We start from the raw sequence: 285247 nt of genomic DNA, 5'->3' as shown, positions 1-285247 counted from the left end.
TAAATTTTTCTTATTTAAGATAATTATAATTAAAGTTTTAAAAGATTGATTAGAAACCACTTTAGTAAATAGTAGGAGGGAGTAATATATATGTATGTTGTGAGTGGCAGCTAGCTAGTTGGATTTATGTTTGTTTTCTTTTGGTTGTCATTTCATTATACTTTCCAATATGTGTACATGTACAGTGGCAGACCTCCATGGAGCCCAGGGTATCTCGGGCAACCCCTCATCCAGGGGTGGACCTCCATGGTGCCCGGGGTATCCCAAGCAACCCCTCCACAAGTGTCACCCCTAATCCAAGTGTCACCCCTCAAAAGTGCCACCCCTGGGACTCTTGCAACCCCTGAAGAAGGCTCCTGGGTCCGCCTCTGTACATGTACACACATTTGTATTTATCTTAAAAGTTTGTTTTATATGCATTAATAATTACTTAACATATATTTCAATTTTGTTATGAAACATATAAATTTTACATTTTTTAGATATAGAAAAAATTTCATTGCAAGTGAAATTCTTATAAAGAGAGTTATATTTATTATTTTTCTAAAAAAATTCCTCTAAAATAGGGATGGATCGAGGGGGCGAATGGGGGAAGTCGCACTGAAATTTTAAAATTACTATATATTTTAGATTATTCTATGTATTTTCTATTGAAAATCTATTTTCGCCCCCTAAAATTTTATAAGTTCAAGTTCACCCCTTGAAATTTTAAATTCGCCTCCTTAACATAAAATCATGGTCCATTCCTACTCTAAAACATCTGCATCCATCGCATGTCATTATTTTTTTCTTTTAAAATATTTTTATCAAATAAATGGCATCATAAAATTTTTTATTGAATAAAAAATTTTAGCAGTCTCTAACAAATTTTTAATAAAAATAAAGCATTGACATATATTTTCCTCTTTTTAACAATGGCCACTAGCTATTAAGTGGGAAATCTACACATGTATATGATAATGCCTCGTGAAATCATGGGATATAGGAAAGTCACGAGTCAAATTTTATTGAGTTGAAGTCCACGTTCAATTGCATGCAGAGTGCAAAAAGAAAATATTGTTATAAAAAAATGACATTATATTATAAAAGAGACCCAATTGTCTTCAAAATATTATAAATGAAAAGGATGAGTAAAATAATAAAAAATGTAGTTGTTAAGCTCTAATTGTATAATACAATAATGCATTGGAAAAGTGCAGTGTAACATCTGTTAATTAATGTTTTTAAATAACACTTTAGAAATATATAATATTAAAAAATGGCATTGATAAGATGTTAATTTAAAAAAAATGCGGTAGTCAAATTCCAAAATACCAATAGGAATTTTCAAAAAAAAAAAAATCATCATCGTTTTAAAAAGTCGTAAAACAAAATTAATATATTCAATATCAAAGTATTTTGAAAAATCTAATAATGTATATTAATAATGTTGCACCCAAGCCGCTCTCACCTTTATTTTTTTTTCATTCGAGTTTGTATCGTTTTTATATATCATATTTATTCTCTTCTTCAATTTTTTTAGTTGGTGGTGACACTTACTTTAATGTTGGTTATTGACCGTCGGTTTTTTATCTCTTTGTTTTTACTTTTGTTTTTTTAATAAGAATAATTATGTATGTGTTGCAACCTTATATCTGTCTTTGTGGCACGTTTTTCATTTTTTTTCTCGATCGTTTGTCCGTTCTTTTATTTATGTTTTCTCAGGGTTAAATTTGACGACGTCACGACTGATCAAGATGACGCTTATTTGAAATCTTGTTAGTCTTCTCTGCTATGGACCTTTAGATTGAATTTGGATGCATGATTTTGTGTTTGTGGATAGTTTCTCACAACGCTCGGCTCTGATCTGTAGTTATCGGTGGTCTTTAATTAACTTAATTCCCTTTTGTGGTTCGTTTGCGGATGCAATCAGATTTATTCGTATCTATTTTTGTTCAAGTCTCTTGGTTGAGTTTTTAACATTTTCCATATATAATCCTTATATGAACCAAAGTGACTAATTTTAATGTTATAAGAAAAATTCAAATTATGTATTTAATTTACGATGATAGTTATAAACTCTTATTGTAATTTTGAATATTTTCATTTTTTTTAATAATAATAGCGGCTTCCATTCCAAAGAAAAATGTTGCACCAAATATTTACTTCCTATTTTCCAAGACCTCATGGAAAATATTAGGGTAAACTACTCAATTAAACACCAAATTATGGGGTATATTTTATTTTGGTCATCAAATTGAAGAAAATATAAATCTGGTTACTAAAATTATAAAATTGTATAAATCTCGTCACCATCATTAAATTGATAATAGAATTGTTGAAGTGAGGGTTATTAAATTAATATAATAATACATTTATATCTTTAATATTCAAATATACTTATAATATGGAATTAATAAATAATAGAAAATCATGTCAATAGATGAATGGGGTCTTGACTCTTGATTTTTCTTGCTGTAACCCAATTATTTATCTATTCAATTATTCTCATAGATTTTGTTTTAGTAATCCAATTTTTTTTAAATCATCGTTAAACTTATATTTTTATTCTGTTTTAATCACACGTTGTTAAAAATAAACAAAATTATTGACATAGTATTTTTTATTTTTTCAATGATGAGGTGATATTATTTTATGGTGACACATCAACATCATCATTAATCTTTTAACATCGATTGACCATAATAGAATAAAAACATAAGTTTAGTGATGATTTTAAAAAGATATAGTATCAAAATTACCCCAATATTTGCACAAATGGTCACTTTGCCCCTATCCTTTTTTCAGAATATTTTAGCGCTAATGTTTCATTTTGGAACAAAATGCCCTATGGTTGGATGAAAATCGTTAGTTGACTAATTGTCAATATTTTATACAGACGAGGTAAGTCCATGTGTGATGCAGTAAACTATAATAATAATTAATTACATATACAATTATAAAAGTATATTTAAAATAGCTTAAAAATATTTTTTTTGATGATGTGTCATCACATATGGACCTACCACATCAATAGGAAGCATTGACCGTTAGTCAACTAATGATTTGCATCCACTCAGAGGGCATTTTGCTCCAAAATAAAATACTCAAAAAAGGATAAGGGGTAAAGTGACTATTTGTACAATTGTTGGGGATAATTTTGTTATTATGTCTTTTAAAAAATATAATTAATTAACTAAAATAGAACTACACGAATAATAAGGTGACTAAATATGTAGTTTACCCTAAAATTAATTGTAAGAACCCTTGGCAAGTACTTCAAACTTAAAAGTTCCGAGGTTTAAGTTCTTTAAACTCTTATGGTTAAATTTTTAAAAGATTTTCGGATAATCCAAAATTAAAGTTTAAGTTATCTGATTTGAATACTCATTTTTTTGTATGTCTGGTTCAAATCATCTAAAAAAAAATTAAATATAGAATTCAAATAATTTCTTTGTACACCAATATAATTATTCCTTATATATTTAGAAATTAGTATAATAATATTAATCGTTTTATATTTTTTATTATGTTATTATTTTAACTAATAAAAATAAAATTATATATTCATATTGAATGGGCTACAAATATTAGTTGTTAAGAATTTAATCAACTATTTTAACGATAATATTTCACGAACATCTCCTTAAAAATATAAGAAAATTCTCAATAAAATCTCAACATTTCATCCAAAACAAAAAACAAAACGAAAACATAAATATATTTATTTTATTATTTAACCTTAAGACTTTTAGGGGCGTTAAGGGAAATGATATTTTCCGAAATTATATTCCCTTTTTTGGTTTATGGAAAAGATCAGGTAATAATTTATTATCAATAGTAGTATTTTTGGATTAAAATGGTAAGAATGTCATTACTTTCAAATTTTTATGTAATAAACAATTCACACCATTTTCGATAAAACTACCCTTGAAATAATATTTTTTTCCATAAAAATCCTTCTTAATTCTTATTCTTCGTGTTTTACTCAAAATTATCAACTTAATAATAATAATATAAAAAAATTAATTTAATAAAATATTAATAAATTTAAGTAATTAAAATTATTTTATATTTTTAATATTTAGTAAATTAATTATTTTATAATTTTATGAGGTGAAAATATTATTATTGTAAAAATGTAATCATTTAAAGTAATATTTAATGTTGAGTTATTAAAAAAATAGATCTTATACATTAAAATTTAATATATTTCTCCACTCGATATCACAATATTATTTTTCATATTATATTATATTTTAAATAAATAAATATGATATTTATGAAAATTATTTAAAATTATAAGTTTGATATACTAATTATATAAATTATATGTTAAATGTATTTTTTTCTTTAAACTTAGATAGTTTAATAATTAAAATATTTTATAAATTTTCGTTCAAATATTTATAATTTAATATTAAAGTTTTACTTGTTAAAAAATATATATCATAAGGATAATTTGATAAAATATAAATCCAAATAATCTTATTTTCATCCGACTAAATATTGTAATTTTACATTCCTACTAAATAAACCGAATAAAGTAATACAATATTCTCAAAATAATATTACGTTCTGATAATTTATTCTTAAACGTAATCTTATATTCCAGTGAGACAAGCGAACCCTTAATGTTAATTTTGGGTAATGACTAATGAGAAACACCAGCTTACTTATAAATTTAATCCAACATAAACTATTATTTTAGTGAAATTTATTGAAGTATTCTTCTTCTGGATATAAAAGCAGTGCCGGATACCTTCTTTGATCTCCACAGATTCTCCAAGCTTAAATCAAGTTCATCAGATTCTCTTCAAAGGAAGAAGGAATTTGCTCTCTTGTTAATCAAGTTCACCTAAAAGTGACTCGAGAACCAGCCGGTATGCAATCCAAACTTCGATACGTTCATTTATTCCGTGATTCGATTTTGTTTCTTTTTCTGGTGTGATTATGTTTTGAATTTTTGAGGTTTTTTCGCTGGTCGATCGTTGATTTATGATTAATTTCGAGTGTTGTCTAAGTTTGTTTGATTAAATTGCAGTAGCTTTGGAAAAACTGTTGCTCTGTTAATGATCTACTCTGCTTTTGTTTTTTTTTTTCCTGAAATTTGTAATTTCAAGTGCTTTTGATCTGCAAAACCGAAAGAGAAATTGTTTCGTTCGTTCTTTTTTTTTCATTGCCGAGCTTTGGCTTTCAAAGATTAATGGTGTTATGGAATTGATTTACTTTAATGTTGAGGTTAATTCTTCGATAAGGTCAACTACGGTAGGCATGCGTTCCAAGAATATATGATATCACGTTGAGAGAGATCGGAGATTACTCCCATATCGACTAAAAGAGAGTCAACAGCGGAATAATCTTCGATCTCCGACACAAAATAACACTATAAGAAATACAATAATTTCAGTTGCAATGATTATGTTCCAATAATTCTTATCTGATTCCTTTTCCATGCATATTGCAGATTCTTTCAATTGATCATGAACATTGAGCAGAACGTTGATGGAGCCGGAGTTCGAAACCGATCACCAGAAGGTAAAGATTCCATGGAGAAGTGGATGAATTCACCGGAAGCAGTCACGGGCTCGGATGATTCGACCAGCTTCAACTGCAATATCTGCCTCGACACCGTGCAGGATCCTGTGGTGACGCTGTGCGGGCACATATATTGCTGGCCCTGCATTTACAGATGGCTTCAATTGCAGTCCAACTCCACTGAAAACCAAACCCCAAAACAGCCGCAGTGCCCTGTATGCAAAGCCAATGTTTCGGATTCGACGCTTGTACCGCTTTACGGCCGGGGACAGACAAGCAAAGGGTCGAAAAGCATGGCTTCTCAACTTGGCGTAGCCATCCCAAAGAGACCTCTTGGTCCTGATCTTGGCATACCAAGAACACCTAATACTGCAATTAGTCCACAATTTGCAGCACATCAAATGCATCATTATCCACCTTCTCCGATGCCTAGTCCTGGTGGCACTTACTCATATCAACCGCAAGTGTACGATTATCCACCTTCTCCGATGCGTAGTCCCGGTGGCCCTTACTCGTATCAACCGCCAGTGTACGATTATCTATTTTCGCCCGTGCGTAGTCCCGGTGGCACAACAACGAGTGTAATGGATCCACTGGTGCGAATGCTCGGTGAAACTGTACACACGACAAGGGTATTCGGAGACTTGATTACGAATTTATACGCGTACCCGAATTCATACAATCTTGTGGGAAGCACTAGCCCTAGAATCAGAAGGCACATCATGCGAGCTTATAAGTCACTCGACAGATTCAGCTTTTTCCTCTTCTGCTGCATGCTTATATGTCTTCTTCTGTTCTGATCTTACCCTTCTATGTCTGTATATACAAATTCGGCTTGTTGTAGTAATAGTTTAAGAGATGCTACATCTTCTCTGCTGGGATGATGTTTTTCCTTTTTTTGGATAGGGGATGGTGTTTTATATGTAATGACGAGTTTGATTAGATATATTACGACTTTCACTCAATGTTCTGAAATAATTTCTATATATATGTATGTGTATGTATGTATAATTTAACTTGTAAGACTGACCTACAGAGCTTGATTCATAACTTGAACTTGCCCATGGAACAGTTCAAGGATCAAGTTCTCGTTATTTATACACTATTAGTTTTGATTTAATTTTAATTAAAAATAAATTTTACTATGTTTCATTTTCCAATAAAATAGCGACACGTTAAATGGTATATTTACTTCTAGCCTATATTGAACATTAATAATTCAATTTAATAGCCTTTTTAGCGAAATGAAAAGTTTACATTTTTAGCCCTTTCAAAAATTAACAATTGAATTTAAATCATTTTAGTATTTTTATTTTTCGTTTATTTCATATCGCTTTCGGTTCTCGGTCTCATACGTAATTAAATACCAAAAATAATGGCGGGGATTAAGCAGAGGCTGCTAAAGGTTTCATTCATAATATATATAATATTAAGATATGAGTAAATTACTTTACATAAAATTCATTAAATTTTTTATTATTTAAGATTATTAGATGGAAAAAATCAATTTTTGAAATTAAAATTATACGTATTTATGTTTTTTATTTATATTTTTAACTTTTAATATCAATAATTAATTTATATATTTTTTAATAATTTTAAAATAAAAAGAATAATATTAATCTATAGCAAAACATTCTTTTGATTTGAGTCGATAGAAAAATGAGCATTATTGGCACAAATCAAGACATATTATCAAACTTGTTCATAATGGGTAAGTTTATTTCTTTACGTTGGATCAAAAAAAGTAAGGGGTTATTTGTTTGCCTTTTAATGGAACCATTCGGTATTGAATGTTGAACCGTTCAGTATTTAGCGCGCTTGTTTCGTACCTCTGAATGATTCAGTGTTGACTGATTCAGTAAAACAGTGCTGACTGATTCAGCAAAACAGTAGCTGAATCATTCAGAGCCAGATATCAAACAACATGTCATATTCAGAGCCAAACCATTCAAAGCTTTTGAATCATTCAGTATTTGAATCATTTAGCATTTGAATCATTCAGTATTTGAATCATTCAGCGCTTAATAATTATGAAATAAATAAACAACCCCTAAGTTAGGTTAATAATTTGAGGGTAAATTATACCAGTGACACCAAACTATAGCCCCTTTTCATTTTGACCACTATTTTTAAATTCTTGTCAATCAGGCCACCCAACTATTTAAATGCATTCAATTAGGTTATCTGTCGCTAACATTTAATAGAAGTGTTGATGTGTCAGTTAAAAAATTTGGTACAATTACACATTTGATACTCAATATTTATACATTCTTTTAATTTGGTCATAATTTAAATTTAATTTAATAAATTTAACCTCCAATTAGATGGTGACATATGTCACTAGCATATTGAAAGATATATTATCAATTTTAATTATTTAATTTAATTTATTTTATATCCAATTAGGTGGTGACACGTGTCACCACCTAATATGATACAAAATGTATAAATTTTACAACTTGCAGCTGGGGAATCAAACCTCCAACCCCCAACTCCTGTTGAATTACCTGATGGTCAGGACGAGTCTCATCAAAAGGTACCTGTACTTGCTGTTGAAGCTTCTGAAGTTCGATTCCCCCAGCAGCAAATCAGGTGGTGACATTGATATAAAATAAGTTAAATAATTAAAATTATTAATATATCTTTCAATATGCTAGTGACACATGTCACCATCTAATTAGAGGTTAAATTTATTAAATTAAGTTAATATTATTATCAAATTGAAAAAATGTATAAATATTGAGGATCAAATGTGTAATTATATCAATTTTTAATTAACACGTCAACACTTTCGTTAAATGTTAACGGCAGATAGCTTGATTGAATGTATTTAAATAATTGGATGATCTGATTGACAAGAATTCAAAAATAATGGTCAAAATAAAAAAAATGTTATAGTTGGATGGTCACTGTTATAGTTTACCCATAGTTTAATATAAGTGGGTACGTAAGGTTTACTTTCAAAGCATTAAATACAATTAAGGAAAGTAAATTAGGTTATTAAATTTCTAATCGGATCGGATTTATAAAATTACAAACTATTAAATATTTTTAAAAAAAAAGAAGACAATAATTTTTTAACCTAAAACTTTAAAAAAATATCAATTTAACTTAAAAAATAAATTTGATAGCATATATCAATCGTACACAAAATTATAAAAATGAATAATACACTTATAAATCTATTGATTCAAGAATTAATAGACACAAATTAAGTGTGGTTAAATAAATGATTAGTATACTTATAGATCATGATTGAGTAGCGACAACTGCCGGGTATTTGAGCATTCGTCGTTAAATGATGGAGAATTTTTAAAATAAATATTATCACTTGTAATCACATAAATTAATTAAAGAAAAAAGAATTAATTGTTCACATGATATAAGAACTGAGTGAATATTGTTCAATTGTTAAACAACCGATTATATATAACTAATTTTTAATTCTAAGTTAAACCTTGAATGTCTAAGTTTTATGATAAAATATTAGGGTAAAGTACAAAAATGGTCCTCTGATTGTAAGATATTATTTTGTTGAGTCTATTGATTATCAGAAATTACAAAATAGCCACTGATTATATGGTGTTGTTTTGTTGAATCTTCCGACTATTAAAAGTTGTAAAATCATCACTCGACTATTCATATGTTCCAAACTCGTCATTTTTCTATTAAAAAGTTGACAGCGTTTGAGCTAAATATTAACATACTAAATGGGATATGATAAAATTATATTCTAATGATGTCTATAGTCATCGTCGTTGCTTTCAAACACTGACTCGATAACATAATATTTTAAGCAATTGCTCAACGGTATAATATAAACGGAGAGTCAATCAATAAAATACAACTCAAACGATTTTGGGATCAAATTTTCTCATATTTTCATCAATAGTTTAACGTACATTTCAGATGACTGCTAATTTTTTAACTGAAAAATGATAAGTTTGGAACATATGAATAGTTGGGTGACTCAACAAGACAACACTCAATAATCGGGGATTATTTGTATACGTCTTTATGTTTGCATTTTTTATAATAAAGTTTATGTATCTCTTCCCCTTAACTTGTAATATTTAAATTGAATCAGCGCTCGGACTAGGATGTGAGTGTTGGATACGAATATGGTTGGACTTTCCTTGAGACTTGCCATATATTTGGAGGATACTTGGGATCATATCCCATGTTCATGTATCTGACGCTCGAGTTCGAGCAGCATCGAATCAGCTTATGAATATGATATTTGATAATGTCTGATTTTCTGTGCTTTTCTATGTGCAAAGCTAAATATACAATGATTTAGCCTCTAAATTTGAAACTTTAACGAGTTGATTAGTTTTTCTCAGGCCAGCATTTATTCTAAGCAAACTATTTAGTACTGTATACTGGGATTAAAATCCGAATGTAGGTCGACGAGGACCGAGTTTACCGGAGACAAAAGAAGGGAGACGTAGGAGTCGGAATGGACATCCAGTTCGACTCGTGTAATATCGCAGTTCACTCGAAGTTTTAGTAAGTCTAATTGTATCCATCTCGGCTGAATTTCACTTTAGAAATAGATTGAAAGGGTCCTAACTGTCTTCGTTTGTTTGATTCGAAACTATACGTTTATTCGAGCGATATTCGATGTTGGAAAATGAACAATGTGGCATAGCATATGTAGCCAAATAGAGGGAGAACAATTGTAAACCTTCACTAGTGGGAATGTCTGATCTCCCATGGGTTACATTTGCTACCTTGAGCTCTGCATCTTTCACATTGATGTCTCGCGGTAATCGGTTGAATAGGATTGCTTCTTTGTATGCTCAATGTGCTTGTTTTCTCCTCTCCCCGATCCCGAGTCTCACATGTCCCGAACAGAGAAATTAAGCAGAACACTTGACTAGTGAATATCATTCTGTTTACTACTTGATTTTAACTGTTGCAGCTAATGCTATGGCTGGATTGCAATTGTGGATAGGAGGGGTTTATCTAGTACCCTTTGACACCTATTCAGGTAATCGAAAATGTTACTCGACATATCGGGGCTGACTGCGATAATCTCCCACATCTTACCATGTAATAGGAATAAAAGACTTCAGAAGATTCAACAGCAAGTACAGGTACCTCTTGATGAGACTCGTCCTGACCATCAGGTAATTTATTCATTCCTTTATAGTCCATGTTGTCTCCCGGACGTTATAGTTACTAAATTTGATCGGACTCGGTATATGCATCATAAATATCGACTTTGTTTAGTCTATCAGTGAACCGTACGCATTACTCGAACATATAATCCCTTGGTGACACAGGAATCTCTTAGGATGCGTTTGGTTCACAGAATGTAAGATTACCAATGGGAATGTAAGATTACCCGTGGGAATGTAAGATTACCAGTGGGAATGTAAGATTACTAAGGAATAGGATTACTGAGAATGTTGTATTTTGTGTTTGGTTGGCTTAGCAGAAATATAAGAATATTGTGTTTGGTTAAAGGAATAAAAGATTATTGGAATGTATATTTGATCAAATTGTATTTATTATATATTTGTTTTTTTAACAAGTTGGAAAATATTTATATATTTTCTTTAAAAAATTTAAATTCATAAAATTTATATAATTTTTTTACAAAATTAAAAAATATAAAAGGTTTAATGAAAGGGTAAAATTTTATTTTAACCCCTGAACTTCATACAAAATTTTAATTATAGATTTTTTTTTGTAAATCTAAAATAGTTTAAGGATAAATTTGTAATTTAACATTCATAGAATTTTTATTATTCAATGACAAAAAAAGTATATTTTTGAAAGAAAAAAAAAATTTAAGGGCATTTTAATCTAAAACGTCGGTAATCAAACAATACCTAAGGAAAGGGAGGTAATGACATTCCCGGTAATATATCCCAAAAAATCCACTATTGATAATCTTATATTACTGGGAATGGGATTCCCGGGCTAACCAAACGGGGGAATGTGGATTTCATTCCCATAGGAATCCCACATTCCCTCATCCAAACACCTCCTTAGAGAACTATGGCACATTGCATTTCCTAATGTTGCTCGGAAAGGATTGGTCTCCCAACAATGGAAAGAAATGGGGTGGCAAGGCCCTAATCCTTCCACTGATTTTCGGTACAATTCTTTTGATCGATTCTTCTCGAGTTTGTCAGTCTATCTTATGTTGTCTAAAATGAGCTTCTCTCGTCAGGGCGTGTGGTTTTATCTCCCTCGAAAACTTGCTGTTTTATGGTCGAACATACCCGGTGAGATTTCCCTTTCGTTTTTAGTTCTTGAAATGGCTAGATCTCTGCAAGAAGATTGGATTATTTACTAATGCATACAAATACAAAATGAAGGCATCTTCATGTGTGAGCTGCACCAGCCATGATTTTGTGCAGTATTTTATTGTCAATTTTCACATTACTTCCCGAAGTTTTGCCGGATTTCTTCTCTTCCGTCCCGGTTTTTCATTCCATGTAATGTCGGTTCATCGAAAATTACTTTCTTGAATGTTATTATATTGCATTGATATCAATTATGACTGTACATTTCATTCCTGCAGAAGGTTTTACAAGCAATAGGCTCACAGCTGGAGAGAGACCTGTATTTGGATAGTGTGTGTAGGATACAGGACTTACCAGCATACAACTTATTGTACCAGTAGCTCCGGTTTCAACAGTTCTCCGACCAGAGCCGTTAAAATCTCACTTAGACATTCTAGTATACGTTTCCTCGAATGATGGGGATGTTCCCAATCTGATGGCTATTACCTGACTCATAAAAAGGACTCGCAAATATGTAATTCTTAAACGAGGGCAGGGTTTTCCTATGGTTTACGACACAGATTCGCGCCCTAAATCGGCCGCCGCGGAAGATGACGCCTTGAATGCATCCCTTCAGCACCATCAAGCCTAGGATAGCTGTGGTCTCAAGTTACAGAAATAATTTGGAGATGTTTTTATTTTCTCGAAATCTAATTACCATTTATGTAATTTAACCAAAACAATTTGTATTTGCTACATGGAAATTGTGAAAACTATCATTAACTTTCAACTACGGTCAAAGAAAACATATCATACAAGCCATAAAAAAGTGTTCAAAAGCTCAGGAGTCTCACTTCATCGTCTTTCAAAATCTCACCCATTTCTTTCCAAGAAAATCCCACAAGAACTTGCGTTAAAAACAGGTAAAACTAAACGCGTAGAGACCATCCTAGTAGGCTTTTTGATAACAAGTGCTAAGTACTCAATGCAACCCCCATGGGAGCTTTTAGCCACGTCGAATACCCGAGAAGTAGTCGAAGTCATGGTGTTGGACGCATAGTTGCTTCAGCCACGAATCCGCGATGCTCAAAAGTGACAACAACCTCTCTTGGTCCCCTCCGCATCCGGCGGGTGAGAGCCAAACGTTCCCTTGCATCTTGTAAGTTGCCAAACCGAAGGGTGGAAGAGAGATTCCCTCCCCTCCCTTTCGGTTCTTTACAACCCTATCGCCATCTTCTTCGACATCCGTTTCTACACCAAAAAGGAGAAAAACACCGGTAAAACAAACATAAGTATGCGTTCACCCGCGCACAGACACACATATACATGAAGTGAAAGATCAAACCTTGGAAAGAAGAAGATAGTGTGTGGTAAGTAAGGAAGCATGTGGAAAAGTCCTTTATGGTCCTTCCCATTGGGATATGATAAATTGGGTACCTGATAATCAAATAATAATCCTTCGTCAATAATCAAATTTTGTATATTTTCACCAGAAGTTGAACACAAGAAGAAAATTATAACTCCGTACGAGCTCGGATTACAGATATATAAAATTTTCCGACATACACAACAAGAATTATAAACCCTTCACTATTCAAGTTCTGTGTGCATCTGGTTAGTGGATGAAAAGAAAGAGATACCAAGAAACTGCCATCCAACTAGCCGGGGAAAGATCGACGCTCCTCAACGACGTCAAACCAGGGTATCTTCGAGAAAAACCATTAATCTGTGATTAAGATCGAACAACAAAAGTGTCAATGGAATCTAACATGCTTTCACATTGTAAAAGCAGTGGTCTCAACTCTCAACTCAATCATCACAACTTTTAAAACTTTATATTCTTCTTTGGGACAATACCAAATGAAAAAAAGCAAGAACTTATGCCTCATGAAATGAGAATATAACGAACATGTTCGTGTCGAACATTACAAGTCGGACCGGTTTCCCGGCGTGGGCGGGGGGGGGGGTGTTTCCCTCACATAGTACCTTATCCATGAGTGGAACTCTTTCGTAAGGTGTTGATGTCTCAAAATACTGAAAGTAAAGGTACCCCAAACGGTTATTAAAATGCGAAACACAGTCTTGTTCGGAGGAGCAACATCCGTCGGACCGCCACAACTTATCGCTCTCGCTCTCATCGGTACTGCACGAATCACTAAAGCAATCCGACGACGATCTCTCCCCATCACCGGATTCAATCTCGTCCCTGCAAAAAGAAGAAGAAATATTTCAATTTCACCAATCAATGTCGTTAAAAATCCGATCTTTATTACCTAAAATTGCTGGTGAAGATTTGAATTGCAGACAGGTAAGGAACATAGTATTGGACTAAGGTTTCGTTATCGTCTAAGGTGATCGGAACACCGGCGCCGTAAGCGCTCCATTCGTCGTAACAATCCCACAGATCATTCAGTGTGAAGTATTCGATCTTTTCCGCCTCCGACGGATGCCATAATCGATTCAGGCTCACCATCTCAATCTATTATAATGAAACATGAACATCAACATCACAATTTGTATAATAAGCTGAAACTGTGCCGAGAAAAGAAGAAGATTGAATTTTCTAACCTTTGGAATGAGCTGGGATCTGACAGTGGGTGTCGTGCATTGAAGGAAGCGGTCGAGATTTGATTGCTTCGAAGCTGTGTCGAAATTCATGATTTTCCCGGGAAACAAACGGAGAGAAAGACAAGAAAACAAAGAAAGAGAAAGTGAGGTTTTTCCCCCTTCTAACTTCACGATGATGAACAGTAGAAGAAATCAAGGGGTAATAGAAGAGAGCTAAGAGCGAGATTATTGACGTTTGGACAGCAAAATTTAAGGGGGGAAATAGAAAGATTCTTGTTGTTTTTAGCCGAAAACGTTTTTTAATTCAACTGTTTTTTGGCCCACTGTTGGATTTGTTGATTACACTTTTCTCAGCAAAATTTAAGGAGGCCAAAAATGGGATTCAATTCAACACGTTTTTTCTTTCTTTCTTTTTTTCTCGAGAAAACTGAACCATGCTCTGTTTCATCAACTATGAAGAAACAGTTTTGATCTTTACCATTCAAAGTTCAATCCTTCAATCAAAATTTAGATCACCCAGAACCCAAAACCAGCTAAATTAAGTATAAAACAACTTAAGTTCTCGATACTTACAAACAAATACGAAAAAGTAAACTTTCCCGGGAAAAACAGAGCACGAAAAAGAAAAAAAACAGAAAATATCAAATTTTACACAAGTGGAGGATGAAATGATAAGCAAGAAAGCGAAATTAGATACCAATTAATATTCCAATCAAGACATCTGAATGTTTTATCATTTATATTTATTTATAATTTATTCTTACACACTTATCTGCCTCGTTCAGTCTGAGCTTTCTCAGTTTTCAGAAAGACACTGTGTGTGTGCACACTTATTTTATCTTTTTTCTCTTTTTATTTTCCGGGGGGAAATTTTTCTCCTTTTTTGGATTTTAATTGGTCTAGTAATGTCTGACAGCTATAATGGAAAGATACAAAATTTCAAGATTGAAATTTGAGGAACGAATTCGAGTTTTCACATTTAATTATGAATAAAGTAACTTTCAGTTCATACATTTGGTAAAAAAATTCAATTTGGTCCCTGGAATTTTATGATCCACACTCCACATGGTCATTAACTTAATATTTAAAAAAATTTATGATGTTGCACTCTTATGTTGTGCCACGAAATATTATACAAGGGGGTCATGTAAGTAGTAAAAAACTAGATTTAAAGGTTAATGTAGTAAAAAGTTAAGGTTAAATTTAGGGATGAATATAGGATAGGTGAGGTTGAGTTTTTAATGATTTAATATTGATATGAATATTATATTTTTTTATAAAGTATAAAAATGATCTCTGATTATAGAATATTATTTTTTAAGACCTTTGAATTAAAAGTTACAAAATGGTCATTCGACTATAAAGTATTGCTTTGTTGAGTCACACGACTATTAAAAGTTATAAAATAATTGAGTATTCATTATTTCTAAACTCATTCTTTTTCGTTAAAAATTGATGATATTCTTAGTTGAATGTTAATATATTGAATGTGATATGATAAAATGTGATCCCATAATCTCAAACGACTACCATATCTCAACCATCATGTTAGCGTCTAACTTAGACAATCGCTATTTTTTTAACGAAAAATGATGAGTTTAGAACATAATAAATAGTCAGATGACCATTTTGTAACTTATAATAGTTGAGGAACTTAACAAAGTAACATTTCATGGTCGAAGAACTATTTTGTAACTTTTAATAGTCAATAGACTTAATAAAGCAGTACCCTATAGTTGGGGAGCATTTGTGTACTTTATCTAATTTTTATACAATTAAAAAAAATAAAGGGTAAATTACACATTTAGTACCTAAACTATCTAAACTATTAAGTTTGTTCGTTTTAGTACCTAAACCTTCAATTGTTTCAAAACCATACCTAAAGTTTAATTTTTATTTCATTTTAGTATATTGTTCAAAATTTAACGTTAGTTTTTTTAATTAAAGTTTAGATTTTAGCAGACCGAAATTGATAGTTTAGGTATTAAATGCATTAAGTTTTTAACAACGGGTTCTAAAATGAAATAAAAACTAAACATTAAATATGATTTTGAAAAATTAAAAGTTTAGATACTGAACAAAATAAAAATGATAGTTTGGATATTAAATGCGTAGTTTACCCAAAAATAAAAAATTAGTAAAACTCTGACAAGGCTAATGTGTATATCTTTCTAAGATGTGAGAGAGGAAATACAATAAGAAGAAACAAACAAAGGTGATATTTTCTTTTATATGTGACTCCAAAAATTTAGTGGTAACTATAAGTAAATAAATAAATTACAAAAAAACGTGGAACACATGCACGTGGTCCACGACAACCAAAACCCACAGGGACAGCATTCCAGACGTTAGCGTCCTAAGATAATACCTTCTTTAGTTATATTTAATTTTAATAATATTTAATTTCAATAATATTTAATTTCAATTGCTTTCTTCAACCATTTCCCTTTGCCTTTAAAAAATAAATTCGGTTTCACTAAAAAAGAAAACAAAACTATAATTATTAATCTTATGGTCTGACTCACAGTCACTATATTAGCAATATTATCCAAAAGGCTTAAATATAAAATAATAACCCAAATTATAGCGTTTTTACGATAGATATTTAAATTATTTTTTATCACTTCAATTGTTTGGGCCTTTAATGACATTAATCTCCTCCGTTAAATAATATGTGTCACAATCTAGTAATTTTAAAATTTATTTTTTAAATAAAATATTAAAAATATTATTATTTTTATAAAAAAAATATTAATTTATCTTAAATAAAAAAACAAAACCTCTAAAATCCCTAAATACTAACCCTAACTTACTTACGCCGTCCTTTCCAACAATGTTCCCAATCGTCAACGTAATCCTTGTTATCTCCCTAGTCATATGTCACCGTAGTTGTTATCGATTGGTCGTTGGAATCATGTGAGATCGCTTTTTTCATCCCAGGGTTTGTAGGATATAAAACATTGATTCATCGTCGATCGGGCACGATTTTATATGATTTTTGGTAGCCAAGGGTGAGGTCGGGTAGAGCTTCATCGACGACAAAGGGTGGTGGCCGGCATGAGTTTAAGGTTTAAAATGAATATTTTCAAAGTTTTGAGGTTATTTCAATTTTTTGTTTTTTAATGCATATATTTAATTTTTAAATTTTTAAATTTTTAAATAAAATTTTTAAAATTATTAGATTGTGACATGTGTTGTTTAACAGAGAAAATTAACTTCATTAATAGACCAGGTACATAAAATAATTACATTTGCAATGTTAAATAACTAAATCATTCAAAAAAATAATTTATACATCGGTGAAAACGAATTAATTTAATATCTTATTTTACAATAAATCCTATCCAAAAAACAAAGGCAGTAAATGCAAAAGGAACTGGTTAGGTGATCTTAGGTGAAACTATTCTATATTTGTCCCTATATTATGCCAAAGTTGTGAACTTTAGTCTTTGCATTATAATTTGATCAGTTTTATCCCTAAACTTCTCAAATCTTGAAATTTCAGTCCTATTAAGCCCGTAATTACGTATAATTTACTTGATTGTCTAGTTAATATTTCGGGCATGACTAAAATTTTAAGATTTTAGAAATATAAAAATTAAATTTAACTAAATCTATAATTTATATATAATATAAGAACTAGTGATAGAATTTGACCTTTATTTTAATACATGTTATCACGAGTCTTGTGCATTAGAAGTCAGATACCTAATCCACAAGTTGGGACTAGTTGACCAATTAATTGAATGCCAATTATTGAGAGATTTCAATAACTTTTTATTTTAAGTACAATAATTATCTAATAATCAACTTACTATCTTATCTAGCAATCCATTGATTTTGCCTGGATTACGATATTTATATTAAAAATACATAATTTTATCTTGGATAAGGATTTCGTATGGTTTTTTATTAATCTGCGATAAAAACAATATCAGTTTAAAGATAAACTCTCTACCTTTCAACATTAATTGTTCACACCCTTGACAATTATGGTGATTGAATTTGGGTCATTAGGAATAACAATAATTGAATTGCTTGTCTAGCTCAGCTGGTAGAGCACAAGGCTCTTAACCTTGTGGTCGTGAGATTGAGTCTCATTGAGGGCAATTCATAACGGAGCTCTTTCACGGAAGTTGTTCTCAACCTGGCGTTGGAGGCAGTCTATTACCCTACCTCCCCCTTATCCCAGTACATATGGGAATAGGGTCAGCTAATTAATTAGGAATAATAATAATTCTTTTACTACGGAAGTCACTCAAGAACAGATAAAGGATTTTATGTTTAGTGGGGCAACTTAAACTCATGGGATGAACTAAAATTACAGGATGTTGAACTAAAATTCTAGGGGCAAAACAGATTTTTAATAGAAAACACATAAAAAATTTAAAATATATGATAATTTTAAATTTTTAAGAGATATTGTCCCCTCGGTCCATCCTGGTATATTTGAATCAAGTCAAAAGTGTCATCAAAGTTATGACGGATTGCAGACTTTAAAACTCGGCCGAAGCAATGTTCCATAAAATAACCAACAATATGAAATGGGCCCAATGAACCATGCATGCTTTATTTGGGTTTTTTTTAATTAGAATGTATTATTTGTTAGAAGATTTTTGATCATTTGATAATAAATCTTTATATATTTTTTTTGTATATGGAATGCTCAATTTTATATTTCAAATGATGAAAACAATGCCTTAAGCACTATGTTGATTTGGTTTGTGCAATTGGGTTTAAACATGCTTTAAATGTTTAATTTTATGCACATTTGAACTTTAATATTTCTGCTTTTAATTTGTTTTAAGTTGAAAAATTGAATTTCATTTACTATGTAAATGATTACAAGGTAAATTACATGTTTAGTATTTAAACTATTTAATTTAGTATTTTTAGTACTTAAACTTTAAAATTTTAAAACTCTACATAAAGTTTTTTTTTATTTTATTTTAGTGCTTTTGTTCAAAATGTAACGTTAATTTGTGAAAAAAATTAAAAGTTTAGGTATTAAAATGGACCAAAACTAATAGTTTAAGTATTAAACTTGTTAAATTTTTAACAGTGGAGTACTAAAATAAAATAAAAACTAAACTTTAGGTATGATTTAAAAAAAAAAATAAAAATTTAGGTACTAAAATGAACCAAAAATAATAGTTCAGTACTAAATGTGTAATATGCCCATGACTATAATGAAGTAAAGACATCATGAATATGTATAATTAAGATTTAATAAAATATAGTAGACCAACAACTAATTGGTCTAGTAAGAAGAGGCATTAGGTCTCTTAAGTAATGTTAATGGTTTGAACTCTGACGTTTGTGAATGGAACAAACTGGGTTGGGAGGATCTCCTCTGCAGTATCTGATCTGAATTAGTCGATTAATATATCTTATACTAATTATTAATTGAAAAAATAAAATATAGTTGAAAGGTTTAAAAAAATATAGATTTGTTAAATTTACAAATATATTAGAAATTTAATACTATTAAACAGGCAAGTAATAGATCAATGGATTTAAAAAAATTGTTGTGGATATTATATTTAAGCATAAAATAGTGCCAAATCTTAATAATATATCAATATTATTTCTAGATAAAATTCAGACAAAATAATATTGAAAATTTCATCTTCCTCGCGACAAAGCTTTCTCAGGAATGTCCATCTCTTCGAGAATCCTCGCCTTTCTCTTCGCCGGGATCGGCGCCTTCGGCCGGAAGCTAATATAATGCTCGGAGACAGCGTTCAAAGCCGAATAAATCTCACGGAACGAAGCTCTCCCCAGCAAGAATTTCTCCCTTCTGTACTTAGCCACCCAACTGTTCGACGTATCCCTAAGCTCGGCCACGGCCGTCGCCACGTTGGGATCGTTCTTGTCCATGTTGATGGTGCTCCGCATCTTGTTGATGACGTCGGAGGTCTCTTTCACGTATTCCTCTTCGTCGGCCTCGAAAGCCGGTGGGGTCGCTGGCAGAAGCGATGAAAGGGATAATGTGGAAGTAACGGCGACGAGGGAAAAGAAATGGCGCCTCGAAGGGTGGTGGGGTTGCGGTTTCGGGGACGACGGTGGCATGGCAGAGTTGGTTTTGGGTATGACTTGGAGGAGCGGTTTGAGCTTGGAAGTTGGGGTTAGTAGTGTTGGCGGCGACATGGTTTTGTTGTGTTCTCTTTTTTCCTGCGACGAAATGGAGAGTTTTGTGCTTTGGTGTTTGTAGAGAGAAATGGGTTTGTACCCCACTTGACGACGGTGACATGGCAGAGTTGGTTTTGGGTATGACTGGGAGGAGCGGTTCGAGCTTGGAAGTTGGGGTTTGTACCGTAGGTAGCAGATCTAGAAATTTAATAATAAAATTTAAAATTTTTATTTTCTTTTTTAAAATTTAATGAGTATGTAATTTTTTTATTTCTTTAATATATTAAATTAAATTTAATTATTTTTCTCAAATAATGAGAATACACTTGCCATGTGGGCTTACACCTTATCCAATTTTTAGAAAAACATCTTAAAAATAATTTAGTAAAATGCATACATTCTACAGACAAAATATATAAAGTTCATATTTTGATTAACTGATTAATCAAATAGATAATACAATTTACTTGCAATGTATTAAATAATCAGAACTTGTGATAATAGTTTTATATTTAGTAAATCAAATATCAGTTCATGACATTAGTAGTTATCTATTTTCTTTTATAATAATTCTGTATTTTGTTAACAGTTAATCATAAGCTGTGCTTCGAACCCTCTTAACGGTGCAAAGATCAAGTATTCTAAGCAACATCCGGTCGCTGGTGCACCTTGGTGTCTTGAATTGGCTAAGCGCCGCGCCTTTCCCGATGAAATGATCCAAAATCTTCTTGAAAGTGCCTCTCTCGACGATGCAAAGCTCCAAGGGTCCGATCGAGTTGGTCCGCCTCGACACGACGTAGCCATGGTCGACAAACGAAGCGTCCATCTCCCTGCAGCACTCGAAAAGCACACGCTCCTCGACTTCGCCTTTGATCTCCCAATAGATCACGTAGTGTCCCGGCTGACGCACAAGTTCGGCACTGCTCGTGAAATCGACAAGCTCGGCTCGGTGATTGCTTAGCAGCTCGGACCCTCTTTCGACCACTAACTGAAGGTCCTTCTCGGTGTTTTTGTCGATGTTAACTGCTAATATTAGCTTCCTCCTGCATATGAAATTCAGCTTTGGTGTCCCGTTATGAAATCCGCTCACTTCAACCACATCTCCTAGTCGATATCGGTATAGCCCTGCGGATCGACACATAAACATGATACGAAAAAATACATAAATACGACACGGATATACGATATGAAAATGAATATAGAAAACTTACCAGTAAAAGTAGTGAGGACGATCTCATATTCTTGTCCAACCTTGACTTGTGACAGTGGCACAGGTTCATCTTCAATGAAATCAACACTGCCCGAACTCGAATCTTGATTCTGTCTATAAAGAGGGATGAACTCAAAATAAGAAAAAGTCGGCATTACGGTAAAAGTGACATTTTCAGGTGGCAAAGAAGGATCCAGGTTAACCCCGATCCAACTCTCGGTCGAACCATATTCGGCGCTCACGAGCGGCAACGAACCGGCATGGTGCCTTAGCTTCTTCAAGTATGGTTGCATGGAGCCAGTCATTATGGAGTAGACATATTTAGCATTAGGCCATAGTTTAGGTATCAAACCATACCAATCGGAACCTTGTAAATCCCCACATACGGCTTCGATTTTTGAAGCCAAAATCGGGTTCGGTTTAACGATATCTAAAACGGCTTTTCGCACCTTCGGTATCGTTATCCTCGAACTAACGTTGCCTTCTTTGATGTCTTTGCATATTTCTTTCCATAGCTCTTCGAATGAGGCGAAGGCTTGGACTACGCTGTATGCAAAAGTCGATGTAATGAACTCGACTTGGTCGCGAAAGAAGAGGCCGAGCAAGAGATGACAGTACGTAGTTTGCTTATAGTCCCCGCTAGAAATCACTTCAGGGGGACTGCATGTGAATGCTTTTGTTTTCTCTTGTTTGATCTTGAATTCTTCGCTGGCGTAATAGTGTGTCGTCGCTGTCCCCGCCGTTAATCCTCCCTTTGTTTTGAAACTTTTGCTGCTGTATATGAACTCCAAGATTCTTCCCCCGTCTCGTGTCGGATACACCCTATGGAAGACAACCAATGTTATTGCGATCTGTTACGATGAATGTCGATAATGAAAAGAATTAGACCTCTAAACAAACCGAACGTTCAATGAATCATTCGGTGAAAAATTCATTTATTTATTAAATGAACGAACATGAACACAATTCTATGTTCGTTTAATTAAATGAGAGACCACAAACAAAAGACTCGTTTATTCATTTATATTTGTTCGTTTATGTTCGTTTACGTTCTCCAGACTCATTTGAAACCGTAAGAGTGTAAGACTTAATAAATTTTAACCTAAACTCATTAATATTTTTAAACTCAATTAGTTTTAAACCCAAATAAAAAATATTCAAATCAATTAAAAAATTAGAAATCCTAAAATTATTTGAAAAGAAAAAACTCTTTTCAGATATAAACCCAAATAATATTATGTTCGTTCGTTTATTTTAGTTCATTTGTATTTGTTTATCATTCAAACAAACGAACATGAATGAACACGAACAAGCTAAATTTCTTAATGATTGAATACAAACAAGAAATTTCATTTGTTTAGTTGTTCGTGTTCGTTCATTTGTTCGGTTAAAGTTAAATAAACGAACATGAATATACCGTCGTTCTTATTCTTCAGTTCGTTTACAGGTCTAAAAAGAATAGAACGAAACCGCGAAATGAATGCAATATCGGGGATGACCTTGATCTATAAGCTGCTGCTAATCTGAAAATCTGCAGGGTTGTCTGCGAACTATGGCTAGTAAAGGGTACGAACTTTTGTCGACCTTCGGTGGTGCCGGAGCTACAACAAAGAAGCATAAGCAAATCATCAAGCAATCAGACCATGAAAACAATAGAACCTTGCAATTCCCATTGCAATGTGAGTTTCATTATGCATTTATGCGCTAACAGAGTAATATGACATAGGCGTGGAAGTCTAATAAGCCTTCCTAAAGACCGAAATTTATTCAATTCGAAGAACCGAAGAGGCCTCCGACTCGAAAGAAGTAACTTATTGCAGTAATTAAATCTTCTTCTACAATGAAATGTGCAGGGTGTGTGAGAGTATGCGCTAGGATGTAAATTGGACATAAAGATAAACCTTTAGCAAGGGCTTTCCAAGATTCTAGGACAAGGATGTACCATTCTATAAGTGTACATAGTTAAGGACACATCGGGTCTCGACTAAATTCGGAGTCGAGACCAAACGGATCCGTAATCGAAAGACAAGATATTGGAACATGGTGTCCAAAAACATGCCAGTACCTGAGAGAGAGAGTGGTAATAGGGTGTTGGGTGAGAATAGGAGAGGTGTTCCCATCCGCAATCCGTTGAATATAAGGCTCCAAATCCGCATGAGAAACCAAAGGCACTAAAGAAGTGTAAAGTGATTCAATTTCACATTCATCCATCTCCTTTACATCGATGTCCCCTAGCCATTTTTTCAAGTACTCGACGCCGTGGTTCAGCTCGATGATCCGACGAAGCGTCTCCCTTTGAACAACGCCGGCGTTCGTCGACACACGATCGAACCAGCTAATGATGTCGCGGGTGCTAGCTTCGAGTGTTTCGGCTTCCATTCGAAGAAACCAGCAAAAGGGGAAAATAAGCCAAGGAAGCGCTAGCCGAGCTCGAGAACTTTGAGAAAATATTTGGGGCCTGGTTATTATTATAGCTCCTCCATCGTTGAAGTTGTACGATTGGTTCTGGACCACAAGTGATGGCGAGGGGGGTTTTGTGAGAAAGATTCTTTGGGAGGTCGAAATTGGGAAAAAAAGAAAAGAAAGATAAATGGAGAAGAATGTGGTGAGACAGTATTAGTCATTCATGTCTGACAGTTTTGGCACTATGTTTCTCCATATTTTTTCACCTGTAAAAAAGTTTATCAGACATCAATTCCAAGCTGGACGAGTTTTCAATTCATTCATTGTCCCTGTCTTTTGTATTTTGTTTTGTTTTGTAATTTGCAACATGGATTCTTCTTCAAGGGTTTGAACTCAACAAGATTGCAAGATTTAAATGCATATAATTACTTTATTGTTACACCCTCGTCTCCGAGATATTGTTTCAAAATAACAAGTTTTCTTATTTAATAAATATAATACAACATTGAATAATGTTCATACAATTTAAAAAAAAATCTCCAAACATGATTAAAATTAGTGTAAATTACGTAAGATATCATCGAATTTTAGATGTTGCATCGTTTATACCACTAGACTTTTAATTTTGTCAATTGAAATACTGAATCATTAAATCGTTAACGACATGATGACGTGACTGACGACTGTTGACATAGAGACCTCTAAAAAACGATGTCGTTTTGATCTAGTTGTTAAGGATTTAACGACCCACTAATATAGTTGAAATGAAAATCAAATTTTGGCATTATAATTGATAAAATTAAACATTCAGTGATATAAGTGATAAAACACCTAAAATTTGGTGATATCCAATATAATTTACCCTTAAGATTAATATTATTCTTCCCTAATCAACTCTATTCACTCTCCTAATACATAAATATTCTCTTACCATAGCCAAAATCTCCTCTTCTTGGAAGCTCATTCCATCAATCAAAAACCGTCAAGAAGGGGTGAATTGACTTTTTGAAGTTTAGGAAGTAAGGAGTATAAAGATAGAAAATTTGCACAACCATTTATAGTGATTCAATTCCCTCAATGAAATCTACATTCACTACCTAAGCTCCTTACTTAGAATTTTCCAACAATTCCACTAATTTGTTCTTTCTTTTTCAAGGATAAAGAGATAACATTTACAAACTCCCTAGCTTTTCAAAGGCTTAGCTAGAACCAAAACCCCTTTACAAAGAAAAATAATTGTAAGCAAGAAAACTTCTAAAAAGGAAGGTGTTTATAAATTAAAGCTCACAAAAACAAATATTTACAAGAAAAAGAGAAATAAAAATGAAAACCTTTTCTCGTGTTTATTGCTTGGATAGGTGTTGTGTAACCTTCTTCAAATGTCCTCAACTTATTTTTATGTGTTGGAATGAGTTACTAGTTGTTTCTAGCTGTTTGTGAAGGTTTATAGCCGTTGAAAGACTTTCTGCACACAAAGTTTCAAAACTTTAGGGAAAGTTTCGAAACTCTTGAAAAGTATCAAAACTTTTTGAAAAACTGTCTTGGAAAGTTTCAAAATTCTTGTACAAATTTCAAAAATTATGGTCAAAGCTTGTTTAGGTCAAAACTTGTTTAAAAGTATAGTTTTTGACATTTTGAGAAATACAAGACTTTGAAAATGATTCTAAAGTATTTGAAAGATATTTTTAATATAATTTGAATTTAAAAGACTCATTTTAAAGTTTTGATAAAGTTTAGAAACGTTGAACACATATTTTTCAAATTTAGTTGGACTTTGAATTATTTTTGAAAACTTTGAATAAATTAAATTTAGTCCAATAAACATTTTGCCCTTATTTATTATATCAAAATATAAATTCTACAAACCCTAAACCTAAATCCTCTCATTCTCTTATCTTCTCATAAGCAGCAGAATTCAAAAATTAGAAGAGAAAGTTTGATGGTGGAAAATTAGAAATTCACTTGATTCAATTTTTATTAGTTTGAAGCCAATTGGCGGTAAGGATTGGATTCAATTTTTCATTGCAAGAAATCCTTTCAATTAAACCCCACATCCTGTGCTTCACGGCAACTCCACCCACCATCTTTTCCTTCTTCCTCTTCTAGTGTTTATGCCCACCGGTGTACGATCGGTCCTAGTTAATTTGGGGTTCCTCCCGTTACCTTCCGTCGAGAGCGAAGAAGTATGTGCAAGGTTCACTAAGACGACATCATTACCGTCACAAAATAATTATGTCATGTCATCCCTCCGTTAACGGATTAATAGCGGGGTGACATAATTAGAGTTAAACATAAATGTAATTATTAAAACTGACAAAATTAAAATTTTAATGATATTTTTGAATCAGAACTTAAAGGTGAATGATATTTGAAGTAGTTAACACTATGGGTGCGTTTGGTTCACGGAATGTAAAATTACCAGTGAGAATAAAAGATTACCAGGGAATAGGATCACTAGGAATGTTGTATTTTGTGTTTGGTTGGTTTAGCAGTAATGTAATATTACTGTATTTGATTAAAGGAATAAAATATTATTGGAATGTATATTTGACCAATTTATCCTTATTATATATATTTTTTTAACAAGTTGAAAAATATTTATATATTTTCTTTAAAAGAATTTAAATTCATAAAATTTATATATTTTAAAAAAAAATTAAAAATATAAAAAAGTTTAATGAAAGAGTAAAATTTTATTTTAACCCTTGAACTTCATAAAAAAATTTAATTATAGACTTTTTTTTATAAATCTAAAATAATTTAAGGATAAATTTGTAATTTAACTTTCGTAGAACTTTTATTATTCAATGATAGAATAAGGATATTTTTGGGAAAAAAATAATTTTAAGGGCATTTTAGTCTAAAACGTCGGTAATCCAACAATACCTAAGGAAAGGAAGGTAATGACATTTCCGGTAATATACCCAAAAAAATCCACTATTAGTAATGTAAGATTACCGGGAATGACATTCCCGGCCAACCAAACGGGAGAATGTGAATTTCATTCCCATGAGAATCTCACATTCCTCTGACCAAACATACTCTATATGTATAATGTGTTTATGTATTTTTGTAGTAATGAATAAGTTTGATATGTGAATAATTTATTTTAAATAGAATAAAAAAAAATATTTATATATGTTGAGACAATCCCCATTGGATTTTGTATTTGTATATGGAAGTGATGGGTTCATTGATAAGTAGTTGAGGTTAGTGATGTGGCACTGACACCCTTTTGCAGTCTTTATCTTACTGCTTTCACATTATAGTTACTACAGCTGTGTGTGTGTGTGTGTGTTTAGCTATAATTACAGGTCCACCACCTTTGTATTGCATGATTTAAATATTTTTTCAAAGAAAATATAGTTGGTAGATGATTTAAATTCGAATTAGACTAAATTTATAGGATAATAACAAGATGTATTATTCTTTTTGGGTTAACTTCTAATTTCAAGACTTCATTCTGATTAATTTGGATCGATTTATATTGTACAACTATCTTTGGTTGATATATTCCGACGAATATTTTTTACATACACAAAAATTCTTATTAGATATTTTGATTAAACGATATCAAATTGTTTATCACTTAAATTTATTCCATCCAAAGACTTCATAATGTTATTAAAACAAATCTAGTTGATATTAGATATCAAATTTAATCACAAATGCTAACATTCTTTCTTTTTGTTAAAAGAAATTATATGATATAAAAATATTCATATACGACGAAAATATACGAACCGTGACATAAAATTCCCGTCTAGAGACTTCTGATAATGTTATTTATTCAATCAAATCGCTTAATTGATATTTTTTCCTAAAACAAACAAGTATTTATTTACTAAATTACATCAATACATTTTATCAAGGAATTGATGAATAACTTAAATTAGTACTGAAATTATTAATATAAATGTCTCAGTACGTAACTTCTGTTGGTATCTTTAAAAGTGTATAAACTTCTACTCTAAAAAATATCAAATATAAATAAAAAAAATGTTATAATAAAATGAAAACTTAAAATATTAAAATAAATAATTCACTTAAATGTGTACACTTGTTAATATGAAGGGTAAGGAGATGGGCATAGATCAAGTTGGATCAGATCTTTTATCTATTTGAATATGATATAAGTATTATACCCTCCACTCATTATCTAATTAAAACTCGACACAGTTTTTTGAGTTGAAACTCGTACCTTACCTGATTCAATTACACCTGACATATATGTAATTCTCATTTTTTATTTGATAAACCAGAAATCTATTTAAAAGATATATATAAAGAGATATTATAATTATTTATATATATATATATATATATAATTATACTATAATCTCATGTTAAGTTATATATTTGTCTTCGTACACTTGAACTCGATATCATCTTATTATTAGAAAATTATCATAACAGGGTAAAGTATCACATTTCTATTCTCTTTTATCTTGGATAAGATGTAATTGATAGGCTAAAGTTATCATTTTGTGACGTTTGGAATGTAAACATCGCTGTGTGTTTAAATTTAGTGGCGTTTACTCTCAAAATGCCGCTAAAAACGTCGCTAAAGAACAGTTTTGTTGTAATGACTCTAAAATCCTTTTTTTCTATGTAGATGAAAACATGATATTTCAAGACTTTTTTTAACTTAAAATTAATGTTTCTCAATCAATTTCGTGGTGTAACGGGCCATCATCTTACTTATAACACAATTCATTGGGACATTCGACCTAAAACATGACGGTTATTGTGTAATATCACTTATCACAAGATAATTACTTCGTTCTCAAAATATATAAATGATGAAATATGCATAACTATATTGAAGAACAATATTTTTAATTCAAAAATTTTCATTAACAGCAAGATAATTTGAATATTTTAATTTTTTTGAAATAATTTAATATTTCCTTCCATTAGATAAACTAATAATTAATTATATATAATAGCATGACGTAATTACTTTTTATAAAATCCTTATTTATGTTTGGTTTTTTTCAAATGTCTCCTTCCTTTTCCTATGATATCTTCGTAGGGTCTTAGAAGATAACGTATTTATGGACGATTTTAATAACCGACAAAATAAGTCTTATAAAAAAAATAACGGACAAAATAAATAAATAATATTAAGGGACCAAAATGATATACTTGTTGGAGCTTTGATTAGTTGAAAAGGACGTTATTGGCCTTGTAATGAAATGCTTGTCTAGAATCTTTGCTATTTTTAAGCATATGAAAATTGGGATGAAAATGAATTATTTTTGTTATTTTTGGCGATTTAGTGAGAGGTTTTGGGAAATCGATGAAAATGATTATTTTGTCGTACTGATTAGTTATTTTACCAATACCAACGGACACTTGTCAGAATTTTTTTGTGTGATGTTCATATTTCAACTTGTTCTTTAGATTTTTTTTGGTTCTAAATTATAATCTAAATTTAAAATTTTGATGGATAAATTCATGAAAATTAAGATTATCGGCGCAACATTCAAAAAAAAATTAGTGCTTTCAGTTACATAATTAGAAAAAAATAATTTAAATTTGATGGATTTTGATCACATTTAATTTTATAAGATTTTTTAAAGGAAAATTAAAGATCGTGTCACGATTTTCAAAGGATAAAATCGGATTTAAATTTATGATAAAAATGTTTTATCCATAATTAATATTATAATTAATTTTCATATATTTATGGATAATTACTACATATTCTTTTATCTATATTTTTTAAATTGAGCCTCTATTTTACCTAATAAAAATGAGAATATATTTAGCTAAGAGCATTAGTTCCGAAACGGTGGAAAGCTTACTTTTGGATAACCCTCCTTCATGGGTTACCTAATAAAAATGAGAATATATTCTTTGTATGATTCCGTTAAATGAATCATACAATTCACAAAAAAATGAGAATATATATATAGATATAGACCGGGTGAGTGTGAGTGGGATTTTTTACTGTAAAAATTAAATTGGATACAATTTTCTTAAACTCAAATCAGATTTGAATAGACCAAAAACCTAACTCAATCTATAATCATCCTCCCTAAAGTTGATCAACAACTACATTCTATAATCATCATACATTTTTGACATAATAACAAAAGTATCCCCACTATTTATACAAATGGTCACTTTGCCCTTAACGTTAGTCAACTAACAATATTTCGAAAGTTAATCAACTAACAACTTTCATCCAACTAGAAGATATTTTGCTCTAAAATAAAACATTAAAAGCTAAAATGTTCTAAAAAAGAATAGGGACAAAATGACCATATACACAAACATTGAAGAATAGTTTTGTTATTATGCCTACATTTTTATTCTGGCTGAATCTCGCTCATTAGTAAGTGTCGTAATATATCAAGTACGAACTTAACATGCTAGACCGATGGTATATATTAGGCTTTAATTTTTAGATCAGATAAGTTGAAAGACATAATTCATGAAATTAAAAGTATAAAGACTAGAATTCAAAAGCTCAAAGCATATAGGGACTGGAGGCATAATTAAATACTATTCGTGGCAAAGCAAGCATTGATTGGCCCAAAAAATCATGTCCATTTCTCAACTATAATTTAAAAACCCCAGCCGCGTCGGGATAAATTCTCTATAAGCAAACAGTCACGCCCTTCATTTCCAATAACAAACTTACATCAACAAGTTCCTATAAATCATTCTCTCAAATTTTCTTCTGTTTAATCTATTTTCACGATGCTTTCAGTGTTAGGGATTTTGTTTCTTTGATTCGATGAGTCGCTTCGATTCTAGCTCGACGAAGATGAGATGAATCCATTCTCGATAAGTTTCGTAAACTCGATCATGTATCTTTACGTATCTGTGTATCTCGCTTTTTAAAAATGGAAATGTATCTGATTGTGAATTTGTATTTTGTTTTTATGTTTTCATTTTTGTAAGATTTTGATGATTGATTGGTTTAACTCTTAAGTGTTAGATCTGTATCATTTCCGATGCCAGTACTTAGTTTGTTTCAGGATGGAATTTATTGTTTTTCATAATGTAGTTCTACTGAATATCGACTGTTTATTTGATTTTGCTTTCGTTGCGTGAATTGATAGACTAAGATTTGGAAGAAACTGAATGTTAAGACTCTTCTATTGCTGTTTTCTGAGTTTTCAAAACTGTGAAATCCTCCCAGGTAACATGAGTGTCATCCAAGTTTGTCAAATGTACCAGAAGTTGCGTTACTGGCATGTTTTGACGATTTACAATTCTCTTCGCCAAAATTTTCAAGGGTGCTATCTTAAACTGACTGTCTTCTTCCATTGTAGGTGGAGCACTGGAAGATATAACGGTTTCCCCGGGTTTCTTTTTTAATATATTCACATGGAAAACGGGGAGAAAGCGAGAGGTCTCTGGTAATTGCAAATGGTAAGCTGCTTGGCCAATTCGTTCTTTCATCTTGTATGGACCATAATACTTAGATGTCAATTTCAGGTTTTTTCGCAAAGCGAGGGAGGTTTAACGATATGGATGAAGCTTCAAGTAAACTTCTTCACCCACTTGACATTACCTTTCTGTTCTGTGTTTGTCAGCTTGTTGTTTCATCATATTCTGCGCTCCTTGTAATTGTTTTTTGATGATCTGTCTTAATTCTTCACGGCTGTTCATAATCTCATTAACACTCTGCACCGATGATTTAGTTTGCCAAACCGTAATAGGTGGTTTGTAACTATAGAGAGCTTAAACTGGTGTGATCTTCAATGTTGTGTGATAAGTGGTATTGTACAACCACTCATCATGAGGTAGCCACTTTGCCCATTGCTTAGGTTTTAGGAAACATAACCCTCTCAAAATTGCTCCAAACATTGATTCACCCTCTCTGTCTGATCATCTGTTTCTGGATGGTAAGCAGTGCTATATACTATACTTAAGCCCAAGTACCTCATTAATTCTTTCCAAAGTATGCTTGTGAAGGTTTTGTCCCTGTCAAAAATGGCCATATGTGGCTGGCCATGTAGTTTATAAACATTGTCCAAGTAAACTTTAGCAATGTCCATAGCTGAATATGGGTGTGAGATGGGCAAAAAATGATTGTACTTGGTAAATTTATCAACTACCACTACAATGCAATTCTTACCAAAAGATGTTGGCAGCCCCAATATGAAATCCATAATGATTATTTCCCAAGCCTAGCTTGAAATAGGAAGTGGTTGTAATAAGCTCGGTTTAGGAATATGCTCCATTTTAATCTGTTGGCATATAACACACTGTTGCATTTAGAAATGTTGCTTGAATTCCAGAGTGACCACCCTGAGGGGAATCATACAACGTTTGCACAATTTGTAATCGAAGATTGCCAGTAGATCCAATATACACCTTGCCTTTATATCTCAAAATTCCCTTAGTAAATTTCCAATTACCATTAGCATCAGGATTGACAACCAGCAAAGCTGTCCATTCAGCCGCGAGGGCATCTTCCTTATAATTGTCCTCTATCTCCTGCACCCATTTTGGTACCAAAGTGGTAACCCCCATCATATAACATTGACCCTGGTCCTCCCACTGTCTTGAAGAGCATCAGCCACCATATTTGTCTTGCCTTTCCTATATTGAATAGTATAATCTAAGCTTAAAAGCTTAGTCAATCCCTTCTTTTGAATAGTTGTAGTGAGTTTTTGTTCTAGGAGGTATTTTAAGGGCTCATGATCTATTTTAGTCACAAATGGCCCTCCTTCCTAATAATGTCTCCATTTTGAGACTGTTAGGATAATAACAAGGTATTCCCTCTCATAGATGGATAAATTAGAGTGCCTAGGACTTAATGTTTTGCTCAAGAAAATAATTGGCCTACCATATTGAGATAACACAGCACCCACTCCACTGGAACTAGCAGTCTCTAAATAAAAGGTTTTAGAGAAATCTGGCAGTGCCAATGCAGGGGCAGAACACATTCTTTCCTTCAAGTTTTCAAAGGTTGTAATTCATTCCGGACTCTATTGGGATTTATCTTTCTTTAACATCTGTGTCAATGGTCTACAAACTGTCCCATAATCTTTAATAAATCTTCGATAGGAACCGGTCAATCCCAAAAATCTCTTAAGAGATTTAAGATTCTTAGGAGGTGGCCACTCCTTCATAGCAATAACGGTCGATTGCGGCCGTAACTTAACAGGTAACGGTCGATCGCAGTGATATCAGCCTGCTATTCCTGTTATTTTCTGTTACATCAAATCAATCCATCAAAATGGGTTCGAAAGAAAAAGAAATAGAAAAAAGGGATTAGAACACAACAAAAAACACGCAAGAACTGTTCTTTTTTTAGACAAATTTTTCCTGTTAAAGATATTGACGGATGTTTTTGCATCCTCTGGTGGGAGCATGTTATCTTAGAATCTAAATTTTGTATATTTGATGTTCATTTTATTATAGATGCTTACAAATTTTACTTTTAGTATCTACCTTAAAAGAATATTTTTGAATCCATCTTTTATTGAAGATGACGACGGTCGACCTAAGGTTTTAAATAGTGGACCGCTATCTCCTCTATTTCACGGTGTCCCACCATCTGAAACTAATATTGTCCGAAATAGCAATGTGAATACGGAATCATACCAATAGCAGACCGTTAATACTATAACAGCGGTTATTTCGCGATTGCAACGCCATTCGAAATCGATATTATCCGAAATAGCTGTGTGAACGCGAAATCACACCGCTAGATGTCATCTGGTATTATTTCATTATAAAACTGAAAGATCAACTGGATTTTAGTATATATTTTTGTTGGTTGAAATCAATTTCCAAGCATTATACTTGGATCGTCCCGATACATGTTTTGGTGCATCATGCATGGCAAAAAACAGTGGCTCCTTTCTGTCTTTTAAACTAGAATTTTATTCAAACCCCAACTGGACGGTCATGTATATACACAGATCTGGAGAGAAATTTATTGAAACAAAAAACAAAAAAATTACAGCGTTCTTTGTATTCATGATTTCTCCCATTGATCCTCGATCCTTAAACCTCCGAATTCTTCTTTTGTATTAACATCTTCCACACCCTTTCCCTCTAATTTCCTCTTGATTTCTAGGGTTGGGAATTGAAAAAAGGCGAAGAACAAAGAAGGTGCGATCCCTCATCCTTGGCCCCAGCAATTAAGATACATGACTCGACGGATCGACTCATCGGCTTGACCTTCCCGGTTCCCAACCATCCCGTAAAGATCTGATCCGATGGCACCGGAAATCGGCCGCAAATCCGAATGTGTCCCGTCGAAGAGCCTCCTTTGGCCCCGTCGGAGAAAATTGATGCCCGATTTCCACTTTTGAGCTCGGTTCTCGCCGCGGCCTTGCACCAGCGCCACGCTCGTCGCCATCCAAACTCGGTTAAGGTAACTCATTTTCTTCTACTCGAGTTTTTCTTTCCCCTTTCTTTTAATATTGAAACTGTGATGAAGGAAGGCAGCTGGAAACGGGAACTTTATTTATAGAAGGGTAGAGGATAAGTGGTTTTGCAAAACCGGATAGCTGTTTTCTGAAAATGGTGACTTTATCATTGCTAGTGTCCAAAAGAGATTTTATCACGATAAAAAGAAAAACTTCACGAGATTTAGAAGCGAGTTTTTCTGACCTTATCCAGAAGAAAATTATAACTATCATTATAAAATTAAAGCAAAAGTGAAAAAATATTCTATTTTTCAAATTTTAATGATCTTTTTATAATTATTTATAAAATTTACATTATTTCATAATATTTAAAGATTGCATATTAAAATAAATATTATTGTGTAATTTAATTCTCTCATATATAGTTTATTTTAATTTTATATTAATTAAATTATTTCAATGATTAAACAAATATTCGTTATTTTTAAAGATTTTAAATTTAAATATTAGAAATCGTAAAAGTATTTAAATTTTCTTAGTCAAATAGTTTAAGGAGCAAAAGGTATAGCCGAAAATATGAACATCACAGACGGCGTGCTTATCTGGAAGCAAATCAGCCAATGGGGGGACCATGGGGACAAAACGGTAAAGTACTTTTCACTTTCCCATTTAACATGGGTCCCAGCTCAATTCCACTATTGTTGTTGCTCTTTGTTTTTTGTTTTGTCCTTTGGGGGCATAGTTGTCCGTTCATTACATGAATTCGGACTTGGTCTCTCTACGTGACATTGTAAGATCATTGCTCCCAATACTCAATTATTGGCCTTTGTATTTTTTTTATTAATTTTGATCAATTTTCTTAAATTTTTAATTTTTTTAAATCATACTTAATATTTAATTTTTATTTTATTTTAATATCACGATTTTAAAAAAGTAACGCATTTAATATATAAACTATCAATTTTGGTTTATTTTAGTATTTAAATTTTAATTTTTTATATTAATATTAAATTTTAAATTGAGTGTTAAAATAAAACAAAAGCTAAACTTTATATATGATTTAAAAAAAAGGTAAAAATTTAAGTAGTAAAATGGATTAAAATTGATAATTTAAGTATTAAATACGTAATTTACACTTTTTTATTAGTTGCAGTTGATTATTTAGTATTATTTGTTCTAAGATTTTTCAAGTATTTGATAATATAATATTTAACATTCTTACAAAAGTTGTGCTTGAGACCTTTAAAACAACAATTAAATTTTAACTATTAAAATCGTTTGATTTGTATTTAATCTTTATACTTACATATTATTTTTTAAATTATTTATTAAGACGATATTTAAATAAAATTATATTCGAAAGAAACATATTCTTCCGACACATACGATAAAGATAATGTTGGATTTTACAAATGTTCAATCTCAATAAACAATTAAGTGAAATCCAGTTCAAATATATGTAAATTTCATACAACTGTTTTGATGAATGATAATTAGCTAATTGTTATATGAATTGTTGCTTTCATAATCTATCCTTAAAAGTCTTTTAAGCACACCATTGATAGTGTGTCTTACTATTGTCCATTTGTGGCCCATGGCTCCCACCCACCACTGTCTGTTGCTTTTACAAAAACTACAAAGAATTTTAACATCATTCGAGTAAGGTCCACATCATAGCAATTGGCAACTTTTATCATTACTTATTTATTTGGTTTTCAGCTTTTTGGTGAAGCGAAGCTAACAACACTACACTATAATTGGCGGAACTAAATCGGACCGACTGATTAAACTAATAAAATTAAATTAAAAATTATATAAGCCATTAACAAAATGAAATGTAAACATTTTTTTAACTAACAGCACTTACTAAACAAATAATCTAAACTATCTTATCTCTGCCTTCTTCTAATACTAGTTTGTAGCAGACTGCTAGTGGTGTTGACAATACGCAGCACTGAGTGTCTTTCGTTTGGCTCAGTTTGACCATTCGATCAACCACTTTGTTTCCTTCACGATGCATATGGATGGCTATTACTTCCTATTCCTTTCGTAACATTCCATCTGTGTGTATCCAGAGCGTTGACTCGAGTTTCCCAATGGTTCTCTCATTAGTCATTTGCATGCATCCTTATTGTCAATTTCCGGTTCCCGTGCAACTTTCGAACATTCTCCATAATTCCGCTTCTAGAACAGAACATGCCCTGTTTGACTTGTGAAAGTTTACTTTCCACTCCCCATTCTCGTCCCTTATTACTCCTTCACTGGAGGCTATCCCATTTTAACTGTCGATTGTACCGTTTTTGTTTAGCTTCAAGATGTGGGGTTCGATCGAGTTCCTGCCCCTATGTGCTGATCTGAGTTTACCCATGTTGTTAGTGTGGCCGTTTTAGTTTCCTACATTTCAAGCATTGCAGAAATGCAAAGCTTAGAAATCTCAAGAAGAAACAAGAAAACGTTTATTGATTTAACTTGCTTTACACATCACCTATTTCCACTACTTATAGCTCAATTATAACAAACTCTAACAACTCTTAAAACCGTTTCCTAACAGCCTCCATATGCAGACTAATTAACATTCATTAGCTGCTTTTCAACCCACATGCATGATATGCACGAGCTGCTTCAACCCACGTGCATGAGTTACCTGAGGTATCTCAACACTACACTAGTCTTCTACTTCGTTCGATTACTGATTCCCTCATTATTTCTGAGTCAAATATACGTTTGTTTTTGTAGCCATTTAATTGTTTTTAACTGGATTTATCTTCACTCTATTCGGTCAGATGGGGCTAAAAGACGATCTCCTCCGTGGAATCTACAATTACGGCTTTGAAAAGCCGTCGGCGATACAGCAGAGAGCCGTCATGCCGATAATCAACGGTCGTGATGTGATTGCTGAAGCCCAGTCTGGTACCGGTGAAACTTCAATGATTGATAGTTTAAACACTAAATACGTATTTTACCCTTTAAAATAAGCCATTTTATCATTTCCTATACCCTGCTGGCAATCTATACGTGACCAAATAATTGATCAAAAATAAAAATTAGAAAAAAGATTAAAAAAAATGTGTAAACCAAGCCATTGCCTACCTAAAAGAATAAAACGTATACACAGGAGGGAGGAATCAGTTAGGTTTTTTTTACAAGACGGTGTTAATATGAAGGGCTTTGAGCAATGAAGTCGCCATTTGTTTCACTAACACTTGGCCTCCGGAACGCTGCCCGTCTCTCCGTTCCTCGATTAGATTCTGTAACTTCTGTGGTAAATCGTTCTCAACGATCAATTGTTTTGGTCGTGGATGGTGCTCGTAAACCGACTGCCAACACCAGAAGAAATCAGATCGAAATCATTCAAGATAAACCTCATCTTAATGCATCACTAAGGTACAAGTTATGAACCACAAAACTGTACAATGATACTGGTTTCTTTTCAAGTGCTCGAGTTAATAATATATCCTTGCATCAATACTGTAGTACAGTAAAACAACTTTTGGCATGAAACTAAGGTCTTAAAACAATATTCTCTACTCGTAAACTACTCCTATTTTTCATAGGGATGGCAAAGGGCGAGTTTTTTTTTTACCGACCCAAACCAACTTAATACTATAACAATAAAACCGACCTGAAACCCAGATCCCATTAAAAACGATCTGATACTATCAGATCGGATCAAGTTAGAATTCACGAGTTTTTTGTCATCCCTAATTTTTCCTTTTCTATCTAAATATATTTTCTGACTCAAACGGCACAGTAAAGGTGGAACAAACAATAATGGCGTACATTTCCCACCCACCGGTTTCTCCCACTTAAATGATTAACAAAGGGAAACACGTTTGTTTGTTTAGCTCGATTCAAGGAGCTTCCTAATGGTAGTTAACAAGAAAACGAACCACCTTAATGGACCTCGAGACACAAATTTTGATTGAAGGTTCTGGAATAGACCAGTGATTTGTAAACAAAATCGATAGCACACAGATTCTGACATGGGAAAGGATTGTACTGACCTTAATTAGTTTAAGTAGATTAAGGCGAGCAATAGCGTCCTGGTGATCCAACTTTGAGACTAGAAGAGGTGTCAAACCGTTTACAGCTAACGTTGTGTTTATACGGGACGATTTCCTGCATTCACAGAAATAAATAGTGTCAATTTAGAACCCAATTTTCCATACATACCAGTGAAATGGCAGAGGATGTTGTCGTATTGGTCCTTAACCATCAATAATCCAATCAATAAATGCACTGCATGCTCTCAAATGAACTAAGAAAATAATCAAAGGGTTTAGCATCCCGTACGTGATAATTTTCAAGAACGGGTCCAATATGTGGACAAAGTGTCGCTCCGGACAACACTGGAAAAACTTCACCAACTTCTGGATTGCTTCCTTCTTCAGCAAGGCTTGTTCCACCTTCCGGTTGTCATTGTCGTGAGCCAAGCAAACAGCAAGCGAGTCTAGCGCCGTCACAGACCAAATCTCGTCATCAAGCAAGCTCAAGTACACATCCAATCCACCATGCGCCCTCAACTGTTCCCTTGAATTACGTGATGCATGAGCCATGTCACACAGTAGCGGCAGTGCATGTTGTTTTAAGGGAGAATCTGACATTATGAATTTCATCAAATGTGGAATGATTCCGTTTTCTGCTGCTTGCTCCTGTCTCCTCTTATTTATCTTGCACAAGTTGAACAGTGCATTGAGGACCTTCAGAAGATATAGAAATTATCATTATCGTTATAATTTCACTGCCCACTAGCACCAGCACAAAGAGTGAAAATTCAACACAACCTAATGTAATAATAATCGGATAACAGAACTTTAGACAGAAATATGTCTCGTCTCTCGTGATTTAAAGCTGCAGTCTACACATTCGTATGCCAATCAACAAGCAAAAGAGTATGAAAAAGGGAAATAAATAATATAATTAGTAGGATCAATAGCACAAAAACTAATTTATAGTATTTTCTTAAACATCTGGTGGGTGCCAGCATGTTATAATCTTGTGTTTCGGACTGATAGTTCAGCTAATCCAAGGGGGGCTGAAACCTTTCAGCTCATCAAAGGGAGACTGAAACCTCAGGGATCGTTAGAAGAGAGATCGAGATCACTTTAGGGCTTTGAATAAAATCTGACTTGTAACTAAATAATATTTTCCTTTTCCTAAAATAGTTGTTCCCCAATAATGAAACATCCTTCCCTATTAAGGAAGGTAACACATCATATCATTTAATGAAGTCAGTCAACATTACTTAGAATTAAATCCATGAAATAACTACCAAACACGGAGAGAGGGAAGTAATGCAGACAACGTTATGAAATTAGCATAAGACACAAGAACGACTGAACGAGGTCTTTAAAGTCTCAAATAATCACAGCTGATAATTTGAGCAGAATACGAGATTTGCTAGTAAATGCATCATAAAGCATAATGATCAAGGATAATAAGGCAAACCTCATGATGCATTTGAGATACAAATGGTCCACATTCGAGTTCTAGATTTGGGATCAAATACTTAATTGCATCTGCTCGCTGAAGATTCTCCAAGCAGTTTGGATCCGTGGACAAATGATTAATACACTTCAGCATCTAAGAAAAATGGCGGTGAGTACAAAGAATGCATGAAGATTAAACACACCAAAATATAGAACGGGAAGCCAAAATAGTTTAGGTACCTTTAAAAGAATAGGTGGCTCTATGCGATTAAACATCTGGAAAAGACGGTTAAGCAAGCTTTGGCTACACATGTAGGATTTAACGGTTGTATCAGCTTGAGCAAACTCAAGAAGTAGGTCTGCCACCTTTTCAAGGTACTCCTTGGCAACATCTGCATTCATTGTCGATACCATGTTGGAAAGCAACCCTGATGATGTTGCACTTCCAGCTCTAGCACTTAAAACACCTGAGCCAGATAATACACCTGACGCAGTTTGAGAAGTTATACCGGATGTCAACGCTGTTCCTTCACTAACAGCTACTTGCCCAAATTTCTTACTCGATGTTCTATGTGAAAATCTAGGGGTAGAATCAACAATTCCAGTTTCTTTTCCACGGCCGGAGACCTCTGAAACCATAAAGAAATTCCCAGCCTTCAATAAGTAAAAGAATTGTCTTAACAGACAAAAAGCTCAGTGGAATTGCACAACTCCCATTTATAGGCAGCATGAATCAAAATGTCTCATGTTAAGCTAGTATTTCTGGTGTAATCTCTCAAGAATTTCACCAATTGCCAATGATAATGCGGTTATGGAAAAACGGTCACCCATTTACATACATATTTTTAACATCTAGAGAAAGCATTGAGCAGCAGATCAATCAAGCATGAATGGGTACCTGCAAATTCAGCCATCAAGAAATCCAATTCACCGTTGACTTTTCTGTCATTAGCATGTAGCAGAGGCAGTATGCTTTCGTGTTTCTCCAACCCCGGCAGGTGGCACACATACTCCAATTGCTGTTTAGGAGGCTCCTTGTCTAATAAGCTAAGAAGAGGTCGAACTTGCTCTACCGGGGTAGTTACTGAAGTTGGATATCCATTTGAAGGTCTGTCCAAAGATGTCCTGTTCACAGAGTTACTTACCTTCTGCCGTCTGAGGTCCTCTGCTCTATCAGGATCAAGTTTCCATCTATCCAAATTATCTTGCTCTTTGGAAGCTGAAGATTCTCCGGAAACTGAAACATCTAATGTCCCATTGCTAGATCGAGGTCTGTCGCCATCAACAGCAAGATAACGTGGATCTGGCAGATTAGTATCTGACCTCTGAGAATGGGAAGTTGAAGCCCGTGAAAGTTCTATTGCTCCAGCTGGAAAGAAATGCTCTGTCATTCCATGCCTCACTTTATGGATATCAGATTGATCAGTTACCGAGACTGGAATCTCATTCTGGGCAAACAGAGGATAACCGGAATCTAATCGACCAGAATGTTGTCGTTGAACTGAACCATCTACAAGTCGAGCTGCCTCATTTAAACTGTAAAGAGTATTAATAAGCCTCAGTAATATCCCATTCTTAGCAGCTATCTGGCAGAAATCATTCCTCGGGGTTGATCGCTGAAGCTTGAAGACCTGCCACATGCCATCAATTGCTAGGTGAACCATTTCCCTGTGCAAGGAGCAGGAAATGAGCATTTTTTCAAGTATAGAAAGCAAACACACTGGAACATTTAAAAACATAAAAATTCAAAAGGGAGAAGGGATAGAAGAATAAAAAATGGGATAGAGAGCATCATAAAGTTGAGAATAATAATTTTCAGAAATTGGTTTTAGAGCTTCCAAAAATAGTATACAGTCATTATCTGTCTTACACTAGATTGCATATCATCTATGATTACATCAACAAACTGGCACACGAACCTGTACTTTGCATAATCAGCCTCTAAGAAGCCAACCAAAACCGGGATTCCTCGGCAAGCTACAAACATCTGCAAAGTCAATGAGCTATAGAGAAGGAATTAATAAGGTCGGTATAATTCATTTCTCTCAATTAAAAGCGATATTAAGCAACATAGATAAATAAAGGAGAAGACTCAACACCTTGACCGACAAAGCTCCTGAAAGAAATAAGCTGCCTCCATCCTAATTTCCCGAGGACGATCAGGACCCGCAAAACTCATAACCAAAGGGATCTATAATGTAACTTGAAAGTGAATAAACAGTATAAATACTACAATAGAATTACTCTCTCCCTCCCCTAGCGCATTTCAGTTCAAAAGATCAATCCAAAGCGACAAAAACACAACTGAAACATATATACAAACAAGAAACTTTACTCACATAGATTACAACCAAAGGATTCTAAAAACTATGGAGATGCCTCATAGAGGGGAGGAAGATGAAATAGAATTCTCTTTTAGGTTCCAGCCTATGAGAAAATGTGTAGCAACTGCACACCTTGCCCACTTTTCTATATGTGAATAAATAAAGCTAAATGGTCGAAGAACTTACAAAGCCAACAAGACATGTGAATAAATAAAGCTAAATGCTGTAGAACTTACAAAGCCAACAAGACACATTTGAATAAATAAAGTTAAATGGTCATAGAACTTACAAAACCAACAAGACAAGCATTCTCCTGGAAATCAGTGTTTTCTTTCACAATATGATTAATAAGTTGAAGCACTGAACATGTAACCTGCAATTGCAGTAAATATTAACATTGTCAGTTGGTCCTCACCAAGCCAATAAGCATTGGTACGAATCTAATAACTTTCTCTTTTACCCCTTTTCTAGCTAGGAAGACTGAAAGAGGGAGGTTATCTTTTTCTTTTTGATTTATTTTTTAAAAATATGTGGGGGGTCTGGGTGGAGAGAAGAAGAGAGCCTCATTATTAACATACACGAGTTTTTGGGACATCAAGCAATTCCATTAGAGGCAGTAAACCACGCTGGCTGAAAAAAACAACTTTTTGTTCAGGGCGCTGTCGGAAGATCGCTATGAGCTTCTGACATGCAGTAACAATTGCATCCTCTGATTCCTCTGGTCTTAGTGAGCCAACTAATCTGCTGAACTCAACTGCCTATAGCACAAAACGAACATAAGCTTTTAAATCTTTCCACCAGAAACAACAATAATAAAAGAAAATTTCCAAATAAACAATTCGACAGAAAGAAATTCAAAACATACACATGGAGAGGACGCCAAGAATCAGATAAGTACTGGGACAAATTCATTATTTTAGTTATAAAATCATATATTTTCATTATGATATCAGGAATATAACTTCATTCATAAATCTTAAGGGGGGGAAAACTCCTAAAATAACCTAATTAGTATTCACAAAGCATAGGAGTATCAGCACTGGAAAAATAATAATAGGTTTGAGTATCCACTTGCCATGAGACAGCAATTAAACTAAATTGTATAGCAAAGAAGACAAAGAAAAGAATGCAGCACACACAGCAAAAGGTGGCAGTAATAGTATATTATAATTTTAAATAAAAAGATTTTAAAATTTGAATTTACGAGATTGAACTTAACATCAAGACAGATGGGTGACATCCATTAATAATGGATAAATAAAAGCAACCAAAAGATTGCACTTTCTACTAACAAATGGGGTAAGGTTGCTGATTTTAGAAGTTTTGAATTGAATGGTTGGGTGTGGAACATTCTAACTAGGAGGAATTTGTCTGATTGGGAATTGGATCAATGGATGGATTTGATGTTGAAATTGAAGGATATAAAACTCTCAGATTCGGTTGAAGATTTTCTCTCTTGGTCTACATGTGGTGATGGGTTGTTCTCAGTAAAATCGTGCAGGAGTGCTCTTGGAAAGGAAGCTGGGGGTAGTGATCTGTGGTCAAAAGGGGTGTGGTTGGGTTTGTCCCCGCCTCGTGTAGAAGCTTTCCTTTGGCAGTTAGCTCATCAGAAAGTTGCAGTTAAAGTGGAGTTGGTGAACAGAGGAATGTCCTTAGATGAAGATATCCTCTGTCCTTTTTGCAAGAAACATGAGGAATCAGTGCAGCACTTGTTTATTACGTGTTATGTAGTTTGGGAGTTATGGAATAAAGCGGTAAGCTTCTGGGATTTATCTATAGTGTTACCACAGGACCCTCCTTCTTTACTTAACTAGTGGGGGAGTTTGAGGGTGAATTCATTGATTTAGAAGTTTATCCCAGGAGTCGTTATTTGGTCTATTTGGAAAGTAAGGAATGCGATTGTGTTTGAAGGATTAACTCTTGATAGGCTGTCTCTCTTTTTCATTGTAAGATTTAGGTTATCTAAATGGTTCCTAGCCAAGTATCCTAAATTTTCTATACAGGAGGATCTGCTCATTGGGGATCCATCACTTGCTGATGGTATTTCTGTTCCTAAAACTAAGGATTATTCTGTGCTTTGCTGGCTCCCCCCTGTTGATTTCTTGAAGATGAATGTTGATGGAGCTGTGAGGTTAAACGACTCGGTTGGAGGTATTGGAGGCATTTTAAGGGACTGGAATAGCTGCACTCTTATGACTTTTTTAGAGAATATTGGTCAAGGTCCCCCACCAGTTGCTGAATTAAAGGCTATTAAAAGAGGCATTGAAATTTTTTTGGCTTCACGTTGGTTTGCTGTCAGTAGGTTGATTGTCGAGAGCGATTGTAAGTCAGCAGTGGAGTGGATCCATTCCCCGTCTTTGGCTCCTGTTTTCATCTTGCCTCTAGTTAAAGAAATTTTGTTGATCCTTTCTGAAAAGGTGGTGTTAATTAGGTTGATTCCAAGGGCTTGTAATGGGGAGGCAGATAGTTTAGCTAAGAAGGGGATTGGCTGATTGTACGATTATAGTTGTATGTTTTTTATTTTTCGGTTAGTAGGCTTTTGAATAGGTGGAGTTGTTAAGTCTTATGTAATCTCTTCTGGTGTAATTGTTAAGTCTTATGTAATTCTGGTATAGTAATAAAATGAGGCACTCTTTTCCTCCCTCCACTAGTTGATCCTTTCCGTTAGGAAAGGGTTATCTATGAGGGAGGTTTTTAATGAGGCCTCCTATTTCTATAAAAAAAAAAGCAACCAAAAGAAACTTGAACCTTGAACAACTAAACCTTCTCTTAAGAATAGCAGGAAGTAAAATTTTTAATTTGTAGTGTTTTGGAGATGAAATATGAAGATAGATTCAGATACATAAATTTGACACATGTATACATTAAAAATCATGATAGCAACCTACAAAGTTGAACCGAAATCCTGTTGTAGTCAGAAGCTTTGAAAATACAACTATCAATATAGATATGATTACAAAACTCTAACAAGATGCTGCACATGCTGAGCAGTATAAAAGTTTTAATAAAGTATTAGAATCGGGATGCCAAACTACAGTAAGGATCGTAACAATAGTAGATTAGAAAGCCTCAATACACTTTGAAATAAAAGGTGCATTGCCCAACTGGAAGAAGAAAAAACAGGTTATATAAGAGGATTCCATTACAGAAAAAAGAATTTAAGTCACTATTTACTAGTGATGATAGGTACCTGTAAGGGAAATAGGTTCTCAGCGGGTAATTTATCATCAAAATCCTGGCCACAACACAATAAACAATAGAAAACATCATGAGGTTCATGTCTTATGGCATCACATAAACATTGCACTGAAAACATACAGAGCAAGTATTATTTTTAACATACCAAACCATCAATATCAATTACATCATCCTTCAAAACACCCATCATTAAGCGAAGCAGGTTACCACCACCATTTGACTGACCCATTTCCTCTTCCATTTGTTTCTTAGCAATTGTATCTCTTAACTTCTTAGCCAGGTCATTTTTTCCAGTATCAGGCACAATACCTTGGTTCACATTTGATGCAGATGAAGACGTTGAAGCTTCAGTTGATCTTCTCTCCACGTTTTTATCCAATGGATGAAATAAATCATCCAAGGAAGCATCTCCAGGAGGATCACTAAATCTAATTAGCTCATTCCCAGTTGAGGTCACTGAAGGTTTTACAGCCTTAAAATGTAGGAGTCAAATTGTAAGATTCCACTTTTAAATGTATTAAGGAAACCGAAAAAGGTCACAAAGGTGAATGGTAAAAAAAATGTGACAAGTAGTGCATAGAATTGATAGAGGATTTACAAAAGAGAATCATAGATAATATTTCAAAGAATCCAGAAATTTAAGGACCACTAATAAACATTCTCCAAAGGAAAAAGAGGACCAAGGGCATAAAAGAAAACTCACCATTATAACCATCACTATAAATATGATCTAAGCAACAACAAGAAAACATGCAAAAATATATGCAATTGCTGGTAAGTTCCTTGTACATCTTTAAAATCTAGAAGAACAGCTTCTTCTTTTTCTTTAACCAAACCATACAAGTGGAGAAGATATTTCATAGAGATATATGGTTCATGATGTAAGAGAAACCAAGATAATTCAACCAATACAAGTATACAAGCATGCAACTTAGAACTCACATGAAAACATGCATAGAAATGTCTGAGCAGTGCGTAACAGAAACTTCAAGGGAAACAAATATAAATATTTTAAATCTAACAATTTAATTATTTCAGAAACTAGCACCATTGCATGAAGCACTACCTTTTGAAGACCAGCATTCTGAGTTATAGGTACAAAAACCAATGACTTATTCTCATTATCAATTTGATCCCTGTTGCCTCTCTGTCCTTTTTCCATATGTTTCCCTCTTGATGGTGAGCCAACATTACCATTCATCATCGCTTCATCTTGATGTGATATCTCATTATTCTGACCAGAACTGAGGGCAGCCACTACATTCTTAAAAGAGAGTCCACCAGGACTACTCTGTAATGATGGTTTCTCATGAATGGCTAAGGTTAGAACCTGATCTGATTGTAGATCATCATCTAAATTATTCATCCTTCCTTCACTCGGAGTATTATCTGCAGAATGATCATGATCATACTTGCTTCGATCTGTAGCCTTCGTTGACGATACCTCTTTCCGAGAGCTCTGACAATCAAAAGATTAATTCATTAATGCGAGAAAATCAACATCCTCTTGCATCAGTCTATCTGAAAAACTAAACATTGGTCTTCAAAACACTTGAACATTATCAATTTCAAATTTTCTTTGATAGATATTTCTCTTGTAAATTTTAACTTCAGCTAAGGCTTGCTACCAAAAAAAGGTAAAGGCCAAAGAAGTTCTCACTAATTCAGATGCCTCTACTTTCTCCGCAGGAAGATTCTCTTCGGTACTCTTATTATCTGCATTAGAGGTTTCTACATCTGCTGCAACATCTTCCGTGATGTTTCTACCAAGGAACAGAGAACCAGGGAATAAATGATCATGAGATAAAATAGGAGTAAACAGAACACAAAGTGAAATGGTTAAAAGGTATTGGGTTGTCAACCCTGCAAAGCAGCAAAATGTAGGGTGTTTAATATCTTTATGAGCTGCTTAAAATATGAAGGGAAAAAGGCCAATATTAATGCCAAGTCAGAACAAAGGAACGTATCATATAAATGAATATAACGCTAAAGCCACTTGTAGCATGCGTAGCAAGTTTATAGTAGAAATATTTTTAAGCAGATATGTCCTCATAATTTAGTACGAAAATTGAACTACATTCTGGCTTTCAGAACAAAATATGGCAACATAAAACACCTCAAAGAAGAGTGCAAGAGTAAAACAAGATGTAAGGCTGACAACAAAGCATGTATATGTAAAATAAATATTACATCCATCAACCGATATATTGTTTGCATGATTAAAATAAAGAATAAAAAAGCAAAAACAAATTGTAGATATCTTGTAAAACAAAAAAAAAATCCTAAGCACACAAATAGATGTGAAAAATAGTTTAGATTAAAATCAATCAGAACTCTGATTATTCGATCAGATCAGTTATTGTAGGTGTCTAGGTGATAAGGGAGACCACATAGACTGACAAAATCCCAAGGAAACTCCCAAAATACATTACACACGCCTACTGTAGCATATATACCTAATGGTTCCACGACGCAAAGAAGACTGCAAAGCACGTCTGCAATTCCGTATCCAAGGGTGAGAAAGAAGCGTTTTTGCATCAGGCCTCTGTCTGGCATCCTGAAAAATAAATGAAGCCTCATTTAACAAGTTAACAAATTTTTTTTTGATAGGAAATAGGCCCCATTAAAAACCCCATTCTTAGTTATTGTGTTGAAAAAGCACAATAACCAAAGGCAAGGGAAAAGGGTGCCCATAGTTTATTACCAAACATAGGAAATACAACCAGACCGACACACACAAACAAAGCCGACTTACAACAACCCTGAAACCCCAAACTCACCAAGCCACAACCTCAGCACTCACTAACCTATTCCAGATTTAGCTAAACAGTCAGCTTCCCCATTAATACATCTGCTAATATGCCTAAGAGAAACACTAAACTGCAACACTGTCTTCTGAATTTCTTTGATCAAGTCAACATAGAGAACCGGGCACAATTCCGGGCTGTTGATCCATTTTAGAGCAAGAAAAGAATCACTTTCCAAGATCTGTGATGGTCTAATCAGCAACAATCATCACATTGGTTGACGTCCACTAAACTCGAGTGGTTATCTTATAAGCTAAGGACAAAGATGGAAGGCCATATATTCTATTAGCCACATGACTTTCAATGAGTATGAAATTTATCAAGATATTATATTTTACTTCCATTTTGTTAATTTTATTTCATCTTGATGGTGGCTCCCATCTCAAGATCTAATGGCTAGAAGAATGTTCACTACTCATTGTATAACTTCAAGAGTGTCACCAGTTGCTTTTGGTCTTCATGGATGCCAAAGTTACAAGATCCAAAGAAGTCTCATTCCCATCAAAATGGATCTTTCCTGACTAATAACTAAGAGTATTCTATTCGTTGCAAAACCAAGCATGTCTGTCTCATGCATGAGCAGCATGACACGCTTTAGAAAGGTCAGACAATAATTTACAAAGTTGGAGCTTCATTCATCTTCCATACCTTCTTAAAGCACTGGCGCAGAAAATCAGTGATGTCTGGAGATAGGCTATCAGGTATTGGGGGATGCTCATCCTGAGAGGAAGATACACATATTGAAAAAACACACATGTATATGTATAAAGAAGAACAATTTAAGACAAGGCAAAAAATGAACTTGCTAAAGCTTTCTCCAGCAGTGAAAAAAACATGCAAATATGGAATGTGAACAATAGGGAGGGTCCATAAAGGATAGAAAGAAACAGAGAAACTCAGATAGGAAGAATTTACTCTTATGATTATATATTGAACAAAGTAAACTGCACAGATATAGACAAACCTGCACAATCCGAAAGAGAGCTGGCATAGGTTGGAGATCATAGTATGGAGGCACACATGTAAGGAGTTCAATCACAGTACAGCCAACACTCCAAATGTCAGAAGCCGCACAAACCCCTGACATTTCAATCACCTGAAATATAATTTAACCTGTAAGAAAAGCATCCAATATATACCTAAAATAACAAACACAGGAGAAAAGTAACAGGATAGACAATTAATAGCCACATTCCAATTATCAGTACCTCTGGGGCCATCCAATATGGTGTTCCAACAACTGAGTGTGTGTTAACATCAGCCTCATTTAGTTTCGTTGCAACACCAAAATCTGCAAGTTTCACCAGACCCTGAAAAGAGAAATTAAGTCAAGGGTAAGTTGGGGGGGAAACCAAGAGAGTCCACACTCCACACCTAACGGCACAACTATCAAAACCAATCTGAACACAAAATTGTGAAGATAAAACATAATGAATCTGCACAACCAAGGACCCTGAGGTGAGGCAATAAAATATGGCCCAAAATTCAGCATTCTGCAGGTGTTTCACTCAAGGAAAGTAAAGCAATTCAATTTCATTTATCTTAGCATATTTTTCATCACATAATTAGCCAAAGTTAAAGGAAACAATATGAATTCAAATTTAACTTGTCTAGATAGCCGAATATTAAGGAGGTCAAACGGTATCTCTGTCGCCATGCTCAAATTTATCACAATATAATCACTAAAAAATGACCCTGAAATAGTAAATAAAACTCACTAAGGATATAGAAATAGTTGTTGGGTTACCTCTTTAGTCGTCAGAATATTAGCACCTTTAATATCCCGATGGATAACACCTTGTTCATGTAGATAAACCAAACCTTCCAAAACCTGATTAACAAGTAGCATATTCAATGATACTTTACGGCAAAATGAAGCAATAAATACAGAAATAAAAACAAACCTGAGCAATATAAACGGCCACCAAAGATTCTGGAAACGGCCCAAATTTATTTGGCTTGATAATGTTTGCAAGTGAACCATTTTCCACATACCTATGGAAATGTAAAAGCAGTAACTACAAGTTCCTAACAGCTCAGAGAATACTCCAATCACAATGTAAGATTGCTTACTCAAGAATTATATGCAGGTGAGTCTTTGTCTTTGATGACCCAAGATACTTCACAATGTTCTTATGGTTCAAATTCTGCAAAGAGTTTCAAATTTTAATTAGCATTATCCAGCCAGCTGCAGACAACTACCATGGAGAATGGAAGATGACCGGAAAACAGCAAAATGGGATTAGGCAAGACAGTTGCAACACAGCCAGCAGACAGTGAAACATCTTTAGTGCACATACAGAAAACTGATATCCATCAGATATGCATGTGAGCAATTTGAGGTAGCAATACAACAAGGGAAAAGTCCAAAAAGCACCAATACTTAAAAAAGTTACCTTCAATAAATCGATCTCTTGCTGCAATGTTAAGCCATTCCACCGGCCAAGATCATTCAAAAGAAAAAAGAAACTTGTCAGCCTCATAAGGCTACTGAAACTAGAAATAGTAAATGCATGCTTCAAATGTAGCATTCCTATGGACCAAATATGAATACAGAAAAAATAAAAAATTGTTTCGATTGTACATGTCTATCACCTAACTTTTAGAGAATATTGGACATATAAGTTAACTACAAAGTAACAAAGGACTAGAATGATAAATGCCCTCTGAATAAAACAGCAGATTTCTTTGGGACAAGGCAATTTTATTAACTCCTGGAAAACATTTGCATATTCATTAAAAGCAATTAATAAGTACTGAGAAGATGTTCAAATACTAAAATCCAGACTCCCAATTGCTTACACTTAAGATTTTCTGTTAATAAGATGTAACTGATGTACATGAGCAGGTTTTTGAAAGTGATCAAGACAAATACACTTTTAAGTGTAGCGATTCATAAGTAGCTTTGATACGAAAAAAGCTTATCAAAATAAATCAAGCTTTATATATCCAGGGAACAGACTATAGAGTATCATGAAAAACAAAGTTAGATTGCTTCTTTTTGTCAAATAAAAATTAATGGAAAACATAATAAAAACAAAGAACCAGATCAACCCAAAAATATATTTTCAAATAATCTTTCATCCATCAAAATGCCTGAAAACATAGTATAACCTATAACAAAAAAAGTAGTAGAAAGCGACAGAACCTGACTGCAGTTTAACAGATGGACATAACTACTAATGTGCAGACCAACATGGCTAAATCCTATCTACAGGCAATACTAGTGAACTAGCAAAACCACATATTGATTTAAGCAGTTAAATTTCAGAAATAAAAGAAATATAAAATCAAACCATTATGACATTGAGGTCCTCCTGAACAATATTCTCCAAAGAAACTTGTTTAATTGCAACAAAGTCCCCATTCTCCAAATCCAAGCCTTTATAAACACGCCCATATGCACCTTTCCCAATTTCATCACCAAGCATCTATTCAAAAAGATAACACAACACAGAAACTTCAAGATTGCAGTAAATAATTAACAAAAAAATAAGGAAGAAAAATGATCGCGGGAAGAAAGTTAGCTTCCAAATTTCGAAGAATTAAAAAAAAACAAAATTAACTTTTTTCCGTCAACAAATTGAAAAGTAATTTGCATCCGAATCATTTTATTTAATAAAAAACTACAACGTTTTCGCACAAATTTCAAAATTCGAATTTTCTGTTCGTTCTCTCGAGATTCTAAAACGAACGAACGGATAATAACAGGAGGATTAAAAAAACGAAAACAAAAATAGAAATATGGAAATTGACATACGTATTTGTTGTCCAGAGTTTTGGATTTGGGGAAAGGGGAAATAACTGGTTGGCGAGACATTGCTCTACGCTCGTATCCTTCTTCTTCGTTTTTTTCCGAAATGAGAAACAAAAGCAGGCGCTCGCTGTTTAAAGGAAGACTAGAAGAAACGCCTCATGTTTTGACGACGGTGTTGAGGATCGAAGGAGGAATCCAGCGATGAGGCCAGACTCCATAACGCAGAAAAGGAAACGAAACGGAAAGACGAGAAATCGAGGGAAGAGAAGGAAAATGGAGCCAAAGGGGCCGGTTATCATTGATGATACGATGTCGCATTTGGAGTTTGGATGTGATAATAATGATAATATTGTATCATTTCACAGGGTGGCGGGGCCGCAGGGGCGTCAAAAATGGGGCCAAATAGTAAAATTATTGTATTATAATTATAACTAGTATTTATTAAATTTAATGATAAATTTAAGGAAAGAAAGATGAGAATTATTTTGAGAGTTTTAAAGACAAGTAAATGCATTAATTTATTTAAATAAAATCAAAATCATTCGTAGTCGAATTTTAATATTTTCACAATAATAAAATCAATTAGATATTTTATGGAACAATGTCAACATTTCATGTCATAGGTAAGAATAAATAAGGATAAAGACTCAAAATCAAGGGATTTGAAACAATAAAAAAATGATATTTATTTAATTTATCATTAGTGCTTAATTTTACATATGAGTGAATAATTGTAAAATGAATAATTGATTACAATTAATCACTATGTCAAAAGTTATTTAATAGTTTTATATAATAACAAAGCTAGTAATTAACGTATACATATCTAATGTTGTCATTTCTCTTAAAAGATAAACAAATTTAATAAATATTTAAAAAAATTAGGTTTCTCTCATTGGTGTAACGCTCATATATTTTATTTTTCAATTTTTTTAATCGACGATGACGTCAATTTTAATGTTGATTGCTTATTGTCTTTTTCTTTTTTATATTGTTTCTTTATTTTTTTTTTAATTTTCAATAAGTATGCATATGTTGCACGTTTTCATCTGTCTTTATGACAAGTTTTCTTATGTTTTTTGGCATTTCAGTTCTTTGGCTGTTTTTTGTTTATTTTTTTCTAATGGTTGATTTGACATCGTCACGATTGATCAAGATAGTGCTTATTCTGATATATTATTGATCTTCCCTACTTTGGACCCTCAGATTGGATTTGGATAATTGATTTACGTTCGTGGATAGCTTTTCACATCGCTCGAGTCTACTTTGCGATTTGTCGGTGGTCTTTCAATAGTATGATATCCTTTTGTGGTTCGTTTGCTGATGCGATCAGATCTATTTGTATCTATCTTTGTTTGAATTCTTTTGGTTAGATTTAATATTCCCTTATATGGTCCTTACATGATCTTAAGTTTATAGTTTTGTTTCAATGATTATATGAATTTTTCCTACTTATGTGTTTAATTTACGATAGTGATTGTAAATCTTTATTCTAATTTGAGATATTTCATATTTTGAATAAAATTAGTTTCTTCTTTAAAAAAAATAATAAATATTTATGTAATATGTGAATCACGTGTTGAATTTTTTAAGATTGTATTCAGATTAATATAATATATAAAATGAAAAGTATCAAAGTTGTAATTAATTATTTATTTTTAGAACCAATAAAAAAACGGAATACCCCTCTAAAAGAATTAATTTTTGGGTAAAGTACATAAATGGTCCTTCAACTATAGGGTATTACTTTATTAAGTTTCTCGACTATTAAAAGTTACAAAATGGTCTTTTGATTATAGAGTGTTGTTTTGTTGAGTCTTTCGACTATTAAAAGTTACAAAATGGTCACTCGATTATTCATTTCTAATCTCATTTTTTCAGTAAAAAAAGTGACAGAATGATGAGTTGATTGTTAACCTACTAATTTCGATATGATAAAATCTAATCCTATAATCTCAAACGACTATCATATCCAAATCATCATATTAACGTCCAACTCAAACGACCAATAATTTTTTAATGAAAGAGGACGAGTATGAAACATAATGAGGGTGATCATTTTGTAACTTTTCACAGTCGAAAGACTCAAAAAACAACGATCTATAGTCGAATAATCATTTTGTAACTTTTAATAGTTAATAGATTTAATAAAGTAGTACCCTAAAGTTTGGGGACAACTTGTGTTCTCTACTCTTAATTTTACCAAAATTTAAAATTAAAAGGGATAACCATAAAAAAAAATAAACTACTACTTTTATTAAGAAACTATTTAGTTCATGTGTTCGAACAATCAATCGACAGAAACCAACAAAAAGAAAACTATTTAGACAAATCGAATCGCAACTTTGTAATTAAATGCAATGAAAATACAAGATTGTATAATCAGTCAATGCATCCAATTTCAAGCTCTTCAAGGCTTCCATAGAATGGTGGTTTCGGCTATCATCGACGTCACAGTGTAAGAATCTATGTTTGACGATGACCTTCGATCTTCGAAATAGCTTGTCCATTACATTTTCAGTAAAATGTTTTATAAGATCTAATGAAAAAAATTATTTTTTTAGAGTTAATTGTTATATCTCCAAACGGTGACTCTCATTCTAAATTAGTCCTTAAACTTTTGAAATTCTAATTTCATCCTCAAACTATGAATCTCATTCTAAATTAGTCCCTAAACTTTCAGATCTTCCAATATATTCCCCAAATTCATCCAATATGCAATTCATTCCGACCATAGTTTAACATAAATTTTATTTTTCTTCAAACATATAATAATATAACTTGGCTTAATGATTTTATTAACAATAGATGTGCTTAGCGATGCGATAATTTAGGATAAAATTGAAATATTCAAAAAGTTTAGGGACTAACTCAGGATGAAGATCACAATTTGGGTATGAAAATAAAATGTCAAAAAATTCAAGGACTAATTTAAAATGATGGTCAGAGTTTAGGGATGAAAATGAAATGTTTAAAAGTTTAGGGAACAATTTAAAATGAGGGTTATGGATTAGGGACATATGATGCAATTAAAAAAATTAAAATACGATAAATAAAATAGAAAATAGAATAAAATTCAATTATCTAAAGTAAAGTTAACCATAATATTAAGAAACTTGAAACTCTTAACGATGGATTGGATGGTTTAATTACATAAAATAATTTATTGTCAGAATTACTTTCTAAATGATGGATTGGATGGTTTAATTACATATAATAATTTATTACCAGAATTACTTTCTAATTTTAATTATTAAAACGTAAAATTAACTTTCGGGAAAAAACTCAATTTATTTTTAAAATAAGCTGGTAATTATTAACAACAAGATGAAATTTTTTAAACAAAGGGTAAAGTATAAAAATGGTCCCCGATTATAGAATATTATTTTATTAAGTCATTTGATTATTAAAAGTTACAAAATAATCTCCTAACTATTGAATGTTACTTTGTTGAATCCCTCATCTATTAAAAGTTACAAAATGGTCACTCAATTATTCATTATGTTCCAAACTCGTCATTTTTTATTAAAAAATTGACAGTTGCCTGAGTTAGATGTTAACATGATGAATGAAATACAATAGTTGTTTGAAATTTAAGATCATATTTTATCATATCATAGTCATTAAGTTAATGTTTATCTCGGGATGCCCTTAATTTTTTAACGAAAAAGGACAAGTTTGGAATATAATGAATTGTTGAGTGACCATTTTTGTAACTTGTAATAATTGAGGGATTCAACAAAGCAACACTCTACATTCGGAGGATCATTTTGTAGCTTTTAATAATTGAGAGACTTAATAAAGCAATATCTTATAGTGGAGGACCATTTGTGTACTTTACCCTTAAATAAAATTATACAATACCAACGTAAACGGACAAAGCAATAAAGTGAAGTATAATTTAAACGAGAAATAAAACAACGAGGTAAAGCCTGGCGAGAAACCGAAGGAATCTTCTATTTCTCATAATCGTCGGTCCTCCTCCACATGAGAAAGCAAAAAAGGAAGGTAACACTAGATTCAATTACTGAACATCTGAAATTACTTCGATCTCGGAAAATTAGCCAAAAAACTAGAATTTAAGGATAGTTGACCTTTGTTCTTGTAGGTTGCAGCAGCTCGTAAATCTGGAAAGAAAGGTAAAATTCTTTTGCTTTAATTCAACAGTTGATACCTAAACTATGTCGATCTTTTTTTAATTATCAACAATATTTTTTTGTCAAATTAAATACTTAAAATTACCATAGTTTAGTATACCATCTTAGTATCTAGATGAACAAGATGATATATTTTAGGCACATATTTTAACCCAAAAAAATAGTTTAGGTTGTTTTTGTGTTTATGGAACTGTGGGTTTTTGTTTGACATCATTTTTATATGATTATATATAGGTAAGAGAGAGGCTGAAGAATCTCATGAGAAACAAGTGGCTGTTAAAAGGCAGAAGAAAAGCAACGGTGTAGCACAGGCTATTGTAAAGAAGAAGGTTGAAGCTAAGAGGAAGAAGAAATATGAAACTAGTAGTTCTTCTGATGACTCTTCTGATTCCGATTACATATGCGAAAGCCCACTACCGGTTGATGACTCTTCTGATTCTGATTACATATGCGAAAGCCCACTACCGGTTGATGACTCTTCTAGTTCTGAATATGTATGCACAAACCCTCTACTGGTTTACTTATGGTGCTATGTTGTTCTCGACATTGATGTATGCTGATAGTTCACTTTTCACTATATGTTGTGCTTTGAATTGGTTGCTTACATCATTTAAGCTCTAAGTTCTCTTTAAGTATCTAGGCAGTACACTCGTGTGATTGTAAAAATGGAGCAGATGAACGCATGTTTGTATATTTTTTGCATCTTTATGGTTATTTGTTTTTCTTCCAGGAACCTGCTCCTGTGAAGAAATGGCCTGCCGTTGTGAAGAATGGCTCTGTACCTGCAAAGAAGGCAAAACAGGCTAGTAATTCAGTAGACTCTAGTAGTGACGAAGATTTATCTTCCGACAAAGTGAATCTTACTCCCATGCTTGTAACTATTTTGTATGGTTGCAGATGTTGTTTTTATGATTGTTAATGTTCAATGTTTTGGCATTCCAGGAAGCTTCTGCTCGGAATAAAAAACCTGCAGTAGCTACAAAAGCTTGTGCTCCAGCTGCTAAAACTCCTGAGAAACAAATGGCTGCAAAAAGGCAGATGAAAAACGTTGGTGTAGCACAGGCTAGTGTAAAGAAGAAGGCTGAAGCTAAGACAACGAAGAAGAAGATATACAAAACTAGTAGTTCTTCTGATGACTCTTCCAATCCCAATTACATATGCGAAAGCCCACTACTGGTTGATGTCTCTTCTGATTCCGATCATGTATGCGAAAATCTATTATTGGTTTACTTATGATGCTGCATTTGTTGCTCTCTATATCGATGTTTTCTGATAGTTCACTTTTCATTATATGTTTAGTTTTGAATAGGTTCCTTAGATGATTTAAGCTCTTAGCTCTCTTTCAGTATCTAGGCAGTACATTTGTGTGCTTGTAAAAATGAAGCACGTGAAGCCATGTTTGTATCTGTTTTGCCTACTTTATGGTTATTTGTTTCTCGTACAGGAACCTGCTCCTGTGAAGAAATGGCCTGCCATCTCGAAGAATGACTCTGTACCTGCAAAGAAAGCAAAACAAGCTAAATATTCAGATTCTTCAGTGACTAGTAGTGACAGAGATTTATCCTCCAATGAAGTGAATATTCCGCTCATTCTTGTAACTATTTTATATGGTAGCAGATGTTATTTTTATGATTGCTTACCATTCAATGTTTTGGCTTTCCAGGAAGCTCCTGCTCAGAATAAAAAACCTTCCGTTGCTACAAAAGCCTCTGTTCCAGATGCTAAGACAGTGAAAACTGATAGCAGTTCAGATTCTTCTTCCAACATTGATGTGAGTATTGAGACTATTACTAGATATAGCGCAAGACTTGCTAGATATGACGACAATTTCGATGAAGATAGCAGCTCAGATGAAGACAAAGTAAGTGCTAGATGTTTCTTTTCAATTTGATTGGGAGCTTTCTTGATTGTAGTTATAAATGTAATAACTTTTCACATGCAGGAAAAATCAAAGCCTTATTCTAAGAAAGGACCCACCCCTGTTACCAGAAAGGAGTCTAGTGATAGCTCTTTGGATGAACATGTGAGTGTCGTGAGCTATGCTGCAGTAATTGAATATTTGGAATGTGTTGCAAAGCTTTTGAGTCATGTTAATTTGGTTTATAATAATAGACTGGTATTTAGATATTTATGTAATTCCACCAACTGTATGTATACTCATATAGAAACCTCCTCAAAAGGTTACTTTGCCAAGTTGTGGTGCAACAAATGTGCCTCCAGAGAGTGCAAAGGCTAAAACTGCTTCCAGTGGTAGCAGCTCAGAATCAAGTAGCAGCTCGGAGGAAGAATCCGATGAAGAGGTATGATGTCCCATTCATATAGTTCCTGTTTCTATTCTTTTTCCTGCAAATGTTTGTTATCAACTGTGTTTGCATCACTAGGATGTAAAGAAGGCAATTGCTTGTTTTCGTTCATCTGTTCAATCTGGTTGGAATCCTTCTGTTAGACTTGATTTCACTCATGAAAGGGGTGAATATACACCGTACAGCGGGTAATTTTCCCTTGTCTCGATATATAAATTGGTACTTATATATATTTTTATCTTTTGGACCCTTGATCTAGTATTTGATTGGCTTAATGTATTTTTTTTCCTGCACTCTCTTTGCAGCAATGGGAACAATTCCTTCCAGAAAGGTGGAGAAGGTGAGTCTTGAACTATATCGGTCAAAGAGTTCGATCAATCTCTTGGTCAGGATGAGGTTAGTGCTTTGGTATAAATGCTCTCTCCTTTTCCTCTTTGAAATTTATTCGTATATATCCGCCCTGTCTGAACCATTTACAGATAAAGAATTCCTTGGAAGAGCACTTTGGTTCTTGTGAAGAGATTACGAGGGCAACGATACCAGTAGATCGGGATACCGGTGCTGTGAAGGGGTTTGTATCTATGGTCATCGTGATCTTTGTTGTTAATTTAATATGTGCTGCTGTGATTTCATTTTCCTTGTTGTACATGTGTATATACTAAGCACCCAAGTCGGAGTAATGTCTTGGGATTTTAGTATCTTGCAAGTAATCTTGTGATTTCATGTTGTATTCCACATCTGATCATATGTGTTAGAGATCGTGACCTGAATATCGTTTGGCTCGGTTCTACACATATATGTAGTGTTAGAGATCATGACCTGAATATCGTTTGGCTCAGTTGTACACATATATGTAGTGTTAGAGATCGTGACCTGAATATCCTTTGGCTCGGTTGTACACATATATGTAGTGTTATATGTACCTAGAGTTTTCTCAGGTGATATGCTAAGTAAAATTTTAGTGTTCATTCTGGTTTTTGTTCTCTCGACTCATAATTTGCTGTCATTATCTTATCCAATGTCTTAACAATATGGAATCGATTCCAGCTTTGCTTACTTGGATTTAAAAGATGAGGATAGTTTGAACGAAGCTCTAGGTCTTAATGGATCAGAGCTAAATAATTGTTCCTTGTCTGTGGATGAGACAAAACCGAAAATTGAATTCCAGCCGTGGAAGAGGTGGCAGGAGGAGTGGGGGTAGGGATGGTGGTGGTCGTCAAGGAAGAGATGACGGTGGTTGTGGAGGAAGTGATTGTGCAATCAGAGGAGGAGGATTCGGTGGCGGTAGACATGACGGAACCGAGATTTTCTCGAGGTCAAACTTCGCCGCCGGGACAAGCAAGCTTGGCATTGGCAAGAAGAAATGCAGCAGCTGAGGCATAGTGCCTACTGTTTCATTCATGCACGTACATCAAACTTCCTGATAAATAAATATTTGAGCTGACAAAGATTTAGACTTAATTCAGTTAGTATTGTCACTTTTGTAACACATCCGAACCGTGTACGTTTATATCATCAGCTCAAATGATAATGTAAACAAAATCGAATGGAATGGAATGGAATGAAAACGATGACTATGAAAAAAACGTTAAAGGGCGAAAATCTTAAGATTTAGACTTATTTTTATGGGTAAATAACAGATTATAGGATGTTGCTTTATTAAGTCTCTCGACAATTAAAAGTTATAAAATGATCATTCGATTAAAGAGTGTTGTTTTGTCTAGTTTCTCGACAATTAAAAGTTACAAAATAAACAACTAACTATTCTTTATGTTTTAATCTCGTCATTTTTCGTTAAAAATGAACGATATTTTGAGCTGAACGTTACTTTATTGATCGTCATATGATAAAATTTGATACTAAAATCTCAAACGACTATCATATTTTAGTCATCATATACCATCTACCTTAAACAACAATCAATTTTTTAACAAAAAAGGACGAGTCTGGAACATAATGAATAGTCAAGTGACAATTTTATAACTTTTAATAGTCGAGGGACTTAACAAAGCAACACTTCATAGTCGAAGGACCATTTCATAACTTTTAATAGTTGAGTGACTTAATAAAACAATACCTTATAGTCAGGGGACCATTTATGTTCTTTACCCTATTTTTATTTGTTATTATTTTAAGATTTTAATTATAATAATTATAAAATTTATTAAATTAAAATTTTCATTAATTCGTATATTGCATATAAATTATATACTTATTTTGCATTTTTTAATCATTTTAAGTCATTAATTAATTATAATATCTTCATTTTTTTTATATAAGAATTAAAATTATTTAAAAATAACTTTAAAACGTCCTGGAGTTGGATAAATAACAGAAAAAAATTATTTAAACCTAAAAAGTTTCCATTTATTTTTTTTAAAATTTTCCACGCTGTAATTATTTTTATATATCTATATTATTGTAATTTTCACTATTTATATTGCAAGTATTTCTTGTCATTGTTTTCCTGCAAGCAGAGAAAACTATCTGGAGGGAACTCCCGATACGTTTAATTTCCAACTTAATTCCATTTCACCATTTTCCCCTCTCTTTGGATCTGCTGATGGGAAGAGAGCGGGGAGATAGCATCATAAATGGAGATAACAGTTACAACACGGATGGGAGTTATAGTAAATCCCACAACAACGACAGTGTTTTCGAGAAAGAGAGCGATCAAGGTTTGCCGGATTCATCGCCACGAGGCGACGGTTTCATTGAACATCCCGTTTCCCGTTTCGATACTCTGGCCGGCGTCGCCATCAAATACGGCGTTGAGGTAACCATTTACGATTCCAATCGTTTTTAGAATGCCGTGATATTTTTTCTCTCGTAAACGTGCATGTTTGTATTATTGTATATGGGGAAACTCCCCAAATATGTAGGAATTAACTGCAATTGTTTATTGTTCTTCTTCTTCTTTATCGTTATAGTTTGTAATTTATGGTATGTTTATATATTTGATAAATTGATGTTGCCTTTTGTGTGTGTGTGTGTGTGAATTAATCAGGTAGCTGACATAAGAAAGATGAACGGTCTGGTTACGGATCATCAAATGTTTGCTCTCAAGTCAATTCAGATTCCTTTACCAGGGCGGCATCTGCCATCGCCTTGCTTGTCAAACGGTTTCCAAATGCCAGGGTATTGTACCTTTTTTCTCTTTAATTCTAATACTAAATGTTATATGGACTGTTGGATCTAAAGAGGAGTTTCAGTGTTAAAGGGAATATTATTATCTCTAAGTAATTCGGATTCGAGCAACTATATGCAGGATAAATCATGTTTTCTTATGATTTTGACCCGGATTGTTAGTTCTGGGTATGCTTTTCTCAAACCATGGATGCAGGTTTTACTTGCTTCTTTATATGCAGTAATGTAGTGAGAAGCTTAAAGTAGATGATCATATTGCAAAGAAGTAATAAAGTGCATTCACTACATTTTCTTTTTGATCATGAAGAAATTTTCGTCTTTTGCTGTGTTCTTAATGACTATAAAACAACTTTTAAAACATGTAATTGCTCAGCCATTTAAGCAAATGTTCTTGGTGGATGTATAAAATCTTTTCCCATTGATTCGAATGAGCTGCCACTTACTTCCATGTAAAAATTACTATGTGAATGTTTGATTACACCTTAGAAAAAGTGCTTTTCAGAAAATTACTGTCTCATAACTTTTTGCAGACAAAGCAGTGCAAACCGAAGCCCTGCGCGAGATTTGCCTCCTGATTTGCTTGACTCATTCCAGTCTTTAAGGCCAAAAACGACTCCTCCAAGGGTCTCCCTTGCAATGACTTCATTGCAAGGTTTTTATGGCCTTAAACAAACAAAGATAAATACGATATCCGACGCTTTCGAGATGGCAGTATACAGGAAAGTAGAAGTTAATTGTGTTGGGGATGGTCCATTCATGAAACCCTCTTCTGCTTGCAACCTGCCTTTGAAGCTTCGCCGGAATTGTAGAAGTGAAGCTAATGGATTTTTTAATGACAATGATAAACTCAGAGCTTATATCATGTCTCCTGGAGAAGCTAAAGAAGGTGAACACGATAAATCGAAAGACAAACAGCTCAGAAGGCGGCCGAAATCCGAAGCCGACTTTTTTGCTCATAGGCCTGCGAAGGTGTTCGATGATAACACAAGCGGTAGAGGATTTTCCACGATAGCGTCGAAAGGCTTGGCTTTGAGATCCAAAACAGGAAGCCGGAGTAATTTGTTAGTCGATAACGAGATGGAGTTCAGCCCCACAACGACAGGTGTTGGAGACGGTTACGTGATTCATGAACTTTCGGCAGTGAAAAGATCAACGAGCACGCCGTGTTTGCAAGATCCGGACAGTTGTACTGGTTTGTCATCCATATGGCCAGCATCGAAATGGAGTTTAAAGCCGGATTTACAAGTACTTTCGACCACCTCGATTTTTGACGGATTGTCGAATCCAGTATCTGGTCATAAAAACAAAGCCGCACTTGATTAGCCCCAGTCGCCTTCATCGTTTTCACATCGACATATCATGTTCTTTGCTACAATTGAATCCCCTAACTGCTAGCTCTTTGAGGAGTATATGTATTTATATAAATACACAATTTATTTGCATTATTCTCTTTTATATTAATGTTTTATATTTATATTAAAATTTCATAATTGGATTTGAATTTCTAACTTACTAAAGAAAGTGAGATAATTGTATAAGATATCACCAAACTACAGACCTCTTCTAAATTAATCTTTAAACTAATAACTAATAGAAGGCAATCAAATTCAAAAAATTGCTAATTGTGACAATAACAGATGTCATAAGTAAAACCAAACTCAACAAAATTCTATATTGCTTTCCGTTCCAACAACTGCAGCAAAGTAAAACTAACAAAGCACATGATATATGATAACACGTTTAGAAAAGAGATGTTCCCTTCCCCTTCTTGTCCCCACCGATCTCAAAGTGCTTGCACCTCTGCGAAAACCGACATCGAATCAACAGAAATCAGCTCGGGAAACAAGATGGCTAAAATATAAAGCGAAATAGAACAGCAGGAGAGTTTCAATGTTCTAATTCTAACCTTGATCGGATGTTGAGAAACATGTTTGCAACCCTGACATTGCAGCCTTAGCACAATCTTCTTGGTGGTCTTTGCCTGCAAAAAGGATACATAGTCGTATAATACAAACACTTGGGGTCTAGAGAAATAGTGTATATTATCTGGGAATATCCTCTAAATATATGAACCTATCTGAGCATGCCTATGTTGGATGTATATCCATACCCAAGGGCCAAAAGTCACGAGAAGTCCGGATACAAAATAACAATAACCAAAATGAACTAAACTTACGCCACAAGAAAACAAAGCAGAAGCTAATTGACCTTTTCCTTGTATAATTAACAAATTTAGGGGATAAAAAGAAAGTGCCAAAAAAGTTACCTTCTTGTGGAAAACGGGCTTGGTCTGACCACCATAACCGGACTGTTTGCGGTCGTAACGGCGCTTCCCTTGAGCGGCCAAACTACCCTTACCCTTCTTATATTGGGTAATCTTGTGCAAGGTGTGCTTTCTGCACTCCTTGCTCTTGCAGTAAGTCTTCTTGGTCGTAGGCACGTTCACCTGCAATACCAATTCATAATTAGTCAAAACACAATAAGAAAATTGATTCGCTACACAATTATGATTATATCGACAAACGACCATTTACAAAAGTGGGAATATGACAATACATGACCACCAACAAGCCAATCAGAAAATAAATATCGTGATGATCTTTGTAGAAACACCAACATGACCGCAAAAATATGTGAAAAACTTACCGAAAACCATAAGGAAAGTGTCACAAGAGCAGAAAAAAAAACATGCCACAATATTAGAGAAAAACATGTCATAAGAACACAAAATTTTAATTAAAAGTGAAAAAATTCAATAAAAAAAAGACATAATATAAAAAAATTAAGAAAAATAAAAAACACCAACAACTGACAACTAATATTAAGATTAATGTCGTTACAGACTAAATAAAAAAACAAAGAAAGAAAAGAAGATAATACAAAAATATTAAAAAAAAAAGTTAAAGAAAATAAGACGACACAAAAATATTAATTATTAATATTTATTAAACTTATTATCTAAAATCATTTTGATTGATAAAATTTTCAAAATGACCTTAACATAATTATCACGAACCTACTAGATTAGACCGACAAACATTAATAGTGACAATACGCATTATGGATAACTAGCAGTAACAAAAAAAGAGAATTTTACATAAACCATCGTCATTTTCTTTTCTTATCTTATGTAAGATTTAATTTTATATTCTTTAATATTTTTATCAGTTACAACTTCACTTTATATGAAAATTTCATTTTAAATTATATATATACTCAATTACTTAATTATTCTAAACGAATTTTGTTATTAAATTTTTTTATTTATAGATTAAAATGTTTAATATTTTTTTGAATAAAAAATGTTTAATATTAAATAATTTTATCTATTAAAAAAAATTCCATCCATACAATTAAATAATTTTATTAGAATTTAAGTAAACATAAACTTACTTTTAATTTAATATGATTTTTTTACTTGCAAAAGTTATATATTTTTAAAATTAGGGTAAATTATATGTTTAATAGATAAACTATCAGTTTTAGTACCTAAACTTTTAATATTTTCAAAATCATATATAATGTTTAATTTTTGTTTCATTTTAGTACCTTGTCTTAAAAACTTAACCGCGCTGCATTTTTTATGGGTAAATTACATTTTTATCATTCAACTATATTCTCACTCCTATTTTGTTACTAAAGTTCAAAATTTTCAATTTAACTACTCAACTTTTATACTGCTCATATTTTAGTCACTAATTTTTTTGGTAAACTATGCATTTAGTACCTAAACTATCATTTTTGTTATGTTTCAGTACCTAAACTTTCAATTTTTCAAAATTATACCTAACGTTTAGTTTTCATTTCATTTTAGTACCTCACTGTTCAAAACTTAACGCGTTTAGTACCTAAACTATCCGTTTTGGTTTGTTTTAGTACCTAAACATTCAATATGTTCAAAACTTAACGTTAAATTTTGAAGGGGTGTACTAAAATGAAGCAAAAACTAAAGTTTTTATTGACCAAAACTAATAGTTTAGGTTACAAACACATAATTTATCCTTTATTTTATTAATAATTTTTGTGTTATACCACCTTTATTATTATTTTATTAATATATAATTAAAAATAAAAAATAAATTTGAAAATTATAGTGATTAAATTAGGAGTAATTTAAAATTGAAGTAATTAAATTTAAAAAATTTAAATTTTAGTGACCAAAATAGTAGTGAGAAGATAGTTGAGTGATGAATAATGTAATTTACCCATAAAAGAGGTTCCACATTAAGTTTTTTACAATAAGGTACTAAAACGATATAAAAACTAAACGTTAAATATGCTTTTAAAAAATTAAAAGTTTAATTGTTAAAATTAATCAAAACTAATAGTTCAGGAATTAAACATATAATTTACCCTTAAAATTTTAGTTTGGAAAGCGCATGCATTTGCTAGAAGACTCTTTGAAGAAAATGTAAAATGTGTCTCACAATATAAATATTTTTATTTTTCAGAAAAACCCTCAGACTTAACATTTCCCTCTCTCTCTCTCTCTCTCTCTCATTCGTGAAAACATGTCGTACACCGGGAACGTCACCGGCCCCGCTATCGCCTTGGTAACCGACAAAGATTTCTTTTGCTACCAATGTAACCGTACCGTCACCGTAACAATCTCCCCTTCCTCTGACCCTTCTTGTCCCTTATGCAATGACGGCTTCCTCGAAGAGTACGAAAACCCTAACCCTAATTCCGGCTTCGACTTCCTTAATCCGGGTCAAATTCCGTTTGACGATCTCCATTCATCGTTACCGGATCCGTTCTCTGCCCTTCTACCCCTCCTTTTATCTTCATCATCCCCGGCTTCCGCTGACCGTAGCACCGCTAATGTATTCGGGTCGTCGCGGTCAGGTCGGGGTGACCCGGTCGCCTTCGATCCGTTTACCTTCTTCCAGAATCATCTTAACGATCTCCGTTCGAGTGGGGCGAATATCCAGTTTGTGATTGAAAATAATTCGTCTGAGCCGGGCTTTCGGCTTCCAGCTAACATTGGGGATTATTTCATCGGACCGGGACTCGAGCAACTGATCCAGCAGCTTGCTGAGAATGACCCGAATAGATATGGAACGCCGCCGGCATCGAAATCAGCTATGGATGCTCTACCGTCGGTGAAGATAACGAAGAATCACTTGAATTCGGAGTTCAACCAGTGTGCAGTTTGCATGGACGAGTTCGAGGAAGGGACTCAAGCGATGCAAATGCCTTGTAAGCATCTTTATCATAAAGATTGTTTATTTCCGTGGCTGGAATTGCATAATTCGTGCCCTGTGTGTCGTCATGAATTGCCTACGGATGATCCTGATGTTAGGAAAATAAACCGAGTACAAGTAATTTCCCTATAACCAGATTAGTGAGAATGCGAAATAAAAGCGGAAAAATAATACCCGAAAATTGATAACGGAGTTCAGCCAATTGTGCTTACGTCTCCGGGCTGCTGCAGATCTTTTACTAAGAGAGAAAATTTACAGGTGTTTACAAAACACTCACTACTCACAAGAAAGCTCTCTAGTATAGGAAGAAAGAAATGTTTTGGGATGATTTTGAAGCTAAATGGGTAAGGGTATTTATAGTAGAAACTTAGGGACTAATCTTTGAAAATACCCTAAAGTGCAATGACTAAAGTGAATTTACCCATTCCTATTTTCAACAAACATCTACCAAAATTTTACCAAACTTTGAAAAACATTTTTCAAAGAAACATTTACCAAACTTTGAAAAAAACATTTTCCAAAGTTGGTTGCCAAACTTTGAAACTTTTAACAATCTCCCACTTGAAGACTGATTTTAATATGTCTTCACACCTCGATCAATGCAGCAGCATGTCTGGTCTATTTATTCTAGCATGCCAACTGAAGTTGAACACAACTTCAGTTTGTCCGTAGTCACCGTCTTTGTCAACATGTCTGCCGGATTTTGAGCTCCACTAATCTTTTCAAGTTTCAAAATCCCATCTTCCAGAAGAGACCGGATAAAATGATATCTCAATTGTATGTGCTTTGTCCTGGAATGAAAAGACGGATTCTTTGCTAGATGGATAGCACTTTGACTGTCGCAATACAAGATATTGTTTTCTTGTTTCTTGCCTAACTCTTCCAAGAAACTTTGGAGCCAAACCATCTCCTTGCTGGCTTCCGTAACAGCGACATATTCTGCTTCAGTTGTGGAGAGAGCAACTATCTTCTGTAGTTGAGAAACCCAACTCACTGCAGTTCCTCCTAGAGTATAGACATACCCTGTAGTGCTCCTTCTGATGTCGACATTTCCGGCTAAGTCAGCATCTACATAGCCTGTCAGTATCATATCTCCACCTTTGAAACAAAGTGCTTTGTTTGTGGTACCACGAAGATATCTGAGGATCCATTTGACTGCTTCCCAGTGTACCTTGCCCGGATTATTCATGTACCTGCTAACAGCTCCCACTGCATGAGCAATATCTGGTCTGGTACAAACCATGGCATACATCAGACTTCCAATTGCTGAGGCATACGGCACCTTCACCATGTGTGCACGTTCTTCCTCCGTCTTTGGTGATTGGTCTTTGGAGAGTCTGAAATGAACACCTAAAGGTGTACTTACTGGTTTAGCATCTTGCATGTTGAACCTGGAGAGTACTTTGTTGATGTACTCAGCCTGTGATAACATCAAAGTCCCCGACTTTGTGTCTCTCTTGATCCTCATCCCAAGAATCTGCTTTGCAGCGCCCAGATCCTTCATAGCAAACTGCTTCGACAATTTTTGCTTCAAGTGTATAATCTCTTGCATGTCTGAGCCTGCAACGAGCATGTCATCAACGTACAATAATAAAATAATGAAGCTGTTGTCGAACCTTTTGATGTAGCAACAATGATCTGCTTGGCATCTGATAAAACCACTGCTACTCATGAAGCTATCGAACTTCTTGTACCACTGTCTAGGAGCTTGTTTTAAACCATACAAGCTCTTCTTCAACCTGCATACCAGGTTTTTCTTGTCTGCCTCTATGAAGCCTTCTGGCTGCCTCATATAGATTTCTTCCTCCAAATCACCATGAAGGAAAGCTGTCTTTACATCTAACTGCTCAAGATGTAAATTCTCTGCAGCTACAATTTTCAACACCAGTCTGATTGTAGACAATTTTACGACTGGAGAGAAAATTTCATTGTAGTCAATACCTTCTTTTTGCTGAAAGCCTTTGACAACCAATCTTGCTTTGTAGCGTTTGCTCCCATCGTGCTCTTCTTTGATCCTGTAAATCCACTTGTTGTGGAGCGCTTTCTTGCCTGGTGGTAATTCAGCTAATTCCCATGTCTGATTTGACATAAGCGAGTCCATCTCATCTTTCATGGAAGACTCCCACTTGACTGAATCCTCCACTTGCATTGCTTCATCATAGCACTCTGGTTCACCATTGTCAGTCAGCAACAAGTAGTGTAAAGAAGGAGAATACCGTTGGATTGGTTTAGGAATTCTGGAGGAGCGTCTCAGTTCTGGTGTGCCTGGTTCTTCTTGAACTGCTTCAGGATTGATCTGAACATCATTTCCAGAAATCTCCTCGAACTCAGCAAATTCCTTTGTTTCAGCTTCGGTATTACTTGATTCTGCGGTTGATCTATCTTTGTACATCACATTTTCATTGAAAATGACGTCTCTGCTTCTGATGATCTTCCGATTTTCATAGTCCCAAAACCGGTAACCGAACTCATCACCGCCATAACCAACAAAGGCACATTTGTTGGACTTAGCATCAAGCTTACTTCTTTCAGCAGAGTCTATGTGTACATAAGAAATACAACCAAACACTCTTAAGTGTGAAAGGTTTATTTCTTTCTTGCTCCAAACTTCCTCTGGTATTCTGCCATCCAAAGGAACTGAGGGCCCACGGTTGATCAAGTAAGCTGCAGTGTTGATTGCTTCAGCCCATAGAAATTTGGGCAAGCCGGCATGTATCCTCATACTTCTGGCACGTTCATTCAGAGTTCTGTTCATGCGCTCTGCTACACCATTATGTTGCGGTGTCTTGGGAACTGTTGTCTCCATCTTGATCCCATTGTTTGCACAGAAATCTCTGAATCTACTGTCTCTGTACTCTCCTCCATTGTCAGACCTCAACCGCTTGACTTTCAAACCAGTCTCATTTTCCACCATGGCCTTCCATTTTCTGAAGGTATCAAAGACTTCTGATTTCTTCTTCAGAAAATAAACCCACACCTTCCTTGTTGAATCATCGATGAAGGTGACATAATATAGTGAGCCTGCAAGAGATGGAACTGGGGATGGTCCCCATACATCAGTATGAATCAATTCTAACCTTTCTGTCTTGGGTGTCTTGCCAATCTTTGCAAAACTGACTTTCTTTTGTTTGCCAAAGATGCAATCCTCGCATAGTCCGACATCTACATTCTTTAGATCCGGCAGCTTCCCTTTTGACAAAAGTGTCTTCATCCCTTTCTCGCTCATATGGCCGAGCCTTTGGTGCCATAGGTTTGATTTTCCATCAGCATCTGCTACTGCAATGATATTCTCTAAATTGGAGGTTACATAGAGAGTACCAGTCTTCTTACCACGAGCAATGACGAGTGCTCCTTTGGTAATCTTCCATTCACAGCCTGAAAAGGTTGTGCTATATCCTTCTCCATCAAGCTGTCCAACAGAAATCAGATTTCTTTTGAGGCCAGGAATATGTCTCACTCCTGTCAGCTTCCAGGTGGTCTGGTTTGGCAACTTTAGTCGGATGTCTCCTTTTCCGACGATCTTTAAGGTTTCATCATCAGCAAGATGAACCTTCCCAAAATCACCACTGACATAGTTCTCCATGATTTCTTGGCATGGGGTGGAGTGGAAAGATGCCCCTGAATCCAAGATCCATGATTCAATCGGACTGTTGACGCTTAGAATCATGGCATCACCTGTCTCCTCTGTCACGTTGGCAGATTCCTGTGCACCGGTATCTTTCTTCAGTGCTCGGCAATCTCTTTTAAAGTGACCTTTCTTGCCACAATTATAACAGGTAAAATCTTTCTTTCCCGTTCTAGATTTTTCCCGTCTGGATTTTGATCTGCCACGATTTGAATATCTTTCTGAAGTTCTTCCTCTAGACTCCGTGTGCAAGGCTGAGGAGGTTGATGCTTCACCCGATTCTCTCCGTCGAATTTCTTCACTCAGTACCAGATCCCGAACATCGTCAAATTTTAATTTGCTGTTTCCCGACGAACTGCTGACTGCTGTAACAGTAGCATTCCAACTGTCTGGTAGAGATGATAAGAGAATTAAAGCTCGAACTTCATCATCGAACTCAATTTCCACTGAACTCAACTGGGTTGTGATTGTGTTGAGTTCATTTAGGTGTTGTGCCACCGATGCCCCTTCCGTCATCCGCAAATTGAATAATCGCCTCATCAAATGAACTTTGTTTGAGGCCGATGGCTTCTCGTACATACTGGAGAGAGCCGCCATAAGACCCGCCGTGGTCTTTTCCTTTGCTATGTTAAAAGCAACATTGCGGGATAACGTCAGTCGGATAACTCCGAGGGCTTGTCTGTCGAGAAGAGCCCAATCTTCATCCTTCATGCCCTCTGGTTGCTTTCCTGAGAGAGGTTGATATAGATTTTTCTGGTACAAAAAATCTTCAATCTGCATCTTCCAAAAGCCAAAGTCCGCACCATCGAACTTTTCAATTTTCACCTTCCCTTCGTCTGCAGCCATCGCTCCCACTCGAATCTGGCTTCGTTTGGATCGTTTCTGACAATTCTTGCGAATCACTGTGTATTAGAACACCACCGTCGACAAACTCGTATCGCCGACCGAATTTCACTATTCACGAAATTCACTATTCACGTGAATAGTAATGAATAGTAACCTCGCAGAAAATTTGACAAAATTCACAACCAAAAGCTCTGATTACCAGTTGTTAGGAAAATAAACCGAGTACAAGTAATTTCCCTATAACCAGATTAGTGAGAATGCGAAATAAAAGCGGAAAAATAATACCCGAAAATTGATAACGGAGTTCAGCCAATTGTGCTTACGTCTCCGGGCTGCTGCAGATCTTTTACTAAGAGAGAAAATTTACAGGTGTTTACAAAACACTCACTACTCACAAGAAAGCTCTCTAGTATAGGAAGAAAGAAATGTTTTGGGATGATTTTGAAGCTAAATGGGTAAGGGTATTTATAGTAGAAACTTAGGGACTAATCTTTGAAAATACCCTAAAGTGCAATGACTAAAGTGAATTTACCCATTCCTATTTTCAACAAACATCTACCAAAATTTTACCAAACTTTGAAAAACATTTTTCAAAGAAACATTTACCAAACTTTGAAAAAAACATTTTCCAAAGTTGGTTGCCAAACTTTGAAACTTTTAACACCTGATTATGAGAGGAGGGTTCGTGGGGCACCTGGCACTCGTGGTGGTAGTGATGGCAGCGGTAGCGCTGCTGCTAGTAGTGTGCAGAGCTCAACAGGGGATAATCGGATTGTAGAAAGGAGTTTTAGGATATCGCTGCCCTGGCCTTTCGGGAGTCGTGGCTCAGGTGATAATCCCGAACCCAGGCAAGAAGGTTTGGATTGAGTATCGTGAGTATTCCTCTCATGCCATTCTTTGTCCTTATGTTGGTTTCAATTTTGTGTTGTTGAATATTGGAACTATAGTTCATTTTCATGTGCTTCATCATATACGGTGTTCAATGATGGTCAAATTATTTTACCAGTTAAATAGATGAAGCTTGCCTATTGTTGTTTTGGCAAAGAACTTTGCAGGAATATGCAGAATATAATGAGCTTATCGAATTTTCATCAACTTGATGTTGCTTTATTAGTGTCTTAGGACTTGTCACTTCTTTGATAAATTTATTGTAGTCTTTTAGGACTTTTACCATTTGTTTGATAAATTTAGTGTAGTATGCTGGTATACGGGTGCAACAGGTATGAGTTATGTTACGCCGGTTCACATGTTCAAATGCGTATAGGGTGTTGTAGTATTTGGTGTAGGATACTGTCCTGAAAAATAGCTTTAAGTTATGAGTTTGATAGTAAAAATTTTCAAATAGTAAAATGTACGATTCTTGTCTTCAAAGTTCCATATTTTCAAGTGCTATGTATGTTTTGTTAGATGGAAAGATAGATAGGTTATTTGTTGTTTAACCACTAGAATGGGAGGAAAAATCTGCAGAACTTGGGGTTTCTTGTCTCATCAAGTATATTGCTAGTTATGGCACTTGTGTTTGGATTCAAGTGTCTGATATGAGTATCTGTTTGTCATGCGCGTGTTTGGTTTTTTCTTGTGTGTGAATGGTCCTCAAGAGGAACATATTCTGTGTCTATGCCCGAATATATCATCACGGATATGAATTATATCGTATTCCCTGCATTTTCGTGTTCAATTTGAATGTACATTTGTTGGATCATTTGTGTAATGGAACCCTAACTGAGATTTTTATAATTGGCATGAAGTACAGTGAAACATCAGCTATTTCTTACATGCGGGGGATGGTGACAAATTAGGTTCTTTCGAATATGGGAAAGCAGAGTTCATGTGTAAAAATGGAGAAATAAGCTTTAGTTTGGTTACATACATTTTAAGGAAGTTATAGTTTGGTATTTGAGATTTTACATATACATACATTTGAACGTTTTACAGCTTTGGTTATTTATGATAGTTTCATTTACTATGTTCATTCATTGTTGTATTATGGATTGTGTGGTTTATTATATTGCCTCTTTTTTTTCCTTTTAGATTTAAAAAAAAAGTTGATACAAATTTAAACATGAAATTAATAGCATGATTAGAAATTTTAATTAAAATAAGTAAAATGTTTTTTTCTTCTTCTCTTTTTGTTCAAAATAAGTTTGTGATAACTATTTTATAAATGCAATCTTATTTAGTTATTTTATGTTGATTTTTGTGTAAGTTATTTGATTCATAACATGGAGATGGTCGATTTTATGCATAACATGGACAGAGACGGACTCAGGACAAAAATTCAGGGGTTTCAAGAGCCCCAGGAGTGGCTTTTTTTATGGGTGACACTTGTATTAGGGGTGACACTTGTGGAAGGGTTGTTTGGAATACTCCGAGCACCATGGAGGTCCGCCCTTGGATGAGGGGTTGCCCGGGATACCCCGGGCATCATGGAGGTCCGCCCCTGAACATGGATATGCTAAATTAAGTGTAGGGGAACACCCCAACCTGTGGTTACATTTTGAAGATAGTTTGAAGCTTATGTGTCGAGTTAATTTTACGGTAAAGTACGTTTAATCTATGATATTAAAAAAATTCTACATTACCCAAGTTACTGTAATACTAATAATGATTAAACTAAGATTTAATTGTCAAATATTATTAACTTGTCTATTATTTATTATATAATTTTATCTATCTCCTTTATAAAATTCAAATTCGAAATGTTTGCGTTTCTATTTTAGTTTAGGGTAAAGTGCACAAATGGTCCTCCGACTATAGAGTATTGTTTTATTAAGTCCCTTGATTATTAAAAGTTATAAATTGTTACATGATTATTCATTAAGTTTCAAACTCATCATTTTTCGTTAAAAATTTGACGATATTCTAGCTGAATGCTAACATGCTGATTGTGATATAATAAAATATGATCCCAAGATCTCAAATGACTATCATATTCGATCATCATATTAACGTCCAGCTTAGAGAACAGTCAATTTTTTTAATAGAAAAGGACGATCTTGGAATATAATGAATAATTTGGTGATCATTTTATAATTTCTTATAGTTGATGGACTTAACAAATAAACATTCTATAATCAAAGGACCATTTTGTAACTTTTACTTCTTAAAATTGATATACAAAATAAAAGGAAGAACTTTCACTTCTTAAAAAATTACATATAATTGAAAATAAAAATAATAACTAATGGTTTATTTATAAAATTATTTACATTTGATTTAAGTTCTATAAAGATTTATTAAATTGAATTTAATGTTTGTTTAAAAGATATTGTGGACTTATTTTATTATATTAACTAATCATTTGTATTAGTCAAAAAAAACTAATCACTTGTAATTTTTTTTTAAAAATATTAAGGATTTTATAATCTATTTTTAAAAGATTTAAATATAGTTTAGAAAATAATTAATATTTTCTATACATTACTTATGAATTTTTTGGGGGTAAATTATGCATTTAGTACTTAAACTATCAATTTCAATCCATTTTAATACCTAACGTTTAATTTTTTTCAAAATCATGCCTAACGTTTAGTTTTTGTTTCATTTTAATACATGTCATTAAAAAATTAACGCGTTTAGCACCTAAAATATTAATTTTGGTCCATTTTAGTACCTAAACTTTCATTTTTTTCAAAATTTAACTTTAAATTTTGAATAGAGTACTAAAATGAAATAAAAACTAAACTTTAGATATGATTTTTTAAAAATTGATAGTTTAATTACTAAATGCGTAATTTACCCTATTATTTTTTCAATGATAATGTATAATACGGGTTAATGGTATACTATTCTTTCTAATTAATGGAATAGGGTTTGGGGAGATTTAGGATTTGTGATTTAATCTAAAATTTCGAATTCATTTTTCAATATAAGAGAAAGGGTACGATTAGCTGAAAGAAAAAGCAAAAATAATGGCGTCGTCAAGGGGAGCAGGAAGCCAGCAAGTGATTAGAACGGCGGACTTGGATAAGATGAGCTTGGATCAGCTCAAAGCAGTGAAAGAACAAGCTGATATTGAAGTCAATCTCTTACAAGACAGCCTCAACAACATCCGCACCGCCACCGGCCGCCTAGAGAACGCCTCCGCCGCCCTCCACGACCTTTCCCTCCGCCCCCAAGGTCCATCATTCATCCATCTTCTATCAAATCACCTTATTTCACTTACTTTTTTTAGTAGTACAATATTTGCTTTGATAATTTTTTTTTTCTTTAGGGAAGAAAATGCTGGTTCCTCTCACTGCTTCGCTCTATGTTCCGGGAACACTTGACGATGCCGACAAGGTTCTCGTCGATATCGGCACTGGATACTTCGTTGAGGTCTATATTTTATTGTTTATTGATATGATATTTTTTTTCTCTGATTTATTGCTTTCTTCAATCAGCTGGAGTATGATCTAATTTTCCCTTGTTTGTTTTGCATTGGAATTTCATTTTCCAGAAAACTATGGCTGAAGGCAAAGATTATTGCGAGCGTAAGATCAACTTACTGAAATCCAATTTCGACCAACTCATTGAGGTACCTTTATTCTTGCTTTAGACCATCACTCTTTTGATGGAAAGAAGTATTTTATTGTAAGAGTTCTATTATTCCATGGTTAAAGTTGATGGGTACTTGTTAGTTTTTAAACCAATTAGATATCAGCTATTAAAGGTGGATTGATGAACTTATAAGACTAAGTTTCAGGCTTCATGAGTACTTTTAAGTTAGTTGTCCACTGGATTTGATTGCTTTAAAGCTTCTTAAACCGATGTTGTTAGATGGAAAACCTCACTGTGAAGAAGGAAAGGTCACCTATCTTCTGGTTAGTCTGGTTCCGTATGCTTGCGGGTGGATACATTCTTTGTAATCTCTCGTTGCTGGATGGTACTAAGCTCTCCGGCATTGGTATCCTCAAATAGCTAGACATCACCTCGTAAAGGTAGATGCATAAACGACTTAGAGTAAATCCGAGTTCATGGGTAGTTGTAATTTGTCCCTATATTGATTGCTTTAACGATTATTCGACTGATATTGTTAGATGGAAAACCTTACCATGGGGTAGGAAGGATTCGTCACTCTTGTGATAAGTTGTGTTTTGTACATGTGCTAGTCGAATGCATGTTTGTAATTTCTTATTGCAGGGTGATACTAATTATGGCTCTCTTGGGGTAACAGAAAAAAAATGTAACTAAAACTCAGAACACTTGAGCTTAATTAATCAAGTTGAGATGGATTTCCTTCACTTTAATATTCGTGCTTTCTTTCGGCTGACATGATTATGTCGCCTATGTTCTTTGAATATGCTTTGATTGTGGTAACAGAACTGTCTAATTTAACATGTAGGTTGCATCCAAGAAGAAAACGTTGGCTGATGAAGCTGGAGTAGTTTTACAAGCAAAAATAAAGCAGTTATCTCCTTCAAGTTAGGAATTGTGTGATTACTATCATTAAGTTCCGACGATGCTGCGAAAAGGATTTCTTAGAACTTCATTGTTGGTGATGTTAAACTTTATCTTCTTAATGCTTTCATTTTTTATGATGGGTGGATTTGATGATCTTTCCAGTTTGTAATCTATAGAGGCCGGTTGTCTAGAGAGGCATAATTGGTTATTTCTAACAATTTTATACTTCCGACAAGTTTCTTAATATTTTCTGATGTTAAATTTAAGAAGCTATGTTGTGGTAGCTTGCAGTTAAAGCTAGAAACTTCAACCGATTCTCTCTCTCTTCCAATATTGATTGGATTGCAACAAAAATATGGCACAAGCCTTTCTAGCATTTCTTACCATTATGCTCTGTATCTTACGGAGTCGATCATATTGATAGGCGTTTTAGTTAAGATGGTAATCTTCATTCTTCTGTTTTCAGTCCGGCAGATGCTGAATCAGGTGATAAATATGTCTAGTTTGACTCATCTGTCATTCGTATTTTGTTCCGAAATGTCGATGAATTTTCATTGTTTAGTCATCAGTGTTGTTACAATGGTCAGTGACGAAGGTTGAAAGTCTTTAGAGAGCGACTTTATATAATATGGGAAGTAGACAGAAGTGTTCCAAGAAAGAAATATCACACAAATTCACAACTATATTTTAGTTTTCAGCTTCTTGTAGTCTTTGAAGTGATTTTTTTGGCCTTGTTCATTTGTTCCCCTGCATTTCTCCCCCGGCACCTAGGCTTTTTCCTTGAGCTGTGCAATGAACATCGAATTGCTATTCTTGTACGAACTATGCTCCGAAAGCCTTTTGAAGTAAGATATTTTCAGTCCCTTCTCCCTTGCAATATCTGCACGGACAGTGCTTGAACGATTTCCGGGTGCACCAGTAACTATCAGGGTTGTACTCTCATCAGCCAAGTTTGCCAATGCCACCATCGTCTCAGGTTCAGTGGCTGAAGAAGCATCCACCATGAAGATATGGCTAAAATGTCCGGCAGGTATGCCTTCAGTGTACAGGCGATAGCTGCTCGTAAAAGTTGAAAATATTACTCGGAATTCCTTTAGCTCTCGGAGCGAAGGACAACTGAAACATTCAGCTTCTGTTTTGTATAGGCAGGATGAGAGGATATCAATAGGGACCTCCTCGAACTCTCTGAATGTAGCATTGGCTCTGAATATATCGGACTGTGGAATTTCCATTTTCAAGCATCTCGTTAGCACATCGCATGTGATATTTGTAGGTGCAAAGACAAGGATCTTTGACTGTGGATGGCGTAGATAAATTTGCAGTACCGCTTCTATAACAACCAGTCCAGTTCTTGAAAGTCGCTTTGAAAAGGATTCAGAATAACCATTGTTCGTTGCACAGAGAGTGCCCTTTACTAAGAACGGAGGAGGGCCTCGAACATTCAAAATACGATGAACAGCGAACTTTTCATCCTGATCAAGATCTTGGTTGTAAAAATTAAAACATTCTGAGATACGCATAGGATGTTGGGAGATAGAGTTGGGGAAAAGGAACTTCCCGATCAAAGACGGGGACACAGCTGCAACTGCTTGGTGAGCCCTTTTCAAGCAGACTCTATTGAATGAGAACCGGATATTATATCTGCAGGATGAAGCATGCTGAGAATGGAACTCATCTCCGAATTCGACTAGGACGGTCTCACTCTTTTGCACCCTATATATAACTCCCTGAAACAACACGAGAGTGTAACAAAGGATTGAGGAAAGATTAAGATGTCACATGCATTCACGCATATCCGAGTCCAACACTCAAACCCGAACTATTATCTTAAATGCGAAGAGTAGGAGTCAACCTGAAATGGCTCGATTTCTTTGCCTAGCCGTTTTGCAAAGACGAAGTCCCTCGACAGAATATACGGCCGCTGTGTCTTAGAAAGAGAATCCAGCTTAAATACCACAAAAAGTTTTATCATCCATCTCTGAATGCTTATTTCGTCCAGACTTTTGATCGATTGATGCTGGTTGCAACTGCAAAGTTACATTCTCCAACCAGAAATCATCAAATTATACAAATGGATAGAATCAGATTCCATTTAGTAATCTTCGGCGTACAGAAGAGCTGCAAAGTAATCTTTGTACGTTGAGGGAGACGATGGTTTTTTCAGAACGTCGGGCACAATGTCTCTCTTAATCAAGTCCTTGATGTCCTCTGGAATCATGTAAATAGGTAATTTATCCTTCGGATCGACCAACTTGTACATTCCTTTCCCTTGTTGTGTGGTCGAACTAGAAGGCAGAGAGGATAGTGTTGGCTTAAGGGATGGATTCAGCTTAGTAGATGAAGACGACAGTTTTGGGGTCGGTACGGCTGGAATCATGTAAATAGGTAATTTATCCTTCGGATCGCCCAGCTTGTACATTCCTTCCCCTTGTCGTGTGGTCGAACTAGAAGGCAGAGAGGATAGAGTTGGCTTAGGGGTTGGATTCGGCTTAGTAGATGAAGACAATTGTTTCAGAGTCGGTATGGATGGTTTAGACGGCATCCGATATTTAGGTGGTGAAGGTGGTTCTCGGGTTGTGAACGATGAAGATGTTTTCATCGATGAAGGTGGACTCGGAAGCCATAGAGTCGGCTTGGCCGACGACTGTGGTGGTTCGGTACGAGTGTTGTCTACGCCAGAATTCCTGGAATTCTGAGGCCATTGATAAACACTTCCCACAGATGATCCTATCCGATCTCGTCCTGACCCTATAATTACCTCATTTTCAACAGGTTCCTGACTCGGCCTAGACCCCGAAGAGAAAATTAAACCCATATCCAATGATCGCTTTGATTTCTACTCTCCCATGAACAAACAAACAGAAAACTTAAAGCTGAAGCAAACCTGAGACATTGAAGATGGAAATGAAACCAAAAGACTTTGTTCTTTGATTGCACAAAGGGAAAGCACCGAGTAGAAGACAGAAAACTTACCTTTTCTCTTTGATTTATGTTAATCTTGTTTTGTTTACTTGAGTTGATATTGAATTAAATTAAGATCCGTCTATTCAATACATTTACCTTTATATTTCTATGAGTTAATTGCATCACGTGTCCTTAAAGTATGACCCTCATTTTAAATTGGTCCCTAAGGTTCTAAATATTCCAATTTCATCCCCAAACTAAAGACGTTCATTCTACATTGATCCCTAAACCTTTTGAACATTCCAATTTTATCCCAAACTATATGTATATATTGATCACATCCCTTGTTAGTAAAATCGTTAGGCCAAGTTATATTATTATATATTTGAAAAAATAAATTAGGTTACATGCTTGGATGAATTTAGATGAAATTAGAATGTTCAAAAGTTTAAGGACTAACTTATAATGTGATTCATAGTTTGGGGATGAATTAGAATATTTAAAAGTTAAGGACCAAATTTAAAAGATAGTTATAGTTTAGGGAGATATGATGACATTAATTCTATTCTAATACTAAAATTTGAAACTAATAATTTAAATACTCTTATCAATATATTTTCTTCGACCATTTTATACATAAAATCTGACACTGGTTTGAATATATTATTATGGGTATAAAGGAAAGAGTATAAGCAAACTCAGATCGCATTGATTTATCAAACCCTAAACCTTAAACAAAAAATTTTAAACCGGCCAAATCAGATATCGACAGTACCCGATAAAAATTGCTCTACCATCACCTCCGATGAACAGTGTTTTCGAGTTCAAACTCATTTATTGAGTTTTCAGGTTTGAACATCAGGAATGTTAGAGATTTAAGCGTTCAAAGTCAAATGATAGAAAATTGTCTATAAACATCTATTGTCTTTTATTTATCCCGAATTAATAAAAAAATGTGTAATATTATAGTATTTTGGTTAGGGATCTAAATGACAATCATACCATTATAACAGGTTTAGAAACATATTTGGCAGTCGAAAACAACGCCCGCTAACAATTGCAAAAATAAATACTGAAAAACCAATTATAAAGGATGAAACCAGACAGCAATTACCATCTTCTGTTTCATATCGGGCAGCATAACCTAAGCCCGACTTTCGGTGCTGACCAGCCCAAAATACTTCACCACCCAAGGATAAATGTGGTGCGACACTGCAAAAAACATGGCACAGATTAATATACTAATAACAACAAATCATAATTACAAAAAATGGTGGATTCATAAGAAGATTGCTGATGAGAACAATCAATGCCTCTCTTAAACAGCAAAGAAAATACCGTATGGTATTTAGCATTTAAAACAAGGAAGATACACCATATCATTGATAATAAGGCACAGCATCTGAAAAAATAACAGATTTCAGAGCTTGCATCATGATGTTCATACATGTGACTATCACAAAAAAGCAATTGTCCACTGGCTCTGATGAATGAACCTGGTCCTACAATCTATTGCCTAAATTTTTACAAGCATGCATCTCAGTATTTGCAAGGGACAAAGAAATCGCAAAGTCTGCATTATTTAGCATCTATGTATGCACAAGTAATTGCAAAGATATATTGTGGCTTCATGTTTTACCTGGAATAACTAGCTCCAAATAAGGCACCATTTCCTAATTGAAACTGAGACCTGAAGTCTCTACCCTGTACGAAGAAAAGAAAATGTTAAAAGACAATGCAAACTCGCATTTCATGGCACATAGAAATTGGTTTACAAACATAAAAATATCTCCCAAAAAGAAAAAGGGAAAAAAATGACGAAAAGAATTGGCAAACATAAAAATGGAATAAACAATGTCAGAATCAGTCGTGTATAAATCTCATTTGTTTAGGAGGCCTTGTAATCTCTATCTCTAGATAGAATTTTATCATTAGCAGAAAAATTCTATTATAAGTCAGCAGCTCAGTTTATTTAAATAATTGTAATATCCTAATTCAATCAATAGTCAGATTTCTCTTGCATTATTTTATTCTTTCCCTCTCCTTCGATTATTTTCGTAGATTATAACAAACAATAATACAGACACAACCCAGACCCAACTAGTCAAAATATAACTAGTTTAAGAGTGACTGACCTTGTAATCAAAGTTGAACATGCCATGTGACATATGGAGCTCATTTGTGAGCTGGAACAAAAATAAAGGGGTTATCGACTAGCTTATAAATGAAAAACCATTAGTTACGCCTGCAAATGTAAAAACAAAACTTGAAGAAGAAAAGAATATTTACCTGAGCATTAGCCTTCACAGTAAGATTATCAGTCAAATCCCATTTCACTCTTGCTTGAGACCTAACTAGTCAAGATATAAACTAGTTTAAGAGTGACTGACCTTGTAACCAAAGTTGAACATGCCAAGTGACATATGGGGCTCATTTGTGAGCTGGAACAAAAAAAAAAGGTTATCGACTAGTTTATATATGAAAAACCATTAGTTATGCCTGCAAATGTGAAAACCAAAGCTTGAAGAAGAAAAGAATATTTGCCTGAGCATTAGCCTTCACAGTAAGATTGTCAGTCAAATCCCATTTCACTCTTGCATTGAATCTACCATCAGTCAACACCCTCCCAATAAGCATCAACTGTGGAAAACCCTATTGATTTTACTATTAGATTAACTTAGTAAAATAAAACAAATTAGGAGGCCAATAGGATGATAATGAAAAATCAATATAATGGGTGAACCACCTACATTTGGGTCAATAAAATTGGCACCGAATTCATAGTGAGCAGTAGGATTTTTTTTACGACTGGGGTCGCTTGGTTCGTGCAACACTTACAGTCATAATGCTAAAATGGTGTATTAAATGCAATGATCGATAACTTTTTCCATCGCTTTCAATACACTGGTCGAAGACACTACTACATTAGTATATTAAAATACTAAATCGAAAATCAAAACCTTCCCTCTTCGTACTCACAGAGATACATTCCTCTCTACTTCAGTAAATCAAGCTAATCAGAGCAAACTTAGGCTCTATGAAGAGCCTTAATCAAATCAGGAACTAAATCTGTAACATCTCCACACCACTCAAATAAATTAACCAATTCACCTAAAAATGCCAAAGATTTTGAAAAGAAGAAAGCAAGAAAGAAAGCTCTCATTCTAATCACAAAAAATAGCTATCAATCAATAAATATAAAAACAAAAAAAAAAACATAAGCCAGCAGATCAGGAAGAGAGAAAGGGAAGAACTAACTGAGAGCTTCGCGGTGGATCTCTTCGAAAGGAATAGGACAAGGGAGATTCATGTAATCGACTTTCTCGTCGGATTTATTCGTCTTGGAAGCGTCGTCGGCCGGAACCGTGGTGGTACCTGGAGGTACAAACCCCGCCATTTTTTTATTTTTTATTTTGTTTCTGTTGAGGATATTTTTAAGAGCCCCGCCTTACTACGTTCAATCTCAACGTAAATAAGGTTTTGAATAAAAATATTTAACCTTTTCAGATTAAGGGTAAAGTACACAAATGTTTTATGACTATAAGATATTATTTTATTAATTTATTTAATTATTAATAATTACAAAATGATCCTTTAATTATCGAATGTTGTTTTGTTTGATTATTTGATTATTAAAAATTATAAAATAATCTCCTTATTCATTATGTTCCAAATTCATCATTAGAATATTACCCTTCAATTTTCTTTTTTATCAATTTTAAGTGAGTTCTTTAAAAAAACAATTCAAAAAATGACATTTTGACATCAATTTTACACGAATGATGAACAATAACCATGTCATTAATGATTTAACAATTTAGTGATTAAAAGAATATCATAAGTTCAGTGACAATTAAAAAAATTAAATTCCACTGACCAAATCAATACAAAACTAAAAATTATTGACTAATATATGATTTACCCTGAAAATACCCCCATCGACCTATGAAATAATTATCCTATTGCTTTAAGCAATATTTGAATTACTGATTTATCCAAAAAAAAATATTTGAATTACTGATTGTTGAAAAATAAAACCGAGTTCTATGATTAATTGATTGTATGAATGAGTACTATACGTGATTGTCAGCAACTTTTGTTTGTGAGAATTCACAGCAAAATTAAAGTAAGTTTTCATATCTTTTTCCAATATTAATATTTGTAACAAATATTTTCATAATATTTTACAATTGGAACCATCATTATCAACCGATATTTTGTCCCCCACCCCAAAAAAAAGTACACAAATAGTCAGTAAACTATGTTAAAATGATCATTTTAATCACTTACAGTTTTGAAAGTTACAAATGGCCATTAAACATATCGAGTTATTATAAAATATCCATTGCATGCTATTATAAAATGATGATAAATTTCGATAAGTTTTAAGACCATTTTGTAACCATTTGAGAAGTTTAATAATTATTTCGTAACTTCCAAAATTTAAGACCAAAAAAATCATTTCAACATAATTTAGTGGCCATTTGTGTGCTTTACCCAAAATGAAAACACATAAGAAAACATATAATGATAATTTAGAACTAGATCAAAGCAGTATACAATAATGAAACAAATACACGACTCAATAATTCAAAACCAGTCATCAAGTCATTAACTAAACATCAAGCAGCATACGTTAATACCAATGGTATGGGAATGAACATGAAATTGATGACGAAGATTTAAAGGTAAAAGGCTTGTTGCAGCCAAGAATGGACCAGAAATTTACCAGAGCATGCAAGCATCGTATCAAGGCTTTTCTTGTTCAGCCGCTTTTAAGAAACCGAATGTTTGAGGTAATTGTACAACTCCATTTGATTACAAGAAATATGGAACTCCAGTCCTGGGCCCTCTCATCTGATTGTTTTCTTCTGTTTCGGTGAAGAACTTCACTTCTCTCTCCTGAAGAAATGCAAATAACAATAAGCGTAATGAATAGTGTTGTTCTATGGAAGATTATAAACACAAGTACGACCTGGGAAGATTTGAAACCGAGGCTTAGCAAGGTATTTTATGCAGCCGTATAAAGTGAAGAGGAAAGAAAGGTACATGGAAAAAGGTTTCTCACCATAATCTCATTGAAGCTCAATATAGAAGCTACATTCCCACATCGGTAACAATAATTCGGGGCGGACCATACCTTAAAAAAAATCAATAATCAAGAAATTCTAATAAACTCTTAACACCATTAGGCAAACAAGAAAAATACCAGAGTATCGTGCCTCACAGTTACTAGGCCTTTATCTTGAAACATATACTTTAGACCTTCTTGCACGAGTTGGTGAGCTCGACAAACAAGATCAAGATTATTTATGTGGTTGAACTGCAACAGATGAAAAAAGGTTAAAAACTTGAAATTATTGTTTCAGTGTGACAAGATGATTATAAACTGAGATGTAACAGGTTACCTCGGATGTGACCCCGGACCCAAATAGCCAACCTGCTCCACGTGGACTGACAGCCCATGTTTCAATATCTTCAGGATCACTCCACATTAGATCACAGAATGGACCTTCATGAGGGATTTCACAGTTACGATCGATTACCTAATCTGGCATAAGAGGAGGAAAAGAAAACTACATCAACACTATCTAACAAAGTAACAAAGCAAACCAACAATCACTACATTCATAAAGAAAACTGGCACTTGCACTTGTGAAATAAAATACCACCGGATTGTTAGTGATTAAAGAACCAATTATCCCTTAAGCATAAGAAATCAAATTATAATAAGCAACCGGGAGACCAAGCACTTGCATTTTATTTAACTTTTTTTTTCCGGATAACCAATTTATTTCATCCAAAAAGTAAACTGTTTTTACAGACTTCACTGCAGTAGCAACTAGCAACAAATACAGATCACAATAAAGAACTAAGAAATTCATCTGCAGATTTGGAGGATTGTTATGAACTAAACAGAATAAAAAAGATTAATCCTCGGACTAGTTTATCACAAAGTCAATAAAGTTCAATGCTGCAATGCAGCCTCTTCGAGGACAAAAGCCATAAAGTTTGCAAAATCAAGTCTCCAAAGGAAAATATAACAGCAAAAGCTAAACACAATCTGTAGTATCAATGAAAAGGAACATACGGCGTCTCCATTATTTCTTAGGACTTTAGTTATCTTCTGTTGACCATAATTTTGTCCTCCACCATACACACCCTTCTCTTATTTGATTACTCGAGATGTCTCAGACCAGTTTATCACATAATTATCCATGCTTTGCTACAAGAAAACCATAATGAACTTCAAATTATGAAAATTACCTGATCAATTGTTCTTACGTCAGGAGAAAGACCACCGTGTACTCAAAGCACCTACAAAATAGAAAACCATAGAACAATCAAAGATGTGCAAAATGCAAATAAGGTGCTTAGATGTAGTAGGCTTACGAGAGAAAATGCTTACAGTCCCATCTATAATTGCTGAAAGCGTAAGGTAGTCAAAAACATCTGTACAGTACCGCCATGCATTAGCATTTCCATACTTCCTTTGGCACTCATCATAGAAACCATAAACCTAGTAAAGATCAATACACACACACAAAAAAAAAGATCAGTCCTTGGTATTTGGGATGCTTTTCTTAAATTTCCAGCTTTAAAGGAGCACAACAACCTTAAAAATCAAACTAATATGATTGCATATATAACTTCCAATAACTCTGATGCTCGCATACAGAAAGCTAATCTTAAAATTTAACCATAGATTTTCACAAATTAATCCTTAGAAAAGCACAGATCCCTTTTTCCCTCAATAAAGAAAGAGGAAAAAAAAGGCAGATTAATTCACCTATAACCGAACATGACATGTATATATTCTACAAGCTTTTTATAAGCATATTCCAATTTGGTATTCACGGGCACACCTGAGTTAGTTGTCGGCTTTCGTGATTCCCACGCAAGAGAGTGATATTAGCTGGGTACCTATGATTCAAAACACATAAAGATAAAACCAAAGTTACCTATTATTTAAAGCAAGAAACAGCATTTGACAACCCAGCAGAAAAAGGAGCAGAATCAGAAATTTAATATCCTTATCAAATGCTCAGAAAAGCAATAGCAGAACCAATTTATGGCATCAGTACTTTTCTCTCTGAAATGCAAGAATGACAACGAATACGGTATATTATGGCTCTCTTGTTGCCAAAACAACATGATAGCTTCAACAAGGAATAAGAACGAGCACTAGTTTACACTATACATTAGAGGTCTGCAAATTCGGCTAGGAATTAGACAGTGGACCATGAACAAGTTGCAAGCACGAAAACAATATACCCAAGTACATGGTTAAAAATTAGAATATAAACCCAAGTAATGTCATAGGGATACTTAACCAATTATCCGCCATGCATACCTCGCCTTAAGAAGCAAAAGAATAGTGAAAACTTCAAGACTATTACAACCTCGATCAACGAAATCTCCCTGCCAAAGCGAACAGATAAGTTTAGCATAGATTAGTTGAAATCACACATCCTTCATAGATATTGGCATCACATAAAATTTAACAAAAATTTCCAGGCAAAAGATACAAACTTTACCATAAAAATGTAATTTGTCTCTGGTACATGCCTCCTGTCCGAAAAAGTTTCATTAGATCATGAAATTGACCATGGATATCACCGCAAACAGTTACCGGACTGTTGACAGGTTGCACATTGGACTCCTCAATGAGAATTTCTTTTACCTGTTATGTTTTACATAATAAAATATACAGCGAACTGCCTTCAGATGAACTGACACAGAGAGTAAACCTTCATGGCAAATAAAACAGCAAGTTTACAATATAATGACGAGCAAAACACTCTACTAAAAAGCATAACAAAGAAACCAAGTACAGTAACAAATATAACGGTAAACATTACGTGTAAAAAAATACATTACAAGCATTAAGTCAGTAACAGATACTATAATTTCAAAAAGGAAAACTAAAAAAAGAAACATAGATTTCATGAGTTTCAACTACAGACATGAACTTCATTTCAACTAATCAAACGCTGTTCTAAATTTCTCTCAATTTCCAAATCACCAAAAGAAACGATCGAAGCCCTATTTTAAGCATCAATATATAAAAACGACAAAAAGTAACCGCTGTAAAACCCTAATAGTTGAAGAATTCAAAAATGGAAAGTATAGAGATGGAGGAAAGGAGCTACGTATTCACAAAGAAGCTGAAGCTCGTCTTCCAAAAGATGCTGACCTTCTTTAACCTTTGCTATCCACTGATCCAAATCCATCGATTCCTTGTCTTCGTAATTCGAATACTTTTCTCTTTTGCAGTGCTCTTGAAGGGGGCGGAAATGAAATAGATATAGAATTCCTAGCTCTTCTCCTCTATCTAGGGTTTTGAACGGAGGAAAAAAGCTACCCGACGAAGAAATTTCAATGGCCACTCTTCTCTCCCTGTGGCTACGATTTCTCAGATAAATCAAATAAGAGCCAAATCAAACAGATCTGTGCGTTATTTCTTATATTTCTCGTTTTCATTTTAAGAAAGAAAGCCAAAAAAACCCATGGAAAATGGACCTCTTAAACGACGGCGTTTCTAGTTAGTTTTAGTTTGCTCCAAGCAATATTTTATTTTTCATTGATTTGTAAGAATTCCTACAGAGGGAAAGGGAAAAGCAAGGATTTTAGTGCATTGCTAATAAGTTTAAAGAACTACAAATCAAATAAAATTGTTAGAGTGAAGTTTTAAGATAAAATATTGATATGAAAATGATTGTTATAAATATATTTTTTTATTAATAAATGAAAGTTAACAAGTTAAAATTAAATCGATCGTGTATGATTGAACGTCAATGAATATATTTATATTGATTAATTTGAATTATTTTAAAATTGTTAAATCATCATATGAGATAAAATCAATAAATAAATAATTTTATACGTAAACGAACTGAATATCTGTACACTAAATAAATTAAAACATTAAACATCAGAAAAAGCATGAATCCTCAAATCTTAGTAAAACATACTTATTGATCTAAAGACTCTTTATGTTTAATAAATAGGACATCTAAGATGATTTTTTTTAATAATAAGCAATTATTAGATCATCAAAGATCATATTTAAAATGGTTGATGATGTAAAAGACGTCACCATAAATATGAAGAAAATATAATAATAAAAATGATAAATTTAAAAGATTCATCGTAATCGAATTCATTGATTACGTAATCATAATTATTTATTCTATTAGGTTTACAAACAACAATTATGATCTTAAATCTAACATCAACACGCTCACATTAAGTCAATATATAAACCACTATGCTATATTATAAGAAAGGGAATTCATATTTTTTAGACTCTTCCTTTTTTTCTTTCACTTTCTCTTGAACTATTTATTCACTAACATTATCACTCATTCCTCCTCAAACGTCGTTTAATGATCAATTATGTTTTTCTCATCTAAATTAGACTAAATAAACCGCTTATAACTGCTACAACTTAAATCATTACTATAAATAATTATTATGAGTAGTTTAAATTTTTGTATTTTTAATATGTAAATGTACGCCATTAAGAGTCGGATTGTGTAACTCAAAATATATAGGGTAGACTATTCATTTAGTATCTATACTATCAGTTTTGGTCCATTTTAGCATTTAAACTTTCATATTTTTTTTCAAAAGCACATATAACTTTTAGTTTTTGTTTCATTTTAGTATACCATTAAAAATTTAACGTTAAATTTTGGGAAAAAAATGAAAGTTTAGGTACTAAAACGGATAAAAACTGACAGTTTAGGTACTAAGAGCGTTGAGTTTTTAACGGTGGATACTAAAATGAAACAAAAAACTAAACGTTATGTATGATTTTAAAAAATTAAAACTTTAACTGCTAAAACATATCAAAATTGATAGTTTAAATGTTAAACACGTAATTTACTTAAACATATATTAATGTTAGATTTAGTGATCCAACAAAGACCAAGGTTGGCCCCAAGCCACTTTTGAGTTTATATGTCACAGGAGTTTCAAACATATGTAAATGTATTAATAAACATATGTAAATGTAATAAAAAAAGGAAAAATAAACATAAATAATAACATAGATATTTCAAAAAAATACATTTTATGATGATTTTAAACAACATATGGATGAGTTGGATCAAGACTACTTTTGAAATCAAGCAAATGTTAGAGCTTTCAATATCATTATTAATTTTATTAAAATAATATCGTTACTAATTAATAATTGATATATTACGACAGATGTTGAATTCTTTAAATATGATTAACGTTTAAACATGATTATGAGTTTATATCTTGATGTTATAGATCAAATTAACTTTTTCTTCTTTGATTTTGTTCAGCATGTGGCACCTCTTTTGATACTAGTTGTTGACTGCCGATTGTCTTTTTTCTTTGTTTTTTATTTTTTAATAAGAATAATAATGTATTTGTGACATGTTTGTCTTTAACTTTATTGCACGTTTATATCTGCCTTTATGACACATATTTTATCTGTCATTTGGTAGTTTTCGGTCGTTTGACCACTTTTTCGTTTATTTCTTCTTCTTCTTAGGGTTGGATTTGACATCGCCACGATTGATCAAGATGCAACTTATTTGTTATCATGCTGATCTTTCATACTTTTCACATTCGAATTAATTTGGATATGCATTTTACGCTCGTTGATAGTTTTATCATGTCTTTTGACTTTTATTTGCGATTTGTCGGTGGTCTTCTAGTAGTTTCATCTCCTTTTGTGATTCGTTTACCAATGCAATCAAATTTGTTCGTATATTTATTTTGTTCGATCATCGGTTAGGTTTTTAACCCTTTCTTTTTATAATCACTGTGTGATATAGGTGATTAGTTTTTGTATCAATGGTTATAAAAAAATGTCCTAATTATAATTTAGTTTACGTTTAGGAAATGCTTGTAAATCTTTTTTTGTAATTTTGGATATTTTTTATTTTTAATAGAACTTGCGACTTTCTACAAAAAAAATATAGAAAGAGTTGCCTTTATAATAAATCTATTTTGAATTAATCAACTAATAAATCAAATATCAATAATTATATAAAAATTAATACCGATATTGTTTTTTAATCATCGGATTTTTTACTAAACCCTAAGCCCTACAATTAATCACTAAAAATTAAAATGTGACAAATTTATTGAGAGAGAGAGAGAGAGAATATTAATTACAAATAGTAGCTGATGAGAACCCCTTATGCGACTAATAACTTGTTTGGTAAGAAGAAGATGAAATTCTAAGAGAAGAAAAAGGATAAAAACAAGGGAGTATGGACAAGTGTACATGCCTCACTTAGAGATGTCAATTTGTGATTCTTGCTTTTATTTTACACCACAAATTACAACACCCGATCAAATTGGATACGTGGGTCAAACATGCCATTTCTTTCATTATTAATGTTTTTAACCAAACACGCTTTTGTCATTCATATACATTTCACTGTTTATGTTCTAATTTTGTGTCACATGCATTGCACTGTCACCCTCTCTAAGTTTGGTGACAATAGTGGTCATTTGAATTCAAGCTCGAGTATAAATATCTGAAGTATAAAAAATATTGTTTTACTTGTAAATGAGCATAATTGAATCAATTTAAAGTTTGAAAATGAGATTTTTTTTATTAATTTTCATATTATGTGTATATTATAAATTTAGTCCATGTATTTTAATTTCAATTATTTATAGGTAAACTACATAAATGGTCACCGAACTTTTTGAGCGCTTGAAATTTGGTTACCCAACTTTTAAAACTTACAATACAATCACACAACTTTTAGTTCGTTTTCAATAAGATCCCTGATGTTATCTCCTATTAATTTTGTCTGACGTGACACATTATATCCCGTGAAGAAGAAGAGGAGGAATAAGAAGGGTTAGCGAAAGGTAACATGACACATTATATCCCGTGAAGAATAAGAGGAATAAGAAGGGTTAGCGAAAGGTAACGTGCCACATCAGATAAAACTAATAGAAGGTATCGTTAAAAACCTTATTGAAAACGAATTAAAAGTTCAATGACTATATTGTAAGTCTTAAAAGTTAGGTGACCATAATGCAGTGCCCTAAAAGTTCAATGATCATTTATGTAGTTTACCCTTATTTTCAATTACCTTTATATAATGGAATGTTAAATCTGAGCAGCAATGAAAAAATTCAATATATTGTAATAAAAGTCTCTCCACGTGATTCATAGGTATCGAAGTTTAAACACTAAATATTCATCACATTCTTAAACATCAAACCATTATGACCCCAAACTACATCTCATCAATGGCTTAGACAAGACAAAAGGATGAACAGTTAGCCAGTTATTTTATTGCAAAAACCTTTTTAAAAAATCTTCCCTTTTTTTAATTCGATACTGTAGCCGCAGACTCCAAAGCAGGGTGATCCTGCTTAAGTGCTTCCCAGTCGAGTTGTCTCAACATTTCAAACCTTTCTTTCAAGGTCACAAACCCGGTTTGAGGAGCAACGACGCCGTGGTTTCCAGCTTTATAGATCAGGATTACACTAGAACCCATGTCAGGGCCATGGAGTTTTCCTGTTAGTAACACCCTCAGGGGCATGAACAGAGACTTCCCCTGCCATAAGAGTTATAGCATCGGACATATACGGTTATTGGTTAAATGCATGGATTATCAGTTTAAGTGCAAAAGTAAACGAGTCATCTGTAATCACAAACTATTTGAGTTCAGCTGGAAAAATACTCAAATCCCGATAGTCATTATCAAGAGCAGCTCGAGAAACCAGATTCAAGTATCCTGATACTTGACTAGAGTAACTCATATGAGTCTTATCAAGCTTATTAGTTTTAGTTGCATTGGGAAGCGAGCTCATTTTTTACCAGGTAATCTACCGAGCTTGAACAGTTCGATCTTTATTTCGAATTGAGCTCGAGCTTCTCAGCTTCAGTTAGGCCAAGGAAAAATCAGGACCCTGTATAAGAGGCAATGAATAAAAGATTAGAAGAAGCTCACCTTGCGCCTCAGAGTTTTGCCAAAGCCCTTCACCCACTTCTGCCAGCCAGCATGGCCTTCTTCCAATGCACCAAAGAGTTCACCACTATCATAGGCAGCTAAGAGGGAGGCAGAAATCTCAGAAAGTTTATCTTCAACAGTAGGTTTACCTTCAGGACTGCAGAGAATACAAACATAAACAGCATAATGTTAGGATTTGTTGACATAACCCGAGCTCCGGGGGTCTTGTAGGTTATAGTAACAGGGAATCTGAGGATATTATCTCTGTCCCTCAGACTTAAGCGTGACTATTGTACGCAGGCATGTGTCTAACTCGGGAGTGTATTTCTTAAGTTTTTCCATATATTGGAAGGGTACTTCAGGCAAAATCAAGAGTCGGAGCAATATATTACCAGAGTTAGAAAATGATTAAAGACCAAAACATAAGTACAGGAATTTAATAATCACCTTGTCAAGGAATCACGCAATGGGTAAGACAGCAGGTTTGAGAGTGCCGTATCCGAATCTGTTACCAAGTCAATCCCATCCTTAAGCAACTGAACTGCCTCCTGTTTTGGACATATTCATGTACCATTATTTATCATAATCCGGTGAAAAAATAGAATCCTTTCAAAATACGTCTTAGAAAAAAAAAAAGCTTACATCTACAAATGGCCCTTCTGACTCTGTGAGAAGACCAGTACTTTTCCAGCGCTCACCAATAAGCTTGGACAACTCCTCAGAGGGAAGTGCTCTTAAGTGCTGACCATTCATCCACCTTTAATTCACAAGGGAGAAATAAATTAGAAAAGTATATAAACGTAGCAACTTTTAGCAGACAAGAAATATATAATTTCAGTTTTAGGTTTTCTATAGTGCTGTAAATGAATGTCATAGAAAATTGCAATAGTCATTATCATATTCAGCAATAACTCCATGTGAACCACTTGATCAAGCTTGGAACCTGCATACATCGTCTACTATTTTCTTTAAAACACAAGCAAATCATGATAATATAAACTGATATAGGAACACATAAGGCAGCCATTCAACTATGAGCTCTTTTGTCTATATCCCAATTCCCACAGCATGCCACATAAATAAGCAAGTAACCACCCTAAAAACTAATGATGAGATTGGTTCGGTTTGGTCATAATTTTTGAACTGTCCATGATAATTTGGTTTGGTTCTCGGGTTTTCCATATTAATGTTATGTTTAGACGTTTTATACTTTATTTTGGGGAAAAAAAATGACTTTGTTATGATTTTTGGACATTATTTGATAAGTTTTCATAGTCATTTTTACAAATATTTCTAAAAAAATTAATATTTAAGTAAATAAAAACAAACAATTAGTATTTTAAAGTTATTCTCTATTCTAAATATAAAATACTTAATTTTTACATTTTAAAAGAACTTAAATTAATTAGAAATTGAATAAAAATAGATTTTGGATCGGGTATCCACAGTTTTTAAACTTCTATTCCTTAGTAGGGCCCAACACTACCATTAGGGTCGGTTTTCTGTTTGTTCAGTTTCTTTGCTAGCCCCTACTAAAAACCAACAAACCTGATAATAGGTGCCAATGCCACTTCCTCAAATAACAAGACCAAGGCATATCAGTGGTACATGACAAATATAACCATAATGCCTTTTATAGTATAAAAGCATAGAGAAGTCACCTTAATTTGGTAGAGTCAAAAACAGCACCGCTTTTGTTTACACGACCAATTGAGAATTTTTCAACTGTGAATTGCATGAAAACAAGATTGAATTGGCAACTAGTAAAATTGAAATCATCCAAATATTCTGTAAAAGCTGGATCATAATTTCACTTTCCTCATTCTATTTCTTACACTGTTTTTCACAGAGAGGGGAGGAGGAATAGCAAGCTCGTTAGGACTTAGAAATAGAGAGGCACATGGATCAACACAAGTGAAAGGGAAAACTAACCAAGTTGATCAATGGTGAAAAATTCATTTTCAGTTCCATCACCCCAACCTAGAAGTGCCAAGTAATTCACTATTGCCTGAGGCAGATACCCCATATCTCTGAACTGGAACAACATAATTGTTAAACATGGAAACTTTTAATCCTCAATTGAAAAAGCCTTGGAAACCAAGGAGATGATACAATTATTTTGCAGCATTTTCCATGAAACAAAGTAGAATGAAGATAAATACCTGACCAACTGAAGTTGCACCATGACGTTTTGACAATTTGCTCCTATCAGGTGCAAGAATCAAAGAAACATGGGCAAAGGAAGGCATGGGGAATCCCAGAGCCTGTAGCAATTTTTTTCTAGTCTAAAGATTAGCTTCCTTATATTGGTGAAATGAAACCAGAAACTCCAAAAGCCACTAAATATCAACAAGTAAATAAATAACTGAAGCCCTTTAACATTACCTTGTATATTAAGGCTTGTCTTAGAGTATTAGGTAAATGCTCTTCTGCTCTGAAATGTCAGTATAGAGAGTGTGAGAACAAAGGACTAAAAATGTTCTAACAGAACATATATTAGATGTAGCAAAAAGATAATAAATTATTCTCTCAATTACCGTATAACATGTGAAATAGACATGGTAGCATCATCAACAGTAACACAAAAGTTGTAAACAGGTTGACCATTGCTCCTCATTATAACAAAATCCCCAAGTGTGTCCAATTTCCAGCTAACCTTCATGATACTATCAAACAAATTAGTGCTTGTAAAAGTACATTACAAATATATCTACATTCTGTTGTTGAGGGACCACTGAAACTTAAAGATAATGATGCTTTACGCCAAAAATCCTCAAATCAACAGAAAAAATTGTTGTTTGCTGGTTACAAGGCTATTAGGGGAGAAATAGTTCGATCAATTGAACCTACTTCGCCTCTAATAAGGTCATTAATTTTCAAGCTTCCTTCCTTTGGAACACGAAATCGATATGTATATGGGGTTCCCTTTGCTAGCTCTTCTTGTACTTCTTCATTTGTTGCAGTAGCCCACTTCCCCGAGTATACCGGAGGAAGTTTCTTTAGCTCTGCAATTTCCTTCGTTTTCTCAAGTTCCTATGGAATGAAGAAAGATCTTATTAGTCAAATGTTAAAAACTGAGCATGCTTCGAAACACAGAATCATAGTTCATTTGAATTAAAGGTTATGTTCTGTGACACAAAATTCACACTTTTGTCTCCAAAGGAATAGTGTTCTTCTAATTCCTATAGGCATTCCGATGAAATGAAGGACAAAAATTGTAATTCAAAGTACAAATATCTCACATTTGAAATGTCTTCAAATCAATTACCTCATTGGAACAAAAGCAACGATAAACCTGACCAGATTCTAAGAGCTTCTCAGCATATTGTTTATACATAGAATTTCTCTCAGATTGTCGATAAGGACCATAATCCCCACCAATGCCAGGCCCTACATGGCAAGTGATAGAATCAATATCAACTTAATTCTAAAAGTGACAAACACAATCGAACCATACATGTAAAATTGAAGATTTGAAGCAATAGATTTCAAACCAATTTAATTAAAGCGGAAAGACAATGGCAACGACATATAAAATAGTACCTTCATCCCAGTCAAGTCCAAGCCAAGCTAAATCTCGAAGCACAGCCTCCTCCGATTCTCGCGATGACCTCTCCAAATCAGTATCCTCGATTCTCAGCACAAATTTTCCTCCCTTAGATCTTAAGAGAAAAAAAATAAAGAGCAGAAAAGAGAAAATCAATAAAATTCTACAAAGTTAGAAACAAGATAACAACGCACAAGATGTAAAAAAAGAGAAAAAAAAACCTAGCAAATAAGTAGTTGAAGAGAGCAGTTCGAGCGCCGCCGACGTGGAGATTGCCGGTCGGAGAAGGAGCGAAACGGACTCTGACCGGTGCATTGCTGTCAACTGAAGCGCGCACGGAGAAATTTCTACGGAAATGGCGCCGGAAAATAAGCGGAGGAGCGAGTTCAGGGATTACTCTGATTCTCATCCATGGCGTCCCTGCAACGAATGCCGCCATTTTTGAAACGACAAAATGGAGTTGATACTGGGATTGGAGAGGATAGGAGACTGATATATATAACGGTGAAGTAAGCGGGTGAAATTAGTAAAGTAAACTTTAGTCAAATTCTGTTATTAATCCCTATATTATTACATAAGACATACATTTAGTCTCTATAATTTAATTGGTCAATTTAGTTGTTGTAATTTTTAAATCTGAAAATTCAGACCGAATCAAATAACACTTAAATAATATGGTAAGTTACAGGACTTATCAATTACTACTTTTTGGGTTGGGATCAAAATCTTAAAATTTAAAGGTACATGAATTAAAAATCATTAAGCTAGATTATAGAGATGAAATTATATAAATTACACATAAAGTAAGGACTAATAGAGGAAATTGACCTAATGTTTTTTATTTTCCAAGAAAAATATATGTTCACCTTGAACCCATGATCATGACCGCCACCTATTCACTATACTTACCGTCAACGATTCCCTCGCTTAAGTTTTAGGCTTTAAATTTAATAGTACAATCTATACAAGCTAAAGTTTAAATATGTACTAATCAATTGATGTTCGTGATAATAGAATTGTTATTATTTTTAAATATTTAAATTTGAGTACCATAAATATCAGAGATATGAATATTTAATATTAAATAATAGATAATTATCTTTAATCAAATATTGCTTTGTACTTACGCATATGAATTATATTATATTTTCATATTAAGTGTTTAATTTTTCTAATCAAAATAAATGCTTCCATTCTTTTTTTAGAATTGTTTACTATGCCCATTTAAATAAAGGATAAAGTATATAAATGATCATCGATTATAGGATATTACTTTATTGAATCTTCTGATTATTAAAAGTTATAAATAATCTTTTAATTATAGGACATTGTTTTTTTAGTCTCATGACTATTAAAAGTTACAAAATGATCATCCGATTATTCAATGTGTTCCAAACTCGTCCCATTTCGTTAAAAAATTGATAGCGGTTTGACCTGGAAGTTAACTTGCTAACTTGAATATGATAATTGTTTGAGATTATGAGATCAAATCATATCATATATCAATCAACAAATTAACGTCCAACTCAAATTGCCATCATTTTTAATGAAAAAATGATGATTTTGAAACACAATGAACAGTCGAGTGACAATTTGTAACTTTTAATAGTCAGAGGACATAAAAAATAACGTCTTATAATTGGAGATCATTTAATAACTTTTAATAGTAAAAGGACTCAATAAAATAACACTTTATAGTCATAATATCATTTATGTACTTTAACCTTAAATAAATTATCCAATCAGTTTATGTTACGTTGTTTATTTTTCTATTTCATCTTCTCGCTTTTTTATTTTTTCTTTCAATTTTCTAAATAAACAGATGGAAAATTAGATATAATTAATTTAAATTCACCTTTCATCATTGTTGTAGTAATTTCGATCTCCGTTCAATGACGAATTAAGCTTCGAAGTGAGTAAAAAACGTTGAGGTACCAAAATGAGAAAATGGATATAGCTTAGGGGTTAAAGTCAATATTAAACCATAATTAAAAGAGAGGATGGGCTGGTCTGCTTTACTATTCGGCTAATATTATGCAAAAAAGAATGGCCGCTCAAAGCTAACCCGAAAGCAACCTCTAGGCCCATCCCCCACTATATGGTAATTTGCAATGGCTGTGGTTTCTTCTAATCCTTTGAACTTGGAAGACATTGATGCTCCCAGACCAAGCTTAAGATAAGGTAAATAAAAAAGGGTTCTACAAGGATCATCAAAGGTTCCAAAAAATGGCGATATCAGCAGCTAGCACTGTAATATCTCACAACAGAGCCGTTCGTTTCTTATCTCTCGTTGCCAAAGCATGTGAATTTAGCGGTTAATCACCAGCAACTTCATTCGAGACTCGATCTCCAGTCGTCTTCGGAGAATCAATGTGTTCATCAGTGCAAAAATGGTAGAATTTTCACCCCATCTTGCTTAGCGAAGGCTGCTGTTTCTGACGTTCAGCTTCAGAACTCCAGTCTCACCGCAGATGCTGCTGACAATAGTAAGCTGTGGTTCACCTGTTTTTCATTTCTTGCTTTGATTCTTTTTCTGCTTGATTTAATGTATACCGCCATGAAAATGAAATCCAGCTTATAGACTTTGCATTTTGTCCCTTTTGCTATTGAACAAGTTGATAACTTGATTAACTTATTCTAGAAATGAGTCGGAAGCTATTTTATTCGAATTCAGGAATAAGCTATGTTGCTGGACTCTTCATTTTTAATGAATTACTAGTGTCCCAGTGCCGGACACTTACACCCTAGTCCGAGTAATATAGAGTACAAGTGTTGGGTATAGTGTCCTACATGATTCTGTGTGGAACAGTGTCTTACATGAATGATGCTGAATACTGTATGTGAAAGTAGTAGAGGTTCTCAACAAGATTCTTGGGAGGGTTATATCCAGTATTCTTGTCCATATATGCATAGGATGTAAGTGCAGGACTCGGTGCTTCAAGAAAAAAATGGAAGTCCAAGCAACATAGGTTCGAAGATGCAATGAATATAATATTAGTGACCTAGTGATATGATGCAAAAATTTTGATCTTCTTGTTCTTTTATTTGTGAAGCTTTGTCAGAATTTGCTAGGAATGTGTCTGGTGAGTGGGATGGATTTGGTGCTGATTTCTCCATTGAAGGATCCAATTGAACTTCCCGAATCTGTAGTACCCGAAGCTTACAGGGAATGGGAAGTTAAGGTTTATGATTGGCAAACTCAGTGCCCTACCCTTGCTGAACCAAGGGAGAACATCATAACTTACAAAAACATAAAATTACTTCCGACTGTCGGATGTGAAGCTGATGCCGCAACATGATATAGCATCGACGACAGGAACATCGGGGGTGTAGACCATGAAGTTTCAGCCTTTGCATATCATTCTAGTGGATCTTACACTGCTGTCTGGCCAGTTGCAGATAATGGTCTGTTGGAGTTGGAGCACTGCTTGATCAATCCTCAGGATAGGGAGTCTCGTGTGAGGATAATTCAGGTTGTTCGGGTCGATGGTACAAAGTTCGTGCTATGGAGCATTAGAGTCTTTTGCGAACAACGGTATGGTCATTTAGGAATGGTGATCAGCTCGGTGGATGTGCTATTCGTGATTCTGCATTTGCCTTGAGTCCTTGACAGCTGCTACAAAAGCCTCTGATGTTGCTGCTGTATGGCAGGGGCCAAATGCTGTTGTCAGTTTTGGTAGTTCTGGGGATGTGAGTGAAACCTTTTCCTTCACTTGCTAAGCATTTTTGTCTTTTTTGTAGCTCCGAACTCTTCTTTTACATCCTTACTTTTATCATTATGTTTGTTTGATGTAAGCACCGGATGCTGGTATCTTTAAAGGATCAAATCATTATCCGAATGTGTATTGGATGTGGGTGTTAAACACGGTTCAAGAAAAACGAAGAGCCAGAGCAACATAGCTCAGGATTCTCCTTCTCTAATTTAAAAAACCTGCGTTGCTTGGACTCTTCTTTTTTCTTGGAATACCCATGTCCAATACTCGTATCTAAAACACGGATATGGAGATACAGCCTCCAAATATTTTACAAATATATGGGAAAACTTAGAAAAGCCTGACCATACCCGTGCCGGATACATACTCGTATCCGACATTAACATCCGAATCAGAGTAACACAGTAAGTAACTAAGTGACTACGTGTGAATGCTAAATAGGTGATTTTCAAGCAACATAGCTGATCCAATAAACATCCGTAACCAACAGAAGTTACTTGTGTATACCTATGGGCTATGTTACACGGACTCGAGTATAAGTGTCGGGTATGTGCTCGACACCAGGGTTTCAAATAGCGGTCCGCGACCGCAATAGCGCCCACTAGACCGCAATAACGCCTTCTATGGCCGCAATTGTGGTAAACGCTACGCAACCGAAAACACGACCACGACCGCGACCGCGATTTGAATCCCTGCTCGACACCATTGTGTTCAACTTGTTTTCCCTCTTGCATTTAGAGTGTCTCTGAAGAGTCGTATCATATGTCTACACTCATGTTTGGATATTCATCCAATATAAAAGAGTCGGAATAACATAACTTTTGCATAATTTTGATGAGCAGGCTTTTGTTATATAACCTGGTCGTTGTTTTATCGTGAATTGTTTGTAGAAACTTCAGAACTTCCTTCAAGAGATCAAAGATAATGGATTTATGAAGTCATTAAGAGATGAAAGCAATCTCATATTGCTTCCCAAACAATTATGGTGTTCTTTAAAAGAAAGTGGAGGTGAAACCTGCAGTGAGGTTGGGTGGCTTTATGACCAAGGAAAAAATATTACATCAAGATGCTGCTTCTCAAGTGCGGGAAAGTTGAAGGTAAATTTATATATAACTTGTACTTATATAGATATAGATATAGATGTATAGAACTAGAGATATTTATCGGATTTAACTGCAAAAGGCTATGTTACTCGGACTCTGGTGTAACTATTAGACATAGGTATGTATCTGACATGGTATGGCTAGATTCTTTTAAGTTTTTCTATATATTTGGAGGATATTTGAAGGTCGAATCCCATATTCATGTTTCGGACACGAGTGTTGGACATGGGTACTTAATGAAAAATGAAGAGTCCGAACAACATAGGTTAAAGTGGCGTCTTCTCGTATCAGTTGAAACCTAGGTTGTTTGTAGTTATATATTCGAGTTGAGCATACAGGATTGCATGTGAACTTATTTTCAAGCCAAGCCACACCACTCGGTAACGATTGGTTTTAGTTTGGATGTTTGACACGGTATCGAAGCTCAAGGCTTTCTTTTCCGTTCTTTTTTTTTACTCAGGAATCCTATGATCTGTAGCAGATTATGTTGGTTATATGAGTAATTTGTGTTCGATATTCCACGTGTATTTCGATATGAATATTTGTGTTTGATATTCATATTTTGATATGAATTTAAATTATAAAAATTGTTTGGTGTTTACTAAAAAAAATTATGTGTTGAATATAAAATATAGGGTAAAGTACACAAATGGTCCCCTGACTATAAGATATTGCTTTATTGAGTCATTTGACAATTAAAAGTTACAAAATGGTCCATCGACTATATGAAGTTGCTTTGTTGAGTCCCTCGACTATTAAAAGTTACAAAATGGTCACTCGACTATTCATTATGTTTCAAACTCATCATTTTTCATTAAAAAATTAACCATCATCTGGGCTGGACATTAACTTGCAGGCTGAGATATGATAGTTGTTTAAGATTATGAGATCATATTTTATCATATCTCAGTCACCAGGTTAACGAACAATACTGTTGTCAAATTTTTAATGGGAAAGGACGAGTTTGAAATATGATGAATAATCGGGCGACCCTTTTGTAACTTTAATGGTCAAGGGGCTCAACAAAACAACTCCCTTTAATAAGAGGATTATTTTATAACTTTTAACAGTCAAGAGACTTAATAAAGCAATATTCTATAGTCATGACTATTTATGTACTTCACCCTAAAATATATTGTTTGGTAAATTGATTCGGAAGTTCATTTGGAATATGACTTCAAGTGGAAAAATGATTGAATTATGCTCAAGTGCCATATACAACTAAACTTCAAATTTGCTTTGGTTTATTGAATTTTTAGCATAACAGATGGCTCTATATTAGATTTTATTTATCCGTAAATTGTAGGTGGTTCGTGCAATGCCATTAAAGTACATGTTTAAGTGAAATTGCTTCACAATCCCTCCACTAATCTTCCTCATGTGCTTTTAGTCTCTCGAAGGACTTCAGCAACCTTCGGCAAAACCTCGGGGTGCGATGCTATTTCCTCCGCGACTTCGGGCTCTACTAATCCGTCACCCACGGTTGCCTCCGAGGTGAAGTACGAGGTGGCTTCGACAAATCTCTCTTCCTGTTCGGGGGAAAGTGCTACATCAACAACCTTGTTGCTCGCGACAACTTTTTCCAAGGCTCCTTGGATATCTTTACCCACGTTTTTTACGTCGTCGGTGTTTAAATCCGTGAACGTATCTTTCGCATTCTCGATGGTGCCTTCTATAAAGGTTAATTCACTTGTAGCAGTGTTCTCGTGTCCTATCACGAACTGGATTGAGAGCACCAAGGCCAATGAGAATACAACTAAACTCGTATTTGCCATCTTTTTATTGTTTTTAAAGGTTAAGCTTAAAAAAATAAAAAGATTAAGCTACAATGTAGTAAATTTTGGGTGGTGCAGCTTGAGGATGGAGATGAGATGTTATTTAAAGAGTTTAAGAGGAGAAATTTACTGCTAATTTAGGGGTTTGTTAATTTGTTTTGTGCCTAATAACCATACACGGGTGAAATAGAGAGATCCTCCAAACATTTTCAAAGGTTATATTATTTCCCTCAATACTTGGTCATTTTTCTATAATTTACTTTACTTTATTTCTCTTTATATATTTACGTAATTTGGTCATTAAACCAAAAAAAATGATAAAATGTATGGAAAGTGTGAATCAAATAAGTTATTATACGAATTTAAAAATTATCTCATTAGTTCTATTAATTAATGAAATGACGATGACTTGACTGATTAAAGTGATATTTTTTTATTTAGTGACCAAATAGGACTATCATATTATATATTATGTCCTCAAACTATAATTTCATTCTAATTTGGTCCTTAAACTTTTGAATATTCAAATTTCATCTTCAAGCTATGTGTCGACACTGTTTTTTGTCCGGGCGGGGAAAAGACCAATAGTGAAGAGAAAGGGAGTTTCAAAATGTGAGGAGTCGTCACCAACCATTTAAGGTGCGATTGGGATACCATAAAAATCGAGTTATTTTAATAAAACATTTTACTTTTATCAAAATAACAAGTTTTTCCCCAAAGACTGTAAAATTCTCTTTATCCTAGAAAGTTCACCTGCACATAAACTTTGTTTCCAGTCGAACATATTGTGCATCTGCATGATGAAAACCACATTTTCCTGGTCTCACCATTGAAAATGAAAACCTTGAGTTAGTAATGGACTAGAATAGAAATTGCAAATTTCTGCCCGATAAGAGAAAGCGAAGTTTAGTTCTTGGATCATGGTTACTTTGTTCAATGTTGCTTTCAACACCTAACATTCATATACTGTTTGAATATCATCTTAGGTGTATTTCATGGACCCACAAATCTGGTATTCTGTGGAGGACTTTATGGCATTTTGCACCATCTTGGTGTGGTATGACCTGATTTCCTTCCATAAGCAGCATACCAACATGTTGAGATATACATAATAGTACTTGTTATATAGATCCGGACGTTGGGAATGCTGAGAAGTAGATGTTACTCCTAGTCTTTTGCATTCAACCGCCTTATCCCACCACAATCGAAAACGAGTCAAGAACATATTTTGCAAGGTATGAGGTCCAGAACTTGGACTGTTACTGATAAGTTCTTATGGGTGTTGTTTTTTTCTCTAGAAAGATTGAACTGCAGTTATTTGAATCTGTTGCTAGCCAGACTTTTATATGTTTTCCTTTGCCTGATCACGGCCCTCTGATAGAACAGGTAATGCTTTCCTCTTATCCCTTGTTTTTATTTAATGGCATTACCGATTTTTCCAGTATCATAAACATTTAACGCACATGCACAAAGATGTGCACTCATGTTATATAAACAATCTGAATTTTAATCTTTAGATGGCAGATTAATCAGTTGCATTTATTGCTTACTGTCAAAGATAAGGCAATGGATATACCCGCAAACTTGGAAGCTCGAAGGCGTATTTCGTTCTTTGCTGCTACACTCTTTATGAATTTGCCTAATGCTCCTGAATGGGCAGTATGGTGTCTATCAGGTCGAATTGTCTTATCTTGTTATTGGGTTGTTATGCCAGCTGTACTAACTAACCGGACTCTAAGTGCCAATCTAGTTAGTTACGTGGTGGGCTATAAAAAGAGGTGTTGACTGTGCCAGAAAGTTAAGTTTTCCATCAGAAAATTGAGTGCCAATCTAAATCGAAGACCAAAATCTTTCTCGTCTCAAAAATATTCTATTATGCTTCTCTCTTTTTTATCATTCTAGTTCTGTTCATCGTGGATTGCAGTTCCGATTGCTTCTCTCGACTGAAGCCAGTCACCGCCGTTCATCACTCGTCTCCCTGGAAGCAGCTTCGAGGACTTTGTGGAGCTCCAATTCCCTGCTACTCACTTGTTTTGTACTCGTACGTATTCTGATATGTTTCGCTCTCTCGGATCCTTTTTTATTTTTGGCCTACATTCTAAATATTCTCATATGCTTCTCTTTTTTATCATTCTAGTTCTGTTCATCATGGATTGCAGTTCTGATTGCTGCTCTCGCCTGAAGCCAGTCACCGCCGTTCATCACTCGTCTCCCTGGAAGCAGCTTCGAGGACTTTGTGGAGCTCCAATTCCCTGGTACTCACTTGTTTTGTACTCATACGTATTCTGATATGTTTCGCTCTCTCGGATCCTTTTTTATTTTTGGTTCAATCGATTAATTTGGATCTAAATTAGCTAGTTATTCCGTTTTAATGATTGATTAAAAGTTTTAGATCTTTAAGCATTGATTTCATCAAATTAGGAATTTAGGATCCAAAGTAACTGTATGATTGTAGTTCAATAAATATGCCAAATGTTTATCAGATAATGATCTAATTACTCTGTTTATTTTCTACGGCGGTTCTAATTATAATCATCAGTAATTTTCAATATGTAAACTAACACCATTAATGGTTATTTTTTCAGGTTTTTTCCAGTATTATCATCGTTGATGCTGAAATATCAGATGACAACACAATGTGAGATCATTTCTAAGATTTTTTAGTGATTTTTATCCTAATTTTAATCGACCTTAATTATCTGTTCAATGTTATTTCTCAGTGGTAGAGAACTCAAATCATACCGACTGTCGTACAACAGAAATGTTTTGCTTTAAATTTTTTTATTGATTTAGAGTTATATTGTATTTTGATTTATCAAATTTTATAAGTGTTTATTAGCTTATCATTGTGTTGGAAACCGCCGCCTGCATGTCAATTAGTGTATCGCAGAAGTGTTTATTAGCTTATCACATTGTAGTTTGATTTATTGAAATTCAAAAGTATTTCATAGCTATAATTGTGTTGGATGCTGCTGCTTGCATATCGTCTACTGTATGTAAGAAAGGTTCCCTTTATATTCTTCTAGATTTTGATTCATTTTGTAGTTAGATTTTTTAAAATTTTGAAGTGTTTCATAGTTAATCATAGTGTTCCATACCGCTGCTGCATGTTGGCTGCTGTATCACAGAAAGATCTCTTTTATCTTTCATAGATTTTCAAATCACATTATAAGATCTCTTTTATCTTTCGTAGATTTCAAATCACATTGTTGTTTGATTTATCGAAATTCAGAATTGTTTCCTAGGTAAACATAGTGGTTGATACCGCTGCTCGCATATCAGCCGCTATATTTAAGAGATTTCCTTTACCGTCGTCGCCATTACTATTTTTTTATTCGAGTTTTCATCAAAGGTGAGACTACTAATTCAATTCAGTCCTTACTTATCATCGCAGAGATCAAGATGAGGTTTCTAATTCTTTTGAATCTTACAGATATTACCGCCAACATTACTGTTTTTCTGGATTCTCATCGAAGTTTCTTTTGCGGATTCTTCGAGTTTTCATCAAAGGTAGAAAGAAAGAAAGGACAAGAGGAAAGATGGATTACTGATGTCTCCCTTAGAGACATTGTCCCCACTGTTACTGTTGTTTTGGGATTACTCACCGGAGTTGTTTTTTGCCGATTCTTTGTGTTGAGAATCACTATCTTTCCCGCTTCGTGAAGTTAAGATATGCACTTAGAGATTAAGGATAGTAAAGAGAGCACAAAAGTATAATTCTCCAATTTGGAGATTCTTCCACTATACAAAATAATAATAGGATTACAAGGATGTGTTCACAAAATTTGACTCACACTTGGTGGATCACTCAAGCTATAGGATAAAGACTTCCCAAGCTATCTCTATTCTCTCTCAAAGAGGCTCTCTAACTCTCTAGTTTCTCACTCTAAAAACTGGACTCTCTTAGTATTTTTGGATTTCATGGATGGTTAGGAATGAAGTCTCTCACCCCTATTTATACTACTCCACCTCCACAATGAATGATGGAGATTACTTACATCCAAGGGTGGAGATTAATTATCTAGAATGCTCCACACACTATAAGAAGTTCTACACTCTTCCACTCCCTTCCATATTCTTCTATACTCTTCCATAATGTTCCACATATCTCCAGAATATTCCAAAGGATTCCAGACTCTTCCATAAGCTTATAGTGAGTTCTACACTTCTCTAGAGTTCTCTAGAATGTTCTAGAAAATTCTACACTTCTCCATATAGCTCTAGAATTTTCTAGAACCTCTCTAATTAAGGAGAGATCCAATACTTTGGACATCATCTCGTTTGATTCAGTCTACATCAAAGGTGAGAAGTAATTTTGTTATTCTTTAAAATTTTAGTCAATTTTTTTGAAAGAGATCAAGAGGAGATTTCTAATTCTTTTGAATCTTACAGATATTGCCGCCAACGTTACTTTTTTTTAATTCTCATATGAGTTGCTTTTTGTCGATTCTTCGGACGTCCATTTGATTCAGTTTACGTCAAAGGTGAGAAGTAATTTTGTTTTTATTTAGGGTAAACTATACAAATGATCACTAATTTTTGAGTAAGTTTTTATTTTTTCCACTTCAGTTTCAAAAGTTATAAATTGGTCACTAATGTTATCGTTTCAAAACAATTTTATTTCCTTATGTTTTGGTCACACTTTAATTAATAGTGTGGTTTTCTTGTTCTAGATTTAATCTATAGAAGCCACACCAGATCAATTGATTGCTGGGCAAGAGACGAGATACAACCTCGTTTTATTGTATGCGAGCGACTCATTGTATGCAGAAACATTGGAATTTTGGAAGTTGTTTCGTACTATGCGACAATAAATTAATCAATTTCCACGCCAGATTCGGAATCTGAACCGTCTAACTGATGAAATCACATTGTTGTTTGATTTATCGAAATTCAGAATTGTTTCCTAGGTAAACATAGTGGTTGATACCACTGCCCGCATATCAGCCGCTATATCGCAGAGATTTCCTTTACCGTCGTCGCCATTACTATTTTTTTATTCAAGTTTTCATCAAAGGTGAGACTACTAATTCAATTCAGTCCTTACTTTTCATCGCAGAAATTAAGATGAGGTTTCTAATTCTTTTGAATTTTACAAATATTGTCGTCAACGTTATTGTTTTTCTAGATTCTCATCGAAGTTGCTTTTGTAGATTCTTCGAGTTTTCATCAAAGGTACAAAGAAAGAAAGGACAAGAGGAAAGATGGATTATCGTCGTCTCCGTTAGAGACATTGTCCCCACCGTTACTGTTGTTTTGAGATTACTCACCGGAGTTGCTTTTTGTCGATTCTTTGTGTTGGGAATCACGATCTTTCCCTCTTCATGAAGTTAAGATATGCACTTAGAGATTAAGGATAGTAAAGAGAGCACAAGAGTATAATTCTCCAATTTGGAGATTCTTCCACTATTTAAAAGAATAGTAGGATTACAAAGATGTGTTCACAAAATTTGACTCACACTTGGTGGATCACTTAAGCTTGAGGATAAAGACTTCCCAAGCTATCTCTATTCTCTCTCAAAGAGGCCTCCAACTCTCTAGTTTCTCACTCTAAGAAGTGGACTCTCTTAGTATTTTTGGATTTCATGAATGGTTAGGAATGAAGTCTCTACCCCCTATTTATACTACTCCACCTCCACGATGAATGGTGGATATTACTTACATCCAATGGTGGAGATTAATTATCTAGAATGCTCCACACACTCTAAGAAACTCTACACTCTTCCACTCCTTTCCATATTCTTCCATACTCTTCTATAAGGTTCCACACATCTCCAGAATATTCCAGAGGATTCCAGACACTTCCACAAGCTTCTAGTAAGTTCTACACTTCTCTAGAGTTCTCCGGAATGTTCTAGAAAATTCTAAACTTCTCCGTATAGCTCTAGAATTTTCTAGAACCTCTCTAATTAAGGAGAGATCCAACACTTTGGACGTCATCTCGTTTGATTCAGTCTACATCAAAGGTGAGAAGTAATTTTGTTATTTTTTAAACTTTTAGTCGATTCTTTTGGAAGAGATCAAGATGAGGTTTCTAATTCTTTTGAATCTTACAGATATTGCCGCCAACGTTATTGTTTTTTGAATTCTCATCGGAGTTGCTTTTTGTCAATTCTTCGGACGTCCGTTTGATTCAGTTTATGTCAAAGGTGAGAAGTAATTTTGTTTTTATTTAGGGTAAACTATACAAATGATCACTAATTTTTGAGTAAGTTGTTATTTTTTCCACTTTAGTTTCAAAAGTTATAAATTGGTCACTAATGTTATCGCTTTAAAATAATTTTATTTCCTTATGTTTTGGTCACACGTTAATTAATAGTGTGGTTTGCTTGTTCTAGATTTAATCCATGGAAGCCACGCCTGATCAATTGATTGCTGGGAAAGAGACGAGATACAACCTTGTTTTATTGTATGCGAGCGACACATTGTATGCGGAAACATTGGAATTTTGGAAGTTGTTTCGTACTATGTGACAAGAAATTAATCAATTTCCACGCCAGATTCGTAATTTGAACCGTCTAACTGATGAAATGAATAGAATGGGGGGGGGGAGATATAGGAGAGATGGAGCTGGCGAGACAAGAAATGGAAACCTAAAATCAAGAAACAATCAGGCAACTGAATGAAATTGGTTTGGAGGCCGAGAGGAGCATCACCTATGAGCTCCAAATTCACAAATCGATCGCAGAAAACTTTGAAATGAGGCTTCGAGAGGATATAAGAAGGAACAAAATCTGTGTGATTGAAACCATGGCGGAGCTGAGGATGCTGCAAGATATGCATATGGATTGCAATCCAATTGTTTATCGAGGAAATCTGACGTTGCAGAATGCAGCTATTGAATCTACAAATACAAGACATGTGCTTCTCAGATAAATACACTAAGAATAGTCAATTTTTCATATAAATACAATAATTTTTCATACACTCTAGGAGTTGTGAAAAAGTGTAGTCAAATTTTCATATAAACACACCAAGTATAGTCATTGTTTTTTCTATAGATTTCCTTTTGTACTAAATTCTCCGTCATTGAATCTATAGCTGGTTTATAATATTTTTGGTTAAATATATTATTAAAAATATATTATTAAAACTTAAAAGTAAGTTTAAAATAATTTAACTTTTAAATTTTATGATGATGTGCCATGTGATGATATTATATTTATTTAAATATTAAAATACTCAATTCTATAAATAAAATAAAATAAATAAATAGATGCACATTTCACTGAACTGTCTTTTCACATGCTTTTGTTGCATTTTTGCCATCTAACCCCATATATATATATATATACTCATACACACACGCTTCTTCATTATTGTTCTGTTGCATCCCATTTTGATGTAACCTTGTTTTCTTCACTTTCTTGTACCTTCTTTGTCAGATTAAATATATCCGTTTTAATATTGTTATTATATACCCTACTTTGGTTTCATCTTTTACCTTATTGAGTCATTGTAAATGCACTTCACAGGTCAAATATAATATTAAAATATTGATTGAAGAATGCATTCATAATTTTATATTATAATTATATAAAAATACGAATTGTACGTATCATCAGTCATCACATAATAGGTATTGCTATTATATATATCTTTGTGTCTTAATTTCTACTCCATACAATTAAATTTTGTTACATTAAGTGTAGAAAAGTTTAATATTTCTTCTTCTTTTTTTATTAAGATTACAAAATAATATCTCTTTTAAATACTCTCGATCATTTGAGAATGGACACTCAATCATCATACTCAATCATCATGCTAAAGCAGTTGGTGCTCGAACTCGTAACCTCTAGAAACAACATCGGTTCTTTTAATCACTGAGGTAAGTTAATTCGTACAAGTTAATATTTCTTAAATAATTGATTAAAAATAAGAAAAAAATTACCCTAACTTTTTAAAACAAAATCCCTCGACCCCATCTCGAATTTAGTTGATACACAAATTGCTGATTTTATAGTATATTATATTCCAATAAGAGGTTGTTTGAGGAAGAAAAACAAGGATGGAGATTATTAGTCTCCTCACTGTAGCAAAATGGGTGTGTAGTGGCGGTTTTAGAGTAAACACCATTAAATTTTTATCTATCGCTTCGTTTGTAATAAAAACGCCACACAAAAAAACCTCTAGATCTATTATGTTGTAGTGCCTCCTGGTACATACATTAATGGGGGCGTAAAACTACAACTAATGACTGCTATATAAGTGATACTTGCAGCAGTCCAATGCCGATGTTATCTCTATTGTGTTTTACTTGGGGATTGTTCATGCTGCGAGAGAAAAACAACAAAGGGATTCATTAGACATAACAAGTTTGTTGGACATGACTAGTGTGTAATACAAGAAGAAGGAGAAGGAGAAGGAGAAGAAGAAGAAGAAGAGTAAAGGGTTTAACCAGGAGGGTGATTCCAGTAGTTGGGGAACGGGACTCGGCCTGACTCGATGCGCTTCACATCCTCGAGGAGAAGCTCATAGTGTTCCTTCACTTCCTCCACGGTTTTCCCTCCCACGGCTCTGGCAACTTTGTACCAACGGTCCGGCGTGTCCTTATCGTACACTGCCAACGCCCTTTCGAAGTCCTTGTTTTGCTTGGCCGTCCACGAACCACAACCACGAGATGACATCGCCATTAACCTTTCTCTCAAGACCAGGGGATGATGTATATATGAGCAAAGCTTTGGGAATGGCTGCCCTTTATAAGCACAAGAGTAGAGGCAGTTGGGCATAAATCTACCAAACCATTGTATTAATTTTTGTTACACTGTTTATATAAATCATGTGACTTGGAGTGATAAGAAACAAAATACTAAAATGTACTGAAAACTTGTGTTCATCGCCATAATTCACGTGCTTCAACTGTACAAATCCATATTTTATGCCAAGGTATAAAACTAGGGCATATGTTATTTCTCATAATATTATAACTTAAAGTCCTTGGTTAAGAAGTGCCTTATTGTTATATCTAGTATTGATACTAGTACACTGCATCGTGAACATCATTTTCTAGCTGCCTTTGTTGTTCACTTTCGTGCCAAAGGTCAAACATGTCTTGCCCATTTTCTTCTTTATAAATTAGGGAGCTTATTCTTCTATTTTGTTGTTCAATGTTCGGTTTTCTGGTAAAAAGGTTCCTCTAATTTGTTACACTTCTGCCTAATCTCTTCTTCTTTGACAGGACACTGTTACAAGCTCTTTACAATGCAAATGTTTAAGGAATAAATTTAAATTTTAAATCTTAATATTCATGAAATCTTTTCATATCAATTGATGAGAATATGTTATTATTTTATGGGTATATATATAATGGAGCAATGAAGAAAAAGAAAATATGACAAACAAAGATGGGATGGATATGACACATGCTAAATTATTTGGTGCTAGAAATTCGAAAATAGTTCCTAAAATGTGCAAAACACGTCCAGAGTTGGTATCAAATAAAAATGAACTGGACACTGCTTCATATGAGAAAGGGTATCCATAGTTTCAGTGCTTTATTATAGCACTCAAATCATGAGTATTATATTTCAATTGGAATGTTTAAAAACTAATTTAGAATGAGATTCATAGTTTGGGGATGAAATTGGAATGTTCAAAAGTTGAAGGATTAATCTAGAATGAGATTCATAGTTTGAGAATGAAATTAGAATGTTTAAAAACTTAAGGACTAATTTGAAATGAGGGTCATAGTTTGAGGACATATGATGCAATTAAGTCTTAAAAAACAAATATAACGTATAAGAAATGAAGATTAAATAAACAATTATACAAATTTTAAAATTATCATGTAAGTAATTTTATTAATAATTATTAAGTTAGAAATTCTACGAACGAAGCAGATTGAGTTGGGAGAGTTGTCTCCATAATAGATCTCTGTAAAACTCCATTTAGATTAGTCAATCAATAGATTCGATACTGATAGCTAATTCAAGAAAAATAAAGTGTAGGTTAAACTACGGTTGGAACTAATTATATATTTGGATGATATTGTAGACAAAATTTAAATATTCAAAAGGTTGGGAACCAATTTAAAATGAGGGTCATAGTTTGGGGGCGAAACTAGGATGCTTAAAAGTTTGATAACTATGGTAGTCATAAGTTGTGGATAATATTAGAATATTCAAAAGTTTAAGAATTAAATTAAAATATGAGTCATAATTTCAGGACATATAATGTAATTAATTCTTACTTTGAATGATTTTAAATATTTTTATCTAATTGCTAGCCTAACTACTCCATAAAAATACTGTCACATATTTAAAATATTTAAGAAAAGACGATCATATATTAAATTTAATCTCAATCAAAATTTTATTCATAAAAAATAGGCTTAAGTATAAAATAAGTGCCCAAACTATAATTGTTTTCACGAATAGGTGCCTAAAGTATTTTCGGCTTATCCGAATGCCTAATGTTATCGACGTTACCACTTTAGGCGCCTAACTTTACAAAAGTTACCACTTTAGGTGTTCAGACCGTCAAGCGGCGTTAATCCTATCCGTTAAGTGATACGTGTTACTGTAACATTCCGAAATCCGGGTCATTAACTAAAATGAGAATTTTTGAAATTTGGGGATTTATTTAGGAAAAATTAAAAGTTCAAGAATTTTAATAGGAATATTTCATTATTGGATAAAAGGGTAAATATGAGATGATTATAAGGGTATTATGGTAATTTAGCTTGGAAGATATTTTATCTCCCTTATTTAGGGAGATAACACATGTGAAAGGGGAAAAAGCTTCAGAAGCTTATCTTCTTTCTTTCTTTCTTCTTCTTCCTCTCGTGGCTTCAACTCCCAAAGGTAAGTTGATTTAATTTGGTTAAATTCTGGAATTTATAAGTTGGGATGTAATATTTGGGTATTATATAAGCTTAAGGTAAGCTTATATAAGCTTAAAACATTAAGCAGAGAAAATTTGAAAGGAAAATTGATTTAGGGTTGAGAAATGAATTCTTGTTATAAAGAGGTTTTTGAAGTTTTAAAGATGGATTTGACTTGTCAATGGGTTAATTAAGAAGTTAAAGGTGATAAAATTGAATTTAGAACACATGGAAAATTTAATGAAATTCTTTGATTCAAGAATTATGGTGGATTATGGGAGATGATAAAGTTTTATAGTGTTATAAGAAGGTTTATACATGTATAGATAAGTTTTAAGGCACAATGAGGGGTTAATAAGTAGAATTTGAGGTCAAAGTAAGAATTTTCGGGCTCAAAATGTAATTTCTGGGTTGTGTGCATCGATGCATCTTCAATGTGCATCGATGCACTCTCAAATAATTAAACATCGAGTACAGTTAGTGCATCGATGCATGAGGAGTGCATCGATGCATGAGGAGTGCATCGATGCATGAGGAGTGCATCAATGCATCCCCTTAAAATGGAAACATCGAATGTAAATTGTGTATCGATGCATGGTAGTGCATCGATGCACCTTGTTGAAACATTTTAATATTTCGATATAACAAATTAAGTTAAATGGATTTTAAGATTTTCCAAATGATTTTCTAAGTATATTCGATATAACTATTCGAATATCAAAACATTACTCCAAATATTTCAAAAATCATTTTTTGATCCTTACTTAAGTGTAAAATTAAGTTTTAATCATAAAACAATTTCAAAATATTTTACAAAGTATTTCGAACCAATTCAAAGCCAAAAATTCCAGAATACTCAGAGGGAACCGATTCCCCCCCATAGGAGGAACCGATTCCCCCCTGAATGGTTTGGCTCCGAGATTTCCAGAATGCTCGGAGGGAACCGATTCCCCCCAAGGGGGGTACCGATTCCCCCCTGTTCAACGGTCGAAATATTTGAATTTTACACTTAGGGAACCGATTCCCTATGATAGGGAACCGATTCCCCCCACTGTCCAAGCTGTTTTATTAAATGTTTTCACACTAAAACGGCTATAATATCTTCTCTAATTATCCCCAACGTTCAGAAGTGATTCAAGGTGTATTTAAGCAAGCTTAGAAGCCATTGATCAAAAACAAGAAACATCAAGCAACTAGAATCAAGAGAGAATCAAAGAGAAAGCATCAAACCTCAAGTTTGAGCATTTCAAGCCCATTTTCATTCAATATTCATTTTGCTTTCAAGAACACTTTTGTGCTCAATTGTATTCATCTTTGAGTGTTCTTTTCTTTGTTCTAGAATTGTGCAAACATCTTACCTTGTGAGGTTTTCTTGTAAGTTTGCAAATTTGTAATCTTCTCTTTGAGAAAAGAGTGTTCTCAAGAGTTGGGGTATACTCTTGAGGGAATTGTAAGGTTATCTCTTTGGCCTCAAAAGAAAGAACAAATTAGTGAATTTGTTGGAAAATCCTTAGTGTGGATAGCTAAGGTAGTGGACGTAGACTTTGTTTGAGAAAGTCGAACCACTGTAAATCGCTGTGCAATTGCTTTCAATTTTCTGCAAAAGCTTCCACAAAATTTTATTGCCAATTCACCCCCCTCTTGGCCAATTTCGTCATTCGATTAACTCAACAATTGGCATCAGAGCCTAACTCATTTGAAGGTTTAATCGCCTCTTGAGTCGATCCGGGAAGAGTTACATCGATTACAAAGTCATCAATGGCCTCCACTTCAAACTTCGACTCCGGTCTTGATTCGATGCCCGTCAACAAGCCTCCTTTCTTCAATGGAGCTAACTATGCCTATTGGAAGAATAGAATGATGTACTTCATTCAAGCAAGTGACATGGGAGCATGGAATGCTGTAGAAGAAGGATACATCAAACCTCTCACTCATCCAAGGTTGTGGAGTGAAGGAGAGACAAGAATGTTCCAGCTCAACTCCAAAGCCATCCATATTATTTTTTGTGCTCTTGGACCAGATGAATACGGAAGAGTTTCATCGTGTACAACCGCCAAAGAAATATGGGACAAACTTCAAGTCACACATGAAGGTACAGATGAGGTAAAGAAATCAAAAATTAGTATTCTAACGCATAGCTATGAAAATTTCAGGATGAAACCAAATGAAGACATCAAAGCTATGACGGATAGATTTTCAACGATTGTCAATGGTCTCAAATCATATGGAGAGATCATCTCAAATGAAAAGCTTGTGAGGAAGTTAGTCTACTCCCTCCCAAAATCATGGCAATCAAAGAAGACGGCAATCATCGAGTCTAAGGACCTATCGTCCTTAACTCTTGAAGAACTTATCGGTTCACTCCTCACTCATGAGATGATGCTTGAAGATGAGGTGGACCTTGATAAAGTTGAAGAGACACCAAAGGAGAAGGAGAAGAAGAAAAACATTGGAGTTGCTCTCAAATCCACAAAAGATGAGAGTGATTCTAATGATGATGATGACGAGGAAATGGCATTGTTTGCCAAACGGTTCAGAAAAATGATGAGACCTTACCAAGGAAGAAAATTCAAACGAAACGAAGGCCTCAAAAATGAACCAAAAGAGAAGGACCCAATCATTTGCTATGAATGCAAAAAGCCGGGGCATGTCAAATATGATTGCCCACAATTGAAGAAAAAGGGTCAATCAAAGAATAAGCACAAGGCTCATGTGGCTACATGGAGCGATGAAGAAGGTTCCGATGAAGAGGAACAAGAAGTAGCAAACTTGTGCTTGATGGCATTCGGGGAAGATTCTAAGGTAACCTCTAACTCATCTGATTTTGATGATTTATCTTATGATGAGCTATTAGAGGAATATAATGGGTTGGCTTCGGATTATGAGAAATTATTTTTAAAATATAAAAATGATGTTTCAAAATTGAAAAATGAAAATAAACTCATATCCAAAACCAACAATGATCTTGAAAGTAAAATTAAAGATTTGCAAATCAAACTAGAAGAGTTTGAAAAGAAAAATTTAGATTTGCAAAATTTACTTTCAAAGGTCAATGATGATCATCAAAAGAAAATTGATGATCTTAAAATCTCTTTTGAAAAAGTTGGAACAAAACGTTTTGAAAAAGGAGAAAATTCAAAATCCAACTTTGTTAGAAAAGATTTTAGAAACTACAATCATAGAAATCCTCAACGAACCCTAAATGGTAAAATATTTAGAAGTATATGGGTTCCTAAAGGACTCATTACTACTAAAGATAAAGATATCCTACAAAAATGGATACCTAAGGGAACTAGGATTTTGGAAACTAATGAATATGGACCCAAAAGAATTTGGGTACCAAAAATCAAAAATTAATCTATGTTTGTAGGGAAAGGAGCATTGCTACAAGGCACGGGAAACAAATTCAAACTCATGGTACCTTGATAGTGGATGCTCAAGACATATGACCGGAGACAAAAGCCGGTTCATTGAGCTTAACGCCAAAAATGGAGGAGAAGTGACTTTTGGAGACAATTCAAAAGGTCACATTGAAGGTATTGGTACAATAGGTAATACCTCTTCCATACAAATTAAAAATGTTTTATATGTGAATGGATTAAAGCATAATCTATTGAGTATTAGTCAATTATGCGATAAAGGATTCAATGTCTTATTTGAAATTAATGGTTGTAAAGTCATTGACATTGCATCTAATCGGATTATGCTTGTTGGTCATAGAATAGGAAACATTTACATGGTGCATTTAGATTCTATTGATATGACTAATTTATGCCTAGTTGCTAAGGATGAGCATGATAGTTGGTTATGGCATAGGAGACTAGGTCATGCTAGTATGAGTGTTTTGCAACGGCTAATTCAAGGTGATTTAGTTCGAGGGTTGCCTAAGCTTAAATTTGATAATGATAAAATCTGTGATGCTTGTGCTAAAGGAAAACAAAAACGAGTTTCTTTTAAATCTATTAATGATGTATCAACTAGTAGAGTATTACAATTGATCCATTTAGATCTTTTTGGGCCAACTAGAACTACTAGCTTGGGAGGAAAACAATATGCATTTGTCTTGGTAGATGACTATTCTAGATACACTTGGGTTCTATTCTTAAGTACTAAAGATGAAGCATTAGAAAATTTCATCACATTTTCAAAAATAATCCAAAATGAAAAAGGTTACTCTATCACTAGTGTTAGAAGTGATCATGGAACTGAATTTGAAAATCTTGGATTTATTGAGTTTTGTAATTCTAACGGTATTAGCCACAATTTTTCAGCACCTAGAACCCCTCAACAAAATGGAGTTGTTGAGAGGAAAAATCGAACTTTAGAAGAAATGGCTAGAACCATGCTTTGTGAAAATAATTTGCCAAAATATTTTTGGGCGGAAGCCACAAATACCGCTTGTTATGTTGTAAATCGAGTAATGATTAGGCCAATTTTAAAGAAAACTCCATATGAAATTCTCAAAAATAAAAAGCCTAACATTAGCTATTTTCATCCTTTTGGATGTAAATGTTTTGTTTTAAACAACGGTAAAGAAAATCTTGGTAAATTTGATGCTAAAAGTGATGAAGGAATTTTTCTGGGTTATTCCTTAAATTCTAAAGCTTATCGTGTATTTAATAAAAGAACTTTAGTTGTAGAAGAGTCTATACATGTTGTTTTCGATGATAATCCCCTTCCGAGGAAGGATTCTTCTGTTAATGATGATGTAGGTATTGTACAAGCAAATGACGTTAGACATTACGTTGGAGAATCATCATCAAAGGAAGAAACAAAAGATGAGGAAACTCATGATCCCCTCGAGAATCCAACCATTGAAGAAAGGGAAGTATCTTTTCCAAGAGAGTACAACTATGTCAAGGATGGTGAAATTATAGGTGATCTATCAAAAGGGGTAACTACTCGATCTTCTCTTAGAAATATCTGTAATTATGTTGCATTTATTTCATGCATAGAGCCTAAGAACATCAAAGAAGCATTAAAAGATGAACATTGGATTATGGCTATGCAAGAAGAATTAAATCAATTTGAGAGAAGTAAAGTATGGACATTAGTTGAAAGGCCTAGTGATAAATCTACTGTAGGTACTAGATGGGTTTTTAGAAATAAACTTGATGAAAGTGGTAATATAGTGAGGAACAAGGCTAGACTTGTTGCTCAAGGCTATACTCAAGAAGAAGGCATAGACTATGATGAAACATACGCTCCCGTAGCTAGGATGGAAGCAATTAGAATGTTATTAGCATTTGCATGTTTCAATGAATTTAAATTATATCAAATGGATGTTAAAAGTGCATTTTTAAATGGTTTTATAAAAGAAGAAGTGTACGTGGAACAACCTCCAGGTTTTGAAGATTCAAATTTTCCGGATCATGTTTTAAAATTGACAAAAGCTCTTTATGGTTTAAAACAAGCTCCTAGAGCTTGGTATGAAAGATTGTCAAATTTTTTAATTGAAAAAGGTTTTTTAAAAGGAAAGGTTGACACTACATTGTTTTTAAAGAGAAAAGGTAAAGATTTATTAGTAGTTCAAATTTATGTTGATGATATAATATTTGGTTCTACTAATGATGTTCTTTGTCAAGAATTTTCTAAGCTAATGCAAAGTGAATTTGAGATGAGCATGATGGGGGAGCTCTCATTTTTCTTGGGACTCCAAATCAAGCAAAGAAAAGATGGCATCTTCATTAATCAAGCTAAGTACGTCAAAGATATGCTCAAGAAGTTTGGACTGGAAAATGGGAAACCTCATAACACTCCAATGAGCTCTTCAACAAAGCTTGACTTAGATGAAGGAGGTAAATGTGTAGATGTTAAATTATATAGGTCAATGATTGGCTCTTTGCTTTATCTAACTGCAAGTAGACCGGACATTATGTTTAGTGTTTGCTTATGTGCTAGATTTCAATCATGTCCTAAGGAATCACATTTACTAGCTGTTAAGAGAATCTTTAGATACCTTAAGGACACTCCTAGTTTAGGACTTTGGTATCCTAGAGACTCTAGTTTTAGCTTGCATGCTTTTTCTGATGCGGATTATGGAGGATGCAAATTAGATAGGAAAAGCACCTCCGGTACTTGCCAATTCCTTGGAAATATGCTGATTTCTTGGTTTTCAAAGAAACAAAATTGTGTTGCATTATCTACCACTGAAGCTGAATACATTTCAGCTGGTAGTTGTTGTGCACAAGTTTTATGGATGAAACAACAACTTTTTGATTATGGAATTGAAATATGTACTATTCCTATCAAGTGTGACAATACTAGTGCTATTTGTCTCACTAAAAATCCCATCCAACACTCTAGAACTAAGCACATTGAAATAAGACATCACTTCATTAGAGACCATGTCACTAAGGAAGATGTAGTTCTAGAATTTGTTGATACTTTGCACCAATTAGCGGATATCTTTACAAAACCCTTAGACAAGGAAAGATTTTGGACACTTAGGAGAGAATTAGGTTTAACTGACCTATCTTCACTTAGTGTTTAAAATAATTTTAGCACTTTTAATAAATACTGAAAAATGCTTACTATAATAATTTTTGATTGCATTCTTGCTATTAATTAGGGGGAGTTTGTAATTTTTAGTGAAAATTAATTTTATGTTCAAAAATCGATTAAAGATTAATTTAATTGTTTGAACATAATTAATTTTTGATATATGAGTTGCCAATACCACTAGAAAAGATTAATTTAGCATTTTGTGCTTAAAAAAAAAATCGGATTTTAGCATTTTGGTGCAGAGGGAATCGATTCCCCCCTTGAGGGAACCGATTCCTCCTTTGAAGGGGAACCGATTCCCCCCACAGGGGAATCGATACCCCCCTGGGGTTCTGTTAAAATCGAACAGAAAACCCCAAAATCCCAAACCCTCTTTTTATTATTTCTTCCGCCGTTCTCACTCTCTAAACCCCTCAAATCTCCATTTTTGCCTCAAATCAACGATAATAATCGGATTTTGCTTCATAAATCATCTTCCAAACCTGTTGGAATCATTAAAATCGTGCAAACAACATCTAAATCCCCTCAATCTTCATATTTCAAGGTAAATTTTTCTAAACTCTTTATTTCATTATTTTTGAACATAGGATTAGTTTCAATTAGTTCTAGGTTGAAATAGTGATCGGGCATTGATTATTTAGTGATTAGAAACTAGATGTTACAACTAATTTCATCAAAAACACAAGAATTTTTCAAAATTTTTTTTAAATTTTCGAAATAAAAAAAAAATGTTATTTTTCAAATTATTGTGTTTTGATCAAATTATATTGTTATTATGAAAAACTATACATATATTGTTTCTCAAAACCATATTTTTCAAAAGTTTTTCAAAAACTTTGCCCATTAGGATTGTTTTAGAGAATCTTGAAATATTGAGGACTCATTTGAGTTTTGGGATTAATTGAATTGCATACACTTGTTTTAAAATTGCAGGTTATTATATCTATTCCGATTTCCTTCACCATGTCAAATCCTAAACGTCCTAGGTCTTCATCTAGTCGTTCTAGTCGTCAACCAAATCCACCTCAAAATCCTCCTTCTATTCCAATTTCTAATCCCAATCCCACTGATCCTAACTTGACTATCCAAAATTCGTGTTTCAATCATCCTGGGTCTAGAAATCACCGATATTGGTATTATCAATATTTCGATTCTTACAAAATCCGGGAAGAACGTATTCCTTCTCGTCAAGCTATGTTAGCTATCGATTTTAAATATCTTCCCATTTTACAAGAATGGAAATTTGATAAACTATTTGATCTTGAACCCATCGTTTACCATCAACTTATTCGTATATTCTACTCTAATGCTGTATGTGTTAAAAACCAAGCTGAAACAGAAACTATAGGAATTCGTTCCTACCTCCTAGGACAATTCTTATATATTGACCCAGCATATATAGCCAATACATTTGGATTAGATAATGATGGTATCTCGAATGAAAAACAAATTTTAGGTTCTCGTTACAAAAGAAGAGATAGTGCGAGTGTCTTAGACCTACATGAGCGTTTTCTTCATCTAATGATTTCTTGGTGGTTTCGACCATCCGGAGGTCGTTATTCTACTCTTAGAGCTTTGGATCTTTGGTGGTTACATTGTTTCGAAAACCGTATTAAAATTAACCTACCTCAGATTATTTTTGCTGAAATTGTTGAAACCGTAAATCTTGTTCCTAACAAGAAACACTGTTCATCTCTAGTTTACGGTTGCTTTTTGAGTAATCTGTTTTCCAAAGCTGGGCTTAGAGTAAGTCTAGATGCCGTTTTTCCTCTTAAGAAACAAATAAATCTTCTTTCCTTAACGAGAGCGGGATGGGTAAAGGACAAAGAAACCGGTGAATGGGTTCGTTCTTCTACTCCGGGAGCTAGTTCTTCACAACCTCCACCCGAAGCTGACGAAGATCCCGAGTTTGAACAATTAATGAGGGATATTGATGAAGTTGAAGAAGAACCTGATCAGCCCGAAGAGCAGCCCGAGGAGCAAGCACAACAAACGCATCAAATGCCTCCATATTTTCAATCCTTTATGGAGACATTCGATTACCGATACGCTACCATGGACTCGCGTTTTTCCTCTATAGAGTCTCATTTATCCACAATGGGAGCTCAACAATTAGAGATTCTTCGGGAGATGCGTGCAAACAATGAATCAACCAACGCTCGTATCAATGAACTCACACACGAGATGGCCGCTATGCGAGCCCGTTTTCCTCCTACCGATCCGGATGCTTGATTTTATGTTTAGTTTTAAAACTTTGAACAAAATGAATATTGTTTCAACATTTTGATATGTTTGATTTTGTGGATTGTTGGATTTTGGATATATGAATGGTGTGAACTTATATGTTTGGTGTGTTTTATTCATTTTTGCATCATTTACATTATCATTAGCAATATGACCAATTTTGCCATATCACATTATTTATGAATATTGATTTATGAAACTAATGGCTAACCTCTCTTTTGATTATGATCTTAGCAGCTTAAGCTTATAATTAATAAATCAATTGGCTAAATGATTTACAAAACCTTGTTTTACAATGTCTTTTTGATTTAACAAAAAGGGGGAGAAGAATAAGTGTTAAAGTAAGGGGGAGTAATTAGTAATTTCTAATTTTAATTTTCTAATTTCAAAACTTGATTTCAAAAATCTTAAAATTACTAAAATGTTTTGTTATATCAAAAAGGGGGAGATTGTTGAAACATTTTAATATTTCGATATAACAAATTAAGTTAAATGGATTTTAAGATTTTCCAAATGATTTTCTAAGTATATTCGATATAACTATTCGAATATCAAAACATTACTCCAAATATTTCAAAAATCATTTTTGATCCTTACTTAAGTGTAAAATTAAGTTTTAATCATAAAACAATTTCAAAATATTTACAAAGTATTTCGAACCAATTCAAAGCCAAAAATTCCAGAATACTCAGAGGGAACCGATTCCCCCCCATAGGAGGAACCGATTCCCCCCTGAATGGTTTGGCTCCGAGATTTCCAGAATGCTCGGAGGGAACCGATTCCCCCCAAGGGGGTACCGATTCCCCCCTGTTCAACGGTCGAAATATTTGAATTTTACACTTAGGGAACCGATTCCCTATGATAGGGAACCGATTCCCCCCACTGTCCAAGCTGTTTTATTAAATGTTTTCACACTAAAACGGCTATAATATCTTCTCTAATTATCCCCAACGTTCAGAAGTGATTCAAGGTGTATTTAAGCAAGCTTAGAAGCCATTGATCAAAAACAAGAAACATCAAGCAACTAGAATCAAGAGAGAATCAAAGAGAAAGCATCAAACCTCAAGTTTGAGCATTTCAAGCCCATTTTCATTCAATATTCATTTTGCTTTCAAGAACACTTTTTGTGCTCAATTGTATTCATCTTTGAGTGTTCTTTTCTTTGTTCTAGAATTGTGCAAACGTCTTACCTTGTGAGGTTTTCTTGTAAGTTTGCAAATTTGTAATCTTCTCTTTGAGAAAAGAGTGTTCTCAAGAGTTGGGGTATACTCTTGAGGGAATTGTAAGGTTATCTCTTTGGCCTCAAAAGAAAGAACAAATTAGTGAATTTGTTGGAAAATCCTTAGTGTGGATAGCTAAGGTAGTGGACGTAGACTTTGTTTGAGAAAGTCGAACCACTGTAAATCGCTGTGCAATTGCTTTCAATTTTCTGCAAAAGCTTCCACAAAATTTTTATTGCCAATTCACCCCCCTCTTGGCCAATTTCGTCATTCGATTAACTCAACACACCTGTTAAAGAATGCATCGATGCACTGTAGAATGCACCGATGCACTTCAATGGAAAATGAAATAAATCGTTATTCAACCTATGAAATGATAGATTAAAGTATATTAATTGGATACTGGTAGTATCAATACATGATTATGTAGACATCGATCGAAAGCAAAGTTCGGATAGATCGATAGAGTAAGATACACAACAGAAACAAGAGTTTAAAAGGGTTCATTGAGACCAGGTGAGTACATGATGCTATGTTAAGGAATTAAGACTTGCGATGAGTCCAATTCCGATATTATATGATATAAGTATTAAAGCATAAACATGTAGTGATATGGTGTTAGATGTATGGTATATGACTAAATGCATATGTTTAATTGTTGAATGCATTTTTATGTGTGAACTATGTAAATGCTTGTATTATGATAATATGTCATGTGATCATGAAATATATGATAAGATATATATGAAAATAATATGACTCATATGTGCTTCTATTATAATGTTATATGGTATGTTAGTATAATAAGATATATTAGATATTGATAATAAGACATAAGATTATATGCATATGTAATATATGTTAAAAGATAAGAAATAATATGTTATATGCATGTGAGAAAAAGGTATATGTGATGTGACCATGTGTGAAAAGGATGAATAATGTGAATTTCATGGAAAATGCTACGTGAAAGAAAACTACGTGACTATGTGATCAAATGAAATGTGATAAAGAACTATGTGATATGAATATGTGAATGTGTAATGAGGTAAAAGATAATGCCCATGTCATGTGTTATGAGAGCTATAGGTATAGTTGGCATGCCAAGAGTCGAGGGTCTACGCGGTCCTTCGGGACATAGTGATCTTTCGGGACATATGTGTTATACGTGGTCCTTTGGGACATATGTGTTATATGTGGTCCTTCGGGACATCTACGTGGTCTTTCGGGACAAATTCTTCGCGCCCCTAATGGGATTTATACGAGCTGTGGTGACAACATAATGCACAACCTCTATGTACTCACGTACCTTAAGTTCTCAATAGTGTGCATGGGCTTTGAAAAGAAACCATAATTTGATATAATGATATGTGTGTTTCTCGTGAAATGGTACATGTGATATGCGATATGTATAAGTGATAAGTTAGGATTATATGATAATAATGATAACAAGTGTATATGGGTAATAGTGTTATGAGATGTGATATGATTATGTATGATATGATCATAATAATTTATCCATGTATTGTTGTGTTTGAAGTTATATTATATGTTTATGTTCAATATATGCTCATATGATGGGTTTAATAGGTATATAAGTATAATATGTGTTATATGGGATGTTCATGCATTTGTTAGTTTACTTTATGTATTTACATGTCTCACTAAGTCTATGACTTAGCGTGTAAGTGTTTTACACGTAGGTGTGGATAAGCCAGAAGATCAAGTTTCGGATCCGTAGAGCAACATATATCCGTACAATGTTCAGATCATAAATATTTTGTAAAGTATGTTTTGTTATGTAATTCGGTATGTTGGCATGTAACTAAGTCATTATATATGTACGCTCTGAGGGAGTCTCTTAAGGTTTTAAATATGTTTATGTAAAAGAATTACTTTATAGAAAAAAAAAGTTTTAACATTTTCTATGGATTTTATAAAAGCATATACTTTGACTGGTCAATGTAACACCTCGGACTTGTATCCGAGTCGGGTACGGGTTGGGAGTGTTATAGTTACAATCTTGTAATTTTAAAATTTATTTAAAAAAAAGTTTTATAAATATTATTATATTTAAAAAAAAACCTTAATTTCTCTTAAATTATAAAAAAACTACAAAGTCCCTCAAATCCTCAAATCCTAACACTAAAATATTGTCGTCACCCTTTCCGGCCACGACTATCGTCGTCGACGTGATCCCTTTAATCATCCTAGTTATACGCCACCATAGTTGTCGTCGATTAACCGTCGAAATCGCGTGGGATAGTGATTTCATCCTAGGGTTTGTGGGGTATAAAATGTCGATTCGTCATCAATCGATCATCGATCGATCATGATTTCATGTGGGTTTTGGTCCCTGGGGGAGGTGAGGTCGGTGGGGAGCATTTTTTTATGGCATAGGGCGGCAGTCGACATGGGTTTTAGGGGTTGAAATGAAGGTTTTCAAACTTTTAAGGTTTTTTTGAAATTTTTATGTTTTATTTTTAAAAATATATAATTTTATTTTTTAATTTTATATAAATTTTTTAAAAATTATAAAGTTATGACACGTGTCACTTACGGAGGATATTAACGACGTTGACGGCCAAACACCTAAAGTGATAACGTTTGTAAAGTTAGATACTCGGATGAAACGAAAAATACTTTAGACACCTATTCGTGAAAACATGTATAGTTTAGACACTTATTTTATACTTAATCCTAAAAAATATGTGTATGTTAGAAGGAATGTGTTGGAAGTGAAAGTAAAAAAAAGGTGGCAAAATTGGTGGTACCGAATTCCACTGAAAAATCACACCAATTTTGTCAAAAAGAAAAGCCTCAATTGTTGAAAATGAAAGGGTAAAATCTCACAATTAATCTCTGGACTTTAGGATATTTACAAGATTAATCATTAAGCTTCAACTATAAATACCCTAGCTCATTTAGCTTCAAAACCATCCCAAATCATTTCTTTCTCCCAATACTAGAGAGCTTTATTGTGAGTGTTTTGTAAGCACCTGTAAATTTTCTCTCTTTAGTAAAAGATCTGCAGTAGTCCGGAGACGTAGACATAATTGGTTGAACTCCGTTATCAATTTTGGGTATTATTTTTCCACTTTTATTTCGCATTCTCACTAATTTGGTTATAGGAAAATTTCTCGTTTAATTCCCAACAACTGATATCAGAGCTTTTGGTGATGAATTTTGTCAATTTTTCTGTGAGGTTATTATTTATGTGAATAGTAAATTTTGTGAATAGTAAAATTTGGTCGGTGATATAAGTTTGTCGACGGAGGTGTTCTAATACACGGTGGTTCGCAATAATTATCAGAAACGATCCCAAAAAAGCCAGATTCGAGTGGGAGCGATGGCTGCAGACGAAGGGAAAGTGAAAATTGAGAAGTTCGATGGTGCAGACTTTGGCTTTTGGAAGATGCAGATTGAAGATTTTCTGTATCAAAAAAACTATATCAACCTCTCTCAGGAAAACAACCAGAGGGCATGAAGAATGAAGATTGATATCTTCTCGATAGACAAACCCTCGGAGTTATCCGGCTGACGTTATTCTGCAATGTTGCTTTCAACATAGCAAAGGAAAAGACCACGGTGGGTCTTATGACGGCTCTCTCCAGTATGTATGAGAAGTCATCAGGCTCAAACAAAGTTCACTTGATGAGGCGATTATTCAATTTGCGGATGGCAGAAGGGGCATCAGTGGCTCAACACCTAAATGAACTGAACACAATAATAACCCAGTTGAGTTCCGTGGAAATTGAATTCGATGAAGAAGTTTGAGCTTTAATTCTCTTATCATCTCTACCAGATAGTTGAAATGCTACTGTTACAGCAGTCAGCAGCTCGTCGGGAAACAGTAAATTAAAATTCGACGATGTTCGGGAGCTGGTATTGAGTGAAGAAATTCGACGGAGAGAATCAGGTGAAGCATCAAGCTCCTTAGCCTTGAACACGGAGTCTAGAGGGAGAACTTCAGAAAGAAATTCAAATTGTGGCAGATCGAAATCCAGAACGGGAAAATCAAGAACGGGAAAGAAAGATTTTAACTGTTATAATTCTGGCAAGAATGATCACATTAAAAGAGATTGCCAAGTACCGAAGAAAGATACTGACGCACAAAAATCTGCCAACATGACAGAGGAGATAGGTGATGCCATGATTCTAAGCGTCAACAGTCTGATTGAATCATGGATCTTGGATTCAGGGGCATCTTTTCACTCCACCCCATGCCAAGAAATCATGGAGAACTACGTCAATGTTGGTTTTGAGAAGGTTCATCTAGCTGATGATGAAACCTTAAAGATCGTCAGAAAATGAGACATCCGATTAAAGTTGTCAAACCAGACCACTTGGAAGCTGAAAGGAGTGAGACATATTCCTGGCCTCAAAAGAAATTTGATTTCTGTAGGACAACTTGATGGAGAAGGATATAGTACACTTGATGGAGAAGGATATAATACAACCTTTTCAGGCTTTGATTTGAAGATTACCAAATGAGCACTCGTCATTGCTCGTGATAAGAAGACTGATACTCTCTATATAACCTCAAACTTAGAGAATATCATTGTTGTAGCAGATGCTGATGGAAAATCAAACATATGGCATAAAAGGCTTGGCCATATGAGCGAGAAAGGGATGAAAACACTTTTGTCAAAGAGAAGCTGTCGAATCTAAAGAATATAGATATCGGACTATATGAGGATTGCATCTTTGGAAAACAAAAGAAAGTTAGTTTTGTAAAGATTGGCAAGACACACAAAGCTAAAAAGTTAGACTTGGTTCATACTGATGTATGGGGACCATCTCCAGTTCCATCTCTTGCAGGCTCACTATATTATGTCACCTTCATTGATGATTCTACAAGGAAGGTATGGGTTTATTTTCTGAAGAAGAAATAAGAAGTATTTGATACCTTCAGAAAATGGAAGGCCATGGTGGAAAATGAGACTGGTTTGAAAGTCAAGCGGTTGAGGTCTGATAATGGAGGAGAGTACATAAATAGTAGATTCATATTTTTCTGCGCAAACAATGAGATCAAGATGGAGACAATAATTCTCATGACACCGCAGTAGAATGGCGTAGCAGAGCACATGAACAAAACTCTAAATGAACGTGCTAGAAGCATGAGGATACATGTCGGATTGCCCAAATTGCTATGGGCTGAAGCTATCAATACTGTAGCTTACCTAATAAACTGTGGGCCCTCAATTCCCTTGGATGGTAGAATACCAGAGGAAGTTTGGAGCAGAAAAGAAATAAACATTTCACACTTAAGAGTGTTTGGTTGTATTTCTTATGTACACATAAATTCTGCTGAAAGAAGTAAACTTGATGTCAAGTTCAACAAATGTATCTTTGTTGGTTATGGTAGTGATGAGTTCGGTTATCGATTTTAGGACTACGAAAATCGAAAGATCATTAGAAGCAGAGATGTCATTTTCAATGAGAATGTGATGTACAAAGACAAGTCAACCATAGAATCAAGTAGCTCCAATACTAAAGCTGAAACAAAGGAATTTGCTGAGTTTGAGGAGATTTCTGGAAATGATGTTCAGATTAGTCCTGAAGCAGTTCAAGAAGAACTAGGCACACCAGAACTGAGACGCTCCTCCAGAATTCCTAAACTAACCCAGCGTTATTCGTCTTATTTGCACTACTTGTTGTTGATTGAAAATGGTGAATCAGAGTGCTATGATGAAGCATTGCAGGTAGAGGATTTAGTCAAGTGGGAGTCTTCCATGAAAGATGAGATGGATTTGCTTATGTCAAATCAGACGTGGGAATTAATTGAATTACCACCAGGCAAGAAAACGCTCCATAACAAGTGGATTTACAGGATCAAAGAAGAGCACAATGGGAGCAAACGCTACAAAGCAAGATTGGTTGTCAAAGGTTTTCAGCAAAAAAAGGTATTGACTACAATGAAATTTTGTCTCCAGTCGTGAAGCTGTCTACAAGCAAACTGGTGTTGAAAATTGTAGCTGCAGAAAATCTACATCTTGAGCAGTTAAATGTAAAGACAACTTTCCTTCATGATGATTTGGAGGAAGAAATCTATATGAGGCAGCCAGAAGGCTTCATAGAGGAAGAGAAGAAAAACTTGGTATGCAGGTTGAAAAAGAGCTTGTATGGTTTAAAACAAGCTCCTAGACAGTGGTATAAGTTCGATAGCTTCATGAGTAGCAGTGATTTTACCAGATGTCAAGTAGATCATTGTTGCTACATCAAGAAGTTCGACAACAACTTCATTATTTTATTGTTGTACGTTGATGACATGCTCATTGTAGGCTCAGACATGCAAGAGATTATAAACTTGAAGCAAAAATTGTCGAAGCAGTTTGCTATAAAGGATCTGGGCGCTGTAAAACAGATTCTTGGGATGAGGATTAACAGAGACACAAATTCGTGGATTTGATGTTATCACAGGCTGAGTACATCAACAAAGTACTCTTCAGGTTCAACATGAAAGATTCTAAACCAGTAAGTACACTTTTAGGTGTTCATTTTAGACTCTCCAAAGAACAGTCACCAAAGACAGAGGAAGAACGTGCACACATAGTGAAGGTGTCGTATGCCTCAGCAATTGGAAGTTTGATGTATGCCATGGTTTGTACTAGACCAGATATTGCTCATGCAGTGGGAGCTGTTAGCAGGTACATGACTAATCCAGACAATGTACACCGGGAAGCAGTCAAATGGATCCTCAGATATCTGCGGGGTACTACAAACAAAGCACTTTGTTTCAAAGGTGGAGATACGATACTGACCGGCTATGTAGATGCTGACTTAGCCGGAAATGTTGACATCAGAAGAAGCACTACAGCTATGAGGTACTACAATGAGTTGGGTTTCTCAACTACAGAAGATAGTTGCTCTCTCCACAACTGAAGCAGAATATGTCGTTGTTACGGAAGCCAGCACGGAGATGGTTTGGCTCTAAAGTTTCTTGGAAGAGTTAGGTAAGAAACAAGAAAGCAATGTCTTGTTTTGCGACAGTCAAAGTGTTATCCATCTAGCGAAGAATCCGTCTTTTCATTCCAGGACGAAACACATACAATTGTGATATCATTTTATCCGATCTCTTCTGGAAGATGGGATTTTGAAACTTGAAAAGATCAGTGGATCTCAAAATCCGGCAGACATGTTAACAAAGACGGTGACTACGAAAAAACTATTGTGTTCAGCTTCAGTTGGCATGCTAGAGTAACAAGACCAGAAATTTTGCTGCATTGATTGAGGTGTAAAGAAAGATCAAAATCAGTCTTCAAGTGGGAGATTGTTGGAAATGAAAGTAAAAAAAGGTGGCAAAATTGGTGGCACAAAATTCCACCGAAAAATTGCACCAATTTTGTCAAAAAGGCAAGCCTCAACTGTTGAAAATGAAAGGGTAAAATCTCATAATTAATCCTTGGACTTTAGGATATTTACAAGATTAGTCCTTAAGCTTTAACTATAAATACCCTAGCTTATTTAGCTGCAAAACCATCCCAAATCATTTCTTTCTCCCAATACTAGAGAGTTTTCTTGTGAGTTGTGAGTGTTTTGTGAACACCTGTAAATTTTGTCTCTTTAGTAAAATATCTGCAACAGTCCAAAGACGTAGGCATAATTAGTTGAACTCCGTTATCAATTTCGGGTATTATTTTTCCGCTTTTATTTCGTATTCTCACTAATCTGGTTATAGGGAAATTACTTGTTTAATTCCCAACAGAATGACTATCGCTAGTAGTTTAACTTGGGTCGTGGAGGTTTGAATATATTTTTTGCTTAATATTTCTTTGCTCACATACGCTCACGAATATGGGATTTTTAGCCCAATAATAATTATGGAGGAATTTATTAATCAATATGACATATCAAAATTTATTTTAAAATCTATGATATTTATTATAGTGAATGATGAATTAATCATATGAAAGTGACGAGTTTTAAAAAAAATATTTTTTTTATTCAAACTCGTCATGTGAGCAGGACGAGCTCCTAAAAATATAATTTTTTATTTAAATTATCACATCCAAGTAACAAGTTCCAAGAAAAAATATATATTTTTAGAACACATCATGTGAATTTTTTTAGTCAATAATAAGTACGGATAAATTTATTAGTCAATATGACAGTTCAAAGTTTATTCTAAAATCTACGAAATTTATTATAGTGAATGACGCATTTATCATGTGGAGGTGAGGAGTTCTGAAAAAAAATATTTTTTTATTCAAACTTGTCATGTGAGCACGACAAGTTCTAAAATATATAATTTTTTATTTAAATCTATCACATCTGTCGACACCGTTTTTCGCTCGGGTAGGGAAAGACCGATACTGACTTGTAGGTTTTTCTTTTGAAAAGAATTTTGAAATGTGAGGAGTAACCATATACAATTGATTTTTTTTTCAAAAATCCTACCTAACTTGTAACCTCGAGGTGACGAGTCCTATAGTGACTGTTGCAATCTGTCTGTTATAACTGCCCGTGTAACAGCTAGAAACAAAAATGTTTTAAAAAAATTCAAGGCAAACTCATCACCTCAAGGTGACGAAATTTGCAGATTTTTTATTTTAATTTTTTTTAGAAAATTTAAAATAAAAATTAATTTTCAACGAGACTCATCACGTCGAAGTAATGAGTACATTTTGAAATAATAAAATATTGGCCCACACAATGCCCACATACTTAATACCATTAAAAAATCATTTCCAACGAAACTCATCACCTCGCGGTGATGAGTTCTAGGTCCATTGTAGGAAATGTCAATTAGACTATCTAACTATTTAATTGTGTTCAATTAAGTCACTAATCGTTAACACTTAAATGAAACATTGATGTGGCAATTAAGAAAACTGACATAATTATATATTTAGTCCTTAATGTTAATATATTCTATCAATTTGGTCCTAATTTAAATTTAATTTAATAAATTAATCATTCAATCAATAACTGACAAATGTCAACACAAGATCATGACACATGTTATTAGTAACACGTTTCATAACTTGATTTGAAGATTTTATTTATTTATTTTAATTTATTTAAATAAATAATTTTTTATCCAACCAAATGGTGACACGTGTCATCATAATGATTTGAAGATTTTATTTATTTATTTTAATTCATTTAATTAAATATTTTTTTATCCAATCAAATCATAACTCATGTCATCGTCAGGTTGGAAGAAAATTAAATTATATAGAAAGTAAATGAGGCTTGAGTGCGGTGCATAGGCAAACTGCAGGTTCGAGGTCGGCGAGGCCTTGGAGAAGGGAGCAACATGGCTGCACCGGGGGTGAACCAACTACGAGATTGACCCAATTAAGAACATTTGCACACACACCTAATTTAAGGGCATTCTTTAGGCATCTTCCTCTTGCAAATGGAGTGGGGGTAGGGTTCGAGTTTGGCCTTGGCCTTGGCCTCGGGTTAGGGTTGGTGGAAGGGCAAGAGTTGTAAGCACTGCCAAGGGAAAAGAAGAGAATGTTGAGTACCAAAAAGAGGGCCATATAAACTGATCTTTTTGAGGCCATTTTGATTTTCTGAAAACCCTAGTTGGCTTAGAGCTAGAAGTACAAGTGTTTGAGGATGGAGAGTTTGGAGTGAAGGGAGAAGGGTTTTTATAGTGTTTTCAAGAGGCCTAGTGGGTTGTTTGTATAATGCTAGATTAATCAATCAAATAGATGGATAATCAAACTGAGCTGCCTGCTGAAAGTTTGGACCTTTGTGATTGTGAGGTGGAAATTATATTATAGCACATTTCCATGTTCCCATTGCTCTTATAGGATCAATCTGCAGACCTGCCTTAGCATTAACTATATGATTTGCATATTTGTTTCTTCCAACTAATAATTCAAAATTATGTTCGGTTATCATTTGTTAGGTCCATTTTTGAGATTTTAGTGGCATGGGAATGGACCTATCATTTATCTGTGTAATTATTCAATCTATTTTTGGTTGGATTAAAATCCATAATTATGAACCTATATTTATAATATATATTGTTATCATAGAATATGACAAAAATTAAGTGACTAATAATGTTATAAAGTTATAAGGTATTAGAAGTGTCATGGAAATAAAAGTGAAGATATTGTAAAGTTGCATTTATAATTCGATGAGGGACAGAGTTATAAGTATAGACAATAATTGATTCCTAAATCAACTATATAAAGGGTTATGGTCCCAAGAAATAGACAATCTTGTATTACTCTTATTCCGTCAGAGAATTTTTACGGCAAGAGCGAACTTATCTTCTTGGAATACCACAACCAAATAAAGACTCAAATATCTCAACCTATCAATTAATTCAGGTATACTTCTGCAAATCTATTTATATAAATAGAATTTTTACGACGTTATTTTTTTCTATTAAGTGACACATGTCATAATCTGATAATTTTAAAAAATTTATATAAATTAAAAAAATAAAATTATATATTTAAAAAAACATAAATTTTGAAATAGCCCCTAAACTTTGAAAACCTTCATTTCAACCCCTAAACCCACACCGACCGCCGCCTTTTCTATCGAAGAAGCTCCACCCGACCTCCCCTCTCCCTAGTGACCATAACCCTTATGAAATCGTGATCGGTTGACTAATGATCAACGACAAATCAACGTTTAAAATCACGCGAACCCTAGGATGAAAATCACGATCTCATGCTATTCCAATGGTGAATCGACAACAACTACATCAACATATAACTAGGATGATGACAAAGTCTACGTCGACGGTGGTGGTCGTGGCCTGCAACAGTGAATTAAGGTTAGGATTTGGGATTGTTTTATAATATAAGAAAAGTTAGGGTTTTTTATAAATATAATAATATTTTAAAAAAATCAAAATTATCAAGTTGTGACACATGTCACTTAACAGAAAAACAAACGTCGTTGACGGCCCGAACATCTAAAGTGTTAATATTTGTAACGTTAAGCACCCGGAGGGGCAAAAAAATGCATGCAATTATTTGGCACAAAAGGTATAGTTTGAGCACTTATATGGGCATTAAGCCATGATTAAATATAAAATTAAATCTTTATTTACTCACTAATATTGAACTGTTATCATATGATTTTAGTCTCCAAACCAGCTATTACTCAAGTAGTGTATACAGCTGGAAGAATTAAACTATGACAATAATTCTGGGGATTCATTAATATTCAAAGTACAACGTTAGCTAATCAAAACTCGGTTGCATCAAAGTTATGTTCTGTTTTATAATGTTAATTTAGCACGATTTCTTAGGTGGAATTGGATATGTCTACTCCGAAGAGTCAAGATATTGTCTTAATTAATCAAAGTTGCAAGAAGATTTTGTGTTTACATTTTAATTATTTTATGATCAAAATCACATTCCCTTCCCTTGTACGGATTGAAGTAAGCAAATTGCAGTTATTTCAGACCACGAGAATGGTTCAGAGGGGTTTGAATTATCTGTTCTTAAGGCTAATTACAAACCCTAAATCTTCCGATTCAGCTGAGCTACATTCACACTGAATTGAGGTGAAGTTGATGAAGAGTTGTTGATTCGTTTATTGCTAAAATATAAAATCCATGGCCATATATATAACTAACTTTAGGCATCTTATTGATAAATGGATAAAGAAACAAGAAGGATCATAATTAAATACAATGTCTTTTCATGTTCCTTAGAGATACAACAGAAATCTCCAAGGACACTTGAAGAAAAGTATTAGACTTATTCAACATCACTTCCCAGTAGGAGATTATAGCAACAATCGAATACCCTGATTTACTGAAATTTATGGAAACCGTGACAAAGATGAAGATACCGAAAACTGAGAATTTAGCATTGGAAGCCAGTACTCCTTCCGCAAACGTTGAGAAGCAAGCTAAGTGAAATTGGGATATTAAGGTTGAGGCCCAACACGTTTGCTCTGAGTGCGGTGCATAGGCAAACCGCAGCTTCGAGGTCGACGAGGCCTTGGAGAAGGGCGCAGCATGGCTGTACCGGGGGTGAACCAACTACGACATTGACCAAGTTAAGCACATTGGCACAGACACCTAATTTAAGGGCATCCCTGGGGCATCTGCCTCTTGCAGATGGAGTTGGGGTAGGGTTGGGGTTCGGCCTCGGATTAGGGTTAGGGTTGGTGGAAGGGCAGGAGGTGCAAGCACTTCCAAGGGAAAAGAAGAGAATGTTGAGTGCCAAAAAGAGGGCCATGGAAGCTGATCTTTTTGAGGCCATTTTGATATTCCCAAAATCTTACTTGGCTTAGAGCTAAAAGTACAAGTGTTTAAGGATGGGGAATATGAAGGGAAGGGAGAAGGGGTTTTATAGTGTTTTCAAGAGGCTTGGTGGGTTGTTTTTATAAATTATAATGTTTGGTTAATGAATCAAATGGAAGGATAATCATATTGAGCTGGCTGGTGAAGTTTGGAACTTTGTGATTGTGAGGTGGAAAATATATTATAGAACATCGCCATGTTCCAATTTCTCCTATAGGATCAATCTGCAGATCTTCCTTAGCATAAACTATATGATTTACAGATTTGTTTCATCCCAGTAATTTTTCTTATTCTTTAAAGTCTTAGGTTCGAGTATCGGGAATACATGAGGTGTGAACGTTTAATATCAATTGATTGAGAATTATCTTTGAACAAATACTATCTTGTACTTACTACATGTTATCCATCCCAATAATTATATGTGAAGACAAAACATTTTTGGTACGTAAAGACAAAACAGAATAATCAAGGAGGGTAACTAAGCTTGCCAAACCTTCATGTTCTTCCATTATCTTCTAAAGATTCATTCACATTAGTTTTCGATATATATATATATATTATGCAATAAATTTAAAATTATTTTCTAATTGGACTTGGCTGGCGTGTCACGGGCCTGTTAGAACCAACCTTTTCTTCACGCTATTACAATATTTACGTAATAAAAAAATCTTATTCTTATATGATTATTTTATATATGTTGATATCAAGTTCTTCCATTCTGTTGAGACAGACATGTTTAGCGTTATGGTGCTACTATCATTTTGTTGTCAACATAAAAAATGAGTTGATTTTTATTCAGAAAAATGAGTTGATTTTTAATAATTAATGGGGCTAATTCAATGGTAGCCCTTGATACACCAGTCTAGATATTTATATGTTTTTTTTTTGTTAAAATGAGTTACTCTGTTGTCCAGGATATACTTACGATCTAATTAGAATTTATATAGAAATTTATAGGTTACCTAAAAAAATGACGGAGATAATTTTCGAGATATTTATATGTTATACTGTACGACAAAGTAATAACACATATAATTTATACAAGTATGAATTTTTATTTGGGAGTAGGGATTGATAACTTATAATATAATTTTAAATGTGTAAGGCTAAAAAGTTACGTGATAAATTTTTTTAAATTAAATTATTTATAATTTGTAAAGGCAAAAATGAAAAATTATTGAATAACTAATATATAAAAATCATATATTACCAATGAATTGAATGTAAAAGAAGAAATCATCCCTAACAAGAAATCATCCCTAACTGCAATTATCACTACAAAAAAATTGTTTTTAGTGGCGTTTTTGGACAAACGCCACGTTATCCGAATATATAGTGGTGTTTTTGTGAAAACGCCGCAAAAACGCGTACCTTAGTGGCGTTTATTAAAAAACGTCGCAATATCTGAATATATAGCGGCGTTTTTGTGAAAATACCGCTAAAACGCGTATTTTAGTGTCATTTATGTAAAAATGTCACAATATCCTAATATATAGCGGCGTTTTCAAAAAAAAAACACCACTAAAACGTGTACTTTAGTGGTGTTTATGTATAAAATGCCGTAATAGCTCAGATATATAGTGACGTTTTTGTAAAAACGCCGTTATAAACTTGTACAATATTGGCGTTTTTAATTAAAACGCCGCAAAATCACGTACATTAGTGGCATTTTTGTCGTCGAAACCCGATGATGACCCAAAAGGAACTCATATTGCTCCATACCCTTCCATGGCCAATCTCCTACTTCAAGGCAATAATCTCTGAATCTTTCCGCAACTATATTTTTATTTTGTTCTCTAAAATTTCATAGATCCGCAGGATATACGAAGCTTATTGAGAACGATGATAGAGTAGTGGATAAATACCCCTTGTTTAGAACCGGATTGGGGAGATCTGTGACGTTGAAAGAATCTTCAATTGCAAAAGCATTATCTATCCTCGATGAAGATGATGTTGCCTATACTGTTACTCCAAGTAAACACTTCTTTCTTTTACTTTAATTTTATTTTGTTTAATGTTTGATTCAGTTCCCAAGCCACCTCCAATCAAGTTTCATATTGTAGGTGGAAGGTCGTTATCTGTTTCAAGTGAAGCACGCAAGGAGTATTTTTGGTGAACCGGAGCTAGGGGATTTATTTGGTGAAAATGATGAAGAGCTTCTCCATATATAGTTTACACGGAGGAAAAACTTAACGATGCTTCATCAAACAAAGAAAATTGTTTTTTTACTTCCTTTCCCGATGAAAGAGCAATGAATACTACATTCTAGACCTTCTATGTCAAACTACATTACATTTAATTTTAGTGTTTATAAATTTTAATTTATTTTGTTGTTAAGTATTTTTCTGCATAACTTGTGTCTTAATTAAAATGTACAGTTGTTGTTAATTAGATAAAGCTACATGATATTAAATTTAGGTGATGTCGAGTAGAAATGAAATATGCAAAATCAATTAATCTAAGCTAATGAATGGTAATTAGCGGCGTTTGTTCCAAAAACGCTGCTATAGATATGACCTTTTACGACGTTTGTTCTTAAAACGCCGCTATAGATCTGACATTTGCGGTGTTTGTTCTAAAAAACGCCGCTATAAATCTGACCTTCTGCGACGTTTGTTCCAAAAACGCCGCTATAGAGCTTGACCTTTTGCGGCGTTTGTTCCAAAAATGCCGCTATAGATCTTGACCTATTGTGGCATTTTTTGTTCTCAAACGCCGCTAACTTTAGCGGCCTTGGTATGGTCGGCGCTTCTTGCGACGTTTTTCCTATCGCCGTAAGTGCTTTTAGCGGCGCTTAAAAATGTCGCTAAAGAACTTAAAAAAACACCACTGAAACACGGTTTTGTTGTAGTGTATTTTCTTTGGTCTTCTTGTGGAATCACAAATGTCAAAAAGGGAATATAGCTAAAGAGTTTTTTCCTTTGTTTATATTAATATTTAAAAAGGGTAAACTACAAATGACCCTCCAACTATAAGGTGTTGTTTTATTAAATCAATTGACCATTAAAAGTTACAAAATAGTCCTTCAACTATAGAATGCTATTTTGTTAAGTCTCTCGACTATTAAAAGTTACAAAAATAATCACCCGACTATTTATTATGTTCCAAACTCGTCATTTTCCGTAAATGATAGCTGACTAAGCTGGACATTAATGTGATGGTTGAAATATGATAATCGTTTGAGATTTTGGGATAATATTTTATCATATCACAGTCAGCAGACTAATGTTCAGCTCAGAATACTGTCATTTTTTAAAGAAAATGACGAGTTTGGAACATAATGAATAGACGGGTGACCATTTTATAATTTTTTATAGTTTAGTGATTTAACAAGGCAATACTCTATAATCAAAGGAACATTTTGTAACTTTCAATGGTCGAGCAGTCGAGGGACACAATAAAACAATATCCTATAGTCGTAGGAACATTTGTATACTTTACCCTATTTAAAAATGATCAATTTAACATTGAAATAAATTTATAAACATTCCCATGAGATTAGGAATTGTTAATTGCAATGGTAGGTTCTAATCTCGCCCGTGACACACCAGTCGAATCCAGCTAGATAGTTTCCATTGGGAACATGCCAAGGTTTCCTCCTAAAAATGCCTTTTCCAACTAAGGGTTTGCTTGCAGCACTTATCAACCACCCCATAATACTATAGAATATAAAGCAAGCCATATACCAACAAAATCAACCATCTCATATGCTTCAGATTCCATACCTTATTTTATAAAAAGAGTTGTGTACCATCAAATTTGCCAACAAAATCCAATAAGATGTACATCTTAAGAATTTTTACGGGACGGTTTGTAATTTATCTCTGTACAAAAGCTAATAATTCATTAATTTGTAACTTTTTTTGGTGCAAAACTTATTGTTTATTGTAAATAGGGTTTGTGGTTTTAACCATATAAAAATTATAAATTTAATGGAATAATATTTTATCGTTTACAATTATAAAGATAAACTAGAAAGATTGAAACACGTCAAATATCATTATCTTAATAAAATTAATTTTAATCTCGTATTAATTATATGGGTAAATTACATATTTAGTACTTAAATTATCAGTTTTGGTTTGTTTTTTTACCTAAACTTTTAATTTTTTTAAAATTATACCTAAAATTTACTTTTTGTTTCATTTTATTACCCGTTGGTTAAAACTTTAGTTAAATTTGTTTATTTTAGTACACCGTTCAAAATTTAACATTAAGTTTTGAAAAGATTGAAAGTTTAATTAGGTACTAAAACGAACCAAAAAACTAATAGTTTAAGTACTAAACGTGCTAAGTTTTTAACGATGTGGTATTAAAATGAAATGAAAACTAAATGTTATATATGATTTTTTAAAAATTAAAAATTTAGATACTAAGACAGATCAAAACTAATAAATTAAGTACTAAATGCTTTGTTTACCTAGTTATATTTCCTTCACAAATCTCAATAAATCTTTAGATTATAATGACCAAAGAATGAGAGGTTTTGACAAGCTAAATAATTGTTTTGAATCTGTAATCCACTTTGTCTTTGCTACGTAGTCTAAGTCATAACTGTCTTCCTAATTTGGAAGAACGTGGAACAATGAGGGTATTCATTTTAAGTAAATGTATAAACGAATTTAATAATACCATTATCTAACAAAAGGAGCCCTAACTAGGCATTAAATATCTACATTTATTTTATGGAATTAAAATTTAGAGTTTAAAGTAAATAAAAAACAATTTATTAATAATATTATCTTTTAAAATATAATTACTTTTTTTTTATTTTCTTTTTGTGTTGATTATATTTCGATCCATAAATCTCGGCCAATGACGGATGAAAGTATGGTATAAGACGGACAAGTGTTCATCTTGAATTTTTAAATTATTTTTTATTGATTATGTCCATCTTAAAGTATTATTTGTGTTTATGTTAATATAAAAATTTTATATTGTTAATATATTTATATTAATGATGTGAAATGATTAATATATTTATATCTACCTTCAAAATTATTTTTCCATTATTCATACGATAATTAATGATGTGAATTTTGAATCTCTAATCCATTTTGTCTTTGCTTAGCAGTCTAAATTGGAACTATGTATCCTCCTATTGCGGAAGAACGTGAAATAGTGGAGATATTTATTTTAGGTAAATGATTAAACCAATTTAATAATATTATTATCTAACCTAACGATGTTTTAATTATTTAGGTTTAAGTTCAGTTATACGTAATAACATTTGTGGATTCTATCTTATATTTGTAAAAAAAAAATCTATATTTGTTATTTAGAATTATAATTATTGGAATATATATATTATTGTAACGCAGCTGTAATTATATTTATAAACTTAAGGGTAAATTACAAATTTCATTGTTGAACTTTACCTTTTCTCTTATTTTGCTCACTGAACTTTAATAGTTTTCAATTTTCACACTGAACTTGATATATTGAGTTTTGTTTGTCATTAAACTTTACTATGTCTCCTATTTTGATCACTCTGCTGTTAAATTGTTAACGGCTTTAAAAATGACGCCATTTTAAAATAATAAAAAAATCACCAAAAATGATGTCGTTTTGTATTTATATAACTACCCATTTTAACGCCGTTAACTATTTAACATATATTAAGTCCAGTGAGGATATTGAAAAGATTTAAAGTACGGTGAGTGAAATAGGAGAGAGAGAAAAGTTCAATTACCAAATTTGTAACTTACCCTAAACTTAAATATAGTAGTGGGTTTGTTATTATTAGTTAGAATATGGAATCTGAACTCTATAGTTCGTACAGATCCACAAATTGATCCTATTGGAGAGTAGGAACATGGCATTGTGTTATTTTCTACCTCAATATCACAAGCATCCAAGCTTCACCGGCCATCCCAAATTTCCATGAGAAATCAAAGTGATTTAACCTAACATTAAAACAACCACCACCACCACCCTAAACCCTCTTGAAACAGTATAAATACCCTCTCCCTTCACGCCAAAATTCACATCCTCAAGCACTTATAACTCGTAGGGTTTTGAGAGATCAGCATGGCATCAACAAGATCACCTTCCATGGCCCTCTTTTTGGCACTCAACATCCTCTTTTTTCCCTAGGCAGTGCTTGCAACTCCTGCCATTCCACTAACCCGAATCCAACCCCCACTCCATCTGCACTAGGCAGATGCCCCAGGGATGCCCTTAAGTTAGGTGTGTGCGCGAATGTGCTTAACTTGGTTAATGTTACTGTCGGTTCACCCCCGGTGCAGCCATGTTGTGCCCTTCTCCAAGGCCTCGTCGACCTTGAAGCCGCCGTCTGCCTTTGCACCGCTATCAGAGCTAACATACTAGGCATCAACCTTAATATCCCAATCTCCCTTAGCTTGCTTCTCAACGTTTGCTCAAGGAATGTTCCTACTGGCTTCCAATGCTAGATCCCCATTCTTTCACTATCTTTTTCATAGTTTCCACTTGTTTTCGTTTGTAATTAAGTTTGTTGTTTTCATTTCCTTGATACTGAATAAGTCTAAATACTCTTCTTCATGTGTTTTCCTTTGTGCTTTTTGTATCTCTTTAAGGGACATGAAAAGACTTGTATTTGCCAACTTATATCATTTCCTCACTTGTTTGCTTTACATTTGTGTTTGTATTATTCTCTAAACTTGTTGAATATCACATATTTGTCCAGTTTTCTTTACATTTCGTTAACTATTAATATTCAGAATATTTTTTTTTATATTTTGTATTGATAATATATTTTTATTCCTTAAAATTTTAAAATTTTATCGTTATACAAAAAAATCAAGTGTTGGTTTCTATTCACTATCAAGCTTTGACCACCATCAAGCTTTGACCACCATCAGTCTCTTCATCATTGCTTTAGCGAGTAAATCTGCTGATTTCGTTCGTTTATATATTTATTTCTATTAAATAAAATAAGGATCTAATAAAAAAATATAGATAGAGAAGTATTATAGTAATTATACATAAATATATTAAAATTAATTATACTGTTATTTCTATATTAGATTATATTGAATATTTTTCACCCTAAATATAAACTTGAACTGACTATATTTCAATTTTTCTTTAAAAAAAATTGATCTTATAGATTTAGGGTCAAAATCCATCAAATTTAATATTTATCCCTACATTTGTCTACTTCGTAAGGGTTTATATATGTTTGATTGTTACCTTAATTAACAATACAATAAACTCAAATAAGTGGTTTAGTTGAAATAAATATTCATTTTGACTCAAAAATATTTTATTGAAATACACTTTTCATAATAGTAAAGGATAAATTATACAAGTAGTATTTAAACTATAAGTTTTTTTCCATTTTAGTACTTAAACTTTCAGTTTTTTCAAAATAATATCTAAACTTTAGTTTTTGTTTCATTTTAATATCCGGTTCAAAATTTATGCCAAGTTTTGAGAAAAATTAAAAAAAATCAGTACTAAAATAAAGTATTTTTGAGTCAAAAATGAATATTTATATGAATTAAACCACCGAAGTCAAATGTCAATCCCTAGCCACAGAGAGCCACTAGTGAATACAGGGCAGAGACGATTCAGTTTGACAGAGCAGACAAATCAAACATCAGAACTACTCGAGACTCCCTTGGCCGCTTTGTTTATCGTTTTCATGAAGTCGTCCCATATGCCGAGCTCCCACTCGAATAAAACTCTTCTAACTTCAATCGTACCCATTTTTCATTGATTTTGGATCTAAATTCACCCACCTTACCAACCTTTTTAATCGCCACCCCATAAATTCTAGGTAAAGCTTCTCTAAAAAATGGGATTTCAGTCCGAAAATCCTCCCATATATATTTTTCATTCTAAACATTTAAGTCACAAATGATCATTTCCTAAGCTGCTATATTGCTGGTTTATGTATTAACCAGGTTCTCCTCAATCTTCCAAAGAGCTGAGACCAATTTTCTCAAGCTGCATAGGCCAATCTTCTCCGAGTACCTGTGGATTCATCTCCATTGCAGCAGAAAAGTCTGCATTGATATGTAAAAAGATCTTTCTGATTGTTGCAGGTAATTCTGAGGTAACATTCGAGACCTTAACCCTGCTGCCAGTCTTACAGGGAACTCGAGCAATCTTTCATATATGCATCCAAGCCATTATTCAGTAGGTTAACACAATCCAGTGAAAAACTTATTCCTTCCGTCTGTAACTTCTTCTGCAGATGGCTTTGTAATGATCTCGTATCCTGTAGCTCACTTTTAGTTTGACAGGTCAGTTGGAAAAATAAACTGCCGCAAAATGAGGCCTTAGCACTGACTGAAAAATATTAAATAAATAATATATGTAAAAAACTGATTAATCGTGTTATGGTATTAATTACTGTCTTATAAACGAATTTATCCCTGTAATCGCTACAATAGATGAATAACCCCCGATGTTAACATGACTATCCAAATTTCGTACACCCGAAAAATGGAACGGACTTGATGGTATTACTCTTCTCTCAACTCAAGGGAACACTCTATGAGAGTGTTTCTAAGGCAAACAATTGCGTTTTGGATATCTCAAAATGAATTAAATTACCCACTATTTATAGACTAAATAATGAGGGTAAAATCGTCATTTTAAAAGCACAATTTAATTCTATTAAACATAGAATTAAAATCCTTAAAAAAACAGTTACAAATTGTGCATTGCTAATAATATATCGGGGTGGTAACTACTATACGAGAAAGCATTTGGAAGTGTTTTACGAGCTCCACCGAAATTTATGGAGATACTAAGAGGAGCTGTAACAGGAGTTTTACTCTGAACACCAGGGCTTCCAGCCGCCTGTTCGACCTCTTCCCCATCTTCCACGGATTCAACATCACAAGGTCTGTACCAAGCGAAAGCAATTCAGTTGCACTCTGGTCTTGCACCTTGGAAACGGACACAGATGCTTTAGCACACCAAGTTTAGTTTAAAAAATTAAATAAATTGAAGGCCCAAATTTTAAAAATATAAAAGAGTTAGGAGTAAGCTCAAAATTTGACCTTAAAAGAGTCATTTACAATCCAATTACCTTGGAGTCCGCCATATAAATACTCAAACTTTCCGAATAAACAGAACTCCACCGCCAAATCTAGGGTTTTAATTAGCTGCCGAGCCTCCATTTGCCCCTCAGAGCATTGATCGACGAGCTGTTAATTGACAATGGGTCACTCAAACGTCTGGAACTCTCACCCCAAAACCTACGGCCCTGGATCTCGCGCCTGGTAATTACTTCTCTTTAATTTTTTTGGCACGTACATATGTTGAAGGAATGCAATGGAAGTTTAGTTTGTTGGAAATTTTCAGTTCCTGCATCGAACGAATTAGAATGTTATTATTTGCGTCTTAGAGTTTTAACGACAGCGAATCTGCTTGAGTTGAGGTTATTTTGTATAATTTTAGTGTAGCATGTAGAAGTATTCTGCTATGATTCTTGTAAACAACGACTTAGAATTTGTTTGTTTTCTTATATAGCCGTGTGTGTGGAAACCCCCACGCCATTATTAGGAAGTATGGGCTCATGTGCTGCAGACAGTGCTTCCGCAGCAATGCCAAGGAAATCGGATTCATCAAGGTAAAACTAATACTCTTGCAATTTACTCGTCTTATCAGTGTTGTTAAGACTTAAGAGCAAAAGAGCATAATCCATTCAAGGTGTTGGAGCTATTATATTGCCTTTACTAGCTCGAGGCTCAAAAGAAATGCTAGCTTGAGTGTGAATTAAGGCGCAATATGCACCTTTTTTAGGTGTATCCCTATGTAATATATAACCATGATAATAAACTCTAAAATTTGTCAAACTTTTCCACTAAACATGAAAATATTCATTTTGTTTTGTTAGCCATGATTTCCTTACGGTCCTGTGTTTATCGGTGGATCCTTAAACAATTAAAAGTGCAGAGCTTGGTAAGTTGGTATTATCCCCTTAATTGTAAATGTACATCTAAATAGCTAATGAAGAAGCTAAAACTGAAAGAAATTGAAGAAAGCTTATATTTGTGGTGCTCAATTGCATCAGGTGTGTGTGCCTAATAAAATGCCTCTTTTCGAAAAGAGAGTAATTTGCTTTTGTTGTATGAAGTTAAGTTGCAAGGCCCTTGAAAACATGCTCTGATGGTTGATATTATCTTGATCTTTATGACTTTTCATACCAGTAATTTATCAACCTTTTGGTTTTCATCTTGCAGTACCGCTGAAGAATTTGTCTGGTGTGAAGTAGGAAGGACTTTGTTGAAGTATGAACTATCGATAGTATGTTTTCTTGTTTGAAGGTACCTTAAGTTGACGTTTTGGGTTTTGATTAATTTAGTATGAACCTTAAAGTGGTTGTTTAACGAAGAATACTTGGTCGTTTCTCAGTGATTCCATTGTTTTAATGGTTACATGACATTGGTATCTCATTATGCAAGGTTTGAATTCTATCTTTTTCTCGATTATATAAAAATATTTTAAAAGAATTCAAATTTAACATTTGAATACAACAATATTCAAATATACGATGTTAAAAACTGATAAATTAGGATAATAAATGAGTTTAAATTAGAAAAAGAAAATCAAGAGATGGCAAGGAATGTAGAGATTCACAGGGGAGGATTATAATGTTGATGCACTTATGTTGAATTCAAAGGTAGATGCCAGGTTCACTTGCTGAAACGGAAGCACCGATGTTTGTTTTTCTCTCAATTTGTGGGCCTTCATAGTGATTACTTATAATGAAAGCACATGTTACTTGGACTCTGTTTTAGTTGCGGTACAAATACATATATGACATGGTATGTGGAGTTTTCGGAAAGTCATATCTCTACACCCATTAGATGCAAGGGGCAGCTCTAAGTTTTCTTTTGTCGAACATTCTCTCTTTTGTTCCAGAAATATCATCGGAATGCATTGTCAGAATGCATCGTTTAGAACATGGGATCATCGGAGTGCATTGTTGGAATGCATCGGTTAGAGCAATGGAACATCGGAATTCGGTCACCGATCAAGTTGACGTTGCTAAGGCCAATATTGAAACTGTTTTCCATCCTTGAGGGACAAGTAAGATTCAAAAACTTAAATGTTTCGAAGGTAATTGAATCAGTAGTGCACGTAATTCGTGTCACAAACTTATATCTCATACTCACGTCGGACATTCTAATAGCATAACTACGGAAAATCGGTTCTAATTCGATTCTTCCTCGATTCTGATCATTTACCTGTCTGCAATTCTCACTACATGCTTGTTAGAAAGATGAAATCCGGTCGACTAAATTTTGTTATAATCGGTGAATGTATATGCGTTATTTGAAGCATGGGCCGTCTTCGACAATGACATGTCTGGTTCACTACTAGGAGCAGCCGAAGCATTCCAGTCTCTTCTTCCAATCACCGGGAAAGCATTAATAAGTAGGGGTGTTCGCGGTCGTTTTAGATCGGTTTTTGGCTAAAAATTCATTCGATCCGAAAGTATAAATGTTTGCGGTTTGGATCGGTTTGAATGTTTCTAAAAAAACCCGATCCTATCCAATTAAGTGCGGCTTGATTCGGTTTGGATTTGTGTGGTTTTTGAATTCTAATTTTTCAAAATAATTCTTGAATTTTTTTCATAAAAAAACAGCATATGTATAACAAAAGCAAAGAGAATATATATTTTAATAAATGCAAGCTTGTGACCCTCATACTTTTAAAAAAAAATCGATGTGGCCTTCTACTTTTTTTACACCCAATGTGACCCTCCAAGTAAAAAAAAACTCAATGTGGTCCTTTGACTATCGTTTACCGTTGTTGAACAACGAATCTGATATTTTGTGCTGTTGTTGCACGTTAAGCAGGCCAACATCCTATTTTTTTCTCTCAATCTGACCCTCCAACTCAAGAAAATAACTCAATATGGCCCTCCTTTTTTCTCTTCTATTTTGGTCACTAAACTTTAAAAGTTTTCAATTTAATCACTCAACTTTTGAATTACTCCTATTTTAATCATCATGATTTATTTTATTAATATTTATGTATGATGTGGCATTTATTATTATTATTATTTTATTAATATATGATTAAAATAATATTAATTAAATTAAAATTTTAAAATTATATTGAAATAAAAAAATATTCCCAAAATTATAATTAATTTAAAAAAGATTATCTACTTTATATATTTCCAAATCTCCACTCTCCTCTATCATCTCATTTCATTTTTCTTCCTTTTCAACCAAATATTTCTTTATTCTTTCATTATCCGATCAAGTAGCTCATCCCGATTTTTTCAATTTTTTTTACAAGTTCAATATGAGTTCATTAATGGAAGGAAAAAAAACTTTGGTTGAAAAAGATGTCACATCATACATTAATATTAATAAAATAATTCATGATGATTAAAACATGAGTAATTCAAAAGTTGAGTGATTAAATTGAAAAATTTTAAAGGTTAGTGACCAAAATAGAAGAAAAATAAAAAGGTCAGATTGAGTTATTTTCTTGAGTTGGAGGATCAGGTTGAGAGAAAAAAAATAAGATATCATATCAACACAAAATAACGAAGCAGTTGGTTAACAACGAAAAACGTTCGTCAAAAGATCACATTGAATTTTTTCCTAATTTAGAGGGTCACATTAGGTGTAAAAAAAATAGAGTGTCGTATTGTTTTTTTAAGTACAAAGACTTTGGTGGCGTTTGGTTGGCATGAATCCTTTAGAATTAGTGGGAATTGAAATCCAATTCCACCACTTTCCCATGTTTGGTTCAAGTTTTCAAAGGAAATTGGAATCTCTCATGATTTCAACTTTCCATCAAATGAGGGAAAGTGTAATTTATCCAAGAATTGATGGAATTGAAATTTGACCATACTACCCTCATTAATCTTTTGGTAACTTATTTATATATTGAATAAAAATATTTTTTATTATTTCGGGTCGGGTCGGGTTTCTAATTCATATATCGGGTCGGGTGAAACTTTATTTTGGTCGGGTCGGGTCGGTTTTTTTAAGTGTGATATTCGGGTCGGGTCGAGTTCAGGTTTAGGGTGAAAAATACCCGACCCGAAAATATATATAATTTTATCTTATATATTTATGAATAATTACAATAATACCCCTCTATATATAATTTTTTTCAATTAAGTCACTGTCTTTATTGAATAAAAATATTTTTTTATTATTTCGGGTCGGGTCGGGTCGGGTGAAACTTTATTTTGTTCGGGTCGGGTTTTTTAAGTGTGATATTCGGGTCGAGTCGGGTCGGGTTTTTTTAAATGTGATATTCGGGTCGGGTTCGGTTTAGGGTGAAAAAACCAGACCCGACCTGAAAAAATATATAATTTTACCTTATATATTTAGGAATAACTACAATAATACCCCTCTCTATATATTTTTTTTCAATTAAGTCAATGTTTTTATTGAAAAATAATAATTTTATTATTATTTCGTGTCGTGTCGGGTCGGGTTTCTAATTCATATATTGAATAAAAATAGTTTTTGGTATATTTTTTTTAACTAATTAACATACTCCGATTAGAATATATCTAAATATTGCTCTATCTTTTGGTAACTTATTAACATATTTTGATTGAGATGATTTTAACTTATGATGTTTATTATCATGATTTTTACAATTTATTAAAATGAATAATCAATCAATAAAATGAAAATTTAATATTTTTTAATTTTTTATAATATATTACTACATGTAAATTGTAAAATAAACAAAAAAAGCAAAAAAAAAGGTAATTCTGTAATTTTATATTATTAAAATCAAATTGATCTGACATGTCTACTAACCAAACAGAATATGAAATTAGATTTCAATTCCATTTTCTGCCAACCAAGCAGAATATAGAATTGGATTCTAATTCCTGACAGATTCTAATTCCTTCACAGATTCTAATTTTCTCAGAAACATTCTAGCGAACCAAACGCCACCTGTACTTTTTTACCTCAAATAAATAATTTATATATAATATACGGACTAATAATTTAATTCGACCTAAAAAATATTTATAACAGAAAATGTGAAAACGGAGATTCGATGTAAGTTATCGTTCCCAAAAGATTCATAAGCTAATCAAAGTTTCAGTGTATAAAATCAAATTTGCCTTATTCATTTCAATTCAGATCTTTCTTTCTCTGTTTTCTTTCTTTCTTCTTTGACTTATTCTTATGCTTCATCTTAAACCCTAGCTAATTTCCACCTTAATTCATTTCTAAAATCTGTTACGGAATCGAATTTATCAGGTAATTCAATCCCGTGTCTTATAGCTTCTCTATGCAATGGTGGTCTGCAAATGCCGCAAGGTATTATTTCTTTAATCAATCTGTATCAAATCTTTGATCACTTGAAGAAACTGTTTGCTACTATTAGCGTTGAAGATTTATACTTCTTGCTGGTGATTTTTATTATTGTTATTATGATTTCTTTTTCTTGAGAAATATGTGTTGGAATTAATAATTCATCACTGGAAGTTTTAGATCTATCAGAATTTTTTTCCTATCATCTTAAAGAATTTAGCGTTTTGCTTCAGATCTTCGTTTTCTTAATTGTATGACTTATTAATTGGAAATGAGAATTTGAAATGAATGAATCGAACAGGGGGATACTAACCTTTATGTTTATAGGTTCAAGTGGAATGTTGATTGTTACGTTATGATATGAATTTGCTTTTTTTTTTTTGAGAATTATGTGATGGAAATTATATTACATCGCTGGAGGTTTTAGATCTACCGAAATTTTTGTTCATCATCTTAAAGAATTTAGGACTCTTCAAATCGAACATATAGGGATGTTGACCTTGATATTCAGAGGGTTAGGTGGAATGTAGCTTGTTGGTATTAAGTTTCCAGTATGTATTGGTCTAGGATAAAGTTTAGAGCTGATGCTTGGTTGAAATCAAGATATAAGATATCTTTGTTTTTCATCTATAGAATTTAGGACTTTAAGATCTTTTTTTCCTAAATTTTGGAGTTTATTACTTGGAAATGGTGAATTTGATTACTTCAATGAATGAAACGAACAGAGGGGAACATTGTTGATCTTTGTAGCTTGTTATGTTATGAATTTACTAACTTGTGTTGCATAGGATAAAATTTAAAGCTGATGTTATTTGGTTGAGATCTAGGTTTGCAAATATCTCATTATGTAAATATCCGTTTGTCCTTTCGGTGTTTCAGGCGACAAAGTTATATTGTTTCGTGCACAAGGTCCCTGTCTGTGGAGAATGCATCTGTTTTCCTGAACACCAAATATGCGTGGTAAGTGATAACATGTTGTTCATTTTGCACCAAATTGGCTGTGCTTCAGCGACTATGAGAAAACAAGGGAGTGAAAATGATAATAATCCTATTTTTACCTGGAAAAGTAGGGGTGGCAGTTTCTGTTGGGGGCTTTTTTGCAGAGTTGAACTCCTTGTAGAAACAAACTCTGGGTCATTAACTGAATTTTGGTTGATGCACAACCTTTCTGCAACCATATATCTTGGTATATGTTTGATTAGTTAATAAAATTATATTTACTTTATGGTAATCTCTACGTGCAATTTTCTAAGTTATATGCAATATCACGAAAAAAGCTTTTGTGTAATGTGAATATGCCCATTTCTGCTCTGTATATTTAACATTATTATAAGACAATTTCAAATTGAGTATTGTATAGAATGATGCTTTGTAGCTTACAATGTATTTTTCTTTCCACTTTGCTCTAGATTCGTACTTACTCAGAATGGGTAATAGATGGAGAGTATAACTGGCCTCCCAAGTGTTGCAAATGCCAAGCTGTACTTGAGGAGGGGGCTGGCTCTGAAACTACTCGGTTGGGTTGCTTAGGTATGTGTTTATGCTGATGTGGATACCGCCTCTAGTTTTATTTTTATTTTATTTTTGTCGGGGAGGGGGGGATTGCAGAAAGCAAGTTTGACTTGCGATGTTTAATCTTATTGTATATTTTTGCTTCTCTAGATGTCCTCCACACAAATTGCTTGATTTCACATATCAAAAGCTTTCCTCTGCACACTGCACCTGCTGGTTATACTTGTCCTTCATGTTCTACATCTGTAAGTTTTCTAATCACCGTCAATCAGCTGTTTCCTAGCAACATGCTTATATTTAGTATTGTTCCAACTGATAAATATGAGTTCGCAAAATTAATGATGACACTATTCTTGAACCTTTTAAGTAGTTGGAAGCATCTAGATGCTAAATGTGTTTATGCTTGAAAACATTGATGGATAACTGATGGTTAACAGTGATAAAAACTATTGTGATGCTGCTTGCTTCTGCTTTTGGAACTAGTCATATGAGTAGTCGGTGGAGTAACACCTTGCTGATTAGCATTTTTCTGATATTTTCACTATATTTATTTGAAAATTTTCCATGGCATAATGGAAGCAGAGGTTGATGTTAATAATGGAACAAAATGTAAATGGTATTATCTCATATGTGAGAAGAATCCTGATTATCTGTTACGTAAGGAATAAGGACTCAAGACTGTAGATTTCTTGTGGCATTCCTCGATTTGTTAACTGATTGATATGCTTATATTCTAGCTATTATTTAGATGGTCTTGGTTATAACTTCTTTCAGTATTTGTTCTTTGTCTTGCCTCATTTATTTCAATGGTTTCCTGCCCAGATATGGCCTCCCAAGAGTGTTAAAGATTCAGCATCACGTCTTCATTCACTGCTGAAGGAGGCTATTATGCAGGTGACTTCACGCTTGATTTCTTCTGTTTCAAAAAACTGCTACTAAATGTAAAATGAACTTCAGATATCATTTTCTTTTGACGTTTTTGTTATCATATTGCCCATTGGTGCTTCTGTAGTCATACCCTTGCCGCTTGCTACTTGTAAATCGTAATAAAGTTGTTATGCTTTTGAGCACGTTCTTGTCAAGCTTTATTTTGGTCTTCAGTGAGGTTGACCCGAAAGTTCAGGGATTTAACTGTTAACCTGGTAGAGGTCTCCGAAATTGATGCCATAAGAAAATTTTCCTGTCAAATGTATTGATCAGCACAATCAGCTGCTCCCAATGAAAACTAATGTAAAATGTAGGCTATAGAAGCCAATAGCCAAACCTTTTCTTTCCTTATCCACTAAAAATATTGAACTATGAAATAGTTTCTTAAATCTCATTCCAAAGTTATTTCAAGCTTATAAAACTCAAATTCCAGTCACTAGAATGTTGAAGATCCCAGCTTGTGGGGTGGCCACTGAATCATTTGATACTTCTAAATGCTGAAGGTCATCAATTACCTCTGAAATTAACATCTAAATGTTATCCTTAAGAAGTGCTCCAACGGAAAAAGTGATTTGGATTGATTGGAGATTTAACATGCTCTGTTGCTGCTTTATATTGCAGTTTTCATTCTAGGTTGAAATGAATATAAATTTAGTTCTGTTATTTTTCATATCTGCATAAATAAACTGTATACAACGTAAATTGCTAATGTGCAGACCGGCATGGAGAAGAATTTGTTCGGAAATCATCCTCCACCTGCATTTGCTTCAGACCCACTGATAAATATAAACTCTACTGGAGGAAGGGGACATGGTGGGAATTCATCACCTGCTGTGTCAAAAGATGAAGGATACTCAGCTGTTAGAGCACCTTCTAAACTTACGGTTACCGAAATAACGGAGATAGATGGTCCTAGTTCAGCTGAGAATTACTTGAAAACCTCTAGTCCTGTTGCTGTAAGTTCTATTTTTGTTAATTGTTGGGTGTGAACTAAGTTGTTCGAGTCATATTTTGGTTTGCCTGCTTGAGTGTGTCAATTCTCGTACCTGGGTATTTTGTCTTCTTATATTGGGTGTGTTGTTCTATGTTGTTATGTGACCCAGCCTGTGGCTACAACTCGTAAGAGTACAGTTCATGTTGATAAACAAAATGCAGAAAGCTCATATTATGCCGATGATGAAGATGGAAACTGTAAAAAGTACTATAGAAGAGGTAAGTTAAAAAAGCCTTTATTCATGATGTCATTTTGCTCTCTAATTTACTAGAATTTCCATTTTGCTCGTGCTGTGACCGTGACCTTACATCGTATTTTATTTTATGCTATGACCTCAAATTCATATTCATATTATTGTTTTTATAATATATTGTTGTAGGTCCACTACGTCATAAGTTTCTCAGAGCATTGATTCCCTTCTGGTCAAGTGCATTACCGACTCTACCGGTTACTGCACCTCCGCGTAAAGATGCAGATGATGGCTCTGAAGGTCGGGCAAAGCGTCAAAGGGCAACGCGGATGGATCCAAGAAAAATCCTTCTTGTCATGGCAATCATGTAAGTATGCACTTTTCTTTCTTGTGCGGGCATCTTCCCATTTCTTTATTACTATGCATTTCTCTTTGTTCTTACGCATGCATCTTTGCTTATGAGATACCGATTAAGAGGGAGAGATTGGAATAATAAGTGAAAAGATCTCCGAAAATCGTGAAAATAGTCTTTTGTTTGGTACCGATATTTGGGTTTGTGGGTTCTTTCACTTGAAAACTAACTTGTATCAGTTTTGCTCATCTTGTCTCGAAAATCAAATGATGGATCATAGACTGCCAGTGTTTTTGTAGCAACTTTAGATTTAAAACACATGTATTCGAAAATAGTGAACACTTAGAATATATGTTTTTTTTAATCACACTGTGTATGAATTATGATGTTACGCAGGGCCTGCATGGCAACTATGGGTATTCTATATTACAGAATTGCACAAAGGTCTCTGGATGAGGGACTTGTCGACGAGGAGCCAGTAGTAACTAATTAAAGCTCTCCTGTCATTGCTGCTGTACTTGCCTTCCTCTCTGCTCTGCCCTTGCTTTTTCGCTTCAACGGCAGCAATAAATCGAAGAGGTATCTATTTCCCATTAGTCCCATCTTTTCAAACTATTTTCTATTTGGTGTGAATACAGAGGAAAATTGTCAATTCAGTGAAGTTGAGACTGAATGTTATACTCTATAGCTTTTAATGGCCATTTTTTGAGCTTTCCTTTTTTTTTATTGGAATTGAAATGAATGACTTTGTAAAGATACTACCTGAATGCATTTACATTTCTTTTCCCTTTTATTTGATTACAAATTACTTTGAAATGAATGACTTTGTAGACTACCATATATGTTTAATTATGCATGCATGCTTGTATGTTTATACATACATATATATTTGTAACTTGACGTTTTACCAAAACATATATATATATATATATTTAATCATTTATATTGTATTTATGCATGTATAATTTCCCCAATTTAGGGTAGATTATGTGTTTAGTACCTAAACTTTCAAATTTTTCAAAACCATACTTAAAGTTTAGTTTTTTTTTTATAGGAATAGAAGGCCTCATTAAAAACCTCCCTCATAGTTGCCTCTTGTAAAGAGACAAATAGCGGAAGGAGGAAAAGAGTGCCTAAATTTATTAATAACCCATAATTACATAATATTCCAAACAATACATAAATTAACCTAACATAGAACCATAACCAAAATAATACACCATAACCACTACTCATAACAACAACCTCCTCACTCACTAACCAATTCCTGACTTAGCTAGATAGTTTATGTACTAAATGCGTTAAGTTTTTAACAGTAGATATCAAAATGAAATAAAAACTAACATTATGTATGATTTTGAAAAAATTGGAAGTTTAGGTATTAAAATGGACTAAAGTTGATAGTTTAGGTACTAAATACATAGTTTACCTTATAATTTACTAAAAGAAACACTAAAGTCGATAATTTCATAATCTGATTAAGTGGTGTTGATATTTTTCTTGTCTGGATTCCAATCATGCCCTCTCTAGTTATAGAAAAATGCACATACACAAAATACATGTGTTACAATATTCAGTTACACCTCTTAATCATATATATACTGTCATTTGCAGTATGTTGAATTGATTATAATATTTGTCTTTCGATAAACAATTTTAATATATTATTTGTTGAATTTTTTTCATAAACAAATTTATTCTAACATCATGCATCTTTAATTAATATTTAAATAAACAATTAAAACACATAACATAACTAGGATCTGTAAAGAAAGGAGACAATTTCTTAGATGCTATAGTGGGATCATTAAGATTTACCCATGATCTCGACCTTTTTTTTTCCAGCAAGATTATGGTGTTTATAATGAACAAATAGCTACTTCTATTCCGGATTTCGTTTGTCTGATACATTTTATCGCATCAATTACACCGATGCTCGAAATTTAATTGAATGAGAGCATAACAAGGACCATGTAAAACCTGAATGGTCTCAACTCCGTGAAAAACATTGGAGTTTTCTTCTTCATGCATGATTGTCGTTGCTTACACGGCTCGGAACTTCCGATTGACCGTCCAGAGGCATGTACTGTGCCATTATAGCTCTGATTTCGGAATCCATGTATGACTGCATAAAGAACAAGCATGCATTAGGCAAAAGAATCCCATAGTGTGGCTTGCTGATCAAGCCACTCGATTCCATGCATTTTGATCGAAACCAAGCCTTCCCGTCAAGGATTCAGTTAGAAAAGTCGCTTTCTTAGCCAACCAATATGCAGTCCAGACTTCATATTGCAGGCTTATTTTATAATTTAATGCATTAACTTACCCTTAATCGATATTTGTAAACAAGATAAGCGCCGCCACCAGCCATTGCCAAGCCGATCAAAATGACCCACATAGCAGCCCATGCTGATCTTACTTCGGAACGGCTCTTACCTGAGACAGAACAAGGAGTTGATAATCAAGACACTCGTGATAAGTCGTGTATTCCAACAAAAATAGGTTCAAGATGCAAATCCCAGATCGGCCAACTCACTTATGCAGGTATCATGATCCCTGATATAAAGAAGATCTCCACTGCAAGTGCATTCGTAACTTCCCCATGTATTTTTGCAGCTACATTCAGGACACTGGCAGGCTTGCTTCTCCTTGCATTCATCAACATCTGCATGATGGATAAGGCAGAAATATAATACTGATATAGCATTCTCATGTTACTCAGACTCGGGTGAAAGTGTCAGAGTGGAGACATGTAATAAACTCGCAGAGCTTAGTACAAAGTAGAAAGGGAGATTGAAAATCAAGGGTTCAAGGCCTAATTTTTCTAATTTTGAAACTGGTACGGAACTAAAAAGTATTTAAAGGGAAGATTGGGGGGGACCAAGGCTCACCTAGGCAACTATTGACACCGTCACCTTTAAACCCTTGAGGACACTTGCATTTAACATCTCCTCTATCCTGTTCAGAGCATTGATCAGAACATAAAGTTGTTTTCACAAGGAAGAATAACCAGGAAAAAAAAAAACAAAGTGCTACTAACCAAACAAGCAGAGTATGCAATTCCATGCTGTGACTCGTGCCAACAACCTCCGTTATTAATCTTGCACCTTCCAGGCCCACCAGCTGAATGGCAAGAAGAAACAGAATTCAGGTGAAAAACAAATCTATGTTACTCGGACTAGATTGTGAGTGTCGAACAAGGCGTTGTTCACTTCTCCCTCCCCAAATTGTCATGTACTTAGAGAGTACTTTTATGATCATATCTCCATATCCATGTTCGGATACATATCGTATACTGGTACGACATCCTTTCTCAAACACATAATAGTCAATGTGGGGCCTCAAACCGAGACACATGTCGTATGAAGCAAATCAAGCTTTTCTCACAATGTGGAATAGGATGTGTGCTATGCTATGTTATTCAGACTCGAGTGTAAATATCAAACATGGATACGTGTGTGACATGGGCCGTATCCTCATACCCATGACCAAATATGTGTCCGACATGGGTGTCGGATATAATAGCCTAATAGGTACTTAAAGAAAAATGAAAAGTTAGAAGAAGAACATGGAGTACATGAATCCTATAATGCCATTGCATCCTATAATGCCATTGCATCCTATTATGCCTGTATCATAAAAAACTCTAAAAATCAACTTTGAAGTAAAAAACTTTGTCCATGCAAATACAATGATCAATAATAGAATCCCATTTCTCACGTTCACAGTGACTGTAACCATCTCCTTTGAATTGCACATCATTCACCAAAGGGCATTCGCATACTCTTCCTCGAAACGTATCCTAAGAAGAAAATCAATATAGTTATATAAGTTCATGGTGTCACAAGCATGTAGAGGAACTTCATCAAAAATGTTTTAATTCCTACCCTGCAGGCTGTAAGATTCGCTGCTTTATCTTGCCAACAACCACCATTGTTCTCCAAGCATTCGTTCGTTTCCAAATCTGCAAAAGAAGTAACCTCTGTCACTCATGTTTCGAATAACAACTGGACAGTAAGTTGAACTCTTAACTGTCACTTCTAACAGCCCAACCCTTGGTTAATCAAGAAATATAAAGAGTGAAATGTAACAACGAAAAACTCACCACCGGTTAGACAAATGGCCGGTTCAGTAGTCTCCTCAAAGCCAGCACAGATGGCCTTCAAAACAGCACTTTTGGCCAGCTTCCCTGCGTGCACAAATGTAAGGAAAGGAAAGCACCTAAAATTTTATCTAGGCACACAGGCATGAATACGATTATACGAACCTCGATACTGGTGATCGTTCACAACGAGTGTAGGCAATATCGTAACATCACCTCTAGATCCTTTCCCCACCTATGAAAATGTTCATGATTAACAGGTTCAAAATGTCAAATATGACAACAAATCCATAGCAAGTTAGTAGTATAAAACATAAGCTTGAGAGAGTGTTACTTGCGCATCTTGTTCTTCTTTCAGAACAGGATTATCTCTATCAGCATCGGGATCTCCCATACACGTCTCAATCTTTTTACCATCAAGCCCTGAATGGATTACAAAAGAACATCATCAATCAGTGGGAATTTTAAGTGAAATAAGGGATTCTTTTAAACAAATGTTTACCAAGAGATTTGATAACGCCATCTGCACATTCCTTGTTATATTTTTTGGCCTTCATGGGGCATCGTATTAGAAAGTCTGTCACGTAGTCCCACCACACCCAAGGCCTATGGGACTCGTTTGCCACTCTGAAAACACAGAGTTGCCTTAAGTTCTCCGTAACGACATCTTTTCCGTCATAACCCCTGCTAAAATCTTGTTCGGGATCTGGTGCGCAATATCTTCCATGGTTGATGCATTGAGATTTGCACTGTCGGCTTAGGGAAAAAGCTTGAGGGCAATACCAAGTTATATAATGGGGAGTGAATCGAGTATAGCCGCCTTTTTCGAGTACCTGAGCAGCACCCTTGAAATCCTTCACAAATCCCATCAGTATATCACATTTAACTCCACATTCATCGTTGCTGTTTGTCCATAACTCGTACTCGACACGGTCATCAGGGTGCGGGACAGCCTCTCGCCAGTCGAGATTAACATTGACCATATCCCCACCACTGATCGCTTCCTTTAGAGTGTCACCGAAAGTTTTCTCGATGAGGGCAGATGGAATTGTTATGTTCTCGATGTATTTCGCCGATGAACGATACTCTTCCGGTGTGTCCATCGTTATTAATGGTTCTTCGATATCATCCGCAACCAGCACTGCAGAAGCACCAGCACTCTGTACATTCCAAACCTTTAAAGCAAAGAAGCAATCTGGAAAAATAACGAGAAATTAAGGTACTAAACAAATGCAGACTTGGTTTAAGGGCGGGAAATCGAGAACTACATGCAAGACCATAACTTAGTTGAGAACAATAAACAAATTTTACAACCTTGGCAACAACTGATGTCCATATATAGGCAAGAGTAAACTCTTAAATGTTCTTGAACGTACCAAATAGTTAAATAGTTAATTGTGTTAAAACTTATTACATTGGTTTTTTTTGCTATTCAGCCGTTAAATAGTTAATTGTGTTAAAACTTACAGTTATATAGATGCAAAATGACGACATTTTGATTAAAATTTTAATTTTTTTAAATGACGTCGTTTTTAATGCCAGTTAACTATTTAACGGTAGAGTTACCAAAATATGATAAAGAGTAAAGTACATTAACCAAAAAATTAAATGTATTATGTTCAGTGAGAAAATTAAAAACTTTTAAAGTTCAGTAAATAAAATAAGAGAGAGAGTAAAGTTGAATGATGAAATTTATAATTTACCCTTATTATTGTTATAAGACATCTGTTTGAGAACCAATCAAACGCAAATGATACACTAAAATCTAAATCTATGCCACTCGGACTCGGATGTGAAATACAAGCATGCATGGCATAGACATGATCAAGTTTTTTTTTGCTTTTTCATGTATTTGGAAGATCTATAAAAGTCATACTACAACAGGGATGGATAGAAGGAGAGAGGGTAGAGGTAATGGTCCCTTAAAATTTTCAAATGATATTATATTTTACATTTTCTTTTATATTTTCTATAGATGATTTATTTTCACCCTCTAAAAGTTTATAAGTTTATACACTTTTAAAAATTTAAAATTTCACTTCAATGTAAAATTTTATGTCCGTCCTATACCTCGGTGCTCCTTCAAATATGAGTATGTGGAGTGTTACAAGAAAAATGAAGAGGTGGAGAAACATATTTACTTTTATAGTAACCCATAAAGGTGATACCTATGAAGTAATGTGGAAAATAGGAGGGGGAGAGCAACCTCAAATTTCAGAAAACGACTAGGATAAAAAGAGAAAAAGACGTCCTACCAGACGACCTAATCAGGCTAAAACTAACAATATATAAACAATTATTAATCAAACAAACAACAAACTCAAAAGCTGTGGGAACTGATAAACCTAAACTTGTTCAAATGAACGAAAGAATTTTATTATATGTCACATCAATCCAAATGAATAACAGTAAATTAATTAAAACTCATGTCCTAATCTAACGTTTAATTATTATTATTTTCCCTAAAAAGAAAAACCTTGAATCAACCAAAGCCGACAAAGTAAACACTAAATATAATATTAAAAAAAACCTCAAACAAATAAAATTAGCCAAAAAAAAAACGCAAAAGATCATCGGCAGTCAACCCTACAACAGATATTATAGCTTAGGCTAATTTCGTGATTAGAAAGCGAAATGATTTACCTCCACGATCGATCAAAACAAAGGTAGGAAGAGAACCGGGTTTGGATTTGAACGAAATCCCCAACTCATCAAAGCTCTTACAGGCCTTTTTGTTTTCCTTGGGGTAAACCACGGCACCGGCCATGCTCCCGCCGTATTGAGGTACCCCAAAGTTCCCGATCGCACTGTCGCGGGTTCCTTTAATCTTCTCCGGCGACGTCACCGTCAAGCTGTTCTTTTCCACCACGAATCTCGCTTGGCATTCCCCTATCAAAATCAGTAACGCAAAACCTTGCAGAAGATGATGGAATCTCCGTTGCTCCATCCCGGTTTCTTCAATTTTATTCCCAGGCACTGGGATTTGATGAATAAAATTAAATAAACGGTTAAATACTGAAAAAAATGGCCTTCAAATATCAAAATCTAGATCGAAGAGAAACATTTTTATGTTGTTTTCATTTGCCGAAATGATTTTTGATCAACAATATTTGCAGAAATGATTCAAAGAACAACAAGTAAGTTTTTGACACGATGCGCCATTGATTTCGAGGAGATCAGCGTAATACGCAAGTTGATACAAAAATAGAATGAAATAAAATACCCTATGATCACCCTACATCGATAATTTTTTCTTTTAGCCACCCAATTATAAAACGTTACAAATTAGTCACCATTTTTTTTAAGAGAATAATATTACTCTAAAAGTTTTAGATTTGGGCAGTTATATCTATAGTATGTTTGTGTGTTGTCAATTAATTAAGAAAGTACACTGGTTTAGAAGAAACCTACTATCAAAACCGTTAAAAATGGTCAAAAACTCTTCATGTAATAAGTTTACGCATGTTATTAGAATTGAATCAAAATCGATTAATTAAACAAACGATTAGAATTGAATCAAAATCGATTAATTAAACAAACGATTGAATCTAAATGGTTGAATAATTAAACAAACGATTGAATTGAGTAAAAAAATATTTTTAGTTTTTATATTTAATTTAACTATTGTTGATCTAAGTGGTTGAATCGAAAATTGATAATATGTTGGTTTGACTACATATGTGACTTTTATAACATTAGTTTGTAATTTGTGTTGATTTTATTTTTTTAAGTGCTACAAGTATATTCCGAATATATTTATGATTGAAATTTATGCCTATCTCTTTTAATAATATCATATCGAGAACTGAATTTAGGTTATTTTCTTAAGAATATAATACACCTTACTCAACACTTGTTATTTGTTAATAGGCCATAAGTCTTAAACATAAATAATAAAGTGGACATAAAAAATATAAATACACTACACAAAATGATTATAACGTGAAAATATAATTAATAATAAGAAACTAAATAAAAATCTAAACGTGACATGCATGTAGCTCAAACTTGAGATTTTAATAGTTTTCAACTCTCACCCTTAGGGCAGAGTGCCCATTCTTCATGTCGATGGACTGAAATTAGTTTTTTCCTTAAACTTGAAGGACTTGGATACAATTTACCCATACTGTGTTTTATTTTACTTTTGAACCAATCCAATCTACGAAGGCTAGCCGACAACCTGGACAGTGTAACAGACAAATCAGGAAAAAGCCCAAGTGTAAGTGAAACGGTGTCGTTAAACAACTTCCCAAAAGCCAAAAGGTACTTTTGTTTTCATCTAACAACTCATCATCCGACCGCTAAATCGATCGTGAACAACACGTCCCACTTAAATGGCGCCAAATATACAAAATACCTAACGGTTGGCTTAAGTATTCCGCTCTTATATCCTCAGCGCGTGTAAACCATCTAGCAACCTTATTCATGACCACTTCTTGTTTTTATATCTATTTTTAATTGGTTTTTATATTATTTTATAATCTTTTTGGTATAAATAGCGAGGGAATTCAATCATTGTAAATAAGCCTATAAAAGGCATTGCAAAATCTTCTTCTTTTCCTCTGTGGATATTTTCAGCTCAAAATCGAAACCCTAATTTCGTTATCTTTTCTTCTTATCATCGAAAAGAATGGGATTGTGGGAAGCTTTTCTCAATTGGCTGCGAAGGTAAGTTCTATTCCTCGTTTGGTTACTGCGATAACAAAAGTGACGAATTTAAGAAATTGTTTTTTTTTTCTTCATCTTAAAGTTGTAATCGAACTTTGGCTAATATCTTGCGAGAAAAAAGAAAAAGAGATTGTTTACGTTCGTGCTCACTTATTTTATTACCGATTTGGTTTTTAATTTTATTAATTTGATAGTTAAAAGTTAAGTATATAAATGTCTGGAACCTGTGCGTTGAAGTTGTTATTTTTTTTTTGTATAAGTTTTTTTTTAATTGAATTTTCTTCCCCTTTAACGGGGCTATGTTTTGATGCTAAGAACGTCCACATACATACGTAAGGCTGCGATAAAAGACCTGCTTTGAAGAGGTTTTTTTTTTTATAATTGGTTGATGGGTAATTAAATCGAGTCTTAACTTTGCTGCCTGTGTAGTTCATATATTGTTCGCTACCTACTCTGTTGAAGCGCTTGATTTTGGTAAAAGATCGTTAGAAGAAGATATTTTTCTCATCTATGCTCATTGCTCAAGGTGTTTGGGCACGTCTTTATTGTAGATTTCTCTTTATGTGTCTTTGTGGATGTATTATGTCGATTATTGCACAAAATTCTGTTTATTTAGAATTGCATTTGGGAAAGTGATAGTTGCAGCTAGTAGCAACTGCCACAGTTGCAGGGGAGAGAGTTTTGGGTTGTATTGCTATTGAGACAAGGATTTTGTTACAATGTGGTCACCGCAGTTTATGTGCAGATTTGGACAATGCACAAATAGGAGAATTACATGAGTGGCAGGGTTATCGTATAGTGGTCTTCATTGAGGTCTAGCTGGCTTTTTGTGCTTTTCTCCCTTGGTGATAATTAACGGACTGACTAACCAAGTTCACCCGTACGAATGAGGAATAAAAACCAACCACCAACTTTTGATGTTGTATGAAAGTAAGTAAAATGAAGTGATCCATCTTGAACCAGAAAGTGCTCTTTAACAAATTGAATCCGAAATAGGTGTTCTGTAAGTGTTTTTTTTCCTTCCTTTTTGTTGGGGGTGGGGTTTTTCTTTTCTTTTCTTTTTTTCTTGGGGGGGGGGGAATATTGTCCAAACTAGTGAGCTGCTGAGTCATGAATTACGCAAACAGTAAGGGACGATTACCTTGGGTGAGAAAAGACTGGGTTAGGTTGCTGGTGATTAGGGCATATTCTTCCTTTATGTATATTTAGGGATTGCATTATAATTTTGAAAGAGCTCTCGATGTATGTTTGCTATTGTCTGTTTTTTTTCATATTAATCCCATCTATTTGTATTAAATTTCTTGCATTGCCATTCTTATTTTCTTTCTCCTTCTTGTAGTCTCTTTTTCAAGCAAGAGATGGAGTTATCTTTAATAGGCCTCCAGAATGCCGGAAAAACATCCCTAGTTAATGTCATTGCTGTAAGTGCATTTATGTGAGAGTTGTAACATTGTTCCTATTTGTTGGCATCCTATCTCTTTTAGCTCGGTCCTGACAGTTTGACTTATTTTTCCACATCTTATTTCCAGACTGGTGGATATAGTGAAGATATGATACCGACAGTAAGTCACATGGCAAAGAACTGATATGGAAAATTATTTTCGAGAATGTTAATTTGCTTGCAACAAGATTTTGTTAGCCTGTTCTTTTGTTTCTTGTAATTTTCAGTCTATTTGCAGGTAGGGTTTAATATGAGGAAGGTAACTAAAGGAAATGTCACAATAAAGTTATGGGATCTTGGGGGTCAACCAAGGTTTCGGAGTATGTGGGAGAGATACTGCCGTGCTGTTTCGGCTATTGTGTAAGTCTACTTTTTAGCTACTATATTTCTCTTTAATATGGCATGAACTTGGAACTCGTGACATCGTTTAATGTTTCTATGATATGCATGTCTTTACTTCAAAAAGTTATTGTTGGGGTTCCTTTTTTTATGAAAGAGTATCAGAGGATCATACTCTCATATCCAAGTATGTTATAGACTAGAAAAAACAAAAGGTCGTCGTGACTTATTGTCCTTCAAGTTCCTTTAATATTGCTAGGAAACGACCGTTGAGTGATTTACGAGGACCTATGTATGTTCTATCTTTGGTTTGACCATGTTAGGGAATTGATAGGTAATAAAAGGGAAAATAGAACAAATTATTGCCATTTGTGTGCTACAATTGTAGATATATAAACATATCCGAATATCTAATTGAAGGCAATGGGAACTTGGTAAATTTTCTTGATAAATTCTGGTTCACTAGTGAGATTTTATCTAGCATGATTTAAAATTCCGAGTTGCAGCTATGATCTCTTCTTTACTTTTCACCTCCGTCTCACCGGTTATTCTAATTTTCTTTCCTTGTTTGTCTACTGATTGCTGTAATTTTCTACGGACAAATTTAAACATTTTTGCTGTGTTAGACTTGCAAATTAGCAATGTAAGCGGCATAGATTGATATATGCTATTTGAACGGATACAAAATACATGTTTTGCGCCATCATGTTTTCCATCGTATTGGCCAACTAGTTCTTACTCTGATTTTCTGCAATACACAGCTATGTCGTGGATGCTGCTGATTTTGATAACTTATCCGTCTCGAGAAGAGAACTCCATGACCTGTTAAGTAAAACCTCACTGAACGGTATTCCCCTGTTGGTACTCGGAAACAAGATCGACAAACCGGAAGCCTTGTCTAAGGAAAATTTGACAGAGCAAATGTAAGTAAAAGAATTGAACATTAGTTTTCGTGTAGTCCGATATAACCAAACTGATGGTCATATTAATTCATCGAACACTTGCCATTGATGGTTATGCAGGGGGCTGAAGTCTATCACAGACAGAGAAGTTTGTTGCTATATGATTTCATGCAAGAACTCGACCAACATCGATACGGTGATTGATTGGCTTGTGAAGCATTCGAAATCAAAGAATTGAGATCTCGAAAACATCACTTTTCTGTCTGGTATTGTCTAACAAGGTGTGTCCGTGGCTGGGACCATGGTCTTAATTTTCCAACTTGGCTTGAATCATTGGCATTATTTATACGTATAGTTTGGTGGGTGCGTGGGGCATAAATTTGTTTGATCCTTTCTCATGTACAGATATTCCGTTGTAAAACACTAAACATGGTAAAACGGTTTGTGGATTTGCATCAAATAAAGGCCTTTTCGGAATATGGTTTCTTATCTTTTTAATTCCCTTATGGATTAAAAAATCTGGATTTGGTCCTCGTGAGGTCTTGGTTTAATGGTATGGTTAAAATTTTGCGAAATTTGAATTTTTTTTATTCGAATTTTATCATATTTAAATATTGATATTTGCTTTTGTAGGTATGATTGACTCTCATCAACAGGTTAAATTGAGTAGTAGTACAAGTGGCATGGATTGGTTCAACAAGCATGTTAGAATTGATCATTAGATTTATTTTTCAGGATTCAGTCTCCTAAAAAATTATGTGTTAATTTAAAAATAATCATTTTATTCATTTATTCTAAAAAACGATAAATTTTAACCCAAAAATCACCCTAATAACGAAATATTATCTGTCAGGCACCCTTTCTCTAAATATTATCGACCTAGCACCCTTTCTGACAAAGAGCGGATCATGAAGCGTGCTTTCGCGGGATTTTATCCGAGCTAGCACCACGGTGGAAAGGCGTGGATCATAAGGCACGCCTTCGCGGGGTTCTATCCGAGCTGACAAAAGACTTGGATCATGATCCGTACCTTTCATTTAAATCCAACCATCAGCCATAAATACCGCCCGTCCATCCGCCTCTTCTCCCCTATAAATTCTACATCCCTTTCAACACTTATGGTATTTTGTGATTGCCTCGTTTTTTTCACCTTTAGGATTTTCCGTCTTGCCAGCATGGCTTTTTTCCATGCTTTTATTTGATTCCCGGATCTTCGTTCCGTCTCTTATGGATATTACTGTATGGTTTCCTTTTCGTATACATGGATCATGTTTACAGATTTCCTCGGTTTCCCTGGCTATTGCATGATAATCTGTTCCGGTAGTAGATTTAGGTGGTAGGTTTTCCTTCACATTTCCATCTGTATCTTTGGGAACGTCAAACAGGATTTCTTCATTGGTTTTATCAGTGTTGTCAATTGTATACGCATCAATCACCACCTGTCCCGGTTTCTGTAGTGGTTGTTTTCCCTTCCTCCTGAAGTTCAGATTATTAGCCTCTGGTTTGTCCTTCCTCACCATAGCCCCCGTAATATTCTTGGATGTGTTCTCTTGAGTTAGATCTTTTGCGCTATTTGTCTCTATTTCTTGTTGAGAATTCATGTTTGTGTCTCCAGGTTTTGTAGATGAGTAAAACGCGAATTTGTTGTCCCACTTTCCTTTGGTATGTTCTCTTTGTGATTTGATGTTTTTGTACGTCTCGTTTTCCTGGTTGCAACCATCCATGGCCAGTATAGATTTCTTTCACTATCATCGGTATTTGCTTTAGAAGTGTTGACTGTCACTTTTCCTCCCTGGGTTGTCTCTCTATTTTTCTCTTGAGCTGAAAAACAATTTTCACTGATGTGACCATACCTACCAAAAGTGTAGCATATCATTTGAAGTCCCTCATTTTCAATTTTTTGGGTGGAGCCATCTATGCCCACGCAAGGTAACAAGGGTCTGTGTAGATCAACCACGACTGCTATTCTCGCAAATCTGCCTCGCTCACCTGCATTTGTGTTGTAGTCAATTTTCACCACTTTTCCTATGATTCGGGCAATTGATCTTAGTAACACATTCGTGTAGTATCTATACGGTAACCCTGGTAATCTAATCCATGCGATTACTTTCGAAGGATGGCTTTGGTTCGTGGAGAAATCCCTACTCCAAGGTTGAACGGTGAGGTAACTCTCAAAGATGGTTCAAGGTCCCTAGGTCAGGATCTTTGTATAATCTTCCTCTTTTTCAAGTTTAACCAGGAAGTAATCATTCTCAAGATTGACAATATTAACATTTCTTGTCGGTTTCCAGAGATTATTAATTCTGTTGACTAACGTAGTATACCCGATCTTTTTGCCAAGAAGTATAACTATGATGGTAAGTTTCATGTTCCGATCAATAATCTCATGTACTCTGTTAGAAAAATTGATTCTTGGAAACGGGCCACTTACATCAATATTGATGTCCCCTTCTTGAAAGACAATATCCTCCTCACCACTGCTGATCGAGAGATTTCCTTTATTGTTCTTTTGGTTTGTCACTACTGCAGCGTAAGTCGGTTTATCTCTCCACTCCATATTAGTGGTATTTACATCTACTATAGATGTTTGATCTGGGTTGGCCTCCTGCATGGTTGAATCTTGGAAGCTCTCAGATGTTCCTTGTTCATTCATCTTACCGATATTTTCCAAACTATTCTCTTCATCCCGTCTTTCAGATGCTGCACATCGTTGGTCCAACACCATGGAGGTTTCAGCCCTACCTCCAGGAGGTTGTACGCAATGTTCTTCTCCGAGTACTTGGTTATCTTTCAGTCTTGGGTTTGCCATCGAATTCAAAAACGAGACATGTATTGCTTTAGAAGATGGAAAGAAAAACTGTGCCACAATCTACAATTTCAAAGTACAGGTATCGTATTGAAAATATTACCATAATTAAGGGGGCTTTTTTGCAATTATGCCACATATATTTAAAGACCGGTCTTCCACTATGACTCGCATTTTGACCGTAGTCTCCGTTTTTCGCGGAACCCTTTCCTTGATCAGCAGTCGTTCCCGCCAAAAAACCATGGAAATTGACCTGAAATAAAGAGAGAAAGAATTCAATATACGATTTCCTTTTTTTTCCTTTTCTTTCGATTTTTCAATCGTCCAAACGTCCTGTCAACTCCTCATAAACTAACCAGTGACCGCCTATAAATATATAAGTTGCTGCTATGCAGCTATGGAGCTTGACGACTGCTCGAGTTATTATCTACATGCAGATTTTTGTTCCACGGTAAGTATAAGTTCGTCACCGGATAAATTTCTAATTTCTCTTTTAGTGTATATTTAAGGTTTTGCAATTACTCCGGTTTTTGTGAACCTATTGGAGGCTAGGGTTAGGTCAACTTGTATAATTTGTATTGCGCTAGAGAGAGATAGATTCTTTTTCCTGATTACTTGCAGCTGCACGAATTTCGTTAACATGTCGGCAACTAAAAAATTAGCAGAAGTAGGTATACTGATTACTTTTTGGTACTCATTTGGGAAAGTTAAAAGAAGGGAATGAAGGCATTCCGAGAATAAAACTCGAGAACTCTCACACCCAAAATGAGAATTTTACCACGAGACCGAACACATATCTTTGATGTTTAGCACAACCTCTCTTTAGTTATTAGCTCTTTGCTTCAAGATTCTGCTGAACATTCATGTCTAACTTCTAACTGGTTAGCAAGTTATTCTGCTATTAGAATAGTAGTTTAGTTCTTAAATTAATGATTTTAAATATGTTCTTATTGGGCACATAGTGCAGCAGATTGAACTTAGAGACTTCTCTTTCACTTGTTTTTCTTGCCATAAACATTATTCATGAAACTACTTAAAATCTGGCTCTTCAAATGTCAGTTGATTACATGCTTACGTGATTCCCACCTTTGGCAGGGTTAAGAAAGGCCTCTATGTTATTTTACTTGTAATAAAAAAAAGGTGGGGGCATTCCGAGAATTGAACTCGGGACCTCTCGCACCCTAAGCGAGAATCATACCACTAGACCAAATGCCCGTTATTGATTGCTTAACTCAACCTCTCTTTAATTATTATCTCTTTTCTCTAAGATTCTGCTAAATTTTCACGTCCAGCTTCTAACTTGTTAGCGAGCTAATGGTTTAAAGATGTTCTTATGGGACTCATTGCAATTATTGACTGATCATTAATGCTGCGCCGGACTAACCTTTGTTTGTGGGGATATGTAACTGAATCCAGTCTATAGTGATGCAATATGTAGAGATGCTACCTACTTTAGCTGCTAAAACCATTTTGCAATTCTAGTTAGGATCCTGAAATGAATCCCAACTTGACAAGGTGTTGCACCTTTTTAGTGGTCCATTCCTCAAGTATTTTGTCTGCTCCTCGAATGTTGGTCTATTACATGCTTATGTGATCCCTCCTTTAGTATGTTTAAGGCAGATTTATCTTAAGACTTTTGAGATAAACGCATGAAGAATCACTTGCCCTTCACTCGGACAAGTTCAAGTCTGAAAACAGGTATTTCAAAGGAAATGAGGAGTTGAAGTTCATTAGGTACAAGTAAACTTTTGAAGACACCATTCCTAAGCTTTTATATTATTTTATTCAGCTAAACATTCACGAGCTTCTAACTTTTTAGCAAGTTATTCTGCTGTTAGAATACTAGCTTAGTTCTTAAACTAATGATTTTAAATATGTTCTTATTGGAAATCATAGGGCAGTAGATTGAACTTGGAGACCTCTCTCACTTGCTTTTCTTGCCATAAGCATTTTATTCATGAAAATGAAAAAGAGGAGATGGGGCATTCCGAGAATTGAACTCGGGACCTCTCGCACCCTAAGCGAGAATCATACCACTAGACCAAATGCCCATTTTTGGTAAAAATATTTTCTTTTAATAAAAGTAGTTTGAACTTTATTTTAGATTTAGGTATGCAAACTATACGACTAGCTTAGAATACATAGCATAGTACCATCAAGTGGCATAAAAATAAGCTAAAAGGACAATTAGGCAGTTGTGCATAAATATTATCGGTAAATACTGTTTTGTGGCTGACCAAATGCGGGATCTTGTGTTTCTTTGACTTGTTATGGCAGATCTAGTGTTTCTTGATGCTATGATAGCTTGCCCAGCTTGGTAATTAACATTGAGCAACTCTGTTGACTTCTGGCTATATTAATTTATTGGTATTTTGAAATTGTAAGATGGAACTTAAAAGGGAAATTTAGAATTAGGTGCATTACGAGAATTAAACTCAGGGCATCTCACACCCAAAGCAAGAATCATACCACTAAACCAAATAACCATTTTTGTTACTTAACCTCTCTTCAGTTATTAATTTGTCGATTCTCTTAAATTTTCACGTCCAGCTTCAAACTTGTTAGCAACCTAATGGTTTTAAAATGTTCTTATGGGACTCGTAGCAGTTATTGACCGATAATTAAAGTTGCGTGTGACCGAACTTTTGTTAGTCGGACTCTGCAACTGTATCCAAAGTCTATTATGATGCATTATGTAGAGGTTCTACCTACTTTAGCTGCTAAAGCCATTTTGTAATTCTAGTTAGGATCTTGAAATGAATCCCACCTTGACAAGGTTTTGCACTTTTGTAGTGCTTCATTCCTCGAGTATTTTAAGTCTGCTCATCAAATGTTAGTCGATTTCCATCCTGTCTAAATACAGGTATTTCACGTCTAAATACCTGCACCTGTGCTCTGCTTTTTGAACTCATCAGATTTCCATCCTGTCGGTGACACTATAACAAGGTACAAGAAATAAACTTTTGAAGACACCACAAATTGTTCATGAACCAAATGGATCTGAAGTTACTAGGCATCTATATTATTTTATTTGTATAGTTGACTTAGTAGCAGATTTTATGATTTGAAAAAGAAAATAACATTGGGGGCAATTCGAGAATTGAACTCAAAACCTCCGCACCCTAAGCAAGAATCATACCACTAGACCAAATGCCCAACTTTGATATGTATGTTTTTGACAAATCTCAAATACATTGCATAATGATAAGCTTACAGGAAGCTTAGGCAGTTTCGTGAGCTTTGCAGGCCAAAATGCAAGATCTTATGTTTCTTTAATTGGTTATGCCGGATCTAATGTTCTCAGTTACAAGTCAGTTGATAGTTTGCTCATCTTGGAAATTAACATATTTTTTATATACATTTAGCTGTTTATTGTTGGATTTTTATATATCTAAACTATCTATAATCTTTTAAATAATGAGAATTAGGTGTTAACTCATTCAGCTATTCCTCGCTAATGTTTGAGAACAAATTAAGACGAAGCTTAAATTAATTTTTTACACGTACAAATGACTTCTTGCTAATGTTTGATGAAATTTTAAAACTTTTAGTAAATGAATGTATGGTGGAGAAAATAATAGTAAAAAATGAGTAAAACATACAAATTCCGAAGTATATGCTTTTGATGTTTTCTTTCATTTAAGCCCGAGATTTGCTGCGGACCATATTTGTGAGAAATCTCCCCTTTGTTTTTTGTTTTTTTAGTTACCAAATTGACTGATTAATATTACCCCAACAAACAAATTCGAGGAACAAGGACTGAAGGAAGGTTAATACAATCATTTGATTTGTCTTCTCTTTTATCTTTGTTTTTGGTTCAAAACGAACAGAAAAACAATGGCAACATTTGCGGGGACACAGCAGAAATGCATGGCGTGCAACAAGACTGTCTATTTGGTTGATAAGCTGACGGCCGATAATCGGGTTTTCCATAAGGCCTGCTTCCGTTGCCACCATCGCAACGGTACTCTCAAGGTAAATATCTAATCTTTTTTATACTTCAATTTTCTTTTAACATGAGGAGTTTACGGCTGTGTGATTGTTTTAGATATTGGAATGTGAGAAGGAATTGTAAAATGTTGAGATTCAAATATCATATTTATTTGGTTGTTGGATGAATTAATTGAGCTAAATTCTAAGTTGATTTTATGTTGCGTTATTGGTTTTATGACAAAATAAGCAATATTTTTCATTCATTCATTAATTAATTATTGTTTATTTTTGCGGCTCAGCAATTACAATTCTTTTGAAGGAGTGCTGTATTGCAGGCCTCACTACGAGCAATTCTTCAAGAGAACCGACAGTCTTGACAAGAGTTTTAAAGGTATATATATCTATATTTATTTTTTGATTAATTGACCGACCAATCTAAATAAGATACTCATTATAAGAACAATCTTTATAATCTAATTTACTCCATTTATATTATCAGAAATTAAATCATCGACTTTATTTAAGGGATCTAACCTCATATCTAGTTAAATCATCTAAGAGTTGATCTTCATATATGTGTCTTATCTCACTGGACTATCAGAGAGCTGGTATTCATATTTTCGTCTGTTAACGATACGCACTCCTCTTTTATTTTCTTTTAAATATTTATCCAGGAACACCAAAGATCAAGCATGAAAAACTGGTTGAAAATGAGGTAATTATTGGCAACAATCCTGTTTAGATGTGATAATAAAATGCCAAGTGGCATCAAGTCAAGTCACCTATGACGAACTGGATTAAATAAAATCAGAAGTCTCCACGACCATTTAGTCCACTTCGATCGACCACCACAAAATCCAACCCTTTTATGTCTCCTTCTCCACGAGCCACTCCACCTGTAACACTTCACCTTTCTAGAGACGCCTCTGCCTCGGTTTCTTATATACCGTTATCCTCATATATATGTACTTTCTCATAGTACCAGCATTGAACTTCATTGAAAAACAAAATCATAAAAAATGGCTACTCTCTTCTTCGCTTCACACCCTTTTCTATCTTCATGCAATCTCCCTATCCTGCAAAACAACGAGAAACATGGGTTTAACAATGTTGGGTCGAGTTTTCCTACGATTGTAAAGAAAACCCAGAGTTTTAATCGTGGAAATTCCCTTGATTTCTCGGTTAATCGTCACTATCTATCATTAAAACCTCTGAGATCCTCTGTTAAAGATGAGCAAGAAACCGAGCTCACTTCTTCTTCGGGTTCCGTCGCGGTGGCACCCGAGGATCCGAGCGATGAAAAACACAGTGCGAAGAGTGTTCAAGATGCTGAATCGAGCGAAGAAAACGGAGAAACGGAGGGGAAAGAAGATCAGCAAGAAATGGACTGGAAGACGGACGAGGAGTTCAAGAAATTCATGGGGAACCCTTCTATTGAGGCTGCGATAAAGCTGGAGAAGAAAAGGGCGGATAGGAAGCTCAAGGAACTTGATAGGGAGAGCAGTTTTAACCCAATCGTGGGGCTTTTCAATAAGCTAGTGCGTGATAATTTGACTAGACAAAAGGAAAGGTTGGAGCTTGCTGAAGAGACTTTCAAGGCTCTTGATCTTAATAAGGTGAGAAATTGTTTAGATTTTCAAGTTTTGAGTTTCATTACGGACTCTGGGTACCTTCTAATTTATCTATTTACTTACATCTTGTGCTATGGTATCCAGATTATATGATATCATCCTCCAAATATATGAAAAAGTTAGAGAAATTTAAGCAATTGGTAGCTGTTTTGTGTATGTTTTGTGCAAACCAAAGGTTATGTTGTTCGGACTTTTCATTTTGAGTATTCGGACATTCGAACACGGTTGATGATTGATTGTTTGATCGAAGACTGTTGATATGCTTCTGGTTCTTTGTTCGTTTGAATTAAATGTATTTCATGAATTGCCTGTGGCCTTGTGTGTTTATTGATTGTTTAAAGACGATGATCTAGAGCACGCCAAAGAACATTTATGGCTTATTTTCTTGTGCTTGATGTTTGATATTAGTTGAAGAGCTGTTTTGGATTCGACACATTTTTCGCAACGGATGTTCGAAGATTCGGAGATGGAGGGATTTTCATCGGGAATTTGAGGAGACCGATCGAAGAAGTCATTCCCATACTCGAGAGAAAGCTAGCCGATGCTGCTGACAGGGAAGTCGTCATATGGTTCATGGAGGAAAAAACAAACGATATTACAAAACAGGTAACTCAACATGAGCCAATAATTTGTATTTATGCTTTTGGAATAAGAATAGTCTTTTGTCTACCAGAGCCTAAATATTTAGTTCTTGTGGTTCAAGGCATGTGTGGTGCAACCTAAAGCCGAAATCGATCTCCAATTTGAGTCTGCTAAGCTGAGCACTCCTTGGGGATATGTTAGTGCAATAGCCTTGTGTGTTACGACTTTCGGGACCATTGCTCTAATGAGTGGATTCTTCCTGAAACCCGGTGCTACATTTGACGATTACATTGCTGATGTACTGCCTCTCTTCGGTGGCTTTGTCTCCATTTTGGGAGTTTCTGAGGTATGCCTTGACTTTCTGTATGGTTGCTCCTTTTAATTCCGAATGAAGAGGTTATTGGGGGAAGCATCCTATGATCTTGCTAAGTTTTTTATTGGCCTAGTTATTCAAGAGTGCGTATTTCATATTTGGCAGATAGTCACAAGGGTGACTGCTGCTCGTTACGGCGTTAAACTCAGTCCTTCTTTTCTTGTTCCATCTAATTGGACTGGCTGTTTGGGTGTGATGAACAATTATGAATCATTGCTTCCGAATAAGAAGGCTCTTTTTGATATTCCGGTGGCACGTACGGCGAGCGCTTACTTGACGTCACTAGCTCTTGCGATCGCTGCTTTCATATCTGATGGCAGCTTTAACGGTGGCGATAATGCATTGTAAGTTCTCTGTTATATCATTTTCCCAAATACTAAAACAACAACAATGGAAGTAGAATGTGTGCGATCTTCTATGGTTAGGAAAGTTCGTGTTGCCATGGATCATTGTCAGCTTATTTCCTAATCTGATGTTAATCGGCCCGGTTGGAATGTAGTTATGAAAACTGCTCTTTATATTTCAGGTTCATAAGGCCTCAGTTCTTCTACAACAATCCACTGCTTTCTTTCATCCAATATGTTATCGGACCATACGCAGATGAGCTCGGAAATGTATTACCAAACGCTGTGGAAGGGGTCGGAGTTCCTGTTGATCCCCTTGCTTTTGCTGGACTTTTGGGTAAGTTACTTTCCCTACTGGACAGCACCAATTGTTTGCGAGACTGGATTTGTGAACGATGACCTTGAGCTAACTCATAACGACGTTCAACTTCGAACGAACCATTCGTGCAGCCATATGCAATTAACCATTTCATCATTCTTACGCAGGAATGGTGGTGACTTCTTTGAACTTGTTGCCCTGCGGAAGACTCGAAGGTGGCCGAATCGCTCAAGCAATGTTTGGACGAAGTACCGCGACGTTGTTGTCGTTCGCCACATCCCTCCTCCTCTGCATCGGCGGTCTAAGCGGAAGTGTCCTCTGTTTGGCATGGGGATTGTTCGCCACCTTCTTCCGCGGCGGAGAAGAAATGCCGGCGAAAGACGAGATCACGCCACTGGGAGATAACAGGTTTGCATGGGGCATTGTTCTAGGCCTCATATGCTTCCTCACTCTTTTCCCCAACGGTGGCGGTACATTCTCCAACCCTTTCTTGAGTGATCCGTATTTCAGGGGCAATCTGTAGAAATAGGCCGTATGTATATATACCGTTGTACGTATTTTGATTACTTAACCACCTGCAATTGTACTGTATTTTTGTTTTGTTTCATGTAAATGGAAGTAAAGGAAAATACAAGCAAAATATCTTATTTTTAATAGAACACTAAATTAGTAAATTCAAAAAAAAAAGTAGGCTCAGTTGTCTAATTAATGTTATATCTGAATCTACTCTTCATGGAGCGCCTGTTCCTCTACTTTCAAAACAATGCACATGGTTGAGTACAGTTAAATAATTCAAAGAGTAGACCCCACTCACTTTTTTCTCAGAAATATTATTTTCTCTTTGGCTTTTTATTTATAGATGAAACGTGTAATAATCTTATTAAATCGGCGTGCTAAGTTCAGCTTTTTCATGTATTCTTCGGGAGAACAAATTGCAATGTATGTCTTGTTCCTATTGCACTTGCCCGTTAACGTGAAGGTTTTGAGAAATTTAAGGATCAATTATCTATTTGGTGCCCTATTTATTCATGTGCTTTTGTTTTAGCCATTCAATTATTATTTTTGATAAAATTATAACATTATGATTTGCTTTTTGTTTTGGCATTTCATTATTAAGTTGGGTAAAGCAGTCCGTCTTTCAAGTATAGAATATTATTTTATTGAGTCGACAAGAAGTTACAAAATCATCTTCTGATTCTAAGGCGTTTTATTGAATCTTTCAACTATTAAAAGTTATAAAATTATTATTTGACTATTCATATTTTTCAAATTCATCCCTTTTGGTTAATAATGATGGTCGTTTGAACTGGATGTTAACATACTATATGTAATATGATAGTCAATTGAGATTTTAAGATCATATTTTTTTTCATATCCTAGTAAGGGGTTGTTTGTTTACTTCAGAATGATTAAGTGCTGAATGATTCAAATGTTGAATGATTCAGAGGCTCTGTATGAATTAGCTCTGAATGTGACATGCTGTTTGATAATGGCTCTGAATCATTCAGAGGTGCGAAACAAACACGCTAAATGTTGAACGATTAAACATTCAACGCTGAATGGTTCCATTCAGAGCCAAACAAAGAACCCCTAAGTTAACGTTTAGTTTGGACTATCAATTATTTTAATGAAAAATGATAAATTTGGAATATATGAATAGTCGAATGATCATTTTGTAACTTTAACAGTCAGATGATTCAACAAATCAACACTTTATAGTCGAGAAACTAGTCATTTGAGATTTTAAGATCATATTTTTTCATATCCCAGTGAGTAAGTTAACGTTTAGTTTGGACTATCAATTATTTTAATAAAAAATGATAAATTTAGAACATATGAATAGTCGAGTGATCATTTTGTAACTTTAATAGTCAGAGGATTCAACAAATCAACACCTTATAGTCGATAAACTTTTAATAATCGAAAGACTCAATAAAGTAATATCCTATAGTCGGATACTATTTATATACTTTACACCATTAGGTTTGACATTAATTTAATGAAAATGATGATGTGATATTGTATAATAATAATTTTAGTCATCAAAACTTATATATTTTATAAAATTGATCTTAATTTTAAATAATGCAGTATCTAAAAATTCTATCAATTTGGTTTAATAAAGAACATAAAAACTATGAAAAAATAGTTATCAATATTTTACTATTTTTCGAAATGAATTTTTTAAATAAATAATTAATTTCTTTTTGAAATCTCAAAATTCCTCAATACTCATCCTCAAAATTGTCGTAGTCCGGTTGTTCAGGCAGCTTCGTCAACTTTTTACGTCGGTTGCACATCCCTTGTCAGTCTTATCGCGTCGTTCATGCATTACAATTATGAATTCAATCTCATTTTCTCATAATTTTTTCTCGATTTAAAAAATTAGATTCCATTTGTTAGTTTTTGACATACGATTGGAAGTTGGGGCCAACAGACAGAACAAGTGAGAATGACAAACGGAGAGAGAGAGAATTGACGATGAACATGTGATGCCCAAAAGGGGTGTGATTTGCATAAGAGCGACGATGGCGACATATGAATAGAGGATGCAAGGTTGCGGTGAATAAAATTACGATGAGAGTTTAAAAAAATCATCGTATGAGTAGCAAAGTGAATACGATATTGTAAGGGGATGACTATGAAATTTAAGGCTGACGAAATTGAAAAAGAGGCGAAGGAATGATGAATAATGACGTGAAGATAACAAGTTTAAGAATAATTTTGAAACAATTCGATAAATAGATTATTTTATAACAATTTGTTAATTTTTAATGATTATTTCTAACTATTTCAGAAGTCTATTAACCATTTTGAAATGTTTGAAAGATCATTTTTAAACAATTCACTGACCTCTGATATCCTTTACCCAAATGTATTATTTATCTTTTCAAATTATAATTAAAACCTAAAAAGAAAAACTTAGGTCGATGATGTCAAGCCAGCCTGGCGGTAACAATTTGAAATTCGAAAATGCCAACTAACAGTGGTTAAGAAAACAAAACCACTTCCCCATTATAAATAAGCTTATCCACCCCGTCTTCCTCCACATTTCCATCATATTGTCTCTCCCAAAGGTGTCTTCATAAACGCCTCTGATTTAATTCTTCTCTCTGATTCATATATATTTTTTTTCATAAGTTTTCTTAAGCGAAAATGAGAGAGTGCATCTCAGTTCACATTGGTCAGGCTGGTATTCAGGTTGGAAACGCCTGCTGGGAGCTTTACTGTCTCGAGCACGGTATTCAGGTATTTTTTTTATCTATTGTTTTGAGATTAGATGCTAAATCTTCGTTGCTTTTTCTTTTTGACTCGGATCTGCTTGCCATTGTACTTGATGTGAGTGTATTTTAGTTTCATTTCGTTCAGATCTGTGTTTTCAGCCTTTAAATCTAATGCTATGCTTATTTTTAATCTTTTTGTCCTTTTCATCTGCTTAGATTCGTTAACTTTTTTATGTATTTGGTTGATAATCCGTTAAATCTGAGAATGCGTTGGTCTTCGTTACTCGTGTTTTGTTTTATCATCTGTTAAGCTATGTATTCTATCAGATCTGGCTAACATATGTTTGAATCAGTGAATATTAAGTATTATTTTCTTTAAATTAACATTAACTTCTATTTTCCCCTAAAGTTGTTTATATGTAAAGCATTTCGAGTGTTAGTTATTTCCCAGATCCATTAGAAGCTTTATTTTATCAGATCTAGTTAATCTCTATTCGGATCTTTAAAATTTAAGTGGTTTCTGTTTCAGATCTGGATGATAATTGTTAATTTCGAAGTGTTAGTTAATTTCCAGTTCCATGCGGAGCTTTATTCATCTATTGATGTTTAGTTTTGGGATCTAAGTTTAGTTCACTGAATAACGAGTGATTGCATTTCTGGATTGAACAGCCCGATGGCCAGATGCCGAGCGATAAAACTGTTGGTGGAGGTGATGATGCTTTCAACACCTTTTTCAGTGAAACTGGAGCTGGGAAGCACGTCCCTCGTGCTGTTTTTGTGGATCTTGAGCCCACCGTTATCGATGAAGTGAGGACTGGTGCTTACCGTCAGCTTTTCCACCCAGAGCAACTCATCAGCGGCAAGGAAGATGCAGCCAACAACTTTGCCCGTGGCCACTACACCAGTACATTCTTTCAACCTAATTTCATTGCTTTATTTGCCAGGAAGTTTTACCTGTTTTTTGTAATGTATCTAAAATCTTTTGTTTCAGTTGGCAAGGAAATTGTTGATCTGTGTTTGGACCGCATAAGGAAGCTGGCTGATAACTGTACTGGTCTTCAAGGGTTCCTTGTTTTCAATGCTGTCGGAGGGGGCACTGGATCTGGTCTTGGTTCGCTTCTTTTGGAGCGTTTGTCTGTCGATTACGGCAAGAAATCCAAGCTGGGTTTCACTGTGTACCCTTCTCCTCAGGTTTCCACCTCCGTTGTTGAGCCATACAACAGTGTCCTCTCGACTCACTCCCTTTTGGAGCACACTGATGTTTCTGTTCTCCTTGACAATGAGGCAATCTATGACATTTGCAGGCGCTCTCTTGACATCGAGCGCCCCACCTACACCAATCTTAACCGCCTTGTCTCTCAGGTATAAACCTGGCCTCAATATTAATTTGATTTGGTCATTAAGTTAACAATTTTGGTTTAGTATGTGATATCTTTCCGTTGTAATTCAGGTGATTTCCTCCTTGACTGCCTCACTTAGGTTCGATGGTGCCTTGAACGTTGATGTGAACGAATTCCAAACCAATTTGGTCCCATACCCAAGGATCCACTTCATGCTTTCTTCATATGCGCCTGTCATCTCCGCGGAGAAAGCTTATCATGAGCAGCTCTCCGTTGCTGAAATCACCAACAGCGCCTTTGAGCCATCGTCTATGATGGCCAAGTGTGATCCACGCCACGGAAAATACATGGCATGCTGTTTGATGTACCGTGGTGATGTTGTCCCTAAGGACGTCAATGCTGCTGTTACAACCATCAAGACCAAGCGCACCATTCAGTTTGTTGACTGGTGCCCGACCGGATTCAAGTGCGGTATCAACTACCAGCCACCCAGTGTTGTTCCTGGCGGCGACCTTGCTAAGGTCCAGAGAGCTGTGTGCATGATTTCGAACTCAACCAGTGTTGCTGAAGTGTTCTCTCGTATCGACCATAAGTTCGATCTCATGTATGCCAAGCGTGCCTTTGTGCACTGGTATGTTGGTGAGGGTATGGAAGAAGGAGAATTCTCGGAGGCTCGTGAGGATTTGGCTGCATTGGAGAAGGATTATGAAGAAGTGGGTGCGGAGTCCGGTGAGAATGATGAGGATGGGGACGAGGAGTATTAAATGAATTTTCTATCATATGTGTTTTGTTTGTTTGCTTCTGTGAGCTTCGAATTATTTGAAGCTTGTTTAGTATTGTATGTTTCTTTTTGAAACTTGAATCTGAATCATGATGTTGTTTTATATAATTTTTAAAGGCATGAGTGTAGCAGCGCGACGCATGGGGATGATAATATTAAACATAAACATGCATTAAAGCAAAATTATTAATTATTAAAAAACTATGTTGACAAATAATACAAGCACGAGAATGAGAAAGAGTTATGCACTAGTACACGATTCGTATAGTCGGTGCTCTCCTTTATTTTGTTCTTTGGTTGATTCGTTTAGCGTTGAAATAATTATTTAATGATTGAAATGTGTGATGTTATATATTCGATATAAAATTATCTTACTTTTATGTATAATTTCAATTTTTTTAAAAGTGCTCTACCTGTCAAATTTACTTGCATGTATTCCGTACATCAATTTCAGATCCCCGATTGTTTCATATCCTCGAGTCTCTGACCATCCGGCGGGAGTTTTGGGTGATATTTTAACAAATCAATAAATTTTTGTACCAAATGTATTCGAGTCATTTATTCCAGCGATTAGTTGGATCCAACTAATTATGTACTTTTTTCGTTTTAACTCGTAATGAAAAGAATGCACGATCCCAATGGCTTCTGAATAAATTTAAAATAATCACAGTAACACTTCAGTTGATTCATTGGTACATCAATTTTAATCCGCATATAATCTTTATTGGTTTATTTTTAATTTTTGACAAATCGAACCCAAATCAAACTATTTCTATGAATTACTGGTTAAATTTCAATTTTATGGTCTAATGCCCAACATAACGCCTTGGAATTGGCCGGAATTTCCCAGAAAAGTAAATAAAAACCATTCATATTTCAAGCTAAACTGGAAACGAATTGGCCGGTAAAGAGCATGAAAATATATAGGGAGTGTTCATGACCGGGATGAAATGAACTGTATCAAATTCTGTCACCGGTAATTATTTTTTATGCATTACTACCCAATACATCAAAACTATTATGATTAAACCTAAAACCTTCAAGATATTTCAACAATAACTACGTCAACCAAGTCAAGCTAAATCATCAAAATAGTATTAATGTACAAATCTGAGTTTAGAAACGCCTGTGTACCAAGGAAAACAAATAAAAGAGAAGTCGATAATTCAATGTGATAAATAATTTTACCACCACGAGAATTTTTATTTTTTTAAGGAGGGGCGGGCAGATATTTACATTAAATACACAGCTATGTACATGGTTTTATACAAAATATACATCTATTTTCTTCAGTCCACTTACCAAAAGGGACACCACCTGTAACACACACAAAAAAGAGAGCAAGAGCAGTAAGTGACTCCTCATCGTGCAGATGCATGATACAAATGCTTTAGGATCATTTGATGAATATAAATAGATGAACGAAGATTATAACTTTATGCATTCACATTCTCCATATTTTTGAATCCATAAAAATCTCATCTTTAATTGTTGATCTCAATCATCCATTTGCATCCATCCAATGATCCTAATCAAATCATCCATTTGCATCCATCCAATGATCCTAATCAAATGTATATGCATAAATAGATTTCATTATTATTTGATACACATGCAATGAAAAAAATTATTTCGCAAGTGGTGCCCAGATGATGTCAAGTGCATTTAAAAATCGAAAGAATAAATAATAGAACACTTGACATCTGAACCTAGCACGTAGAATTATTTTTTCCACTGCGATGTATCAAATAATAACTCGTGTATATATATACACTGTTGGAGTAAAAAGGGCAGGAAAAGAGGATCATACCCAACATAGTTTTGGCACAAGTTTTCATGGGAGGTAGCTTGGATGATTAGCTTTTGAACTTGCAGTTTAACGGATAACCCATGTTCCACTTCTCGATTATCTCCAGAAATTAAGGTGCTGTGGTCTACTGCATGTTGGATATTAGAAGAGGTAGTTGGTATTGAAGAGCAAGATGAAAAATCGCGTCCTGTGAGTTTGTTACTCATACGAGCCATAACCACCACAGCCCGCTCATTCAAAACCTCGTTAGCATCACCGAGTTGATTAACAGCCTGTGATAGCACCACATTGATTTTAGACCATCATATTACATTTACTTTTTTAAAAGACAAATTGCAGTTATTGTTGTGATAAAGGGATAAAAACCTGAAGAAGCTCCCGTTCCCGAGCCCCCCGCTGAGGATGTGCAAGCTCTTTACTTGGAGCAGTTTCTTCCGTGTTTACAGCGGCAGCGCCATGTGTACTTGTGAAAATCGACATTTGTGGGACTTCATTGAAATTGAAAAGACGCCAATTGATGAGAGGATCGTGAACAAATGCCTAAACAACAGTTGATTTACAAAGTCAGCTTCTATCGATTTTTATACATAAACAAGAAAACAGACGCTTCGTCCATTCCACTTTCTTTTTATAAAGCTTTAATGGAACAAAACGGAAAAAAGAATATCCAAGTTGAGAGGTTCATACCTCCATCATAGCCATAACACTATCCTTATTTGATCGGAGAACTTGCATCACATTTTCACTCGTCGAGCGGAAATTGCCCTCGATACCACCGACTTCCATGGCTTTCACAAGCATTCTAGTCAAACGGAAAGGAACCTGCATGAAGAATTTCAACACAACAGACATCAAAAAACTTCTAGCAAAGGGAAGCAACTTCACACCCCACCCCCCGCAAACCCAAACAAATGCCACAAAAAACCTTCACTAGTGTTTCTATGGACATGCCTTTTCAGGGAACTTTTCCCGGTTCATAGAGGCTTCGAAACAGTCTCCAAAATCAATGTGCAAGATCTTTCCACTGCAAAACAGTAACATGTTATGACTCTGCAAGACTGAAATACGTCAAATTTTACAACTATTAACTAATACACAGTTTTCCCCCATACCTAGAGCGGCGTAGCATGAGATTACTTGGATGACGATCACCTAAGCCTAGGATATAACCAACCTGAAACAAAAGCCATGCATCATACCATTGCATTCTGGGACACAGTAAAAACTATTTAATAAAAAAGATAAGAGGACTCAAAACAAACATAATAGTGGAAATTACTATACAGCTAGATGCTTGCAGTAATCAAGGATGCACCACAAAACAACTTAAGGACATACCATGCTCATTACAGCTAAACTTCGAGTATAATTTGTCCTCCTCTCTAGCCACACCTCAGAAGTACGACTTTTTAACCAAAGAACCTATCAAAAGCCAGATCCATTGAAGTTGAAATAAGTTGATCAATATGAAAGGATGAAGAATATAGAAAAGAGTACAATAATACGAGCACATACTTTGGCCAGATCATTTCCTTCAGTATTTTGTAGAGCATACTCAAATACTTCAACTTTAGAAATGAGTGGTAAATGGTCATAATCCGGTGCAAAGCTTAGCATAAATTTGTGCTCCTGATTTAGGGTGATCTGAAACAATGAAGCATGGGTAAAGTTAAATGAGATTTTAATGATACAAAGTGCTACCAATTACAGGAAAAGAACCAAAATAAAGTAATCAGTGAACTTCAACCAACCCTTCTAGCATCTCTGTACTCTCTTATGAGCTGGTGTAAGGTATCACAATTAGGGACCCATTCGATCAACCCACTGTTTGGAGATAGAGGTATGACTTCATATCGCTGAATAGACAGATCTTTCTCTGCTGTCTTTCTAGAGTTTGCCAGCAGAGTGTTCACTAAGCCAAATAGCTGATAAAATTTTATCATCAAGGATATTAGACCGCAATGGATGAATGATGAAAAATAATAAATTATAGTAATATTTAAGATAACATATGGAAGCTTCTGAAATTGCTGGATTGTTTGCTGTCCATAGGGGATCCAACTGGACCATATAAGGCCAACGATGAGTGGGAGATGTTGAGGAGTAACAGCGAGAGGGTGGATGGTTTGAAGTGGTCTGGAGCAGATTAAACAGCCCAAGGCATAGTTTTATTGTGTGGTTGGCGTTGTATAATTGTTTGCCTACTAAAGTGCAGTTAGTTTATTGGGGACTGCAGGTTCATCCCTGGTATGTGCTGTGTAACGAAGGAGTGGAGGAGGATCGTGGCCACCTGTTTGTGTTTTGTGTTTTTGCTCGGCAGGTATGTGGATAAATCTTGAAGGTTTGTTGTTTGAATGTGCAGGTTACTTTATGGCTTGAAATGGAGGGTTGGTTTTACAGCAAATTGTCATTAGTATAGCTTGGAACTCTGGTTTATTTTATTTGGCAGGAAAGAAATAGTAGGATTCATGGTAAAGAGCCAAGGAGTGCTCAGTTATATTTGAGTTGTCTAAGGGCATTGTTAGGGATAGGTTGTTGGGATGCAAGGAGTGTGCTCCTGCCTCTTTAGCTCTGCTTCGGGACTGGGACTTGTATTATAGTTGGTTTGTTCTTTGTAGCACTGTTTTGTTTTTTTGGATGAAATGAAAATTTTGATTATCCAAACAAAAAAAAAAAGATAAATAATTTAAGCCTCCAAACATCAGCGAAGGAACTGTAGAATCATCAAAGCTTGCATGAAAGTGACACAAAAAGGGGAATGGGAAAGAAAAGAAAGTAGAAACTACCTGCATGACACGCTCATCTTGGCGAAGATCTTCATGACCTTTTAATAAGAAGGCATAATCTTCACCATCACTCCCATGAATAGTCAATTTCCGAGGTCGCTGTTTGGATGTTATGACGTCAAGTTGATGCGCAAATGATGCAATCGTTACCACAGGTGATTCTGAAAATTAAAAGAGGGGTTTACTTTAGCTAGGGTAGCTGGTATTTAAATAAAAAAATGGGATAATTGGGGGTTAAGGTAAGGAAATGGTCAAATGGGGTTCAAACTCTAGTTTTAATGCCACACAAACTTCTTGCAACAAGACCAAGCCAGTCAGGTTTATATCAAGAGATAAATTCAAAATAACCATTATGATCACCTGCACGGTAAGTTCCAGGTACAGCGAGCTCCAGATCACGACATTCTACCAACTCAGGAGACACAGACTGCAGAATATACAGTGAAAAGTTAGTATAGTTGCATTAATGAATTGAGAAGAAATACAGAGATCGATATTTGCCTGCAGGTCCAGTGTAGTAAGACTTTGAAGTTGCTTGTCTATTCTCCTGAAAACATGATAATAGAGATCCCATGCCTGATGAATTCAAAAAATAATTAGGAGACATACTCAGCATCCCTAATTGACAAAAAGGTATATATAGTATGTGGAGACCTCAAAGTGCAACCCTACGATGGCATCAAGCAACCAAATAAGTTGGTAACAAATCTCCTTCAGACTATAAAAAACACAGATGGCGGCCAATTTTACCCCCGAAATTAGGGAACAAACCAGACCTCAACCACAAGTAATAATATTGCTCACCCAATAAATAGTATAATTTCTCATACCAACACATCACATGGAAAATGAATCAAATATATGTAAAATCTAAGAATTTAGTCATCAAAGATGTCGTACCTGAGTAAGCTCAGCATCTTTTCCAGTTCTCTTATATTTCATGCAGCACTCATAGGCCTGAGACAAGTCATGATGGTATGCCTGCAATACAATGAAACTAAAATGAATTAACTGAATACACACACCGGAAATCTTAAAATGCCTGGAGAGCCCCAATATATCGGGGGAAATGGTGCATAGCAGCAGAAGCATAAACTAGGTTGCAATATTGGTCATTATTTATGATAATACAACCCCGAAAGAAAGGAATGAGATTAATATGCACATGTTACTGAACAAATCCCACGGGAGGGATAAGATAAATAACAGTAGAGAAATAGATAAAACCTCAATGAATGCTCTCTCCTTTATAGTAGTATTGTCCCTCATAGCCCCTTCCTCGAGCATCTCATGTAAAGGCTCCAAGACTTTCAGCATTCCTTCAATGTTATGTTCACCAAAGTATAGACGACTAGCTTCTTCCAGCCCCTCATGCCATAACTCATGCCAAAGTATTGCAACCCTGATTAGTTCCTTTGAAACCAATTGTGCCTGTGTACACATCAAATCTATTTATAGATCAAACGGCTAAGAAAACAAATCAAAGAAAGTAAAAGATAAACTGATTTTAATTATTCAACCTGGTCCACAAGAACACCACTATGCTGACGCACTTTGTCAACTACTTCTTGAGCAGCTGCTTTGCGTAAATTGCTTATGGATTTACAGGCAACAAGAAGAGGGTACATAAGAGCCTGCGGAAGAATTAAATCAGTTACACAAATAAAACAGCTCAAAATAATTTGAATTAAGGCCACTACAGCACCAACAGTACCAATTTTGAGTGCAGAACAGAAATAATAAAGGCAAACCTGGGGATGACTTTGCCCAATTCGCACCAAAAGTGATTGAATGAGTTCTCTAACAGCATGGTTATTTGAATGTATTCTGGCGATTATTTGCGGTAAAACAGCCAACCATGTGTTGATATTAACATGGGCAAATCCTATCTGTAAGGCCTTTTGAACTTCCGCAGTTGCTCCATGGTTAAACCACAAGGTAAGGAGTCGAAGTATATCCTGAAAAAAAATTCAGAATTTAAGAACAATGATTGGAAGGGCACGATAAAGTTATCAAATAGCAGCTAAGAAGGTGAATAAAAATAGGTCAGATCCCAACGAACACAGAAATAAAATTGTGAGTGTCATTATTAAATTTTTTATGCTATTTAAAGCTTAAAAATGACATTGTATATTCAATTATATACCTGTAGACTGTCATCAACACCTTTTGCATTTGCCGCACAGGCTATTGAATGAAAATATCCATTGACAGCTGAAACAACAAACTGAGAGGCAATGGCTGGAAAACCTCTTAAAGTATGAGACATGACAGCTGTATTGAACAATGCCCATGCGTGCCATGCTTTTGCCCATTTTGGCGCGAACTGAGTGGCATTCCCAAACGCTGAAAGGATTTCTACACAAAAAAAGACCCAAAAAATCATAACTTCAGCATTTAAGAACCATAAGTCTTTTATTTGGTTACAATAACATTTGGTGAAAAGGAGGATAAAAGCTGCAAATGAACAAGATATCAAGTTCTTAGTGTTAACTACCTTGTATGGAATCGTCATCCAATCCAGGTGAGAGTGTCCACTGCCAAGCTCCTAGTTTAAGATACACGCGGGCCAGGAGTGGAACATTTCCACTTGTACCACTAATCGAAGCAGTTGATTGAATGGATTGGATGTTTGGGGAGATTGAAAGCTCTCTAGCCAGATTCTGTGACGGTGATTTCCCATCATTGGTGTTAGGAAAATGCAACTTAGAAATGGATAATAGTGAACGCCAGCAGAAAGAAGTACTTATTATGGATATGCATGGAAGATTAGAAAAAGGACAAGTGCACTGAAATTGCCAAAATGGGTATACCTGAAGCCTGGAAAATGCTTCCTTTCGTTTAAGATCATCTCCAAGTGACCATTGATATTTTAAGTAAGCCAGCATTACTTGAGGGGGGCCATGATATCTTACATTTTCAGGAGAAGTTTCAGGATCATACTGAGTACCATCCAGCATCCAGAAAAAAAATATTAAATTAAGAAAACAAATATGATTATGCATTATGACAGCTTAAGAATATATAAGCAGTACAGACCTGTAGAAGCTTAACTAAGGTAGACCTAGCCTGACTTATCCTTCCATTTTGCCGACAAAGAGAAGCAAACTTGAGCCAGGTTTCAATGTCCTCTGTTGGAGGTAGAACAAGAGCTCTAACAGCCAAAAGCGCTTGCCACACCTGCATATTTGAACATATAGAAACCAGCTCTCAAGCAACAGAAGCGTGTGATACACTCTGAGAAGTATAAATAAGCACTAAATTCACTCCACTTAAGCAAATGCATAAAGAATGAAAGTATTCACATTTGTTTGCTACTATATCATATGCATGCAGCCATAGAACACAATTCACGTTTGCCTAAAATCCTTTCTCTACCATCTAAAAGTTTTCTTCCACATAATTTCAGCAACACAAACAGTTTTGCTTCAAAGCTATGATAGAAAATTGCCTCTTACTCTTAGTCACAACACATAACTACCGCATAATAGAAATATGTTCAATAGAAAACTGAGAATTGCAGTACAACTGTGTCTGGCACAGGTATTGGATCCGGAGATGTGTCTGGCACAGGTGTGTTACTTGGAATGTGTGTATGTTACTTGGATTCATGGGCGCAAGTTTTGGATCCGGAGATGTGTCTGGCACAGGTATGTTGATTTGGAAGGTTTAGAAGGTCATATCCGCGTACCCATGTATGGATATGAGTCAAACACAGGTGTCAGACGTGTACATTAAAAATGAAAAAAAAAGGTATTGAGAGGAACAGAAAAATGAACTGTTTAAAAATGAAAGACAGATAAGGAGCCTTCTTACAATTCAATTCTTGCAATAACTTGATAACATTTAATATAGAAAAAACCATAAATGGTGTATAAATTAGGAAAAGCAACACTTATTAATTAAGAATAGGAAACACTTCATCGAAGTAAATAGCTTACCTCAACATTTCGTTTTGCTCCCTGTATTCGCTCAGTCCACATATTTCTAATTAAGGCGCGCCGCCCTTCAGCAACAGGATTTCCCATAGGAAGAGTGTAATAATCAATGACCTGCAATAAATGATGATGTCCCCTGAGAATTCTTCAAGAAAGTCATGCTTATAAAAATGAACAACTAAAAAGGAGAAAATTAAATCTAAACTAGATATGGAATGAACCTCCTCTAGTTCTGAAAGCTGCTGAACACGGACCATATTGCTGTAAGCACGCTTATAGCTCTCCAAAACCTGAAGAAGTAGGTATTAGTATCATGATAGCCATTAAGTAAAAGATTAAATAGAGCATCAGGGTGCTGAACCACAGCTAAAGCTAAAGTTCTATAATTTTATTTAATCAAGTAATTTCATTGCTTTTTATATCACTTACGAAATGAGCCTTATACCAATCTTTGCCATTATGCCATACCAACAAAGAACCCATACAAGCCTACACACACATAACTGGGAAAGAGGCACAGCCACAGGGAACTTAATTATACCTAAATGGTGTTTTACTTTCTCTTTCAACTATTTTCAAAGCACAAAGGAGATAGAGCCATAAGGTCAAGGAATATGACACAATTTTAAAAAGGAAGAGGGCAGCGTGAATAATGTTGGATATGTTCTAGAAACTGAAAAGTAGCTATTTAGAGTACTGGCTAATATAAAGAATGAAATGAATGATGCTGAAGAAAATCCGGGGCCCGGGGGGTAGTACACAGTTCAAGAATTTGGAGTTAAGAGACTAACCAACGCAGCAAGCTCTGTTGCCAGGCACTTTCTCGCTCTCTCAACATAATCGCGTGCCTCATCATACTGCAAAACGCATATAGAAATAGATGATGGCATTCACAAGAATTAATAGAAGCGCTGAGTATAGGCTAGAAAAGTACCTTTCCCCTCCAAACTAGCAGAACAGCTCTGTAGAATGTACCATTACTGCTTCCATCACCAGTAGCAGCAGTGTTCCCTAAAGCCCGGAGTTTGGTTTCATCACCATCATCTAATCGAGACACATACTCGGCCATTTGATCCCATTCTCCCATGTTCCAAGCAGCATTCGCAGCCTAAAAGAATAAACTCATGATTACAAGTACAATATAGAAAACATTGACACATACTACGTCATAAATAACAAACCATTGGTGCCATTTCCAATCGAGCAGAGGGCTCTGCTGGAGTCCAATACTCTTTGCACAAGTTGTTAAGCTCTTCCCATCGAGCCAATGCAGCAAGGCATCGCATTCGCCCTACAACGTACACACCACATTAAAGACTTCAAGAAACTATTATACAATTATATAGGAAGAAAACTATCCTTTCTGAGCTCAAATATGATGACGTAAAATACAGATATGTGATTTTAAGTCAGCAAATGAAAACAACAAAAATTGCTGATAATTTGATGTATTTAATAGTTATTAGTCCACAACAGTTCATAGGGTCGGCAACTCACTCAAGGTTTTTCTCTTTTTAAAAAAAATAATAAAAGTTCCAGAGAAACATCACTTCAGCTTATTAAGAGCTAACTTGAATACAACAATAGAAGCATTTTGTCCATCAAAAATTGCTTGAGAGTAAAAATTTATTGACACCTAAATATTCTTAACCAAAAGAGTCCTAAACGAACTTTTAGAAAATAAAAAATGAAAAGTGTTAAGGAAGAGAATGTAAAACTATCAGTATTAATTTTGCTTCCCTCAGACTATAAACATAGACCACTCATAATATACGTTCTCAGTCAACAATATGTCATCCTAGTGAGTAGTGAAACATATTCGCCGCAAACTTTTTCTGAATTCTTTTAGAGGAATTCAAAGAATTCCAAGTTTTTGTTCTGAGAAGTATAGTAATAAGAAGCATGGAAGAATTAAAAGAAAGAAAGAACTAAACGAATAATAAAACGAGCCATTGTGCTAATACCTAGGGTAGCTTCTAGTACAAGATGTGGGCTTGATGCTTGAGAGGCTTTGACAGTGTATGCCTTAAGAGCATCATCCCATCTCTGCAATTTCTCATACCTAATAAACACAAGTATATGTGATTAGAATTTCTTTTTTTCCTCCCCATTGCGACAAATATACATATTTGAGGAAGACAGCACGAAATAGTAAATCAGGGAATGGCAAGCACAAAACTATGACATAAAAGCTTTCTGAATGACATTAATGTCACAAATCTTTTAGAAAATAAAATATCTAATACCATGATTCCTTCAACTGAACATCCAGGTGTTGCTGGGCATTACTTAATATCCCTACGGCAGCCTAAAAAGGTTAAAAAAATGAAATCACAACATAAATCAAGGGGGAAAACTTCGGGGAAAGCATGTAGATATTAGAAGGAATATAACACTGAATATATATAGTTATATACCTCATGCTGGTGCAACTGATTATTTATGTGTATGAGAGCTTCAACCACAGCAACAGGGTTAGCATCCATCTTCTTTGAGCGGGCACCTTCAAATTCCATTTCTTTGTAATGTAGTGCCTTAGCAAATGCTCGACACTGGTATGTTCGATATGAAAGGTACATCTCACCATCCACGTGACAAAAAATGCATAAAAACTTTTCTCAGGGAAAGCATACCTTTTCAGCAAGGGCAGCAAGAAGTCGTATATCTATAGGGAGAGGCCTTTCATCACGCTCCATGAATTCAGCCTGAAATGATCACATATTTGTATTTATAAACAAACAAAATACATTACCTTCTCTATCAAACTCATGTTACCTAGACTGCCATAGCAAATGGGTTATTTATGTTACAACTGCTTCTTGGCTGCAGCAAAGGGGTTTCTTTATCACATGACTGCTTATATGTTTGCACCTTAAGTTGCTATTTTACCACATAGTTTTTTAATATTGCTCGAGGAGCAGTCATGCGATGACAACAGATTAATATGGTCTTCTAAAGTGAATCTAATAAATCAGCTAGTAAAGGATAATAGCAATCAAATAGCCTGCATAAAAACAAGGAATAAAATTTGGCTGAAGGGAGATACCAAGTTGAGAAGAGTAGCCAAAATTTCAGGAGGAATATTAGGCGAAGAAAAAGCCATCTCCAAGCTTCGAACCAACTGCCTCTGACTAGACTCATTCAGTTGAGACCAGCAACTAACAAAACCAGCAGCAAACAACTCACGCCCGACAAAAGGCTGCAAAAGGAGCAGATTAGAAACTCTGAAGGAAAGGATATATAAACATAACCTTATTGCATACCTGGGATTGGGCAAGCCGAGCACAGGTTCGTAATGCTGGAGAAGGAGATTCTTTTAAGAGTTCAATGCTAAAATGCCTCATCCATTCTGCCCAATCTTCTTTTGTACTGCGTTGAGAAGCCTCCCCAGCAGTGCGTAAGCGACCATCATTGACCTATACAGAAGCAATTTATGTCAATGACGGCCTCTATAGATCCCATGAAATAACACGAGGAGAATAATTAAAGAAACAAAACATGAATAAAATGAAGCGTAACTTCAAAGCACAATTTCATAGGTACAGAGTACAAAACGGGAAAAAGTAATCAAATTTTTGTCAATCCAGAAAGCATAAGAATATAGAACTATACAAGTTTAAGACTGACAGAAATTGTCAGTGCTCACATCTTCCACAAGAAATTAACAAGCCAGATAAATGTGTAAAACACAAATGCAACATAACGAGCTATTAAAAGTCAGAAACTGCTCACAGCAGGAAAACAGTACGCATACAAGCGTAGCTAACTCCCTAAATAACTTGCACAACTCAAAAAGAAAACTTGAACTTTCTATAAATAAGTGAAATGCTACACAGCAGAATGCAGATGACTTGCCTGTTCATGCAAATGAGGTCAATGTTTAATATTCTCATTTTACATAAGAAAATTGCTGATCATACTTTCATTTCGTTAAAATGTGTAACCAATTAACCTTTTTTTTTATAAGTAAAGGGGTGTAACCAATTAACTAGACATCGGGGCATGCCAACAACTTAGAAACACTCAACTACAGCCATAGGGTAAGTCAATCTAGTAATAACTATCACAATTATGATCACAACATAACCAGTTAAAACTGATATGTCGTAAACATTATTTGCGAGCTTCATTTTCAAGCTAGCATTGTGTGTCTACTTGGAAGAATGTATAGGATACTTGACGAATAACCTATGCAGAAATAATAATAATGGTAACAATTCATCATACAGTCATAAGAGTATACCTGGTGACCTCTAGGATGCCTTTGCACATCATGCCCATCTTCATAAGGATCATTTTCCACATCATTTAGTGGGTCACTAACAACCTCCACTGGAGGTCGTCGACTTAATCTTTGTGCTGCCGTGCTCCCCACAATTAATGGCTCACGTCGCCTCAAACGACCTTCAATTTCCTCAAATTCTTTATGCTGAAATAAACTCGATATTAAATTTGACCATGGGAATAGCAGGAAACATTTTTTTCATGCAAAAGCCAATGATATGGTAAGAAGCAATACCCGTAAGCGGTGTTTCAACAAAAGTTTGTGTATAGATGGGATAAAAATAGTGAAGTCTTCTCCAAGGGCGTGTGCCAGACAGCAAAGTGCATCAACAGCATCCTTACGGAGCTCATCATTTTTCCTGTAAATATTTTTTTGAGTATAGGCATAGTACATAAAAATTGCAAGGTGCTTCCATCAAGCCTCCACTGATGCTGATGGTTCCAACCCATTAGAACCATCTATCAGTTATCACTGTTAGTCCTCATGTTTGAAACAAATTACAAGGTTCATAGGCTATTAGTTACAAGGTTTATTGCATCCCTATGATATCATCATAAACAATCATTTTATTATCCTTGTTTATTTACCTGAGAAAACCTGAAGGCAAATTAAATCAAATCATCTCAACCATATCCATGATACTCTTTTGGATCCAAAACCAAACATAGATATGTGGAAAGATGCAAGCACACTAATATTCCTGATATGAAACAAGTGATAGACCACACATAAGTCTGCATAGGGAAGTTTTCTATAACCTACACTTTAAACAAAAGAAATAGACAACTCACCCATCTAAAATAATCTTCAAGTGATGCACTAGATAAGATATGTGACCTGCAACCTGATTAACAAGAAAGAAAAAACAAACAGAATAAAAATGGAAGTTGAACAAAACTTGAATCCACATGTATTTAAATAATACACGATAACTGATTCTTCAATGTCATAAATTCTTGCTAACTACCTGAACACAAGGGATTAATCTTGTCAAAGTTCTGATAGCAGCACGTCTTATTTCCACAGAACCATCCACTTTAAAAAGTCGAATAAGGGCAGGAAGAAGTAGATGCATATGTTCATCCAATGTCCCTACAAGTTACTCATAATAAGAAATCCTTCAGATACCATCATTTAGAGATGATTGAAATTAGATAGATAGAGAAAAACAACAAGTTTCAGTTCAAAACTAACAAATTTAAATCATACGAGCATGGGATAATGAAATTTTCATGTAAAAGATTACCTAGAACAAAACAAGAAAAAATTCATGTTCATAATTTTGTAACTTGTAAATTACTATAAAGTTTTACAAAACTATATTCAGATGTTTATTTTTCTTTCAACATGCATAACCAGTATGCAACATGTTTCCATGCATTAGGTGATTATGTTTTTTGTAATGGCGTTTATCCTCGTTTGAGGGTATTTCGTGTTTTCATATGTAATGGGTGTTTTATTCAATGAAATATGAGGTACTCTTTTCTTCCTTCCAATGTTCGTTAACATACTTCTTAGTATGTGGACGAATACGAAGGGATTTTTTAATGAGACCTCCAACTTCTATAAAAAAAAAAACATGTTTCCATGCAGCATCACAGTTGCAAATAATAGCCTTGTCCCAAAAGAGAAATAAGTACGGCTACTAACCACCAAATACTTCCAAGGCATGGAGGATGTCAAGAACATAGGTGTAATCATTGCAACGTTCTGCATCACTCAAAACTTGAATACAACATGGAAGAATAGCAGGAAGATACTTCCGAAATTCATCATTGAGAGCTAAGCAAAGCTGCTCAACTAGATGCAGTACCTAAGCAAAAGAGGTATGGAGAGTTTAAGATAAACAGAACAATAATAATCAAAACAATCAATCTAACAATCTATCCACAAGAGATACAAGACCAAATTACTTGTCCATTTAAACAAAAATATAAAAATATACCGGAAAACCACGTGAAGGGCGAGTACTAGCTGGGAAGCTGAATGATGACCATAGTTCAGAAATTAACGATAGCAGCTCCGGTAAATATTTACGAATATGCTGCACAAAAATATCAAAACCCCAAAATCAAATGCCAGAAGAAAGTCAACACCAATTAGATGCATGAAAGCTTCAAGAATTTAAACGTACCTGGCGCACAATTGACACAAGAGTACCCAACTTCCAAGTTATATAATCCTTCAGATGATCATCACATGTACGAACAATCTGAAAGAGATCATGCAAAACCTACAGAAACAAAAAAGCAAGATGATAAGCCACAGTTTAGCAAATCAACCAACAGAAAACAAGCATAAAAAACAAAATTGGATGAAATGTTTACAGACAAACCTTCGGCAAGTATGGAACACAACCCAGACCCATTGACTATCCTCGCAAAAGAGAAAAATCAATGATTTAAAGAAGTTAAAATAGCAAGTTTTAATCAAATAGTAACTAAGATAAATATTGAAGTTAGAAAAAAATTAAAATCCATAGGGTCAAAACGCACCTTAAATATAAACATGAGAGATCCAACCACCTTTTGGTGGTAACTGGCTAAAGAAGGATCCCTCAGAATTCGCATGAGAGAATTGATAGCAACCTGGATTCAATTATTGTAGCAATGAGTTTATAGTTTCTATTACAAACAGAAAAATGTTAAAACAAGCAAGAAGGAGAATAAATTAGGCTGGGCACTACAGTGGAGTAGTAATCTTCAGATGTAGCAAATGATGGCCAAAGGTCCATAGGCAGTTCATCCATTGATGATGGGATATGTTGACCTGAATCACTGGCAGCACGGGTAACATCTCCATGTGACCCAGTCACGCTTTGCTGATTTCTTTTATGTGCATGGGGATCCAAAGCACCCATGATACCAAGAACCTGGAGACGACAAATGCTCAGCATGACAAGAAAACTGAACTGTTGATAACTAAACAACATTCAAAGTTCAAGAGCAATTACCTTAAGTACTTCTCGTCTGGTAGACCACATTAACTCGCCATTCAACAATTTCAGAAGTAAGCCAAGTAATTGAGGGTATTCGTTATATGGAGCTATGACATACCTGTATAACCCATTCAAGAAAAATCTCTTAAACACCGCTAATGGGTGGAAAGGGGCAAACACGACATGCATAAGTTTAAGAATGTGGGTTAGCCCAAAGATCCTCCAACAGTTTCAAAGCAATAAAAGTTGTCTTACCCAGTACTCTGTACAACTTGACCAAGAGTAGCAACAGCTACTTCACGTTTGGTGACAGCTGCACCATCCAATAACGCTTCAACAATTAAAGGCGTAAGTTCGGAGATGTATTCTCTCATCGCAAAACCACCCTAAAATAAGTCAAAGCCCAACAAAGAATAGCAAGAGAACATGTTATACAAGGGAACTTACAACCAGTTACGCAGATACCAAGCTAGGATTCTCATCTGACAGCAAATATAATATATAACACAGCTGATAAATTCACAATCGGTGCAAGCACAATTCTTTTCCTATTCTATAAAACTAAATTTAGTAGCGCAAAAATGATGTCATGTGAAATACTAAAAGCAAACAAACAGAAGTTGACCTACCACTCTAGCAAGATCACCAACAGTTACAAGAACTCCACTAATAAAACTATTATTGGCATTGACTCCAGTGCCCTCAAGTAGTCTTGCCACAAGAGCCTGAAAAGTATAACATTCAATATCATGAAGACAGTATCCCATAAAGGAAAATAACCCTACCGGCCTACCCCTCTCCCTAAAAAATAGAAGAGTACAACTAGAAAAGTGGAAACCAAAACAAAAATAATTAAATAAAACTGAAGAAAAAATTAAACCTTGTGAACAGGGGCAATATATGGGAGTATTAGTCGTTCACAATTGCGTATTAAACAACCGAGCAACTTTGCACTCTCTTCTCTGCATTTGTTATCTGCACTGCTGACAATGCAGGAGAAGTCAATATTCGACGCTGCATAGAGGGACAGAAGTTTCTCTTTTTTTTACCTTTGCCCTAAGTATGTCAATAATTGTATGAGATGACGACGAAGTGCTGGAAGAACATATGCTGGATTTTTCTCTGATAATCTCCCAGCCACCGATATTGCATATTCTCGCACATCAAAATCCTATAGCAACAGAAATATTCTCTATTCATGAAAGTGAAACACAAAGTAATCCAAAAGCTGGAACAAAAAGGCATAGTTATTTCAGCACATGGTAAGTGCTGCCTATCAAGATTAGAACCCTGCAACCGACTAACATGAGACGGTCCTTAATCTAATCAGTATGCATGTCTCCAAACTCTTTGCAAAAATAATTTCCAGCTTATCTATCGAAAATGATAATGAAAACACAGCAAAAGTGCAGGCACAAGAGTAGCTTAAGAATAGACAGTGCAATGTGGTGACAATTAGGCACAATGTCTCATTTAGGATAAGTTAAAGATGATAAGAACAGTAATTAGTGGCAGAGACCAGACTTATCTATAAAACAAAATATGAAACCCTCTTAAAATAAGGAAAAATGCTGATAAACCCTATTTTTCACCTTAGAACAAGAAATTCCTTTTAATTTCTTATGTAAAGAAGAGCACTTGCCCAGTCCAACGCAGCATCATATTACTCCATCCCTTTTGTCTAGAACCCACGAAAGTGAAATCTCTTAATTGTGATACACTTCTAATTATTTTTTATTTCAAAATCCAGCAGCCCAAATATTAAATTGAAGACATGCCGACCGTCATCGAGATCATTAATAAGCTTATAAAGCAACAAATTAATAAAAAGGCATATTTCGATTCTGGTTCCAGTAGGGGTGGGTCTTATTGGTTTTTGTAAGGAATATTTGGTTTACTTCAAACTAGGTTGTAATTTTTCTATTGTTCAATAAAACTCTAGGCGCTCTTTTCCCCCTTGTGCTGATCAAGGAGCTTTTCTAAAAAGATCCATTGATCATGAAGGGGTTTTTAATGAGGCCTTCAACTCTTATAAAAAAAATAAAAAGGCATACGAAGATGAGAGAAACATTTGTGCCTGTATAGAATAAATCGCACCTCGTCATTTAGAGCAGCAAAAACCGCACTCAAGCTATCGGCTTGTGCCAAAAAATCATCAAATCCTCTATTTCCATGGAGAGAGGAAAATATCGAATGGCGAACGGTAACATCAGCGTCTGCAACAGCTGCAATGAGAAGCTTCTCCACAAGCTGTTGAAAACCCAACATCAATTTATAAGCAAGCATAAATCATCATAAAGATTTTGGAACAGGTAAAATATAATAAATTAATATCAACACTAAATGTACCAACTATTATCATTAAGATTTTTTTTTTTTGATAAGAAGGTAGGTCTCGTTAAAAACCCCCTTCATGATTAATGGAGCAGAAATTGCTCCTTAATCAGCAGAAGGAGGAAAAGAGTGCCTTAATTCATTAAAAACCGAATGATACATAATGTTTAAAAACAAAACACGCCCTTTACAATAATCAACCCAAATCCTAACTAAAGCCTAAAAGAAAGCTGTGTAACTAGCCAATACCAGCTTTAGCTAAGCTATCAGCCTCAACATTGGCTGATCTAGGAACCCATCTAATAATTCCATTAAGATCTCTTAACAAAATAACAATGTCTTTCACAAAGGCTCTGTAGACAAGAGGACAACAATCATAATTTTTGACCCACTCCACTGTTAATTTACTGTCTGATTCAACAATTAAGCGTTCTTTAAACCTCTGATGAATCAGAGCGAAGAAAGATAAGCCCTTCTTTAATGCCATATGCCATAATCTCAATCAACAGAGGTGGACCTGGACCAACTGCCTCTTGGAATGAACCCATCACCGAGCCATCCTCAACTCTTAGAATGCCCCCTACACCACTTTTCCTCCAATCTCCATTCACTGCTGCATCGACGTTCAATTTTATAAAACCCTTTGGAGGAGGAGACCAAGACACAGTTTTGATGATCGAAAGCCTTGAATTAGAACAACAGTCCCCAAGAGTTGGATCAGAAATGAGAGAATCCTTTAGAATAGCCACATTATTGAATTTAGCTAAGAACCAAGTAGCCAACCTACATCTTGTCACAAAAAATAACTCCATCTGATCTACCCTTCCCCCATCGAACACAATGTCATTCCTAGTTTTCCAAATCGTCCATATAACCACTCCCAGAATAAAGGACCAAAATTTTGAATTAAGGACCATTTCTTCCCAAGCTACCATAAAACTTTGAGCATTGTCCTGCAGAATCGAACACACTCCCCAAATTTTCAGAAATTTGTTCCAAAGATTCCATGCCACAGTGAAAGTGAAAAATAAATGTGCTGAAGATTCAGCCTCCTCTTTACAAAACGGGCATGCAACATCAACAATAACTGAAACTCCTCTCCTTTGTAATTCTTGCTTTACTGCCAATCTATTATACACCACCTGTCACATAAAGACCTCTACTCTAGGAGGCACTAAACCTGTCCATATATATCTCATCCAAAAGGAATCTGTTGTCGAAACAGGACAGCAAGACTTCACACTGGACTTGACAGAATAGATACCTTCCCCATTCCCTTTCCAAACCAACCCATCTGACAAATCATGGGAAAGAGTGATATTATGAATTATCGCCATAAGATCAGAAAACTGTTCCAGATCCCAGTCACTTAGATTTCTTCTCAATTGAACATGCCAAGACCAAACTGATAACCGAAACTCTCCAAACTCATTAAGCTTCCCATACATGTTTAAAGACAGAACAAACAGTCTCGAGAAAACTACTTTAAGAGGGAAATCAAGCGCCCAACTATCAAACCAAAAACTAATGCTCTCTCCATTCCCCACCCGTACTTTGAACATACTTCGAAACTTAGCTCCAAATTGATCCTCTTTGAAATGATTTTGAACAACCAATTTCCAAATCCAAGAAGCATGTGCAGGAAGTTTATCCTTGAACAACAGAGATCTAATGTCTAGATTGTACTTACAGTAGATAACCTTCTTCCATACTGAGTCTCTATCATTAGCAAACCTCCACGACCATTTTCCTAGGAGAGCTCTATTCATATAATTAAGATCCAAAACACCAAGACCCCCAACACTTTTGGCAAAGCACACTGTCGACCAATTAATCCAATGAATTTTCTTTACGTCTACCCCTCCTCCCCATAGAAATCTGGCCATGATGGAATTAAGTTTAACAATCACCGAAGAGGGAATTTTAAACAAGGACATGAAATAGGTGGGTAAAGAGCACAAAACAACCTTCAATAAGACCACTCTCCCTGCCATTGACAGAGTCTTCGCCTTCCATCCGGCTAACTTTTTGTAAAACTTCTGCACAACCGGATCCCACATCAATATAGAATTTCTCTTAACACCAAGCGGTAGTCCTAAATATTCCGAAGGGAAATGGCCGACTGAACATCCAATTGCATTAGCCCACTGCAATACCTCTTCCTCACTGATATTAATACCAAATAGTTTACTTTTAGCAAGATTCAGTTTGAGGCCCGACATTACTTCGAAAACCCCGTAGAACCCTCTTAACATTAAGAATTTGTGTCTTCGATGCAGAGCAGAAAATTATTAAATCATTTGCAAATTGCAGATGAGATAAATTATAAGAAGCCTCATCTTTGCCAACAACCAGCCCAGAAAACAGACCCGCAGTTACTGCCTTTAACAGCAGTAAGTTAAGCAACTCTCCAACGAAATTAAACAGCAACAGAGACAATGGACACCCCTGTCTAAGTCCTCTCGCCATAACAAATTCATCCGTAGGCTTACGATACGATTGATTTGGATATTCTCTTTAAATCCATTATTTTTTGAAGAAAAGCATTCTTCTCTTCCTTAAAAGATATGCCCAAAATCCTGCTGATCTCCCATGTAGCCATAGCTTCCTCCAACAACAAAGTAAAGACTGATGAGGACAATGTAGAAACAGCAGCAATGTCTAAAGCATCCCTAATGAGGGATCTTTTAAAACTCCTGTTGAAACTTCTCCCCCCTTGTACCCTCACTGTCCCCTTCTATAGAATCAGCAGCTTCCGACAAATCAGAATGATATCCTCTTGGAATTAAAGCCCTATCCAACTTAAAACTGCTCTCCCCTCCTGATACATCCAACCATATATTCCTTTCTTTGGACCTACTATAAACTCTCTTATGACTTTTAATTAACTTTCTTCCAACTGGGGCACTTTTCATGGATAAAGAGCTTTCAGACCGAGTATGAGAACCAACTCTAATAGTTAACAACTTTAAATATTCATCAGACCCCATTTCAACATCAATCCCTGGTGGATCCTTTTTACCAACCTCTATTGACATAAAACACTTACTATCGTTAGCTTTGTCTTCATCCCCTGATCTGCTTGAGGAGCTATGAATGTTTTTTTACTGTTGGGCCAGCAGGAATTAATCTCTTAATGGGAGATAAGAGTGCACTGCTCCTCTCTGATTGGGCCTGTGAGCTTCTTTTTCCTTCCTCCTTATTTCTAATGCCCAGCCCAGCAAATTCTCCCTTTTTACTACTCCCCAAACTTGGAAAAACTGACACTCCTTCATTAATGCCTTTCCCTTCCAAGCTTTTTATTGCAAACTGAAATTCTCTACCTGCTACACCAAACCCAGCAGACGCTCCCTGATCAATCCAAATATCAACTTTCTGACGAGCTTCCTCGACGAGTCGAACTGGCCCTGACATGTCAGAAAATTGTGTTGTCATCTTCCTCCTCTGTCATGTGATTAACTGTGCATTTTTCATCGGAAAATTTTTCCGGCGAAATACCAAGAAAAAAATCTGAAGCCTGTGAAGTAGATCCCAGCTTAGAAGTCACCTTGAATGATCTTCCATATGATCCTAAAGTTAACACTTCAGGGACGTCAAACGAACTAGCCACCCTAAGCAAAATTTTTACCGTCGTGAGATCTTCCCTAGTTTTATTCGAATGGTGATACCCTCCATTGAACCCCAACTTCCTGCTAACTTCTCCAGAAAATTATCTTGCCAACATAGTAGAGGAACACCATACAACTCAACCAGACAATAAGCCATTGGCACTCCACCTTCATTCAACATAGGTGCCAGGCAGTCGAACCAGAACCATAACTCCTCGCTTTTACTCGACCATGCCTCCTTCATCAATTCCTCAGATTTGAATGTAACAACGCAGGCATTCCATATATACCCCCAGCTCGCAATCTGAACTTCAAAACCTTCATTTGCCAATGCTCTTTGAACCAATTCCAGATCGAAATTAAGTTTAACAATACCCGTGAGAGATCTTTTCACCCAGTTTGAACTACTATTATCATTAAGATTATTACTTTTTTTATAAGAATTGGAGGTCACATTAAAACCACCCTTCATAATTGGCAGAAACCAAAAGGGATCACGGCAAAAAACGAAAGGGGGAAAAGAGTACCTCAAGTTTTATTAATAAAGGGAATTAAACCCCATGAGTACAAAAGAAAACAGATTACACCATTAGTATCATTAAGATTATTACTAATTGTAACTAGATAAACAAACCTCCTCGATGAGACGCCTTCGCTTTCCTCCAGCTCTGTTAGTCCGACCCGAACCAAATTGTGAAGATGTGATATCAGAAAAGGAATTTGCAACTAATTTGCAACAGCATAAGGCAGCATCTTTTCGAGTTGCTCCATCCTCATCATCAAGATACACAACAATTGATCCTCTCGCAAACTCAAGAAGTTCATGTCCCTACACCATAGAACAATTAGTGCTGAACTATGGTTGACATCAGACACTCCATATAGTTTAGGTACACTAACCTTGAAATTAAAACGAGCAAGAGTCTGCAAAGCAAGCTGAACAAGGGCTGGACCACTAAGCTCAGACACTGGCTGGGGAACGTTAGCAGCAGTGCCTCGAGCCAAGGCAACAGCTGGCCTTGCCTGAGAATAGTGGGACCTCGAAAGAACCAAGGAAATGCAATCAAGTAGCCGATCTTGAATAGCGGGAAGCACAGACGGGATACTGAAAAAGAACCAGCATTTTATTAAACTAATACCGTCAAATAGCCTCCAAATACAATTTGAATAGTCAGAGCTGCCTACATACCTGACAGTAATTTGCTCAAGTGCTTCAACAAGTGTAGGAGAAAGACCAGCAGAAAACATAACATCAAGAAGACCACGAACATGGGACTCCATTGCTGGTCCCATAGCTTTTGCAATGTTACCAACACAGGCCAAAGCTTCGAGAGACGGTCTACCTCTGCGTGGAGCAATCTGCAGATAGGTAATATATAAGCAAACAGTGTCAAATTCTTTCTTATCCAAATAAAGCAACCAAAATGCATATTAAACACACACAAGAAACAACCAAAAGATAGGTCATGAATAACGAGACAAATGGGACTCACTGCATCACGTAAGAGAGAAGTAATTGTCGGCAAATAGAGGACAAGCTCTCCGTCCAAAGCACCAGCCATCTCCCCAAGGGCAATAAACCCACTGGCACGTTCAGCTGGGATTCTTAAAACTGTAAGGATATGTTTCATGCATATCTGCAAGATTACAAAAAAACCAAATGCACATAATTGAAAGGGGTCTGCATGCTAGTTATAATAATGTGATTGTATAAGGAGCAATAACAACTAACCGTCAAGTAGTTTGTTACAAATCTGTCACGCAGGAAATGTGCAATGCGAGGTAGCAATGAGGTTATGCTAAGGCGAACAAGTCGATCACGATGTTCTAGGTATCTAAGAACGATTTCGGCAACTTCTCTGTACCTTGACATCATGAATTCACCGGTGTTCCTGATAGGATAAAGTTTATCCACGACAAAAACTAGCATCAGTCATAAAACATAAAGGTAAAAATAGGACGCTTGGCTAGACTATTTTATGCTGATGACATAAACGGAATAATAATTCCATTGTTCCACTAACGACTCATTTACAATTAAATACCATGTCATAAGACAATAAAATATATTATGTATCGAAAAGATAATCTTCTTCTCCTTAAGGATGAGCATACCACAAATTGACAACACTACAAATATATCTACACACACTTACATACAAATATAAACTAATCACAAGCTATATATACAGAAGCTAATCAGTACTAGGTGAAAGGCCATATAGCACATGCATATGTATGTATAACAGTATCTATTTTTCAAACCAAAGATGCACTTACACAAACACGCTATAGATAAAATTTTCTTTTTCTATTTCTTTCTCTTTTTTATTTTAACGAGGGGGAGCGGGAATGGTCCAGTGGGGGAAAGCAATAGTCACCAAGCTAGAAAGCAAAAATTACAGGACCTAAAGTCCTTTTCTAATTACAAATAGAAAATAAGACCATCACACCAACCTTAAAAGCTCTCCAACAGCAAGCAAAGAACCATGAATACTGTGTATAGGAGCATTATTTCCCAACCCATCTTGTGTAGCTTCAAACATTCGATAATACCTGTGGAAATACCAACAGTTGAACATAGGGGGGAAATGGAAAAGAAAGTTCAGAAGTTAAAAAAATGAGCACACACAAGAAAGTAAACACAAACCCTGCCTCATATACAAACAAACCAACAAAGAGGAGCATCCAATGAATAAAAAGCCAAGCAGGCACAAATCCACCAAGTTAGCCCCCTATAACGCACTACTATTGCAAGGCAAACTATAATTCCCCTACTCTTCAGTTTATTTGCAATTAAGAGAACACAGTCAGATTAATAGTAGGAAAAGGGGAAATTTTAAACAAAAATAAAGTAGCAGCAACACCAAATAGGAACCCAACTCAGACATCAAATCCTAAGAAGCCACGAAGAAATATTTCTACATTTATTAATTCAAAATGAAAGAAAATAGTAAGCTAGGTTTGCTAATGTCGCTATTAAGTTCAAATTTATGAAAAGTAAAAAGAATGAGATATCAAAACTCGAAAATCAATAAACTAACCACTGCACACGCCAACGTGTCTCACGTTTTTCAATAACACGGAGGCACGCACGTAATGCTTCCACAGCACGCTCACGAACAGCCAATGTTGGATCTCTCAATGCAACCCAAATGGCATCAACAAATTCAGGTACATGAACATTGAATACGGTGGAAGCATTTTCTGCCATTTCCTATAGTAATAAAAATGCAAAGCTAGCTTCAATAGAATATTCTTTTCCAACAAAAATTAACTAAAATTAATTTAAACAATTTGCAGCAACCTTTGGTATGTGATCAAAAGATAAAAAAATCAATAAATTCATTCTTAACGAACAAAAAGATCACACATGGACGCACCTTCAAAATTAAGACAGCGGCAAAACGGCGATACTCTATTCTATCCCCACGTAGCCACTCCAAGGCAGTTCTGACCTGAGAAACAGATGCATAAATTTGATGTTATTCCCATAGGGTAATGATTACTCTTGGGGGGGGGGGGGGAAGCAACGTCCTCAACAAACCTGAAACTCCACTTCATCTGCAGTCATCGCACCACCAGCTCTTGCTAGATGTCCAAGAACTTTACTAGCAAGGACTAGTATTTCAGGATCGCGCTTAATCTCAAAAACTGTGCGCATATAATTAGAAAACCTGGAAACCTTGGAGGCATTCTCCCCGAGTGCCACATCTATCAACTCGTCAATGGCTCTTAAAGCTCCCATATTTTGTGCAACATCGTTACTTTCCAGGAGGTTCGAAATTCGATCATATAACTGATCCATAAAACGAGAAAATGCTTCCCCGCTTAGATCGCGAGCTTCTTCTTCCACATGCTTCTTCAATGCTAACGAAGTTCCCTCCTGCTAACAATAAATCAAAGACAAATTTTAAATTCACTAAAAATGAAGGATAATCAATCGAACTTTTAAGCTAATCTTATTCTTCAGCTAAAAATCCAAGTTCCAGCTACGAATCTAGGATGCGATTTCAAACTTGTTTCCACTTCCTACAACTACCAAGCCAACGAGAGAGAGAGAGAGAGAAATAAAGGAGCTGAAATGGGAAACATCACCTTAGGATTTCCTCGGGTGCAGAGGTCGGCTAGAATCCGATTGAGAGCTTCGAAGCTTCCGCCGGCGGGGCCAGAGGCGGCAGGGCCACAGAAGCGGAAGCTCTGCAAAGTAACCGCCATGAACACACCAACCCTGACCACTAACTGCTGAAAATCCAACCCTAAAAAGTGAAAAACCAGTGGTTTACAGCATCAAAAATGTGCCTCAGATCTTCGGTTTCAAGGCATCGAATCCAACGAACACGCTCGAATCAAATAAGGGAAGAAAAATAATCGCAGTGTAGAGGAATTTGAAGAACAATCGCAGTGACGTTAAATTTACGCGTGGAGTGTGTGCGCCACAATAAACGAAGCTTTCTTTTTCACTTAACAGATGAGACACAGCATTTGACGGCAAGGCAACTTTGTGTTGTTGCCTATCCTAGGGACTAATTTAATTTTATTTTTAATATTTGAGCTCGGTTTTAGTTTAAAGATTAAATTGTCTAAATTAATTTGATTGGTTATATTTTTTTCTAACATGAAATATGGTCATGATGATTTTAATTAAACTTTTTTATTATTTATTAAAAAATGATTTTACTTTCTATATCATTTAAATATATATTAAAATTTCTATATTTTTAAATTTAATCAAATTCAAATAATTTGTAAATGAATTATATAATATGATTTAAATTTTCTTTAGAGAAAACGAAAATGCATGTATTAGCTACATTCGAAATACAACTTAAAACATCGAAATCATAATAAATTGGCCAAGTACACGATAAAATATATTAAGCAAGTCCATGAACTACAAAATTTATTCAGCATCGTGAGAGGTTATCGGGTAATGATAACGTGGTTGGAATCGAATTTCAAGTCACGGACAAGTCTATCGAGGAGAATGTTGTTTTTGCAGCCCGAACATTTATTCTCCAAGTGATTGAAGGGATATTATTACCGGACAAATCTGGTAATTTGGCGCACACCCATTATCTACGATATTTGAAAAACTTCGTTGTGTGCTAGAATACCAGTTGGGGCTCGGCGATTTTGACATTTCTTTACCATGAGCTTTACAAGGCTGCAACTGTCCAGCGTTGTAGAAAAGCCGATATAACAGCTTTTCTGCTACTACTACAGTCATAGGCCTGGTATTGCTTCTCTTTTTTTACGCTGATTACAGAGGTCTCGTCGATTTTTGTTGGCTGCAAGATAATTGTTTAACTTCATTTATTTAACATTTTTTTAATCTCAATTTTTTGTTTATTTTTTATTTGTTTATAATATTTTTAATTTTTAAATATTTTAGATGGTGTCATAAAATAACGGAGACGAATTTAGCAGGTGTCGATACACGAGACATACGGATGAGGATCGACATTTTCGGTCGATTCGCGGTATGACATACGCTATTTTTATTATTTTTTTAATCTTTCTAGCTTTATATATACTAACTTTGATATTTAATATTTACAGTCCTCTTGGCTTCCGTATTTTGGCGAGGAGATCAACCGCGTATTGAAGCGTGATTTTTAGAGGGGTCACACTTATGAAGTGTCGTGATGTCATTATTACACCAAGTGATTTTTGAGGGGCACGCGCTTGATAGAGTGATGCGCTAGTTTACGGCGCACCAGCCGATTCTTACGAAAATAGAGGTTATATGGATGCACTCCATACAAGCGATACATGTGGGGAACATGATGAAAATTGACCGACGTGACACGCTTACTACATCGACCTATGGAATCAACGTGAACTATCGCTCCCCCATCGTCATGATATTACACCACTGGACTTAGATTTCGATCAGTCTCTCTATCTCCGGATTTACAAACAAAATAGCAAACCATATCTCACGACATCGCAAAAGAAGAAAGAATAACAAAACCTTCAGGCCAGACGCGCCAAGTCGAAGTCCAAGAATAAAGCATTATCATCTATTGCTACCACTTGTGCATCTGTCACTGAAGAGTACTATTATGCATCCCAGGCTAATTTCGGTTTCTATCATCCATTTCACGTTTCAGACGAGACTCGACCGAATTGGGTTGGATATTCATGGGATGCACCGCAATACACTCAAACCTTTTCGATAGAACATGCGGTTGTGGGTGAATGAGACCATATCCTATATGGTCACCAAAGCCAAGTCGAAGCAGTTACGATGATGATGGCGTCAAATGTCATAAATCCATCATCGTCTTTCGAATGCCTACGACCCCAATGTACTCGACAAGCCCAACGGTATTATTATTCGACCACTCCGCAACATCGTCAATAACTTACTTTGTAATTTTCATGTAAAATTTTATTTTTAAAATTTATTTATTTACTTTGTATTTCATAAAAATTAAATAAATTGATTTTTCTTCTAAGTTTAATTTTTTTAATTATCCCTGGAGGAACTCGTCACCTCTCGAGGTGGCGAGACTGATCATTGCTACTCCTTTGTCCGTTGAACAACTAAATTTTTTTAATTCAAAGAAACTCGTCACTTCGACGTGACGAATTCCATAATTATTTTTATAAATTTCTTTTTTTTAAATATATATATATATATATATATATATATTTAATAGACTTATCACATCGGCATGACGAGTCGTTATAACACCATTTAAATAATGGCTCATATGGGGCCTACTATGCGAGGACCATTAGAAAATAATATCCGAGGGAACTGTAACAAATGTCGTAGTTTGCTAAATAAAATCCGGACAAGCCTAATACCCTAAATTTTTTACCCGCTTGGGATATTGGGCCAAAAAAAAAACCAGAAAGTTATCTACAAAGTCCAATGAATAAGTGTATGAGCCATAATATTGATTTCTTACGAGTGAAAACAAGCCCAAAGCTCGAATGCAAAACCAAAAATATCTAATTACAAGATTTGGAATGGTCCACATCACAATTGGACCTGATTGTTCTTTCAAGGGTCCTGGTGCTCTTTTGAAACGCTTGAAATCAAAGAAACAATTGATTACATAATAAAGAGATACAAGAAGATAGAGATATGGTGGTTACTTCATGGGGACTTTGTGCTGAATTCTCCGAAACCAATTCAAGCTGAAGTTGTACCACTTCCCCTTATTTCAAAAAGGCCAACCAAATGGATTCGCCCTAAGCATGCGATCAAGGTCAACATTGATGGGCTTTCAGTGCCACCGATGTCACGGTAGTAATTGGCATTGTGGCAAGAGACTCTAATGGAATGGTAGTAGAAGGTATGTGCTGTCAAATTGACCCGCCCTTCTCGGTTGAATCCTCAGAAGTGGTAGTCTTCTCCAAAGGGTCAAAGTTTGCAATTAAGAACGGATAGACGAACACGATTATAGAAGTGATCTGCATTGTATATAGACTTTCAAATCAACGAGAAGATGTCTCAACTATCAGATTGTTGCTTAACGAGACACATGAGATACTTGCCAATAATCGACACCTTAAGGTGTTTTACATTAATCGCGAAGCCAATCGAGTTACCCATTCTTTGGGCCGATGGTATTGCCGAGACTCAATCCGTTGTGGTTTTATTATGACGAACCCAAATGTATTAAGCCTGATGTAATCATTGACACTATTGGAATCTAATGAAATTCTTCCTTTAAAAAAAATCCAAAAATCTTCCTTTCAATATCTAGCTCACCATTGGCATCCAAGACCAGATCATCGTATTACCCTAGAAGGCACATAACACTACTAAACTTACTAGAGAAAGCACAATCAACAAAAAGATGATCCCTAGTTTCAACTTCAGAATCACACAAGTCGGCATGTATTTGAGCATGGGTAAGAGGGGCACTTGCCTAGGGCAATTTTTTTTGAATTTATATATAATTAAAAAATAATAAATTATTTGTTTAGTCACTCATATATTATTTTATTTTTTTGGTTATTTAATTATTAATTTTTTTCAAAATTATACTAAACTTTACATTTTAATTTTGTTGATTGTCCATCATTAAAAAATCAAGAACCATATTGATATGATATTTTTAAATTATTTTTCACTTTTCATTAAAAGTATACTTCTTATATATATATATATATATATATATATATATATATATTAGGGGTGCACCCTGAGTAATTATTCAAGCCCCCATTTTTATAGGGCCCTTAATTTTTCTATTATATTGTTTGTTTTTATAATTTAACCCTTTTATTTTCTTGAAGTTTAGTTTTTTATCTTTATAATTGAAGTATTTAATTTTTGTAATCCTATTTTTTTATCTTTATAATTGAGGTCTTTAAATTTTTTCAATTATATTTTTTTACATTTATAATTGATGATCCTAAGTTTTTCAATCTCACTTTGTACTTTTATAATTAAGCTTCTGATTTTGTCAATCTCACTTTTTATCTTTATAATTGAGGCTCCTAATTTTTTCAATCCCATTTTTACCTATATAATTTAGGCCTCTAATTTTTTCAATCTTACATTTTACCTTTATAATTGAGGTCCCTAATTTTTTCAATCATACGATTTATTAACGTAATATTAAATTAATGTCTATATTTTAGTTTCGATCAGAGTTGAAAAAATGTCTGAGATAACTTTGTATTTATTAGATAGTTTATTAAATATACCAAAAAAAAATTACAAACAAATTTATTTATTTTTTCTTCCTCTTACAATTTAATTTTTTTCGATACTTGTTATTGGAGGACTAGTTTTTATATTCACCCCGGACTACTAAAATATCTGAAACCTGCACACAAGATAAAAAAAAGATCACTCTGACCATCCCAATATAGCATACGAGCCTTCGTTGGCAACCGATCGAGGATCTCATTCTTAATCTAACATTTTTATATCTACGTCATCTTTTCAAACACTCAAATTTTAAAATTTTAAGACAATAATCACCGTAACTATACAAATGCTTTCCTAAACGTTAACTAATCTCCCGATCTCGAAATAGAACATCGGATACCAAAAGTGATTAATAAATCTTATGGCTGAAATTACTTGGGAATCGGATTGTAGTTTGATTGAGAAACATGTTTTTCAGCTTAAACGTGGGAGACAAACCAAAGCTGTTTGCTTCAAATGCAGAATGCGTGAAGCGAAGATGCCGATTAATATGGTAATAGAACAGGCCTCTGTTTTGGGCTTTTCAAACTTGTTGGGCCCAAATCATGTAGAAATATCTGCTTCCTTAAAATGGACGAGTGGAATCGATATCCTAACATTACATTATTCAAATTTTTATTTAAACATTCGGACCACAGGATAACGATAGTTGTAATAAATAGCTCACGCATGATTCATCAATGCACGAGGCTGATATCAAATTGTCCCACAATTGATGTAAACCTTGGCTTGTGCTATGCTTGCTTCCTTGACTTCCATGTTACTCGGTTATGGTAAGAAAAGAGTTCCATTCATGAGCTTAAGAACGTTTTAGTGACGATTTACAGTCTAAATCTATGTATGAAAATAGATAAATCAATCAAAGAGTTTGTGTTCTTCATCTTGTCTTTTTAGAGAAAAAATACAAATAAATGTAAGATCAGAAGAAAAACAATAATAGATTTTGTTTTAATTTCAAGAAATAAACTCCTAGAGCGAAGATACTATGCACTGAACAATAGAAGAATCAGTGTAAGAGTGAAGGGCTTGATGATCGAGAAATCCCTAATTTTAAGTATCCATGGAAGACTTAGAGAAGGTAGGAGGAAGGAGAAGGATGGGGAAATAACCTTAGTGGGATGGCGCGGAAGAGGTTTTTCTTTCTTTACAAAGAATCATACAACGCTATTGCTATTTCTTGTAAACTTTGGATTATATAAGATGTATAATTGCACCATTATATTTGTTAATAGGTTGAATTCCACAATAACATACGATTCAATTTTTAAATTTTGATATTTATGATTTGGATCATAAATAATTTACAAAATTTCTTCGTAAGATTGGCTTCGCTCTTATGTTCAAATACGGGTCCGCTTGTGTGATTCTCAAGTTGAAACTAGAGATAATCTTTTTGCTGATTGTGCTTTCTCTAGTTTAGTTTGGTAGTGTTATGTGCCTGCCAGGGTAATACTTTTGAAAAAAGACATGTGGACATTCAAAAGCTATTTCTCGAGTCAAATATTTTTTTCTATCCCATAAGTTCAAGTGCCACATCCGATTCTATAGATGATACGACAACGACGGTTACAGATATTGCATCAAGAGCGGATTCAATACAAGAGCACATTAAAGAGAAAGCACTCGCAGATGAAGATTAGGTCCAAGTTCATGGTAAGGGCTGTTCTTATTCGATTAGTCTAGTGTTGTTATCTTTATGGTATTTGGCAGGGGCGAAATTGTCGTTTACACGGGGTTGATCCGAGGCAAGTTACTCAAGTTGTTCTGCACGTCAAGAGTACAAAGGTTATTCTCCCCTCTTATGTGCTTGAGGCTGCATGGGATTTATTATAGTTTCCTATCTGCTCATGTCGCAGATTGTTTTGATTGATCTATTTATTCTTTTGTGGTGTTTGTAGGTGCCGGTTTATTTGAGATCTCTTGTGTTTTGGTTGTACAGGGTTAGTCCTTTTGGATGAATCAAATCAACATTTATCTAAAAAAGAAAAACATTGTAAAAAAATAAATAAATCAAATTTCCGAATTTGCAATCAAACATCGGATATAATCTCAGCTTTTGAACTTATTGGAAGTTCGAAAATGTAATATAGAGTTTTTAAATAAATTTGGGGTGTTTGCACGGTAATATTTGTTTAAAGACTCTTAAGAGCTAACAACACATTCCTTAACCACTGATATCGTTTTGTTTGTACTAATAAAATAAAATATATTTTATTTAGTTTATAACTCAAGTTATTTAATACTATGTTATTTTAACGTAGAAAAATATTACTTGATTGAACTTGGACATTTAATTGATGTGATGATTATTACAACATTTAAATAATGTGAGTTGTTCTTTAGTTTAAGGAATTAATAAATCTAAATATTTTAAATGTAACTTTGATCCTGATGCAAGGCCATCGGAGAGCATTTTGCTTGTTTGCAGGCGTTTACAAGCAGAAATAATCACTGCTTTGGCTTCTCGGCAAGCAGTCTTGCGCTTCCAAACAAGACAGACGGTAGGTGCTGGAAGTTGGTTGGCTCCGATGAGAGACTGGTTCAAAATTAATACAGAAGGTGCTTGCCGACTTGAATTGAACTTAGCTGTGTGTGGTGGGTTTATTCGGGACCATGAAGGGGCTTGGCTTGTCGGTTTTACCAAGTCCATAGACAATTGTTCAGCTTGGGAGGCAGAGCTATGGGTTATTTTTGAGGGCATGCAATTGGCGTGGGATTTGGGGTTACGTCGGGTAATAGTGGAGACTGATTGCAAAGAGGCCATATCGGTGTTACAATCTAGGCTAGGGTCGGGGATGGGCTCCTCAATGTTTCTCAATATACAAGAGCTTGCGAAGCGTTCTTGGGATGTTCGTTTTGTGTTTGCTCCAAGAGAACATAACCGAGTGAATGGTTGCATGACGAAATTGGCGTGGAAATGGCCTTCCATATATTTCATTCGCCGCATGTGGAGGTGGGAGTAGCTTTCTTCGAAAATAACCAGGTAGGGATGTCAATGGATCGGATCTAGACTGGATCGAGTTAAACTTAGATTCGAACCTATTTTCACATCATGGATCCATGCCTGTGCCAGATCCGCAGGTCTAGAAATTGAAACCTAAATCCAGATCCAATGAAAATCTTGTGTATTTTCCCTTTCCAATAAAAAAAAGTTATTATTTAAAATTTATTTATGGAATTAAATTTATCACTTATAAGAGTAGTTGAATAGTTTGACTAGAGTTCAAACTTGCATTCTTATATAATTAATGTTTTAAACTACTTATAGTCATTATATCATTAAAGTATACATTTGAATTTACAGTATTCTAGATATTACAATAATAATAACGTCCGTTGAATTAAGATACATTCAATCTAATTTTATCAATCGACTAATCTTTTAAAGGATTTATATTTATTTATTATTTTAGATTATTTAATATAGACCATTTTCGTGTAAATTAAACCAATGATTAATATGAGTATCAAATTAGTTTAAAGAAAAATATAAATATAACATTTATCAAATTTAAATATCCACGGCATATTAAAAAAAAATTGAAATAAAAGATTATCGAGTTACGATGTATGTTACAGTGATTGTTCACCTTAACTTTTCATTAAGAGGTCAGAATTCAAATCATATTTTGTAATCAATTGTTTAGTTCTCTATGCAGCGAAAAGGGTTAATTACTACTACCTAAGTATTTTTTAAAAGGGTGAAATGACCATCCAACTCAGTTGGTAGAGCACAAGGTTCTTAATTTTGAGGTCGTGGGATCGAGCTCATGGAGGGTATTTCATAATTTGGAGGTCTCCTACGGAAGCTGCTCTCAACCTAGTGTTGGGGGCAGCCTACTATCTTACATCCCCCTTACCCCATTACATATGGGAACAAGGGACAATCATAAATATTTTTAAAAGGAAGAGGATCAAATTCAATACAAGTTGAAATAAAGAGAATAACTTTTAAATTCGAAAACTAGAGGGATTGAATTCTGAAATTAGACGCAACACTTTCCAACCCCACACGTATAGAACACACATGCCGGTGTGGCTACCGGCTTGAGCCGGACCACAAAAGTTGGCTTTTTGGTCCCGGTTATCACCCCGGTGAGACGTTTTACCCATAAAAATGATCATCAATATTTAAATAAAAATAGTGGTTAAAATGGTGTCTTATGCAAGAACATACTTGTATGAAGATAGAAGAGAAAGGTCGATCAAAATGGTACCAGATCAACATTTAATAAGTCACGTCAGTTTTTTTATCACATACAATAATCACTGTTAATGAATTTGTTAGAAATCGGTAGTAACTATTCGTATAGTTTATACTAAAAAAAAGCCCTGAAATTCACGCCACATGCACCCCAAATTCACCCCAATATATGACCGATCAACGAAAAGTCTCCATCTAACGGTCCAAACGCTGCCCGAAACTCAACCGGGCAGATATCATCGCCTTTAAGTAGCGACCCTATCCTACTGTCGTTCCTCGCTCATCAAAATTCAATGGGTTAAATTTTCAAACCCTAATCTTTGCGTAGATCATTGATTCTTTTTTCAAAAGAATATTTTCAGGTTCTTTTCCCTTGTTTTTGAATTGCTGGCAACATTCGTTAAGCGGCACGTGGAGTCCCGGCTCTATCGTCTTCATGGTTTTAGTTCCTCAGTACCGATCGGGATACTCTCGCTGGAACACTGCCGGTTCCCGGAATTTGAATGGCGTCGGTCGTTTTGGCGAATTGTAATGAGTCAAATTGGCCACTTCCGCTGAATACCAGTGTCGATTTCATGGGCAAAGTTCCATTTACAGCTAAAAACCCAATCCCTAACCCTAAATTCAGCAAGAAGCGTTATTTTCAGCACCGATTGATGCAGCCCGACGATGTTTCTGGCCGCGTTGTTGATGATCACCCCGCCGTTACCCATTCTGCGGCTTCGGATGATGCGTCGTCGATTAATCGTAAGATAAATGATTTCAGCTCTGGCAGTTACGTTAGTTTTCCCGTCAGCTCTTATACAAGGAAGGAGTTGATTGATCTGAAGAGCCGGTTGGCTTCAGAGCTGGAGCAGATACGTGAATTGAAGAATCGAATCCAGTCAAATGATTTTCAGGCTAGATCCAGCTCCACGAAGAAACCCTTACCCAAAAAGAACATTTCTGGCAACAAACGACCTTTGCCCCCAAATTCCAGCAAAGATTTGAGGAGATTGAACCCTCTAGAGAACGGAAAACCATCGAAGGCTTATTTGATGAAAAACTGCTCCCAAATCTTGAGCAAACTAATGAAGCACAAACATGGGTACATCTTCAATTCGCCAGTGGATGTGGTTGGGTTGGGGCTTCACGATTATTACGCTGTTATCAAGAATCCGATGGATCTGGGCACTGTTAAATCGAGGTTGGCCAAAAACTTTTATGCTTCTCCGTTGGATTTCTCGGCAGATGTCAGGCTGACATTCAAAAACGCCATGCTGTATAATCCGAAGGGGCATGAGGTTTATGCGTTGGCTGAGCAGCAGCTTTCGCGATTTGAGGATTTGTTTCGTCCATTGAGTTTGAAATTGGAGGAGCAAGATGATCCTCAAGAAATGGAGTATTACGAGGAAGAGTTGCAAGCTAGTTCTTGGGATCATGGGGAAGCTGAGAGGTTGAAGAAAGATAGGGAAATTGATAAGGATGATTCGATTAACATTGGGGCAAGATCTGATAAAGATGGGAGGATTTTGAGCTATGTTTCAAACTCCAATCCACCGCCAGCACAGGTGCAGTTGCAGCAGGAGCTTGCTTCTCCAGTAAGGGCGCCACCAGTTAAGCCAGTGAAGTTGCCTAAACCTAAGGCCAAGGATCCGAACAAGAGGGAAATGACTATGGAGGAGAAGCAAAAGTTGGGGATTGGACTGCAGAGCTTGCCACAGGAGAAGATGGACAATGTGGTTCATATTTTAAGGAAAAGGAATGGACACTTGACGCAGGATGGGGATGAGATTGAACTTGATATCGAGGCAATGGACACAGAGACTCTGTGGGAGTTGGATCGGTTTGTCACTTATTACAAAAAGATGGTCAGCAAGATCAAACGGCAAGCGTTGTTGTCAAACAATGTTGCATCCAATGACAGTAATCAGGTAAGCATGAAGTACATTGTGATTGCTGTATACAAATTTGATGGAATTGTATCTATCTATACACTAACTGGTGAATGGAAAATTATAGAGAGAAGAAACTGTGGAGAAGACGGATGTTGCAACGGAGATGAAGAGGTCGAAGAAAGCTGATGCTGGAGATGATGATGTAGATATTGGGGATGAAATGCCAATGAGCAGTTTTCCACCGGTGGAGATAGAGAAAGATAACGAACGCTGTAGTAGCAGTTCCAGTGGCTCCAGCAGTTCGAGCAGTGGTTCTTCATCGTCTAGTGGTATTACTCAACAGAATTCCATATCTTGGTGTGATGGTTCAAATTTTGAGGCAAATTTCTCATATTTGTAAGGCTAATTTTGTAGATTCGGAATCTGGGAGTTCACCAGGAAGCGATTCAGATGGTGATGATGCTCGATCATAAGGCCTCGGTTTGAAGTATGAGTTCATTACACGTTTTTGGAGCTTGTCAGCTGAGATTTTGGGGTGGAACTTAGGTAGATTTACTAACAATGCTAACAAATTAAGAAGTTAGGTATGGAGTCACTGCGTTAAATGCTGAATGTGTGGGCCTTTTTTTTCATTTTGTTGAATGTACAGGGTGGGTTGTTTAAGTGTATTGTGTGAGTTGTGTAATGGTTGTTCTCTTTCGAGGAAAGAAACGGACGAAATTGGAAAATGGGGGGCATCATCATTGCTAGAAGAATCATTGAAACTGTGGGCTTGGGCAAAATGTAGTAAAAAATAGTTGAGAGATTTGGTAGAAGATATTTTTGTAGGAAAAGTAGTTTTTTTTTGGGAGGGGGAAAGGTAGAAAGAACATTTGTATGCGTGGAACCACAATACATAGATTTTCAGCAGCAATAGTGAGGAATGTACAATTACAGAGCTTTTGCTTCTTTGACTGGTTGCTGGTACTTGCTAGCCATAAGATGTACGTTAGCCGTCTTAAAAGCAGTTTTTTTAGGTTTGCATGTACAAGTTTTCCTTGCTTTGACGGGATATTACGATTGCATCAAAATCCGAGTAACATGGGTTGTCCGTTAAGATTTTGGTCATATTTGGAATTTGGAAAGATGATTTGATAGATTCTAGAGGAGGAGAATTAGGGGGTATACCTGGAGTTGAACCCGAGGAGTAAGGATACCCGAACTCAGATTTTGATTCGGTATTTGGCTCTTATTACAATTGGTAGGGCTGTCATTTGTTGCATGTTTCTACTACTATTTGGATTTGATGAATGAGACATGATAAAACATGAACGAGGTTTGTGTATGGAACTTTCCTACATTTTACACATACATCTTGGGGCGTAATTAGGCCAATCTTAAGCATCACGAATGTTTCGTTGCCAATCGTAGTTTTATCTACCATCGGGTTTAGGTTTCATTTTGACGTATAATTATTTAAAGAAGTGTCATCACTTTTCCATCTGTTCTCGTCTTTGATTGCTTGAACAGTTGACATCTATTATAAGGTCAGCAAGTACAAACATAATAGATTTAGATGGCGATGGCAGTGACAGACTTGCAAGTCGAGGCGAGGAATCTTCCTGTTTCCAACCCATTTACATCTTCACCTTTGTAACAATGGGTGGAGACCACAAATGAAAAAAAAAAGAATTCACAATTGTAACAACGGTTTTACAAATTATTTTTAATAAACCTCGGATGTTGAACTTGGTAATTGTCGAATGAATTCGGACTCGGTCGATGAAATATATAATTGCACTAATAAATTTTATTTTGTTTCGACTATATATGATATTGCTTTATTAAGTCCTCAGAGTATTACAATCTACAAAATGATCCTCCGACTACAGGGAGTTGTTTTGTTGAGTCCCATGACTAGTTCAAGTTATAAAATGGTAACCTGACTATTCATTATGTTCTAAACTCGTCTTTTTTTCGTTACAAATTGACGACAGTCTGAACTGTATGTTAACATGCTGACTGAGATATGATAAAATTTGATCTCATAACCTCAAACGATTATCATATCTCAGTTAGCATGTTAATGTCTAACTCATATGACAATTAATTTTTAACGGAAAATGACGAGTTTCTAGATAATAAATAGTCGAGTGACTATTTGGTAACTTTTAATAGCCGAGTGGCTATTTGGTAACTTTTAATAGTCAACAGACTCAATAAAGCTACTATATATAGTCGAGGAACTATTTGATAATTATTAATAATCAATAGACTTAATAAAACAATATATTATAATCATGGGACTATTTGTGCACTTTACCCTAAAAATATCAATGTTAAATTAGGCATTTGTATGAAAATTTGCTTTATTCGACTTGACTTATTATTTGCTCATTCCTACAACGTAGGTATCAAAATAGGACAAAAAATAGGTACCAAGATGGGAAAAACATAATTGAAGGGTCAAATCATTAATTAGCATTTAAATTAATTAAGATACAAACATTTAAAACCACAGCCTGATCGTTTCACTAGTAGGTATTTTTCTTAAACACAGTTTTATTAGGGAGCTTATTTATAATCCGGATATAAGGGTAAAGTATATTGGAAGTCATTGAATTATGTGAAAATAATTTTTTTATCAATAACTTTTTAAATACTATAAGAGATCATTAAATTTTTTAAAAAGTTATAAAATAATCCATGTAATGTTAAAATAATAATAAATTTTGATAAGTTTAAAGATTATTTATTATAATTCAATAAATTTTATAATATTTTAAAATCACCAATTACAATTATTTTGACATAATTCAATTATCTCTAATATACTTTATACCAGTAGTAATTAGTGTTTTCAAGAATTGGTTTTTCATTTTTGGAAGGTTTATCATTTATGGTGGAGAATTTGGGCCATTGTTGTTTGACCCAAAATTTCATTTAGGCTATCAACCCAAAGATCAAGAAGACCTTCTAAATCAAATCCGCTACGGCGTTGTAAACCACGTTTTTCACCGAGATCAGGCAATTCACAGCCACTTTGTAGCGATTTTTAATCTTCTTGCTCTCAAATCGCTCTCAAAACCAATCACTCTTCGAGGAGGAAGAAGAAAAAAAGCCAGAGAAATGGAAAAGCTGAAGAAGAAAATAAGATCGTTTTCATTTTGGAATTGGGTGATAGCTTCGATCATCTTCAGATTGATTCTAATCTACTTCCCCAAGAACCTCAATCTGTCCCGAAGTTTCCACTCCGCTTACCAGCTTCCGCCGCTGTAATTTCCTGTCCTTTACAGGGTACTGGCAATGCAAATTTCTACTTCGCAATCGCTACGGTTTATGCTTGCTTGCAGGTAAGTTATTTCTATTCTCCGATTCATTATTTTTTTAATCTGTAACTTGATATCAGGTTGTCAAAAACGGAACTTTGATGTAAACAGATTAGCTTCCTTGGTATTTGCGAATGACATTTGTGGTAGCTTATCGAGGAAAAAGTCGTATATTTATCGAATTCCTACCCATTTTTTTCACAATTCAACCATTTAAATGACTTGTATGGACATGTTCAACTTTATTTAATGCTTGTTATTGGTGCAAACAAGTAAATTCGATAACAGCAATAACGAAAAACCCGATATTCATGTTTGAACTTGCCATTTTCGAGAATTTGGAGCCAATTTCGATAATTGATTCTATCCCTTACTTTGGCCTTGTTTTGCAGATTGTCTTGGTCGTCGAGGGTGTAAGTGCCATGTTAAACCATGACAGAAAGTTGAGAAGCCAAATCCCCGACAAGCCCCGAGATGCCAAATCTTGAGTTCTTTAGACTATGCCGCACATTTTTCCGGTTCTACCGCGAAGATTCTTCCCGGCAGGTTGCTGCCACAGTATCTTTGCTCTCAGCACTGTTGTTTTTGCATCAAGATCATGCTCACCTCCACGGCATGGGGCTCTTCGGAACTGATCCTACATTCATTGTTTGTTTCGCATGGATGGTTGTGATAACCTGAAAGTATTGAGAATTTTCTATCACCATTAAAGTTGTCAAAATTCCTTCTAAATTGTTGTTAAACCTTCAACTTTAAAATGGGAAGTTTGATTCAGTAACATGTTAAAAATGGTAAATTTATAATTTGACTCAAAAACTCGAGACAAAATATCATTCGACTCCAGAACTCTCTCGAGTCTTGACCTCTCTTTTTATCTAATTATATTTCATACGGAGTCCTGTTACCCTTCGAAACACAACAATAATGAACTGTATTCTGAATCGATCCCATCGTAGCTCAAACCTTCTTCGAACTCGAATAAGGTTTTGGGACAAAGCTCCCAAGAAAAGCAACCTTCAAATTTCTAACTCGAATAAAGCTTTCGATTTCAAATCTGAAGTTGTCAATAATCTAGGCAATGAAGATGAGGCAAAACAAAGAGACGAATTAAGTCATCGAGGATGGAAATTAACACCTGGAAGAACACAATTAAGTCCTCAGCAACAATGTCGAAAGCCTCGAGAAAATACCAACATAGATCTTCTGCCAAGTACTGAAAGTCAACAATGAAGTTCCTCATGCCTGTAACTTTCTGAATACAATCAGTCAATCACATATAATCAATCATAATATCATTCAAAATCCAATAGAGTTCAGGGATTAAAAGATAAATTAAAGTCAAATTTCAAAATCTGTACTCTTGCAAACCCCGACAGACTCTTAAAACTCAATTATTTAAACAAATAATTAAAAAAACACAGTGAATCGGTGTCATACAAAGGTAAAAAAACCCCAGAAATAATCAATCAAAATCAAAAGATCAACTTAATTTCAAACATCATAGAACAATCAAACTGAAAAAATGTTTTGATCTTTTCAGTCATTTTTTTTGTTTCTAAGCAACAGTCAAGTAAAACAATTGAAAGGGTATTTCTTTCAGTAACCAGAGTCATAATTTGGTTACCTGTGAACAAGATCTTCAGGAAAATCTGGGAAAATATTGAATCTTTGACATGAATAAATAGAGAAGGGAAAACCAGATAGGCCTCGAGGGAGTCGAAACATGATGAAAGAGAGACTTTATTGCTTTAAACACACAAAAATATGGGGAAGTATTTTAAACTTGTATGAGTGTCGTAATGGATTATGATTTGATGATTTCTTTTCACTTTTCTCGACTGCTTCAGACGATGTCGTGTTTCTCTGTAGAACTCAAAAAGAGTACAAAAATATAGAGAGAGATAAAGATCCGACGTCGTTGAGTCATGTATAAGGAGTAATATGGTTATCTGCCCCGAAATATTTATTTTACAAAATTTTCATTCGAATTCACAATTATTTTTGGATATTTCAATAAAAATATTTTAATTATATTGATATTATTTGACTCTAACGAGTATAGATAGTAAACATAAATTGTTAGTCTAATAGGACTCTTAATACTACTCTGAAAGTAGTCTATTTGAATCACTTTATTATTAAAAGAGACTTTATAAGTTAAAAAAGGTGATTATTTTTATAAAACATATCAATACTAGTTTGATTGAACATCGATCCCAACATATTGTAAAAGAAATTTTAGATTCTTAGAAACAGTAACGAAGGATGCCATCACAGCTCTGTTTACTTTCTGGAAAAATTCACCAAATTACCGACAATGACTAATCAGTTTTGTTGAGATTCCCATTGTGAACCAAGTACGACGCCTGTATGCCAACTGCATGTCGTATACATGATTCGAAACATAATATATTATTTGTCATAGATTCATATGGGAATGAATTTCCTAACATGCAAGCGAAGGATTACAATGTCCAAGACAAAGAGGAGTCTAGGCACAACTGTATGAGGGCGGACGATTGTGACTATAGAGAAAGGACTAGATATCCGCCAACTATTGTCATTGCGATCACAAAAAATCTGCAAAATAAATTCAATATGTCCGTATATCTCGTTATAATCTATACTTTCTTCACCTGTATATATGATCAAAATGTATGTATGTTAATAGTAATCAACTACATAAATGTGGGAAGATCATCATAACTGACTTCAAACCGGAAGAAAAATGAAGAAAGGAGGAGTTTTATCACTAGTTCCTATGATATCAGCAGCTAAAGCTACAATAATGGCTCTTAATTTAAAAGAAAGTCGGCAATCCTTTCTTGAATCCACTCTTTTGCTCTCTGGCAGTCGCAATGATAATAAAACTGGTAGAATATTAATGTTGGTTATGTATTGGTATCATTCTTCTGTTTAACAATCTAGACCAGGCAACAAGTAAGAATATAAATTCCCATGCGCAATACTCTACCATGGGAATTACTTGAACTACTTACACATCCAAAATTCATTCAACATATAAACTGGCAACCTCAATGTTATCTTAGGCCAAACATTTCACTTTCTTTTTTGGTCTTTGCTCCATCAAATAAAAACTGTCTATCTTTTCTCCAAAATCATGGACTTGTCGGTTATTTCCTCCGTCCTCCAGACAATCGGGGGGCTTCTAACCAAGGAAGTTACATGGTTGTGGGGCGTGAAGGACCAAGTCGAGGATTTGCAGAGGGAGCTGATATGGATGCAAAGCTTCCTGAAAAAGGCATATGCGATGAAACTCGATGATGAAGTTGTGCGCACGCATGTCGCTGAAATCATAGAGTTGGCCTACAAAAAAGTTTAGGTTAGGGCCGACTCTTCTAGTACAGGGTCGATGTGTACTTAAGACCTAATTAGGATTTACATAGGAATTTACAGATTATCCACAAAAAATGACGGTAGTAGGAAATAGGAATATATGCGTAACTTGCAACGTACAGAATAGGTTGAACTTATTTTTAAACTAAATTCTTTAGCATTCTAACACAATGTTATAGTGGTATTTATTTTATTTGTAATCCGAATAAATTAACATATATCGTACAAATAATAATATTCTTATTCAAATAATTAGATGGAATATATCATTATTTGTCTTTGGCATCACTAGAAAATATATTACATTGTTTTATTATTATTACTAATCTTTGTGTTTTCGGTTGAAAATTAATTTCTAGCATATGATTCTTTGGTAGGAGTATCTATTCTACAAATGAATGGATATGGATAGCGATACTACATATCTATGCAAGCATTAATGTCGGTTATAATGTGATTATTCTACGATATCAATCATGTTTTAAGATAATCGATAAATTAAATGTGAATATTATCTGAATATATCCCCAATTAATTTGAATATACTCTATAACAAATAATTTTACAATTTTTTTTAAAGAGTCTGGAAAATTTTAACAAAAATTATTTATATATCATTTACAAGTGTGATTATAATTATAAATATACAGTAATTAAAAGAAGATAAAAGGGTATTGTTGCTCCTGTAATAAATCTAATTTATTATTTTTGCCCTTAATTTGACCCTCGAGTCTATGATGTTCATCCTAGCCCTTGAAATCAATTTCAATTAATAGAAAAATTAGTCTTATGCATTTTTCAATACCAACAATTTTCAGATTAGACAAACATTATTGACTTGGCTTGATGATAATGTGATATTTATTAAAAAAAAAATAATAAAATATTTACTAAATATAACGGTTAAAAAATCCCTAAAAATATGACCTAATCCCTTATTCTTACCGAAATAAATTAATAAAATTTTGAGAATTTATTAAAATCAGCACATTTAAAAAATATTTTAACATAATCCCTTAATCCACAGATGCAAAAATCTCACATTACTGTTCTGTTAGTAAAAAAACCAACGGACTTTGAGGGTTATAATGAACCTATAGACAACTTTAAGGATTAAATTGATAAAAAAAATCGATAGAAACAAAAATGATAAGTTAAATTTACTTCAAGAACCGACCTTAAAAGAATGGATCCATATATAAAGTTTTTTGTTTTTTGTTAACACAAGTTCCATCAAACAATATAACAAGAAAGACAAAGAGATCAACAAAACTAGAAAAAGGATAAATTTTCTGTTCTTTTTTATTTTACATTATAATCATAATAGAGTAGTCTAAAAGATTGTAATTGTCTGGAAAAGAAAATTATGAAAAATAAGGAAACTTTTTTTAAGGTGAAAGGGAGAGGGAGACTGGTGAAAGAGAAGAAATAAAAGCAAGTGGACGAGTTGTTCAGCAAGTTGAGAACAACACAACAAGGTCCGTACCCATTCAAGAAAACATTCGAGTTGTTCATCAATGACGTTTTCCACTTCGGGTCGTTCTTTGACCACGTTTTAAAGTAATGGAACTAGAGTTTAGAATTCCCCAACAAAGAGTTGTCTTTGAAATAAGAAGACATTAAAGAAACCCTAAACAGGTGAAGAAACTAACATCGTTCATGGGGAACCATTTGTTAATGATAAGGAGGTTGAAGATGTTATATGGCAGTGTAACTTAGAAAAGTTGAAGAACATGGAAGTGAACAAAAATGGCGTGGATCCTTGGGTGGGGATGTAAAACAGTGCGTAGGAGATAACGTTTGGAGGAAGAGGAGGATGAGGGGGAGGAGAAGAATAAGAAGAAGTCAACGTTTGAACAAAGACAGGTAGGTTTTTTTTCAAATTTTTTTTTATCATTTTCGTTGTTTAAAAAAAGGATGACACATGTCACTATCTAATTGATGCGAATTAATAATATAAAAATATAAATAATAATTTTTAAAAAATAATGTGATAGTGTCAAACGTTAAAATTATTTTATTGCCCTAAATAAAAAACGAAACCAGAAAGCAACAGTAACCCCAAATTTCAACCAAATTCCCCCGCTGTTGCAGAGAAATTTTTTTTTAAACAAACGACCCACCATTAAAGCTCTCAATAAAAGAGCTTAATTCTACGCGGTGGATCTGATTATAGGTTCTGAGATTCACTCCTTTTCCCCTTTTGATTATATATATATAAAGGCTCTCCTTTTATTTTTTTAAAAGTCGGTCAAAGTACAAACTCATCTCGAAAACATTTATCTTCTCCCTACTTTGCTTCTTCGTTTTTTTCTTTCGTGTAATTGTTAGTGTTATTGATACTAGTATCGATCCATGTCGGTTTCGGGTATCCATGGACATATTCTTGAGGTTACCGGTACGGAAAGTTTCATAAAACTGGACTTGTTTTTGCTTTATATTGGGTAATTCGTGATTTTTATTTTTATTTTAATGTTGGGTTTCTTTTGTTTTTATCGATCGAAGTCATTGGATGCAACAAATTGAAGGATACTGAGTGGATTTCAAGGCAGGATCCTTATGTCTGTGTTGAATATGGGAGCACCAAGTGCCGTACAAGAACTTGCACCGGTAATCACTAATTATCTCTCTCGGCATGTAACTATTTCCCCCCTTTAGGGTTCTTGATCTGTGATTTGGGATCGAATTCAAATTTTAACATCTTTGTTTTGATTTATGATTTGGGTTTCTTTTAGACGGTGGCAAAGCGCCTGTATTCCAAGAGAGGTTCACTTTCACTTTGATTGAAGGGCTCAGAGAGATCAATGTTGTGGTTTGGAACAGCAATACTTTGACTTTTGATGATTTTATTGGCAGTGAAAAGTAAGAAACTAGGGATTATAAGGTTTTGAAATGTTTACTTTTTTGCTTTTTTGAGAAGATATGTTCTTATTGGGTTTTGATTCTAATGTTTGGCCTTTTTATAGGGTTCAATTGAACAAGGTTCTTTCCCAGGGCTTTGATGATGCTCCTTGGCCACTCCAGACAAAAACCGGCAGGTAACGAATGGTTTCTTTTATAACATGTATCGTAATAAGACTGTGTTTCCATGAATAATCTGATGGAACTCGAAATTGATGTTTCTGCTATCTTAAAAGTTCGATCTTTCAATCTATATTTCCTCGATCTCGTAAATTTGATCATATGGCAATCACTTTGAATGGTTAGGAATATCGGTATGAAACTCCATTTCTAGTTTGTCTGGAGCTTACCTAGATCTTACAATTGCAAATAATGTGGGGAAGAGATTCGGTTCTTGTAGCCATGTACGCATTTTTGGTTTGTAGTTGTTTGTAAGATGGCATAGTTTAGGCTTTTGACAAATTAATCGGTTCGTTATAACTTCAAGCTATGCTCTGCTCGACTTTTTGAGGTTTAATTGATTTTTGTTGATAGCAGTTGTGTTTCTTGAAACCTTATGTCAGTCAGTAAGAAAGTCGGTGTGAAGTTCAGTTATCGGCTTAAACCAGTTTGTTTGACATGGAAACATGAAGCTAAGTTTAGAAAGTTACCAAATAAATCAAATTTCGTTTTGACTTTTAACTTGCCAAGCAAGTTCGTGTCATATTCTCTGCTTCCGGATTGCAAGAACTATTTTCTGTTTTCTATGTTGCAATCTTTCATCATCTATGGTCTCTTACTCTTTTCATGTTTGCAGATATGCTGGAGAAGTGCGGCTCATAATGCATTATGCAAATGCCAAGGTAAGCCTGATCTATTGTGCTTCAATTCGTGATCTTCTTTAACATTATTTGAGCAAGTGGGAACTAAATGGTTATTTGAATTGTTGCAGCACCAAGCCTCAGCATATGCTCCAACAGCACCACCATATGCAGCTCCTCCTCCTCCGCAAGTTCCTCAATATTCCGTACCTCCGCCAACTTATTCAGCTTCTTACCCACCACCAGCTACAACATATCCGACTTCATCAGCATATCCATCATATCCTTCATTCGCATATCCTCCTCCACCTTCTGCATACCCTCCTCCGCCTTCTGCATACCCTCCACCACCGGCGCCTTCATCATATCCCCAATCTACATACCCACCGCCTTCATCATATCCCCCGTCTGCATATCCACCGCCGTCATCGTATCCCCCATCTACATACCCGCCCCCTTCATCATATCCTCCAGGTAACTTCATACATTTTATATATTTCAATGTTACTATTCACATATCAAATATAGTGATGCAGTTTGGTTCTGTTATGCTTTCAAACAGGTCCTTTTCCAGGTCTTTATCCCCTACCACCGTACTAAAACTATCGGCATGGAGACAGTTGAAGTTCCTAATGTTTGAAACTCCTCGGATTATTGTTTGAATCTCTTCGGAAACAAAAAATTGGAACATGATAGCCATTGTATAGCTCGAACTGTTTATAAATTTCAGTTTGCGGAATGTTTTTGGGTATTTTTTAATGGTTCAATTCTTTATCCCCCACCATCGTACCTATCTAATGGTCGAGTTCGAAGGATCAAACAGTATTTTGGACCATAGATATGTGTTGATAACAAGTACTTCTAAGAAAAATTAAAAGTCCGACTAATATAATTGATGACAAAATCTCTAGAATAACAGTCGAAGACGAAACTAGAATAACGACACTCGACTACGAGATAATTAGAATTATAACAGAAGAACACGAGATCTCTAGAATAACAACAGTGAACAAATTATGTTACTTGAATGATCATTTGATGAGGATGCAACTAGAATTATAACAGTCGAACACGAGATCTCTAGAATAATAACAGTGAACAAATTATGTTACTTGAATGATCATTTGATGAGGATGCAACTAGAATTATAACAGTCGAACACGAGATCTCTAGAATAACAACAGTGAACAAATTATGTCACTTGTATGATCATTGTAGAGTCATGTCATGATCGATTTGAACCTTAAACATATATATATTTTTTTTGATAAGAATGACAGGCCTCCTTAAAAACCTCCTTCTTGATCAAAGGAGGAAAAGAGTGCCTTAAACATATATATGAATGCACTTTAATAATTTCGTAGGGTGCATTCATATATGTACTATGTTTCTGGTTCGAAAACGTATCCAAGGGTTGCAAAACTTCCCATATTCAATAACCATGTAATATGCAAAAATACTTAAAAGTGAAGAGTCCGACTTTGAAAACTTATCTGAAGAGTCCGACTTTGAAAACCTATCCCAACTCCTTAAGACACAAAGGATAAACTTAAGATTTAGTCCCTATATTTTAATTTGGCATGATTTACATCCTCTACTTTTATAAGGTGATCATTAGTTGGTACAAATAGTTAATACCATTAACTATACTAATAAAAATGCTTACGTAGATTTGCTAAGAGAAACACCTCTTCCAATTCATTACGTGGACATTAATCCTATTTTATTTTCCTTGTGTGTGTGATGGAAGGTGTATTTCTAAAAAAAAAGTTCACATCGGCATTTTAATTGAAAATCAAACTATTTTGACCAGCTAATGATGTTATAAACGTATAGGGATTAAATTGTCAAATTAAAGCATAGAAAGATTAAATCTCAAGGTTGATCATAGTAGAGGGCCCAAAACTATAATTTGACCACATATAGAAGTTATAAAGTTATTTGATGTTCAAGAGCAAGTTCCTTACCCTCCCTTCAAAGAACTCAAGATGAGCTGGAACCAAATGATCATAGCTTGCAGCAGATAAGAAATCGATTCCTGCATTTCCACAGCAATTGAATTCGTCGCTATCATTACTTATTTCGCAAGGAAGCATACATAGAACCACCAAGCACAAATCAGAAATCGAGTAATTGAGAGCTCGAGACATTGCTTGTTTGGCTCGTCCACTATGACTACTTATTTCGCAACCAAACAAACAAAGTCCAGGGTGAAATCTAGCAATGAAGTTAAAAATGTAGCTCAGATCTCTTTTACCCTAAGCCCTCCATCTTAGTTTCCAACCGTAACTCAGCAAGACAAAGACGTGAAACTTCATGGATACTTCAAATAAATGAAAATTAAAAAAAGAATCAATATATATACGTATCCGGCACTCATGCCGAAATTTGAGTGACGTGTCTCTTACCTACAAGTTTGATGTCAGTGTTCTTTACCAACCATCTTGCCCCGTCTGTTGTAAATCCAACATAGCTTGAATCAAATTCCCTTTTAAACATAAGCTGCCTGAAATTGAAATTTTATGTTTAAATCTCACATAAATTTTTCATGATTGATGATGGATTTCTTTAGTTATTTACTAGTTTGTTCACAAGTTCGTTCGAGTTAATAACTTGCGCTATTTGGACTTCTCATTTTTCTTAAATTACTTGAGACTCCACCGATGTCCAACAAAAATGCAAATATAGGTAATGAAGTATGATCTTCGAAATATGTGAAGGAACATAGAAATAAATTGAGTGTACTCGTACTCGATACATACTCGTAATGATACCTGACGTTAAATCAGGGTAACTTCTAAATTACTCGATACTCAACATCAAATATAGGAAACATAGCATGTAACTTCCTAAATTACTCATGTTCTCATCTGAGTCCAACTCATTCAAATATAAGTAGGATCCTCCAAAGATATGAAGAAAAACATAGAAATAAATCTAGTTTACCTTATTACATGCATGATATTCATATTGATATTCAACATCCAAATCCGAGTAACACAGCATATAACTTCCTAAATCACTCGTGCTGTCAATCTATGTCCAACACATTCAAATATAAGTATGATCCTCCAAAGATACAAAGAAATTACTGTGTGTAACTTACTAGATACTCGCATCGATATACACCATCAAACCCAGGTAACATTAACATAGCAATGTAATTTCCTAAATCACTCTATGTCCAACACATTCAGATACGGATAATATCCTCCAAAGATGTGAAGAAACATAGAAATAAATTGAATGTAATCATACTCAACACGTACTAGTATCTATACTCACCATCAACTCTGAGCAACACAGAATGTAATTAAGTGTTTCAGTTTTGAATTAATCACGATACCTGTCAGTATTCAGTGTCCTAAAAAGAACACGGCACACCCCTTTAGGAATATTCAACGACTTCATCACTTGGGCTGCAACAAATTAAGAACAAAACAGAAGATTATTAGTTACTATCAGATCATACACAAAGCCTAATAATTGAACTTGGTGTTGGAGATCAATACCGGTTATATTACTATTCCTTGGCACATCGACTAACAGAGCTGGCCCTGCGGAATCAAACATTTTACAGGAGCTGAGAATGTTGGGGAAAACGGGTTATTTCCCACACGAACGTAGTTTTAAAATTGACCTAAAATGTCAAGATTAAAACCACCAAATGTTGCACAACGGATAAACCTGTCAAACTATTGAATATTGAAACACAATGGAAAAGAACCGAATAAAAAACAATAAAGGAGAGAACATACCAAATTTACGAGGTTCGACAAGAATATCGTCTACTCCTCGGGCACCACACCGGATGATAACTTCACTATATCGCCAATATTACAACAAATGAAATTCTTTAGAATTCCCAAAGTGGGAGAATGAAGAATACAAGAGGAAGAGAGAACTTGTTTTTGGGATAATTTCTAATAGAAATACTTAGGCCTATTTATAGTTGAGTTTCAAGAACAATATGTTCAAAGTTTGGCCACCTACCAAAGAATTTTCCAATGTGTACAAGTTAGCCACCAAATATGAAATTCACATGTTCAAAGTTTGGTCACCAACCAAGATGAAATTTCCAATAAATTGGCCACCAACCAAGATGAAATTTCCAACTTGTCAACTTAATTTCTAAACAAATCTAACAAATCTCCACCTTGACTTGAAATTACCAAGCCTACTCAACTTCTTCAACTCCCCAAATTTGTAGTGCCTCTAATTGCGCTCACAAGCGCCACACACCCGAAGGTGTTCATACTTTCAGGATGTTAATCAAGTTCAAACAATGATTGAACTTGATTACTGTTACCACCTTGGTCATCATATCTGCAGGATTTTCTGATGTCGTAATTTTCTGAAGTAGAATCTTTCCTTCTTCAAAGATCTCCCGCACAAAGTGATACCTCACGTCGATATACTTAGTCCTTGAATGGTAGACTTGATTTTTCGCTAAGTGAATAGCGCTCTGATTGTCACAATAGAGACTAATGTGACTTTGAATAACTCCCAAGTCTTCCATCAACCCGTTAAGCCAAATTGCTTCCTTTACAGCCTCTGAAACTGCCATGTATTCTGCCTCTGTAGTAGACAAGGCCACCGTAGATTGCAATGTAGACTTCCAACTTACTGGGACTTTAGCAAGAGTAAACAAATACCAGTAGTTGATCGACGCTTATCCAAATCACCAACATAATCAGAATCAACATATCCAACCATACACTGACCAAGTACTTCATCCTGTTCAAAAACTAAACTAGCATCCACGGTTTGTTAGAGATACCGTAGAATCCATTTCACAGCTTGCCAATGTCCTTCTCCAGGATCATGCATGTACCTGCTCACAACTCCAACTGCTTGTGAAATGTCAAGACGCGTACACACCATTGCATACATCAAGCTCCCAACTGCATTAGCATATGGAACTTTTGCCATATACACTCGTTCTTCATTAGTTTTAGGAGATAATTGAGAACTAAGTTTCAAATGAGAAGCCAATGGGATACTTACATGTTTGGTATTTTCATTCATGCCAAAACATTGTAATACCTTTCTCAGATACTGCTTCTGTGTTAAACAAAGCTTCCCTCTCTGTCTATCTCTGCTTATCTCCATACCAAGAATCTTCTTGGCCTCACCTAGATCTTTCATCTCAAACTCTTGATTCAACTGAGCCTTTAATTTGTCTATCTCCTTTTGACTCTTCGAAGCGATCAACATATCGTCAACGAACAAGAGAAGATAAATGAAAGATCCATCTTTGAGCTTTTGCAAATACACACAATGATCATATTTGCTTCTAGTATACTTTTGCCTCCTCATAAAGCTATCAAATCGCTTGTACCACTGCCTCGGAGATTGCTTCAATCCATATAACGATTTGTTCAGCTTACAAACCCATTTCTCACAACCACCATCTTTGTATCCTTCTGGCTGTGTCATATAGATCTCCTCTTCTAAATCACCGTGCAAGAAAGCCGTCTTTACATCAAGTTAAGCTAGTTCCAAATTCAACTGTGCTACCAAGGCCAACAATATTCTAATGGAGGAATGCTTCACAACAGGGGGAAATACTTCATTGTAGTCGATTCCCTCCTTTTGAGCGTAGCCTTTAGCTACCAACCGTGCCTTGTAGCGAACATCTTTCTTGTTATGAGATCCATCTTTCTTGTTATGAGATACATCTTTCTTTACAAATACCCACTTGCATCCAATGGCTCTTTTACCTTTCGGTAATTGTGCCAGTTTTCAAGTGTCGTTCTTTTGGAGAGATTGCATTTCTTCATCCATGACACTTTTCCACTTATAACTTTCCAAACTTTGTATTGCTTCTTGGTAATCATCATCAACAACTGGAAGAGCATAGGCCACCATATCAACAAATCGAGCAGGTCTACGAATTTCTCTCATTGGCCTTGTAACTGTAAGTGTTTCTGGTGTCTCCAATGGTTCTTGGGTTTGAACTTCTTCATCTTCTGATTCTTCTATTGGAGTTGAAGAATCAGCTACATCAACTTCTGGGATCATCATCTGCTGAAACTCCACCTGTTTTGGAGTATGCTCCACCTCCACCTGCTGCGGAGTACTACTTGTCTGGACAGCTTCACTTGTTACATTCTTTACTAGGGCAGATTCATCAAAGGTAACATCTTTGCTACAAATTACCTTCTTGGTGTCTAAATACCAAAGGCGGAATCCCTTCACTCCATGGGTGATTCCCATAAAGAGAGCCTTCTTTGCTCTCGGATCAAGCTTGGATTCCTTCACATGATAATAAGCAGTGGATCCAAATACATGTAAAGAATCATAATCAGTAGCAGGTTTTCCAGACCATACCTCCAATGGTGTTTTTCCTCCTATTGCTGATGACGGCAGACGATTGATGAGATGGCCAGCATATGTCACAGCCTCAGCCCAAAATGCCTTGCCTAACCCAGCATTAGACAATATACAACGAACTTTCTCCAATAGTGTTCGATTCATACGCTCTGCCACCCCATTCTGTTGTGGTGTATGTCTAACAGTGAAGCGTCGAACAATACCATACTCATGGCAAACGTCAAAGAATGGGTCACTTTTATATTCCCCTCCATTGTCTGTCCTAAGACGTTTGATCTTTCTACCAGTCTGGTTCTCGATCATATTTTTCCATTTCAGGAAAATTTAAAGCACTTCATCTTTAGACTTCATCGGATACACCCAAACTCTTCTGGAAAAGTCATCTACAAAAGTTACAAAATAATGGTTTCCTCCCAAAGACGATGTCTTTGAAGGACCCCATACATCTGAGTGAATATAATCTACAATACCTTTTGTATTATGTATAGTGGTGCCAAACTTCACTCTCTTCTGCTTTCCCAGAACACAATGCTCGCAAAAGTTCAATTTGCAAGCCTTTGCACCTTTCAACAATCTTTTCTTTGTCAGAATTTGCAAGGATTTCTCTTCAGCATGTCTCAACCGCATATGCCACAACTGGGTTGCGTCCAAATCATCACCTCCGGAAGCTGCTGCAACTGCTCCAATAATTGTACTACCTTAGTAGTAATACAAATTATTTTTCCTGATGCCCTTCATCATCACAAGTGCGCCATATGTGACTTTTAAAACTCCATCTCTCATAGTGACTACTGAGCCTTTGGATTCTAAGGCTCCCAACGAGATGATATTTTTCTTCAAACTGGACATGTATCGGACATCCGTCAGAATTCTGGTTGATCCATATTGATTCTTCAATCAAATTGAACCTATCCCAACAGTTTTACAGGCATTGTCATTGCCCATATAAACAACTCCTGCATTTAGTTCCACTAAATCGAAGAACCACTCCCGATTAGGGGACATATGATAGGTGCAACCCGAATCTAATATCCACTCATCAGAATGGAATGTTGTTGATGAAGCAACCAATGATATGTCAGAGTCATGTGCATCATGCTCTGCAACACATGCATCTAGAGCAGCTTTTCCTTTCTTCTTAAGCTTCGGACAATCTTTCTTCCAATGGCCTTTCCCATGACAAAAGACACATTCATCTTTTCCCAGTCTGGACTTCGACTTTGATCTCCCTCTCCACTTTGGCTTTTGACTTTTCGAGCGACCTCTTGCCACCATGGCCTCTGCTGCTTCGTACTTGCTCTCCTTCTTGGTTTTCTTCCTGAGTTCATAACTATACAAAGCAACAGTTACATCTTTAAGGGTAACAATATCCTTACCATGAAGTAACGTTGTCTCAAGGTGTTCAAATTCATCTGGAAGAGATTACAACAACATCAAAGCCAAATCTTCATCTTTGAAGGTTTCATCCATGCCCAATAAGTCTTCCACTAGCTCATTGAACGCAGTGATGTGTTCATTCATACTGGTGCCTGGTTGATAATCAAATCTGAACAATCTTTTCTTCATGTGGAGACGATTCTGAGAGCTTTTTTTCAGGAATTTTTCCTCCAAAGCTTTCCACATCTTACTTGCAGAAGTCTCGTTCTTGCAGCCATACTTCTACTCCCTGGAAAGACAAGATCGAATCGTGCTGCACGCCAAACGATTGATTGTTCCCCATTCTTTCTCCTCCATATATTCGGACTTTTCTTCCTCAATGGCGATGTCTAGACCTTGTTGGAATAAAGCGTCTAACACCTCGCCTTGTCACATGCCAAAATGACCGGATCCATCGAACAACTCATCCGAGAAATTTGCATTTGACATCACCCTCCTCACCGGTCCATATGAAGAGCTTGATGCCTCAACTGATCCGTATTTTAGCATTTTAATTCTAACGAACAATATTCAATATCACGAACTGTATCTTTTCAGCGACGGAACCACCAGGATAACCTCAACTGAACCTCTGATACCAATTGTTGGGGAAAACGGGTTATTTCCCACACGAACGTAGTTTTAAAATTGACCTAAAATGTCAAGATTAAAACCATCAAAAGTTGCACAGCGGATAAACCTATCAAACTATTGAATATTGAAACACAATGAAAAAGAACCGAATAAAAAACAATAAAGGAGAGAACACACCAAATTTACGAGGTTCGACAAGAATATCGTCTACTCCTCGGGCACCACACCGGATGATAACTTCACTATATCGCCAATATTACAACAAATGGAATTCTTTAAAATTCTCAAAGTGAGAGAATGAAGAATACAAGAGGAAGAGAGAACTTGTTTTTGGGATAATTTCTAATGGAAATACTTAGGTCTATTTATAGTTGAGTTTCAAGAACAATATGTTCAATGTTTGGCCACCTACCAAAGAATTTTCCAATGTGTACAAGTTAGCCACCAAATATGAAATTCACATGTTCAAAATTTGGCCACCAACCAAGATGAAATTTCCAATAAGTTGGCCACCAACCAAGATGAAATTTCCAACTTGTCAACTTAATTTCTAGACAAATCTAACAGAGAACTTAGTCCCCTACTTTAATTTGTCAGAATTCGATTCTTATAAAACCGAGAAGCTAATCCATTCAGATAAAATTGTTAAACGTTGTCATTAAATAGTTGATATTAAAAACCAGCAGCTCAACTATTTATATGCAAGGAATTAGTAGAAGTTAACAGCTCAATTTCATATATCTGCAGATAACTAAACTAGTTTCTGAGTTTTGCTATGTACGAAGATCATGTGGGTGTTAAAATAAGAGATGAAAGTGACAATTAAACAGTGATAAAAAGTATAAGACTAGAAATGATCAAATTATAGAAGCACTAAATCGCTAAAAACTTTTAGTACGAGGATCTTCTATACAATTTGACCTCAGAAAAGAAGCTCAACAATGGCAATGGCTGTTTAGTTTACCGTTAAGGACTTCAAGGTCAAGGGTGTCGACATCTAACCCGGAATCGAAGTACCGGTCAATCATATGACCCGGCGCGTCGACGTGGGTGCCAGTGTGAACCGACACAAATTTTATCAGGGAATTATTGGCCCGGGAGCCATTCTTCATGCTGGCCGGAAGCCAAAGGACTGATAGTTTAGATACTAAACGCGTTAAGTTTTTATTGAAGGGGTTCTCAAATGAAATGAAAACTAAATATTAGGTATGATTTTGAAAAATTGAAAACTTAGGTACTAAAACAGATCAAAACTGATAGTTTAGGTGCTAAATGCATAGTTTTCCCAATTTTTCATGTATGTCATTCTGGAATTAGAAGGTAGAGATTAAATCAACCGAGTGATCCGATCCGTGAAAGATACGATTGTTGTCTTAGAAGTGTAAAATCCAATCTTCATTGTGTTTTGTTGTCTTCAAGGGCTGCAATCTAAATGTTGTTTAAACTCCAGTCCAGCTAGCATGGCAAACAAAATAAAGTCCGGCGAACCACATCGACTCAAAGACGACGACATAATGAAGCTACATTTATTTGACTAGACTAATACCTTGATACTCTAATCTAGTCCAAACTGAAGCTAAAAACTCAACATCGACTCCAAGAAGCAAAAGGAACAACATAATCGAGACAACATGAGCCCTGTTTTTTAAGAGTTCAGAAAGGGGAAGATTGCGCATTAAAGTTGGTAAGAAATGAATCCGCCAACATGAGCCCCAACGTAACCTCGACCTCGGTGGTCAAGTCAAGATTGTCGTCCTTCAAGCCCAACCCTTTGCCATCCACGCAGCTTACATTCGGCACTTCCATCCCCGGTTGTGCAGGTAAAATTTAATGGATCAAACCTGAATGATCGGAAGTGAGGGCAAGCCAAGATCCTCACGCACGTTATGAATCAACCTCTCCATGTTTCCCTTGTACGCTTTAGCATCTTGAAGCGACGACGTATCTCTGGTACCAAGAGCAAGGCCTTGAAAACCAAGAATTTTGTCACACTTTAGAGTGTTGGATGGGATTTTTAGTGAGACAAATAGCACTAGTATTGTCACACTTGATAGGAATGGTACCTACTTCAATTCCGTAATCAAAAAGTTGTTGTTTCATCCATTAAACTTGTGCACAACAACTACCAGCTTAAATGTATTCGGCTTTAGTGGTAGATAATGCAACACAATTTTGTTTCTTTGAAAACCAAGAAATCAACATATTTCCAAGGAATTGGCAAGTACCAGAGGTGCTTTTCCTATCTAATTTGCATCCTCCATAATCCGCATCAGAAAAGGCATGCAAGCTAAAGCTATAGTCTCTAGGATACCAAAGTCCTAAACTAGGAGTGTCCTTAAGGTATCTAAAGATTCTCTTAACAACTAGTAAATGTGATTCCTTAGGACATGATTGAAATCTAGCACATAAGCAAACACTAAACATAATGTCCGGTCTACTTGCAGTTAGATAAAGCAAAGAGCCAATCATTGACCTATATAATTTAACATCTACACATTTACCTCCTTCATCTAAGTCAAGCTTTGTTGAAGAGCTCATTGGAGTGTCATGAGGTTTACCATTTTCCAGTCCAAACTTATTGAGCATATCTTTGACGTACTTAGCTTGATTGATGAAGATGCCATCTTTTCTTTGCTTGATTTGGAGTCCCAAGAAAAATGAGAGCTCCCCCATCATGCTCATCTCAAACTCACTTTGCATTAGCTTAGAAAATTCTTGGCAAAGAACATCATTAGTAGAACCAAATATTATATCATCAACATAAATTTGAACTACTAATAAATCTTTACCTTTATGCTTTAAAAACAATGTAGTGTCAACCTTCCCTTTTGAAAAACCTTTTTCAATTAAAATGTTTGACAATCTTTCATACCAAGCTCTTGGAGCTTGTTTTAAACCATAAAGTGCTTTTGTCAATTTAAGAACATGATCCGGAAATTTTGAATCTTCAAAACCTGGAGGTTGTTCCACATACACTTCTTCTTTTATAAAACCATTTAAAAATGCACTTTTAACATCCATTTGATATAATTTAAATTCATGAAAACATGCAAATGCTAATAACATTCTAATTGCTTCCATCCTAGCTACGGGAGCGTATGTTTCATCATAGTCTATGCCCTCTTCTTGAGTATACCATTGAGAAACAAGTCTAGCCTTGTTTCTCACTATATTACCACTCTCATCAAGCTTATTCCTAAATACACATCTAGTACCTACAGTAGATTTATTACTAGGCCTTTCAACTAATGTCTATACTTTACTTCTCTCAAATTGATTTAATTCTTCTTGCATAGCCATAATCCAATGTTCATCTTTTAATGCTTCTTTAATATTCTTAGGCTCTATGCATGAAATAAATGCAACATAATTACAAATATTTCTAAGAGAAGATCAAGTTGTTACCCCTTTGGATGAATCACCTATAATCTCACCATCATTGACATAGTTATACTATCTTGGATAAGATACTTCCCTTTCTTCAATGGTTGGATTATTAAGAGAATCATGAGTTACCTCATCTTTTGTTTATTCCTTTGATGATGGTTCTTCAACGTCATGTCTAACTTCATTGGTATTTATAATACCTATATCATCATTCACACAAGAATCCTTCCTCGGAAGGGGATTATCATCGAAAACAACATGTATAGACTCTTCTACAACTAAATTTCTTTTATTAAATATTCGATAAGCTTTAGAATTTAAGGAATAACCCAGAAAAATTCCTTCATCACTTTTAGCATCAAATTTGCCAAGGTTTTCTTTGCCGTTGTTTAAAACAAAACATTTACATCCAAAAGGATGAAAATAGCTAATGTTAGGCTTTTTATTTTTGAAAAATTTCATATGGAGTTTTCTTTAAAATAGGCCTAATCATTACTCGATTTACAACATAACAAGCGGTATTTGTGGCTTCAGCCCAAAAATATTTTGGCAAATTATTTTCACAAAGCATTGTTCTAGCCATTTCTTCTAAAGTTCGATTTTTCCTCTCAACAACTCCATTTTGTTGAGGGGTTATAGGTGCTGAAAAATTATGGCTAATACCATTAGAATTACAAAACTCATTAAATCCAAGATTTTCAAATTCAGTGCCATGATCACTTCTAACACTAGTGATAGAGTAACCTTTTTCGTTTTGGATTAGTTTTGAAAATGTGATGAAATTTTCTAATGCTTCATCTTTAGTACTTAAGAATAGAACCCAAGTATATCTAGAATAGTCATCTACCAAGACAAATGCATATTGTTTCCCACCCAAGCTAGTAGTCCTAGTTGGCCCAAAAAGATCTATATGGATCAATTGTAATACTCTGCTAGTTGATACGTCATTAATGGATTTAAAAGAAACTCGCTTTTGTTTTCCTTTAGCACAAGCATCACAGATTTTATCATTATCAAATTTAAGCTTAGGCAACCCTCGAACTAAATCACCTTGAATTAGCCGTTGTAAAACACTCATACTAGCATGTCCTAGTCTCCTATGTCATAACCAAATATCATGTTCATCCTTAGCAACTAGGCACAAATTAGTCATATCAATAGAATCTAAATGCACCATGTATATGTTTCCTATTCTATGACCAACAAGCATAATCTGATTAGATGCAATGTCAATGACTTTACAACCATTAATATCAAACATGACATTGAATCCCTTATCACAAAATTGACTAATACTCAATATATTATGCTTTAATCCATTCACATATAAAACATTCTTAATTTGTATGGAAGAGGTATTACCAATAGTACCAATACCTTCAATGTGACATTTTAAATCATCACCAAAAGTTACTTCTCCTCCATTTTTGGCGTTAAACTCACTGAACCGATTTTTGTCTCTAGTCATGTGTCTTGAGCATCCACTATCAAGGTACCATGAGTTTGGATTTGTTTCCCGTGCCTTGTAGCAATGCTTCTTTTCCTACAAACATAGATTAATTTCTAATTTTTGGTACCCAAATTCTTTTGGGTCCATATTCATTAGTTTCCAAAATCCTAGTCCCCTTAGGTATCTATTTGTGTAGGATATCCTTATCTTTAGTAGTAATGAGCTCTTTAGGAATCCATATACTTCTAACGATTTTTCCATTAGAGATTCTTTGGGGACCTCTATGATTGTAGTTTTTAAAACTTTTTCTAACAAAGTTGGATTTTGAATTTTCTCCATTTTCAAAACGTTTTATTCCAATTTTATCAAAAGAAGTTTTAAGATTATCAATTTTCTTTTGATGATCATCATTGACTTTTGAAAGTAAATTTTGCAAATCCAAAATTTTCTTTTCAAACTCTTCTAGTTTGATTTGCAAATCTTTGATTTTACTTTCAAGATCGTTGTTGGTTTTGGATATGAGTTTATTTTCATTTTTCAATTTTGAAATATCATTTTTATATTTTAAAAACAATTTCTCATAATCTGAAGCCAACCCATTATATTCCTCTAATAACTCATCAAAATCAGATGAGTTAGAGGTTACCTTATAATCTTCCCCGAATGCCATCAAGCACAAGTTTGCTACTTCTTGTTCCTCTTCATCGGAACCTTCTTCATTGCTCCATGTAGCCACATGAGCCTTGTGCTTATTCTTTGATTGACCATTTCTCTTCAATTATGGGCAATCATATTTGACATGCCCCGGTTTTTTGCATTTATAGCAAATGATCGGGTCCTTCTCTTTTGGTTCATTTTTGAGGCCTTCATTTCGTTTGAATTTTCTTCCTTGGTAAGGTCTCATCATTTTTCTGAACCGTTTGGAAAACAATGTCATTTCCTCGTCATCGTCATCTTCATCCGAATCACTCTCATTTTTTGTGGATTTGAGAGCAACTCCAATGTTTTTCTTCTTTTCCTTCTCCTTTGGTGTCTCTTCAATCTTATCAAGGTCCACCTCATCTTCAAGCATCATTTCATGAGTGAGGATTGAACCAATTAGCTCTTCAAGAGTTAAGGACGTTAGATCCTTAGACTCGATGATTGTCGTTTTCTTTGATTGCCATGATTTTGGGAGGGAGTAGACTAACTTCCTCACAAGCTTTTCATTTGAAATGATCTCTCTATATGATTTGAGACCATTGATAATCGTTGAGAATCTATCCGTCATAGCTTTGATATCTTCATTTGGTTTCATCCTGAAATTTTCATAGCTATGCGTTAGAATACTAATTTTAGATTTCTTTACCTCATCAGTACCTTCATGAGTGACTTGAAGTTTGTCCTATATTTCTTTGGTGGTTGTACAAGATGAAACTCTTACGTATTCATCTGGTTCAAGAGCACAAAATATGATATGGATGGCTTTGGAGTTGAGCTGGAATATTTTTGTCTCTCCTTTACTACATAATCTTGGATGAGTGAGAGGCTTGAAGTATCATTCTTCTACGACATTCCATGCTCCCATGTCACTTGCTTGAATGAAGTACATCATCCTATTTTTCCAATAGGCATAATTAGCCCCATTTAAGAAAGGAGGCTTGTTGACGGGCATCGAATCGAGACCGGAGTCGAAGTTTGAAGTAGAGGCCATTGATGACTTTGATTATCGATGTAACTCTTTCCAAATCAACTCAAGAGGTGATTAAACCTTTAAATGAGTTAGGCTATGATGCCAATTGTTGAGTTAATCGATTGACGAATATGGCCAAGAGGGGGGAGAATTGGCAATTAAAATTTTGGTAGAAGCTTTTGTAGAAAATTAAAAGAAAATGCACATCGATTTATAGTGGTTCGACTTTCTCAACCAAAGTCTACGTCCACTACCTTAGCTATCCACACTAAGGATTTTCCACAAATTCACTAATTTGTATTTCTTTTGAGGATAAAGAGTAACCTTACAAACCCTCAAGAATTATACCCCAAATTCTTGAGAACACTCTCTCCCAAAGAGAACAATACAAATTTGCAAACTTACAAGGAAATCCTCACAAGGTAGATTGTTTGTACAATTATAGAATAAAGAAAAGAACACTCAAGAATGAATAAAATTGAGCACAATAAGTGTTCTTGAAAGCAAAATGAATATTGAATGAAAAATAGGCTTGAAATGCTCAAACTTGAGGTTTGATGCTTTCTCTTTGATTCTCTCTTGATTCTAGTTGCTTGATGTTTCTTATTTTTGATCAATGGCTTCTAAGCTTGCTTAAATACACCTTGAATCACTTCTGAATGTTGGGGATCATTAATGAAGATTTTGGAGCCGTTTAAGTGTGAAAATAATTAATATTTCTGCTTGGAGCGTGGGGGAATCGGTACCCCTGATGGGGAATCGGTTCCCTAAGACTAAAATTCAAATATTTCGACCGTTGAACAGGGGGGAATCAGTTCCCTCTGAGCATACTGGAATTCTCGGAGCCAAACCGTTCAGGGGGAATCATACCCCCTTGGGGGGGAATCGGTTCTCTCTGAGCAATCTGGAATTTTTGGCTTTGAAATGGTTTGAAATATTTTGTAAAATCGTTTTGAAATTATTTTAAGATTAAAACTTAATTTTACACTTGAGTAAGGATTAAAAATGACATTTGAAAGATTTGAAGTAATATTTTGATATTCAAATAATTATATTGAATATACTTAGAAAATCTTTTTGGAAAATCTTAAAATTCATTTAACTTAATTTGTTATATCGAAATATCAAAATGTTTTCAACAACTTTACATGTAATATATATGTTTATTATTATCTCTTTGTTAGCCCATGTAAATCTGTGAGAACTGTAGATATGCGAGTCTATTGAGGTTATGCACTATGCTATCACCACATCTCGTATGAGGTCCCACTAGGGGCTATGAGATTTGTCCCGAAGGACCTATGTACTTTATTTGTCCCGAAGGACCACTCCTTAAGAACCATATACATATTTCAATGGATCACATATGTGTCTCATAAGACCCTGTAAATGTTCCAAAGAATACATATATGTCCCGAAGGACCATATAAAACCCTCGACTCTTGGCATGCCAACTATACCTCTAGCTCTCTTTACACATAACATGGGAATTAGCAATCTATCATGTCACATATTCATATGTACACTTTCATTTCACGTCATATAAGCTCATAGATTCTTTCACAGATACATGTAGTCACATAGCTTCTTTTCATATTCTCATAACTTATATCTTATACTTTGTTTTCTCATGTTCACATATATCCTGTCATATGGCTCATATATATATACATCACATAGCACTTACTTCTCATATCATTACATTCAAAAGCATGTTAACACATATAATCATGCATACATACAATTTATGTCATGCATATACGTATAATCATATATTCATGCATTCAACATAGGAAATAGACTTGTCACAAGTCTTGTTTCCATTTAGCACCATAAACGAATTAATATGCACTCACTTGAGCCTCACTAAGTTCCATTCCACTTTTGTGATTTTTTCTTTCTTTCGATCGAATCTTAACTTGATGATCGTTCCGGAACTTGTTTGTGTTCGATATCTACATAATCACATATTGATACATATCAGTATCCAATTGATATACTATAATATATCATTTCTTAGACTAAAAGAAATGTCTATTTCAATTTCCCCTTGAAGTGCATCGATGCATTCTACAGTGCATCAATGCATTCTTTAACATGTGCATCGATGCACTACCCATGCATCGATACACAAATTACCTTCGATGTTTTCATTTTAAGGGGATGCATCGATGCACTCCTTATGCATCGATGCACCAATTGCATTCGATGTTTCTTCTTTAAAGAGTGCATCGATGCACATTGAATATGCATCGATACTCCTTGCCCAGAATTTGTATTTTAGCACGAAAATCATCAACTCTTCCATTAATTCTTCTATTTTAAGCCTCTAATATGTCATTAAACTCAACTACTATTACTTAAACCAAGTTATATCCATGTAAATCATCTTTAACCTCAAAATCCTATATTCCTTATGAAATTCAAGAATCATACTCAATTTCTAACATGTTCCAAATTCCATTCAATTGCTTCTAACTTCTTAATTAGACCCTTAACAAGTCAAATCCAGCTTTAGAACTTCAAAAATCTTTCTATAACAAAAGTCCATTTATACACCCTTCATATAATTTCCTTTTTAATTCTCTATTCTTGATGTTTAAAGCTTATATAAGCTTTCCTTAAGCTTATATATTACTCAAAGAATCAAAATCAACTTATAAATCCAATAATTAAACAGCTGAAATTAAACTCACTTTTGCTTAGCACGTTGGAGAAGAAGAAAGCAAGAAGAAGAAGAGTTTTCCAGATACTCCTCCCCCACGTGTTTATCTCTTCTTAAAGATATAAAAAAATATCTTTTATGAAAAATGACCACTTTGCCCTTAATTCCTTTAATAATTACTAACAACTTTATAGAAATATTCCCAAATAAATCATTGAACTATTTCATTCTTCTACTTTAGTCACCAAATTATGAAACTTTACAATCTGATCACTGACCCGGTATTGAGGATGTTACAGAACTGGTTTGGGCTCAACATAACGAAATGAGGCAGCTTTAGAGAGTAAATGTTCAACAAATTTAGGAGGTGAAAATAGTGGGGAGGATACTGTTTACATGCATTCTTAAGATGTTGGGAGTTATGAGGCTGATTCAGATGGAGATTTTGTATCTAAGAAGACTAATAAATTATTCTTTGATTCTTCAAATACTGAACCTAGATTTGAATTAAGCATGATTTTTAAGAATCACAAACAGTTAAAGGATGCTTTGTCTACTTATGCAATAGCTCATAGGTTTTATTTCAAGTATTTAACAAATAGAAAAGAAAAAATTAGTGTTGTGTGTAAGAGTAAATGGTGTCCATTTCTGATATATGCCTATTGGGATGATGGTTTTTTCATAGTTAAAACTCTATTAACAAAACACCAGTGTTCTGTGAGATTTAAAAATCAAACAATTAATTATAAGTGGATAGGAAAACATTTTCTTGGGAAGCCTAGGATTCTTCCTAATCTTAAACTGAGAGATATGATGAGGCTTGGTAGAGATGAGTTACATGTGGATTTGAACAAACAATGTTGTATGAGAACAAGGAGGTGAAAATGCAACATATTAGGGGGTAGTGTTGAACATGAATTTAGCAGATTGTATGATTATGTCAATGCATTGAGGATTACTGATTCAGAGGGTAGTTTTGATTTAATGGTTGTTAGACTCACTCTTGTTGAGAACCTTAAATTTAGGAGATTATATGTTTGTTTTAGTGTTTATTGTTTTAAGAAGTATTGTAGGGTTGTTCTAGGATTAGATGGATGTTATTTGAAAGGTGTATTTCAAGGTGAACTTCTGTCTGCTGTGGGAAGGAACAACAATAATAAGATATTTCCTATTGCTTAGGATGTGGTTGAGATGAAAAACAGGGACACTTGGGCATGGTTTCTGAAAAACGTTCAGACTAATTTGAATCTAGGAGATGGTGAGAATGTGACATTGCTTAGTGACATGTAGAAGATAAATTTCATTTTTCAATTTTAATTGTTTTCTAATTTGGTGCCTAATCTTTGTCTCAGTTCCAGTTTTGTGCCTAACCTTTGTGTCGGGTTCAATTTAGTTCCTAACCTTTATTTTTTTCCAGTTTGGTGTCAAATCTTTAATACTTATTTCCATATTAGGTGCCCAACTTTTATACTATTTCTACTGATTGCTTCTACTTGTGCTTTTATAGGGCTTGCTGGAAGAGGTCCCTCTGTGTTTACCAAATGTGGAGCACAGTTTCTGTGTTAGGCATATTTATGCCAACTGGAAAAAAAGCCCAAAGGAGTTTTTCTCCAGTTGTTGTTTTGGGCTTGTTGCAAGGTTACAAAAGAAGCTATTTTTGAACACAATGTCAATATAATTGGTAAGCTAAAAAAAGCTGCATATGATGATCTGATGGTTAGGCATCCTAGGTATTGGTCTAAAGCATTTTTTAGTACCAAATCAAAGTGTTATGATGTAGATAATAATTTTTGAGGCTTTCAAGTATGCTATATTAGGGACTAGATTTAAGTCAATAATTTCTATGTTAGAGGATATTAGGCACTATGTGATGCATAGAGTTGTTGATCACAAGAAAAATTTAATCCTTGTTTTATAAGACTATAAAAATATACAAGGTTATAAAACTAGTGGTTTTTTTTATTACATACATCTTGTTGTACAAGACTATAAAAGTAGAAATGTAATGTACATAGTACACTAAACACAATTGGAGAAATAATCCTTTTTTTAATTCGAGTAAAGTACACAAATGGTCATGAGTATAGGATATTGCTTTATTAAGTCCCTTGACTATTAAAAACTATCTTTTGACTATAGAATGTTACTTTATTAAGTCTCTTAACTATTAAAAGTTACAAATTGGTAATCCGAGTATTTATTATGTTCTAAACTCATCCTTATCCATTAAATAATTGACGATTGTTTAAGTTGGACGTTAACATGATGACAGAGATATGATGGTCGTTTGAGATTCTGGGATTAGATTTTATTATATGATAGTCAGTATGTTAACGTTTGGCTTAGAATACTGTCAATCTTTTAATAAAAAGGACAAGTTTAGAATATAATAAAAATTGAGTGACCATTTTGTTACTTTTAGCAGTCGAGGGATTCAACAAAACAACACTCTATAGTTGGAAGACCATTTTATAAATTTTAATAGTCAAATGACTTAATAAAGCAGTACCCTATAGTCAGTGGACCATTTGTATACTTTACCCATTGAATTAACTTTTTTCTCAAAATAAATTTAAGTAAACACATTTATCTAAAGGTGTCATCAATCTTTATATTATATATAAGTTATATAGAATTGATCATTATACTTTGTTTGATTGATTTTTGTCTTATACTTTTAAAATTTTAAAATTTATATTCCAGCACGAACCGAGTGATCTCAGTAGTAAATGAATTGTTGTTTTTTTAGAACCCCAAATTCAAGCACTATGAATATCATAGCTTTTAATGTCAAATAATTGAAAGTTATCTTTAAATAAATATTTCATTGTACTTACCCTATTAATAAAAAAATTATATTCTAACACAAATGGTATAAGGACTAAGGTAATACTATTATATATTTACTTTTAAAAAGAGTTAAATTAGGAAATATAAATTGATAAATTAAATATAATACAAAAATTAATAACATAATTTGATTTTAAAATTTAATAACTGTCATTTGAGTTAAAATTTTAAAACCTAAAGATTCAATATGTAACATATACATTGTATAGGGACTAATGACCGAATTCAACCCTCCAAATCTTTCCATGATACACCGTTAAAAGCAATGTTATTAAAATCGGATCGGATCGGTCGGTTCGACCGGTTGAACCGTGAACCAGTGGCCTGTCCGATCCGGTTAACTCCCAAAACCGGATTAGCACAGAACCGGTAAAGAACCAGCTGAAAATTGGGAAAATCGGGGTGAACCGGCTGAAAACCGGTAAAACCAGTTTGAATCGCCGGTTCACTTTTTTCTTTTTAAAAAAATTAAACCAAACAACGTCGTTTGTTCAACGAGCCGAGTCAAATTCGAGTATTGCTGAGCTCGACTCGAACTCGAAAACTTTAAAAGTAAGCTCAACTCGACTCAAAAACTCACGAGCTAAAAATTATCAACTCGAAATATAATATTAAAACTTGAAATCGAAAATGCTCGAACTCAAAAAAAATTTAGAAGTTCGATTGGAGCCTAAAATTTGAGCTCAATTGAAGCAAAAGAATAGTTCGCTTTGTGCTCACCAAAAGACTCCATGATTTTGAATGTCAAATTACCTCTTTTATTTATAGAAGTAAGTTTGATGCTCTTCTATGTTTCTTAGCCATGTGAGATTGTTTTGTTCTCATATTTTTACTCATTAAACTTTTGGGATACTATTATATGTTTCTTAGCCATGTGAAATTATTTTTTTAAACAATTAAACCAAATGACATCATTTGTTATGATTTTTTTAAACTCCAATTTTATTTTTTTGATTATAGTTATATAATTATATTTATTATTTAATATATTTTACCTTAAATATTATGTTGTAATTGATTTGAATCATTTTGTTTCACTTGATTTTATGGTTTTTCATTTATACATGTTATGACTTGTGATATTTTTATACCTTTTAATATTGTAAAGTTAAAAAAAGTGTTACATATATATTAATATTATTTTGAATATTATGTAAAATTAAAAAAAATATATTATTTTATATAAAATTCGATTCAACCGCGGTTGAACCCGATTGAATCAGTAAAACAATACCTTCACCGATTCAATGTCCGGTCTGATTTTGAAAACATTGGTTAAAAGAGCGCAAAACAGCTATCTGTGGATGCGGGAATAAAAAAAATAAATATCTGGTTGACATCGGCCCAAGATATTATCGCTCCTGATGACGTGGCACCTATCTGATTTAATCACACGTTTAAAAGCGTCGCCTTGCAGACCTTAATTGGCGCCCCTAACAACAACTCAACAAACACCGCCCCTCTCTCTCTCTATTTTTCTTTCTATTTTCTTTGCTGATTCCAAGGAATAACTTCCCTTTAAATTCTAAACAATCTTCACGTTTTTCTTATTCTCCGGTTTGAAACCAGAGCAAAAAAAGGAAAAGAAACTTCAATGGAACATAATCACCGGCGGAATTTTCCTGCACCGGCTTCGGATCCTTTGGTCTGTCTCAGTGAGGTAATTCAGACGAACTCGGACTCACCCGCCTCTGGTCTAACCATTGAGAGCTTCCGAGATCCTAGTGCTGCTGCAACACCGGTATTTTACTTATTTTTCCTTTTTTAATTGAACCTTTTTCTTTAAATTATAGCTTTGCTTGTGTTGTTCTGCGTCTATGATTTGTAGTGTTTAGTTTGTGTTGATATCATAATTTGAGTGCTCAAAATTTTGTTTATGTTCTTTATTTTTAGAAAAATGGCGGATTGATTTACAGTTATTAGGGAACGATAGAGAGAAAAACGAGATCCTTCCATTTTAGATGCTGATGCTGATTTTAGGATTGCGTGATAATAATGTTTTTATTTTTATTTATTTTCCATTTTCGTTTTTGCAGTTAATGATGTTTTGTTGTTAAAAACGAAGACTATAATAAATAGTTTTTTATTTTGCAAGGTTTCTGTTGTGCATCTACATATCTTTGTATGACAATCTCTGTTTTTATATAGCTTGATAAATTGATGCGATTTAATTTTTTTGGAGTAGAGAAATGGAAATTCACAGTAAAATCATGACTTATTTCTTTATTTAGCGCCAAGTAAGTGCTGTTTGTCTGAATCAATTGTTTAACGGGGCATTGTTACTGCAAAATCTTGTAGTTCTAAATTAATAGGCACTATGGCTTTAGATATTGCATTATTAAAATTAGCTGACCCTATTCCCATATGTAATGGGGTGAGGGGATATTGCATTATTAAACATACTCTTAAAAGACAATCATAGAAGTTTTTATTTCTCATTCGCTCGTTTGTACTTGCTTGATTTGTTTGTGGGGAAGCAACTCCTTAAATGTTTGGAAGAATTCTTTTTTGTTTCCGGTATTAATGAAAAATGAGATATAATTTCAACGAATTGCCAGCAAAAAAGTAACCACCGCAAGCTCAAAGCAGGAGTTCCCTATCAATGTCTCTGATTTCTAGCACACAAAATAGAGCTGGAGAGAACATAGCACCATTCATTCCCTCTGTGTGCATGTTCGAAATCTGATGATATGGTACTTGAGGTGATTGAGCTTGCTAATTTGGATTTCATTTTTCCTTTTTTTCCTCTGAAAAATGATTGAATTTCTAAAAATTTGATAGAGGATGCAGGTTTTAACTTATATTTCTCACTTTATATAAATGGAATTGGCTGCATTATTGTTTAAGACTGTTCATTGCTGGATTTTGATACTATTTATAATATGCTATTCTGTTCTTTTATGTTTTAGAGCTTTATTAAAGTGAAAATCTTAAGTTTATTTTAGACATTTCGTGTTGTGCAAGTGTGTCTTCTTTTCTTAACAGGTTTACCGTGAATAAAATGGTGGATTGAGACCAAAGGTTGGATGAATGATATGGAATAGTCCACATTCATGTTTAAAATTATATATGAATCTTGAAGATACACTGATTTTGAATGCTAGATTTGTGAGAAAATAACTTATGTCGTTCTTTATTCCCAAGGCTAAGCATTTGGATAGAGAGTGCATTAACTAAGATCCTTAATGGAAGAAGGTAGTTTTCAGTTGGATGAATTGGTTCTTTTATTTTTCACATGAGTTATCTCATATTATTTTCTTCCTCTTTTTATTTCTATGGGTCATTGTGCTATTATGGAGATCTACTGTTTGGCCTCTTGAGGAGGAGAATGTGCGTATGTATAGTGTATTTTTCTTTTTTTATGACCTTTGGGATCTAGTTCTCTCTAGAATTTCAGCATTCTCTAGTTCCTTCTATTTAAGTACAACACCTCCATTAAGGTTCTTCCAACTTTGATTAAGTTTTATTGGGCACCTTTTCCTTCGGTTTGCCTTGATAAATTCTACCCAAGAAATATAAAAAAGGTGGGGGCGTGGGAGATTAGGTAGAACGTAACAGAATGAGCCTTCAGCTATTTGAAATCACTATGGATTGGATAGTAAGTTAAAGAATGTGCTCTATTGGGGGAAATTCTTCTTTCTGTATCAGTTATCTCGTGTAAATGGTTGACCCCCCCTTTCCGCGTGTATTATATGGTTATTTATTTCCTCTTTATGGTTATACCTCTCTTATGATTGCGTATGCTGCTTTAATCTTTTCTGCCATTTCATATTTTTTAGCAGGGTGAAACTATGGTTTGGACAAACGAGAAGCACAATTCGTATCTTGGGTTCTTAGAGGCGTCATTTGTTAAGCAGCTGCATTATTCTATTAGTTTGCGAGGCTGTCACCCACAAGAGGAAATGTGGGAGCCATGTCCAACTCAATTGCGTGTCGGAGTACATAATTCTTCTCATCAGGTCAGAGACTTGCTCTTCTTTTCATCTTCACCTTATGGTTTCACCTTAATTATTTCCTTTCCTTTAATAAGTTATCTTGATTATCTTTTCAGTTTTTGGCTCTACAAGATGGCCACTACCAGAAGAGCAATGACCCTTTGTTGGACAGCACTGCTGATTCTAGTGATAACTGGGAAAGTCTGTTACATCATGTTACATCTGCAGGCAAAAGAAGCTCAGAAACATTATCACTTTCAAGAGAAACTGTGGTTGCCGATGGTGGAACGTACTCGAGAAGTAACACTTCCTTAGGCGGCTGCACCACTGGTAAATCTAGCCTCAATCTGCAAGCAAAATTTCCTCTTCCTATTGCCTTGATTCATTTCTGTTATGAGTTTCCCCTTTCCATGCTAACCGGTGTATACTTATGCATCGCACTTTCCCAGGTACATGCATCATCTTCGTAGAGATTTATGTAAACAGAAATGTTTTCTTCTCCTCGTATGCTTATGATGTAAATACTTGTTTGAATGAGGCTTTTTGTGGAGAGAAATTTTATATTTTTCCCCTCGAGTCTAGCGTGGAATGGTGGCCATACTTTTTAATTTAACCGAAGTATTTGGCTTTTAATAGAGGTTTGGGATCAGAATTTTGTCGATGAAGAAGACCAAAGAGAAAAGAGCAGTTGTGTCTCTCGGGCGAAACGCTTGAAGATGACAACAATGTATGATGCTTCAACCGAGGAGCTTCATCTGCCGAAAGTCCAACATTCTAAAGAAGAGTTGATTTTCTACAAATGAACCGAAAATAAAAACCAACGTCACATATATTTGGGCGTGAGAGAAATTCAGCAAGTTCTCACCCGGTCCTCTTTTGTGGAAGAATGCAATACGAATGGGTGGTTTTGCAGTTGGAAGATTTGGCATAGATAGATATGAGATGGAATTCTTTTGTTCTTTTTGTCCTCTATTATTAGATCCGAGCTGTGAGCTCCTCTATACCGATTAGATTATGAAATGTGTAAAAGATTAGATTATTCCGTATTTTTTCATTTTATTTTTAATGTCCATGAGAATATCATCTTTTAAAAGATTTCCGGTAGTATAAATAAATTATATAAAATTGAAACACCTAGTTTGGCATTTGAGGCTCGCAATTTGAATGAGTAACAAGGCACAAGATGTAATGATAAATATTTAGGTAAATTACACATTTAGTACCAAATTAACAGTTGTATTACCTAAATTTTTATTTTTTAAACCATACTTAATGTTTAGTTTTTATTTCATTTTTGTACACCGTTGTTAAAAACTTAACGCGTTTAGTATCTAAACTATTAATTTTAGTCCGTTTTAGTATCTAAATTTTTAATTTTTTTTCAAAACTTAACATTAAATTTTGAACAGAGGTATTAAAATAAGATAAAAACTAAAGTTATCAACGGTGGGTACTTAAAATGAAAATTAAAATTAAAATTTAGGTATGGCTTTGAAAAATTAAAAATTTAGATACTCAAACATATCAATAGTGATAACTTAGATACTAAATGCATAATTTATCCTGAAATTTTATATATAAACTTAAAGATTTTACATTTAGTGAACAAACGCCCTTAGTCTTAGCTTCTCTGATTTTAAAATATATTAATTTTTTTTTATTTAATTAATTAAAAATTAGTATAACAATAATAAGCACGCTGCTGATATATTATCCCAACTGCCAGTGTGCAAATAAATTGGCGTGGATAACCAGTTGGTACGAAGAGTGTCTTTCGTGTTTTATTTACTCCTTTCCGTCACACTTAACTCCCTCCCTCCGCCGCAACGGCTAGCCAGCGGTCGAAGCCATAAACCGGAAGCCCAACGCTCCTCCCTCAGAGCCATTGGTTTTCAAATTTAATTCCCATTAATGCATTGAGAGACAGAACAGAGGAAAGACTGTTTTCCTTCTTCTTTTGATTGATGGGAATTGGGCCATATCTAAGAGGAGCAAGAACCCATGAAGGGTTGCCCATATCCGAAGGGCTATCACATTCTTCATCATCTTCCAACAACAATAAATGATTAACTTTGATGCCTTTACTACTCGCCCTTCTCGTCATTGCTGAAATCGGTTTTGTGGGTCGTTTCGATTCGTTGCCTGCGATGTTCCGTGAATCGCGCTCTTCTGGTCGATTAAAGGTTGCTGGTGCTCGAAATTCTTGGATTCGAGCTTTGGGTGGTCATCGTAACTTGACCTGTGAAGAGTGGCTTGAGAGAGAAGATGTCGTGGTTTATTCAAGGGATTTTAGTGACGATCCCGTATTGGTTTATTGTCAGAAACCGGTTTTTGTTTCGATTTTTTTGAAACTTTGGCTTTTGAGATATTGACCTTTTTCGGAGTGATTTGTCTTTTATTTTCTCATTTCACCAAAATTTAAAAATAAATTATACATGAAATGTGTCGTAACCGGTTTTCGTCCGGGCACGAAATATTTATTTGACGGGAAAATTGATGTGAATAAATGATTTTGAAAATAATTTGGGAGTCGCCATCGGCTTTTTGGGCCAGGTAGGTTGAATACCTAAAAAAAATCTTTTAAAAGAATTTTTAAGAAAACATCAATTAAAAGATAAATTGATCTGCATTTTAACCAAAAATTCGTTCTTTTTAATAATAATAAGAGATTCGTGGTCGGTTACGTTTAGGGAAGGATTAGCACCCCTACAACGCCCAAAATTGGTACTTTTTAATTATAAATTGTCTTTATTATTAGAAATTTAAAAATTTAAAATATATTTAATTTATAATCCTATTATTTCAAAATTATAATTATGAGAAAAAAATAATTTATATATATTTATAAATAAAATATTTATTTAGTTAGAAATATCAGAAAAGAACTTCTAGGTGCCTTAAGACAGCTCTTTTCTTCGATATTAATATAATAATTTAAATAAAATTAAATTATAATTTTTTATAATATTTAATTTTAAAATACCAGAATAGGACATCCAGTTGTATTAAGACTGCCCTTTTCTTTAATATTGAAAAATAAATAAATAAATATTAAAATAATTTATATATAAAAAATATAAATTATTATTTATTATATATATATTTATATGACTATATAATAATAATAATAAAAATAATATTTAAATATATAAACAAGTAAAATTAAAACAATAAAAATACAATTAGAACTATATATTTAAAAGCAGTAAAATAAATGAAAATATTTAAAATTAGTGACTAAATTATAATAAAATTAAAATTAAATACCTAATTCATAATTAATTATTTAAAATTATAGGGATTAAACATGCCATTTTCCTTATTTATTAATTTGGTGACTAAAATAAAATTATATAAAATTCGAATATCAGATTAAAATAAATTAAAAATATATACTCAGGATTAAAATATTATTTATTAAAATTAAAGGATTAAATCAGTAATTTATCTAAAATATTTATAATTACAATTAAGGGCTAAAATATAAATAAATAAAATTTATAGACCAAATTAAAAGGATTATAAATTTGATTTAGTGACTAAAATGTAAGGATTACAAGTTAGAATGGCTGCGGAAAGGGTTTAACCTTTAGTTAATTACAAACAGATCCCTCCCCAAAACGGCGTCGCTTGGGGAGGGCTATTTAAGCCCCTAACCGGCTGGCCCTTCGGGCCAGCTCTCCCATTTTTTCTTTCTTTTCTCTCTCAAACAGAGAGAGAGCCAGAGTTCTCTCTGGCTTCTCTATCTTCCCTCGCCGGAGGGAATCCGGCAGTCGTCTGCCACCACAAATTCTGCCGCCGGCCACCGCCTCTGGTGGCCGAAAATTCCCCAAATTTACCTAAAATATAGATCTAAACGCCCTAAGACCGAGTCCGGTCTTTGCTTCCCCAAAAAGACTCCTAATCGGAGTAGATCTATGAAAATACCTTCGGTATTTTCTGTTCTCCGACGATGTTTAGTGCTTCCGGCGATGGTCAAGGCTCCAAGGGTAAGTTTCTTTCTTCTTTCTTTGTTTTCTGTTTTGGTTCACTGCTTGTAGTGGGTTCTCTCTCTTTGTTTGTTGCCGTCTGTGGCTGTGTGTGGTTACTGGTTTGCTTGCCCTCTCTTTGTTTCTGTCTCCCCTCATTTGTTTTGTAGGATCCGGTGGCTTTTATAGCCACCACCGAGCCATACTCGGACCGGTCTAGAGGGGGAAGTTCGGTGAGTCACCGAGCTATGTGGTGACTCACCCCATAGCCGCGACATGTGGGGAGGCAACTGGCCTTCTGGAAGCTTCTGGTAAGGCGGCGGCTTCGTGGCTGTAGCGCTGGCAGCTGGAACGTCTGGAAGCAACGGTGGCGGCCGTGTGGTCCCTAGGGTTATGATATCCTAGGGTTTCAAGCTGGAGAGCTTTGGACCGTTGGATCTTGCTAGATCCAACGGTGGAGATCATTGGCGGCTGGGGCATGAGATGAGAAACCCTAGTTGGGTTTTAGGGTTTATGTTGGGCTTCTGTATCTGGGCCACATTATTTAGGCTTGCAAACTGGGCCTGAGTTCTTGTAATTGGGCTTTGTAATATTTAATAAATAATTATTATAATAATAATAATAATAATAATAAATTTAAATTTAAAATGAAAAAATTGATGTTTACAAAATGCAGATAATATATTGTGTTTGTGACTTGTGTTATTGCTTTTGAGTGAAGATCATGTCTTTGTAGTATTTGTTAATGTCAGAGGAATTATCTTGGAACTCACACACACTCATATGTCTACCTGTCTACTTATGTCGATACTTATCTATGTATTAGTTTATACTAGACATCTCCTATAGTTTGTTCTATATTATTTTTCTACTTCAATCTACATTAATGTATGTTTATATATGTATGCATGTATGCATATCTGTAATGTTCTTTTACCTATACAAGGATGGAAGGAGGGAGGAGCGAGTGAGAACAATTGTCCCTCCTAAAATTATAAATGATCATATATTTTAAATATTTGCTTTGTATTTTCAATAATCTGATTTTGTCCCTTAAAATTTTTTAAAACTTTTTCTAGATATGTTTTACATTAGAAGTGTGTGTATATATATATATATTTCGCTCTAATGTTCTCATCATTTTATGTTTGTATGTGTATCATGGGTACCTAGACATTTCCTATATTATTTTCTTTTCTAGAACATTTAAGTTGTATGTTACTCTGCTAGTACACTTCTTCCCATTTTGCATGCATGTAAGTAGCATGTAGCTACGTATTTATGCAGGCAGGCATGCACGCACATATGTGTTAATATAGTACGTTATGAGTTTAGAAGTAGATTATTTTGGTAGTTCAGTTGAAATATTCTTGTGATTTTACATGTTATTGTTCCCAGCTTTGATGATGTTAAACTTCTGGGACTTGAACTTGCTTACTTAGTTCCTAAGCTTGTTGGTATTATAGGAGTTGAAACGGCCTTGTGCAGTGGGTTGTAAGATGGGACCCCATCCGAGCAAGAAACCTAATGCTATCATCAGTCAGCACCCAAAAGCTGAAGCACCTAGTGTGCTGCTCTCTATGGAATCGTCGGCCTACTATTCCGAAATTAATATTGCTCGGGCACGACGGTGGGTAATCACAATCTATATTGACTTGCTTGTGTTTGAAACGATTGTGGGACTTTTGCCGATGTTCCATTAACTACTTGTTTTCTTCCCACATGGAATCATCAGCTGCTTCAGGCTTCATCTACCCAATAAACACCTTCACATAAACCTTAATCTTATTCTCCTCACTAGCTTTCATACCATAAACATTCTCAAACAAACAATTCTGAATTTGGGTAACGAATTTCCTACACTCTTCGTCGGTCAAAAAATTCAAATCCCAAACAGCTTTATCAACAAAATCGACTTGTTTTTGATCCCCAAACATTTTCAATTGCATTTCAGTTGAAACCCTAGCCTTAACTTTCGAACCTGTTGAAAAGTCAAGTAAAGTGGCCAAACATATTGAAAAAAAATCAAGCAAAAATTTCGGTGCACATGCTTAATTCGGTGGAGCAATAATTGTGGAAAATTGATAAATGGGAACATTACAATTTAGTCACTAAAATTTAGGGTATTTATAAGATTAGTCCTTAAGATTCAACTATAAATACCCTAGCTCATGTAGTTTCAAAACCATCCCAAAGCATTCTAGCTTTCTTCCAATACTAGAGAATTTAGAGAGTTTCTTGAGAGTTGTTTTCTCCTTTTTTTATCGAGAGAGAATTATCATTGTTTTCTCCTTGGTAGATCGAGAGAGGTTGTAATTCCTATTTTCTCATAGTGAAATTCTTCTACCGTTGCCCGTGGTTTTTACCCTAAATTTTTAGGGGTTTTCTACGTAAATTTTGTCTCTTTTATCTTCATTTTTATTTTCTCAAATTATCAGTTGTGATTTTGCTCTATCCGATAGCCGTCTTCCGCAACAATTTGTATCAGAGCTAGATTAGAGTGTGTAATATCTACTTATTATCTTTGTAGTTGCCACCAAAAGGTGGATCCTCCAACATAAGAAAGTAAGAAGTTATTACCCATTCTTTGAAGGTTCCAGAGAACTATTCACGATAGTGAAATAGTGGGAGCTATCCGTAAAAGAAGCTATGGCAACGAAATTTGATATTGAAAAATTCAATGGGAGAAATTTCTCATTGTGGAAATTGAAGATGAAGGCCATCCTAAGGAAAGACGGGTGTCTAGCGTCTATCAATGAAAGGCCGGTGGATTTCGCAGATGACATCAAATGGGACGAGATGGACGGGAATGCTATGGCAAACTTTCATCTAGCATTAGCAGATGAAGTATTGTCAAGCATCGAGGAGAAGAAGACAACTAAGGAGATATGGGATCATCTCATCAAATTGTACGAGGCCACATCGCTGTACAATAAAATTTTCCTTAAGAGGAAATTGTACACTCTCCGTATGCCAGAATCTACTTCAGTGACGGAGCACTTAAATACACTGAACACCTTATTTTCTCAGCTTACATCTTTAAGCTGTAAAATAAGAGAACAAGAACGTGCTGAACTTCTACTTCAAAGTCTACCGGATTCATACGATCAACTCATCATCAACTTGACAAACAATAATGTCACCAGTTTAGTCTTCGATGATGTTGCAGCTGCTGTTCTACAAGAAGAAAATCGATGCAAGAACAAGGAAGACAAACAAGTAAATCTGCAACAAGCAGAAGCGTTGACAACGATGACAACGATGAGAGGGAGATCAACAGAACGTGGCCAAAGCAGCAGTCACAAACATGGTAGATCGAAGTCGAGGAGCAAGAAGAATTTAAAGTGTTACAACTGTGGAAAGAAGGGTCACTTGAAGAAGGATTGTTGGAGTCTAAATAAAAACTCCAATCCACAAGACAATACTTCAAACACTTCAAATGATGGAGATGCTCTATGCTGTGAAGCGTCAACCACCGTGGAAGGTAGAAAAAGATTTGCAGATATATGGCTCATTGATTCAGGAGCAACATATCACATGACCTCAAGAAGAGAATGGTTCCATCATTATGAACCCGTCTCAGGAGGATCTGTGTATAGTTGTAATGATCATGCCTTAGAGATCATTGGCGTGGGAACCATCAAATTGAAGATGTACGATGGAACAATTAAAGTTGTTCGAGATGTGCGGCACGTGAAAGACCTGAAGAAAAATTTATTATCCTATGGATTGTTGGATAATAATGCAAGCAAGATTGAAACACGGAAAGGAATCATGAAGGTGTTCCATGGAGCGCTTGTGGTACTGAAAGGCGAAAAGATAGTAGCAAACTTGTACATGCTGAAGGGAGAGACTTTGCTAGAAGCAGAAGCCTCTGTTGCCTCATATAGTTCAGATTCTGCAATGCTATGGCATCAGAAACTTGGACACATGTCAGAACAAGGAATGAAAGTTCTTGTGGAGCAAAAGCTACTTTCAGGCTTAACAAAGGTAACACTTCCTTTGTGTGAGCAATGCATAACAAGTAAGCAGCACCGGTTGAAATTCAACACATTAAATTCTAGAGGCAAAAGTGTTCTAGAATTGGTTCACTCTGATGTATGGCAAGCACCGGTTACATCCCTAGGCGGAGCAAAATATTTTGTCTCATTTATTGATGACTACTCCAGGAGATGTTGGGTGTACCCTATTAAGAAGAAGTCAGATGTGTTTTCAACTTTCAAAAAACTTCAAAGCACGGGTGTAACTTGATTCTGGAAATAAGATCAAGTGTTTCAGAACAGATAATGGAGGATAATATACAAGTGAAGAATTTGATGATTTTTGCAGGAAAGAAGGCATCAAAAGACAGTTCACAGTGACGAACACTCCTCAACAAAATGGAGTGGCAGAGCGGATGAACAAAACCTTGTTAGAAAGAACAAGAGCAATGTTGAGGGATGCAGACCTAGAAAAATCATTCTGGGCAGAAGCAGTCAATACCGCCTGTTATTTGGTGAATCGAGCTCCATCAACTGCAATAGATCTGAAGACACCAATGGAGATGTGGACTGGTAAACCAGTTGATTATTCAAACCTCCATGTATTTGGAAGTATTGTGTACGTGATGTATAACCCCCAAGAAATTTCAAAGCTAGATCCAAAATCCAGGAAATGCAAATTCTTGGGGTATGCTGATGGTGTAAAGGGGTATCGCTTGTGGGATCCCACTGCCCGCAAAGTGATCATTAGCAGGGATGTTATCTTTGTAGAAGATAAGCTACAAAGAAAAGAAGACGATGATAGCGCTGAAAAGTCAGAGACTACACAGATACATGTAGAAAAGGAGGTTGAACAAGGAGATTCTTCTGAAGCAGAACCAGCACATGATGAACAAGAACCAGAGAGTTCTGAAGCTCCAACAACTCGTCAATCAGATCGTGTGAGAAGACGTCCCAATTGGCACTCAGATTATGTTATAGAAGGTAATATTGCATACTGCCTTTTAACAGAGGACGGTAAGCCATCGACATACCAAGAGGCAATAAACAGCTCAGATGCTTCACTATGGATGATGGTGATGCAAGAGGAAATTGAAGCTCTTCATAAAAATAATACATGGGACCTTGTGCCACTACCACAATGAAGGAAGCCAATTGGTAACAAATGAGTCTTCAAAATCAAGTGAAATGGTGACGATCAAGTTGAGAGGTATCGTGCAAGACTGGTGGTCAAAGGATATGCTCAAAAAGAAGGTATTGATTTCAATGAAATATTTTCTCCTGTGGTTCGACTAACAACAGTTCGAGTAGTTTTGGCAATGTGTGCTACATTGAACTTACATCTAGAGCAACCAGATGTTAAAACAGCTTTTCTTCATGGAAATCTTGAAGAAGAGATTTACATGCTCCAGCCTAAAGGTTTTGAAGAAAAAGAAAAGAAGAACTTGGTTTGCAGGTTGAACAAATCTTTGTACGGTCTAAAGCAGGCGCCGAGGTGTTGGTATAAGAGATTTGATTCCTTCATTATGTGCCTTGGATATAACAGACTTAATGCAGACCCCTGTGCTTATTTCAAGAGGTCTGGTGATAACGATTTTGTTATATTGCTGTTGTATGTGGATGACATGTTGGTTGCAGGACCCAACAAAGATCATATTGAAAAATTGAAGGCACAACTGGCTAGGGAATTTGAAATGAAGGACTTGTGATCAGCAAACAAGATTCTAGGGATGCAAATTCACCGAGACAGAAGTAATAGGAAGATTTGGATAAAAGCAAATCTACTACAGGATATGTGTTCAAAGTTGCTGGTGGAGCTGTAAGCTGGGTTTCAAAATTGCAGTCAGTTGTGGCTACATCCACAATAGAATCAGAATATGTAGCAGCTATACAAGCCAGTAAAGAAGCAATATGGTTGAAGATGCTATTAGAGGAGTTTGGGCACAATCAAGAGTATGTCTCTTTGTTTTGTGACAGTCAAAGTGCCTTGCATTTAGCAAGGAATCCAACATTTCATTCAAGGACAAAGCACATACGAGTTCAGTACCATTTCATTCGTGAAAAGGTGGAAGAAGGGACGGTAGATATGCAGAAGATCCATACCAAAGACAACATAGCAGATTTCATGACGAAGGCGATCAATGCTGATAAATTTACCTGGTGTCGATCCTCTTGTGGCCTGTCAGAAACGTAAGCAATATGAAAGTACAAGGTAGAAAGAATGATGTGAAGATATGATTGTTCTAATCAAATCTTCAAGTGAGAGATTGTTGAAAAGTCAAGTAAAGTGGCCAAACATATTGAAAAAAATCAAGCAAAAATTTCGGTGCACATGCTTAATTCGGTGGAGCAGCAATTGTGGAAAATTGATAAATGGGAACATTACAATTTAGTCACTAAATTTTAGGGTATTTATAAGATTAATTCTTAAGCTTCAACTATAAATACCCTAGCTCATTTAGTTTCAAAATCATCCCAAAGCATTCTAGCTTTCTTCCAATACTAGAGAATTTAGAGAGTTTCTTGAGAGTTGTTTTCTCCTTTTTTTATCGAGAGAGAATTATCATTGTTTTCTCCTTGGTAGATCGAGAGAGGTTGTAATTCCTATTTTCTCATAGTGAAATTCTTCTACCGTTGCCCGTGGTTTTTACCCTAAATTTTTAGGGGTTTTCCACTTAAATTTTGTGTCTCTTTTATGTTCATTTTTATTTTCTCAAATTATCAATTACGATTTTGCTCTATCCGATAACCGTCTTCCGCAACAGAACCCACTTCCAAAACCCAACGGGATTCACCGTTATCAACGTCATTTTTCTTAGTGAAACTATAAGAAGTGAGTTTTTCAGAGATTACCCATTTGGCTTTGGGGGGTGTTCCCGCGTATATGAAGGTAAAGCTTCACCGGGTTTTTGAGATTGGGGCTCGGATGTTGGGGGGGGAGTTGTATCTCGGTTTTAGGGATTTGAGCTTAGAGTCAATATCGTCGATGTTTTTGCTATTACCTGAAGAAGTTGATGATGAATATTGGGTGTTTCGGTGATCGCTTAAAGCGTCGTCGTAAAGCTCTCATTCCTGTTCTTCTTCATAGTCTTCTTCGGATTCTGAATCGGTGATTCGATCTTCTCTGCATTGTGAAGTACCCATTTTTGGATCTTAATGAATTTCACAAATAGATTGAGAGAGTAAATTGCAAAATTTAATAATTTTCTAAGATTATGATTTGATGAGTTATGGGTTTGGGAGAAAGGTAGGAGGCGATTAGCAGTTAATACATGCTAAAAATATCCCTGGAGAGATTTTATTCTTTTCTTTTCTTGAATCAGGCCTAACTGAAAAATATTTATTCAAATTCAAATTCAAATTATTAATAGACTTACCCTTAATTAATTAATGAAACCGAGCTTTCAACAAAGTAACCGTATAACGTGGCGCTAAATCTTAGTAACCAAGCAAAGCGCCTCACGTTGGAAACTTGGGATATTAGCATAGACAAGCCATCGCGTCGCGTTTTGAAAACGCAAAACGTAAAAAATAGCAGTTAACAGTAGGCATTTAAAGAAACTCCAAAAATAAGCTTCGAATTTCCCCCTTTACAGCTTGCAACTGTTTTTCATAAATCTATGAAGTTGGAATTTTAGAATACGCCACAATTTCCAAGTATAGTTTCCCATAGTCTAACTAATAAGAACAGTTTGACAACAAATACATAGGCATTTACATTGCTTTTTGCTCCATTTTCCCTTGAGAATCAATGCTGCCATTGTAATCACAGAACACTAATCTTGGTGGGTCAAACAATTGGTGGATGCATATACTAAATGAGAACAACAACTCAACACTCTCATAAAGCATCTCGAGCAGCAATTCGGCATGTTATGGCATCTGCAAGTGTTGATATGCCTAGCTCGGGGCCGGATATTTTGTAGTGCTGAATACCCAAAAACGATAAACAAATCATATGATAAGGGCAATAAAATACAGAGATCAATGTCACAAACCTTTTCTATCTGAGCTTGGTCTGCTCTTCCTTCCAACTCCTCTAAACCGATCTCTTTTCCATAAATAAGCTTCTCCACAGCTTTCATCTATGAGCCATTATAGTATAGATCACCTCATCAGGAGAAGCGTTAAATCGACCTGCAAGGACATAACTTGAATTTTCGGAAATACCACATCTTTTCAAGGACTCTGTGATCTGGAAATAACCATCGTTTATCAACTTAAATCTCCTACTAACTGAAAAATCAGGTAAAAGCATAAATGCTTCAGAAATATTACATGCTTAGATCCTGAGTAATTGTAAACAAGCTCAGAATGGAGTCTCACAATTGCCGGCTCGTTAGAACCAACCTTGGAGTGAAGAATCCGGAATACCTCCTTGTTATCCGTTTCAATTTCCAACCTTCGGATGCCCCGATCCCATGCAACTTGGATCACATCCAGAATCGGCCAAAGTTCGGCTTGCAACATAGCTGTGCAGCTGATGTTTCTAGTGTAGCCGATAATAGAGTCTCCGTTTTCATTCCGGATGACCCCGCCGCTAGATACCCTCATTGTAATTGGATGAACGCCTCCATCCGTGTTGAGTTTGAAGTAACCATGTTGAGGGGCTGGCAATGGACTCTTCTCCTGCACGTGCTATTCATCTTGTTGTTTTCACTCGCCTGCATGAGAATGCTCACCCAAGTTTTGGCTGCTTGAATCGTTTCCATTGCTGCCCAGACTTTCCGATTGAACACAAAGTCGTTTCGATTTTTCCAAAGCTTCCATATGACGATGCCAAAGAAGTGCCTCCAGTGCCATTCTTCGGTTCTTAATCCTGCATTAGTGACAAGATTACATTGCAACCAATCAAATAAATCAGAAGAAGAAAAAAATTGGGTTTTGATGTGGTCCGGAACCAATTGATTCCAAATATTTCGGGCTTGAAAACTATCCCGAAGTATATGACTCGTAGTTTCTTCTAAGGTGCCACAACTCGAGTCATTCGTGATCCCGCGCCGAGCCCTTTCGGCATTAGTCATTAGCCTTCGGCGTAAAATGGTCCATGATAGCTGCTTTATCCGTTGTGGGCAATCGAAACCCCAAGGTAAATTCCAATTTTTATCGGTCGGATCCCTGTCAACATGTTAGATATGATGAACAGCATATTTGACTGTGCAAATGCCATTTGGTTCCAAGCTCCAAAGCGGCAAATCCTCTCCCAAGCTATCCTTTGGATACGACATGCTTGTAATCCACTGTAGCAAATCCTCATCAACCACTCTCCTAAGCAAGTCAAAGTTCCAATCGCCCTCCCAGTAACAAAGTCACGCACTGCCGCTTGAGGAAATTGGATTTGAGCAGGCGGGACAAAGTCAGCTATGGGACCTAGACCAGGTATCCAATTGTCAAACCAGAATTTAGTGTTTCGTCCGTCCCCGATGGACCATAAGATATTCTCACAAACGTAAGACCAAATCAGGGCGAGCGATTTCCTAATAAAGGAGCTATTTGTCACCTTCAGGCTATTAGGCATGAGTTGTTCCACTTTATATTTTGCACACAAAATTTGAACCCACAGGGTGCATTAGGAAATTGGACCCAAGCTTCACAAGAAAGGCTTCATTTTGAGCACGAAGAGATCTAATACCCAGTCCCCCATGCTTATACGGCTTGAAGCAAGTGTCCCACTTTACGAGAGCAATCTTTGAAGAGTTTTGTGTACTACCCCAAATGAACCGGCGAGCAATTTGCTCGATCTTCTCGTAGACACCTTTCGAAATTGCCACTGTTTGCTCGATCTTTTAATCAGAATGACATTTGCAGCTTGCAAAACTGGCAGGAAATAAAGTTGTAGCGACTTGTGGAGGAAATGAAAAGGCAAGGCTTTTGAAAGAATTGGGGGTTGATCGAGTCATAGACTATAATACTGAAGATGTCAAAACTGTATGTATCTGAAATTCTTCTTTTCAATTGATCTTTTTTCTTTCATGTAGACACATACTTGTACCCAACACTCCCAACTGAACCCGACTAGCATAAATTTGAACTCTCAATTGAGATGGATTTTAGTCTATTTAATCTACTTTGCTGGTTTTTCAAACTGTTGCATCCTTTTTAATCAGCATCCATAGCCTAACTTCTGTGATTAATCTCGACACCGTCTTCGGTGACTAACGATCTCAGTCTTCATCATTTTATCATCATCCATGCCATTTCCATCTTCTGAGACTGATCCCACCACGGTTTGCATAACTAAGATCTCGATTGCCATCTGATTGAAGGCTTTGTAATGCTGTCATTTGATAATTTGTGTTTGGCTGGTTTCATAGAAGGAACATCTGACTTTGTAGTCTTCCAGGCTCTCAAGGAGTTTCCTAAAGGACTCGACATTGTGTTCAAATGTGTTGGTGGTGACATGTTTGATTTGTGCATTAATGCTTTGGCTATCCGTGGACGACTCATTGTGATAGGAATGATCTCTCAGGTTGGTTTTGTTTACCATAACTTTTAGTTTTTATAGCTCAGATTTGACTCTTTTGGGTCATTTTTATGATAATATATTTACTAATCCGAACTCATGACCTTTTCTTAAGAGACTTAGCGTCTCATCCTGGTAGACCAATTGGCATTTGCTATAACTGTATTGAATATGTTCCCATATCTGGCACTATCCAATTAACAATGGTTGTCGTAGGTTGTTAGAGAATGATCAAAACCATATGTTCCCAATCTGACATGAGATCGTTGCAAGTGAGGTTTTAATTGCCTAAATAAACCGTTCATTCTCCATATTCGCAACTTTATACTTCTGATGTTGTACTTCTTAGTTACAGTATCAAGGGAAGCATGGATGGATGCCGTTTAATTACCCTGGACTTGTTGAGAAGCTTTTGGCCAAAAGTCAAACTGTGGTATGTAGTCAGTAAAATTTGTCTCAGTGATCTTAAAAAGTGTCCATATATACGCTTATGTTGTCTTCTTTGCACTTGGCATTTGAAGTCCTGTGATTCGATTGTATTGAAAGTTGCCTTGTTTTTAGGCTGGCTTTGTCCTGTTTCAGTATAGCCATTTCTGGAAACAACACCTGATTAGACTCTTTCATCTTTATTCTTCAAGAAAGCTTAAGGTAGTTCATATATCTCGATCTCGAACACTCGGTTAGCATAGCATTTGCAGTGAATTCGATTCTAACAGCAATGCCATACGAAGCCTTAGGTTTCTCCCTTTCCTAACAAGCTGTAATTCAATTCTAACAGGTTGAAGTGGACCCAAAAAAAATTTTGGGTTTGGATACGGTCACAGATGCTGTTGAGCATTTGCATTCGGGTAAAAGTACTGGCAAGGTGAGCACAAATTTTCAGTTTCAAGCAAAACCAAATTAGGCCTATAATGTGTTTTATATTACTATCAAAATTCTATAGGTTGTGGTTTGCATGGATCCGAGCTTTGAACATCAAATGGCGAAGTTATGATTCGAAGCCGAGGAGATGATTGTTCATCCCCTCCCGGATAAGGTGTTAAACAAACCAATTGCTTTTTGCCTCTTCTCTTTAATAAACTCGTACACAGATGAGATATTGTAATGAATAAAGAGGCATTGAAATGCTGCCCTTTTTTGTATTTTATCAGACGCATTCTAAGAAAAATGTAGTGCTAAATGATACCATGTATCGGATAGAAACAGATAGAAAAACAATGAAGCCAACGGAACCCCCAATAAGACTACTGTTGTTTAGTTACAAGGAGTATGTTTCTAAAGAAACATACAACAGCTGAATTGCTTGATATGATTTCCTTTCTCAATGGCAATTCAAAAGCCTATTGTAAACATCGTTTTTTTTTCATTTTCATTTTATTATGTAAAAAAAAAACAATATTATATTGTCGTGGTTGAGGTTATTAATACCCCAACCACCACTTGTAAAATCACTCAGTATTTGTCCCGCCAAATGATGGACTGAAAAGCAGTTTTTGTTTGACTTTCTTTCCCTCCCTTTTGGCTGGCTTATTTTCCTTTCTTTTCTTCCTTTTGGTTTGTCGGGGTTCACGAGTTGCAGGGGTTGTGTGATAGAGGCCGGATCGTGTCCTAGAGACGCCTGCTGTTGGTGGCTGGCGAAAGTCGGGGAGTTTCGACGGAGAGGTTGATTTTTGAGGGTGGTTTTCGGAGTTCGGTTTTGTGAGTGATTAGCGTCGGGGGGCCTTTTTTACATCGTTTAAGTCGTCGGTCGGAGCAGGGAGTGGCCAAGGGTGGTTTCCAGCGTTGGGAGCTCGTTTTTGAGCTCTCTCGGCCGTCGAATGGGGAGGAGAAAGAGCGAGAGAGGGAGATAACGGAAGTTTTTCGGCCGTTCAAATCGTTCGGTCGATCCTCCTTCTTCGTGGTAAAGGTCCTCGTTTGGAGTAGGGTGGTCACCGGCTCGGTGGCCGGCGTGTGAGAGCCGGAGTGCAGTGATTGAGTACGTTTGAAGCTTTGATAAGCTTCTCGTCTGGTTTACGTAAAAAAGGGAAGAGTATTTTGTTTATATGGTAAATGGGTTAATCACGTAATCAGGTCCCCGATTTCTAGGGGTTTTCTGTTTTGTTTATCTGTTTCAGGGTCAAGTCGCAGTCCAGATCCTCCCAGTTTCTGCCTATTTTACGTTTTGGTCGGTAAAATCATCTTTAACCTTCTTATATTTTAGCTTCTTTTGCACTCTGGTCATTAATTTTGTTATTTATTTCGAATATGTATATTAGTTTTATTAATTTTCGAATTTAGTCACTTTTTTTGTGTTTATTCATTTTAGTCAGTGTTGGGATTTTGTTTCTTATGATATTATGATGTGGATGTAATATTTACAATTTATTCATTTTAGTCACTTTTTCTGATTTGGCTACTATAATTTGTAATATTCTATTTTAGTCCCTAGTTGTGGTGTAATATATTATACGCTATATTTTGCTTATAAAATATGTAATATGTATTTTAAGTGATACATATGTTTTATATTTTAATATTTATAATTCTTGTGAATGTACAATTTTATGTTTTTTTAACTTAGGTACTTTATTTTCTTTAGCACTTTAATTTTTGTAATGTTCATTTTAGTAATTATATTTTGTTTGCTTATTTAACATAATATTTATACTTTAAAGTATGCATTTGTTAATTTAATCAAATTTTATTTCCATCATTGAATATCATTTAATTTTTTTATCTTTGCTTTAATTTTCATTTATTTGTTCCTAATTAGTATTTTTAATTTATAACTTTTGCCATGAAAATTTGTTTGTGCATATAGATCTGAATATTTCGAATATGTATGAAAGCTTCATATTAATCGATTTCATAATTGGATTAAGGGTAGTATTTATTTATTTTAAAATATTAAGAAGGGACGGTCTTAAAGTAATTAGATGTCCTATTCTGATTTTTTAAAATAAATAAACACTCTATTTAGAAAAACCTAAAATTTGTGAATATGCCTACTTTAGTTTTATTCATTTTGGTTGAATCACATAATTTTAATATTGCGTAATTGTGAGAAATTATTATATTTTTTTTTATTTCAGTTGGAAAGAAAAATATTCGTCCTAAAGTATTTTATGGATTATCTTCTCTTCTATTGAAAATATTAGAATATTTTCTATTCTTCCGTAGAATTTCCTGTTAAATAAAAATTGTATGGTTGAATTTAGAATAATAGGATCGTAATTTAAATTTATATTCGAATTCTTATATTTCCATTATTAGAGACAATTTATAATCGATGAGTATCAATTTTGGGCGTTATGGGGGTGCTTATCCTTCTCCACACGTAATCGATCCCCGAACCTTTTTTTATTATTGCATAAAATAATGATTCTCTGGTTACACGTAGACTAGATAAATCTTTTAAAATGATATTTTCTTAAAAAACTCTTTTAAAAGAAATTTTTTAGGTATTCAGTCTACCTAACCCAAAAGGTCGATGGCGACTCCAAAACATTTCAAAACCTTTTCAAAAGAAAACCCCCAAGTCGTACTAAGTTTTTCCCCGCCCGGGCGAAAATCGGTTACGACAGCTTGGCGACTCTGCTGGGGGTTTAGTGGATCAAGCCCTAAATAGATTATATATTGTCTCTATAGTTGGAAATTGAGAATTCAGTTTTATTTAATTCACGATTCTGTTGATTTCTTTCAATTCTTTTATTATTTTTATTTTATTTTATATCATTGTATATTAATATTTGTATTTGATTGATTTTTTGATATTAAAATTTTGGATTCACTTTAGCTCGATTTTAGTGTGGTTGTTTTTCAAAGGTTTGAGAATTTCTCCTCACACACGACACTTGCGTTGCATAACATAAGCTCTATACCCGAGCTTTTTAACCTTTAAGTGGGAGTGAAAGCGACGTCTTCGAGAGAATTTATTCTCCGTGTCAGACCTAGCAAGTAACTTCCGGGGTTCATATGCCCTATGTCTTTAAGAGGATTTATTTTTTGTCAGGCATAGGGAAATATGCCCTCTCAAATTGAATTCGATCCGTTTAAACCTATAATGGGTGAGGATTGAGGGTCTAGCTCGCCCAAGGGGGCACCGACAAGGACAATTCAAGTACCTTTACTCCTAGGATCGAAACTCTACATATAGTCAACTGTAGAAACCCACCCGATCTAAGACCATGATGAAACTCTATCTATAGGTACCTAAATAAGTGTACACAAAGGAGAAATGAATTCTAACCTTCGTCTGTTAATTTATTCGATAGATTCTTTTTGAATAAATGCATGTGAATTAGAAATTATGCGGTTAGGGTTTTAATTTTCTTTATGTGTCTTATTCACTGTATTTTATGGTTTATTTACCAGTTAAATTTAGTCTTTTCATATTTCACTAACATACGTTTCCTCTCTTTGATTATTATTTTTGCTAACATCTTTTCCTTGCCATGTTACTTTATTTTGGGCATAAACATACTGTTAATACCTGAGTTATTTATCAAAATTAGAAGGCTTTTAAAACAACAACGTCACACGAAGGGGTAGATATTTTTATCTACTTTGACATATTGGGACGTTGTGAGTTCTTTGAAAGTTGTTCTAGGATAATTACCTTGGAATTAACACATGTTCATACATGTCATGTCATAGAAGGTATTGATTCCCGAGTTAATAGTTGCATTAGAAGGCTTTCAATACGACAATGTCACTCAAAGAGGTAAAATAGAAATGCAAAAACGCATCAATGATTCAGAAGGGTACTACAGGAAACAACTGAAGAAATACATCAAGATGGAACACATGAAGTTCAAATGATGCGGAAAAACAAGCTTTTCAAGGGTGCTACAACGATGTTGATACAACTAGCCGAAAAGAAATAATATGTTTGAAGTCATCAAGAAACAACGATAATCAACACGAGACAGTGGATGATGTCAGTCGCATATAGTCACTCAACAAATGCATTTATGGAAAATAAGTTGAAGCGTTGGAGTTTTCCATCAAGCCAATGATAAAAAAAGATTGTTTCATTGCATGTTCGATCAAAATTGAAGAAGTCGAGTAGTATGACGTGATTTGTAGTTTCCATCTGTCTCGGTGGATTGAGACATTGTGTGTTATTTGGAAGTTGTTTTATGATAATTACTTTGGGGATCAATTCCTTTGTTGCATTTGCATTTTGCATTCCTAATTTACATCTTTGCATTTGCATGAGCATATTTGCATCTTTGCATTAGTATTTATACATCATACATCGCATGATATACATTGCATTTCAACATGCATTAATCACGGATCCTCAGAGTAACCCGCGGTATCTTTTGAGGTAAATTGAAGTTACCCCTTAGTACTTAGAAAAGAATTAAGAGCTAAAGACGTGATGTTAGAGATGTCTGAAGTTTGAGGCATATCATCGAGATCCGTGGGGCATGGAGAAGCAAGGCCCAGATTTTGTTTGACCCAGGGGTATTAACCTTTAACTCGTAATGAGATATTCTGGGGCTAGTTACCAAGAAATTCTTCCACCCATCGTGAAACCTTGTTGCACTGGCCTTGTCCTTTTTGAACGTGTTTTTATTTTTTCTTTATTTTCTCAATAAATATTTTGTTAATTGAACTTACGTCGTTTTCTAAGGTTATGAGCAATAAATCAAGTTTTAATTTTGTAGTTCTTTGAATATCGAATGAATTGAAGGTTCTTTTACTACTCATTAATTATAGATCTTTGACAAGGGAGAAGATTAGACCTTCCATATCCCATTCAAAGCCAAAATAACCATTGATGGGTTCCTTACCCAAAATAACACACATTTACTCCCAAAAGACCGTACTTTGATATCACTTCCCTTCGAAACAATAAAGTCACACCCTTATCTCCCTAGGTACCAAAATTCGTATTTTTACATTCTCAGACAAAAATAACCTTTCCATAACATTACCCTTTTCAGAATTATGACTTTAAAGTCTCACATTTCCCTTTATAGACACAGAACTAGCATTTTTTTCCAACTTCAATAAAATTGGGAGGCATAAAGTACAAGATGTCTGCATATACGAGAATCATTTCTGCAAGAAGAAAGACAACATGGAGTGTTATAAATCAAGTTTTTGCAAGAGAAATCAAATAATTGGGGCATACTAGGGGCAAATGGAAGAAGAAGAAAAATAAAGAGAATCATTGAAATAATTCTATCATGCATTAATTACATTTTTTTTTCATGTAAATAAGATTAATCTTTAATACTTGTCCCCCTAGGGATACCTCTTTTACAAAGACTTCCATGTATGAGATGATAAACGACTTTGTTTTATTTATCCTTTCAAAAATATGTATATATATATATCCCTTGTTGTCCCCTTTTGAGCCTGCAATATTGTTTCTTCTGATTCAACCCTAACCAAGGATCACCCTCCACACTGGGGGCAAAGGTGAAGGACATTTGCTCGTATGAGTGAAGATCATCAATCCAGATTTCGCTACAGAAGCGAGTCTTGATAAAATAAAATGAGAAATAACAAGATATCGTAAGGAATACCAAATATGAAGCGCTCGAAGATCAAATCGAGTTGACAATATAGAGAGAAAAAGAAAAGATATAGAAAAAAACACACAAAAAATAAAGCAAAAACAAAAAAGAAAGAAAGAAAAAAATAGAAAAAACAGAAAAAAGAAAGAGAAAAAATAGAAGAAAAAGAAAAAAAAGAGAAAAAAAGAAGAAAGAATAAAATAGACAAATCCAACACTTCAAGATGAGTGACTCAAATCAATTCACCCGAAGATCATGAAACACCAAGGGAAAATAAGAAGAGAATAAAGAATACACGAGCAGATTCAAGTCAAGTAAGACAAGATTAAAGACAACAGAACGAATTGATCCTTGGTTCAATAACCTTTAAACACGTGTTTGGGCCTATTTATCCTTTTATTTCATAACCATGAGCCTTAGCCTACGTTACGTGCCTGAAAAGTCCCTTTTAATCATACATAGATTTCTGAGTGGAGAGACTATCTCCAGATTTCATTCCGCCCCTCAGAGTTAATTTTATTTGCAAAAAAAAATAGTTTTCTAAAATCTTTAATGCATGATAGAGAAAAATAATAAAAGGAGGGTTCAAGACATAAAATTTTAGATTACGTCTTGAAACCAAAGGAGATTTCGAGTTGAAAACATGAAAAGGCAGCTCGAACACAAAGATTGTCAACCACTGCACAGAAGACGATCTTATACATTTTGATAAAGTGTTGCACAAACCAAAGGATCTCACAAAGGCTGAGAACCAGTGAACATTTCAAGAAGAGAATCATGACGGTTGCTTCATCAGATCAATGAACACATCAGAATCAAGAACGCAAGAAGCAACCTAAAACACATTACCTCCCCAATTTAACCTGAAACACATTACCTACCCAAGTCAGCCTAAGGTTTATATCAACATTAATCTTTACACTTTGCAAATGTATATAATTTTTGAAGGATTAAAGGAAAAAATAACTTATTTGATATTCAATGAACTCTTGGTTTTACAATTTGTTTTAATTGTGAGCCTAAAGAAAATGACAACATTTTTGAAATTTATTCATCAATTTTTTTCACATTTCTAAAATAAAATAAGAGAAACATTTTCAAACAGGACAATCTCAAGTGAAAAAGATCCTTGAAGCTTATGATCAGGCTCATTATGCCTCTATCGAAGAAAAAAACAAACAATTCCAGAACAATGAAGCATTTCTTAAAAACAAATAATCCAAGAGATCAGAAGGACTGAAGGACATAACTTCTAACAATTTATTGTGACGTTGTCAAGAAGCAGATGATCACCTTAGTTGAAGAAGACATATATCTCAGCTAATGAAAAAGGTTCAAGACATTTATGTTAGAAGAATTGATCATTTCTTAAGTGTTCATCTGATTGTGGCATCATGAAGAGAAGCCTTTAAATTAATTCGATAACATTTCTGTTGATGGCATATGATTGTTGGTTAGCGACACCAGAGTGAGACCATTCAAGATTAAGATCTTGGCACAAAGAGAGCCATGAGTACCCACATGGGGCATTACTAAAGCCAGATCTTACTGAGATAACAAGATTCAAATCAAACAGACATGGTGAATGAGTCTCACCGTTTGGAATGCCAAGGGCATAATATGAGGACACAAAGAGTTTACCTCGAAATGTTTCGAATAGAACCATTGAATTAGAGCCAGAAAGAGGCATTGAGACTACATATTGAATGCATGAGAGTACTTCTAAGACTGTAACGAAGAAACCAAAGATAGAAGATAGAAAATACATGATTGCACAAGATAATCATATTACTCTTCGGAAGATGCATGCTTAAGCTGACAAGTTGCCATTGAGGAAGACTCCATACAAGAGAGATCAAGTGAAGGAGGATTGAGATCTCTACTTTGGAGCGAGAAAAAGAATAATTAACATTTCTGCATACAAGAAATTCATGCAATACATTTAGATTCATTTAAGTGCATTTATACATACATAATTCTTACAGATTTTCCAAGGAAATAAGATAGATAAGAAAAATCAGAATTCAAGCCTCAAATGGAGGGAATTATATTAATAGTGGCAAAAACTCAAGAATTGAGGAACTCAATACACAGAACAATAATCAGTTTTGAAGTGAGGCATGTTACCCAGGTAATATGTTTTTTTAGGAACTAAGTCTGATTTTCAAAAGTTTCTTGATGATTTTCAAATGAATTTTCAATGAAACTAAGTCTGATTTTCAGAAGTTTCTTGACGATTTTCAAATGAGTTTTCAATTAAATATGATTTTTAGAAGTTTCTTAACAATTTTCAAATGAGTTTTAAAGAACCTAAGTCCAATTTTTGGAAGTTTCTTGATTATTTGAGCTTTCAAATAAATTAAGCCTGATTTTCAGGGGTTTCTTGATGTTTTCAAATGAATTTTAAAGAGGCTAAGCCTAATTTTTAGGGGTTTCTTGATAATAATTGTAAACGAAAGTTTTTAAGAAACTAAGCTTGATTTTCAAGGGTTTCTTGATGATAAGTCCTTCGGGCCATCCATAAGACCTTTGGGCAAGATATTTTCAAACGAGTTTGCTAAGACTAATTTTAGGGGTTTCTTGATAACTGTAAATGAATCTTTTTTGAAGAAGCTAAATTTATCAAGGGTAAAAAAAATTATTGTTGGGGCAAGGTGCGCCCATTCACAAGTCAAGATTTACAAGAATACACACAGGTTAGACCTAACAAAGACAAAAACTCAGTAATTGGCAATATTAAGTAATTCAAAGAGTTAACAAAGATTTCATTTCACAACTTCAGCAAAGAATCAGTCTATATGTTTCACCATTGAAAGAAATGGATCTCAACAAAATTCGAATACATTTGAATCAATACCTTCGGGTACTTCAAACACCAAATCACTGACATATGATAATCTTTTGCATGTTTAAAACTCTTCAAAGAGAGGGAAAACCAATCAACATTTCCAATGGAGAGTTCATAATGAGAAGAACTCATCTGATGAGGGAAAAGAAGTTCATAATGAGAAGAACTTGTTCAACCTTAGCTCGATTCATCACATATGGAGTTGAATCAGCAACACCTCACTCGAGGGATCAACATTTCCAATGGAGAGTTCATAATGAGAATAACTCATCCGATGAAGGAGAAGAAGTTCATGATGAGAAGAACTTGTTCAACCTTAGCTCGATTCATCATATATGGAGTTGAAACAGCAACACCTCACTCGAGGGATCAACCTTACAGTGGAGAGTTCATAATGAGAAGAACTCATCTGATAAGGGAGAAGAAGTTCATAATGAGAAGAACTTGTTCAACCTTAGCTTGTTTTCATCGTATAAGGAGTTGGAACATCATCGACTTTTTCTCTTCCATCACATAATTAGTTGGATCAGCCTAATCATTTCGCTAGTCTCTCACATAAAGAGTTGGATTAGCAACACCTAGGTGATTCCATCACAGAAGAAAGTGAACTGACATCACCAGCGAATAGCTTATAATGAGAAGAATTATTTCGATCATAAGAAATTAGAGCTCAAGATTTTAGCAATTTAGGCTAGATAAAAAATGGTGTTTACTATCTTTGCTCTATTCCTATTCCACAGCAATGAGAAAACAGAAGCAGCTGTAAATACCATTTTTTTCTTTTTCATTTTATTATGTAAAAAAATAATATTATATTATAGTGGTTGAGGTTATTAATACCACAACTATCACTTGTAAAATCACTCAACATTTGTCCCCCAAAATGATGGAATGAAAAACAATTTTTGTTTGACTTTCTTTCTCTCTTTTGGCTGTCTTATTTTCCTTTATTTTCTTCATTTTGGTTTGTCGGGGTTCACGAGTTACAGGGGTTGTGTGATAGAGGCCAGATCGTGTCCTAGAAACCCCTGCTGTTGGTGGTTGGCAAAAGTCGGGGAGTTTCGATGGAGAGGTTGATTTTTGAAGGGTGGTTTTTGGGGTTTGATTTTGTGAGTGATTAGCATCGGGGGGCTTTTTTACATCATTTAAGTCGTCGATCGACGCAAGGGAGTGGCCAAAGGTAGTTTCTAACGTTGGGAGCTCATTTTTTAGCTCTCTCGACCGTCGAATGGGTAGGAGAAAGGGAGGAGAAAGAGCGAGAGAGGGAGATAACGAAGGTTTTTCGGCCGTTCAAATCGTTCGGTCGGTCCTCCTCCGTCGTGGTAAAGGTCGTCGATTGTAGTAGGGTGGTCACCGGCTCGGTGGCCGGCGTGTGAGAGCCGGAGTGCAGTGGCTAAGTGCATTTGAAGCTTTGATAAGCTTCTCGTCTGGTTTACATAAAAAAGGGAAGAGTATTTTGTTTATATGGTAAATGGGTTAATCACGTAATCAGGTCCCCGATTTCTAGGGGTTTTATGTTTTGTTTATCTGTTTCAGGGTCAAGTCGCAGTCCAGATCCTCCCAGTTTCCGCCTATTTTATGTTTTGGTCGGTAAAATCATCTTTAACCTCCTCATATTTTAGCTTCTTTTGCACTCTGGTCATTGATTTTGTTATTTATTTCGAGTATGTATATTAATTTTATTAATTTTCGAATTTAGTCACTATTTTTATGTTTATTCATTTTAGTCAGTGTTGGGATTTTGTTTCTTATGTTATTATGATGTGGATGTCATATTTACAATTTATTCATTTTAGTCACTTTTTCTGAGTTGGCTACTATAATTTGTAATATTCTATTTTAGTCCCTAGTTGTGGTGTAATGTATTATACGTTATATTTTGCTTGTAAAATATGTAATATGTATTTTAAGTGATACATATGTTTTATATTTTAATATTTATAATTCCTGTGAATGTACAATTTTATGTTTTTTTAACTTAGGTACTTTATTTTCTTTAGCACTTTAATTTTTGTAATGTTCATTTTAGTAATTATATTTTGTTTGCTTATTTAACATAATATTTATACTTTAAAGTATGCACTTGTTAATTTAGTCAAATTTTATTTTCATCATTGAATAGCATTTAATTTTTTATCTTTGCTTTAATTTTCATTTATTTGTTCCTAATTAGTATTTTTAATTTATAACTTTTGTCATGAAAATTTGTTTGTGTATATAAATCTAGATATTTCGAATATGTATGAAAGTTTCATATTAATCGATTTCATAATTAGATTAAGGGTAGTATTTATTTATTTTAAAATATTAAGAAGGGACGGTCTTAAAGTAACTAGATGTCCTATTATGATATTTTAAAATAAATAAACATTCTATTTAGAAAAACCTAAAATTTGTGAATATGTCGACTTTAGTTTTATTCATTTTGGTTGAATCACATTATTTTAATATTGAGTTCTTGAGAGAAATTATTATATTCTTTTTATTTCAGTTGGAAAGATTAAAATATTCGTCCTAAAGTATTTTAGGGATTATCTTCTCTTCTATTGAAAATATTAGAATATTTTCTATTCCTTCGTAGAATTTTCCGTTAAATAAAAATTGTATGGTTGAATTTGGAATAATAGGATAATAATTTAAATTTATATTCGAATTCTTAGATTTTCACTATTAGAGACAATTTATAATCGATGGGTACCAATTTTGGGCGTTGTGGGGGTGCTTATCCTTTCCCATACGTAATTGATCCCCAAACCTTTTTTTATTATTGCATAAAAGAATGATTCTCTGGTTACACGTAGACTAGGTAAATCTTTTGATGTTTTCTTAAAAACTCTTTTAAAAGAAATTTTTTAGGTATTCGATCTACCTAACCCAAAAGGTCGATGGCGACTCCAAAACATTTCAAAAGAAAACCCCCAAGTCGTACTAAAGTTTTCCCCCGCCCGGGCGGAAAACGGTGTCGACACCTATACAACATGAAAACAAGATTGCTGTGAAACTAAAAACATTAGTATTGATCGGTAAGAACAAATCGTGGGTGTTGAGAATCAAGTTTTAATGAACACTTGTACAGAAAACATATATATCATTTACAAGCAATCAACTAGCTATATATACAACTTTGCACTGCTTAGCTGGCTTAGCAGTTATAACAGCCTGAACTAATTACTAACAACACCTGAACATAATCTATTATAACCGTCTTATGCATGCATTCACACTCTCATTCATACATACATACATACATTCACACCTTAATATTCTAACATTCTCCCCGCTTCTTCAACTCTTCCTTCCTTTATTGACAATGTAGAACACGCACTTGATCTCTGAACACTTCAAAAGCTCCCTTTGTCAATGGCTTGGTGAATCCATCTGCCGCCTGATGACATGCTGGAACATAATTCACCTGAAGTTGCTTAGCTGCAATTTTATCACGAATGAAATCCACATCCATATCCACATGTTTTGACATTGCATGATATACTGGATTTGTGCTTAAAGCAACAGCACTGGTGTTATCACACCAAATAACAGGAGTTTTTCTGTTGACTACTCCTAGTTCACCCAATAATGAACTCACCCATGTAACTTCAGCAGTAGCCTCAGCAATGCTTCGATACCCAGCCTCCATTGCAGTCCTAGAGACATTTTTCTGTTTCCTCGAACACCAAACTACAGGGCATACGCCAAGGAATACCATATTTCCATATACTGATCTCCTGTCATCAAGACTGCCACCCCAATCAGCATCAACAAATGCCACTACTTCAAATGACTTGTTGCCAGTGCCAGAAAATGTAAGTCCATAATTCAACGTTCCAACTAGGTATCGAAGTATCCTCTTTACAGCATCCAGATGCAACTCACGTAGGGCATGCATATACTGAGCTGCATTGTTTACACTAAACGCCATATCCGGTCGCGTGTGACATAAATATAACAAAGCACCAACAATACTTCGATACTCTCGTGCATTAGCCAACAGTTCTCCAGCTTCCTGAGTCAACTTTGGTGATCCTACCATCGGGGTAGCTGTTGGTGTGGCATGCAGCAAATTTGTCCTCTCTAACAGTTCAGTTATGTACTTCTTTTGAGACAACACCAAACATTACGTACTCTTTTTGACTTCAATACCCAAAAAATAAGACAACTCCCCTAAATCCTTTAAAGAAAACTCCTGGTTCAACGCTTGCACCATAGCATCAATGACACGAGATGAATCACCTGTAAGGATAATATCATCCACGTAAACAAGCACGTATGTACATCAACCTTCATCATTTTTAACAAAAAGTGACACATCAACTCGAGATTCACTAAAACCCAACCGAATAAAACTAGCTTTTAGTTTGTCATGCCAATTTCTTGGTGCTTGTTTCAATCCATACAGTGCTTTATTAAGCTTGCATACAAGCAAACTACCATTATCAACATACTCCTCGAATCCAGGTGGCTGCTGCATGAAGACGTCCTCAGTCAAATCACCATTTAAAAACGCATTGTTCACATCAATTTGTCTCAAAGGCCAGTTCTTTACAACCGCAATTGCAAGCACTGCATTTAATGTAGGAAACTTAACAACATGATTGTAAGTTTCTTTAAAGTCACAACCAGGAACTTAAAAGTATCCTTTAGCAACAAGACGAGCTTTGTGTCTCTCAATAGACCCATCAGGCTTCTTTTTAACTCTGAACAACCACTTGCAGCCAACAATCTCACGCCCTGCAGGCAATTTGACAAGCGACCAGGTATTATTCCTTTGCAGTGTAGCAATTTCAGCTTGAACAACTTCTTTCCAGCTGGAGACTTTGATTAATTCATAAATGTCACATGGGACTTCATCAGCAGCTACAGTCATATAAGTTTTTGGCTTGAATATACCGTATTTGCTTCTCGTCAACATTGGATGTCTATTTACTTGAGCATCAATCATAGTTCTTGTGTCAGCAACATTATGCCACTGATTTAAGCCTTGATTATTACCCTGAGTGCTAACAGCTTGATCTTGCTCAGCACCACCAGCATATTGACCAGTATGCAAAAATTCACCTGATGTTTGATGCTCAACATCTTGCACACCACATGTATTCTCTATCAGTCCAGATCCAGAATTGACCCCAGGCGAATTATCAGGTGAACTACTAGAACTGCCACTACTGTTGACCATTGAGTTATGACTAGCTTCTTCAACTCCTATTTCACTAAACAACTTAGTTACATCAGTCACAACCTGTAGTGGGCTAGAACAACTCCTCATGTTAGATGTCACAGCCGCATGACCATTCTTCCCTGCAAAGGGAAACTGCATTTCATCAAACACCACATGTCTCGTGGTGTAGACTCTACCATCTTCAGCAAGACATTAGAAACCTTTGTGTTGCATACTGTAGCCTAAGAACGTGCAAGGCTTTGACCTGAAATCTAATTTGTGTTTCAAATAGGGTCTCAAATGAGGAAAGCATAGACACCCAAACACTTTTAACTGCCAATCATCAGGTTTCTTATGATAGAGTTTCTCGAATGATGAAACTCCTTGCAACACTCTTGTAGGGAGTCTGTTTATCAAGTGTACTACAGTAACCACTGCATATGCCCAAAACTTAACAGGCATTGATGCTTGGGCAAGTAGCACTAAAGCAAGTTCTATCACATGTCGATGCTTTCGTTCGACCACCCCATTTTGCTCCGAGGTATATAGACATGTAAGTCTGTGTGTGATGCCTTTCTTCAACAAACAATTCGACAGTCTGCGATACTCCCCTCTCCAATCACTTTGAACAACCTTTATAGGTAGATCAAACTAAACCATAAACATCTGCTGAAACATTTCAAATGCATTAACTGCTTGAGCCTTGTCTGTTAACAAATACAGCCATGAATGCCTGGTACACGCATCAACAAATGTCACATAGTACTTGTAGCCATTCGAGACTACATGTGAATGTCCCCAAAGATCTATAAATACTAGCTGGAAAGGAGTTTCATACACAGTTGTAGATGCAGAAAAAGGTAATTTATGGCTTTTTCTGAGATGACAGGCAACACATGTTTTATTAATACTGGAATGCAAGATTACATTCAATTCCTTACATACTTTTACTAGGCTATCATGCGAGGGGTGTCCCAAACGCTGATGCCACAAATCATACACAGTCGTAGAGAATTGTGTTGCATAGGTTGCTGTCTTTGAACTATCTGAAATTGATGAATCAACTGCAAAAGAATATAAACCGCCATCTTCCTTCCCTCGAAGCAACACTGCACCAGTCTTCTTATCACGAACGCATCACTCATGTGCATGGAATTCAAAGAAAATGTTGTTATCCCCAGCAAGCTTTGACATCGATAATAAATTTTTGGTTATTCTTGGTACATGCAGTAAATCATTTAGTAACAACACGCGAGTGGGTGTGTACAAAGAAGATTTCCCAACAGATTTAACAGCTAATGCAACACCATCACCAACAATTAATTTACCTGGATTGTTGAAATCCATAGGTTGAGAAATATTCATGTCATCAGAAGTGACATGATGAGTGGCTCCCGAGTCTACAATCCACTGCTCACGACTAGCTTGTGATTTGTGAGAACTGGACTTTTGGCTAGCACCACAATCACAACCAGCATCCTTTCTGTTATTATTGGCAGCATAATAAGCAGTATTGGACTCATTCTTGAAGTAAGCATTACTGTTAGCTGTAACTCCAGGAAAGTCTTCATCAAACCTATGCCAACATCGATCAACCAGATGGTCGGTTTTTCCACACAACTGGCACTATAACCGAGCTCTACCCCATCCTCGACCACGCGAATATGACTGACGAGATGCTGCAGAACGCTCAGATTAATCGACAGCTTTACTCGACATTTGTCCTTGTGCAACATGAGCACTCATAGGAAGTGACTCGAGTGGATCACAAAACCCAACTAGTTGAGTTTCAGCATCCAACAACATGGTGTAAATAACATCAAGTGATACTGATTCGCGCATAATAGTTATGACTACCACAAAAGGTTGATATTCGCGAGGCAATCCCTTCAAGATACTAGCAACTTATACTGCCTGAGATATAGTACTTCCACAGGAAGCTAGAGCATCACAAACCTCTTTAACTCTAGTAAGGTATACTCACATTGATTCATCTCCCTTTTTCAGTGACTGGAGCTTGTAATGTAAACTAATGAAAGCAGTCGTGGAGCGATTTGAGAAGAACTGAAGCACCGTATTCCAGACTGCTGAGGTAGTTTCAGCACCCACAAATTGAGGCAACAATTGAGGACTGATTGTTGACAACAACCAGGATGCTAGAGCACTATCCTGCACGACGAACTCTTCATACAACTCATTCGGTACATCTTCACCAGCTTCATTGAGCACTGTCTGTGATGGAACCGACATTGAGCCTGTGAATAACCTTTCCAATCTGTGACAACGAACAGTGAGCAATACTTGCTGTTTCCATAGCAGAAAGTTTGCCTTATCAAGAATGACATTAACATTTTTATTGGAGAATGTCTTTGCATTCCTTGGCACAGTCTCCATTGAAGGCAACCGATCAACATCCATGAGAAACCTTCCTTCTTTAAACAACGAGAGAACAAGAAGACTGTCTGGATCGTCTAGCGACTGATACCATGTTGAGAATCAAGTTTTAATGAACACTTGTACAGAAAACGTATATATCATTTACAAGCAATCAACTAGTTATATATACAACTTTGCACTGCTTAGCTGGCTTAGCAGTTATAACAGCCTGAACTAATTACTAACAACACATGAACAAAATCTGTTATAACCGTCTTATGCATGCATTCACACTCTCATTCATACATACATACATTCACACCTTAATATTCTAATAGTGGGAATAAAATATTATAATAAAAATTATTGTTTTAGAATTGATGAATAGAATCATAAAATGAAAGCCACCCTCTAAAATTCACACACTATTTTTCATATTTCCACATTCAAATATCCAAATGAGACGGTATAAACCAGTTGAGTTCTTTTATACTGGATCATCATGACATATCCCATTACCAACAAATATACACTCATCTTCTTTCACAAGATCTCTTCAAAAGGTTTATGCTTGTTCCATCACAAAAGCTTTTGTAGTCGCCCCTTGCGTTGCCCACTTGTTGAAACAGCGTCGAGGTTATCGACGTTCTCTTGCTTGAATGACCCAATCTCTGTGTCAAGTATACATAGCATCTCCGTTACTTCTTTGAGCTTCGCTTTCAGTTCTTGCTTTGAACTTAGCTTCTTTGTACCTCCTTGACTTCATCCAGAGGTTCAGCATTTGGTTCAACTTGCATGCCTAGCCCCTCGAATGATTTCAACGTTTCGTGGGAAGTTGTATGGTTGGCAGCTTTAATGGCTTCCGGCAACCAGTTTACAGACAAGTCCCTGGAGAAGATTTTCACGAAGGGATGAATTTTTTTGTTACAACAAAGCTCATTTTCCTTCATCCGCAGGTACATGGAAATCTAAGAATCTATGGTTAAGCCATTAACAAAAATGTTAAAAATCCTCAATCTATACGTGTGTACATATATATTTGTACACACACAGAGAACGTTTTGCTGATGAATCTTATGCATGTATAAGAGGAAGAGACCTTGACCAAGTCATTCTCTGTTTTGCGGAGACAGCCATAGCGATCACCGTGGTACTATTTCAAAATATAAAAACGAAAGAAATCTTATTTTGTTTGTAAATGATACAAATTTCAGTACAAAGGAAAGATTTTTCATTTTCTGGAAACATGTGTGTGCGTTTTCCTGTGCTTTGACGTTTGTAATAATTATGGGCTGCTTCGATTTTCGATTACATCAATTTTTACTCGACTTGATTTTAGATATAATCAAAATTCACCTACAAAAATATATAAATACATATCATCTTAGTAGTTAGTACATATCTTACTACTAAACTATTCACATCTTAAACTCCCCAAACTCGAGCACAGTTGAACATTTTTCTTTTTGTACATACATACAGTCCTATACATATATTCTCATATACGATATAATAAATATGGTTCGCACACTACCTTTACACATCTTGCCAGAGGATTATATCACAAGCCGAAGAACAGGTAACCAACACAATCTTCTGCAAAAACATCCTCGGACCCTGTTTCCAGTGCTCGAGTGAAGAAATCATGAGTCGTTCAACTTTAAGTGATGGATTTGTTGTGCTTGTAGTTTTGACTGGTAATGGCTCATTGAGAGCATTATAATCTCGAACGACGATTGCACTTGATACCAAGGAAAGGCGAATGCCTCCGAGTGGATGCAAATGGCTGTCCCTTGCCAGAATCCGAAAACCTAACATCCCAACCTTCTATATTCTTAGGAACACAAGCGTCAAAGAGAATTTGACCGAGGACACTATGAGCATTGATGCTCGGCTGTACAGGTACAGAGATCGGTCGATCACTTTGTTCATCCTCTAAAGATCCAGATTCTTTACAATTGTGATATTTGGCTGAGCTTGGCAAGAAAAAGTGGTCACTAGGTCCAAGGGCAACTCTCCTAAAGCTTTGGTTCGAGTTAACTGCTGCTTTCTGCAGGCCATAGATTAACTCAGAGATCTCATCATGCATACAATTCATTTCTCCGAGTTTCCGAATCCTATGGGAATAAACCGAAGTTGCCTTCTGAAGGAAACTGGCCACAGCAGCCCT

The 285247-nt window shown here is 34.9% G+C and overlaps 29 protein-coding genes, 2 long non-coding RNA genes, 2 other non-coding genes and 3 pseudogenes across 45 annotated transcripts in view; 19 read left to right on the top strand and 17 right to left on the bottom strand.

The window, feature by feature from the left end:
• The first annotated feature begins 4760 nt into the window (after positions 1–4760).
• LOC120176018 (E3 ubiquitin-protein ligase RMA1H1-like) lies at positions 4761–6318 on the top strand. Its single transcript, XM_039182533.1, has 2 exons — positions 4761–4862; positions 5447–6318. The coding sequence occupies exon 2, from the start codon at positions 5463–5465 to the stop codon at positions 6315–6317; it is 855 nt and encodes a 284-aa protein (XP_039038464.1). The 5' UTR covers positions 4761–4862; positions 5447–5462; the 3' UTR covers position 6318.
• Positions 6319–12508: 6190 nt separating this feature from the next.
• LOC120176035 lies at positions 12509–14989 on the bottom strand. The gene is made up of 6 exons (XM_039182551.1): positions 14328–14989; positions 14033–14238; positions 13746–13965; positions 13400–13485; positions 13105–13196; positions 12509–13010 (listed from the first exon to the last, which is right to left on the bottom strand). Exons 1-6 carry the CDS (start codon positions 14415–14417, stop codon positions 12766–12768), a joined length of 939 nt encoding a protein of 312 aa, XP_039038482.1. The 5' UTR covers positions 14418–14989; the 3' UTR covers positions 12509–12765.
• A 4961-nt stretch (positions 14990–19950) lies between these two features.
• On the bottom strand, positions 19951–20596 carry LOC120176036 (photosystem II repair protein PSB27-H1, chloroplastic-like). Its single transcript, XM_039182552.1, has one exon. The coding sequence runs from the start codon at positions 20475–20477 to the stop codon at positions 19953–19955; it is 525 nt and encodes a 174-aa protein (XP_039038483.1). The 5' UTR covers positions 20478–20596; the 3' UTR covers positions 19951–19952.
• A 424-nt stretch (positions 20597–21020) lies between these two features.
• LOC120176034 (indole-3-acetic acid-amido synthetase GH3.10-like) lies at positions 21021–24063 on the bottom strand. The gene is made up of 4 exons (XM_039182550.1): positions 23735–24063; positions 23169–23270; positions 21671–22491; positions 21021–21584 (listed from the first exon to the last, which is right to left on the bottom strand). Exons 1-4 carry the CDS (start codon positions 24046–24048, stop codon positions 21049–21051), a joined length of 1773 nt encoding a protein of 590 aa, XP_039038481.1. The 5' UTR covers positions 24049–24063; the 3' UTR covers positions 21021–21048.
• A 13421-nt stretch (positions 24064–37484) lies between these two features.
• Positions 37485–52201, bottom strand: LOC120176023 (MAP3K epsilon protein kinase 1-like). 2 transcript variants are annotated; one of them, XM_039182536.1, is made up of 24 exons: positions 51937–52201; positions 51473–51607; positions 50573–50593; positions 50250–50323; positions 50081–50171; positions 49924–50007; positions 49385–49486; positions 49141–49272; positions 48825–48896; positions 47825–47926; positions 47030–47134; positions 46436–46828; positions 45515–45841; positions 45362–45406; positions 42750–42929; positions 42461–42544; positions 41947–42038; positions 41767–41850; positions 40746–41515; positions 40088–40476; positions 39867–40001; positions 38712–39118; positions 38423–38537; positions 37485–37735 (listed from the first exon to the last, which is right to left on the bottom strand). In XM_039182536.1, the coding sequence occupies exons 1-24, from the start codon at positions 51994–51996 to the stop codon at positions 37559–37561; spliced, it is 4176 nt and encodes a 1391-aa protein (XP_039038467.1). In that variant the 5' UTR covers positions 51997–52201; the 3' UTR covers positions 37485–37558. The 2 variants fall into 2 exon arrangements, with proteins under 2 accessions (XP_039038467.1, XP_039038468.1); XM_039182537.1 differs by lacking the exon at positions 51937–52201 and having other exon boundaries at positions 37559–37735; positions 51499–51601.
• Positions 52202–55838: 3637 nt separating this feature from the next.
• On the top strand, positions 55839–59361 carry LOC120175985 (nucleolin 2-like). Of its 4 annotated transcripts, none has more exons than XM_039182512.1 (12): positions 55839–55941; positions 56042–56072; positions 56325–56584; positions 56821–56892; positions 57033–57293; positions 57535–57663; positions 57754–57951; positions 58033–58113; positions 58256–58390; positions 58472–58581; positions 58699–58733; positions 58873–59361. In XM_039182512.1, the coding sequence occupies exons 1-12, from the start codon at positions 55921–55923 to the stop codon at positions 58908–58910; spliced, it is 1371 nt and encodes a 456-aa protein (XP_039038443.1). In that variant the 5' UTR covers positions 55839–55920; the 3' UTR covers positions 58911–59361. The 4 variants fall into 4 exon arrangements, with proteins under 4 accessions (XP_039038443.1, XP_039038441.1, XP_039038440.1 ...); XM_039182510.1 differs by having other exon boundaries at positions 56821–56943; positions 58271–58390; XM_039182509.1 differs by having other exon boundaries at positions 56821–56943.
• A 1595-nt stretch (positions 59362–60956) lies between these two features.
• Positions 60957–62920, top strand: LOC120176011. The gene is made up of 3 exons (XM_039182528.1): positions 60957–61169; positions 61401–61531; positions 62071–62920. Exons 1-3 carry the CDS (start codon positions 60957–60959, stop codon positions 62861–62863), a joined length of 1137 nt encoding a protein of 378 aa, XP_039038459.1. The 3' UTR covers positions 62864–62920.
• Positions 62921–63189: 269 nt separating this feature from the next.
• Positions 63190–64159, bottom strand: LOC120176010 (60S ribosomal protein L44-like). Its single transcript, XM_039182527.1, has 4 exons — positions 64097–64159; positions 63807–63986; positions 63447–63521; positions 63190–63340 (listed from the first exon to the last, which is right to left on the bottom strand). The coding sequence occupies exons 1-4, from the start codon at positions 64157–64159 to the stop codon at positions 63281–63283; spliced, it is 378 nt and encodes a 125-aa protein (XP_039038458.1). The 3' UTR covers positions 63190–63280.
• Positions 64160–66004: 1845 nt separating this feature from the next.
• LOC120176027 (E3 ubiquitin-protein ligase RING1-like) lies at positions 66005–73163 on the top strand. 2 transcript variants are annotated; one of them, XM_039182545.1, is made up of 3 exons: positions 66005–66837; positions 71885–72087; positions 72957–73163. In XM_039182545.1, exons 1-2 carry the CDS (start codon positions 66052–66054, stop codon positions 72080–72082), a joined length of 984 nt encoding a protein of 327 aa, XP_039038476.1. In that variant the 5' UTR covers positions 66005–66051; the 3' UTR covers positions 72083–72087; positions 72957–73163. The 2 variants fall into 2 exon arrangements, with proteins under 2 accessions (XP_039038476.1, XP_039038477.1); XM_039182546.1 differs by having other exon boundaries at positions 71885–72091; positions 72964–72980.
• On the bottom strand, positions 67345–87919 carry LOC120176030 (annotated as a pseudogene).
• Positions 75018–76841, top strand: LOC120176028 (probable prefoldin subunit 5). The gene is made up of 4 exons (XM_039182547.1): positions 75018–75334; positions 75429–75532; positions 75654–75731; positions 76539–76841. The coding sequence occupies exons 1-4, from the start codon at positions 75127–75129 to the stop codon at positions 76620–76622; spliced, it is 474 nt and encodes a 157-aa protein (XP_039038478.1). The 5' UTR covers positions 75018–75126; the 3' UTR covers positions 76623–76841.
• LOC120176025 (mitochondrial import receptor subunit TOM40-1-like) lies at positions 77217–82719 on the bottom strand. 5 transcript variants are annotated; one of them, XM_039182543.1, is made up of 7 exons: positions 82252–82719; positions 82046–82141; positions 81637–81687; positions 81141–81205; positions 80616–80713; positions 78450–79481; positions 77217–78324 (listed from the first exon to the last, which is right to left on the bottom strand). In XM_039182543.1, the coding sequence occupies exons 2-6, from the start codon at positions 82136–82138 to the stop codon at positions 79465–79467; spliced, it is 324 nt and encodes a 107-aa protein (XP_039038474.1). In that variant the 5' UTR covers positions 82139–82141; positions 82252–82719; the 3' UTR covers positions 77217–78324; positions 78450–79464. The 5 variants fall into 5 exon arrangements, with proteins under 5 accessions (XP_039038474.1, XP_039038471.1, XP_039038473.1 ...); XM_039182542.1 differs by lacking the exons at positions 77217–78324; positions 78450–79481 and having other exon boundaries at positions 80158–80713; positions 82248–82719; XM_039182540.1 differs by lacking the exons at positions 81141–81205; positions 81637–81687; positions 82046–82141; positions 82252–82719 and adding an exon at positions 80840–81134.
• Positions 84303–84692, top strand: LOC120176031. The gene is made up of 2 exons (XR_005521292.1): positions 84303–84429; positions 84508–84692. It is a non-coding gene; the product is annotated as an uncharacterized LOC120176031 (long non-coding RNA).
• Positions 87920–91803: 3884 nt separating the features above from the next.
• LOC120175984 (glutamate--tRNA ligase, chloroplastic/mitochondrial-like) lies at positions 91804–96471 on the bottom strand. The gene is made up of 13 exons (XM_039182508.1): positions 96235–96471; positions 96010–96128; positions 95735–95856; positions 95317–95499; positions 95004–95122; positions 94852–94900; positions 94629–94730; positions 94399–94501; positions 94128–94191; positions 93109–93223; positions 92914–93014; positions 92467–92623; positions 91804–92070 (listed from the first exon to the last, which is right to left on the bottom strand). Exons 1-13 carry the CDS (start codon positions 96450–96452, stop codon positions 91840–91842), a joined length of 1683 nt encoding a protein of 560 aa, XP_039038439.1. The 5' UTR covers positions 96453–96471; the 3' UTR covers positions 91804–91839.
• A 1768-nt stretch (positions 96472–98239) lies between these two features.
• On the top strand, positions 98240–102631 carry LOC120176009 (annotated as a pseudogene).
• Positions 102632–110997: 8366 nt separating this feature from the next.
• On the bottom strand, positions 110998–111237 carry LOC120176008 (protein RADIALIS-like 1). The gene has a single exon (XM_039182526.1). The coding sequence runs from the start codon at positions 111235–111237 to the stop codon at positions 110998–111000; it is 240 nt and encodes a 79-aa protein (XP_039038457.1).
• Positions 111238–115241: 4004 nt separating this feature from the next.
• On the top strand, positions 115242–119880 carry LOC120176007 (the record flags this gene model as incomplete). Its single annotated transcript, XM_039182525.1, has 4 exons — positions 115242–115820; positions 115854–115964; positions 116839–118092; positions 118645–119880. Coding segments are annotated over 4 exons (3180 nt in total), but the record flags the coding sequence as incomplete, so codon positions are not given.
• A 15062-nt stretch (positions 119881–134942) lies between these two features.
• LOC120175994 (14 kDa proline-rich protein DC2.15-like) lies at positions 134943–135662 on the bottom strand. Its single transcript, XM_039182516.1, has one exon. The coding sequence runs from the start codon at positions 135586–135588 to the stop codon at positions 135187–135189; it is 402 nt and encodes a 133-aa protein (XP_039038447.1). The 5' UTR covers positions 135589–135662; the 3' UTR covers positions 134943–135186.
• Positions 135663–141644: 5982 nt separating this feature from the next.
• LOC120175998 lies at positions 141645–142223 on the top strand (annotated as a pseudogene).
• A 2478-nt stretch (positions 142224–144701) lies between these two features.
• Positions 144702–145981, top strand: LOC120176021 (40S ribosomal protein S29-like). Its single transcript, XM_039182534.1, has 3 exons — positions 144702–144847; positions 145098–145197; positions 145811–145981. The coding sequence occupies exons 1-3, from the start codon at positions 144786–144788 to the stop codon at positions 145817–145819; spliced, it is 171 nt and encodes a 56-aa protein (XP_039038465.1). The 5' UTR covers positions 144702–144785; the 3' UTR covers positions 145820–145981.
• A 3730-nt stretch (positions 145982–149711) lies between these two features.
• On the top strand, positions 149712–154531 carry LOC120176042 (zinc finger protein-like 1 homolog). The gene is made up of 9 exons (XM_039182557.1): positions 149712–149887; positions 150761–150841; positions 151291–151411; positions 151544–151638; positions 152216–152287; positions 153037–153276; positions 153424–153532; positions 153694–153871; positions 154253–154531. The coding sequence occupies exons 1-9, from the start codon at positions 149864–149866 to the stop codon at positions 154347–154349; spliced, it is 1017 nt and encodes a 338-aa protein (XP_039038488.1). The 5' UTR covers positions 149712–149863; the 3' UTR covers positions 154350–154531.
• A 1253-nt stretch (positions 154532–155784) lies between these two features.
• LOC120176038 (vacuolar-sorting receptor 3-like) lies at positions 155785–160938 on the bottom strand. The gene is made up of 12 exons (XM_039182554.1): positions 160602–160938; positions 158461–159153; positions 158293–158381; positions 158124–158193; positions 157962–158045; positions 157744–157820; positions 157577–157658; positions 156897–156979; positions 156748–156814; positions 156393–156521; positions 156183–156292; positions 155785–155981 (listed from the first exon to the last, which is right to left on the bottom strand). Exons 1-12 carry the CDS (start codon positions 160903–160905, stop codon positions 155880–155882), a joined length of 1890 nt encoding a protein of 629 aa, XP_039038485.1. The 5' UTR covers positions 160906–160938; the 3' UTR covers positions 155785–155879.
• Positions 160939–162477: 1539 nt separating this feature from the next.
• On the top strand, positions 162478–165552 carry LOC120176043 (ADP-ribosylation factor-like protein 8a). Its single transcript, XM_039182558.1, has 6 exons — positions 162478–162626; positions 163966–164047; positions 164156–164188; positions 164306–164427; positions 165168–165329; positions 165429–165552. The coding sequence occupies exons 1-6, from the start codon at positions 162589–162591 to the stop codon at positions 165544–165546; spliced, it is 555 nt and encodes a 184-aa protein (XP_039038489.1). The 5' UTR covers positions 162478–162588; the 3' UTR covers positions 165547–165552.
• A 1426-nt stretch (positions 165553–166978) lies between these two features.
• LOC120176041 (tubulin alpha-4 chain-like) lies at positions 166979–180647 on the top strand. The gene is made up of 6 exons (XM_039182556.1): positions 166979–166993; positions 171430–171435; positions 178438–178545; positions 179190–179424; positions 179512–179882; positions 179971–180647. The coding sequence occupies exons 3-6, from the start codon at positions 178453–178455 to the stop codon at positions 180622–180624; spliced, it is 1353 nt and encodes a 450-aa protein (XP_039038487.1). The 5' UTR covers positions 166979–166993; positions 171430–171435; positions 178438–178452; the 3' UTR covers positions 180625–180647.
• On the bottom strand, positions 169258–169329 carry TRNAP-AGG. Its single transcript has one exon. It is a non-coding gene; the product is annotated as a tRNA-Pro (tRNA).
• On the bottom strand, positions 170094–170165 carry TRNAP-AGG. Its single transcript has one exon. It is a non-coding gene; the product is annotated as a tRNA-Pro (tRNA).
• Positions 172891–175936, top strand: LOC120176039 (probable zinc metallopeptidase EGY3, chloroplastic). Its single transcript, XM_039182555.1, has 6 exons — positions 172891–173663; positions 174087–174284; positions 174382–174606; positions 174739–174977; positions 175160–175314; positions 175464–175936. Exons 1-6 carry the CDS (start codon positions 173067–173069, stop codon positions 175817–175819), a joined length of 1770 nt encoding a protein of 589 aa, XP_039038486.1. The 5' UTR covers positions 172891–173066; the 3' UTR covers positions 175820–175936.
• A 1058-nt stretch (positions 180648–181705) lies between the features above and the next one.
• Positions 181706–206785, bottom strand: LOC120176016 (serine/threonine-protein kinase TOR-like). Of its 2 annotated transcripts, none has more exons than XM_039182531.1 (57): positions 206439–206785; positions 205888–206226; positions 205724–205798; positions 205385–205557; positions 204798–204896; positions 204073–204232; positions 203834–203977; positions 203530–203699; positions 203241–203445; positions 202975–203169; positions 198496–198648; positions 197448–197569; positions 197279–197381; positions 197028–197123; positions 196654–196784; positions 196414–196516; positions 196147–196332; positions 195956–196048; positions 195796–195831; positions 195595–195693; positions 195406–195504; positions 195111–195273; positions 194428–194552; positions 194252–194304; positions 193695–193818; positions 193419–193604; positions 192439–192591; positions 192222–192374; positions 191809–191880; positions 191593–191727; positions 191422–191483; positions 191140–191237; positions 190357–190466; positions 190110–190283; positions 189967–190032; positions 189397–189465; positions 189179–189289; positions 188277–188417; positions 188051–188179; positions 187735–187900; positions 187384–187595; positions 186989–187195; positions 186758–186871; positions 186465–186668; positions 186138–186218; positions 185739–185813; positions 185598–185664; positions 185238–185398; positions 184203–184376; positions 183967–184095; positions 183790–183873; positions 183564–183625; positions 183403–183475; positions 183139–183273; positions 182818–182991; positions 182452–182723; positions 181706–181958 (listed from the first exon to the last, which is right to left on the bottom strand). In XM_039182531.1, exons 1-57 carry the CDS (start codon positions 206556–206558, stop codon positions 181940–181942), a joined length of 7434 nt encoding a protein of 2477 aa, XP_039038462.1. In that variant the 5' UTR covers positions 206559–206785; the 3' UTR covers positions 181706–181939. The 2 variants fall into 2 exon arrangements, with proteins under 2 accessions (XP_039038462.1, XP_039038463.1); XM_039182532.1 differs by having other exon boundaries at positions 197279–197378; positions 206439–206784.
• Positions 206786–215492: 8707 nt separating this feature from the next.
• LOC120176032 (transcription factor GTE7-like) lies at positions 215493–218052 on the top strand. Its single transcript, XM_039182548.1, has 3 exons — positions 215493–217140; positions 217229–217433; positions 217519–218052. Exons 1-3 carry the CDS (start codon positions 215731–215733, stop codon positions 217575–217577), a joined length of 1674 nt encoding a protein of 557 aa, XP_039038479.1. The 5' UTR covers positions 215493–215730; the 3' UTR covers positions 217578–218052.
• Positions 218053–226014: 7962 nt separating this feature from the next.
• Positions 226015–228207, top strand: LOC120176033 (protein SRC2 homolog). The gene is made up of 7 exons (XM_039182549.1): positions 226015–226167; positions 226275–226379; positions 226505–226631; positions 226736–226807; positions 227467–227512; positions 227602–227944; positions 228033–228207. Exons 1-7 carry the CDS (start codon positions 226125–226127, stop codon positions 228068–228070), a joined length of 774 nt encoding a protein of 257 aa, XP_039038480.1. The 5' UTR covers positions 226015–226124; the 3' UTR covers positions 228071–228207.
• Positions 228208–229269: 1062 nt separating this feature from the next.
• On the bottom strand, positions 229270–237622 carry LOC120176006 (cyclase-like protein 2). The gene is made up of 7 exons (XM_039182524.1): positions 237522–237622; positions 237363–237454; positions 236781–236963; positions 230983–231027; positions 230817–230889; positions 229879–229976; positions 229270–229508 (listed from the first exon to the last, which is right to left on the bottom strand). Exons 1-7 carry the CDS (start codon positions 237620–237622, stop codon positions 229408–229410), a joined length of 693 nt encoding a protein of 230 aa, XP_039038455.1. The 3' UTR covers positions 229270–229407.
• An 11661-nt stretch (positions 237623–249283) lies between these two features.
• On the top strand, positions 249284–252754 carry LOC120176024 (cold-regulated protein 28-like). 2 transcript variants are annotated; one of them, XM_039182538.1, is made up of 4 exons: positions 249284–249581; positions 251620–251799; positions 251892–252105; positions 252412–252754. In XM_039182538.1, the coding sequence occupies exons 1-4, from the start codon at positions 249435–249437 to the stop codon at positions 252576–252578; spliced, it is 708 nt and encodes a 235-aa protein (XP_039038469.1). In that variant the 5' UTR covers positions 249284–249434; the 3' UTR covers positions 252579–252754. The 2 variants fall into 2 exon arrangements, with proteins under 2 accessions (XP_039038469.1, XP_039038470.1); XM_039182539.1 differs by lacking the exon at positions 249284–249581 and adding an exon at positions 250230–250542 and having other exon boundaries at positions 252412–252733.
• An 832-nt stretch (positions 252755–253586) lies between these two features.
• LOC120176005 (putative fucosyltransferase-like protein) lies at positions 253587–257456 on the top strand. The gene is made up of 2 exons (XM_039182523.1): positions 253587–254102; positions 257210–257456. The coding sequence occupies exons 1-2, from the start codon at positions 253851–253853 to the stop codon at positions 257444–257446; spliced, it is 489 nt and encodes a 162-aa protein (XP_039038454.1). The 5' UTR covers positions 253587–253850; the 3' UTR covers positions 257447–257456.
• Positions 257457–263345: 5889 nt separating this feature from the next.
• On the bottom strand, positions 263346–264277 carry LOC120176004 (EKC/KEOPS complex subunit Tprkb-like). The gene is made up of 5 exons (XM_039182522.1): positions 264002–264277; positions 263835–263918; positions 263722–263793; positions 263528–263651; positions 263346–263475 (listed from the first exon to the last, which is right to left on the bottom strand). The coding sequence occupies exons 1-4, from the start codon at positions 264275–264277 to the stop codon at positions 263565–263567; spliced, it is 519 nt and encodes a 172-aa protein (XP_039038453.1). The 3' UTR covers positions 263346–263475; positions 263528–263564.
• A 1243-nt stretch (positions 264278–265520) lies between these two features.
• Positions 265521–266839, top strand: LOC120176020. The gene is made up of 4 exons (XR_005521291.1): positions 265521–265651; positions 266067–266192; positions 266542–266619; positions 266748–266839. It is a non-coding gene; the product is annotated as an uncharacterized LOC120176020 (long non-coding RNA).
• Positions 266840–284549: 17710 nt separating this feature from the next.
• LOC120175983 overlaps positions 284550–285247 on the bottom strand; it is a 3467-nt gene continuing 2769 nt past the window's right edge. For both annotated transcript variants that reach the window (XM_039182506.1, XM_039182507.1), the window contains exon 7: positions 284550–285247. This exon is cut by the window's right edge and continues 29 nt beyond it. In XM_039182506.1, the coding sequence (XP_039038437.1) occupies positions 284795–285247 (453 nt within the window). In that variant the 3' untranslated portion in view covers positions 284550–284794.

This window comes from Hibiscus syriacus, unplaced genomic scaffold, assembly GCF_006381635.1.
Source record: "Hibiscus syriacus cultivar Baekdansim isolate YM2019G1 unplaced genomic scaffold, ASM638163v2 tig00112225_pilon, whole genome shotgun sequence".
In the NCBI taxonomy this organism is placed as follows: domain Eukaryota; kingdom Viridiplantae; phylum Streptophyta; class Magnoliopsida; order Malvales; family Malvaceae; genus Hibiscus; species Hibiscus syriacus.
This window is presented reverse-complemented; position numbering and strand designations above follow the sequence as displayed.

Excerpts from the sequence above, each read along its gene's own strand:
- LOC120176018 (XM_039182533.1), top strand. The coding sequence starts at position 5,463 with ATGAACATTGAGCAGAACGTTGATGGAGCCGGAGTTCGAAACCGATCA.
- LOC120176035 (XM_039182551.1), bottom strand. The coding sequence starts at position 14,417 with ATGAATTTCGACACAGCTTCGAAGCAATCAAATCTCGACCGCTTCCTT. Across the intron at positions 13,966-14,032 it reads ATCTTCACCAGCAATTTTAG|GGACGAGATTGAATCCGGTG; the intron begins GTAATAAAGATC and ends TTCTTTTTGCAG. Across the intron at positions 13,011-13,104 it reads ACTATCTTCTTCTTTCCAAG|AAACGGATGTCGAAGAAGAT; the intron begins GTTTGATCTTTC and ends TTTTTGGTGTAG.
- LOC120176036 (XM_039182552.1), bottom strand. The coding sequence starts at position 20,477 with ATGTCGCCGCCAACACTACTAACCCCAACTTCCAAGCTCAAACCGCTC.
- LOC120176034 (XM_039182550.1), bottom strand. The coding sequence starts at position 24,048 with ATGGAAGCCGAAACACTCGAAGCTAGCACCCGCGACATCATTAGCTGG. Across the intron at positions 22,492-23,168 it reads GCAGCAGCTTATAGATCAAG|GGTGTATCCGACACGAGACG; the intron begins GTCATCCCCGAT and ends TGTCTTCCATAG. Across the intron at positions 21,585-21,670 it reads CGTCCTCACTACTTTTACTG|GGCTATACCGATATCGACTA; the intron begins GTAAGTTTTCTA and ends GTCGATCCGCAG.
- LOC120176023 (XM_039182536.1), bottom strand. The coding sequence starts at position 51,996 with ATGTCTCGCCAACCAGTTATTTCCCCTTTCCCCAAATCCAAAACTCTG. Across the intron at positions 45,407-45,514 it reads TAATTGATATTGATGGTTTG|GATTTTGATGATAAATTACC; the intron begins GTATGTTAAAAA and ends TGTTGTGGCCAG. Across the intron at positions 40,002-40,087 it reads AGCCACCTATTCTTTTAAAG|ATGCTGAAGTGTATTAATCA; the intron begins GTACCTAAACTA and ends CATTTTTCTTAG.
- LOC120175985 (XM_039182509.1), top strand. The coding sequence starts at position 55,921 with ATGAGAAAGCAAAAAAGGAAG. Across the intron at positions 57,294-57,534 it reads TCTCTTCTGATTCCGATCAT|GAACCTGCTCCTGTGAAGAA; the intron begins GTATGCGAAAAT and ends TTTCTCGTACAG. Across the intron at positions 58,114-58,255 it reads ATAGCTCTTTGGATGAACAT|AAACCTCCTCAAAAGGTTAC; the intron begins GTGAGTGTCGTG and ends ATACTCATATAG.
- LOC120176011 (XM_039182528.1), top strand. The coding sequence starts at position 60,957 with ATGGGAAGAGAGCGGGGAGATAGCATCATAAATGGAGATAACAGTTAC. Across the intron at positions 61,170-61,400 it reads CCATCAAATACGGCGTTGAG|GTAGCTGACATAAGAAAGAT; the intron begins GTAACCATTTAC and ends TGAATTAATCAG. Across the intron at positions 61,532-62,070 it reads AACGGTTTCCAAATGCCAGG|ACAAAGCAGTGCAAACCGAA; the intron begins GTATTGTACCTT and ends AACTTTTTGCAG.
- LOC120176010 (XM_039182527.1), bottom strand. The coding sequence starts at position 64,159 with ATGTTGGTGTTTCTACAAAGATCATCACGATATTTATTTTCTGATTGG. Across the intron at positions 63,522-63,806 it reads AGCCCGTTTTCCACAAGAAG|GCAAAGACCACCAAGAAGAT; the intron begins GTAACTTTTTTG and ends TCCTTTTTGCAG. Across the intron at positions 63,341-63,446 it reads TTTCTCAACATCCGATCAAG|AGGTGCAAGCACTTTGAGAT; the intron begins GTTAGAATTAGA and ends CGGTTTTCGCAG.
- LOC120176027 (XM_039182545.1), top strand. The coding sequence starts at position 66,052 with ATGTCGTACACCGGGAACGTCACCGGCCCCGCTATCGCCTTGGTAACC. Across the intron at positions 66,838-71,884 it reads TGCCTACGGATGATCCTGAT|TATGAGAGGAGGGTTCGTGG; the intron begins GTTAGGAAAATA and ends TTAACACCTGAT.
- LOC120176028 (XM_039182547.1), top strand. The coding sequence starts at position 75,127 with ATGGCGTCGTCAAGGGGAGCAGGAAGCCAGCAAGTGATTAGAACGGCG. Across the intron at positions 75,533-75,653 it reads GCACTGGATACTTCGTTGAG|AAAACTATGGCTGAAGGCAA; the intron begins GTCTATATTTTA and ends TTCATTTTCCAG. Across the intron at positions 75,732-76,538 it reads ATTTCGACCAACTCATTGAG|GTTGCATCCAAGAAGAAAAC; the intron begins GTACCTTTATTC and ends TTTAACATGTAG.
- LOC120176025 (XM_039182540.1), bottom strand. The coding sequence starts at position 78,569 with ATGATAAAACTTTTTGTGGTATTTAAGCTGGATTCTCTTTCTAAGACA. Across the intron at positions 78,325-78,449 it reads AAGAAATCGAGCCATTTCAG|GGAGTTATATATAGGGTGCA; the intron begins GTTGACTCCTAC and ends GTGTTGTTTCAG.
- LOC120175984 (XM_039182508.1), bottom strand. The coding sequence starts at position 96,452 with ATGGCGGCATTCGTTGCAGGGACGCCATGGATGAGAATCAGAGTAATC. Across the intron at positions 94,901-95,003 it reads TCTATTTCACATGTTATACG|AGCAGAAGAGCATTTACCTA; the intron begins GTAATTGAGAGA and ends CTGACATTTCAG. Across the intron at positions 94,502-94,628 it reads GTGCAACTTCAGTTGGTCAG|TTCAGAGATATGGGGTATCT; the intron begins GTATTTATCTTC and ends ATGTTGTTCCAG.
- LOC120176008 (XM_039182526.1), bottom strand. The coding sequence starts at position 111,237 with ATGGCGATGTCATCTCGTGGTTGTGGTTCGTGGACGGCCAAGCAAAAC.
- LOC120175994 (XM_039182516.1), bottom strand. The coding sequence starts at position 135,588 with ATGGCCTCAAAAAGATCAGCTTCCATGGCCCTCTTTTTGGCACTCAAC.
- LOC120176021 (XM_039182534.1), top strand. The coding sequence starts at position 144,786 with ATGGGTCACTCAAACGTCTGGAACTCTCACCCCAAAACCTACGGCCCT. Across the intron at positions 144,848-145,097 it reads GGCCCTGGATCTCGCGCCTG|CCGTGTGTGTGGAAACCCCC; the intron begins GTAATTACTTCT and ends TTTCTTATATAG.
- LOC120176042 (XM_039182557.1), top strand. The coding sequence starts at position 149,864 with ATGGTGGTCTGCAAATGCCGCAAG. Across the intron at positions 151,639-152,215 it reads GTCCTTCATGTTCTACATCT|ATATGGCCTCCCAAGAGTGT; the intron begins GTAAGTTTTCTA and ends TTTCCTGCCCAG. Across the intron at positions 152,288-153,036 it reads TGAAGGAGGCTATTATGCAG|ACCGGCATGGAGAAGAATTT; the intron begins GTGACTTCACGC and ends GCTAATGTGCAG.
- LOC120176038 (XM_039182554.1), bottom strand. The coding sequence starts at position 160,905 with ATGGAGCAACGGAGATTCCATCATCTTCTGCAAGGTTTTGCGTTACTG. Across the intron at positions 158,046-158,123 it reads GAACGATCACCAGTATCGAG|GGAAGCTGGCCAAAAGTGCT; the intron begins GTTCGTATAATC and ends TTGTGCACGCAG. Across the intron at positions 156,522-156,747 it reads CGGTGTCAATAGTTGCCTAG|ATGTTGATGAATGCAAGGAG; the intron begins GTGAGCCTTGGT and ends TCCATCATGCAG.
- LOC120176043 (XM_039182558.1), top strand. The coding sequence starts at position 162,589 with ATGGGATTGTGGGAAGCTTTTCTCAATTGGCTGCGAAG. Across the intron at positions 164,189-164,305 it reads GTGAAGATATGATACCGACA|GTAGGGTTTAATATGAGGAA; the intron begins GTAAGTCACATG and ends GTCTATTTGCAG. Across the intron at positions 164,428-165,167 it reads CGTGCTGTTTCGGCTATTGT|CTATGTCGTGGATGCTGCTG; the intron begins GTAAGTCTACTT and ends TGCAATACACAG.
- LOC120176039 (XM_039182555.1), top strand. The coding sequence starts at position 173,067 with ATGGCTACTCTCTTCTTCGCTTCACACCCTTTTCTATCTTCATGCAAT. Across the intron at positions 174,285-174,381 it reads CAAACGATATTACAAAACAG|GCATGTGTGGTGCAACCTAA; the intron begins GTAACTCAACAT and ends TTGTGGTTCAAG. Across the intron at positions 175,315-175,463 it reads TGCTTTTGCTGGACTTTTGG|GAATGGTGGTGACTTCTTTG; the intron begins GTAAGTTACTTT and ends ATTCTTACGCAG.
- LOC120176041 (XM_039182556.1), top strand. The coding sequence starts at position 178,453 with ATGAGAGAGTGCATCTCAGTTCACATTGGTCAGGCTGGTATTCAGGTT. Across the intron at positions 178,546-179,189 it reads GTCTCGAGCACGGTATTCAG|CCCGATGGCCAGATGCCGAG; the intron begins GTATTTTTTTTA and ends TGGATTGAACAG. Across the intron at positions 179,425-179,511 it reads TGCCCGTGGCCACTACACCA|TTGGCAAGGAAATTGTTGAT; the intron begins GTACATTCTTTC and ends CTTTTGTTTCAG.
- LOC120176016 (XM_039182531.1), bottom strand. The coding sequence starts at position 206,558 with ATGGCGGTTACTTTGCAGAGCTTCCGCTTCTGTGGCCCTGCCGCCTCT. Across the intron at positions 196,333-196,413 it reads CCAGACGAGAAGTACTTAAG|GTTCTTGGTATCATGGGTGC; the intron begins GTAATTGCTCTT and ends TGTCGTCTCCAG. Across the intron at positions 190,467-191,139 it reads TGTACTAGAAGCTACCCTAG|GGCGAATGCGATGCCTTGCT; the intron begins GTATTAGCACAA and ends TGTACGTTGTAG.
- LOC120176032 (XM_039182548.1), top strand. The coding sequence starts at position 215,731 with ATGGCGTCGGTCGTTTTGGCGAATTGTAATGAGTCAAATTGGCCACTT. Across the intron at positions 217,141-217,228 it reads CATCCAATGACAGTAATCAG|AGAGAAGAAACTGTGGAGAA; the intron begins GTAAGCATGAAG and ends GGAAAATTATAG. Across the intron at positions 217,434-217,518 it reads TGGTTCTTCATCGTCTAGTG|ATTCGGAATCTGGGAGTTCA; the intron begins GTATTACTCAAC and ends CTAATTTTGTAG.
- LOC120176033 (XM_039182549.1), top strand. The coding sequence starts at position 226,125 with ATGTCGGTTTCGGGTATCCATGGACATATTCTTGAGGTTACCG. Across the intron at positions 226,168-226,274 it reads ACATATTCTTGAGGTTACCG|TCATTGGATGCAACAAATTG; the intron begins GTACGGAAAGTT and ends TATCGATCGAAG. Across the intron at positions 227,945-228,032 it reads CCCTTCATCATATCCTCCAG|GTCCTTTTCCAGGTCTTTAT; the intron begins GTAACTTCATAC and ends GCTTTCAAACAG.
- LOC120176006 (XM_039182524.1), bottom strand. The coding sequence starts at position 237,622 with ATGGAAGTGCCGAATGTAAGCTGCGTGGATGGCAAAGGGTTGGGCTTG. Across the intron at positions 236,964-237,362 it reads GACTAGATTAGAGTATCAAG|TATCTAAACTATCAGTCCTT; the intron begins GTATTAGTCTAG and ends TAACGCGTTTAG. Across the intron at positions 230,890-230,982 it reads AAGGAATAGTAATATAACCG|CCCAAGTGATGAAGTCGTTG; the intron begins GTATTGATCTCC and ends AATTTGTTGCAG.
- LOC120176024 (XM_039182538.1), top strand. The coding sequence starts at position 249,435 with ATGGAACATAATCACCGGCGGAATTTTCCTGCACCGGCTTCGGATCCT. Across the intron at positions 251,800-251,891 it reads TACATAATTCTTCTCATCAG|TTTTTGGCTCTACAAGATGG; the intron begins GTCAGAGACTTG and ends TTATCTTTTCAG. Across the intron at positions 252,106-252,411 it reads CTTAGGCGGCTGCACCACTG|AGGTTTGGGATCAGAATTTT; the intron begins GTAAATCTAGCC and ends GGCTTTTAATAG.
- LOC120176005 (XM_039182523.1), top strand. The coding sequence starts at position 253,851 with ATGCCTTTACTACTCGCCCTTCTCGTCATTGCTGAAATCGGTTTTGTG. Across the intron at positions 254,103-257,209 it reads TGGTTTATTGTCAGAAACCG|GAGTTGAAACGGCCTTGTGC; the intron begins GTTTTTGTTTCG and ends TTGGTATTATAG.
- LOC120176004 (XM_039182522.1), bottom strand. The coding sequence starts at position 264,277 with ATGAGGGTATCTAGCGGCGGGGTCATCCGGAATGAAAACGGAGACTCT. Across the intron at positions 263,794-263,834 it reads TTAACGCTTCTCCTGATGAG|AAGCTTATTTATGGAAAAGA; the intron begins GTGATCTATACT and ends AAAGCTGTGGAG. Across the intron at positions 263,652-263,721 it reads ACCAAGCTCAGATAGAAAAG|CACTACAAAATATCCGGCCC; the intron begins GTTTGTGACATT and ends TTGGGTATTCAG.